The sequence below is a fragment of the Lithobates pipiens genome, unplaced genomic scaffold, assembly GCF_037356315.1.
Source record: "Lithobates pipiens isolate NorthernLeopardFrog02 unplaced genomic scaffold, aLitPip1_a1.2 Scaffold_25, whole genome shotgun sequence".
NCBI lineage: Eukaryota > Metazoa > Chordata > Amphibia > Anura > Ranidae > Lithobates > Lithobates pipiens.
In genome coordinates this window covers 229599959-229881715 of record NW_027507787.1, presented here as the reverse complement: position 1 = coordinate 229881715, position 281757 = coordinate 229599959, and the positions used below count along the sequence as shown (strand labels likewise).

General features: G+C 44.6%; 1 protein-coding gene across 1 annotated transcript; it reads right to left on the bottom strand.

The window, feature by feature from the left end:
- Window positions 1–63346: 63346 nt before the first annotated feature.
- Window positions 63347–258385, bottom strand: LOC143930014 (killer cell lectin-like receptor subfamily B member 1B allele B). Its single transcript, XM_077453919.1, has 9 exons — window positions 258216–258385; window positions 238709–238862; window positions 231672–231743; window positions 228287–228388; window positions 214881–214913; window positions 190020–190085; window positions 135451–135602; window positions 63611–63723; window positions 63347–63517 (listed from the first exon to the last, which is right to left on the bottom strand). Exons 2-9 carry the CDS (start codon window positions 238830–238832, stop codon window positions 63397–63399), a joined length of 783 nt encoding a protein of 260 aa, XP_077310045.1. The 5' UTR covers window positions 238833–238862; window positions 258216–258385; the 3' UTR covers window positions 63347–63396.
- Window positions 258386–281757: the final 23372 nt, after the last annotated feature.

Sequence of the window (281757 nt, the reverse complement as noted above, 5' to 3'; positions counted from 1 at the left end):
TGATAAAAAAAAAACATCAAACGCAGCCACTTTGCCCATTTAAATCTCCCTTATTCAAAGATCATGTTACAGGTAGTAAAATGATTAAACATCTTTTCTCAGTAAAGGATGAGAAAGGAAGTATTTTTCTATTGTTTTCACCCCATTGACCCAAACCTATTAACCACTGCAGCTCTGGAAGTTCAGAGATAGTAAGAGGACTGGCATCCCTACAGTGGAGATGTCTCTTTTATCTAAGGCATCCTTCACTAGAGGTAAGTTAGGTCACTAAAGCTGTAGGGCTGAAAATCATTGTTAGCTACACTTCAGCTTCAATACACTGACTATGAGCCGTCCTGCATTTGGACACAAAAGATAAATGGAAGGGATTAAATTTTCACTGATATGGTTTGTGAATATGAAGGACATAATAATAACTTTTACAAATACCAGCAAACACTCCCTTACAAAATACCAGCAACGGGGGGGGGGGGGGGGGGGCAATATATTCATCTGCTACAAGCTATAAAGTGATGTGAAATATGAACACATAGAATGACAAAGATATAGAACAGAAAAATTACAAAAATGGTAAATCAAGCAAATAATACTACACTAAAATGTGTATTGGACATGCTATGGGCTATGATTATAGACACATATATAGTTACATAGTCAATCAGGTCGAAAAACTACCCAAATCTAGTTCAACCAATAAAAAAAACAAAAAACAAACAACCATACAATTCCATATAAACAATTCTATACCCACAGTTGATCCACAGGAAGGCGAAAAATACCAACAAACATGATCCAATTTGCTACAGGAGGGGAAAAAACTCTTTCCTGATCCCCCGAGAGGCAATTGGATATTCTCCGGATAAACCTTACCTATAAATGTCAGTAAACAGTTATATTATATACATTTAGGAAATAATCCAGGCCTTTTTTAAAGCAATCTACTGAGCTGGCCAGAACCACCTCTGGAGGGAGACTATTCCACATTTTCACAGCTCTTACTGGGAAGAAACTGTATTTGGATATTAAATCTCTTTTCCTCTAGATGTAAAGAGTCCTCTGTGATGACCTTAAAGTGAATAACTCAACACCAAGTTTCCTATAAGGATCCCTTATGTATTTGTAAATGTTGATCATATCCCCCCTTAATCTCCACTTCTCAAGAGTGTATAAATTCAGTTCCTCTAATCTTTCCTCATAGCTGAGCTCCTCCATGCCTCTTATAAGTGTGGTTGCCCTTCTGTACACTTTCTCCAGTTCCCAGATATCCTTTTTTGAGAACTGGTGCCCAAAACTGAACTGTGTATTCCAGATGAGGTCTTACTAATGATTTGTACAGGGGCAAAATTATATCTCTCTCTCTGGAGTACATACCTCTCTTAATACAAGAAAGGACTTTGTTCGCTTTGGAAACCGCAGATGCTATTATTGAGCTTATGATCTACCATAACCCCCAGATCCTTCTCCACTATGGATTCCCCCAGTTGTACTCCCCCTAAAATGTATGATGCAAACATATTCTTAGCCCCCAAGTGTAGAACTTTACAATTATCAACATTAAACCTCATTTGCCATTTGCCACAGTTACCCAATTAGACAATGCATTGAGGTCAGCCTCTAAATTGGATCCTGTAAGGACGTTATTCAGTTGTATAGCTCGGTGTCATCTGCAAAGACTGAAATTGTACTTTTAACCCAAATCCTATATCATTTATAAATATGTTAAAAAGTAAGGGTCCCAGCGCTGAACCTTGGTGTACACCACTGACAACCTTAGACCAGTGTTTCTCAACTCCAATCCTCAAGGCGCCCCAACAGGTCATGTTTTCAGGCTCTCCATTATTTTGCACAGGTGATTTGATCAGTTTCACTGGCTTAGTAATTACCACAGCTATTTCAGCTAAGGGAAATCTTGAAAACATGACCTGTTGGGGTGCCTTGAGGACTAGAATTGAAAAACACTGCCTTAGACCATTCAGAGTAAAAATCATCAACCACTAGATATGTGTGGTTCGTTTTGTTCCGAAAAAATATTTGAACAAATTTTTCATCATTCTGAGATTCTGATATATCTGAATGCCCAAATTACAGTATAAACAAAGCTTACCAAATGATCCAAATAACAAAACAAAATTTGTCAGAATTTACAAAATCGAATTTAACATTGAAACCCAGTTGAATTTGAACTGTAAACATATTTCTAAAATCAAAGACTGTCTGTGGTATTAGAGTGCCATTTCGAAATAATATAATACTGTTTTTGTTAACTAAAGGTGATTTAAAGAGTCATTGTAATCATTTGATGAAGATTTTCTTTTGTTTGTTGACTTTGCCACATTTGAATCAAAAAAAACTAAACTAAAGTTTTCGATTCAACTGATTCAAAATGTATAGATCCAGACTTTTCAAATCGAAAAAAAACCTGCTAAATTCAAAGAAAATTTGAAAAAGACAAAAACAAATTCCAAAAACGAAACTAAATAACTAGATTAACAAATCTAAACGAAACAAGAGACATTTTTTTTCCTTATGCACATGGCTATTAGCCACTACTCTGAATTCTGTATTTTAGCCAATTTTCCATCCATCCATTCTTGCCAAGCCTGTAGACTTTACATAATTAAGGTTATAGATATTAGTATATTTATTTATAAGGTTATGATAATATATATATTATGTTTAAAAGATTTTAATTAGAACATTAAAAAAATGCTTACTAAGCCAGCACCACCTACAAGATATATTTGTTTTTGGTCATGATTACCTCATGAGGGTTAAGATATAATGCAATTTGGCTCTCCACATGCTTTGAGACATACAATAAATAGCAGCTAGATTCAAAATCAGTTTACTGAATCAAATCAGGCAGCGATTGCGAATGGTTGCCAGAAATTACAGTCTATTATTACTGCTCACTGACTGCTAGAGGTTACTGGACATCTGTGACACTCACTAATTGTTTGCTAGAGGTTTCTGAACATTATTACTGCTCTATGATTGGTTCATAGAGGTTACTGCATATCCTTACTGCTCAATGATTGGTTGCAAGAAGTTAGAACACAACATTACTACTCACTGATTGGTTGCTAAAGGTTAAAGCACATCATCTCCTCACTGCCTGCACACCATGGACTGGGGAGGTGAGGGGACCCATCAATAGACAGAGATCTCCTAGGGATCCTAGGACTTCTGGGGTCAGTGGCAATGCTGGGGGGTGATCAGTGGCAATTCCAGGGGGTTGATGGGATCAGTGGCAGTGGTGGGGGGATGGGATTAGTTAGGAGGCAGTACACTGTGGCAAATTCTGAATCATGTAGGTCAAAGCTGGAAATCTTTGGCAAATATATAGTGGGGGGTTCTACCAACGTAATGGGGAATTTGCGACCACCAATGTGAGGGGGGATTTACACTAACCATGAATGTGAAGCGAAATTTGCACAGAACACCATGTAATGGGGGATTTTACGCCACCCACCAATCGAAAAAAAAGAGGGATTTCTACATTGACACCAATGTAATAAGACCATTTACACCAACCACCAGTATACAATGACCTCATGTAAGGGAGACAACCATTGTCACAGAGATTTGTACTGACCAAAAATGTAAGGTGACACTTCTACACCAATGTTAGGGAGATTTACACTGACCACCAATGTAAGGGGAATTATGCACTTACCACCAATGTAAAAGGAAATGTACACTGATCACCAGTGTTTATGAAGAATTTACACTGACAACCAATGTAATGGGGAATTTTACATCAACAGCCATTAAAGGGGGATTTCTACACTGGCCACTAATGTAAGGGGGATTTACACTCACTACCAATTTAAAGGGGGCTTCTACATGGACCACCATTGTAAGGGAGGATTCAAAACTGACTACAAATGCAAGTTTGGATTATTTTAACAATTACCAATATAAAGAGGAGTTTCTACACTGACCATCAATGTAATGAAGATTTACACTGACCCTTAATGTAATAGGAGCATTCACTGTAATCACCAATGTAAAGAGAGATTTACACTGACCATCAATGTAAGGGGGGCCTTCACACTGGCCACTAGTGTGAATGAAAGGATTGTACACCAAGCCCCAATGTAATGAGAAGATTTACATTGACCACTAATGTAACTGAGACATTTAGACTCCATGCACACTGGAGCTCATAAACGCCCATTTTTTGGAGTTTGGGCATTTTTTTTAACAGCCCATGAACTCCGCTCTATGTTATTCTATGTGTCCATGCACACATGGACATTTTTGAGCTTTTATCAGCAGTGGAGTTTATGGGCTGTTTTCTGAACGCCATAAAATTGTGTTCAGGAGTCGTTTTTCTGACCACAAAAATTTCCAAGCGCTGACAAATGCTCAAAAACGTGACTCACCAGCGTTTTTGTAACGTTTTTGATCCATTGAAAAAAAAATGCAAAAAATGCATAAAAACGTTAATAAACGCTATTGCAAAAAACGTTAAAAAACATTGAAAGACTCACTGCAAAGCTACTGGCATTTTTATAATGTTATTTTAACATCCAGTGTGCATGGAGCCTTAAGGCCCATACACACGATCAGAAGTTACGACGGGAAATGTTCGATGTCAGGCTGTTGGTGGTAAGTCCGACCGTGTGTACCCTCCATCGGACAATTGTTGTGGGACTTTCTGCCAACCAATCTTGGCTAGCATGTTCTCAAATTTTCCGCAGACAAATGTGTGTTGTCGGATTGTCCGAGCGTATGTACACAAGTTCATCGGACAAAAGTCCAAATTACAACCATGCATGCTCGGAAGCAAGGATGAGCCGGAAGTGACGCGGCAAAGTATGAAATCTCTCAATGCAGCACATTCTCTTCTTTATTCACAGAGTTCTGACAAATGTATTTGTTTTATTTTCTAGTGATCTCCATAATGTTCCAACATATTTTTATTAATTTTCTTAAACTTTATACAAACAACAAAACATTTACAGTCAGAATACACATTTGCTATTCATTAAAGTTATATCTGCTAAATATATTTCTTTAGAAAAGAAAACCCCCTTCTATATATATATATATTCTAAGCAACAAGACCACAAAACAATGAACAAAAAAAATTTAAAAAAAGGGAGAAAGAAAAACAAAAAACAAAAAAAACAAAAAACAAAAAAAAAAACAAGAAAAGATAATATTGTCTCACATTAACAAGATCATAGAATCTTTCTTCAACCTTTAAAGTTGTTTCAGGCAAAAAATAAAGTAAATAAGCTCCTACAACAATAAGTTTTAATATTAACAAAAAAATGTTGATGAATTTTTAAATGTTATCCAGGTCTGCCACACCTCACTAAACTTCTGTAATGTATCATTATTTTCTGTTACTAGTTTTTCCATATGCATAATACTATTAAGAGTCTCAATCCACTATGAGTAAAAGAGCTGGAAGAAATCGGAGGCCCGGCAAGAAGAACCGAAGAGGGGGACAAGACCCCTAAAGTCGGAAGAAGAACCCCCGGACGGCGGCGACGGAGAAGAAAGCCGGGCTCCTCCGCTAGTAAAAGAGGTTGTAAAAGAGCAGAAGATAGCAGAGGAATCCGGCGAGAAGACCCCCCAAGACGGAAGACCACCGGACCTGTGCAATAAATTATTTTAAAAACATGTGTTGTGTTTTTCTTTAAACTTTTTTTCACCAGGTGAATGGGTAGGGATACATGGTACCCCAATATTCATTCACGTAGGGTGGGCGGCCGGTATCTGGGGGCACCCTTATTAAAGGGGGCTCCCGGAATCTGATAAGCCCCCCGCCCACAGACCCCGACAACCAATGGCCAGGGTTGTTGGGAAGAGGCCCTTGTCCTCATCAACATGATCAACATGGGGACAAGGTGCTTTGGGGTGGGGGGGCCCTGCACCCCCCCCATGTTGACGGCATGTGGCCTGGTACAGCTCAGGAGGGGGGGCACTCGCTCGTCCCTACCCCCTTTCCTGACCGGCCGGGCTGCATGCTCGAATAAGGGTCTGATATGGACTTTAGAGGGACCCCCACTCCGTTTTTTCGGCACAGGGCTTCCCCTTTAAGTCCATACCAGGTGATGGGGCTGGCAAAGTATCAATCTCGCCGATGGAGGCAGCGACATTGACTTCCTGCGCTAGTCTCGTCTACCTGGAGCCACGTTCAAAATGAATGGACTTTCCTCCTTGTATGGGCAAGTCCGTTCATTTCAAAAGTCTGGCAGACTCCTGCCATAGTCTGGCGGGTTGTCTGGCGGACCTAATCCACCGGAAAAGTCCGGTCGTGTGTAGGCAGGTCCGCTCATTCGGAAAGTCCGGCGGACCTCCACTACAAAGTCCTGCAGTTTGTACACCGAATTAAGTGCATGGGATAGTCCGATCGTGTGTACGTGGCATTTGGGATAAAAAGCCAATTCAACAGAATTATTAATTGATTCGTTCACAACAGTATTGTATAATTTAATGACTTGATCCCATAATTTATAAATAGAAGGACAAGCCCACCATAAATGGGATAAGTTACCTATAGCGACATTACAGCGCCAGCATCGATTTGATTGCGATGGAAAATTTTGATTTAGATTAACTGGAGTGCGATACCATCTAGATAACAATTTAAAGCGGAGGTCCACCCTAAAATGGACCTTCCGCTCATCGGATTCCTCCCCCCCTCCGGCGCCACAATTGGCACCTTTCAGGGGGGAGGGGGGTGCAGTTACCTGGATAATCCAGGTAACTGCACCCACTTCCGGGCTAGCTCTCTGCGGAAAGGGGTGTACGTTATGCCCCTTTCCGCAAGCGCCCGCCCCCTTCAGCAAGTGCCCCGCTGCCTGCTGGGAAACACACAGCTCCCAGAGGCAGCGGAGACCGTCCTCATTGCGCAGCGCGGCTCGCGCATGCGCAGTAGGGAACCAGGAAATGAAGCCGAAAGGCTCCATTTCCTGATTCCCATACCCAAGATGGCGGCGGCAGGACCCGACAGACGACCTAGCGATCGGCTTCGGGTGCCGACATCGCGGGCACGCTGGACAGGTAAGTGTCACTATTTTAAAAGCCAGCAGCTGCAGTATTTGTAGCTGCTGGCTTTTAAAAAAAAAAAAAACGCGGAGTCCCGGTGGACTCCCGCTTTAAAATTACACTCTTGGGTGTCACAAGTATTGAAAATTTATGAGTATTACTAAAAATGTTATCCCAGTCTTCCTCTTTTATTAAATGGTTTAATTCCAGCTCCCATTTGGTCGTATATGATGGTAAACGGTGAATTAAAGACAGATAATAACGTGTATATTTTAGATATAGTATGTGTTGTTGGTTCTAAAGATATACACAGATGCTCAGCGATCTATGGATAGAGTATTTCAGAGTCAAGGACAGGTAAAAACTTTGCAATTGTAAGTAAACAAACCATATACCTTTCCTCTGATCATGTAAAGTTTGAAAGTTTACAAATTATATAAATGTACCTTCTAAAAACATATTTCTGATCCGTGGCCAAAAAAATGTGTCCCAGCTTAGAATAGCATTGGAATAAGTACCAAAAGGAAGAGAAGGATTATCTAATAGGGGAGTAAGTGGAGCTGGGATAGAAGACAAAGGAAATAATTTTAAATAATAATGCCAACACTCCAAAACCATATACCGTATATACTCGAGTATAAGCCGAGATTTTCAGCCTCTTTTTTGAGGCTGAAAGTGCCCCCCTCGGCTTATACTCGAGTCATCGCTGTCTGCCTGCTCGATCAGCGTGTCGAGCAGACAGACAGCGGCCATTCTATAATTCAAAAGCCGCGCCTCCGGCTCCGCCTTCGCCTGTGATAGGCGGAACACTGAATTTCCCAGCAGCCTGTGTTCCGCCTATCACGGACATCGTCTCATCCTCGTACTACGGACGAGGATGAAAGGATGTCCGTGATAGGCGGAACACAGACTGCTGGGAAATTGTGTTCCGCCTATCACAGACAGGGAGGCGCGGCATTTGAACAGGGGAATGGGCGCCGACGAAGAGCGGTGATCCTGGGACGGGACCGGACGGAGGCTCGGCTCGGGACGGGACGGGACCGGACGGAGTCTCGGGACGGGACGGGACCGGACGGAGGCTCGGGACGGGACGGGACCAGACGGAGGCTCGGCTCGGGACGGGACGGGACCGGACGGAGGCTCGGGACACAGGTAGGCTGGACACACAAGGCCACACACACACACACACACACACACACACACACACACACACACGGATGGATGGACACACACACAGGGATGGATGGATGGATGGACACACACACACACAGGGATGGATGGATGGATGGACACACACACAGGGATGGACAGGCATATCTCACCCTCGGCTTATACACGAGTCAATAGGTTTCCCAGTTTTTTGGGGGTAAATTGGGGGCCTCGGCTTATACTCGGGTCGGCCTATACTCGAGTATATACGGTAAGTGAGCAAAGGCCAAGATGAACGTAATCCTATATCCTTAAAACAGAACCAGAAAGCAGCTTTAGGATTCAATGGAGAAGAACCAATTGGACCCATTGTTTGTCATCATTAGGGATGAGCCGAACACCCCCCGGTTCGGTTCGCACCAGAACTTGCGAACGGTCCCCACGTTCGTTACGAACGTTAGAACCCCATTGAAGTCTATGGGACTCGAACGTTCGAAATGGAAAGTGCTAATTTTAATGGCTAATATGCAAGATAGTGTCCTAAAAAGGGTTTGGGGACCTGACTCCTGCCTCAGGGGACATGGGTCACTGCAAAAAAAAGTTTTAAAAACGGCCGTTTTGGCGGGAGCACTGATTTTAATGACGATTAAAGTGAAAAAAAAAAGTGAAATATTTCTTTAAATATGGTGCCTGGGGGGTGTCTGTAGTATGCCTGTGAAGTGCCACGTGTTTCCCGAGTTTAGAACAGTCCCTGCACAAAATGACATTAAACGGAAATAACACCATTTAAAACTGCTTGCGATTTTAATGTTATATCTGGTTCCTGCAATATGGTTGAAAATCATTCAGAAAAATGGCATGGGTAGCCCTCCCTGCCCATTACCAGCCTATTTGGGTCTTGTACGCATATTAAGGGGAACCCTGTACCCATATTAAAAAAAGGAAATGCGTGTGGCCCCCAGGCCCTATATACTCAGAACAGCAGTATACAGGCGGTGCAAACAAGATAGGGACTGTGTAGGTTTGTTGTGTTAAGTTGAATTTGTTTGTAATTTTCAACTGGTACATTTTTAAAGTGTAGCTCCAGTCAAAAAAACTATTTTTAAGCTTTTTGGAAAACATAGGGAAGGGTTATCACCCCTGTATAATTTGTTTTGCCATCCGTCTTTTTTCATCTCACTTGCTGCTGTCTCCTTGCGTTTGCAAGTAGGAGATGTTTGTAAGTTGGATGTTTGAAAGTAGGGGCCTGCCCTATATTATAGCGGTATGTACTGGGTACAGAGCACTCAGACAGCACGCACTATCTCCTAACACTACTGACTGCAAGCTCTATTATTAACCACTTGACCACTGGGCACTTAAACACCCTTAATAACCAGACCAATTTTCAGCTTTTGGTGCTCTCACATTTTGAATGACAATTACTCAGTCATGCAACACTGGACCTATATGAAATGTTTGTCCTTTTTTTCACACAAATAGAGCTTTCTTTTGGTGGTATTTAATCACCTCTCTGTTTTTTATTTTTTGTGCTATAAAAGAAAAAAGACCGGAAATTCTGCGAAAAAATGAATTTTTCTTCGTTTCTGTTATAAAATTTAGCAGATTAGTAATTTTTTCTTCATGAATTTTTTTTACTGGTTACATGTTTTGAGTTGCAGAGGAGGTCTAGGACTAGAATTATTGCTCTCGCTCTAACGTTCTCGGCGATACCTCACATGTGTGGTTTGAACACCGTTTCCATATGTGGGCGGGGCTTACGCATGCGTTCGCTTCTGCATGCGAGCACATGGGGACATGGGCGCTTTAAATTTTATTTTTATTTTTTATTGTTCATTTTACTTTATTTATTTTAGTTTGACATTTTTTTCCCCAAAAATATATTTTTGATCACTTTTATTCCTATTACAAGGAATGTAAACATCCCTTGTAATAGGCATATGGGGTGACAGGTCCTCTTTACAGTGAAATCTGGGGGTCAATATGACCTCACATCTCACCTCTAGGCTGGGAAGCCTGAAATAAAAAATAAAAAAAAGCTTCTGGCTTTGATCGTACTGGCGAGTTGGTAGAAGCACCGGAGGGCGGTGAGGGGTGGGGGGCGTCTATGGCTGGGTATTTCAGGGTATCACCGAGTATGGCTGGGTATCTCCGAGTATGGCTGGGTATGGCAATTTATGGCAGGGTATTGCAGAGTATTGGCGGGGTACTACAGAGTAATAGCAGGGTACTGCAGAGTATTGGGGAGTACTACAGAGTAATGGCAGGGTACTGCAGAGTATTGGGGGGTACTCCAGAGTAATAGCAGGGTACTGCAGAGTAATGGCAGGGTACTGCACTGCAGAGTAATGGCGGGGTACTGCAGAGTAATAGCGGGTACTGCAGAGTATTGGGGGTACTGCAGAGTAATGGCAGGGTACTGCAGAGTAATGGGGGGTACTGCAGAGTAATGGCAGGGTACTGCAGAGTAATGGCAGGGTACTGCAGAGTAATGGGGGTTACTGCAGAGTAATGGGGGGTACTGCAGAGTAATGGCAGGGTACTGCAGAGTAATGGGGGGTACTGCAGAGTAATGGGGGGTACTGCAGAGTAATGGCAGGGTACTGCACTGCAGAGTAATGGCGGGGTACTGCAGAGTAATGGGGGGGTACTGCAGAGTAATGGCAGGGTACTGCAGAGTATGCACTGGTATTGCAGAGTATTGGCAGGGAATTGAGGGGTTAAATTCGGTGAGCAGCGATGTGGGCACTGCAGATGCAGCCCACATCGCTGCTGACACCGATCTCTTTCCCCTCCGCTGTACCGATCGGTACAGAGAGGGGAGGGAGGAACCGTCATAACATGACGCCGGTTTGTTTACAAGTGATCACTCCGTCATTTGACGGAGCGATGACGTGGTAAATGGCCGCGACGAGCGGCCGTTTACCGTGATCCGCGATGCGCCGGGTCCTGTGGACCCGGCGGTCACGGATGCTCTCGAGTGCGCACCCCAGGGGGGTGCGCGAGAGCAGAATTCTAGGAGGCCGTTAATTGACGGCCTCTCAGAGTTAAACAACCGCCCTGAAGCCGTTAATCGGCAATGGGCGGTTGTTAAGTGGTTAAAGATAGATCACTAGCTAGCTATATAGGTGAGGTGAATATAGTGTAGTGGTGTATACTGCGGTCAGGGCACAGACAATAACCACTACACAACAGCAAGATAGGAAATCAGCCAAAAACGATCGGTGTGTAACTGTGTTGAAGGTACACAGAACACCCACTGCTTCAGATGCCAACACACTACACGAGGCCGCCTCAAAGGCGGCCTTATATAGTGTGGGGCGTGCACTACACAGCCTGAGCTATGATTGGCTACAGGCAGGATGCCTGTGGCCAATCATGGCTCTTCTCGCTGCTGGCGCTGCGATTGGCCAAGCATGCGGGGTCACAGTGCATGCTTGGCCAATCATGAGCCAGCAATGCACTGCGCCATCGCAGTGCATTGTGGGCCGTGCGCGCCACACGAATTTTGACGCGAACGGACCAAGAGTTCGGATTTCGCCGAACGGACGAACAGCCAATGTTCGAGTCGAACGTACGTTCGACTCGAACACGAAGCTCATCCCTAATCATCATAATATTGGAACCAATCCAGAACCCGGGAAAATATAGCTGCTTTATAATAGCACTCAAAATCTGGCAAGCCTGCTCCTCCACAATCTTTGGATCGACAGAGTGTTTTCCAGTTAATTTGTGGTTTAGTATTTTTCCAAGTAAATTGCGATAATAATTTATTAATTAAATCAGATTTAGTTAGATTTATTTTAAAATTGCTTAAATATCCAAATAAGTTGATTTCTTTTAAAACAGAAGGGATACTAATCCTTGGTGATGTTATATAAAGTAAACATCATCTGCATAAAGTGAAATTTTATAATCTCATTAAGGGTAATACCGTGTATAGAGGGATTATTATGTATAGCTACTGCTAGATGTTGTGATCACATAAAGTAATATCCACAATAATGTTTTTTTTCTAGTTTTCTCCAGAATAATAATGTTTTTTTTTCTAGTGATCTCCAAAATAATGTTTTTTTTTCTAGTGATCTCCATAATAATAATTTTTTTCTAGCGATCTCCAGAATAATAGGATTTTTATATACAGTTTACCTGTAAAATCCTTTTCTTGAGAAGTACATCACGGGACACAGGAGCTTCATTACATAGTGGGTTATATAGGCACCTCTGGTGATTGGACACTGGTTAACCCTCAATTAAGGAGAATTCCTCCCCTATATAACCCCTACCATATGGGAGGCACCTCAGTTTTGTAGCAAAGAAATAAGAAACCACGTAAAACCCAAGAGGGGCAGGAGCCCTGTGTCCCGTGATGTACTCTCAAGAAAAGGATTTTACAGGTAAGCTGTATATAAAAATCCTATTTTCTTGATCATACATCACGGGACACAGGAGCTTCATTACATAGTGGGATGTCCCAAAGCAATGCTCAGTTTGAGGGGAGGGAGACACAGATCAGAATTATAGACCGCCATGGACCGGAGGATCTAAACTGCAGCCTGCAGTACACTGCACCCAAAGGCGATATCCTCTTGCCCTCTGACATCCACCTGATAAAATCCAGTGAATGTGTGGACTGATGACCAAGTAGCAGCTACCAAGTAGCAGCCTTACAGATCTGAGCCAGGGAGGCCTGGTGATGCACTGCCCAAGAAGTACTAATAGCCCTTGTTGAGTGCGCTTTCACTTGAAAAGGAGGGATCTTCCCCTTTACGCTATAGGCCTGAGAAATAACCTGCCTAATCCACCTTGAGAGAGTGGATTTTGATGCCGCCTGGCCCTTCCTAGGGCCTTCCGGCAAAATAAATAAGCAATCAGTTTTTCTTATCTGAGCAGTTGCCTGAAGATAGATACTGATTGCCCTTACCACATCTAAAGTGTGCAAAGATTCTTCTTCTGTGGGTCCGGAAAAAAGGATGGTAGGATTAGATCTTGATTCAAATGGAATCCTGAAACCTCCTTAGGCAGAAAGGACCTGTTGGGACGCATTACCACCCGGTCCTTAGGAATAATTAGATACAGTTCCTTGCTGGAGAGAGCTGCTAGTTCTGACACTCTTCTAGCCGAGGATATGGCTACCAAGAAAACCAATTTTTTACTCAAAAGAACTAATGGAGCCAGATGCAAAGGTTCAAATGGTTGCCCTGCAAAGCTGAGAGAACCAAATTCAGATCCCATGGGCATACCGGAGGTTTGACTGGTGGCCTTATCCGCATAGCCCCCTGGATGAAAGCCCACACCAGGGAATGTAATGCAAGTGGCTTCTGGAAAAACACTGACAAGGCCGAAATCTGCACCTTGATAGTGCTTACAGCCAAATTAATTTCTAGGCCTGACTGAAGGAAGGCCAAGATCCTGCTAGTGACATACTTTCTAGGATGCCATTTCCTGAGTTCACACCAGGAAACATATGCCTTCCAGATTTTGTAGTAAATATGCCTGGAGGCCGGCTTTCTGGCATTGACCAGAGTAGAAAGGACTGGCCCCGAAAGCCCACAATCCCTCAGAGTGTGGGTCTCAGCAGCCAAACCGTCAAATTCAGACTGTGTAAAGCAGGATGGTAAATTGGACCCTGTGAGAGCAGATCTGGCCGGAGAGGGAGGATCCAAAGCCTGCCTACTGCCAACTTCATGATCTCTGCATACCAAGGTCGCCTGGGCCAAGCCGGGGCTACCAAAAGAACTGACTTTGTTTCCCTCTTGACTCTTTCCAGGAACCGTGACAGAAGCGGGCACGGGGGGAAGGGATAAATCAAATTGTACTGATCCCAGGGAACTGTCAGAGCATCCGACCCCTGAGCGAGTGCATCTCTTGTCCTTGACACAAATTTGTTCAGCTTTCTGTTGAATCTGGACGCAAACAGATCTACGTCTGGAGTACCCCACCTGCGACATATGTTCCGAAACACGTCGGGGTGCAGAGCCCATTCTCCTGGGCACAACTGCTGGCGGCTCAGAAAATCCACCTGACAATTTTCCACTCCTGGAATGAAGACTGCAGAAAGGCATGGAACATGCCTTTTTGCCCAGACAAGTATGCGATTCACCTCTTTTTGTGCAACCAGACTCCTGGTACCACCCTGGTGATTGATATAGGCCACTGCTGTGGCATTTTCGGACTGAACCCGAACAGGGAGACCCCGTAGTTTGTAAGACCAGTTTATGAGAGCCATATAAACTGCCCGAATCTCCAAGACATTTATGGGCAATAGCTTCTCGATCGCAGATCATAAACACTGCAAGCACGTCTCCTCCAACACTGCTCCCCAGCCAGTCAGGCTGGCATCTGTCGTAATAATCTTCCATGGAAGAGGAAGAAAAGTTTTGCCTTTCAGCAAATTCTCGGTTTGTAACAACCAAACGAGACTCTTGCGTGTACCTGGGGATAGACACATAGGAAGATCCAAGGCCTGGGGCTTCCTGTTCCAAGCCGCAAGGATGCATCTTTGCAGATGCCTTGAGTGGAACTGGGCGAATGGAACGGCCTCGAAGTAGATGACCATTTTGCCTAACAGTCTCATGCACAACCGAATGGGGGAAGATCTTCTGCCCAGAATTAGGCACACCAGGACCCCAATAGCCAAGGCTTTTGGCCTTGGTAGAAACACCTTGCCCTGAGCGGTGTCGATGACCATACCCAGGTACTCCAACCTGGTAGCAGGCTGTAGGGACGATTTTTCTAGATTTATAATCCAACCTAGGCGTTCCAGGTGTTCTAGCGTTCTGGTAACACTGTGGTTCAGGAGCGCTACTGTTTTCTCTATGATAAGCAAATCATCTAGATAAGCCATGACGGCTATACCCTGAGCTCTTAGGTTTGCCAAGAGAGGGTCTAGAATTTTTGTGAAGACTTGAGGAGCCGTAGCGAGCCCGAACGACAAGGCCACAAATTGAAAATGGCGCCGCTCTACCACGAACCTTAGATACTTTTGGTGTGCGGAAAAAATTGGCACATGAAGATATGCATCCTTGATGTCTATTGATGCCATGAACTCTCCCCCTTGCAGGGAGGAGACCGCAGCGCGAATTGACTGCATTGGGAAGGACCGGATGCGTAAAAACCGGTTCAGATCCTTCAGATCCAGGATAGGTCTGCTACCTCCATTTGGCTTTGGAACGGTGAAGAGATTCGAGTAAAAGCCTGAACCCTGTTCTTTTGGGTCCACTTCCACTATCACCCCCTGGGATAGTAAGTGATCTAAGGCCAGAAATAGCGGTCTTTGCTTTACTGGGTCCCTGGGGATCCTTGACCTTAGGAAGCGAGAAAGTGGAATCTCCTGAAACTCTAGCTTGTAGCCCAGAGATACCGAGGACAATACACACTTGTCCCGGATCTCTTTCTGCCAGGCTTCTGCAAACTGCAGGAGCCTTCCCCCCACTCGGCCGAGTGGGGGCGCCCCTTCACAAGGAAGCTTTTGCACTCTGCTTGGCAGGCTTTCGCCCCCAAGTCTTCTTCTGCCCCTGGGCACGGCCTTGAGCCTTTCCTGTAGAGGGAGGTTGGGAAGGCCGTCGCCACTGCTTAGAGCTTGATGCTCCGGGAGAGAGAGAACGCCTAAATTATGGACATCTGCTCCTTTTGATTGGAAAGAGAGTAGATTTACCCCCTGAAATTTTTTGGACGAATTTGTCTAATTCTTCTCCAAATAAACATTCCCCCTTAAACGGGAACCCAATCACTCCACTTCCTCACTGGGAAGAAGGCCAAGCATCTGCTTAACTTGTTCCTTGAGGAACTGACACAACCCCACAGCTGCGACTGTAGGTTGCACTACAGCGCCAGTCATGGAAAAGGAGGCTTTCAATAATGATTCCAGCTTCTTATCAGTTGGATCCTTAAATACCTGAGCATTATCCAAAGGACAGGTCAGGTTTCTATTCATGCAAGAAACAGCCGCATCGACAGATGGGACCCCCCATTTCTTGGTGAAACTTTCCTCCAGAGGATAAAGCATAGAAAACCTTTTAGGAGGAGCAAACAGTTTATTGGGATGTCCCCAATCCTCATACAACAATTTATCCATTAACCACTTCAGCCCCGGACCAATTTTTAGCCTAAGGACCAGAGGTCTTTTTACAATTTCGCACTACACTGCTTTAACTGGTAATTGCGCGGTCATGCAATGTTGTACGCAAACGAAATTGGCGTCCTTTTCTTCCCACAAATAGAGCTTTATTTTGATGGTATTTGATTGCCTCTGCGATTTTTATTTTTTGCGATATAAATGGAAAAAGACCGAAAATTTTGAGAAAAAAATATATTTTCTACTTTTTGTTATAAGAAAAATCGAATAAACTCAATTTTAGTCATACATTTAGGGCAAAATGTATTCAGCCACATGTTTTTAGTAAAAAAAAATGTCAATAAGCGTATATTTATTGGTTTACGCAAAAGTTATAGCGTCTACAAACTAGAGTACATTTTCTGAAATTTACACAGCTTTTAATTTACGACTGCCTATCTAATTTCTTCATTTCTAACCCCCCCCCCCCAAATGATCCCATTTTGGAAAGTAGACACCCCAAGGAAATTGCTGAGGGGGAGGTTGAGCCCATTGAATATTTTTTTTTGTCCCAAGTGATTGAATAATGACAGCAAAAACAAAACAAAACAAGTTTACAAAAATTAGTCACTAAATGATATATTGCTCACACATGCCATAGTTATATGTAGAATTGCACCCCAAAATATATTCTGCTGCTTCTCCTGAGTACGAGGATACCATATATGTGGACTATTTGGGAGTCTAGCTGCGTACGGCACCCTGAAAACCAATCACTGCCTTCAGGGTTTCTAAGGGTGCAAATTTTTGATTTCACTCCTCACTACCTATCACAGTTTCGAAGGCCATAAAATGCCAAAATAGCACAAACCCCCCCCAAAATGGCCCCATTTTGGAAATTAGACACCCCAAGCTATTTACTGAGAGGCATGTTGAGTCCATGAAATATTTTATATTTTGGCGCAAGTTGCAGGAATATTACAATTTTTTTTTTTTTTGCACAAAGTTGTCACTAAATGATATATTGCTCACACATGCTATGGGCATAAGTCAAATTACACCCCAAAATAAATTCTGCTGCTTCTCCCGAGTATGGGGATACCACATGTGGGGGACTTTTTGGGAGCCTAGCCACGTACGGGACCCCGAAAACCAAGCACTGCCTTCCGGATTTAAATATAAAACACTACCAAAAAAAACTGTTAGTGATTGCAGGGATCAGGCCTGACTCTGCAATCGCTGCAGTTATATGTTTAGTGTTTTGTAAGTGACAGTGATCTATTGATACTGCACTTGGGTGGGCTTGGCGGAGTGGCAAAACGCAGGTGCTAGCAGGTATCTGGGCTGATCCTGCTAACAATGCGTTTTTTTGGAACCCTAAACTCCTGGAGACGCTAGTATAGATCTGATCAGATCAGATATTGATCTGTTCAGATTCTATACCACTACAGGAGGTGTATGCTTTGCGCATGGGTGTTAGCGGTACTGGCACTAACCTAGCGCTGCCTGGGGCGACACAGACCCTGACCCTAAAACCTAATTGATATCACCCGCCGGGTGATCAGGGGGTTAAACCTTTATTGGGTAATAAATGGTGGGTGCCCTGATGCTATAAAAAGCAAACTAACCAGAGTCACCTGTAACACTTATACGGTGATCACTGGTGAAAGGGTTAACTAGGGGCAATCAGGGGGTTCAAATTTTTATTAGGCAGTATATGGGGGTCCCTGACGCTATATAAAAACCTGACGGGGAACCTAAATAACTAACTGGCTAACCAGCATCACCAGTGACACTTATACTGTGATCGCTGGTGAAAGGGTTAACTAGGGGCAATCAGGGGGTTAAAACCATTATTGGGTAGTATATGGGGGTACCTAGCGCTATAAAAACTTGGTGGTGAACCTAAAAAAATAACTAGCTACCTAGCAACACTAGTGACACTAATGCAGTGATCAGAAAAATGATCGCTTAGTGATACTGGCAAAAGGGGGTGAAAGGGTTAACTAGGGGCAATCAGGGGGTTAAAACCATTATTAGGTAGTATATCGGGGTACCTAGCGCTATAAAAACGTGAACCTAAAAAAATAACTAGCTACCTAGCAGCATCAGTGAAACGAATGCAGCGATCAGAAAAACGATCGCTTAGTGGTACTGGCAAAAGGGGGTGAAAGGGTTAACTAAGGGCAATAAGGGGGTTAAAACCATTATTGGGTAGTCTATCGGGGTACCTAGCGCTATAAAAACCTGGCGGTGAACCTAAAAAAAAAACTAGCTACCTAGCGACACTAGCGACACTAATGCAGCAATCAGAAAAATGATCGCTTCGTGACACTGGCAAAAGGGGGTGAAAGGGTTAACTAGGGGCAATCAGGGGGTTAAAACCATTATTGGGTAGTATATCGGGGTACCTAGCGCTATAAAAACCTGGCGGTGAACCTAAAAAAAACTAGCTACCTAGCGACACTAGCGACACTAATGCAACGATCAGAAAAATGATCGCTTAGTGACACTGGCAAAAGGGGGTGAAAGGGTTAACTCTAGGGGCAATCAGGGGGTTAAACCTTTATTGGGGGGTGGTATGGGGCTACCCTGGACCTAACATTAACTGCCCTGACAGTTTTTACTGTCACAACTGACACTGAATGAGTGATCAGTAAATAAATGATCACTGCAATCAGTGACACTGTGACTGGGGGGGGAGCGATTGGGGGGGGGGGGGGGGGGTTTGTGTGCCTGTGTGTGCCTACGAGTTAGTGTAGTGTTGGTGCACACTTACTTTCACTTCTCCTCGTAGTCTGGTCAAAAAGACCGCCCCGAGGAGAATGACATCACTTCCTCCCTGCCTGTGTTTACTATACACTGTGGGAGGAAGCTTCTCATTCGCCAGGAGCGATCGAGAGGGGATGGCCAGAAACCAACGGCCATCCCCTCATCCCGGATCGCTCCTGCAGCGAAATGGACCACCGCATCCAGCAGGAGGGGGTCCGATCGGACCCCCCACTCGCTGGAAGGCGAGCACGTACATGTACGTGCTTGTGCCTGTCGGTGCCATTGCACCGGCGTACCTTGCCATGCGGCGGTCCTTACGTGGTTAAGGGATGAATTGGAAAGGAAAAGGCAGTCTGTGGGATTTTCCTGACCCCCAGGGAAGAAACAGAGGATGTTGCGACCTCAGCAGCGGGCATTCTGAATGTGGTACGCACCAACTCAGTATAATATTGCACCTGTTTTCTGAGCGCCTGGGAGGAGGGGACTCTCTCCTCTTCCTCTGATTCATCCGACTGCTCATGATCCCTGTCTCAAGATAGGGATCTCTCCTTATTGTCCGAGGTGTCATCTGAAAGAGGAATCTCAGCAGAGGGAGGGGATCTACCCCTTTTTCTGCTATCTTTTAGGGAAGCTGAAATAAAATCCATGATTCTCCCTTCAAAACCCTCCAATGTAGCCCTAAGGGAGTCTTCAGTGACATATACCAGGGCTGAAATATTAGGAGAGGCTGCAAAACCTGACAGGGACACTGACTCATCCTGTGAGTCTGGCTCCAGTCTTGCAGAGGGGAATGGTAACCTACAGGCATTTTTAGAACCCCTAGACCTAGACGGTGATTTACCAGTGCCCGTGTTACCTCCCCCTGAGACCCTCTTATGAGGAGACATAGTCCTAAGCTACAAAGCAGAGGTACTAGTACAAAGTGCAATCACTGTTGTGCTCCAAGTCTCACAATAAATATAAATGCTTAAACTGCACAACCTGATGCTGAGTAGGTGTCTTAGGTTTGCCTGGATCCAATCCCTTAGGATGCTTACTGCCCACAGCTCCTGTGTCTTCCACTTACAGCCCCCCGGCTCTCTGGGCTTTTTAAAATTGCCGCCTGCGCAATACAACGCCTTGCACACCGCCATGCACGGCTCGCAACTACACTCCCCCCCATTAGAATGACAGGGGTCCCCCTAGACTAAGTGAGGCCCCTGTATTAGCTTCATTGTGGCAGAGATTGCAGTGGAGACGTGAGTCATCTGGAAGAACCAGGCTTCACTGAGCGTGTGTATCTGAAAGGCATGTAAGTATGCATCAGGCTGCTCTTACTCCCTCTAGTGGTGGAAACCAGGTAAGACATACAACTACTCAATGAAGAAGTCCATAATATATAATTTATATAGGATTAACTTCCCTTACCTGTCCTCGCCGCAGGAATTGCTGAAAACAGACAGATTCCAGCCTTCACCCATCACGGCGGGCAGAGTTGTGCCAACCTTCAGGATTTTTTGGGTTCCTTCTCAGAGGAACCTCTTACCTGGACCTTGTAAAAGACTCTGCCAGAAACTTTCATGCCACTATGTAAATAGTACACCAAGTCCGGTTTTCCCAGAGCCCAGTCTTCCAATAGGAGAGGACTTACAGGCAAAACCTTGTTTCTTCGGATGAGGAGGCCCGGGTACCATACCATCTTGGGAGTCAAAATATCAGCCCAAGATATGGATTCGGTTATTGTAGCCCTTAGGCCCCCGCAGGGACCTGCACAGAGTTTTCTTCATAGCACATGTTTTATGTGACCAACCACCTTAGACACTGGCGAAAAAAACTGAGGTGCCTCCCATATGGGAGGGGTTATATAGGGGAGGAATTCTCCTTAATTGAGGGTTAACCAGTGTCCAATCACCAGAGGTGCCTATATAACCCACTATGTAATGAAGCTCCTGTGTCCCGTGATGTATGTTCAAGAAATATATATATTTTTTTGTATCAAGTTACCACAACACCATTATTATCTCGTATTTTTTAATCTCAAAGATACAACTATGTTGGTGTCCCTTGTTAATTTGACATTATATTTTGAAATGTACCTGCCTACTTACAAACAAACACATAGCCAAGTATTTGCAAAAACTAAATTTTTTATTCAATAGGGAGCACAAGGTCATATAAAATTGGAATTGGTGAAGCATTTGTACCCCAGGGCAGACATCAATTATTTGAAGGCCAAAATTGGTAACCTGAGGAGTCCATTTAACAGGGAGCACAATGCGGTCCTGGACTCTGAGAAATCTGGAGCAGCAGCAGATGACATATATGTCCCGAGGCTGTGGTCTTCCAACACCTTGTGTTTTTTGCCAGACCACATTGAACCCAGGCCATCGCTCTCAACACTTCCTTCCACACAAATTAAAGAAATTGAACCAAAAATGCATTCTCTGAACCCAAAGAAAAAAAAGATAAACTCAAATTAAACAAATAGAAAATTATAAATGATATTGCTGATAATCCCCAGTCAAGCAGTTGGGGGTGTTGTTGCTGCATTGGTCACGGTCCGCCATGCTGCTGTGGTGGGAGGGGTGCCTGTGGTGTTGATGAAGGTGGTGGAGGAGGATGGTCAAACTTGCATATGTGCATTTTAGGGGTGATTTGGCCCCTCTTCCCCTTGTTCAGGAGCTGAAGCATGATTTCTGGGCACATAGTGCGCTGGTCCTCCCCCATCTCTTTTAATTTGTTGCCTGCCAGGCATCCAAAAGCCTCCTGAGCATCAGGGACCGTGCTAATTGCACTTGTGGCATGCTGGACAAATGCAGCCATGGCCTCATCCAAGTTCCTGGACTTCCTGCCCCTTTTTGTTGGAGAGCAGAGGGGAGGAACCTGGCAGTCAGTCTGGCTTCTCGGCCTGGCCTCCTCTTGGCTTGGGCTGAGATTTTCCTGTGTATGAAAATAGTACATAGGTTTAGGTTTTTGGTCATCAATCACACACAATTTTGAGCTCATGACTGTTGCAAATTGAATGTTAACAAATAGAAAAGACATAAATTGGTTTAGGGTATCCCCGCGCTGTCGTCAAGGGCCTAAACTATTTAAAAGGGTAGGTTGCAGCAAACTACCGACAGGGGTATGAACCCTAACCCCCAGATAATAAAAGTGAAAATCAAACAGATGGTGTTGCGCTACCTGAACTAGATATAAATATAAATATAAAGAGCCTAGTACTGGAAAAGTTAAAATCTAACTATAAATCAACTAACCTAAAATAAAAGTTAAGGTGTCTTGTGCTAGTGTATTCTAAAACTTGAATTCCAGAAATCATATGTTTATATATCAACATAAGTAACTAAGCAAAAGGACAAAATATTCCATAAAGTGCAAATGTTAAAACGTGCAATTCGTAATGCATGAACAAATGATAAAATACAGTCTATAGTGAAATTAGATAAAGTGCCAGTGATAATTAGTTCCGTAATCTTCTTGAAAATAAAAAAGTTATTAAATATATATATAAGACAGTCTATATAAAAGCTGCAATAGGTGCTCAGTGACTTGTTCAGTGCTTCTCAAAAAAGGAAAATAGGTGCCAGCAATCGTGTTGTAATTTCTGTGTCTCCAGTATACACGGCACACTAGGTGAAATGGCCCCTTACCTTACTGCTGTAAGGTAAACAGCAAATCAAGCAGCAAAAACAGGGGTGCAGGGATTCTATCCCAATTCCTAGCAGGTGGATCTTGGTCCCCTCAGGTAGGTATTTTTCCTCTCAGATAGTTTCCATATAGGTCTTTAGCTTCAGTATAGCTCCCAGAGGTCTCATAGGAAAGATAGAGGTACACTCGGATGGTGAAGTACGTTCGTAAAATTTATTGTAACGAAATATAAAAAGAGGTACTCACAAACATACGATAAAATACAGCATTAAAAACGGACGAGCAATCCGCTCGTGTATGCGAACGTCACTTCCGGTATCCTCGTTCCGACGCGTATCGTCACTGGTCACGTGACTTCATCAGGGAATCCCTGATGAAGTCACGTGACCAGTGACGATACGCGTCGGAACGAGGATACCGGAAGTGACGTTCGCATACACGAGCGGATTGCTCGTCCGTTTTTAATGCTGTATTTTATCGTATGTTTGTGAGTACCTCTTTTTATATTTCGTTACAATAAATTTTACGAACGTACTTCACCATCCGAGTGTACCTCTATCTTTCCTATGAGACCTCTGGGAGCTATACTGAAGCTAAAGACCTATATGGAAACTATCTGAGAGGAAAAATACCTACCTGAGGGGACCAAGATCCACCTGCTAGGAATTGGGATAGAATCCCTGCACCCCTGTTTTTGCTGCTTGATTTGCTGTTTACCTTACAGCAGTAAGGTAAGGGGCCATTTCACCTAGTGTGCCGTGTATACTGGAGACACAGAAATTACAACACGATTGCTGGCACCTATTTTCCTTTTTTGAGAAGCACTGAACAAGTCACTGAGCACCTATTGCAGCTTTTATATAGACTGTCTTATATATATATTTAATAACTTTTTTATTTTCAAGAAGATTACGGAACTAATTATCACTGGCACTTTATCTAATTTCACTATAGACTGTATTTTATCATTTGTTCATGCATTACGAATTGCACGTTTTAACATTTGCACTTTATGGAATATTTTGTCCTTTTGCTTAGTTACTTATGTTGATATATAAACATATGATTTCTGGAATTCAAGTTTTAGAATACACTAGCACAAGACACCTTAACTTTTATTTTAGGTTAGTTGATTTATAGTTAGATTTTAACTTTTCCAGTACTAGGCTCTTTATATTTATATTTATATCTAGTTCAGGTAGCGCAACACCATCTGTTTGATTTTCACTTCTAAATAGAAAAGACATACTTAACATCAATCTGTTCAGGTAGGCCCCCTTCATTGTTTAAGTCTACAATACTTTGCAAGTTATTCCTTTTTTTTTTTTTTTTAATAATTCACGGGAGCCCTCATTGGCCCCACTAATTTTAATTACGATGGATTGCTTGTCTGTCCCTTTTGTCTCCTGCAGTCACCTTTCGAGGACGGGTATGCTCTCCACTTTTCAGAGGCGTCCTCATTCTCATATGCAGACAGGGCCTTTATTTCAAGTTTGGTAGGTATATACCTATTATCTATCATTCATCACATTGATACATACTTTTGGCTTCGATAATTTAGCAACCTTCTTGAATACTAGCGGGCGCATCCAAAGTTTGGGCTGTTTTCTCTATATTATCATACCCACTAACTCTGTTGTATCTCGTTTACAGTGTATCTTTTTTCTTTTAAAATTATCCTCTGTCAATTATTGGCTCCCCTGAAGAAGCCTATGTAGGCGAAACATGTCGGGACTCCATTCAAGTAGCCAAGAACTCCTTTCTGAATGAATTGACGGATTGTGATTACTGTCTGTATAGATATCAGTGTTTGTAGTCTCTAAATTTAAAAATTTACTCTATTTCTGTGACTGTTTTTTATTGTATTTAATAAAACTTTTTTACCTTTATATCATATTTCTCTCCTATTTACCCAAGCACCGTAATAGTCCCACCCACCCTTTTCTTCTTCCATGCTTGTTATATCAGGGATGAGGTGCGTTATTCAATTTTTGCCCGACCTGGTTTCCCCCACCTTCCCAAAAAGCTTCTTCGGTGTCTAAAACACACCTCCTTAACAGGCGAGGCGCCTAACCCATCTAAAACACTTGTTTTCGTTTTATTCTGTCTTTCTAAGTAATGTGATTTGTTAGACCTGATTTATAATTCTTATTCCTAATAGCCCAACGAAGAGACAGGGAGTTATTCTCCCTAAGTCTCTCCCCTCTTGCTCTCCTTTTAGGGTTATATCTTTTACCCCACTAAACATGTGGTAAACACTATATTTGTTGTTCACCAGACTAGAGTTGGACCACACCTAATTATTGTTATTATTGTTGTTACTGTTGTTGTTGTCTCTGTCCCTGTTACTGTTGCTCTTTTGTCTTTGTCAGGACATGGCGGCCTTTTGTGGAAATGCATGGGATGGTCTTATGACAAAAGTTCAGGCCTCTAGGAAAGATGCAAACATCACAGATGCGGAATTGGATCGATCCTTTCTGCGACTACAACGCCTTCTAGAACGCAAAGCCAGAACCTACTGGCATAAAATTTATTTCGAAAAATATGTTGAACATCAAGTTGTTCCTTGGGGTCTGAGAATTCAGCTATTCCCTAATATGAACAAAATCAGTGATTCACTTAAAAAATCTTGGGAGAGCAATCTTCAATCATGCTCTTTCCAAATGATTTCACTCTTAATTGATCAATATGTACTGGAATTGGAACAACTTGATCTTCAGATCACTTCGTGGTATGAAGACAATAATTTAGCCGAAAATCCCATTCGTTTCACACAACGTGAAAATAACTTACGCTCTTACCTTGAACAATATACAAGGGATATTATCAATGCTAAGGAAGGTAAATTCCTCAGGGATAAATTAGCATATGAGAATCAATTTGCCTACAAATGGCAAAATTCTAATCACACTACATCCAAACGAAAACAATACACTTCGAACATTCCTCAAACAGATATAATGATCCCTAATGTTGTTTCTTTCTCTTCCAGCACATCCACGTCGTACAGAGATTTAACTCAAGACAGAATTCCTAAGAAAAGGAAGGGAGACCGATTGGACACGTCCACGCCCTCGTCACCCAGACCTACTGAAACGGTACCCCAACGCACCGCGGTTTCACATAAAACACACCGCACACAAGCCTCCACTCCTATGCCTACCACTCAGTCACGTCCAGACATCCCACCTAACTCTTCCACTCACCTTGCACCCAACACTCCGGCACCGATACCACATCCCTCCCATACTCACCTTGGACTCTCAGCAAGGAGAGCCAGCGAACCAACACTCCCCTCTATGTTTCCACCTCACTCACAACCTACGGACCCTCGTATTGCACCTATTTTTTTAGTTCAGACTCCGGAACTCAAATCACACCCACCTTCACTACCCCACCCACAAATGCACTAAGTCTCGAGGTTGTGAACTTGTCCTCGGTCCCCCTTACCAAGGAACAAATCGAAATATTGAAACTAGGTCTGTCTTTTTGTCCATCAAGTAACCTAGATAAATTTCAATTCGTTAAAGATATACACCTTTTTGCTAGACGTCTTCTTTTCAAGGTACTATATGACAAATCCCAAGGCACAAAAGACCCTATTGTTCCCTCTGTGGAACCCTCGTCCAATGAACTTCAGGCTATGGAAGACCTGATGTCATTATGGGACGAGAGTAACACCGATGATGAACAGACCTCGGACCTAATCACCCCTCGAGTTTCAGTTCCGGGAGTATTATTCCCTGCCCCGGCAACATTTAAACCGAAATCCAAATCTTTTCCTCTGCTCCAGAGCAACCCTAATATATGGGCTTTTGTTAGCCAACTAACTCTAGAAATCAAGAACCTTGAACTGGATACACGAGAATCTCACAATTTATCTTTCAAACGTCGTCAGGCACTTCAAAATCTCCAAAGCAACCCTGATCTAATTATTAAACCGGCCGATAAGGGGGGCAATGTGTGCGTTATGGATGTCCAGGCGTACAGAAAAATGTGCCTTGACATCCTTAACAATAAAAACTGGTATCGTCTGATATCAAAACTCATTATTGAAAATTTTACCACACAGTATTATCAACTTATCTTTCGAGCCTACCAACAAGGTATTATTGATCTTAATACGTGGAAATATTTAAATATAAAAAATCCACAAACCCCTACATTTTATTCGCTACCCAAACTGCACAAATCTCTCGTGAATCCCCCAGGTCGACCTATTGTGTCTGGATGTCAGTGTTTAACTGAAAACGCTAGCGCACTAGTCGACAAACACCTCTTTCCGCACGTATTATCGTTACCATCATACGTAAAAGACACCATTGACTTACTACGTATTCTGGACGGAAAACAACTTCCTCCAGATGCATGGCTGGTTGCCCTGGATGTGGAGTGTCTCTATAACTCCATTCCGCATACCAAGGGCATCCAAGTCATGCACTCTTTTCTGAAAGAAAGAGGATCTACATCTGAAAGATACGATGGGTTCGTGCTCCAATTATTGGAGTTTATTCTTACACACAACTATTTTATGTTTGATCGTTCCCACTACCTCCAGGTGCAGGGCGTAGCAATGGGCACCAAATGTGCCCCTTCCTACGCCAATCTGTACCTGGGGGGGTGGGAACGACAAATTTTTTCAAGCGACCAGTCCCGGGATTGGAGTCAGCTCATCCTTGGCTGGCATCGCTATATTGATGATATTTAGATTTTTTGGACAGGTACTCTTAATGAATTACACAAATTTTTCAATAGATAATTGAAAAATAATTCACGGGAGCCCTCATTGGCCCCACTAATTTTAATTACGATGGATTGCTTGTCTGTCCCTTTTGTCTCCTGCAGTCACCTTTCGGGGACGGGTATGCTCTCCACTTTTCAGAGGCGTCCTCATTCTCATATGCAGACAGGGCCTTTATTTCAAGTTTGGTAGGTATATACCTATTATCTATCATTCATCACATTGATACATACTTTTGGCTTCGATAATTTAGCAACCTTCTTGAATACTAGCGGGCGCATCCAAAGTTTGGGCTGTTTTCTCTATATGATCATACCCACTAACTCTGTTGTATCTCGTTTACAGTGTATCTTTTTTCTTTTAAAATTATCCTCTGTCAATTATTGGCTCCCCTGAAGAAACCTATGTAGGCGAAACATGTCGGGACTCCATTCAAGTAGCCAAGAACTCCTTTCTGAATGAATTGACGGATTGTGATTACTGTCTGTATAGATATCAGTGTTTGTAGTCTCTAAATTTAAAAATTTACTCTATTTCTGTGTCTGTGTTTTTTATTGTATTTAATAAAACTTTTTTACCTTTATATCATATTTCTCTCCTATTTACCCAAGCACCGTAATAGTCCCACCCACCCTTTTCTTCTTCCATGCTTGTTATATCAGGGATGAGGTGCGTTATTCAATTTTTGCCCGACCTGGTTTCCCCCACCTTCCCAAATAGAAAAGACTATCATTCTGACCCCAGCATTTTTCATTTTTTTGGCCACTACTGTCTATTGATATGTAAACCACTTTGTTAAAGCAGAAATTTAGAATCAAAAACATCTAGTTAACGTCTTTCAATTTTTGACAACAAAAAGTATCCATGCACACTGAAGCTCAAAAAAGCTATTTCTGGACGCCAGATTGCTGGCAGAAAACGCTGGTTGAAAAACCTGCTTTTAACAGCGTTTTATACTAGCGTTAATGAGCGTTTTACAGCGTTAGTGTTAATGGGCGTTTTTTATAAAAATACACAGAGGACACTCCAAAAATCCCACAATGCATTGAAAAATAGAATGCCGAACACTAATGAACGAGCGTTAATGAGCGTTAATGAGCGTTTGTCATTTTTTGCCGCTGAAAAACGGCACTTTGAACGCGAATTTCTGGCGTTCAGAAAAAAGCCCATAAACTCCACTGCTCATTAAAGCTGAAAAACGTCCATGTGTGCATGGACACATAGGCTAACATAGAGTGGAGTTTATGGGCTTTTACAAAAAACGCCCAAACGCCAATAAACTGCAGTTTATCAGCTTCAGTGTGCATGGAGCCATATGTTCAACAATGCTATACCTGGGTCAAGCTGGGCTCCTCCACATCTTCTTCCTGTGTTGAAGGCCCAAGGTGGACCTCAGGAGTCTCAGCAGATGTGGAAGGAAGTGTTGAGAGCGATGGCTTGGGTTCGGTCTGGTTTGACAAAAAACGCAGGCTGTTGTAGTACCACAGCCTATGTCATCTACTGCTGCTCCGGATCTCTGGGAATCCTGAACATTCTTGTGCTTCCTGTTATATGTGCTCCTCAGGCTGCCAATTTTGGCCTTCAAATAATTGATGTCTGCCTTGGGATACACAGGCTTCACCAATTCCAAAAGTTTCTCCATGACTGCCTTCCTCTTTATCTTGTTGGAATATTCCCTGCTTTTAACTTGCCAGAGACATGGCAGCTTCTGGTATTGTTGGATAAGGTCAGGGAGGAAATCAGGGGCAGAAAATTTATCCACCATTTTGTCTGCAAGACACAAAACAAGAGAAACCCTAATGTCAGGCTAAACTCTCTTAATCTTGTCCCAATATGGGCCTCAATCTATGAGCAGTATAGGCCACTAACCACTGATGCCCCAATTTACAATTGTACCTTTGTTTGAACGTTTCTTTGCGTGATAACAATCTTCCATCCTCCACTCACAGATCGATGTCTGTTACATCGACTGTGTGTTATGGCTTTATATGCACTGAGCATGCCTGAAACTCCGCCCCGTCATTCTTTCTAGTGTATTCCCTGCCTCTTCTCTTTCGGGACAGTGGGAGAGCACATGGCAAAGAGACAGCAGGTGTGTGGTGATAGCAGCAATGAGGAAAGCCCGGAGAAAGGCAGTTTAAGATCCAGGAGGAGATATAAGGCCACAAATAGGGATGAGCCGAACACCCCCCTGTTCGGTTCGCACCAGAACCTGCGAACAGACCTAAACTTCGTGTGAACTTTAGAACCCTATTAAAGTCTATGGGACTCGAACGTTCACAATCTAAAGTGCTCATTTTAAAGGGTAATATGCAAGTTACTGTCCTAAAAAGTGTTTGGGGACCTGGGTCCTGCCCAAGGGGACATGGATCAATGCAAATAAAAGTTTTAAAAACGGCCGTTTTTTCAGGAGCAGTGATTTTAATAATGATTAAAGTGAAACAATAAAAGTGTAATATTCCTTTAAATTTCGTAGCTGGGGGGTATCTATAGTATGCCTGTGAAGGGGCGCATGTTTCTGGTGCTTAGAACTGTCGCTGCACAAAGTGTCATTTGTGCAGGAAAAAAAGTCTTTTAAAATCACTTGCGGCTAAATTGTCGGGTCTCCGTAATACAGAGAACACTCAATGAGTGTTCTCTGTATTAGCCGACAATTCATTCATTCATTGATTTAAAAAAAAAAAAAGCGTGGGGGTTCCCCTAAATTCAATTACCAGGCCCTTCAGGTCTGACATGGATATTAAGGGGAACCCCGTGTCAAATTTAAAAAAAAAATTGACGTGGGGGTCCCCCCAAATATCCATACCAGACCCTTCAGGTCTGATATGGATATTAAGGGGAACCCCGCATCAAATTTTTTAAAAAAATTGACGTGGGGGTCCCCCTAAATATCCATACCAGACCCTTTATCCGAGCACGCAACCTGGCAGGCCGCAGGAAAAGAGGGGGGGGACGAGAGAGCGCCCCCCCCTCCCTCCTGAACCGTACCAGGCCACATACCCTCAACATTGGGAGGATGCTTTGGGGGTCTGTGACCCCTCAAAGCACCTTGTCCCCATGTTGATAAGGACAAGGGCCTCATCCTCACAACCCTGGCCGTTGGTTGTGAGGGTCTGCGGGCGGGGGGCTTATCAGAATCTGGAAGCCCCCTTTAACAAGGGGACCCCCAGATCCCGGCCCCCCCCCTGTTTGAAATGGTAAGGGGGTACAAAAGTACCCCTACCATTTCACAAAGAAAGTGTCAAAATGGTTAAATAAGACAAACACACTTTTGAAAAATTCCTTTATTAAAAATGAAAAAAAAAAAAAAAAAGATTCCAGCGGTGCTAATCCACTCTTGCTATCCAGCGACGGATCTCCGGGGTCCAGCGATGGATGATCATGCAGTGTCTCCGGAGTGGAGACAGAAGAAGGATGTATGGACAGCGCTGGACTGAGAGATTCCCCCGTCACTGGATATGATCATCCATCGCTGGACCCCGGAGATCCGTCGCTGGATAGCAAGAGTGGATTAGCACCGCTGGAATCTTTTTTTTTTTTTTTTCATTTTTAATAAAGGAATTTTTCAAAAGTGTGTTTGTCTTATTTAACCATTTTGACACTTTCTTTGTGAAATGGTAGGGGTACTTTTGTACCCCCTTACCATTTCAAACAAGGGGGGGGCCGGGATCTGGGGGTCCCCTTGTTAAAGGGGGCTTCCAGATTCTGATAAGCCCCCCGCCCGCAGACCCTCACAACCAACGGCCAGGGTTGTGAGGATGAGGCCCTTGTCCTTATCAACATGGGGACAAGGTGCTTTGAGGGGTCACAGACCCCCAAAGCATCCTCCCAATGTTGAGGGTATGTGGCCTGGTACGGTTCAGGAGGGAGGGGGGCCGCTCTCTCGTCCCCCCCTCTTTTCCTGTGGCCTGCCAGGTTGCGTGCTCGCATAAAGGGTCTGGCATGGATATTTAGGGAGACCCCCACGTCAATTTTTTTTCTAAATTTGATGCGGGGTTCCCCTTAATATCCATATCAGACCTGAAGGGTCTGGTATGGATATTTGGGGGGACCCCCACATCAATTTTTTTTTTAAATTTGACACGGGGTTCCCCTTAATATCCATGTCAGACCTGAAGGGCCTGGTAATTGAATTTAGGGGAACCCCCACGCTTTTTTTTTTTTTTTTTAATCAATGAATGAATGAATTGTCGGCTAATACAGAGAACACTCATTGAGTGTTCTCTGTATTACGGAGACCCGACAATTTAGCCGCAAGTGATTTTAAAGGACTTTTTTTCCTGCACAAATGACACTTTGTGCAGCGACAGTTCTAAGCACCAGAAACATGCGCCCCTTCACAGGCATACTATAGATACCCCCCAGCTACGAAATTTAAAGGAATATTACACTTTTATTGTTTCACTTTAATCATTATTAAAATCACTGCTCCGGAAAAACGTCCGTTTTTAAAACTTTTTTTTGCATTGATCCATGTCCCCTGGGGCAGGACCCGGGTCCCCAAACACTTTTTAGGACAGTAACCTGCATATTACCCTTTAAAATGAGCACTTTAGATTTCTCCCATAGACTTGTATAGGGTGTTCCGGCTTTTCGAATTTGCTGCGAACAGCCCAAATTGTTCACTGTTCGCTGAACAGGCGAACAGGCAATGTTCGAGTAGAACATGAGTTCGACTCGAACTCGAAGCTCATCCCTAGCCACAAATATGTCTTTTGAAGAAATGGTGGAGATGGTGGACATCTTAAAGAGGACAGATTATGGTGGGCAGCATGGACTTTACAGAATCCCAAATGCCAGAAAGGCCACGATCATGGCTAAAGTTGTGAGAAGTCTGCACGGGAATTTTGGGGTACTACGATCCAAGGATCAGTTGAGAAATCACTGGTCAGACCTTAAATTGAGAGAGGAAGATCGGTATAGGAAAGTGCTGCAAAATAGTAAGTATTTGTTGTGTGTTCCTATTATTATTATTACTTTCATGCTGGTTCATGTTATTTCCTTTACTGTTGTACAGTTTAAAATGACAAGTTTTATTACCAAGCTGCTCAGATGAGCCAGATGTATCTATTCTAAAGGTGGGAACCGGATTGGGTGGAAATGGAAAGACAAGCCATTCCCAACTTCACCATAGACTTCCTTATTTGGCGACCCCCCAAGTCCAGGCCTCCGATTATGTCCCCCACTTTGTCTCACTCAATGGCCCTCTGTGACTCGGTCTACTCATCGAACTCCCTGACTTCCCAGTGGCGTCCCTTAGCCCACTCTTCAATAATCCCCAGTTTCCTCCTGGGCTAGACATCAAAGCGTTCCAATGGTGGCTCAACAAAGGTCTCATTAGAATAGGGAACTTCTTCAACTCCAACGGTCCCCTCACGCTAGAACAGTGTAAATCAAAACTCGAGATGCCCCCTACCGAGAGATACCGTTTTCACCAAATCTACCACTTCCTGAACTCACTTTCCTCTCGCACTTTAGGCCCCCTGACAGTCACCCCCTATGAACAATGGTGCATATCAGCCATGGTTATGAGAGGGGGAATCTCCCTGATCTATGCAGCTCTAGCAGAACCACAGGAAAAGGCAGGATACATGCTGAAATGGGAGCGGGATCTTGATTTTGAATGGGACCTGGATACCTGGCATGGCCGCTTCATGAGAGGGTTCAAGGGGATTATCAATATTTCTTTAATGGAGGCCATCCTCAAGGTGATTTCCAGATGGTATCTGGTTCCGACGCGTTTAGCTTCAATTTTCCCACAATCCTCCCCCCTTTGTTTCAGGGGATGTGGCCATTTAAGATCCCTTATACTCACTTTCTGGGAATGCCCCAGAATCAGAGGATATTGGAATAATATTTTTAGCCTTATCTGCAAAGTCACGGGGCTTGGGATCCCCCAGGACCCCAAGATTGCTCTTCTCAATCTGGATATCCCTCATGTGAAGAAATACTCCTGAATTTTGGTCCACTTCATCCTGACAGGAGCGAAATTGTCCATTGCCCGGGCCTGGAAATTACCTAAGGTATCCATCCACTCTACTAAACAAAAGATTACTTGGATCATGTTCCAAGAACAAACTTCCAGCGTAATTCTAGACAAAGTAGACCGGTTTAAAAGAATTTGGGAACCCTGGGCCAGTCATATGGGGATTTCTCTCGGTTAAGGTCCGTTTTCTTCCCCTCTAGGTCCCCTCCTTGAGGGAGCCTTCCCCCGAATGGGCCGGGTTCTCCCCGAGGTCTCTCCCCTCTTCCCCCCTTTCTTCTTGGATGTCTTCTCCCTCCTCTTCTTTCTCCCCCCTTCTTCTCCCCTTCCCCAAACCCCTCCTCCTTATTATTCCTTTCTTCTTTATCTGACATTACCTTAGCTAACCAATGTTGCAAACGAGGACCCTGCTCGGAGAGGGTCCTTGATAATATAATTTGCCGTTTCATGGGATTGCTCTGTATCCCCGACACAGCTTGATCCAAGATGGGGTGTTGGGGTCCCGGAGCAATTTTTGCTTTAGTTAACCGTTGTGCCTTGTTCAGTGTTCTCTTTGAGCAACCAAACGATACGGGCCAGGTGGCGGGTCTTGACCCGCTCACCCCCTGACTTACTATGTAAGTAGTAGAGCTTTTGTCAGACCTGCTGTGCCTCTATTTTGTAACCTCATGTTCTTGACTCCCCTGCGCAGGAGACTTAATGTTACATTTTTCTGACTATGTTTCAATAAAGCTCTTTTTTCCAAAAAAAAAAAAAATACAATCCCTTAGGTTTAATTTTTCTATTCTGACCATCAATGGGATTGTGTGGGTAAATCTAGCAGCATATACGGGGGAACCATGCTTAATGCATATATAAACCACAGGACTTTCTTAATCTTTAGTAAATCCAACCATGTCTTTCTCTGCAAGCTCTTGATGCAGGCACTGTAAATTACAATAAAGTTAAATTTTACCATCCAAAAAAAAAAAATGACAAGTTTTAAGTTTGTGGACACAAGAATCATTCGTGGGACATTAAACCTTGTTTGTTCGACCACTAATACCTTGTTTTTGGGAGATGTAGGTTAACTACATTATTTGGATTAAAATAAGTTTATTAGATTGTTGTCTAGATGTGTTTGAATCCACAATGAAATGTCAACTTTATTCAGTGGCAGGAGAGGACACTCAGCAGCTGTTTACGCATCTGGATGCAGGAACACTAGTGTGGGACACCATAACACCCTTGTTATGGTGTCCCAAGCAGGTGCTTCAGTGGATACAAGGGGTCTCTCCATGTGTGAAACTTGTGCAAAACAAGTAAGTATTCCAGCTTTTAAAAGGGAAAAAGTCATGTATTCAGCTTGTAACTCTTCCAAAACAGACAATTGGAAGACACTTCCAAGCAATGTTTCATATTACTATTTCTAGCCTAACATATCTGTGTGCTAAGTATACCATTTTTGTATTCATATAGGGGAGAGAAGAAGAGGGACATCTGGGGTGTTTGGGGACACCAGTAACCCTGCACCTACTGAAGAAAAGCAACACACACACACACTGAAGATGTTGATGCTGATGTGCAGGAAGTACTGGGTGAAGTTGTAGAAATGGTGTTGACAACAGCTCTGTGTCTGAGACCACAGATTCAGGTAAAAGATGGATGCCTGCATATTTTTAATGCATGGTGTTTTTTTATTTTTAGGTGATGTGGATGTTGTGGAACACAGGTGTCAAACACAAGGTCCGTGGCCCGAATTCGGCCCTCCATGCCATTTCATGTGGCTCTCGCACCTCTCCTGCAGCTGCAGGAGAGCTCCAGCCCTCCTCTGGTCCTCTTCCAGACCCCTGCTTTCTTCTTTCAAGCAATGCATTCATCTTCTTCCCAGCAGCAGCATAAGGAAAGGGGGTGCCCTGTGATGTTAGGGAGAGTAGAGGACTCAACTTTTGATGGTGGGGTGGCTGTTGACATCTAATGTAAGGGGAGGGGATGCGCTGGACATCTAATCTTACAGATACAAGGGGCCCTTTTGAGGACAATCATAATGCTGATGCGGCCCACGATGAAATTGAGTTTGACACCCCTGTTGTGGAAGAAGAAAATCACTTCAGCAGTGCAAGTGCACAAATTCTGATCAGTGATATCATGGTTTGCAAACAGGAGTTGGAACAAATGAAACAAAACATCCATGATCATTCAAAACTCATCATAGCTATTTTAGGGAAAATCTAGAAAAACAAACATGTTTATAGTTTTAGTTATTTTGTATGTGTTTGTAGAGTTTTAAATGGAGTACATTTGTGTGGCTTCACGCCCAGATGTCTATTGAAGTCACACCTGAACTTGAATAAAGTATTGCAGGAAATACTTTTGCAAATTGTTGTTGCGCTGCTAAATCAGTGTTGCACCGATTGGAACAATACCATTGCCTCAAATAGGCTGCGACTTGTCATGCGATTTGAGTTATTCAATTGCATGACAAATTGCTCCAATGTGAGCCTAGGTTTTATAGTGTCTGAGGTCAGTGTTTAGCAACTCCACTTCTCTAGGTGCACCACCAGGTCCTGTTTTCTTTATTTTCCGCATTTGAAAAACAAATGTGTGAATTACTAAACTCGAAAATGACATCATCACCTTTGCCAAAACCCAAAAATATCGAAAACATGACCTAGAAATGCATCTGGAGAAGGAGAGTTGTGAAACTCTGCCGTAAGTAATGTTTTAATTGTAATCTTTATGCGTTTTTATGAATCGCAAGCCAAATTTTGAAGATGCACACAAATTGGGACTCAAAATTTGTATTTGCCTCATGATCCCATGCCTAAAATGTGTGTCTTTCTCTACATCTATTTTGCTAAACCCCCAAAACACACAGTGTGTCAACATGTGCTATCTCCCATCACGAGATATTAATGTACGCGTTTTGTGAGTGCAACCCCTTCCTCCAAACGCAAGTAGGTGAGAGGAAGGGGGTGCACCCCCGAAACATGTCCATTGATCCCCCATGATGGGAGCTAGCACATGTTGACACACTGGGGGTTAATTTAAAAAGGCCAAACCACTTTGCACTACAAGTGCAATGCAAGTGCACTTGAAAGTGTACTTGTTTTGCAAAGTGGATTGGCCTTTCTGAAATAACATGCTAGCTCCCATCATGGGGGATAAATGGACGTGTTTTGGGGGTGTAACCCCTTCCCCTCAACTAATTTAGTTTGGAGGAAGGGGTTGCACCCACAAAGCATGTAAATTGATATCTCGTGATGGGAGATAGCACATGTTGACACACTGTGTGTTTTGGGGCTTGAGGAAATAACCTGTTTGTACCTACACATATTTTCGGCAGGGGATCAAAAGGAACATTTAACAGTAATGCCTCTACGTGTAAGTGGCTTCAAATGTGGGCTTTTAGAGGTGTGAGATCACCCCATCTGAGGAAGGCAACATCAACACAGTTTTGACATACTAATGTCTCATATGGCCTTCAGTTTAGCAAAGTCGAACTTTGTAAGTTCCTGAGTTGGGGATGTGTATGTTATGTTTTTAAACATGTCTGTTTAGCCCCAAAAAACGCAAATTGATGTGAAACATACATGTTATACACCAAGATGTTGGTTTGTTCAAAAAACGTTTAGAATGCACATGTGAATGTGCTTGGAGTAACATGTTTTAGTTTTATAATAAACAATGCGTGGCTTCTTATTTCAATGCTCAGTACCAGTGTATTTAAGTTGGTGTAGATACAGTGACAATGTGCTGTAAAATGTGCCAAACTCAGGCAATGTTAAGGACTCCAAGCAATTAATTCAAGGAGTTGAAAAGGCAGAATATTTTGTATCATTAATGCATTACATACATTAACAACAATAACGTTGTGTGTGTGTAGCAGACCCACAGCACAGCATAATAGTTATCTGAAGAAGAGATTGTCACCTCATGTAGCAAATAAGTTATGTTTTCACTATTGAAGAAAATGGCCAAAATTAAAAGGCCATTTGAGAACCTAGGAGACAGATAAGAAACACAAACAGTAATTCAAATGAAATATGAGTTTAGCTTTCAAAAAAAGTTTTATTTGACATCCGCCAAATTTTGCTGTAAAGCAATTGCCCCTCTACCCACAAAGTACTCCAGATATTTTTGGCGGACTTCTCTGGCTCTTTGGGTGGGTAGGCCAGCACAGCCACTTTCCAGAGCCGTCAGCACTGAAGATTCTGCTGCAAAGTCGGCCTCAGTAGAAACAGAGGCCAGATAGCTGGCTGCATTCCGCCTTAAATAGTTGTGAAGATTGCAGCAGCACAACACTACATGGTTGAGTTTATATTCTGCCAGGTTCATGGCTTGCCATGATGCCAAATGCATTCTCCACGACTCTTCTTCTCGAAACAGCAGGTAATTGAAAATCCTCTGTTCTAAGGTCATGTTGCTCATGGGGAACGGCCTCATGAGATATTCCCCCAGAGCAAAGGCTTCATCTGCTTCAAAAACAAAGTTGAGGCCCTCCACATTCTGCAAGGTGCCATTTTGCAGCCACTGGTAGAACTCTGTCTGGGATATCACTCCTCCGTCAGAGTTTCTGCCGTTCTTGCCAACGTCCAGGTATAAAAACTCGTAATTGTCCGACACCATCGCCAACATGACAATACTACAAAAGCCCTTGTAGTGGAATTAATAAGAACCCCAGTTGAGTGATGGGACAATCCTCACATGCTTCCCATCAATAGCACCACCACAATTGATAAAATCCCACTGGTGGTGAAATTGGGAGGTCACAGTCTGCCATTCCTGTGGGTTTGAAGAAAACTGTGGAGTCAAACAGAAAAAAAAAGAAAACAAAATAACATTGCAAGCAGATCAGACACAAACATTCTTGACCAACATAAGTAGGGATGAGCTTGGTGTTCGAGTCGAATGTGGATGCCTGTGGCCAATTATAGCTCAGGCTGTGTAGTACATGCCCCACGCTATATAAGGCCGCCAGCACGGCAGCCTTGTGTAGTGTTCTGGCGTCTGCAGGAGTTAGTGGATGTTGTCTGTGTGCCTTCACTGCACAATACATCTTTATCTACCCTTCATTGATCTTCTGAGTGTTCTCTAATTGAGCCATCTGCAGGAGTTAGTGGGCGATTGGGTGTTGTCTGTGTGCCTGCACCGCAGAATACATCTGTATCTACCCATTGTTGCTGTTCTCTAATTGAGCCATCTGCAGGAGTTAGTGGGCGACTGGGTGTTGTCTGTGTGCCTGCACCGCAGAATACACCTGTATCTATCCATTGTTGCTGTTCTCTAATTGAGCCATCTGCCATCTGCAGGAGTTAGTGGGTGACTGGGCATTGTCTGTGTGCCTGCACCGCAGAATACACCTGTATCTATCCATTGTTGCTGTTCGCTAATTGAGCCATCTGCCATCTGCAGGAGTTAGTGGGTGACTGGGTGTTGTCTGTGTGCCTGCACAGCAGAATACACCTGTATCTACCCTTTATTGCTGTTCTCTAATTGAGCGATCTGCCATCTGCAGGAGTTAGTTTGTGTTGTGTGCCTCCAGCGCAGTATACACCTGTAGCTACCTATATTGCGCTTCTCTAATTGAGCCATCTGCAGGAGTTAGTGGGTGTTGTGTGCCTCCAGCACAGCACAGTATACACCTATATCTACCCTTTATTGCTGGTGTTCTATAATAAAGGCATCTGCAGGAGTTAGTGGATGTTGTGTGCCTCTAGCACAGCACAATATACACCTGTATCTGCCCTTTATTGCTGGTGTTCTATAATAAAGGTATCTGCAGGAGTTAGTGGGTGTTTTGTGCCTCCAGCACAATATACACTACCCAATTGCTGGTTTTCCCATCTCCCTACAGGCCATTACCATGTCTGGAAGGCCAACAAGGAGAGGCAGACAGGCACGAGCCAATAAAAGAGGGCAAGCAGGCTCTGTGTCTTGAGACAACAGTGCTGGTCGTGGACGCAGTGCATTGTCATCAGTACTTTGCCATGGGACACGCTTGTCCTTATTTTCGGCAGCTGGACATGTTGAGCCGCATCATGCCGAAGACATGGTAGAGTGGATGACCAAGCCCTCTTCATCCTCCTCATCCTCTCTCACCCATGCTCAGGGTACTAGCAAAGCAGCTGCCAAAGCATCCTCTTCCCTCGCCTCAATGTCATCATCAGTGACTCCTTTTCTAGACCCACCACGTCCTCCTGAGGAGTTCCCTGAACTGTTTGAGCACAGTGTTGGGTACATGCTCCAGGAGGATGCCCAGTGTTTTGTAGACTCTGACGATGATACTCAGCTAGAGGAAGGCAGTAGCATGAGCAAGGGGATGCTCAAGAAGGACAGCAATCTAGCAGTTATGTTCCACAAGCTGCAGCATACTTCCAGGTTTGCTCCAGTGATGAAGAGGTAGGGGATGATGAGGTCACTGACTCCACGTGGGCGCCTGGTAGGAGAGAGGAGGAGGAGGAGGAGGCACATCTTCAATGAGGCAGGATCCCCTCCGGGGGCCAGCTTAGGGGCAGCACACCGACTGAATCACACCGCAGAGCTCCGCCTGTGCAGGGCACTGCCTCTTCGCATTATTCTAAAAGTTTGGTGAGACGAGTGCATCAGATGGCACCGCTGCTATTTGCAACATATGTCTCAAGTGTATCTGGCGTGGCCAAAACATCAGCCGCTTAAGCACCACATGCTTGACCAGACATATGTTGACCTGCCATGCAGCTCGTTGGCAAGCTTACCTCAAAGACCCACACCAAAGAACAAAGCGGACCTCTCCTTGCTCCTCATCAGCTGGGATCTCCAACCCCACTAGACCTTCAGTCCTCTCTGAAACCTGTGCTGAGAGGAATGAAGGTGTAGAATTAGGCATGTCACAGCCAAGTGCTTGCGGACACTCTGCTAGCAGTACACCCACATCCGATTGTAGCAGGCAAATTTCCCTGCCCCAGCTGCTGGACCGTAGAAAGAAGTTCACTCCCAGCCATCCACATGCCCAGCGGTTGAATGCTAGCTTGGCTAAATTGCTAGCACTTCAACTACTACCTTTTCAGTTGGTAGACTTGGCCCCTTCCGTGAGTTTGTGCAATGTGCGGTTCCTCAGTGACAGGTCCCCAAACGCCATCTTTTTCTCATGGAAGGCGATTCCGGCTCCCTACCGGCATGTGGAAGGCAATGTCCTTGCATCGCTGGACAAGGTGGTCAGAGGTAAGGTACATATTACCGCTGACTCATGGTCCAGCAGGCATGGACAGGGATGTTACCTGTCTTTCACGGCCCATTGGGTCACTCTTCTGGCAGCTGGGAAGGATGCAGGACAAGGTGCAGTAGTGTTGGAGGTTGTTCCGCCACCACGCCTCCAAAATGCTACTACTGGTTGTGACACACCTCTCTCCTCCACCCCCTCCTCTTCTTCTTCCTCCATGGCCTCTTCTAGTGCTCTGTCCTTGGAACCAGTGGTGCTCCCTAGGCATTCAAGGGGCTACGCAAGTACGCAGGCAAAACGATGCCATGCCATGCTTGTACTGGTTTGTTTGGGGGACAGGAGCCACACTGGGGGAGATATTTTGTCAGCTCTGCAAGGGCAGGCCGAGAGGTGGTTGATGCCACGCCAGCTTAAGCCAGGGTTGGTGGTTTGTGACAATGGCACCAACCTCCTCTCCGCCCTCTGACAGGGACAACTGACCCATATGCCCTGTGTGGCTCATGTCCTCAACCTGGTGGTGCAGCGGTTCTTGGGCGGCTACCCTGGCTTACAGGATGTCCTGAAGCAGGCCAGGAAAGTCTGTGTGCATTTCCGCAGATCATCTAATGCCTGTGTTTGGCTAGCTGAGCTCCAAAAGGAGTTGAACCTGCCCAAGGACCGCCTTATATGTGACATGCCCACCAGGTGGAACTCAACGTTGGCCATGCTGCAGCGGCTGCACATGCAGCAGAGGGCCATCAATGAGTACCCGTGTGACTACGGCACCAGGACAGGGTCAGGGGAGCTCGGTTTTTTTCTCACCACGCCAGTGGGGCATGATCAGGGATGCATGCACTGTCCTGTCACCGTTTGAGGAGGCCACAAGGATTGTGAGCAGTGACAGTGCATACATCAGTGACACTGTACCTCTTGTCCACCTGTTGGAGCATACACTGCATGGAATAATGGACAGGGCACTTGAGGCAGAACAGAGGCAGGAAGAGGAGGCCTTCCTTGCCTCTCAAGGCCCCCTTTATCCAGACAGTGTTCCTGCTGTCCCACCCATCACACAGAAAGAGGAGGAAGATGATTATGTCCGCATGGAGGTAGAGCCTGGCACTCAGCAGCAGCAGTCTTGTAGGGATGATTTACAGTCCCAAGAAACCCGTGGACTTGTACGTGGCTGGGAGGAGGTAGCTGCGGATCATGTTGTCCTTAGTGACCCAGAGGACTCCGGACCGAATGCCTCAGCTAACCTACGCTGCATGGCCTCCCTGATCCTGCAAAGCCTGCGGAAGGATCCTCTTATTCTTCAGATCAAGGAGAAGGACCATTGCTGGCTGGCCACTCTCCTTGATCCACGGTACAAGAGTAAGGTTGCAGACCTTATCTTGCCATCGCAGAGTGAGCAGAGGATGAGACATCTCCGGGAGGCCATGCAGAAAGGTCTGTGCAACGCGTTCCCAGAGACTGGGGGGTTACAAACTCCTGGTCCTGGAGAACGTATTGCTGAGGCATCGGTCAGAAGGAGCGGTGGAGAAGGTGGCCGTCTGACTGATGCGTTCAGACAATTTTATAGTCCGCAGCCCCAAGGTATGATCGGTTCCAGCAACCATCCCCAGCGTCTGATTTACATGGTGCAGGAATACCTAGGGGCAAGGTCAGACTTGGACACCTTTCCCACTGAAAATCCTCTGGCTTACTGGGTCTTGAGGATGGATTACTGGACAGAGCTTGCACAGTATGCAATTGAGCTACTGGCCTGTCCTGCATCCATCGTTCTTTCGGAACGCACCTTCAGTGCTGCTGGTGGCTTTGTAACCGATCACAGGATGCACCGGTCCACCGACTTGGTTGATCGACTGACCTTCATAAAGATGAATCAGTCTTGGATCACCACCAGCTACCAAGCACCTGAAGCTGATGCAACCGAATAATTTTTTTTTAAATATCACATCCCTTCAAGACTGCCTATGCTAATGCTGAGTGACTGTCCTGTTATGTTGACTGTCTATCCTCTTCCTCCTCCGCTGATATCTTGAAAGAACATTTTTGGTTCTGGGTGATGCCACCAGCCCAATTTTTGATGCAATGCTTTGCAGCAGGGCTCATTCCTGCACTACAAATAGAGTATATGGGAGAGGTTGCAGTGTTGTGGCACCAGCACCAGTGCCACTAGCCCAATTTTTCAGCCCCTGTTTAAAAGGGGCGTGTAATTACAATTTTTGATGCAATGCTTTGCAGCAGGGCTCATTCCTGCACTACAAATAGAGTATATGGGAGAGGTTGCAGTGTCGTGGCACCAGTGCCACCAGCCCATTTTTTCAGCCCCTGTTTAACAGGGGCATGTAATTACAATTTTTGATGGAATGCTTTGCAGCAGGGCTCATTCCTCCACTCCAACTAGAGTATATGGTAGAGGTTGCAGTGTATAGGCCCAATTTTTCAGCTCCTGTTTAACAGAGGCATGTAATACAATTTTTGATGCAATGCTTTGCAGCAGGTATCATTCATGCACTCCAACTAGAGTATCTGGGAGAGGTTGCAGTATTGTGGCACCAGCAAGCAGTGCCTAAGGCCCAATTTTTCAGCCCCTGTTTAACAGGGGCATGTAATTACAATTCTTGATATAATATTTCACAGCAGGGCCCGTTCCTGCGCCCACCGAGAGTAACTGCGAGGACTTACAGTGTTGTGGCACCAGCACCACTACCACCACCACAACCACCAAAGGCCCTATTTTTCTACCACTGTTCAACAATGGCATGTAATTACAATTCTTGATATAATTGTTCACAGCAGGGCTCTCCAGCGCCTACCAAGAGTAGCCAGAGAGGAATCCAGGAAGCAGCTGCAGGTCCCTGAGTCAATGATCGGCAAGAGTCTGATCGCCCCTGTAAGGAGACAGGAAGAACAAGATGAGAGAGGGAAGATCCGGATACCTGAAAGTTCAAAGGCCTTGGTTGTGCAGACTTACTGGGTCCTATGGGGCAGTTGAGCAGGAAATGTCCAATTCCTCCACAGTAAAGGCAGAGGTTGGCCTGCCTGCGGTGTTGCTTCTCTTCAGGGGTAAGGGAGGAATGGACTAAACCCAGTTGCATAGGCTCCCCTTCTGCAGTTGGGGTGGCAGAAGGTGCTGGTAGGGCAGCAGATACCTGCGGAATCCTGGGCATCATCCAAATAGGTTGTGGGTTTTTGGATTTGTTCTAATCGCTGTTTCCGCTGGCATCTATCCAGCTTAATAGCCAGTTGTATCAGATCCTCCAAGGTAGCTGGGGTCTCAACCCAGGCCAGTTCATCTTTCAGGGTTTCAGATAGCCCTAGAAGGTACTGATACTTGAGGGCCGATTCACTCCAACCAGTGTCAGCAGACCATCTATGAAAATCAACAGTGTAGTCTTCTGCTGTGCGTTTCCCTTGGGTCAGGGTGTGCTGGGTGGACTCAGCAGTGGCTGTACGATGCAGGTACTCATAAAGTTGGGCCATTGCTTCAAAAAAGGAGTCTACAGAATTGAGTACAGTACTCTTTTGCTCAAGCAGATTATGAGCCCAGGTCTGGGGTTCTTCAGATAGTAGGGAGATGATGAGCTCAACTTTCACAGTCTCTATAGAGAAGGTGTTGGCTGAAGGGCTAAGTAAAGCATGCAGGCATATTTAAAGGCCTGGAATTTTTTCCGATCACCAAGGAATCTTTCGGGCATAGGTACTCGAGGCTCAGGAGGAGGAATTACCACTGTAAGAGCTGCAGTGGCACGTTCTTTTGTAGAGGAAGCTGAAGCAGCGCTGGTGGATGGTGGACTGGGATCAGCATAAGCTGCAGACGCCCTTCTAATTGGAAATAACCCTCCTGGAGTGTTTGAACTGCCTGGGTAAGGGTGTTAACTTGCTGGCACAGAGCCTCCAGTGGAGAGCCACCTCTGTCTGACATGGCTAGATTGTACTGTCACATACCTGATCCGAAGCCAATATGCAGAGAGGGCTCCCCTTGTGGCTAGGTGTGGTATATCTCTGAAAGTGCCGCAGAAGGTATACAGCCCAAAGAAGCATGGGTTGCAGCAGGATCTGGATAGATCCAGAAGAGCATCACCTTGTGAGGACTGCTAGGGTGGGGTGGTGCACAGGCGGTTAGAAACTTCCTGCTGTGCTTGGGATAAACTGTGCTTCAGAGGATAGCAGTGGGCACTTGGCTGAGGGTCAAACACAGGATGGCCAGCGGACACCCGACTGAGGAACAAGCACAGGACGGCCAGTGGACACCCGGCTGAGGGTCAAATACAGGATGGCAAGAAGCAAGAGCAAGCCCGTGAAGTAAGCTGAGGTCATGAACTCATAATCAAGCAAGCCAGTTTCATGCACAGGTAATCAGGCAGAGGCAAAGTCCATATAGCAAGCCGGCATCATGCATGGATAATCAGCAGAAGGAAGGTCAAGGAGCAAGCCAGTAGATGAGCCAGGAGAGGAGGTCAGCAGGTCTGAAACGAGACAGGTCAAGAACAGGAGATCCAAGGAATAACACAGAGGTTCATGAGTACAGGAAGCTGATGAAAATCGACAATAGGCCAATAGGGGAATACATCTGTCACATGATGCCTATGGCACCCATTGCACAAGGGGGTGAATGTGTCACTTGGTTTCACTGTCATTGTGGTAGATGCACAAGGTGAGTGAGAACGTGCAGTCCTGCCTGCTGCTGATCTGCCACCACCCTTGGCTCAGAGAGACCCTTGATCAGCCCCTCCCCTGCCGCTTTGCCTTGGGCTTAGCCCCTACCTGTCCTGCAGTGGCTCTAAAGTTCTGCAGGACTTTAGATCCAGAGAGCAGGGGTGCAGCCAGCCCAAATGAGTGAGTACTAAAATCTAGGTGATCAAGAGGATGAAGAGCCTGGCTGCTGAGCTACTGCTTCTTCGGGGACTTCTACTACTGACCCTCCACATCACGATGCTCCTGCGTCCAGTCCATCAAACGGTCCCGCCGCAACCCTGCCAGCTACCCTCCTCTTCTCCCCCGCCAGTTGCTGCGGGGGTGTTTCAGGATGGACAGCGGGGGAAAGGGGCATTTAAGTAAGTATGTAATTTACCAGTCCCTTCATTTTGTAAATGAACACAGCAATTGATCGGTACTGATCACTCACTGTGTTCATTAATACATGAAGCATAGTAAACTATGTGCTTCAGTTTGTGAATGAACAGGAATACACTCAGCACAAAGCACTTCCCATTCATTCACTGTCCAGTGCAGCTGAGGCTGCAGAGAAAGGCACTGGGGAATCTCTGTCCTCAGCACCTTCCTCTGGCTCAAGTGACACTTCAGAGGTCTGTTTAGACCCCTGATATTTCACCAAAGACCCCCCCCCCCCCCCAGTAGAGTCCCCTTATATAAGTGAACCACCTTAGTGACCAACAGTTGGTACACTGATATAAGGGGGAATCTGATAGGAAAGAAGAGCTGCCTTCTTTGCAGACTTAGTTATCTGTGAGTACAAGAGGGAAGCGGGGGGGGGGACAATTCTGATGTGTGGAGGGGCGCCAAATCTTAAGGGTAACTCTGATGGGGACACCAGATTAAGGAGACATTCTACTGGGGATACCTGACGTAAGAAGGCACTCTGATGGGAGCACCTTATGTAATGTGATTTTATTTTGAAATACGGATGTGATTGGCCTACTTATGTTTTAAGAGAGCATTTTGGAAGACATTTTTAGTAACTGGACCTCCTTAACCCCTTCTTGACTAGCCGCCACAGTTATACTGTGGCGGCAGGTTGGCACTGCTGCGCGAGCCGTCGTATCTGAATGTCGGCTCTTTAAGACGCTATAGTAGGTGTGTGTGCACCACCGGAGGCAGGCGCGCCCGCAGCGTGCCACCGGAGCCGATGCGTGTGCCCGGCGGGCGCAATGACCTGCCGGGCACTCAAGATCTCTTGTGACAGAGCGAGAACTGGGATCTGTGTGTCTAAACACACACATCCTGGTTCTGTCAGGGGAGAGGAGACAGATAGTGTGTTCCTACCAAGTAGGAATAATGATTTGTCTCCTCCTCTAGTCAGCCACATTCCCCCCACAGTTAGAACACACCTAGGGAACACACTTAACCCCTTGATTCCCCCTAGAGTTAACCCCTTCCCTGCCAGTGAAATTTATACCATAATCAGTGGCTTTTTTTAGCTCTGATCCCTGTATAAATGTCACTGGTCCCCAAAAAATTGTCAAAAGTATGTGATTTGTCCGCCGAAATGTCTCAATCCTGATAAAAATTGCCGCCATTACTAGTAAAAAAAAAATAACAATACAAAATTCCATAGATCTATCCTCTATTTTGTAGCCACTATAACTTTTCCGCAAACCAATCAATATACGCTTATTGCAATTTTTTTTTTAACTAAAAATATGTATAAGAATACATATCGGCCTAAACAGATGAAGACATTATTTTTTTTTATTTTTATTTTTTTATTTGGATAGTTATTATTAGCAAAAAGTACAAAATATTGTGTTTTTTTCAAAATTGTCGCTCTTTTTATCTTTCTATCGCAAAAAATAAAAACCACAGAGGTGATCAAATACCACCAAAAGAAAGAAGATAAATGTTGTTTGGGTACAGCATCGTATGACCGGGCAATTGTCAGTTAACCACTTCAGTCCTGGACGAATTGGCTGCTCAATGACCAGACCATTCTTTAAGATACAGCACTGTGTCGCTTTAACTGACAATTGCGTGGTTGTGTGATGCTGTACCCAAACAAAATCTACGTCCTTTTTTTTAACACAAATAGAGCTTTCTTTTGGTGATATTTGATCATCTCTGCTGTTTTTAGTTTTTGCGATATAAACAAAAAAGTGTGACAATTTTAAAAAAAACTCAATATTTTGTACTTTGTGCTATAATAAATAGCCCCAATTTTTTTTAAAAAAAGCTAATTTTTTTCCTCAGTTTAGGCTATGTATTCTTCTACATATTTTTGGTAATAAAATTCACAAAAAGCCTATATTGATTGGTTTGCACAAAAGTTATAGCGTCTAAAAATGGGGGATAGATTTATGGCATTTTTATTATTATTTTTTTTTTTTTTTTTATTAGTAATGGCGGTGATCTGCGATTTTTATCGAGGCTGCAACATTATGGCAGACACATCGGACACTTTTGACACATTTTTGGGTCGATTGACAATTATACAGCGATCATTGCTATAAAAATGCACTGATTACTGTATAAATATCACTGGCAGGGAAGGGGTTAACACTAGGGGGCGATCAAGAGGTTAACTGTGTTCCCTGTGTGTGTTCTAATTGTGGGAGAGGGGACTGACTAGAGGGGTGACAGATCATGGTTCCTAGCTCGTAGGAACTCATAATCTCTCTCACCTCTTATGCCCGCGATCACTCGTGGCCAGCGGTCATCGTGACTGCTGGTCACAAGCATCAACACCCCTGCCTTGCAGCGGGCACATGCATGCTATCCCTCTTAAAGGGAACAATGCATAGCTACGATGGTTTGCGGGAACGTGCCGACCTGCCAGAGGCTAGTCGGCAAGTGGTTAAAGTGATGCAGTGCTGTATAGAAAAAAATGGCCTGGTCAGGAAAGAGAAAAATCCTTCAGGGGCTGAAGTGGTTAGATTTGAATTCATTACCCCTGCCCTAGGTAGACAGCTGTGCGTTGCAGGAATGTACACAAAATTGTGTGCATTCCTGAAATGCACAAAAACACACAGCCCTTTTGCAGGTACAAGTGCCATTAAGTCTTGATAACATAACCCACACTTTGTTTTTGTACTCATTCACCTGCAGCAAAACCCATGGTAACAAAGTATCATGCGTTTTGGTGTAGCATCATTTTTAAAAAGGTTATACAGGTTTTACATCTATTTGTACTACATTAAATTTTTCATTTGTTATGCATAATACTAAAAAAAATCTTTTTGCCGTGCGCCACTTAAGTGTTCGGGTTTGGCTGGAAGCAAAGGTGGTAACTAGCGTTGAGCAAACCCAAACTGTAAAGTTCAGGTTCCTACCGAACTTTTGGCTTTTTGGGTCCCAAACCCGAACAATTGACTGTATGTTTGGGTTCGGGTCCGGTGTTCGGCAACATAATGGCGCATTTTAATAAGCCCGCAGCAGCCAATCAACATTCGTTTAACTGGTGTGCCCTTAGAAGCCATCACAGCCATGCCTACTAATGGCATGGGTGTGATTGGCCAGTGCAGCATGTGACCCAGCCTCTATTTAAGCTAGAGGCACACAGCACAGCACGTCACTCTGCTTTAGACAGTGTAGGGAAAGGTTCCTGGCTGCTGCTGTTAGGGAGAGAATAAAATAGGAGTCCTGATTCTGAAATCTATTCTAATTAGTCAGGGATTTTACACTGCACTGAGAGAAAAGATAGACAGTGTAGGGCAAGGTTCCTGTTGCTGCTTTGAGGGAGAGAGAATTATCTAGGAGTCCAGATTCAGAAATCTATTCTAATAACTCAGCGATCTACCTAGATTTACCTGGTTGGGTTGCAGTGCACAGTCTTTTTACACTGACATGAGCCCAGTGCCAGAGAAAATATAACTTTTATCTGCAAGCTCAGTGCACCAGAACAGCATATGTTACTGTGACATACCCCCTGTACATACTCTGGGTATATTCTGCTATTGTAAAAACACCCATTTAGTGCAAAAAAAACAAAAAACACTGCAGTGTTTTCTGCATATGTGGAGGTGTGTGTTACACAATTTATATATTTTTCTTCTATTGTGCTATTCAAAAACTGGAAAATTGTATACTTACCTTTCCATAATTTTCCTTTCCTGTCGCATCTTCATGGCAGCATACACTCTGGGTTGTGACTCCGCCTCCACAACCTGATAGGACCACATAACTATAAGATGGCGATACGGCCCCTGCCCCAGCATTCTCCGTATATATAAATCACCTCAAATGGGTGGGACATTGTATGCTGCCATGAAGATGCGACAGGAAAGGAAAATTACGGAAAAGTAAGTATACAATTTTCCAGTTTCCTTTCACATCATGGCAGCATACACTCTGGGGAGTAACTCGCAGACTGGGTGGGAGTGCAATAAAATTATTTTATTAACAAGGAACAGAAGAGCTTGCCTGAATAACGGCCCTTCCAAAATCTACTGTTGAAAGCCGTGCAGAATCCACCCTATAATGTGATATAAAGGTGTTTCTGGATGACCAGGTGGCTGCTTTACAGATAGTCTCTGCCGAGACCCTAGAATAGGCTGCCCAAGGAGTTGCCGCTGCCCTGGTGGAATGCGCCTTTAAGCCCTCCGGAATCTGTAATTTACTCAGTAAATAAGCCTTCTTGATTGCTTTAACCAGCTATGAAGCAATGGTACAAGCTGATGCCGCTTGACCTTTCCATATGGAAGAATCAAGTTCTCCGATCTCCTGAATGACTCGGTTACTGAGAAATACTTCAGAATGTTGCCCCTTACATCCAGAGGATGAGGATCACCCTGATCTGTGATAAGGGCTGGAAGGTTAATCTGAATTAAAATGAAATGAGGATACCTTTGGTACAAAACGATCTGATAGTTTTAGCACTATCCTGTCTGGGTAGACAACCAGGTAAGGCTCCTTGGCCATCAAGGCTGGCATCTCCGAGACTCTTTTTGCTGAAGTAATAGCGATCAGAAAATAAACTTTTAACGTCAGGTCCCAAAGGGAGATTTTGTCGAGCGGGAAAAAAGGATCTTTAGACAGGATTTCCAGGAGAACTGAAAGATCCCACGCCGGGAATTAATGTTTTCTAGGTGGCCTTAGCTTAAGGCAAGCTTTCTGAAATTGGATGACCAGGGGGTTGTGTGCCCATTTTACCCCGGTCATAGTGGATATAGCTGATACCTGGACCTTCAAGGTACTGGATCGAAGCCCTTTCTCTAGGCCTGACTGCAGGAAATTCAGGATTATTGGGGCTGTCAGAGAAGATATTTGGGAAAAGGGGGTAAACCTCTACTAGATCCTTCGGTATGTGTTGTTGGTAGTCGGCTTCCTAGCCTGAAGTAATGTCTCCACTACCTTCTGAGAACAGCCCTGTTCTAGGTACCTAGTCCTCTCAGCCTCCAGGCCATCAGATGTAACCTCTCCGGGTTTGGATGTAGAAGCTGGCCCTGGGAGAGCAGGTCTGCTGACAGTGGGAGAGGAAGCGGATCCGCTGTGTTCAGCTGAAGGAGAGTAGTGAACCACGGCCTCCTCGGCCAAAAGGGGATCAACGCCACTACTAATGCTCTCGACCTCTTAAGCCTCAGAGGAAACCTCGGTATGAGGGGAGTCGAGGGATGATGTAGCCGAGGTTGAAGTACCAGGGATGTTGAAGGTAGTCTATTCCCTTTGCTGAAGGGAAGGGGGTTCTTGATAGGAACATCTGACATTTTGCGTTTTCTGGAGTAGCTGCTAGATCTATGTCCGGTTAGCCCCAAGTCTGAGTTATGAGTGTAAATGCTTGGGGACTCAGAGACCACTCGTTTTTGGAAACAAAACTTCTGCTGAGTTAATCTGCTAGGAGATTCTCAGTCCCCGGCATATAGGCCGCTCTCAGATCCAGTCAGTTCTCCATCACTCCATCACAGGGCGAACTTCCTGCATCAGGGAGGAGCTTCTGCTACCCCCCGCCTGTTGATATAGGCGATGGCCACTTTGTTGTCTATCTTCAGAAGGACTCGTTTCCACCTCAGGTAGGTACTGAAGGCCAGGAGGGCCTCAAAGGCTGCTTTCATCTCCAGCACTTTTGAAACTGCATCCCGGATCCTGAATGGCCAGCGGCCCTGAGCTGCATGGTCTTGGTAGTGAGCCCTCCATCCTTCCATGCTTGCATCCGAGGTCACGGATTCCTGAGGAAGGGGAACTATATGCTTGCATCTCGTCAGATTGCAGGAATGAGTCCACCACTGCAAGGATTGTTTGACATTCTCCGAGATGTAGATCGGTTGGGTCATGGATGAACCGTCCCATTGACGCAGAAAGGAAGTCTGAAGGTGTCTCATGTTCCATTGGGCCCACTGGACCATAGGAATGGTCGCAGACAGAGTGCCTAGAAAACTGAACCACGCTCTGTCTGGCAGGGATGTTGCTGAAATTGCTCTTTTCACCTTCTAAATCAGTAGGGAAATCTTGTCCACCGGTAGTTCCACCGTGGTTGCCCGAGTGTCCAACTCTGCACCCAGGAAGTTCATCCTCTGGGTAGGATGAGCATTGCTTTTTTTGCAGTTTATCAACCAGCCCAGGCCTTGTAAAGTGGCCACTAGAACCTCCCGATGTTGGATAAGGGACTCTTGGCTGCTTGAGAGGAGAAGAATGTCATCCAGGTAGTGATGGACTCTCAATCCTTTCTCCCTTAAGGATGCTATCACTGGAAGCAGTACCTTTGTGAAGGTTCAGGGGGAGGGAGAGATCCCGAGCGGGAGACATTGAAACTGGAAGTGGCCCTAATTCATGAGAACCGAAGTAACTTCTGGAAGGATCGGAACATGAAGATAGGTGTCCTGAAGATCTATCTAGAGCATCCAATTCCCCAGATTTATGGCTTGGAGGATCGATTGTAAACTCTCCATCTTGAATGTCTCCACTCGGATGGAACGATTGAGGTTTTTTAGATCTAGAACTGGGCGAAGGTCCCCTGATTTTTTCTTGACCAGAAATAATGGGGAGTAGAATCCCCGTCCCCTCTGTGAAGTGGGTACTTCTCTTATTGCTTTCTTTTAAAGAAGCTCCTGAACGTAACTGGTCAGCAGAAACCATTTTTCCCCCGACGGAGGAAGCCTGGTTGGACAAAAATGATCCCCTGGGGGACGTCCTCTGAAAGACCATCTGTACCCGAAATGGACAGTGGCCACTGTCCATGGGTCCTTTGTTGCTTTCGCCCAAGCCAGCTTGAATTTTGAAAGCCTTGCCCCCACTACTGCTGGCTGGATGAGCATACCTTCAAAAAAGACTTTTGGTCACCGGGAGCGGGAGTTTTGAGCTTCTGGAACTTCATAAAAGAAGTTTGAGGGTTCTTCCAGCTCCTCCTGTATTCTTTTCCAGGCCTATAAGCTTTCGCATCCCTGTATCTGTCTGGCAGATTATGCTTAAAGGGAGGAGGTCTCTACTGCTTTGGTTTCCTGTCTGATGGTATCAGTCCCGATTTTCCACCAGTCACCTTCGAAAATGACGGAATGCAGCTTTGCACCTAAGAGATTCTCGCCATCATATGGAATGCGGCACCAATTGGATTTTGAGACAGGATCCGCCGACTAGGGTTTTAGCCACAATGCCTGCCTGGCCATTACAGATGCCAGCATGGCCCTTGATGCTGATTTAATCGCATCCACCGATGGTTCCACCACAAAGTCCTCTGCAAGACTTAGCTCCTGTAGCGCGTTCACAATGCTCTCCTGGTCTGAGCCTTCTGAGACCAACCTCTCGGTATTCGCCGACCAGCTGGAGATGGCCCTACCTACAGCTGCCAGTGCCACCACTGGTCTGCAAGCGCCTCCTGCCACTAGATAAGCCCTTTTCATATCTGTGTCGATCCTTCTATTCCAGGATGTCTCTGAATGTCACAGCGTCCTCAATTGCCAGTGTTACGTGCCTGGCCAGTCGCATGAGAGATGCGTCTACAATGGGAGGAGAAACGAGAGGGCTCACTTTAGGTCCCTTTAAGGGATATAATTTGTTAAGCCTATTATTTAGGCTTAATTTTTTCTCAGGGCCTTGCCACTCTTCCTTGATTAAATTGTCCAATTCCTCAATGAATGGAAAAGCCTCTGAGTCCCTTTTGAGATTCGGGAAGTATTTTTTCAGTTTCGGTTGCACTTCCAGCAGTTCTTCCCAGCCAATCGCCTCTTTCACCGATTTAACAAATGGTTCTATTAAGGAGAAATCAAAACCAGCAGACGCATCCAACCCCTCATCATCAGACAGGGAATCCCGCTCTCTTGCCGAGCTGGGAGGAGCAGGTGAGTTGACAACTCTATCTCCGGAGTAGGGGTCAGTGAAGCAGCAGGCTCCTTAGAGTGTAGTTCTCTCTCTTTAGTAGCCTCCTCAAAGCATCTACGCAAGCCAGTTTGTTGGGGAGAGCTGAAGCCCCCCATATCCAGCATTTCCAGAGGGTCACACAGGGGATCACTGTCTATGAACAGGAGGAGATCTTCCATGGTAGGAATGGCTGTATCTAGAATAAGATCTGGAGTGACTTCTTCTGCGACTCCCTCTGTGGCTTGAGTGACTTCTCCTGCAACTTGATCGGCTCTGTCTGTGGCCGGAATGGCATCTTCTGCATGAAGTCTCTCTGTACCTTGGTTCGGGTGAATTTGTGGACCTGGTAGGGCTAACCATATAGGCAGGGTTAGGATTGCTCTCTTTTTAAAATCTTCACTATAAAAAAGTCCTCCCCCCTTACCTATTAGGCTTATGGTGATCTGCTAGGGCAGTGGTCTCCATGGAAAGGAGAAAAAGGCAAGCCTAAGAAAATACACAGTACAAACAATTGGCATGTAGAGGAAAAGAAGAAGAGGAAACAAAAAAATATATGGATACAGTAATAATCAGCCACTTACCTCAGTAAGGTGAATGAGGATCTTGAAAAATGAAAGGCAGGAAAGTAACTACCGCAATCTAGGCTCTGGACACCAAGTGCAATGCAGCTTTAGTCAATCAGCTTTTTAAATTGGCCACCGAGGTCACGTCCCGCTCGCACATGTGCGGCGTGTGGCAGCCCGTGCCATCTTAGATACCAGAGCAATCATACTGTGCATGCACGGAAGTGCTGGGATGCTCAGCACATGTCCCGGCGACCCTGGGAGGAATACAGCGCCCAGCAGAAAGCCCAACACAGATGGGGAAAGAAGGAAACAAAAACAGGTACACAGGGAACAGATAGAATGGAGACCACTGCATTATGGACTAGCCTGTTTAAGGCTTATATGCCAGAGTGCTCAATAGCATGTTGCAAAGCCTGTTTAAGGCTTATCATGATGAATAGGAGGCGACACCTGAGTCTATTTAAGACTCAACTGAAGATAGCTGAGGACAACTTGAAGCAGTTTTAAGCCTGTTTAAGGCTTTTCCCAAGGTCACAGAGAGAGTTTTGAAACATACCCCTGAGATCACCAGAGTGGGGTTCCTTCCATTTAGCTTTATTTAGAGGCTGTACCGGTAAGAACTTCCAACCAGGAGAGGCTATAACCTGGCTGGGGCGAAGTGGTAAGGGGGTGCTGATCCGTGCGGTCCCAACAGGTGAGGAAAAATAAGAGAAAGCTGGGGCGGGGGCCGTATCATCATCTTATAGTTATGTGGTCCTATCAGGTTGTGGAGGCGGAGTCACAACCCAGAGTGTATGCTGCCATGATGCGACAGGAATTTTTTTTTTAGGCCAAAAACTTTTTTTTTAATGGCATTTTCGCCATTCCCGCAGCTCTAAGATACACGTTTACATACTCTGGGTGTATTCTGCTATTACAAAAACACCCATTTAGGGCAAGATCCTAAATTTGGAAAATATGAGGAGAATGTCAAAGAAGGGACGTGGCCCCGGTCGTGGTGCTGCTGGTGGAGCTCCTGTTGCAGGGAGAGAAAATGGTCGATCTGTGCCAGCTACACGCACAAGTGAAACACCTTCCTCAGGTGCGAGTAGATGACAGAGCCTGCAGCGGTATTTGGTCAGGCCTAATGCGGCTGTACGAATGTTGAAGCCTGGACAAGTACAGGCGATAGTAGATTGGGTTGCCGACAGTGCCTCCGGTTCCTTGACATTGTCCCCCACCCAGTCTCCTGATGAAAGATCAGAGTTGGAACCTGCAGCCGATGTCCATCAGTCTTTCACATCACCCCCTTGCAAATCAGCCAAGCAGTCTGAGCCCCAAATCATGCAGCATTCTCTTCTGCTTTTTGATGACTCTGTTAGCAGGGTTTCCCAAGGCCATCCACCTAGCCCTGCCACAGAAGTGGAAGAGATTGTGTGCACCGATGCCCAACCACTTATGTTTCATGATGAGTACAAGGGAGGACCATTGCAGCACGTCTCGGATGATGACAAAACACAGGTGCCAACTGCCGCTGCTATCGCAATTGTGCAGACTGACAAGGAGGACAGGGGTGAAGACTGGGTGGAAGATGATGTGGAGGACGATGAGGTCCTGGACCCTATATGGAATCAACGTCATGCAGGTGAAAAGTGTAGTTCAGAGGAAGAGGCGGTGGTCACACAGAGCCACCAGCACAGCAGAAGAGGGAGCAGGGTGCAAAAGCGGAGCGTCCGTCCCCTAGACAGTACGCCTGCTTCTGCCCAACACAGCAAGGGACCAAGCAGACCAAAGCCAGGTCCAAGGAATTCCCTAGCGTGGCAGTTCTTCAGACAATGTGCTGATGACAAGACATGAGTGTTTTGCACGCTGTGCAATCAGAGCCTGAAGTGAGGTATAAATGTACTCAACCTGAGCACAACCTGCATGACCAGGCATCTGAGTGCAAGCACGAGCTGCAGTGAAGTAGACACCTCAAAAACCACGAAAGGTCTCTGGCTCCTCCTGCTTCCTCTTCTGCTGCAATCTTAGCCTCTTTATCCACCTCTGTAGTGGCAGTGGCACCTGCCAACCCGCAAACAGAGGATCTGCCAGCAACACTACCACCTGGGTCACCAACCATCTCCACAATGTCCCATGGAAGCGTTCAGCTCTCTATCTCCCAAACACTGGAGTGGAAGAAGAAGTACCCCCCTAGCCACCCGCGATCCCTGGCCCTAAATGCCAGCATTTCAAAATTCCTCGCCTTTGAAATGCTGTCATTCCGTCTGGTGGAGACGCAGAGTTTTAAAAGCCTGATGGCATTGGCTGTCCCACAGTACGTCGTGGCCAGTCACCACTACTTTTCCAGGGGAGCCATCCCTTCCCTGCACAACCAAGTGGGGGACAAAATCAGGTGTGCACTGCGCAATGCCATCTGTGGCAAGGTCCACCTAACTACGGATGCGTGGACCAGTAAGCACGGTCAGGGACATTATATCTCCCTAACAGCACACTGGATAAATGCAGTGGCGGCTGGGCCTGAGGCGAATAGCAGTTTGGCACATGTCCTTCCACCACAGAGGATTGCAGGGCGCTTCAGTTTGCCTCCTGTTTATAAATCTTCCTACTCCGCTTCCTCATCCTCTATCGCCTCCTCATCCAGTGAGGGGTAAACGACAGCAGGCAGTTTTAAAACTTTCCTGTTTGGGGGAAATACCCCACACCGCGCAGGAGTTGTGGAGGGACATGGAACTACAGACCGATGAATTGTTGGTGGCAGTGAGCCTCAAGCCCGGCCTGGTGGTGTGCGATAATGGGCAAAATCTCATAGCAGCTCTGGGCCTAGCCTGGCACATGTGCTGAACTTGGTGGTCCAGATGTTCCTTTAAAATTACACCGATTATGCCAGAGCTGCTGCAGAAAGTGCGGGCCATCTGTACGCACTTTCGGCATTCTCACCCTGCTGCTGCTCGCCTGTCAGCGCTGCAGCGTAACTTCGGCCTTCCCGCTCACCACCTCATGTGACATGCCCAGAAGGTGGAACTCCACCTTGTACATGCTGGCCAGAGTGTGCGAGCAGCAGCAGGCGATAGTAGAGTTTCAGCTGCAGCACGCATGCGTGAGTCGCTCTGCGGAACAGCACCACTTCACCACCAAAAACTGGGCCTCCATGCGAGACCTGTGTGCCTTGTTGCGCTGTTTTCAGTACTCCACCATCATGGCCAGTGCTGATGATGCCGTTCTCAGCATTACAATCCCAGTTCTATGCCTCCTTGAAAACGCTTCGGGCGATGATGGAAGAGGATGTGGCACAGGAGGAGGAGGATGAAGAGGGATCATTTGCAAGGCTTCCATGGCAGTTATTCACAAGTGGCTATGAGGGTGGGTTCCTGCTCCAACAAACGCCAGGTACACAATTGTCCAGCAGCAAGGGCACAGTTCTGGAGGATGATGAGGTGGAGGATGACGAGGAGGAGATGGAGAAGGAGGAACCATGTTCACAGCAGGGTGGCACCCAGACCAGCTACAGAGGACACAGACAATACACCTCTCACAGAGGACAGCTTTTCTTTGCCTCTGGGCAGCCTGGCACACATGAACGATTGCATGCTGCAGTGTCTCCGCAATGACCGCCGAGTTGCCCACTTTCTAACAGATGCTGATTACTGGCCGACCACCCTGCTGGATCCATTACAAGGACAATGAACCGTCCTTAATTGCCTCATTGGAGCGTGATCGTAAGATGCACGAGTACAAGCGCACACTGGTAGACGCGCTGCTGGTGGCATTCCCACCTGACAGCGGGGGTACGGTGGAAGCACAAGGCGAAGGCAGAGGAGGAGGAAGAGGTCGCCAATGCAGCCGGGGCACCGCCAGCACCTCAGAAGGCAGGGTTAGCATGGCCGAAATGTGGAAAAGCTTTGTCAGCACGCCACAAGAACCAGCACCACCAGCTGAGATGGATTGTTTTAGCAGGAGGCAGCATTTCACCAACATGGTGGCGCAGTATGTGTGCACACGCTAACATGTACTGAATGAAGGGTCTGCCCCCTTCAACTTCTGGGTCTCCAAATTGGGCACATGGCCTGAGCTTGCCCTTTACGCCTTGGAGGTGCTGGACTGCCCTGCAGCCAGTGTATTATAGACATGTGCAGAGTGAAATATTTCGTTTTGGAATTTTGTTTTCGTTCGTAAAATAAATGTATTTATTTACTCCCGAAATTCATTTTTGTTTTTCGTTCAAAAATTGCATTTGTCCGAAAATCCACATGAATTACGGTCGAATCTGTCTTTGAAGGCTTATGGTGTCTGTCAAATGTATAAAGAAGATTCGACGGAGCTGCTAAACTCTATATAGCCTATAGGCGGAGCATTTGACTCTGGAAATGTAAGATTGCAGCGTTGTACAGTTTCGATGCTCCCTCGAATATTATTATAAACGTGTGTGTTTTTTGTTGCTTTGTCGAATCTCCGTCGTTCATGTTGAATGAATGGCCTAAGTCTCACAGTGTCAGGTGTCAGATAGTGAGTGACTGATAATAACGAATATAACATTCATCATCATCATTATTTTTATTTTACTTCCCCGGTTCTTTAGAACCCTATTAAAGTCTATGGGACTCCAACGCTCAAAATCTAAAGTGCTAATTTTAAAGGCTAATATGCTAATATTAATGTCCTAAAAAGTATTTGAGGACCTGGGCCCTGCCCAGGGGACATGTATCAATGCAAACATTTTTTTAAAAAGGGCCGTTTTTTCGAGAGCAGTGATTTTAATAATGATTAAAGTGAAACAATAAAAGTGTAATATTCCTTTAAATTTCATACCTGGGGGGTGTCTATAGTATGCCTGTGAAGGGGCGCATGTTTCCCATGCTTAGAATTGTCCCTGCACAAAGTGTAATTTCTGCAGGTAAAAAAGTCATTTAAAATCTCTTGCGGCTATAATGAATTGTCGGCTCCCTAATACAGAGAACACTCATTGAAAGTCATTTAACAATAAAAATAAAATAAAAAAAAGATTCCAGCGGTGATAATCCATTCTTGCTATCCAGCGACGGACGATCACCTCTCTGGGGTCCAGCGATGGCTGATCTGATCCAGCGCAGCGAATCCATCCATCTTCTGTCTCCACGGAGGAGACACTGTGGGATCCCGGGAGCCTGGCATTTCTTATATGCGGAGGGCGGGGCCACCCGTCACCTGACCCCTCTGACGCAAATGGGGAAGCTGGCTTCCCCAATGATGTGTGGGTGACCCAGCCCCCTCTGATGTAACGGAAACCTGTGTTACATCAGAGGGGGGCGGGGTCACCCATATATCATTGGGGAAGCCCGGCTTCCCCATTTGCGTCAGAGGGGGGCGGGGTCAGGTGACGAGTGGCTCCGCCGCCTACATATAAGAAACGTTAGGCCGCCGGGATCCCACAGTGTCTCCTCCGTGGAGACAGAAGCTGGAATCTTTTTTTTTTTTTTAATAAAGGACTTTTTCAAAAGTGTGTCTGTCTTATTTAACTATTTTTTACACTTTCTTTGTGGAATGGTAGGGGTACTTTTTTACCCCCTTACCATTTCAAACAGGGGGGGGCAGGATCTGGTGGTCCCCTTGTTAAAGGGGGCTTCCAGATTCTGATAAGCCCCCCGCCCGCAGACCCCCACAATCACCGGCCAGGGTTGTGGGGATGAGGCCCTTGTCCCCATCAACATGGGGACCCCAAAGCATCCTTCCAATGTTGAGGGCATGGGGCCTGGTAAGGTTCAGGAGGGGGGGCACTCTCTCGTCCCCCCTCTTTTCCTGCGGCCTGCCAGGTTGCGTGCTCGGATAAAGGGTCTGGTATGGATATTTAGGGGGACCCCCACGTCAATTTTTTTTAAAAATAATATCCACACCAAACCTGAAGGGCCTGGTAATTGAATTTGGGGGAACCCCACGCTTTTTTTTTTTTTGACTTTCAATGAGTGTTCTCTGTATTAGCCGACAATTCATTATAGCCGCGAGTGATTTTAAATGACTTTTTTTCCTGCAGAAAGGACAGTTTTAAACACCGGAAACCTGTGCCACTTCACAGGCATACTGTAGACACCCCCCAGATACAAAATTTAAAGGAATTTTACACTTTTATTGTTTCACTTTAATCATTATTAAAATCACTGCTCCCGAAAAAACTGCCCTTTTTTTAAAACTTTTTTGTCAAATATTTTCTCTCTGTCGAATATTTTCTTTATATAATCTTGGACTAATTGAGGTAAGGTTAGGCACATTCGACCACAGGTTCAATAGACACAGATTGTTATTGTCAGAGTCACGTTGAATCTCCTATCTATATCGAACTGTAAAGCATTTATTTATGTTGGATCTTTCGTTTTTCGGATTCTGCAATTTCGTTATCGTTTGTCAAAAGGGGTGGACCCCCTTACAGACATCGCTACTTTCTGACTATGTTATTAAGATCGAACCAAACGTGAGTGTAATTTTATTATTATTTTTTAATAAATTGGATGTTAAAGCGGTATCACGCTATGCTAGTTTTCTACTTCCATGGTCTTTGATACCTGAGCCCCCTCTTTTTGTGTGATGAGCACTATAGAAGGATCGCTACGGATGATTTCATGACCTGAAGACTTGCTGGAGATTACACACTAGATGTATGATTATCTGGTTTGCTAACCTACAGGCCCATATGACTCGAGAGGCGTAAGCCTTCCTCTGAGTCCACGTCATTTGGTAAGCCTCCTCTCCCCTTCTTTATCACGGTGGTGGTGGTATTATTCTACACATCAGAAGTTGAATTTCACCTTTTTTACGTCACCTCAAGTTTGGAATTGTGATTGATATTACACATTTCAAGGACTGTAAGACGTTCACTTGATGGACTGTATATGTTAAATTAATTTTATTTACTTTAACCTTTTGTGTGCATGATGTTCATGCACTCTTCCACCTGGGAGTAAGATCTCTTGATACATAACGGAATTTACACATATTTTCTTCCTTTTTTTTTTAAGTGTATGTAATTTTCTTTGCTTGAATTAGTGCCTTACTAGTTCATGTGGTTTTTTGCCACCTAAGCGTCACACTTTTTTGTTTTAATTTATTATTTATCAAAAATGTCCAATCCAAAATGTATCAACATTTTATGCATGCTACAGAGGTACAGATCACATATATGTTTGTACATTTAATAGACAGAAAGACTTTACTGATTGATAGAGTGTGTGCTGGAGTATTGTTTATTTATTAGACCCCTTTCACACTGGGAAGTTTTTTCAGGCATTTTTCAAGCGCTTTAGCGTTAAAAAAGGGCCTGTGAATCACTTGAAAGAAGCCTCATCTGCAATCCCAATGTGAAAGCCCAAGTGCTTTAAGAGCCCTTTCACAATGTCAGTGCCCAAAAAACGATTGTAAAGCGCCGCATAAACTAGCAGCGCTTTACCAGCGTTTTTCCAGCGCTATTGGGGGACTTTTAGCCCCTGCTAGTGGCCAAATAAAAGGTTAAAAGCGCCCACAAAACACTGCTGCCAAAAGCGTTTTTCAGGCGTTTTTCAGGTGCTTCTCATTGATTTCACTGGGAAGGGGCGCTTTAGGAGCGGTGTATTCACCGCTGCAAAGAAGCTGCTTTCAGGACTTTTTTTTGACGCCCTGTCAGCGCAGTGCCTCAGTGTGAAAGCACTCAGGCCTTTACATTGGGATTGCAGTTGCGGCTTCTTTCAGGCGTTTTTTTTTTTTAACGCTAAAGCATCTGAAAAACGCTCCAGTGTGAAAGCACTCGGGCTTTTGCATTGGGATTGCAGTTGCAGCTTCTTTCAAGTGCTTTACAGGCACTTTTTTTAACGCTAAAGCGACTGAAAAACGCCCCAGTGTGAAAGGGGTCTTAATGTGCATCAGATCCCTGTTGCCACTGTAAAAACTCTTTAAAATTAGACCCCTTTTACACTGGGGCATTTTTCAGGCGTTTTTCAAGCTCTTTTGAAAGAAGCCTCATCTGCAATCCCAATGTGAAAGCCCAAGTGCTTTAACACCCCTTTCACACCAGGGCGTTTTGCAGGCGCTATAGCGTTAGAAATAGCGCCTGCAATCCGCCCTAAAGAAGCTGCACCATTGTGTGTAGTGTGAAAGCCACAGCGGTGGACTGGCAGGATGTCAGAAAAAAGTCCTGCCAGCAGCTTCTTTGGAGCGGTGAAGGAGCGGTGTGTTTACCGCTCCTCCACTGCTGCTCCCCATTGAAATCAATGGGGCAGCGCTGTAATACGCTATTGCGGCGTATTGCCGGCGGTTTTAACCCTTTCGTGGCCGCTAGTGGAGGTAAAAGCGCCCCGCTAGTGGCCGAAATGCGCCGCAAATCCGGCGGTAAAACGCCGCTAAAAACAGCTGCGTTTTACCGCCGACGCAATGGGCGGTGTGGTGTGAAAGGGGTCTAAGAGCCCTTTCACAATGTCAGTGCCCGAAAAATGCTCGTAAAGCGTCGCTTAAACTAGCATCGTTTTTCGAGTGCTATTGGGGCACTTTTAACCCCTGCTAGTGGCCAAATAAAGGGTTAAAAGCGCCCACAAAGCGCTGCTGCCAAAAGCGTTTTTATGGCGCTTCCCATTGGTTTCAATGGGAAGGGGCGCTTTAGGAGCGTTGTATTCACCGCTTCAAAAGCGCTGCAAAGAAGCTACTTGGAGGACTTTTTTTGACGCCCCCTGCCAGCGCAGCGCCTCAGTGTGAAAGAACTCAGGCTTTTACATTGGGATTGCAGTTGCGGCTTCTTTCAAGCACTTTACAGGTGCTTTTTTAATGCTAAAGCGCCTGAAAAACGCCTGAAAAATGCCCCAGTGTGAAAGGGGTCTTACAGTTCTGAACATGAAATGGATTAAAGTGGTTGTATGGTAATTTTTTTAACTTTTACCTACAGGAAAGCCTATAATAAGGCTTACCTGTAGGTAAAAAAAATATCTCATAAACCTGTACGGTTTAGGAGATATTCCCCTCGGTATGCGCCGCTGACTGCAGCGGCGCATGCGCACAAGGGGGTTCTCTCCGTGAAAATCCGGCAGCGCTCGTCCGGCCGGACTGAAATCTCCCACGCGCATGCGCGGGAGTGACGATATCGCGGCTCCGGCCACTCACAGCGCCGGAGCCGCGATACCCGGAAGAGACGCCGAGGGAGCATGTCGGCTCCCTCGGCGTGGATCGGGCCAGATGTCGGGGCCTCGTTCTAAGGTAAGTATTTCATAATGAGCTAGTATGCGGTGCATACTAGCTCATTATGCCTTTTGCTTTGCAGGTTTAAAAAAAAAAGAAAAATTGCGGGTTTACTACCGCTTTAATAACAGTATTGATATAAAACATTGGATGTAATCTTCCTATATGTATTGGGGGTGATCTGTGGTCTGTACAGAGTGTCTGTATGTTGGGAGGAATCTGTCAGATCTTCAGGGATCTCTTCTGACAAATCCATCTGTGTTTAGATTGACAGCGATCTCTATTATATCCAGACTCTGCTTCCTGCCATACACAGTCTCCGGAGGATACTGATATCTGGAATCTGGGTAATAAATAACAATGAGGAGTTATGAGTATTTATTGTTTTCTGGATGAACATCATTCATATTCTCAGTGTAGATGAAGAGTCACTTACAGGCCGGTATTATAGAGGTGACCGTCCACCCATCTCCATCCATCTCCATCTCTGTACAGACCAATCCAGAACTTTCCATCTGTGTGTTGGGTGATGGATCTGTTTATAAACTCCTGGGAGAAGAGAACAAAGTATGTTATATTACAGCTCTTAGTATACATGAAACAGAAATTCTCTTCACAGTCAGACATGACAGAAAACTTTTTGTTCAATCTGGATTTTCAAACTTTTTAGGCTTCATGTACATGGGATGTTTTTACAACCGCTCCTGAATGATTTAACTTGACAGATAGTAATCGAGGTTTAAAAAAGTGCGTTTTGCCGCATTTACATGCCGTGTTTAGCGGCGTTTGCGTTTAGAAGAATTTTATTTTTTCAAATAGTCAAAAATTAAAAACCCCTGTAAACGAACGGCTAAACTCAGGTTATCGCATTTACACGTGTTTACAAGCTGTTACAGGCGTTCCGGAATTCCGGCCAGAAAAAGACAGATGAGAGCTTTTCACCGGAAAATGCGACCGTGTGTATGCTCCATTGGAATTTAGCTGTCCGAATTTCCGCCAGCCAAAAATTGATAGCATGTTCTCAATTTTCCCGACGGAAAAACTTTCTATTGGTAATTCCAATCATGTGTATGCAATTCCGACATGCCAAAAATCGCGCATGCTCAGAATCCAGTACGAGACGGAACCGCTCGGTCTGGTAAAACTAGCATTCATAATGGAGATTCACACTGCAAATTTTTAAAGTGTTCAATGCCGCGCATTCTGTTCTTTATATAATGCTAGAAGAATGAAGTTGTTTTGCTGCTCATAATCACACAGAGTTATCAAAAACGTATTTCTTTATTATTTCTAGGGATCTCCCGAATAATATTTATTTTCATTTAAACCAGAACTACATAATATATATGTTTTTTTTTTTTTTGTAAAGTCCTTTTTTTTCATTAATATACATTTTTGGATTATTGCATTATTTTCTAGTTCTCTCCTTTTTATTTTTTAAGGTCACATTTCCACAGCACCATTATTATGTTGTATTTGTAAACCTGTTTGTTGTTGGTGTCCCTTGTTAATTTTGACATTGTATTTTTGAAATGTACCTGCCTACTCACCCAAAAATTTTATATTTGCTATTTGAAGAAAAACACACAGGCAAGTATTTTCTTGAAAAAAAAAAATCACAATTTATTTTACATCATAAAAACAAAATAAAGATGAAGGCAACACTGGAGAAAGTGCTTGAATTTGCGAAGCCTTTGGCCCCCAAGGCACACATGAACTATGTGGCTCAAAAACTTGGTAGCTTGAGAAGTCCATATAGAAAGAAGGTCAGTCTGGTCCGGGAATCCCATAGAACAGGAACAGCAGCAGATGACATATATGTCCCCAGGCTGTGGTACTACAACAGGCTGTGTGTTCTTCAGACCAGAATGAAGCCAGGCAATCACTTTCTTGTCTTCCATGCAGCCTTCCCTGCAGCCTTCCCTGCAGCCTTCCCTGGAGGCTGTGGCTCTGGAGATGGACCTGTGGCAGGAGGAGGAGGAGGATGGGGGAGCGCACACAGGTGGTCATCAGTTATTTCGCCATTCAACCCCTTGTGGATGGTTGTAAACATTTTTTTTTCACATTTGCACCGTTGGCCCTCCTCCATTTGCTGTAAATTGGAGGCTATGTAGATGCCATAGGCCTCTACAGCATCGAGGGGAGATTTCAGGGTGTCATTAGCCTCCTTGATGAGGGCCAGTGCTGCTTCCTCTGTTTTAGTCCCCTTCTTGGGCATTTGTATGGAAGGACGAGGGGAGACACCTGAGACTGGGTGTTACTGGGCCTGCCACCTCCTGGCTGTCACTTTCCCCCGCCTCCTCCTGTGTGCCATTTGCCAGAGCCTCGTCCTGGCTGAGGTCTTCCTGTGTATGAAAAAGGGACATCGTTTTAGTTTTTTGTTCATCAAACACACATAATTTTCAGCTCACGACTGTTGCAAATTTAATGTTACTAAATAGAAAAGACTATCATTCTGAGCCCAGTATTTTTCATTCTTACCCCAATCATTTTTGGCCACTACTGTCTATTAATATGTGAAACAATTTTTGTTAAATCATTAATTTCTTATCATTAATAACATCTAATTAGCAATCATCATTTTCACATAAAAAATATGTATAAAAATCCTATACCTGGATCCAACTGGGCTCCTCAATCTCCTCCTGGATGGAAGGTCCAGGTTGGTCCACAGAAGCCTCAGCTGGGGTTGAGGGAAGGCTGGTTGGAAGGCTGGATGGAAGGCTGGAGGGAAGGGGTGCTGGAAGAGTCGAAAGTGATTCCCTGGCCTCAATCTGGTCATCAAGAAAGCGCATCCTGTTATAGTACCACAGACTAGGTACATACACCTTATCTGCTGCTGCTCCTGACCTCAGGGATTTCTGGACCTTCTGAAACTCCTTTCTATAGGTGCTTCTCAAGCTACCAATTTTTGTTTCCAGAGACCTCATGTCTGCATTGGAGGCCCGAGTCTTTACAAATTCAAGCAGCTTTTCCAGCGTTGCCTTCCTAGCTGCTTTGTTATGCTATAAGGGGTTTTTCACCCGCCATAGATTTCTCATATCTCTATTTATCCAGGAATTCGCCCAGGAATTCTTGATCTTTAAATGGATACATATTCTCTGCAAGACCAAACAAAAGACCAAAACACTCATCTCAGGATAATCTTAAAAGCCAATATAGGCATCAATCTAGATTCAGTATAGTCCCCTAATGTCACCAAAGTTAAAATCTTACCTTCGGTATAATGTTCGTCGCTTTCGTTCCTCCTTCCTCTGTACACAGAACGTAGTTACGACACACTTGTGTTTAAGCTTTATATACACTGCGCATGCGTGAAACTCCGCCCGCGTCGCCCGCCCCTGACATTCTTTCTAGAATATTCTCCGTCCCGTCATCGCGGTGGGAGAGGAACATGGCGGAGACACACCAGTTGCATTATAATAATAGCAGTAACGAGGAGGAGGAGGAAAGCCCGGAACCAGGAACGTCACGATCCCGAAGGAGATTTCAGGCCACAAATATGTCCTTTGCTGAGATGTTGGAGATGGTCGACATCTTGAGGAAGAACGACTATTACAGGAATTATGGTCCATACTCAAACCCAAATCTGAGAAAGGCCAAGATCATGACTGAAGTTGTGAAGAGTCTGTACAGGAATTTTTGGGTACAACGATCCAAGAATCAATTGAGGAAACGCTGGTCGGACCTCAAATTAAGGGAGCACGATCAATATAGAAAGATCAAGAAAGTTCTTTGAAAAAGTAAGTATTTGTCGTGTGTTCCTATTATTATTAATATTGCATGCTGTGCCATGTGTTTTTCTTTATGGTGTTGTACATTTAAAAATGGCTACTTTCATGTTCATACGCACAGTAAGCGGTCGTAGTAAACAACGTTTGTTTCCTAAATAAATACGCTGTTTTCCCAGATACCTGATTAAATACATTTGTTCATGTTATTTTTTAATTTAATAAAAGAGGTTTAGAACATTGTTGTCTAGATGTGTTTGAACCTAGAAGGAAAAGCAAACTAGATTCAGTGTAATGTATGGAGATGACAGTCAGCAGCTGTCTACATATCTGGACTAGGTGCACTAGTGTGGGACACCAGAACAAACGTTTTAGGGTGTCAAACACAAGTACTCCATTGGATACTTGGGGGCCCAAAAAAGGTAAGTATTCCAGCTTTAGTAGGGCATAAATCATGTCTTCAGCTTGTAATTCTGACCAGACAATTGTACCCCACTTCCAAGCAGACATGTGCATTCGTTTTCGTCCGAATGCATTTTCGTCCGAATTTCAGCTATTTTCATTTTCGTTTTGACAAACGATAACGAAAGCACAAAATCCGAAAAACAAAAGATCCGACATAAATAAATGCTTTATTTTCGTTTTCATTGTTACAACAGTTCGATATAGAATAGGAGATTCGACATGACTCTGACAACAATCTGTGTCTATAGAGCCTGTGGTCGAATGTGCCTAACCTTACCTCTATTAGTCCAAGATTATATAGAGAAAATATTCGACAGAGAGAAAAGATTTGACAGAGAGAAAAGATTCTGCAAGTTACTGTCCTAAAAAGTGTTTGGGGACCCGGGTCCTGCCCCAGGGGACATGGATCAATGCAAAAAAAAGTTTTAAAAACGGCCGTTTTTTCGGGAGCAGTGATTTTAATAATGATTAAAGTGAAACAATAAAAGTGTAATATTCCTTTAAATTTCGTAGGGGGGGTTGTCTATAGTATGCCTGTGAAGGGGCGCATGTTTCCCGTGCTTAGAACTGTCCCTGCACAAAGTGTCATTTATGCAGGAAAAAAAGTCCTTTAAAATCACTCGCAGCTATTATGAATTGTCGGCTCCGTAATACAGAGAACACTCATTGAAAGTCATTGATAAAAAAAATAAATAAATAAATAAATAAAAAAGCGTGGGGGTCCCCCAAATTGAATTTTCAGGCCCTTCAGGTCTGGTATGGATATTAAGGGGAACCCTGCCTCAAATTTAAGAAAAAATTTGACGTGGGGTTCCCCCTAAATATCCATAACCAGACCCTTCAGGTCTGGTATGGATATTAAGGGGAACCCCGCATCAAATTTAAAAAAAAATTGACGTGGGGTTCCCCCTAAAAATCCATATCAGACCCTTTATCCGAGCACGCAACCTGGCAGGCCGCAGGAAAAGAGGGGGGACGAGAGAGCGGCCCCCCCTCCCTCCTGAACCGTACCAGGCCACATACCCTCAACATTGGGAGGATGCTTTGGGGGTCTGTGACCCCTCAAAGCACCTTGTCCCCATGTTGATGAGGACAAGGGCCTCATCCCCACAACCCTGGCCGGTGGTTGTGGAGGTCTGCGGGCGGGGGGCTTATCAGAATCTGGAAGCCCCCTTTAACAAGGGGACCCCCAGATCCCGGCCCCCCCCCTGTTTGAAATGGTAAGGGGGTACAAAAGTACCCCTACCATTTCACAAAGAAAGTGTAAAAAATGGTTAAATAAAACAAACACACTTTTGAAAAATTCCTTTATTAAAAATAAAAAAATAAAAAAAAGATTCCAGCGGCGGTAATCCACTCTTGCTGTCCAGCAAGGGACGGTCATCTCTCCAGCGATGTCTCATCTCATCCAGCGCAGCGCAGCATCCTTCTTCTGTCTCCGTGGAGGAGACACTACAGGCATTCCGGCGGCTGACGTTTCTTATATACGGAGGGCGGGGCCACCCGTCACCTGACCCCACCCCCCTCTGACGCAAGGGGAAACCCGGGGTTCCCCGTGACGTATGGGTGACCCCGCCCCCCTCTGATGTAACGGAAACCTGCCTGTGTTACATCAGAGGGGTGCGGGGTCACCCATACGTCACAGGGAACCCCGGGTTTCCCCTTGCGTCAGAGGGGGGCGGGGTCAGGTGACGGGTGGCCCCGCCCTCCGTATATAAGAAACGTCAGCCGCTGGAATGCCTGTAGTGTCTCCTCCACGGAGACAGAAGAAGGATGCTGCGCTGCGCTGGATGAGATGAGACATCGCTGGAGAGATGACCGTCCGTCGCTGGACAGCAAGAGTGGATTACCGCCGCTGGAATCTTTTTTTTATTTTTAATAAAGGAATTTTTCAAAAGTGTGTTTGTTTTATTTAACAATTTTTTACACTTTCTTTGTGAAATGGTAGGGGTATATTTGTACCCCCTTACCATTTCAAACAGGGGGGGCTGGGATCTGGGGGTCCCCTTGTTAAAGGGGGCTTCCAGATTCTGATAAGCCCCCCGCCCGCAGACCTCCACAACCACCGGCCAGGGTTGTGGGGATGAGGCCCTTGTCCTCATCAACATGGGGACAAGGTGCTTTGAGGGGTCACAGACCCCCAAAGCATCCTCCCAATGTTGAGGGCATGTGGCCTGGTACGGTTCAGGAGGGAGGGGGGCCGCTCTCTTGTCCCTCCCTCTTTTCCTGCGGCCTGCCAGGTTGCGTGCTCGGATAAAGGGTCTGGTATGGATTTTTAGGGGGAACCCCACGTCAATTTTTTTTTGCACATGTCTACTTCCAAGCAATGTTTATCATTCATATTTGTTGCCTCAAATATCTGTGTGCTAAGTATACCTTTTGTTTCATTCTCATAGGGGAGCAAAGAATCAGGAGATATGAGGTCACCAGGGACCCCTCACCTCCTGAACAAGGGGAACAGAGGTCACAAGCTGAGGATGTAGAGGAAGGAGAGGTGGTCAAGATTGGGACCACAACAGGTGAGTGTCTGACACCCCAGCTTCAGGTAATAAGAGATGTATGCTTGCATATTTCTAATACAGCTTGTGTTTTTTTGATTTTTAGGTGATGTACAGGTTGTGGAAGAACAATCATCAGATAATTTCACCAGTGACAGCGCCCAAAGGCTAATCCTGGACATCATGTGGTGCAGTCAGGATTTACACGTTATAAAACAGAAAACTATGGATATTGAAGTAAAATTTAACATGATTGATGTCCTAGGAAGAATTTAATTTTACAAAAAATTGGCACTATTTTGTGTCAAAAAGTTTTCAATTTTAAAAAAGCCTAATTTTGAAGATGCCCACAGTATGTCAACATGTGCTATCTGCCATCAGGGGATAGCAATGTATGCGTTTTGTGCCTGCAACACCTTTTTCAAAACTCAAGTGGGTGAGAGGAAGGTGTTGCACCCCCAAAATACGTCCATTGATCCTCCATGATGGGAGATAGCACGTGTTGACATTAGGCATGGGATCAGAATGCAAATCCCCAGTTTAACTCCCAATTTGTGTGCATCTTCAAAATTAGGCTTTTACAGGGGTGACACCCCATCTGTGGAAGGCAAGATCCACACATTTTGGACAATATAATGTGTGATCTTGCCTTTTAAGTTTTTCAATGTTGAACTTTGTAAGTTCCATAGTCGTGTATGTTCTGTTTTGAAACATGGCTGTTTATGTAACTTTAAACCCCAAAAATATGTAGCTACCGTATATACTCGAGTATAAGCCGAGATTTTCAGCCTCCTTTTTGAGGCTGAAAGTGCCCCCCTCGGCTTATACTCGAGTCATCGCTGTCTGCCTGCTCGATCAGCGTGTCGAGCAGACAGACAGCGGACATTCTACCCTTCAAACGCCGCGCCTCCGCCTCCGCCTTCGCCTGTGATAGGCGGAACACTGAATTTCCCAGCAGCCTGTGTTCCGCCTATCACGGACATCGTCTCATCCTCGTACTACGGACGAGGATGAGACGATGTCCGTGATAGGCGGAACACAGGCTGCTGGGAAATTCAGTGTTCCGCCTATCACAGGCGAAGGCGGAGGCGCGGCTTTTGAATTTTAGAATGGCCGCCGAGGCGCCGACGAAGAGCGGCGATCCTGGCAAGGCACGGGACGGAGGCAAGGCAAGGCACGGCACGGGACGGGACGGAGGCAAGGCACGACACGGGACGGAGGCAAGGCACGGCACGGGACGGAGGCAAGGAGGCAAGGCACGGCACGGGACGGAGGCAAGGCACGGGACGGAGGCTCGGGACACAGGCTCGGGACACAGGTAGGCTGGACACACACACACACACACACACACACACACACACACACACGGACACACACACACAGGGATGGATGGATGGATGGAGACACACACACACAGGGATGGATGGATGGAGACACACACACACAGGGATGGATGGATGGATGGATGGAGACACACACACACAGGGATGGATGGATGGAGACACACACACACAGGGATGGATGGAGACACACACACACAGGGATGGATGGATGGATGGACACACACACACACAGGGATGGATGGATGGATGGACACACACACACAGGGATGGATGGATGGATGGACACACACACACACACACAGGGATGGATGGACGGACACACAGGGATGGACGGACACACAGGGATGGACGGACACACAGGGATGGACGGACACACAGGGATGGACGGACACACACACAGGGATGGACAGGCATGTCTCACCCTCGGCTTATACACGAGTCAATAAGTTTGCCAGTTTTTTTGGGGGTAAATTGGGGGCCTCGGCTTATATTCGGGTCGGCCTATACTCGAGTATATACGGTAACTCAAAATGTAATATTTTTTTTACAAAAAAAATGTTTTACAACACACATGTGAATGTGTATGGAGTAAAATAATTTTTACTCAACAATGTGTGGCTTTTTCTTTCAATGATCAATACCATTTTTTGTGTTTAAATTGGTGTTTACAGTGTCAATGGGTTTAGATAATAATGTACAAACCACTTGGTACTGCAAGTGCACTAGGAGACAGAAAAAAGAAACACAAGCAGGAATTCAAAAATCCAGTTTTTCCAGCTTTAAATGTAAAATTTATTCAAACATGTGCTGGCAAAGCAATGGCCCCCCTCCCAGAAAAAATATTGGAAATAATTTTGGCGCACTTCACGGGCACTTTGGGGGGCTTCCAGGGATGTCATTAATTGCGGAAGTCCAACGTCAGGCCCAACTGTGACCACATCATTTGCGTTATTTCTTTTCATAAAGTTATGCAGGATGCAACAAAATAAAATTATGGTATTCAGTTTGTATTCCGCCATATTAATGGCCGTTTGAAACAGGCGGAACCGGCTGGCCAGAATCCCAAACGCGTTCTCAACAACTCTTCTGGCTCTCGCCAGCCGGTAATTAAAAACCCTCTTCTCAGGGGTGAGGGTCCTCTGGGGGAATGGCCTCATGATATGGTTTCCCAGAATGAAAGCCTCATCTGCTACGAACACAAATGGCAGTCCTTCAACGTTCTCCTCCGGGGGTGGCAATCCCAAGCCACCACTCTCGAGACGTCTGTAAAACTCAGGCCGGGTAAATACTCCTCCATCCGACATCCGGACATTCCTCCCCACGTCCACATATATAAACTCATATGTCACCGACACCACCACCATCCACATGATACTATGAAACCCCTTATAGTTAAAATAGTATGACCCCGAATGGGGTGGTGGGACGATGCGGACGTGCTTCCCATCGATTGCCCCTCCGCAGTTAGGAAAATCCCACCGCTGGGCAAACTGGGAGGCCACAGTCTGCCATTCCTGTGGCGTTGAAGGAAACTGTGGAGTCAAACAAAAAAATCTAATTAGTAATTTTGCACAAAAACATTACAAGCAGATTATACACAAACATTGTTGGCCAACATCAGTATAAAACATTTCTTGTAAAGAGTATATAAAGGCTAAAATTTAACGTCCACTTATCAGATTCATCACCCCCTCTGATGGCCCCTTGTAAATATTTTGGGGGGGGGGGTATGTTTTGGACAGGTAACCACCCTCTCCACTACGTAATGGAGTAATAACAAAGTAATGTGTGTTACTTGGCCAGCCCCTTCTTAATTACACTATTGGCAGCCCACCGGACAAGTCATAAGAAGTGGCATCAAAACAAATGAATAAATGGTAGCACATTTGTAGATTCTGAAATTACCTATCAAGATTTTAATAGGAGAATAAAAATTTAAACAGTAGCATTTGAAAGTATTGAGGCAGGCCCTTGCACTACATGCTTTGGAGAAATGCATCCATAAATCTGACCACAAAAGAGGTAGGTATAGTGTGTATTGGGTTTGGCAAAGTCAGCAGATAGAGAATTGCTGTCAGCTGACTTATTAGCGGTTGGGGCCCCCCAAAAAAGCCTCTGGCACTCTGCATGAATTTAAGGACAACAATAACATTTGTAAACATTTTAGGGGGTCTTTAGGGTAAAGCATTACAATGGAGATGACAAAATACATTGTTAATTGACTAGACTATAGGAGTATATGGGCCTCAGATAGCATGCTGGGGGGGTTAGTGAAGGCAAATATGCATGGACAAAAAAGGAGCATACAAAATTCCAACATGCGTGAGGACAAAGAGGAAATTCCCTGCTTATTACAATTATGTTAATTATAGAATGATGAAAGAAATACAATACATTAGCAAACATTAAATACATAGAATGTGATGTTAAAGGATAAAACTTACCTTCATATATTCCTTCTGCAGGACCTGAATGATGGCAGAACAGGTCTCTGGAATAATGATCCCCAGAGCCTGGGGGGAGATGCCTGTCGAGAACTTGAGGTCCTGAAGGCTTCTCCCAGTCGTCAAGTACCGCAATGTGGCGATGAGCCTCTGCTCCGAAGGATTGGCTTGCCACATGCCACATAAGGGGACAGCAAACCCAGCAGACGGTGAAAAACGGGGTCCATCATCCGGAGATAATTCCTGAAATCATCAGGATTATTCTCACGCAGCAAAGGCATGTGAGAGAACTTGTCACTCTAGCGAAACCAATTTTTGGTCCACGAACTCCTCCTCGCCCTGTTCATGGACTGGGCTTGTGTCAAAGTAAGAACCCCAACACCAAACCCCTGCACAGCACGAACTCTACGACGAGTACGTACACGAAACATGGCTTCAAAACGGTCGGCTGGTGAGAAAGGACAACAGAAAGCACTGATTAACAGCAAGGCCTGAAAGAACGAAATGCAGATCAGCAATGAGCAGACAATAAGCACTGAAAATCAAAGCGTACTATACCAAGATATAGTCCACAATGAGCAACAAATGCTAACTGACTACATGCACTGATAAGCAGATACGCACCGACAAGCACTAACTGTAGAGCAGTAACGAACTGAAGCACAAATCTGAAAGGCACGAATCGTCTTTAACCAAACTTCTACTAAAACGCGATAAACATGAGATCAGCAGGAGGAGCCCAAAGGGTGCTATAGGTGGTGCTGAACTTCCCTTTTCTAGTCCCGTAGTACGTGGTGGACACAGCCTGCAAAACCACTTGAGTGTCAGCCTGTAATACACCTTTATCTTTATCTCTCATTGCATTACCTTTACATAGGCTATCCCCCCTTCGGTCCATCATAAATGCTGATGCCAACCGCTCTGTGTCTGCTTCCCCTCTCTGCCAATCCCTCCACTGGCTTCCACTCACCCAACAAATTCAATTCTAAATTCTAACAACAACTTACAAAGCCATCCACAACTCGGCCCCCAGCTATATCACTAACCTAGTCTCAAAATACCAACCTACTCGTTCCCTTCGTTCCTCTCAAGACCTCCTGCTCTCTAGTTCCCTCGTCACTTCCTCCCATGCTCACCTCCAGGACTTTTCTCGAGCCTCTCCAATACTATGGAACTCCTTACCCCATCTGTCCTCCTATTATCTCCTACTCTATTAGCTTTTAGACGATCCCTGAAAATAAACTGTTGGTAATAGATATATAACCGCCCCTAATATCCTATACCACCATTGCGCCAATAAAAAGTATGAAAAAAGCTGCCACTTTAAAAATGTATAAATAATAACAGAAATTAAACCTATAAGCATGCAAATAAAATAGGAGAAACTAGTAGCGCTGGTGCAATAAAAATCACAATGAAAAAGGAGTAAAAAATTACAGCTCTCCTAATCTAAAAAAAAAAAAAGGAGAAAGGAAGAAAAAAGAAATATACCACCACAAAGCTAATGCTGCAGCTACCAGGATGTGATACACATCCAAAAGATCAATACATATAAAAATAAAACACTCCCACCACACTCAATGTGACCCACTGATGTTGTCACTGCTTATAGACCACCTAGATATTATGTGAAAACGAAAAATTAATTAAATCATTTCCCAATTAATTAAGTGAAACTTAAAGATTTAACAAATTCATAAAGCTCAATATATATTAAATAAATTCATAAACAATCATGAATAAATACCTATAAGTAAATAAATAATTACATAAAAAATGTATATATAATAAATAAATACAGTGAATATTAATAAATAAATATAAATAAATTATTAAAGTGCCAGTGATGGATTGATTAAATAAGGTAAGTAAAGAAAATAGAAAACAATGTGCATAAAAAATGTCAGTAAAAAATGTGAAGCTATAAACCCACACCCTAAAATAAAACAGTCCAACAGAGTCCTTGCAGTGAGAGGAATATCCCTTTAAGATGATGCCAATCAATCGTATAATCCTCCTTCACCAAACCAAAAGTGCTGATCACCAGTAAGAATGCACGCTTACCAGAAAGGGGCGTGTAAATGCTCACTAACTATATGAATAGGATCACCCGAACCACACCGATTCTGACCAGGGCTTATTGCAGAGCTTATCGCGGAAAAATCGCAGGAGATTTTCATATAGGCAGGTACAAAATTCAGATGGTGACTCAAAAGACATAAATAGAGAAGCCTCCCATAGCGTAAAAGAGGCGGACAACTTTTATTTAAATAAAACAGGTTATACTCACAAACAAAGATCAATAAACAGCATGTATGCCAGCTGGCAAGCGAGCGCCCGTTCGCTCAGAAGGTCACGTGACTGCGTCAGCACATCTAAGCCACCCGACGTGCGTTTCGTCATACGGTGACGTCATCTAGGGTGTGGGCAACGTGCTGACGCATCACGTTTAAATATAAAACAAATAAAACCAAGCCTCATTCTGGGCCGGAGAGAAAACCGGAAGTAACAAAGCAATAAAAACCAAGCCTCGTTCTGAGCTGGAGGGAAAAACAGGAAGTAACCATGGCAAACGTGACTGATCACAGATGCCATGTTATAAAAGGGCACAGCTAATGGCAAATATCAAAATCATACATTGGCAATCAGAAAAATCTAATCAAAGTAAAAAAAAATTAATAAATAATAATGAAAAATAATAATAACAACAAAAGGCAAAAAGAATGAGTGTCAAAATTATATTCAGATAAATTTCAACTATTTGGGTTGGATCAAATGAAATAATATAAAATAAAAAAATAATACATTTTATAAATTTGTCAAATTATTCTTTTGATAAATTCATTTATGAAATGTATTATTTTTATTATTATTATTTTTTATTTTCATTTTTCGTTTTTGTTTTTGTTTATATTTTTATTTTCATTTTTCACTTTCATCTGTATTTTTTATTTCTATTTTATTATTATTTTTTATTATTATTTATTTTTATTTATATATTTTATTTATTTTTAATTCATTTGTTTGTTTCATCATTTGATCCAACCCAAATAGTTGAAATTCATCTGGAAATAGTTTTGACACTCATTCCTATTGCCTTTTGTTATTATTATTATTTACACAACCTATTCTGGTAAGCGTCCATTCTTACTGGTGATCAGCACTTTTGGTTTGGTGAAGGAGGATTGCACGATTGATTGGCATTATCTTAAAGGGATATTCCTCTCACTGCAAGGACCCTGTTGGACTGTTTTATTTTAGGGTGTGGGTTTATTGCTTCACATTTTTTACTCACATTTTTTTCTATTTTCTTTACTTACCTTATTTAATCAATCCGTCACTGGCACTTTAATAATTTATTTATTAATATTCACCGTATTTATTTATTTTTTATTTATTATATATAAATTTTTTATGTAATTATTTATTTACTTATGGATATTTTATTCATGATTGTTTAGGAATCTATTTAATATATATTGAGCTTTATGAATTTGTTAATCTTTAAGTTTCACTTAATTGGGAAATTTTTTAATTAATTTTTTCATTTTCACATAATGTGTAGTTGGTCTATAAGCATTGACAATATCAGTGGGTCACATTGAGTGGGGTGGGAGCGTTTAGATTTTAGTGTTTGGCTGAAGGGCAATTTAAACCACACCTGGGTTAAAAACGACCATCCACTGTATCCATGTGATTAAATCAAGATTTTTCCATATGTGAAAAATAAAAAAGTGCTCCACATAGCGTGATAAAGTTTCAACCAGTTTATTAAAAAAAATCACACCCACACTTCAATATTTGCACTCACATTTCAAATGATAAAAATCAGCCTCAAATAATAAATCAGTAGCCACGCCCCCCTGAAAACCCTTCTCTTCAGAGTAGCCTATCTACGCACACCTAACAACTGTATTTTCATTTTCTCCATCAGCTCATCTACCACAGTCATTACCTTTTGTATTACTTGACCCTCCTAGATTGTAAGTTATAACGAGCAGGACTCTCTGATCTCTCCTGTATTGAATTGTATAATAACTGTACTGTCTGCCCTCATGTTGTAAAGTGCTGCACAGACTGTTGGCGCTATATAAATTCTGTAAAATATTATTAATAATAATAATAATAATAATAAAGGAAAAAAAAAACACTTTTTATAATTTGTTAAAATAAAAAATGCTAGGACAGTGCAAACACCCCTTGAAATTACACTTTTTTAGTAGTAGACAACACATTTTATGGAAATAAAGAAACATGCTGGTACTGAGGGGGTTAAAGCATGGAGCTTGGTAATTGTGCACTAGATTCATTAAATGTACAGGTCATACACAGAGGGAGGAGGAGGTGAAGGGGTTAATGTACTGGTCACATAAAAAGAGATGATGAAGATGGGGATGAGGGAGTTAACTTGCAGGATAATGGATGTGAAAACATTAAGATGTGGCTTTCGATAGATAAATAAGATAGATAAATACTTTATTGTCATTGCAACGCAAATTACAATGAAATTCTATAAAAGCTCCACACATATGTAAACATATAACATCCTCAACATACACACATGTAAACAGTTTGCCCCCCATATAAAAAGCCCAAAAAAAAAAAATCCGCCACTGCAGCAAAGCCAAGTCACCTGCAGTTAAATAGCATTATACAAAATTACCATTTAGGGCCTTGATAGCCCTTGGAAAGAAACTTTCCTTAAATCAGTTTGCCCTCACCTTTATATTTCTGGACCTCCTGCCAGATGGCAGGAGTTCAAAAAGATAGTTTCCAGGGTGGGAGAGGTCACTCACTATTTTGCCTGCCCTGCTGACACAATGGGACTTGTACATTTTGTTTATAGAAGTTAAACTACAGCTCACAACCTTCTGCGCAGCATTTTTTTTTTTTTTTACAGGAAGCTTTTTCTAATGTGCAGTTGAGATACAGGCTAAAATACAATATGTTAGCACACTCTCAATCGAGAAGCCATAGAAGGACTCTAAGATTTTTTTCCCTAGGCCATTTTTCCTGAGAAGTCTCAGAAAATATAACCATTGGTGACACTTCTTGATGACAGCTGTCATGTTTGATGACCAGAATAAATGTTCTGAAATATTAATACCTAAAAACTTAAAAACAGATAGCTGCTCTACCAATGCTCCTCTGGCGGTAAGTAAACATGTCAGTCTTACTCTTCCTAAAATCAATTATTAATTCCTTGGTCATCCCAGTGATTAGGGAGAAATTGTTTGCCTCACACCACTCTACTAGATTAGCCAACCCTTCCCCATAATGCTTCTCATCTCCACTTGTAATGCAACCTACTATGGTGATATCATCTGCGAATTTGATGATACTATTTATAGAAAAGCAAGTAGTACAATCACAAGTGTATAGAGAGTAAAGAAGGGGACTCAGTACACAACCCTGTTGTACTCTTATGCTGACCACACGCTGGGAAGGAAAATGCTTACCTAGTTTGACCACCTGTGGGCGGTCTACCAGGAAGTCCTTTATCCATGAGCAAAGGGACGGGGGCAAATTCAGCTTCAACATCTTCTCCACCAATAGATCTGGGACAAAGATATTGAAAGCCGAACTACAGTGCCTTGCGAAAGTATTCGGCCCCCTTGAACTTTTCAACCTTTTGCCACATTTCAGGCTTCAAACATAAAGATATAACATTTTTATTTTTTGTGAAGAATCACCAACAAGTGAGACACAATTGTGAAGTGGAACGAAATCTACAAACAAAAAAAATGAAAAGTGGGGCGTGCAAAATTATTCGGCCCCCTTGCATTAATACTTTGTAGAGCCACCTTTTGCTGCGATTACAGCTGCAAGTCGCTTGGGGTATGTCTCTATCAGTTTTGCACATCGAGAGACTGAAATTCTTGCCCATTCTTCCTTGCAAAACAGCTGGAGCTCAGTGAGGTTGGATGGAGAGCGTTTGTGAACAGCAGTTTTCAGCTCTTTCCACAGATTCTCGATTGGATTCAGGTCTGGACTTTGACTTGGCCATTCTAACACCTGGATACATTTATTTGTGAACCATTCCTTTGTAGATTTTTCTGTATGTTTGGGATCATTGTCTTGTTGGAAGATAAATCTCCGTCCTAGTTTCAGGTCTTTTGCAGACTCCAACAGGTTTTCATCCAGAATGGTCCTGTATTTGGCTGCATCCATAATCCCCTCAATTTTAACCATCTTCCCTGTCCCTGCTGAAGAAAAGCAGGCCCAAACCATGATGCTGCCACCACCATGTTTGACAGTGGGGATGGTGTGTTGAGGGTGATGAGCTGTGTTGCTTTTACGCCAAACATATAATTTTGCATTGTGGGCAAAAAGTTCAATTTTGGTTTCATCTGACCAGGGCACCTTCTTCCACATGTTTGGTGTGTCTCCCAGGTGGCTTGTGGCAAACTTTAGACGAGACTTTTTATGGATATCTTTGAGAAATGGCTTTCTTCTTGCCACTCTTCCATAAAGGCCAGATTTGTGCAGTGTACGACTGATTGTTGTCCTATGGACAGACTCTCCCACCTCAGCTGTAGTTCTCTGCAGTTCATCCAGAGTGATCATGGGCCTCTTGGCTGAATCTCTGATCAGTCTTCTCCTTGTCTGAGCTGAAAGTTTAGAGGGACGGCCAGGTCTTGGTAGATTTGCAGTGGTCTGATACTCCTTCCATTTCAAAATGATCGCTTGCACAGTGCTCCTTGGGATGTTTAAAGCTTGGGAAATCTTTTTGTATCCAAATCCGGCTTTAAACTTCTCCACAACAGTATTACGGACCTGCCTGGTGTGTTCCTTGGTCTTCATGATGTTTTCTGCGCTTTCAACAGAACCCTGAGACTATCACAGAGCAGGTGCATTTATACAAAGACTTGACTACACACAGGTGGATTCTATTTATCACCATCAGTCATTTAGGACAACATTGGATCATTCAGAGATCCTCGCTGAACTTCTGGAGTGAGTTTGCTGCACTAAAAGTAAAGGGGCCGAATAATTTTGCACGCACCACTTTTCAGTTTTTTATTTGCTAAAAAAGTTTAAAATATCCAATAGATTTTGTTCCACTTCACAATTGTGTCCCACTTGTTGGTGATTCTTCACAAAAAATTAAAATATTATATCTTTATGTTTGAAGCCTGAAATGTGGCAAAAGGTTGAAAAGTTCAAGGGGGCCAAATACTTTCGCAAGACACTGTATAGTCAATAAACAACATTCTGGTGTAGTTGCCAGAGTGTTCTAGATGACTTAAAGCGGAGGTCCACCCTAAAGTGGACCTTCCGCTCATCGGAACCCCCCCCCCCCCTCCGCCGCCACAATTGGCACCTTTCAGGGGGGAGGGGGGTGCAGGTACCTGTACAGTACAGGTATCTGCACCCATTTCCGGGATAGCTCTCTACGGAAAGGGGCGTAGATTACGCCCCTTTCCGAAAGTCCCCCGCTGCCTGCTGGGAAACACACAGATCCCAGAGGCAGCGGGTCCATCCTTATTGCGCAGCGTGACTCGCGCTTGGGCAGTAGGGAACCGGGAAATGAAGCCGAAAGGCTCCACTTCCTGATTCCCATACCCAAGATGGCGGCGGCAGCACGCGAGAGACGATCGAGAGATCGGCTTTGGGTGCCGACATTGCGTCAGCAGCTGCAGTATTTGTAGCTGCTGGCTTTAAAAAAAAAAACGCGGACTCCCGCTTTAAAGCCACATGTAGTGCAAGGGCAATAGCGTCCTCAGTGCTTCTATTAGCTCTGTACGCAAATTATAAAGGGTCAAAACAACCTGGTAAAGCTGTCTTAATATGTTGTAAAACCAGACCCTCAAAGCACTTCATTATTGCTGGGTAAGACCTATAGGGATGAGCCGAACACCCCCCGGTTCAGTTCGCACCAGAACTTTCGAACGGACCCCAAATTCGTACGAACGTTAGAACCCCATTGAAGTCTATGGGACTCAAACGTTCGAAATTAAAAGTGCTAATTTTAACGGCTTATATGCAAGATACTGTCCTAAAAAGGGTTTGGGGACCTGGCTCCTGCCCCAGGGGACATGGGTCAATGCCTAAAATGTTTTTAAAAATGGCTGTTTTGGCAGGAGTACTAATTTTAATGACGATTAAAGTGAAAAAAAAGTGAAATATTCCTTTAAATATGGTGCCTGGGGGGTGTCTGTAGTATGCCTGTGAAGTGCCACGTGTTTCCCGTGTTTAGAACAGTCCCTGCACAAAATGACATTAAACTGAAATAACACCATTTAAAACTGCTTGCGGTTTTAATGTTATATCTGGTTCCTGCAATATGGTTGAAAATCATTGAGAAAAATGGCATGGGTAGCCCTCCCTGCCCATTACCAGCCTATTTGGGTCTTGTACGCATATTAAGGGGAACCCTGTACCCATATTAAAAAAAGGAAATGCGTGTGACCCCCAGGCCCTATATACTCAGAACAGCAGTATACAGGCGGTGCAAACAAGACAGGGACTGTGTAGGTTTGTTGTGTTAAGTTGAATCTGTTTGTAATTTTCAACTGGTACATTTTTAAAGTGTAGCTCCAGTCCAAAAAACTATTTTTAAGCTTTTTGGAAAACATAGGGAAGGGTTATCACCCCTGTATAATTTGTTTTGTCGTCCATCTTTTTTCATCTCACTTGCTGTTGTCTCCTTCCGTTTGCAAGTAGGAGATGTTTGTAAGTTGGATGTTTGAAAGTAGGGGCCTGCCCTATATGCTCTGCAGAAATGGCGGAACAAGGTGTTGGTTTTGCCCCAACATTGTAAGCCCTCAAAGTGACTATTGGTGGGCGCTGGAGCGCCCTGCTGAGAACAATTATATCAAGAATTGTAATTACATGCCATTGTTGAACAGTGGTAGAAAAATTGACCTTTGGTGGTTGTGGTGCTGGTGCCACAACACTATAAGTCCTCACCGTTACTCTGGGTGGGCACAGGAAGGGGCCCTCCTGTGAAATATTATATCAAGAATTGTAATTACATGTCCCTGTTAAACAGGGGCAGAAAAATTTGGCCTTAGGCACTGGTGCTGGTGCCACCACACTGCAACCTCTTCCATATACTCTAGTTTTATTGCAGGAATTAGCCCTGCTGCAAAGCATTGCATCAAAAATTGTACTTAAATGCCCCTGTTAAACAGGGGCAGAAAAAATGGGCCTTAGGCACTGGTGCTGGTGCCACGACACTGCAACCTCTCCCATATACTCTTGTTTGATTGCAGGAATTAGCCCTGCTGCAAAGCATTGCATCAAAAATTGTACTTAAACGCCCCTGTTAAACAGGGGCAGAAAAATTGGGCTGATGGCATCACCCAGAACCAGAAATGTTCTTCCAACATATCAGCGGAGGAGGAAGAGGATAGACAATCAACATAACAGGACAGTCACTCAGCATCAGCATAGGCAGTCTTGAAGGGATGTGATATTTCAAAAAAAATTATTCTGTTACATCAGCTTCAGGTGCTTGGTAGCTGTGGGTGAACCAAGACTGATTCATCTTGATGAAGGTCAGTCGATCAACTGATTCGGTGGACATGCGCACCCTGTGATCGATAACAAAGCCACCAGCAGCACTGAAGGTGCGTTCCGAAAGAACGCTGGATGCAGGACAGGCCAGTAGCTCAATTGCATACTGTGAAAGCTCTGGCCAGTGATCCATCCTCAAGACCCAGTAAGCCAGAGGATTTTCGGTGGGAAAGGTGTCCAAGTCTGACCTTGCCCCTAGGTATTCCTGCACCATGTAAATCAGACGCTGGCGATGGGTGCTGGAACCGATCATACCTTGGGGCTGTGGACTAAAAAATTGTCTGAAAGCATTAGTCAGACGGCCACCTTCTCCACCGCTCCTTCTGACCGATGCCTCAGCAACACGTTGTCCAGGACCAGGAGTTTGTAACCTCCCAGTCTCTGGGAACGCGTTGCACAGACCTTTCTGCAAGGCTTCCCGGAGATGTCTCATCCTCTGTTCCCTCTGCGATGGCAAGATAAGGTCGGCAACCTTACCCTTGTACCGTGGATCAAGGAGAGTAGCCAGCCAGTAATGGTCCCTCTCCTTGATCCGAAGAATACGAGGATCCTTCCGCAGGCTTTGCAGGATCAGGGAGGCCATGCAGCGTAGGTTAGCTGAGGCATTCGGTCCAGAGTCCTCTGGGTCACTAAGGACAACATGATCCGCAGCTACCTCCTCCCAGCCACGTACAAGTCCACGTGTTTCTTGGGACTGTAAATCATCCCTACAAGACTGCTGCTGCTGCTGCTGCTGAGTGCCAGCCTCCACCTCCATGCTGACACAATCATCCTCCTCCTCCTCTTCCTCCTCCTCATCTTCTTCCTGTGTGATGGGTGGCACAGCAGGAACACTGTCTGGATAAAGGGGGCCTTGAGAGGCAAGGAAGTCCTCCTCTTCCTGCCTCTGTTCTGCCTCAAGTGCCCTGTCCATTATTCCACGCAGCGTATGCTCCAAGAGGTGGACAAGAGGTACAGTGTCACTGATGCATGCACTGTCACTGCTCACCATCCTTGTGGCCTCCTCAAATGGGGACAGGACAGTGCATGCATCCCTGATCATGCCCCACTGGCGTGGTGAGAAAAAACCGAGCTCCCCTGACCCTGTCCTGGTGCCGTAGTCGCACAGGTACTCATTGATGGCCCTCTGCTGCGTGTGCAGCCGCTGCAGCATGGCCAACGTTGAGTTCCATCTGGTGGGCATGTCACATATAAGGCGGTTCTTGGGCAGGTTCAACTCCTTTTGGAGCTCAGCCAGCCGAGCACAGGCATTAAATGATTGGCGGAAATGCACACAGACTTTCCTGGCCTGCTTCAGGACATCCTGTAAGCCGGGGTACCTGCCCAAGAACCGCTGCACCACCAGGTTAAGGACGTGAGCTACACAGGGCACATGGGTCAGTTGTCCCTGTCGGAGGGCGGAGAGGAGGTTGGTGCCATTGACACAAACCACCATTCCTGGCTTAAGCTGGTGTGGCGTCAACCACCTCTCGGCCTGCCCCTGCAGAGCTGACAAAACATCCGCCCCAGTGTGGCTCCTGTCCCTCAAACAAACCAGCGCAAGCACGGCATGGCATTGTTTTGCCTCCGTACTTGCGTAGCCCCTGGAACGCCTACGAAGCACCGCTGGTTCTGAGGACAGAGCACTGGAAGAGGCCATGGAGGAAGAAGAAGAGGAGGGGGTGGAGGAGAGAGGTGTGTCACAACCAATAGTAGCATTTTGGAGGCGTGGTGGCGGAACAACCTCCAACACTACTGCACCTTGTCCTGCATCCTTCCCAGTTGCCAGAAGAGTGACCCAATGGGCCGTGAAAGACAGGTAACGTCCCTGTCCATGCCTGCTGGACCATGAGTCAGCGGTAATATGCACCTTACCGCTGACCGCCTTGTCCAGCGAGGCAAGGACATTGCCTTCCACATGCCGGTAGAGAGCCGGAATTGCCTTCCGTGAGAAAAATTGGCGTTTGGGGACCTGCCACTGAGGAACCGCACATTGTACAAACTCACGGAAGGGGGCCGAGTCTACCAACTGAAAAGGCAGCAGTTGAAGTGCTAGCAATTTAGCCAAGCTAGCATTCAACCGCTGGGCATGTGGATGGCTGGGAGTGAACTTCTTTCGCCGGTCCAGCAGCTGGGGCAGGGACATTTGCCTGCTATAATCGGACGTGGGTGTACTGCTAGCAGAGTGCCCGAAAGCACTTGGCTGTGACACACCTAATTCTACACCTTAATTCCTCTCAGAGCAGGTTTCAGAGAGGACTGAAGGTCTAGTGGGGTTGGAGATGCCAGCTGATGAGGAGCAAGGAGAGGTCCGCTTTGTTCTTTGGTGTGGGTCTTTGAGGTACGCTTGCCAACGAGCTGCATGGCAGGTCAACATATGTCTGGTCAAGCATGTGGTGCCCAAGCGGCTGATGTTTTGGCCACGCGAGATACGCTTGAGACATATGTTGCAAATAGCAGCGGTGTGATCTGATGCACTCGTCTCAAAAAAGGCCCACACCAAAGAACTTTTAGAATAATGCGCAGAGGCAGTGCCCTGCACAGGCGGAGCTCTGCGGTGTGATTCAGTCGGTGTGCTGCCCCTAAGCTGGCCCCCGGAGTGCATCCTGCCTCATTGGACATGTGCCTCCTCCTCCTCCTCTATCCTTCCAGGCACCCACGTGGAGTCAGTGCCCTGATCATCCGCTCCCTCTTCATCGCTGTAGCAAACCTGGCAGTATGCTGCAGCTTGTGGAACATGACTGCCAGATTGCTGTCCTTCTTGAGCATCCCCTCTCTCTGCGCTCACGCTACTGCCTTCCTCTAGCTGAGTGTCATCATCAGAGCCCACAAAACACTGGGCATCCTCCTGGAGCATGTACCCAACACTGTGCTCAAAGAGTTAAGGAGACTCCTCAGGAGGACGTGGTGGGTCTAGGGAAGGAGTCACTGATGATGACATTGAGAGGAGGGAAGACGATGCGTTGGCAGCTGCTTTGCTAGTACCCTGAGACTGGGTGAGAGAGGATGAGGAGGATGAAGAGGGCTTGGTCATCCACTCTACCAAGTCATTGGCATGTTGCGGTTCAACATGTCCAGCTGCCGAAAAGAAGGACAAGCGTGTCCCATGGCCACGTGCTGATGACAATGCACCGCGTCCACGACCAGCACTGTTGTCTCTAGACGCAGAGCCTGCTTGCCCTCTTTTATCGGCTCGCGCCTGTCTGCCTCTCCTTGCTGGCCTTCCAGACATGGTAATGGCCTGAAGGGAGTTGGGTAAAACAGCAGTGTAATGGAGTCACACAACACCCACTAAGCCCTGCAGATGGCTCTATTAGAGAACAGCAATAAACGGTAGATACAGGTGTATATGGTGCTGGAGTCACACAACACCCACTAACTCCTGCAGATGCCTTTATTATAGAACACCAGAGATAAAGGGGTATACTGTAATTGAGTCACACAACACCCACTAAGCCCTGCAGATGGCTCTATTAGAGAACAGCAATAAAGGGTAGATACAGGTGTATATTGTGCTGGAGGCACAAAAAACCCACTAACTCCTGCAGATGCCTTTTTTATAGAACACCAGAGATAAAGGGGTATATACATGTATACTGTGCTGTGCTGGAGGCACCCACAACTTCCAATAACTCCTGCAGATGGCAAGTGGGCTCAAATAGAGAAGAGCTATGTAGGTGGATATAGCGGTGTGTACTGGGTACAGAGCACGCAGACAGCATGCACAAGCTCCTAACACTACTGACTGCAAGCTCTTTTATAAAAGATAGATCACTAGCTATATAGATGAGGTGAATATAGCGGTGTATACTGCGGTCAGGGCACACAGACAACAACCACTACACAACAGCAAGATCGAAAATCGGCCGATAACGATCGGTGTGTACTGTGTTGAAGGTACACAGAACACCCACTAACTGCTTCAGACACCAACACACTACACTAGGCCGCCGCGCTGGCGGCCTTATATAGTGTGGGGCGTGTACTACACAGCCTGAGCTATGATTGGTCACAGGCATCCTGATCATGCCCCACTGGCGTGGGGGAAAAAAATGAGCTCCCCGACCCTATCCTGGTGCCGTAGTCGCACAGGTACTCATTAATGGCCCTCTGCTGCATGTGCAGCCACTGCATTATGGCCAACGTTGAGTTCCACCTGGTGAGCATGTCACAGATTAGGCAGTTCTGGGGCAAGTTCAATTCCTCTTGGAGGTCAGCTAGCCGAGCACTGAAATTATATGACCTGCGGAAATGCACACAGATTTCTTGAGGACATCCTGTAAGCCTGGGTACCTGCCCAAGAACCGCTGCACCACCAAGTTAAGGACGTTAGCCACACAGGGCACATGGGTCAGTCGTCCCTGTCAGGCGGGGGAGAGGAGGTTGGTGCCATTGTCGCAAACCACCATTCCTGGCTTAAGCTGGCATGTCGTCAACCATCTCTCAGCCTGCCCCTGCAGAACTGACAGAATCTCTGCCCCAGTGTGGCTCCTGTCCACCAAGTACACCAGCGCAAGCACAGCATGGCATCTTTTTGCCTGCGTACTTGCGTAGCCCCTTGAATGCCTACAGAGCACTGCTGGTTCTGAGGACAAAGCACAGGAAGAGGCCATGGAGGAAGAAGAAGAGGAGGGGGTGGAGGAGAGAGGTGTGTCACAATCACCAGTAGTAGCATTTTGGAGACATGGTGGCATAAAAACCTCCAACACTACTGCACCTTGTCCTGCATCCTACCAGCTGCCAGAAGAGTCACCCAATGAGCCGTGAAAGATAGGTAACGTCCCTGTCCATGCCTGCTGGACCATGAGTCAGCGGTAATATGCACCTTACCGCTGACCCCCTGTCCAGCGAGGCATGGACATTGCCTTCCACATGCCAGTAGAGAGCCAGAATCGCCTTCTGTGAGAAAAAGTGGCGTTTGGGAACCTGCCACTGAGGAACTGCACACTGCAAACTCACGGAAGGGGGCCGAGTCTACCAACTGAAAAGGCAACAGTTGAAGTGCTAGAAATTTAGCTAAGCTAGCATTCAACCTCTGGGCATGTGGATGGCTTGGAGTGAACTTCTTTTGACGGTGCAGCAGCTGGGGCAGGGACATTTTCCTGTTTCAATCGGACATCAGTGTACCACTAGCAGATTTCCCGCAAGTACTTGGCTGTGACACACCTAATTCTACACCTTCATTCCTCTCAGTGCAGGTTTCAGAGAGGACTGAAGGTATAGTGGGGTTGGAGATCCCAGCTGATGAGGAGCAAGGAGAGGTCCACTTTGTTCTTTGGTGTGGGTCTTTTAGGTACGCTTGCCAGCGAACTGCATGACAGGTCGACATATGTCTGGTCAAGCATGTGGTGCCCAAGCGGCTGATGATTTGGCCATGCGAGATATACGCTTGAGACATATGTTGCAAATAGCAGGGTGCCATCTGATGCACTCGTCGCAAAAAAGGCCCACACCAAAGAACTTTTGGAATAATGTGTAGAGGCAGCGCCCTGCACAGGCGGAGCTCTGTGGTGTGATTCAGTCGGTGTGCTGCCCTTAAGCTGGCCCCTGGAGGGCATCCTGCCTTGTTGGAGATGTGCCTCCTCCTCCTATCAGGCACCCACGTGGAGTCAGTGACCTCATCATCCGCTCCCTCGTCATCACTGGAGCAAACCTGGCAGTATGCTGCAGCTGGTGGAACATGACTGCCAAATTGCTGTCCTTCTTGGGCTGTCCTTCTTGGGCATCCCCTTTTTCTGGGCTCACGTTACTGCCTTCCTCTAGCTGGGTATCATCATCAGAGCCTTCAAACGCTGGGTATCCTCCTGGAGAATGTACCCAATACTGTGCTCAAACAGTTCGGGGGACTCCTCAGGAGGAGGACATGGTGGGGCTAGGAAAGGAGTGGCTGATGCCATTGAGACAAGGGAAGAGGCCACGTTGACAGCTGATTTGTCAGTACCCTGAGCCTGGGTGAGAGAGAATGAGAAGGATGAGGAGGACTTGGTCATCCACTCTACCAAGTCTTAGGCATGTTGCAGCTCAACACGTCCAGGTGCCAAAAATAAGGACAAGAGTGTCCCATGGCCACGTACTGATGAGGATGCACCGCGTCCACGACCAGCACTGTTGCCTCTAGACACAGAGCCTGCTTGCCCTCTTTTATTGGCTCGTGACTGTCTGCCTCTCCTTGCTGGCCTTCCGGACATACTAATGGCCTGCAGGGAGATGTAGCTGCACAGAGCTGGGACATATATACTGATTATACTGCAGCTAGCAGAATCAACTGCCTGCCTGTAGTATTATTACTATGAGAACATCAGCAATTGGGGTAGCTTTAAGTGCAAACTGCGCAGATGACACAGTACACCGACTGTAATTGCTACAGCTGCCTGCAGCTAGAATCAGCAGAACACCAGCAATTGGGGTAGCTTTAGGCATACACCGTGCAGATGACACCATACATCAACTGTAATTACTGGAGCTGCCTGCAGTATAGGATCAGCAGAACACCAGAAATTGGGGTAGCTTTAGGCGTACACTGTGCAGATGACACAGTAAACCGACTGTAATTGCTACAGATGCCTGCGGATAGAATCAGCAGAACACCAGCAATTGGGGTAGCTTCAGGTGTGCACTGTGCAGGTGGCACAATACACAGACTATAACTGCTACAGCTGCCTGTGGTATAGGACCAGAAGAATGCCAGCAATTGGGGTAGCTTTGGGTATACACTGTACAGGTGGCACAATACACCGACTGTAATTGCAATAGCTTAAAAGGGAATTCAGACACTGTCTCTGCGTCTATCTCTCTCTCTCTGTTAGTGACGCAACAGACTACGCAAGGCTGCCACACAGGAGGCCTTATATAGTGTGGGGCATGTACTAAACCCCCTAAGTCCTCATTGGCCACTGGCATCCTCTTACATACTCTTAACCAAGAATATATTGGGCTCATGTTTTATTTAATTGTAGCACTGACTCCCGAAGGAGCGGCTGATTTTAATGGGCTTACAGTTACCTTCTTGACCTCAATTTGCATCTAGGGGTTTCCCGTGGTAAATGGCCCAGAAACTTTAGAGACTGATGACAGATCTGCTCAAAGGGATTTTTATTTGCAAGAACGTAGTCTTAGTATAGGATCAGAGGATTAGGTGAAAAGTCCAGGTACTCTTAGTGTCAAAACCAGTATAAAGAACTTTCTTACTTTGAATAAATCCAGAGAATAGCCATTCATAACTGGATGTTCACTCTAGTTGAATAGTCCTTCTCTCACAAGGCCTAGCAGCCAACAGGGTGCTTGAGTCAAGAACAAGTCTCTGCCACAGACTTTGTTGTAAAACATGAACAAGGAAACTGGAAAACTTGTAGAACACTCGTGTGGTACCAGTATCTTGCAGCTGGTCCGGCGATACCGCACAAGATTGGATTCGCTTAGGTCCTTCAGCTTTACCAGGCTCTTGCTAAGAAGCCAACCCTCGCATGGCCTCCTTCTGAAGAGTCCTCCCCTGGATAACTACGAAGTTGCTGGGCCTGTCCAGCAACTTGAGACGGCACCGGACCGCTTCCGAATCCCTTCCTCAGTTTCCTCACCTCGGGCTAGCCTGCCCCGAGACGTAAAGTCGGGTGGATCCGCACCCCAGGCCATAGGCGTCCTGGGGGCTGGTCAGGGGGACCAGGAACATGGAGTCAGAACATACTTCTGGACCGGAACCCCGAACCACGTGACATCCGCTTCTTCAGTACCCTCTCCCAGAAGGCACAGCAAGAGTGACACTCCCACTGAGCTGGTTCTGAGAGAAAGTAACCTTAAAGCACCCAACCAGACTGTGTTTCCTTGCCTACCAGAGGAGACAGCGCCCCCTATGGCCAGGCTGAACACCCTATAGTCCAGTCAGACTGATGCTGAGGTCATAATTTGGAATAATAATACCCAAACCAAACTGCAGTTTAGGTGTAACTTTAAATTTCAATAACTCATAGCGTGTGCTCTTCAGGAGCCGGCGCTACATAATCATGCCCCTTTAAAGTGTTACTAAAACTCCTCCTATAAGCTTTAAACAGACACTGATAGAAGTCACTATAAGTATTTAGCACTTTATATTTACTAAAAGAATTGCATTTCCATGCTCTGTGGGAGATCAGATATAGAGAATGGAGAGTCCAGGGTCTAGTAACACTTTAAGCCCCAGTCGGTGTCGCTGCAATATGGCTACACCCACATTTTTCACCGGCACAAAATACGGCATGCATCAGTTCACTGCTCAGGGTCCCCAGGGTATTTTGTCCTTATACCTCAAATTTTTGTTGTCAAAAGTCTTTAAACAAAAACAATAAAACTGGCAAACTCTTTTAAGAAAATATACCAACTAAATTACATCCCACTATTAAATGAAATCAAAAATGAACTTGGAAGATTTGGTAATAGACCATTATCTTGGTTGGGACGAATAAACGCATTAAAGATGTTTATTCTCCCAAAGATCTTGTATAAATTACAGATGATGCCGATTGAAATCCCTGCTGATTATTTCTCAAAGTTGAAATCCTTATTGCTTAAATTTGTATGGAAGAATATAAAACCAAGGATTTCCTTTTCAATATTAAAATGGGGAAAAAAGCGAGGGGGGCTTGCAGTCCCTGATATATATATATTTATTACAAGACAATAGTGCTGTCTAGAATTGTCGAATGGGTGGGTGAGAAAGGAAATGAGAAAAGGTGGGTAAATTTAGAGTATATATATAGTAAGGCACATTTAGGTAAAATAGTGTGGAACCCTCCAAAATTCAGGGTCTTAGATGTGAACACAATTGAGTTGACACGAATAGTATTTAAGATTTGGGATGAGGTCTATAAAAAATTTAATGGACACTATAATTCACCGTTTATAGCAGTGAAGGAAAATGAGTTCTTCCCAGCAGGGAAAAGGGAAATAAGAGGTAATTGGATAAAAAAAAGAAAAAATACAAATAAAAGATATTATGAAAGAAGGGAAACTTATAACACTTAGGGAATTATAACACAAGGGCATAATGGTAATCGGTGAATGGTGGTATCTCCAGCTGGCCCACTTTATTGGAAGCTTACCACAACCAATAAGATCTGGAGAGGAGTTGACCATGTTGGAGCGAGTTTGTATAACAGACAATCCTAAAGGAATTGTATACAGGATGTATGGATTCTTGATGTCGCTGGGAGAGCTGGAGATCCCGCCATATATTAAAACATGGGAAAAGGAATTAGGAACACAGAGGGATAAAGACACAATAAGTAAAATATTGAGATTAACACATAGCTCGGCAATAGACAGTAAAACAGCCAAGATGAATTATAAGTGCCTAACTAGATGATATAACACTCTGGATAAGACTGCAAAATACCAACAGGGAAGACCGGCAGAGTGTTGGAGAGGCTGTAAAACCACAGGAACAATAGCACATCTATGGTGGGGATGCCCCAAAAATCAAAATCTATTGGGGAAAGATCTTGCAAAAGTTAAGAGAAATAACTAAAATAAGTGTGAAGGCGGATCCTTGGATTTTACTTTTTTCATGGTACAAAGAGCGACGCAAAACAATATCAAGAAACTATCATCCCACACCTCCTTAACCCCCCCCCTGACGGTATTCCCGAGTCTGGCTCGGGGTGGAATTTTTATACCAAAAGCGGTAACCCCGAGCCAGACTCAGGACCGCATCGCTGGATCCAGGAGGACGTTTACTTACCTTCTCCCTTGGATCCAGCGATGTCCCCCCGCTGTACAAGCGAGCCGTGTCTCGCTCGATTCATCACATCGCCAATCTCCGTGCCCTGCGATCGTTGCGACGCACAGGGACGGAGATCGGCACCAAATTCAAAAAGTAAAACACTCACTATACATACAGTATAATGTAATCTTACAGATCACATTGCTGTATGTAATTATTTCACATCCCCTTTGTCCCCAGTGGTCTGCCCAGTGTCCTGCATGTAGTTTTATATAATAAAAACTGTTCTTTATGCCTGGAAACTGCAGATTGTCCATAGCAACCAAAACTGTCCCTTTACATCAAAAATGGTTTTAGACCAGCTAGAAAACAGCGATAATAAATTATAATCACTCGCAGAATTGAGCGATAGCGATTTGTGGGGAGATCCGTCATCTAATACTGAAAAGTAATGACAGTGACAATTCTGCAACTGAGCAAATTTCTGTGTTTTTGATTTGATTACATTATTGAATCATTTTTATAATTGTTATATTATTATTTGGTACAATTATTTATAACTATTTATTATATTATAATTTATGATTTCATTTTTCAAACTTTATCATACCCGGGATGTCTGCTAGACTCTGGTTTGGACAGATTTAAGTGAGTTATTCCTAAGAATTACAGGACTACAATATAAAACGCCAAATTTCCATGCAAAATAATTGTACCGCTTTCAGCACCTAAAATCCCAAATAATCGTACCGCCAGGGAGGTTAATGCAGCAAAAAAACTGATTCCTAAAGAATGGCAGGAAGTGGAAAGTCCAACGATGTGGGAGTGGGTAGATGCAGCACGGCGCTGTCTCCTCTTCAGTTGCGGAGGGGGCGCTGGCCTGACACCCCCCCAGTGTGTGGCACCCGGGCGGCCCGCCCCCCCCCCTTAGTACGTCCCTGGGTGGGGGGATGGGGATAGGGAATAATAAAAAGGTGTATGATGAATAAAAGATTTGTATTTAACCACTTGCTTACTGGGCACTTAAACACCCTTCCTGCCCAGACCAATTTTCAGCTTTCGGTGCTCTCACACTTTGAATGACAATTACTCAGTCATGCAACACTGTACCCAAATTCATTTTTTGTCCTTTTTTTCCCCACAAATAGAGCTTTCTTTTGGTGGTATTTGATCACCTCTGGGGTTTTTATTTTTTGCGCTATAAATGAAATAAAAAAAAAAAAAACGCATATTTCTTTGTTTCTGTGACAAAATTATGCAAATTATAAATTTTTCTTCATAAATTTTGGCCACAATTTATACTGCTACATGTCTTTGGTAAAAATAACCCAAATTAGTGGATATTATTTGGTCTTTGTGAAAGTTAGAGAGTCTACAAGCTGTGGTGCGAATCGCACAAAATTGATCACATCTGATGTACTGGTGGCCGATCTCACTTCTTGTGACTCGAACAAGCCAAGAAAGTACAAATACCCCCCAAATCACCCCTTTTTGGAAAGTAGACATTCCAAGGTATTTAGTAAGAGGCATGGTGAGCTTTTTGATGTTGTCATTTTTTTCCCACAATTCTTTGCAAAATTAAGAGTTTCAATTTTTTTTATTTTTTATTTTTCCACAAAATTGTCATTGTAATAGGTTATTTCTTTATTTTATTTATAATAAGTGGCATTGATGACACGTGACACTGACAACAGATGGCACGTGACACTGACAGGTGGCACTGATGACAAATGGCACTGATACGTGGCACTGATGACAGATGGCACTAATATGTGGCACTGATGACAGATGACACTATGTGGCACTGATGACAGATGGCACTTATACGTGGCACTGATGACAGATGGCACTTATACGTGGCACTGATGACAGATGGCACTGGGGACAAATGGCACTGACAACAGGTGACACTGGGGACAGATAGCACTAACAGGTGGCACTGGGGACAGATAGCACTAACAGGTGGCACTGGGGGCAGGTAGCACTGGGGTGGATGGCACTGGGGGAGGATGGCACTTTTTTTTACTTTTTTTTTTCCCCACTTACGGCTGCTGCAGCGGTTCATCTCTCCCTCCTCACACGCTGTCTGTGTGAGGAGGGAGAGCGGCACTGAGAGATGATCTCATATGTTTACATATGAGATCATCTCACATTGGACACACCGATCGCACTGTAAACGGCCGCTGTGATTGGCCGTTTACAGCGATCTGTGTTTGCCTGTCTCCGGGGGACACGGCAAACACAAAACTTCCCCGATGCGCACCCGCGGCGGCGCGCATTGTGGAAGTAAACACGAGGATGTCCAGGGACGGCCTCCCGGACGAAAGCACCCGCTCTAAAGCCATCATTCGGCTATAGGGCGGGCGGGAAGCGGTTAATAAGGAAAAGATATTTATTGATATTGATATTACGGGAAAAAAAATGATAAGCTACAATGATGTGAAGACGAAAGGAGAACGGAAAGTTGATTTACGTCTCTCTAGAGAATTCGCTGATGTGGCGAAAGATTTAAAAAAAAAGAGAAAAAAAAAAGAAAAAAGTCTTTAAACAATTATTTGAGGGCATGTTAAAAATGGATTGTAGGGTTGTAGGTGTGGCTACAAACATGGCATTGTTTTGTGGGTGTCTCCAGGTTTCATTTTGAAAATCTGGCAGCCTTACCTCAATAGAAAAAAATTAAGAAAAATAAGAACTATTTAAATTTGTTGACTTCAGTGCAATTATGTATCATCCTCCAGCTGTATGTAAATGTGATAGACTGCAGCAAACACTGCATTCCCACATCTATACCAAAATTAAATATTATCTAAGTACATCGCTGTTTTAACATCAATAATGTGTTGTGTGACTTGATGTGAACTCCAAAAAAATATATGTACTGATGAATTCAAGATAAAATGTCAAAATAATAAATCCTTTAAATAAAACATAAGTGCAAAACACTGTGTTAGTGTAGTTATTTATAAACGAATGTCCTTCTGATAATTGATCAATCAGTTTTTACAGTCCTCCTATCTAGCCAATGCTGATTATTCCCCAAAATTATAATAAAACTCTCAAAGTACCATATAAATATGCCAATAATACAGTATATGGCACTTGGAGAGTCATACATTTTTTTTCTAAAGAAAATGTTGTGGGGTCCCTCCAAATCTATACCAGACCCTTATCCGAGCATGTAGCCTGGCAGATCAGGAAAAAGGTGGTTCGTAGAGCTTACATTCTAAAAAGAGGGGGTGGTGGTACAAAAGGTAGAGAATGATTTGATGGGGGTGGCTCGGGGACAGTTGTTAGGTGGGTGTGGGATAGGCTTCCCTGAATAAATGAGTTTTCAGGGATCTCCTAAAGGTGGACAGGGTAGGGACTGATCTGACAGACTGGGGCAGGGAGTTCCAGAGGATGGGAGAGGCTCTGGAGAAGTCTTGAAGGCGAGCATGAGAGGAGGTAACAAGGGAGCTAGAAAGCAGGAGGTCCTGGGAGGAGCAGAGGGGACGATTTGGGCAATATCTGCAGATGAGGTTGGTGATATAGATGGGGGCAATGTTGTGGATGGCTTTGTATGTTATGATTAGCATTTTGAATTTTACACAGTGGAGTAGGGGAAGCCAGTGAAGGGATTGGCAGAGAGGGGCAGCAGTCACGGTTCGTTTAGTGAGGTGTATTAGTCTAGCAGTAGTATTCATAATAGACTGAAGGGGGGATAGTCTGCGTAAGGGTAGGCCATTCAGGAGAGAGTTGCAGTAGTCAAGGCGGGAAATAATCAAGGAGTGAACGAGTTGCTTTGTGGTGTCATTAGTCAGGAAGGGTTGAATTCTGGAGATGTTGCGGAGGTGAAGGTGGCAGGATTTAGCCAGTGATTGGATATGGGGGCTGAAGGAGAGGTCAAAGTCAAGGATTACACTCAGGATCCTGGCATGGAGTGGAGGGACCAATGGTTGTGCTGTTGATATTAATGGTGAAGTCACAGGGGGGGGGGGGGGGGGGGGGTCGTGAAGGAGGAAATATAACAAGCTCAGTTTTAGAAAGATTGAGTTTCAGGAAGTGGTGTGACATCCATACTGATATGTCATTCAGTAAGTTGGAGATCTGTGAGGAGATTGAGGGGGTGAGTTGAGGAGTGGAGAGATAGATCTGGGTGTCGTCGGCATAGAGGTGGTATTGGAAACCATGGGAGGTTATCAACTGGCCCAGGGAAGAGGTATAGAGTGAGAATAGGAAGGGCCCAAGAACAGTACCTTGGGGTACCCCAACAGAAAGAGGAAGGGAGCGGTGGAGATGGAGTTGTAAGTGACGCTGAAAGTGCGCTGAGATAGGTAGGAGGAAAACCAGGATAAAGCAGAATCGCAGAGATCAATGGGGCATAATTTGCTGAGGAGTAGCAGGTGGTAAACTGTGTCAAAGGCAGCAGAGAGGTCTAAAAGTATAAGTATGGAGTAGTGGCCATTGGTTTTAGCAATTAGTAGGTCATTGGTGAGTTTTAGTAGGGCAGTTTCAGTAGAATGTTGTGGGTGGAAGCCAGACTGTAGGGGGTCGAGAAGGTTGTTGTCCATGAGGTAGCGACTCATTTGGTCATGGACAAGGCGTTCGATGAGCTTGGAGGCAAACGGGAGCAGGGAGATGGGTCTTAAGTTGTTCAAACGGGTGGGGGTCTAGTGAGGGTTTTTTGAGTATGGGGGTAACCAGTGCATGTTTGAGCAGGGAAGGGAAGGTGCCAGAGGAGAAGGAGAGGTTGAAAATGTGGGTTAGGGAGTTGAGGATAGAGTGGGAAGGTGGTAGCAGTAATTGTGAGGGGACAGGGTCCAGGGAACAGGTAGTGAGGTGGGCCATAGAGGGGAGTTATTAACTGTGGTAACTGGGCAAAAAGAGGAGAGTATTGAGTGTGGTGTTGGACCTGTTGTGTTGGGTAGGAGAGGAAGTTGAATGCTGGATATCTCCTTGCGAATTGTGTAGATTTTGCTATTGAAATGGTTGCCAATCTGTTGAGCGGTAAGCAAGTTGGTGGGTGGGGGCAGTGGGGGGTGAAGTAAGGAATTAAGCGTAGAAAAGAGTTGACGAGGTTTGGATGAGAGGGTTTTGAGGAGAGTGTTGTAATAGGTTTGTTAAGCAGTGTGGAGGCAGGAGTTGTATTTGAGAAGGGCCGATTTGTAGAGGGCAAAGTCTTGCAGGGACTTAGATTTACACCATGCTCACTCAAGAGCACGGCTGTGCCTCTTGAGACTTCTGGTGTCGTCTGTTTGCCAGGGTTGTGGCAGACAGGGGGCCTTGTTCTGCATGTAGAAAGAGGAGCAAATATGTCTAGGGAGGATGACAGCGTGTTGTTGTAGATGGAAGTGGTTAGGTCTGAGCAGGACAGGGGGTGCGATTTTTTCATAAAGACCATCAGTAGCAGAGTGAAGAAGGGAAGGGTTGAGATTGCGAAGGTTTCTGCGGGTAGTGGTTTGTAGGTTGGCAGCATGGGATGTAGGAGACAAGGAGAGAGTGAAACGGATAAGGTTGTGATCAGAGAGAGGAAAGGGTGTGTTAGAGAGATTACAGGGGTGCAGTGATGGGAGAATACGAGGTCGAGATTGTTATCGTTGGAGTGAGTGGTGGTTTGTGTCCATTGTGTTAGGTTAAAAGAGGAGGTTAGGTTGAGTAGTTTAGAAGTGGCAGCAGTATTAACATTGATTGGAATGGTAAAGACACCTAGGATGATGACAGGCACTCTCAAAGATGAGAGAAAATAGGGTAGTCATGCAGAGAAGTCATCCAGAAAGCGTGACACTGGTCCAGGAGGTTTATAAATAATTGCGACCCTCAGACAAAGTGGAGAGAAAAGACGAGTGCAGTGCATTTCGAAAGAGTAGGGGGAAAGAGAGGGAGGTGTGGGAAGTATCTGAAAGGTGCATTGTGGACGTAGGAAAATTCCGACGCCACCTCCTTTTCATCCACTGGGTCTGGTGGAGTGAGTCCAAAGAAGGCCACTGTGGGACAGGGCAGCTGGAGAGGTAGTGTCGAATTCCTGGAGCCAGGTTTCAGTTATAGCAAATAGATTAAGGGATCTGGAGAGGAAAAGGTCATTGATAGAGGCTATTTTGTTGAAGACTGAGCAGGCATTCCAGAGGGCACATGAAAGAGGGGGGTTGACTTGTGGAACCAGGGGAATTGGGATGAGAAGGTGGGAGTTACTACTGTTGGAGGAGGTAGACAGCATATTTTGTGGATGGGAACTGGGTGTGGGAGGGCCAGGGTTTGGTGCAATGTCACCAGACATTAGGAGTAGTAGGAGGGTGAGGGTGGTAAGGCGGGAGTGGGATTTATAGGGGGGCAGATGCTGTGGTGGAATGGACGTGGTGATACTGTGTGGGCTTAGAATAAGCAGGAGGTGGTAAGTGGAGTGATATTGAGTGGGCAGGAGAAATGGGGATATGTACAGATTAGGGGCTGGAGAGGGAGGGTAAAGAAATGTGAGTTTGAGGAGAGAGGATGTTATAACAAAGATTAGTGTGAGCATGTTGGAGGGTGGGGAGAGGGGAATAGAATGAAGGCTGAGGTAAGTTTGAGTATTAAGAGGAACCTCCTGCCAAATAGCAGTGAAACAATAATGTTTGTACTTACTTTTTGTAGCAGTGCCTTAGTCAAAATGCCCATGTACAAGTGCCAAACACTTGTTGCCGGCGTGACACTTTGTGCATGAGTGACCAGCCTAAACCTTTGCCAAAATTGTCCGATGTGTCCGCCATAATGTCGCAGTCACAATAAAAAAAATCGCTGATCGCCGCCATTACTAGTAAAAAAAATAAAAAATTATTATTGAAAATGCCATAAAACTATCCCCTATTTTGTAGATGCTATAACTTTTGCCCAAATCAATCAATAAATGCTTATTGCGATTTTTTTTGTTACCAAAAATATGTAGAAGAATACGTATTGGCCTAAACTGAGGAAAAAAATGTTTTTTTTTAAATATTTATTATAGCAAAAAGTAAAAAATAATGAATTTTTTTCAAAATTGTTGCTCTTTTTTTGTTTATAGCGCAAAAAATAAAAACCACAGAGGTGATCAAATACCACCAAAAGAAAGCTCTATTTGTGGGGAAAAAAGGACGCCAATTTTGTTTGGGGACCACGTCACACGACCGCGCAATTGTCAGTTAAAGCGATGCAGTGCTGAATCGCAAAAAACGCTCTGGTCAGGAAGGGGGTAAATCCTTCCGGGGCTGAAGTGGTTAATGACCAGGCCATTTTTTGTGATATGGCATTGTGTCACTTTAACTGACAATTGCGCGGTCATGCGATGTTGTACCCAAACAAAATTCACATCCTTTTTGTCCCACAAATAGAGCTTTCTTTTGGTGGTATTTGATCACCTCTGTGTTTTTTATTTTTTGCGCTATAAACAAAAATAGAGTGCCAATTTTTTTTTTTTTACTTATTGCTATAATACATATCCCCCAAAAAATATAAAAAAACAAATGTATTTATCAGTCTAATATATATATATATATATATATATATATATATATATAGGAAAAAAAATCGCAATAGGTGTATATTGATTGGTTTGCGCAAAAGTTATTGCGTCCAGAAACTACGGGATAGATTTAGGAACTTTTATTTATTTTTTTATTGTTGTGGCGATGTGCGATTTTTAGCAGAATTGCGGTTGACAAATCTGACCCCCAAATGACACTTTTTGGGGACCACCAACATTATTACATTGATCAGTGCTATAAAAATGCACTGATCAATGTAAAAATGACACTGGCAGGGAAGGAGTTAACACTAGGGGGCAATCAAGGGGTTAACTGTGTTCCCTGGGAGATGTTCTGAATGTAGGGGGATGGGCTACCAGGGACAAGATCAGAGATCACTAGGAACAGTAGATCTCTGTCAGGTCACCTGTCAGAATGGGGAATTGTCTTGTTTACAAAAGCAATTCCAGTTCTGCCTCTGTAATAGGCAATCCTGGGCCGCCAGAGGACATTGAGTCCCCCTGACCTGCAGTGGGCACGAGCACGTCCCGCCGGCGGGGCGCAGATGCAACTGCGACAGGTACGTCGAATTGCCCAGGAGAGCCGACCTGCCGCAGTATATCTGCATGAGCAGGTCGGCTAGTGGTTACAGATAAGGGGTGGGGTCACCCAGCAACTTCACCTGGTGGCACCGCCCCCTTGTGACATCACCGACCAAGCATGCACCTGTCAATGACATCTCAAGGAGCAGTGCAACCAGGTAACATTGCAGGGTTGCCCAGCACTTAGCTATTTAAGGAAGCTGGCAGCTGCGCTCTTAAAGTGGTTGTAAAGTCTCAAGGTTTTTCACCTTAATGTATTCTTTGCATTAAGGTGAAAAAACTTTTTTTGCTGAAGCGCCCCCCTCAGAGCCCCCCTTTTTACTTACCTGAGCCTGGGCCTGTTCCAGCGATGGGCACGAGCCCAACGGCTTCAGCCGTCATCTCTCGCCTCATTGGACAAATTGATAGCAACAGGAGCCATTGGTTTGCAGCTGCTGTCAATAAAATCATCAGCAGTAATGGCTGGGAGTGTCTCAGTAACATCCTAGCAACAAGGCAGGACATGAGGGTGCCAAATCCTGGAAGTTATTCAGTCAGGCTTCATGAGACAAATAATTTGACTTACACCTATAGCAAGGGCATTATTCAACTTTGGTCAAAGCTGCAGAGTTTGTTTTTGTTTTTTTCGCCCCTTACCTACATAGACAGTTTTTTGGTAGAGGTAAATCAGCTCTTTGAAATAATTCTTTATTTATCTCAAAAGTACTTGATACACTAAAAAACATGCCTTATTTACAAAATAATAAAATATTTATATTTTGCATAAATCAGCACTTAAAGTGGAGCTACACTGTATCTGAGCACCACAAACCAAAAATGACATTGAATTCATCTTTAATATTCAAAACAAACTCCCCCATCCATCCATGTCTCCATGTTTTAGTTTGCTGAGAACTCACTTTGAAAAACAGTCCCCTAGCATTTCTAGCCACAGCCATTTTGAGTAAGTTACTTCCTGGGATCCATCTGCCCTTAGCTCAGGCATACAGACAGGAGGGTGTGCTTAGCTGAGAAAGCCCCTCCTCCCATGGAAACCAGCAAGAAACTGAAGTGTAGCACCCTTCTAGGTAGGTGCTAGAAGAGAGTATAGTTTTTTAGTCTTTCTGCTTTCCAGGAAGATTGCCAAGTAAATTTAGATGCTCTCTGCCTACCAGGTAGCAGGATCCATTAATAGGGCCTGCTCATGGTGTTCATGTGCCGCTCATGTTGTCTGAATGTTTCACATCGGTCCAATAGGGGGCATATTGGACAGTGGGAGGAAACCTGACAAATGAGGGCACAGGTATTGTTACAGCCCTGGCTATTGGCAGGGGAAAGTGCCTCGATGCATGCTGGGTGACTGTATAAATGCTAGGAGCACATGTGCTTGGTGTCTTCAGCTGGAGAGCAGGGTCCCGGAGGCCCCTCCTCTGTAGAAGCTGCCATTCGGCCTTGGGTGTCTGACTTGAGGGCCCAAAACCTAAGAATAGCTGCGATCCAGATGTCCTGCAGAGCTGACTGGAAGGGAGAAACGCTAAAAAGGATCTGCTTCGGCCTACAGTACCTACAGATCTGTGTCTTGGGGCCTGTCCTGTGAGGGTCATCCCTTCAGCTATTAGAGTCAAAGGAAAGGGTGTCAGTTAACGGGGGTGGTGTTACATTTGGGGGCAACGTGTGGGATAAATTTCCCCTGATTTATCGCAAATGGTTGCTACTGGCAACATCTGGATGTAATACCCAAGAAACATCATGTCATTCTATGCAAGTTGCATGAGTATAATTGAAGAGAGCATGTGTTGTAGTTAGTGTTGCCAACCACCCATAAACTTCAGCCCAATTTTGGCCTGCCCGTAAATGCCCGTTACAGGCAGTGGAACTCGTAAAAAAGATGGCTGCAGGTCGACCTTGCAACCGTGCATGTGCCATCCCAAAGCCTGCCACTCGGGAAATCTCGCCCATTTTTGGCTGGGTGGGGGAACAGTAATGCTGTGCCATTTTTTTGAATGGAAGACACTTAGCGGCAGTGGCCAAGGGGGCAGAGGAGGACACTCACACTACTGTAGGGCATGAAGGGACAGAGGATGCAGTAAGGCCCGGAAAAGACAGAAAAGAAAAAGTAGTACAGGGCCGGGCATGACAGTGTGTTTAGGGTAGACAACGTATGGGTTAAGAGCTAAGAGGGGAGGGGACAGTGAGTAAAGTCCGAGGGGGAATGGTACTATATAAGGAGGAGGTGGGACTGGGCTTGAGAACAGAAAGTTGTGGAGAAAGAAAGGAGGAGGCAGTTTTTTCCTCTGCTCCTCCAGCATGGCTGAGATGTCACTCGGATGAGTTTGCAGGCAGCAGCGGCAAACAGGGGGCCGAGGTGGATGCACAAACATGTCGTGGTCTTTATGGATGACCAGGTGAGCGGATCGAGGCTGGGAGGTGAGGGTTGCTGTGCATGCGGAGGATGCGGCCTCTAGCACTCTGTTTTCACCAGGGCCCTCATCCGAGGCCATGTGCCAGGCAAGGAGCCCTCTGGGGGGGAACAATCCGGTCCCCCAGCAAAGAATAGCCAGCCATCTGCCTGAACAGCCTCTGGGCGGACTCCACGCTGCCGGCCCAGCTCGGTGGGCGGGGCCACGGGCCGTTATCGTGCCACTTCTCCACCCACGAATTGCAGGACTACTACTTCCTCTGCTTGTATCGCTGCACGGGAAGGAAGGCTCGGCGTGGGAGACTTAGTACAGCCGTCAGGCCGCTTATACAAAAAAGAAAAAAAAAGGGTGGGGCTCCGCGGGTGGACGTGGCCTACACAGGAGGTGCGAGATAGCACAAGATGGCGGTGGAAGGATGAGGCTGACCATCCAGGTCACAGTATGTGAGAGCATGTGTGGAACTGTGGCAGGAGGCGGAGCTTCGGGGTGAGACAGGCACTACAACTGAGGGACTCCACTGGCCCCAGGACCTCTCACAAAACACAAAATAAATGCAAAATGTGAGATGTACGGGTGCTTTGAGGGTCCCCTGGGAACACAAATAAATAGGAGGTCCGGGATATGATTTGAAAAGGCAAGCGTGTGGAGATCTTCTCGTTATGGCCCCCTTTAAAAAAAAAAAAAAAGGGGAATTTACATTTTAAATGTATAGGGTCAAGCAGGAAGATTAAGGGAAAAAGGATGAAGGTAAGGAGGTACTGATTGATTTTGTGGAAGGCGGTCGCCATTATGCGATTGTCATTGGGGGGAAGAACCAGAACATGATTCAGCATTGTTCTGTTATATGTAGGCCATTGGTATGTGCACATGTTAAAAAGGGGATCTGATTGGCTATGGGATGATGAGCAGTTTAGACCGTGCAGGTCGGTATGGCCGTCTCTTCATGGGGATCAAAGGATAGCAGCCTCTGGATGCGGTTTCTGTAGTAGAAGAGGCCCCCGAAGCAGTTCCTTTGGGGGGGTATACCCCCCTCTGGATGGTCGTAAGGAAAAAAAAGGGGGTGGGTTGGCAGTGCAATGTGAGCTCCTGTCAGTTTGGTGTTTTTTTACGTTAAACACGAGTGTTAAGGGGGTGGGGTGACCCATCCATTGTATCATGGCTTCACCTGAGGACAATGTACAGGCGAGCCTAGTCACACAAGGGATGACTTTTGGAAGGGGGTGAAAAGGTTGCAGCCTTTCATATGTAGATACCCAGATAAGGAAATGGCGAGGCTGCTTGCCTCCAGGGTTTTTAATGGTGTCTACAGCGGGGGTGGTGCCTGAGAAGGAACCAAACAAGTTTTGCCTCGTTTGCCCACTTATCTGTAAAAAAAAAAAAGTTCTGTCATAATCCGATGCGGTGCACTGTGTCCGATATATCAGGTACACAGCTATAAGGTGGGTTAGGTGTGACGGAAAAGGGGCTCCTATGGCAAACTAGTAATCCGTGTTCCACTTGCTTACAGTTTATTCTGAGAGCATCAGCTGCTGGCAAGAGGAGTTTTTTACTTGGAACGATGCCTGCCCATGGGTTTCTCAATTTAGTGGGCCATGGTTAGATGTTTAGTTCTTTACCGGAGTGGGGGGGTAGAGACATGTCCGTCCCTGATTTAATCATACATGGCTTGGACGTTTTTGTGTGTTGGGCCGCCTTCCTCTGGTGTGTGTGTGTGATTATACTTTATACATTGCAGCACATTGCAGGTAGGTTCATAGTGCCATTGGCTGCAAAACACAGGGGGCCTGATGAGGGATATTGTACTATTTTGTTTTGGTATTGTGATTGTTTCAGGGCTTACGGAGGGTCATCTGCCGTTGACCAAGTTGGAGGTACTATAGAAGGGGGTTTGGGAGGCCCAGGGATGGCACGAGGTACAGTCAAGGACTTTGCATTCGCATAGTTGCCAACATTGTAAAAAAAAATTCGGGACACTTTTTTGGCAGTAGGCGGAGTCATAGTATAATTAGGGGGGGGGAATGCGTTTATAGGTGTGGCATAAGAAAAGGTAAAAAAATGTGAAGCGCGCCGCTGCAAAATATGGGCGTGGTTTACATAAAATAGTGGGCGTGGCTTACATGGGGTGTTGCTCAAAGGGGTGTGGTTAGAGTCTGAGATGAATGCGGGATGGAGAGAGGGAAAGGAGGGGGATGGAGAGAGGGAAAGGAGGGGGATGGAGAGAGGGAAAGGAGGGGGATGGAGAGAGGGAAAGGAGGGGGAGAGAGAGAGGGAAAGGAGGGGGAGGGAGAGAGGGAAAGGAGGGGGAGAGAGAGAGGGAAAGGAGGGGGAGCAGCCCCCCGTTCCTACACCACAATAGCAATATGTGTTTTCCAGAGTTTGACAATCAGCAGATAAAGATACTCCAAATACCTGGTGTTGGCGCTTCAATCATCCCGGCGCCATGATTGTTATGGTGTCAGGATGTTTGAAGCGCATTATTTCTATTATTACATTGTAATATGAAATGAAATCATTCAACTCACCATAATGCAGAATCAGTGGGAGCCATGAGCGCGTCACTAGCCACGTTGCCTGCCACCAGATGCCATCAGGTGTCCCAAGCGGAGTCTGTCCTTACATCAGGTGCACCATCAGAGGTACCGTCCTCACATCTGTGTCCATCAGTGGAGCCCCTCCTTACATCTGGTGCCCCTCTGACATCCACAGACCAGCCCCCCCACATACTCCACAGACCTGCCCCCACATACTCCACAGATCTGCCCCCGACAGCCACAGACCGCCCCCGACATACCACTGGCCCCGACATCCACAGACTGGCCCCCCGACAGCCACAGACTGGCCCCCGACAGCCACAGACTGGCCCCCCGACATACCACTGGCCCCCACATCCACAAACCGGCCCCCCGACATACCACTGGCCCCGACAGCCACAGACTGGCCCCCGACAGCCACAGACTGGCCCCCGACATACCACTGGCCCCCACATCCACAGACTGGCCCCCACATCCACAGACTGGCCCCCGACATACCACTGGCCCCCGACATACTACTGGCCCCCGACAGCCACAGACTGGCCCCCCCGACAGCCACAGACTGGCCCCCACATCCACAGACTGGCCCCCGACATCCACAGACTGGCCCCTGACATACCACTGGCCCCCACATCCACAGACTGGCCCCGACATACCACTGGCCCCGACAGCCACAGACTGGCCTCCCGACATACCACTGGCCCCCACATCCACAGACTGGCCCCTAACATCCACAGACTGGCTCCCACCATCCACAGACTGGCCCCCGACAGCCACAGACTGGCCCCCGACAGCCACAGACTGGCCCCCGACATACCACTGGCCCCCACATCCACAGACTGGCCTCCCACATACCACTGGCCCGACATACCACAGACTGGCCCCCCAACAGCCACAGACTGGCTCCCGACAGCCACAAACCAGCCCCCCGACATACCACTGGCCCCCGACATACCACTGGCCCCCACATCCACAGACTGGCCCCTGACATACCACTGGCCCCCAACAGCCACAGACTGGCCCCCGACATACCACTGGCCCCGACATCCACAGACTGGCCCCCGACATCCACAGACTGGCCCCTGATGAAGTCACGTGACCGTGACGAACACTAGTCGGGACGCTACCGGAAGTGACGCAATCGAGCTCGAGGCTCGTTTATACACCATACAAAAACTCTGTCTGTTTGTGAGTACCAAAGCTGTTTTTATAAATAAATTTCAATACTGTTGAAAAATACTATACTATGGGGCTCCCTTCCTCCTTATCTGTTTAACCCCTTGCATAAAACCGCCGAGGTATACCACCAATTCCCCCCCCACGCTGAAGTACCGCTGAGGGACCACTTGCAGAGCCCAATACGGCACAGTAGGCAGGAGACGCCAGGACCCGGGGACACGTGAATAGGACCTCGAGGGATAAGGACCACCAGGAACCCTGAGGATACATATACCATATGCTGTTACCTTACAGCTGTAAGGTAAGGGGACACCCATATTCTGATTACACAGGACCACGTAGGAGATATCCACCATCACCATTATCACTGTTTAAATCTCTACCTTATAGTGCACATATATTTTAAGCACCAGCACTGCAGCCGACTGTCTTGTTACATGCGATTTTGGGCTAATCGCCACTTGTTGTTGCACCAGCTGAATGGACAATTTTAACTAGGATTACTGTTCCATTGTTGTTTTTTATATTTTTTATAGCTTCAAACACTGTGCACCTTTTTTCCTTCTGTTTTGGATTATTCCCAGAGGGTTGTTTCCCTCTCACCAACACTTGGATCGTTTATGCGTTTTTGTTTTGATTCAACAATTTGATTTATTTTCTTTGATTGTATGATTCAATTTAGTGCACTGCACCGATATTTAAGTCTATGGTATAAAGACACCCGCACAGAGTCACTTTGCTTAACCCTCCCTTGGCTTTAACACCATATGCGATTTCTTTAGTCACAAGGCAAGCATTACTTACATCTTTTGCCTTATCTAGCTAATGATTACTTTTGTACACTGTTACACATATACTTTGACTTAGCAGATTCTCTTTTCAGATCTATTCATTGTTCAGCACTAGCACTTTGTATGCGTTTTTCGTCATTTTTAACAAATCGCATGGTGATTCACTTTATATATGTTTTATTTCATCCACTATTTTATGTATAGTACTTTAGTCACTGAAACAAATACAGTAGTAGTTATTTTCACGGACCTTCTTTATATTCAGCACTGCCACTTTATGCAACTCTGCTACCTAAAAAATCGCATTGGGACCACCAGTCTTATTTATCATTAATTATTTTTCTTATCCATTTGTCTACCACTCAAATTACTACTACGCATAGGAGTGAGGGTCCCTCACTATATATACATATATATATATTTTTATATACATATATTGTCTTTTTTTTTTTTTTTCTCGCCACGACACTGCAACCTTTCCCAGATAATATAGTTGGAGTGCAGGAATGAGCCCTGCTGCAAAGCATTGCATCGAAAATTTTAATTACATGTCCCTGTTAAACAGGGGCTGAAAAATTGGGCCTTAGCCACTGGTGGCGTCACTCATAACTAAAAATGTTCTTCCAAGCTATCAGCAGGATCATTGAGGAGGAAGAGGATAGTCAGTCAACATAACAGGACAATCACTCAGCATCAGCATAGGCAGTCTTGAAGGGATGTGACATTTAAAAAAAAAAATTATTTGGTTACATCAGCTTCAGGTGCTTGGTAGCTGGTGGTGATCCAAGACTGATTCATCTTTATGAAGGTCAGTCGATCAACCGAGTTGGTGGACAGGCGCACCATGTGATCGGTTACAAAGCCTCCAGCAGCACTGAAGGTGCGTTCCGAAGGAATGCTGGATGCAGGACAGGCCAGTAGCTCAATTGCATACTGTGCAAGCTCTGGCCAGTGAGCCATCCTCAAGACCCAGTAAGCCAGAGGATTTTTGATGGGGAAGGTGTCCAAGTCTGACCTTGCCCCTAGGTATTCCTGCACCATGTAAATCAGACGCTGGCGATGGTTGCTGGAACTGATCATACCTTGGGGCTGCAGACTAAAAAATTGTCTGAATGCATCGGTCAGACGGCCACCTTCTCCACTGCTCCTTCTGTGACTGACTGAAGCCTCAGCAACACGTTGTCCAGGACGTGAGCCACACATGGCACATGGGTCAGTTGTCCCTGTCAGAGGGTGGAGAGGAGGTTGGTGCCATTGTCACAAACCACCTTTCCTGGCTTAAGCTGGCATGGCATCAACCACCTCAAAATATTTGCCCCAGTTTGGCTCCCGTCCCCCAAACAAACCAGCGCAAACACGGCATGGCATCTTTTTGCCTGCGTACTTGCGTAGCCCCTTGAATGCCTACGGAGCACCGCTGGTTCCAAGGACAAAGCACTGGAAGAGACCATGGAGGAAGGAGAATGAATGAACGAATGAATAATTTGTATAGCACTACAATGCAAACTGAATCGCCTCAAGGCGCTGTATTCGTGCTTTGTTGTCAAGCTTCTTAGAAGAGGTAGGTCTTGAGTTTTTTCCTGAAGACCTGATGGTTTTCTTCCATGCAGATGAATGTCGGTAGAGCGTTCCATAGCCGTGGTCCTTGGACAGCGAATCTCCGTTCCAAGTTTGATTTGTAGCGGGATTTGGGAATGAGGAGGAGGTTTTGGATAGATGATCGAAGACTGCGGTTGGGTGTGTAGTGTTTTATTTTCTCGAGTAGGTATTGAGGAGCATCTTCATGCGTGCATTTGTGGGTGAGGCAGAGGGTCTTGAATGTGATCCAATTCTTTATGGTTAGCCAATGTAGGCCCCTCAGAGAAGGGGAGATGGATTCCCAGGGTTTTTTCCTGTTATCAGCCTTGCCGCCGTGTTTTGGATAAGTTGTAAGTGTGCAAGTTGATATTGAGGTAATCCTATGTAAAGGGAGTTTGCGTAGTCATGAATTCATGACTGTTCCAACTACCACTGCTTTGTTCTGCTTTGGAATTAAGGGAATGAGTCTGCGTAGCAGGCGGAGCAGATGGTGAGAACCACTGACTACTGCTCCTATTTGTGCATTCATTGACATTTCTGAGTCAAAAATTACTCAGAGACTCTTGGTCTTGGTCCTTGGGGAGATGGTCTGTCCAAAGATGGTGGGTGGTGTCCAAGGGATCTTGGTTCAGGAATTTTGGTTTGTGTGTAGGATAAGAAGCTCTGTTTTCGACTTGTTGAGTTTGAGGGAGTTAGTGGTCATCTAGTTGTCTATATAAGTGAGGCAATTTTCTAGTTGCTGATGATGGTCTTTTTGTCCTGTGATACGAAAGTAAAGTTGCGTTTCGTCAGCATATGAGTGGAAGCAGAGGTCTGATATTCTGATGATTTTGAGGAGTGGGCAGATGTATATATTGAAGAGCCCTGGTGACAAGAGTGATCTTTGAGGGACTCCGGAAGAGATTGCCCGGGTTTCAGAGGTGAATGCTCGTAGTTTCACTGTCTGAGAACGATTTCCTAAGAAGGATGCGAACCATTGTAGATCTGAGTCTGTGACTCCTGCTACTTCTGTGAGGCGGATGAGTAGAGTATTGTGGTCCACTGTATCAAATGCTGCACTGAGGTCCAACAGTACCAGGAGACCTGATTCTCCATCATCTGCTGCTTCGAGGGTGTCGTCCCATATCTTGAGTGCTGTTTCTGTTCCATGGCCCGGGCGGAAGCCTGATCGCAGCGGGTCCAGGAGTTTGTGTGTGTCCAGGTGGTGTTGCATCTGTTGTACTACCGCTTTCTTCATAATTTTGGAGATGGTGTTAAGGCTTGTTATCGATCTGCGGTGGTTAGGGGTCTGGGGGTCGAGGTTGGGTTTCTTTAGCAGGGGTTTGACGATGCCTTGTTTAAGGGCACCCAGAAAAATCCCTTCTTTAAACGACTGCTTTATGAGGTGAGTTATGGTGGGAGCTAGAGATGGCCTTGCGGTTCGCCCGGCGGTCGGTTCACGGCGAACTTTGCTAGTTTGCGATTCGCCAAACCAGCGGACTCCTGGCGCTGTTCCTGGCGGACATATTCATTTACATTGTGAAGAACTTTGACCCATGACACATCCATCATGGGGTAAAGGACAGCCAATTGAGACATTTTAGCACATGGACATACCCCCTACCTTATAAATAGACCTGATCTGGCGGCCATTTTACATTCTGTCTTTTGTCAGTGTAGGGAAAGGACGCTGTGTGGAGCAGGGACAGTCAGTCTAATCACTAGCTATTACTATTAGGTCCACAAAAGTCCTTTTAAGGAATGGTATAGGTGTACAGTATATAGGGTTGTAATACACTTATAATATACTTTCTTTCAAATATAGAAAGCATATTATAGTGCACTGCTGTGCTGCTGAGTGCTAACCGATTCTGCAGCTGTCTTTTCTCAGTGTAGGGAGGGACAGTTTGGTGTTTGCAGCAGGGACAGTCTGCAATTCACTAGCTACTAGGTCCACAAAGGTCCTTTTTAAGGACTGGTATAGGTGTACAGTATATAGAGTTGTAATACACTTATAATATACTTTCTTTCAAATATAGAAAGTATAAAATAGTGCGCTGCATTCAGTGTTGACTGATTCTTCAGCTGTCGTTTCTCAGTGTAGGGAGGGACAGTTTGGTGTTTGGAGCAGGGACAGTCTGCAATTCACTAGCTAGCTAGGTCCATAAAGGTCCTTTTAAGGACTGGTATAGGTGTACAGTATATAGGGTTGTAATACACGTATAATATATTTTCTTTCAAATATAGAAAGCATATTATAGTGCACTGGATGCAGTGCTGACCGATTCTGTACCTGTCGTTTCTCAGTGTAGGGACAGTTTGGTTTTTGGAGCAGGGACAGTCTGCAATTCACTAGCTACTAGGTCCACAAAGGTCCCTTTAAGGACTGGTATAGGTGTACAGTATATAGGGTTGTAATACACGTATAATATACTTTCTTTCAAATATAGGAAGCATATTATAGTGCACTGCATGCAGTGCTGCTGACCGATTCTGCAGCTGTCATTTATCAGTGTAGGGACAGTTTGGTTTTTGGAGCAGGGACGGTCTTAAATTCACTAGCTACTAGCTAGCTACTACTAGGTCCACAAAGGCCCTTTTAAGGACTGGTATAGGTGTACAGTGTATAGGGTTGTAATGCACATATAATATATTTTCTTTCAAATATAGAAAGCATATTATAGTGCACTGCATGCAGTGCTGCTGGCCGATTCTGCAGAGGTCGTTTTTCAGTGTAGGGACAGTTTGGTTTTTGGAGCAGGGACAGTCTGCAATTCACTAGCTACTAGCTAGCTACTACTAGGTCCACAAAGGTCCCTTTAAGGACTGGTATATGTGTACAGTATATAGGGTTGTAATACACGTATAATATACTTTCTTTCAAATATAGAAAGCATATTAAAGTGCACTGCATGCAGTGCTGACCGATTCTGCAGCTGTCGTTTCTCAGTGTAGGGGCAGTTTGGTTTTTGGAGCAGGGACAGTCTGCAATTCACTAGCTACTAGGTCCACAAAGGTCCTTTTAAGGACAGGTATAGGTGTACAATATATAGGGTTGTAATACACATATAATATACTTGCTTTCAAATATAGAAAGCATATTATAGTGCACTGCATGCAGTGCTGCTGACCGATACTGCAGCTGTCATTTCTCAGTATAGGGACAGTTTGGTGTTTGGAGCAGGGACAGTCTGCAATTCACTAGCTACTAGCTAGCTACTATTAGGTCCACAAAGGTCCTTTTAAGGACTAGTAAAGGTGTACTATTTGGTGTGCAGTATATAGGGGTGCAATACACGTATAAAATACTTTCAAATATAGAAAGCATAGTATAGTGCATTTCCACTGTGCAGCATTGTGACTGCTGAGCGGTTCTGCATCGATACTACAAAGTGTGACAAACGCAATTAGAAAAAAGTATTATAACTGGTGTGATAGACCAGTGGCCCCCCAAAACGACAGATTGAAGTGGGGTGTTATATACCTTCTTCCACATATACTGCACTTCTCTAGAGACTTTTGTCACAGGGTCATTTAAAAAATGACAGGCAGAGGAAGAGGCAGGCCCTTCAGCAGGGGTGGTAGGGGTAGGGCAGGAGCAACAGGCTTGAGCCAAAGTGGCAAATTGCAGAAGGTGCTTTCGATTACGCCAAAGGATGCACCAGACTTAGTTGAGTGCCTCCCTCAGCCTTACTCTTCTGCACCCTCCTCATCCTCTCGATCTGCACCCTCTTCACTCTCTGCTGTGTGCACCCCCAAAGACACTACCACCAACACCATATACCCTCCGCTGGAGTCACAGGAATTATTTTCCAATCCATCACAAGATGTTGCCAATGCGCAGCCATTATTGGTATTGGATCAGGAAGAGGAGGTAGCAAGAACCACCATTCAGCAGTCTGACGACAGTACCCAGATCAGCCCAAGGAGGTTGGTCCCCGGTGTTGCTGCCTACTCCGAGATCTCTAATTATAGATGTGCGGAAGGTGACGTTGATGATGACGTGTCTAGTGATGTCACTTGGGTGCCCACAAGAGAGGAAGAGGAAGGGAGTTCAGAGGGAGATATGGACCAGCAGATAGGGAGGAGAAGCAGGCGAAACTTAGATTGCACAGGAGGGACAAACCAGACTGCTAATGTATCAGTAGCGAGGCATCAACCATGTACGGTCACATCTGGCACTCCAAGGACACTGGCACATGGCTCTGCAGTGTGGGCTTTTTTTAACCTGTCTGCTGCTGACAATAGTGTTGCCATCTGCAGCCTTTGCAGTTAACGCATAAGTCGCAGTAAACGCCCAACACTCACCTAGGGACGACCGCCTTAAGAAGGCAAATGAGCTGCCATCACCAAGCCCAGTGAGAGCAATGGAACACACAAAGCCACACTCCAGGCTCTCACCATCCAGCCTCGTCTTCTACTTCTCCTTCTCCTCAGAATTGTCCTCCACTCCACCTTCCATCATGCCGTCATCACGTTTTTCTGGGAAAAGGCAGGCTTCTGTGGGCCAAATGTTCGAGTGTAAAAAAATGATGACACGGGATAATCCTCTTGCCCAACGGTTGACCACTGGCTTGTCAGAACTGATAGCCCGCCAACTACTGCCATATAAACTGGTGGACTCTGAGGCCTTTCGAAAATTTGTGGCCATTGGAACACCACAATGGAAGGTTCCAGGAAGGAAGTATTTCTCACAGAAGGGCATCCCAGAGCTATATGGCCATTGTCGGTGCCAAGATACATCTGACCACAGACACGTGGTCCAGCAAACATGGGCAGGGAAGGTATATAACTTTTACTGCCCACTGGGTGAACCTTCTGACCGCCGTCAAGCATGTAACCCGTGGCACCTGTGTAGATTTGGTTTTACCGCCACGGATTGCATGCAGGCCTGGCTCTTCTTCTCTTCCTCCTACTCCATCCTCCCTCTCCTCCTCGGCTGACTCCTCCTTTTCCGCTGCTAGCGTCTCTTCCGCTGCGCCGCCCAAGCTCCCCAGAACCTATTCAACATGCCAAGTGAGACGTTGCCATGCTGTGCTGCGTCTGTTGTGCCTGGAAGCCAAGAGCCACACTGGCCCGGCACTCCTTTCAGCTTTGCGTTCACAGGCAAATCAGTGGCTAACACCGCTCAATTTGACAGTTGGTAAAGTGGTGTGTGACAACGGTGCCAATCTGCTTAGCGCATTGAAACAGGGCAAAATTATGCACGTGCCATGCATGGCACACATCTTAAACTTGGTCGTGCAGTGATTTGATGTCAAATACCCTGGGGTCCAGGACATCTTGCGGCAGGCAAGGAAAATCTCGCCCCATTTCAGAAGATCTTACACGGCCATGGCTCGTCTTGCTGACAATCAGCTGCGACACAATCTGACGGTCAGACGTCTTATTTGCGATTGCCCGATGCGATGGAACTCAACCTTCTATATGCTTGATAGGCTGCTCCAGCAGAAACGTGCAGTTAACGACATCCTAGACACCCCCAAACTGGGACCCCCCCAACCCCCACCACCCGATCCGGGACACCATGAGGACACACTGACCCCCACCCACCCAACCTACCTGACATCGCCCGACTGCAAGTTCTCTGGGAGGAGATCAACACCCTGGAGGAGGAAAAAACAACCCACCATCCCTGGATCCTTCCCAGTACATCCCAGTACATCCCAGTCCCCGGAGGAGAACAAGGATTCCTGTGTGGCTTCCCTGAACTTCACCTGAACTGAGCCTCTCTCTTCCGTGAACATGCACATAAGGGTGGCTCCGTAGGTCTCGGCCAGAGGCGGCTCTAGGCTTTGCGAGGCCTTAGGCAAATCTGACACAAGGCCCCATTCACATCTATAATGGGAAAAATAATTCACGCGATAAAAATTAACTGTATAAATTGCATATATTAAGAGTTTTAAATTCTATGAACTATGAATTCACTGTTTTATAGAATTTTTCTCTAACCAATTCTTCTTTAATCAAATATATATATTACATATAACACACATTTTTCCTTTGACCTAAAGGTCAGGTTAATATAACCCAGCCAGCACAGAGTTCCCCCATGTATCAGAGTCTGCAGGATTCCCCCTTACAGTGCAAGGGAACTCTGATATAAAGGGGAATGCTGCGGATCATGATCTAAAGGGGCAACATGCAGACTTTGGTGTAGGGTTGGGGGGGGGGGGGTGTGCAAACAAACTGCAAAATTCAACAACAAAAAAAAGAAACCTCAAATGCAGCCACTGTGCTCATCAAATGCATGCCAACCCCTTTGTGGCAGACAGCATCTGTTTGATTGGGGGGAGGATATGTGCTAGGGGGGGCTTTGAGAGGGGAGAAGATATGTGCTGGGGGCAGTGGATTTCATATCCAAGCCCCCTTGTAGCACAAGTCCTAAAGTCCCCCCAGCACACAGTGGTGCCACTAGGGTTGGTGTCACCTGGTGTGGTAGAACATGGTGTCACCCCCCTGCACTTAGCAGGCTAGTGTGCTGGTGTGGCTCTCCCTCCTTAACCTGTCACAATGGATGGAGATGGGATGGGGGTGGGGGGTGGATGGAGCCAGAATGGGAATGGGGGATGGATAGAGCTAGGATGGGATCGGGTTGATGGAGGGAGCCAGGATGGAGAGAGCAGAGATGGGATTGGGTGGATGCATGGAGTCGGGATGGAATCGGGGGAATGGATGGAGACGGGATTGTGGTGGGTGGATGGAGCTGAGTTGGGGGGTGGGGTGGATGGAGCTGGGATAGGATGGGGGGATGGGATGGAAATTGGATTGGATTGGGGGGGTGGATGGGGATGGAATTGGGGTGGGGTGGATGAGCTGGGATATTACGGGGGATGGATGGAGCTGGGACTGGATCGGGGGGATGGATGGAGCCGTGATGGGATGGATGGAGCTGGATTGGGGTGGATGGAGCTGGTATGGTATGGGGGGATGTATGGAGCCGGGGTGGGATGGATGGAGCCGGGATTGCATCGGGGGTAGGAGCCAGGATGGGATTGGGGTGGGGTGGATAGAGCCGGGATAGTATGGGGGGATGGATGGAGCCGGGGGGGATGGATGGAGCTGGGATTGGATCGGGGGGATGGATGGAGCCGGGATTGCATCGGGGGGGATGGAGCCAGGATGGGATTGGGGTGGGGTGGATGGAGCTGGTGATGGATGGAGCTGGGATTGGATCGGGGGATGGATGGAGCCGGGATTGGGGTGGGGTGGATGGTATGGGGGGATGGATATCCTCTCCCCCCAAATAGCTCCAAGTTCCCTCTGCTTGTCCCCCCTCCCTCACCCTCTTTTTTATGCCCCCCTTCCCTTGCCCTCTTCTTTATGCCCCCCTCCCTCGCCCTCTTCTTTATGCCCCCCTCCCCTCCGAGGCTAATGTTTAGATTACACAGACCTCAGACCAGCGTGGCTCTCGGGGAATGCTGTGAGGGGCGGGTTCAGTACGCTCCGCTCCGCAGTGCATTGTGTGTCAGGCAGCTGGGGAGAGATCCCGGCTGCAATGCGGAGTGGAGTGGAGTTTGCGGCACACGGGAACGGAGACACCCCCCACAAGCCGCGGGAATCTGATTCGCCGGGACTTCGGGTCAAGAATGCAAGGTGGTCCCGGCGAATCATGGAGCTTACGGTATGGGCAAATTAGGTGGTTGCAACTTGCGAGGCCCCTGCGGGGGGCGAGGCCTAAGGCGACCGCCTAATTTGCCTAATTAGAGAGCCGCCTCTGGTCTCGGCAAAGCAACAAAGCCACCTGCAATCCTTGAACCTGGGACTGCGATCTTTGGATTGTCTTAACTAAAAAGAAAGGCAAGATTTTAAAGAAGCACACAAGGTGTGAAGAGAGAATTCTGACAGATGCTTCTTATGGAACGTAGAGGTTCTGAGCACTGACGGCTGACTTGGTCCATCTAATGCCGCGTACACACGGGCAGACTGTATGGCGTACTTAGTTCGTCATACAATCCGACGGACAGTCTGTCATACTTTCGACTGAACGGACTTGACCACACACGGATACCCAAACAGTCCGTCGAAAGCTTGCGCGATGACGTGTACAGCACGTACGACGGGACTAGAAATAGGTAGTCCAATACACAGCAATGCACCCTTCCGCCGTGTAAATCCTTTCTGGGCATGCGCCATTCTTAGTCCGTCGAACTAGCCTACTGACGAGCGGATTGTCCGCTGAAACCAAAGTACGACGGACAGAATTTCGAAAAATCCGAAATACTTAGTACACCAGACTGCACGCTGAAAAAGTCCGCTGAAGCCCACACACGAGCGGACTGTCCGCTGAAATGTGTTTCGACGGACTAAGTACGCCATACAGTCCGCCCGTGTGTACGCGGCATAAGAAGGAGCCCCAATCCAATAACGGAGACATCTAGTGGCTAAGGAGGAGTTCACATGTGATTGATGTTTTTCTGAAGGCTCATTTTTTCTGGAGTTTTGGTGAGTGTATCCCCAAAGGGGGACTCCTGAACCACGAGTGGTGAATATTTTGGTGGAAGCGGTCTCCCTATCAACCACAATAAGAACTGTCTAATCACTAATAAGCACCACTTTTGGAAACTCAGAAAGAAATGATTATTTCACTTAGAAGAAAGTGATAAGCGCTGCTAAATATAAAAAGTGGACTCTTTTATTAAGGACTATTTTTTGTATTGCTTTCTTACAGATACTTTTATACTTAAAAGCAGCAGCTCTTTTTAGATGTTTTTAATTATTTTAAATTAATTATTTGAAATGAACAGATCGATCCTTATATTTTAATTCATAGGCGCTGAGGAGTGTGCGAATAGGGCGTGTTTTATTTTCTTTTTTGGCATACTTATTGGAAGTTTTGTACCTGTACGAACTCTGCGGCAGAACAGGTTCTAGGGAGCTTGGTTTTTTTTCACCGCGCCAGTGGCTGCTCATGCGCGACACATGCAGAGTTCTGCGGCCATTTGATGAAATCACCAAACTGGTCAGTCGCAGCCATGGCGCCATCAGTGACATCGTACCTTATGCCTTCTTTATGGAGCGTGCATTGCGTTGTGTCATTGATCAAGCTGTGGAGGAGCAGGAGCAGGAAGATGAGGAAGTCGCAATGCTGGATGAATTCCCAGGGGGGGGCTAATCTGAGACAAGTCAACAACAGGAGTCTGAAGAGAGTCAGAGGAGGGTTGTGCCGGGGTGGATGAGGAGCAGCAAGAAGAGCATGCTTTAAACCTTTCTGGGATAGCTGTTGTTGTCCGTAGATGGGGAGAGGAGAAAGAGGATGACATTATCCTGGATGATGAGCAGGAGCCAGGCCACCACACCGCTTCCAGTTTAGTGCAAATGGGGGCCTTCATGCTCCAGTGTTTTAACAGGGACCCCCGTATAAAAAGCATAAAGGTCAAGGACCAGTACTGGGTGGCAACGTACTTAGACCCCCGGTACAAACACAAAATGGTGGAAATGTTACCACCATCACAGAGGGCTGTCAGAATAGAGCACTTAGAGGCCTTGCTTAGAGAAATGCTGCATTCTGCTTTAGCGTGCACTGGCAGATGAATTCCCACTCCCAGAGAAAGAGTTGAGGGTACCAATCCAACAGCTCCTGCAAGAAGAGGGCGGTTTGAAGATGTGTTGGTGACTTCTGATATGAGATCATTCTTTCAGCCGACCCATCGACAGGTGTCATCTGGATCCAGCATCAGGGAACGCCTAGACCGCCAGGTGTCCGACTACATCGGGTTAATAGCCGATGTGGACACTCTGAGAAGTGATGAACCCCTGGACTACTGGGTGGGCAGGCCTGACCTCTTGCCAGAGCTTGCCCAATTTGCAATGGAACTGTTGGCTTGCCCCTCATCCAGTGTCCTGTCCGAAAGGATGTTCAGCGCAGCAGGGGGGATCGTGACCGATAAGCGCACTCGCCTAGCTCATAACAGTGTTGACTACCTCACATTTATAAAAATGAATGAGGCATGGATCTCGGAGGAATTCAACACATGTGACCAGTAGACCATGTATATGCATAACTTTATAAACGATTTATATAATCTAGCACACGGACCTTTTTTCTACCTTTGGCTCACTTCCATGTACAAAAAAAGCATATTGTCATATTTTTGGGTGCCACAGCGAGTTGCTAGTATTAGTGCTGGTGTCAGTGCTCTCTATCTCAGTGCTGGTGTGGTGTCAGTGCTCTCTATCATGGTGCTGGTGTGGTGTCAGTGCTCTCTCACGGTGCTGGTGTGGTGTCAGTGCTCTCTATCTCGGTGCTGGTGTCAGTGCTCTCTATCACTGTGCTGGTGTGGTGTCAGTGTTCTCTATCTCGGTGCTGGTGTCAGTGCTCTCTATCACGGTGCTGGTGTGGTGTCAGTGTTCTCTATCATGGTGCTGGTGTGGTGTCAGTGCTCTCTATCACGGTGCTGGTGTGGTGTCAGTGCTCTCTATCACGGTGCTGGTGTCAGTGCTCTCTCTCTATCTCGGTGCTGGTGTGGGGTCAGTGCTCTCTATCATGGTGCTGGTGTGGTGTCAGTGTTCTCTATCATGGTGCTGGTGTGGTGTCAGTGTTCTCTATCTCGGTGCTGGTGTCAGTGCTCTCTATCTCGGTGCTGGTGTCAGTGCTGTCTATCACGGTGCTGGTGTGGTGTCAGTGCTCTCTATCACGGAGCTGGTGTGGTGTCAGTGTTCTCTATCTCGGTGCTGGTGTCAGTGCTCTCTATCACGGTGCTGGTGTGGTGTCAGTGTTCTCTATCATGGTGCTGGTGTGGTGTCAGTGCTCTCTATCACGGTGCTGGTGTGGTGTCAGTGCTCTCTATCACGGTGCTGGTGTCAGTGCTCTCTCTCTATCTCGGTGCTGGTGTGGGGTCAGTGCTCTCTATCATGGTGCTGGTGTGGTGTCAGTGTTCTCTATCATGGGGCTGGTGTGGTGTCAGTGTTCTCTATCTCGGTGCTGGTGTCAGTGCTCTCTATCTCGGTGCTGGTGTCAGTGCTCTCTATCACGGTGCTGGTGTGGTGTCAGTGCTCTCTATCACGGTGCTGGTGTGGTGTCAGTGCTCTCTATCACAGTGCTGGTGTGGTGTCAGTGTTCTCTATCATGGTGCTGGTGTGGTGTTAGTGTTCTCTATCTCGGTGCTGGTGTCAGTGCTCTCTATCTCGGTGCTGGTGTCAGTGCTCTTTATCTCGGTGCTGGTGTCAGTGCTCTTTATCTCGGTGCTGGTGTCAGTGCTCTCTATCGCGGTGCTGGTGTCAGCGCTCTCTATCTTGGTGCTGGTGTCAGTGCTCTCTATCACGGTGCTGGTGTCAGTGCTCTCTATCACGGTGCTGGTGTCAGTGCTCTCTATCACGGTGCTGTTGTCAGTGCTCTCTATCTCATTGCTGGTGTCAGTGCTCTCTCTCTATCTTGGTGCTGGTGTCAGTGCTCTCTCTCTATCTCGGTGCTGGTGTGGTCTCAGTGCTCTCTATCTCGGTGCTGGTGTCAGTGCTCTCTATCACGGTGCTGGTGTCAGTGCTCAGTCTCTATCGCGGTGCTGGTTTCAGACAGTGAGGGAGATAGCAGCGGAGAAGCCAATCAGCAGGCAGTGCCAGCACCATGGCTGAGGATCAGCACTGGACTGGCACCTCCAGACCACCACATTGGAGCCCTGCATAGGTGGGGGTAAGGACCGAGCAGAGGGAGGGGCTCAAGCACAGGTTGGCACACTGGGACACTGGCACAGGACTGCGTGCCCTGACTGTGGCACTGATCATCTCCTGCACCCCCTTCATAACCTGGCCTGACCTTGCCTCTCCTCCATGGCCTTCATGCGCTCCTGAATAGTCAAAATTTCACAGATAAAAAAGAATGCTTTTCATTGTTGATCCCAGATTCACTTACTTTTGTTATGTCAGTGTCCATGTTGTGGGACTATGTATGCACAGCTTGTAAGTATTTTACTTTAGGTTTTTAAGGTTCACCTACCATTAAAGTCAATGGGGTCTGCCGCGAACCTTGCGGTTTGCGAACATTTGGCCACGTTCACGGTTCGCGTTTGCGAAACGTTCCGTCGGAAATTCGTCCATCACTAGTGAGAGCCAGGATGTCAGAACATTCTTTCATGAGTTTTGTGGGGATGATGCCAATTGGTGATGTACTGTCTCGAAGGTTTTTGACAATGTTTTTAGTGGTCTCCGTGGTAATTGGGGTCAGAGAAAACTTTGGTGGTTGTGGGATGTTAGTGTCATTATCTTCTTTTTGCTTTGGTTGACTGAGGTTGGCTGTTTTATTCTGATGAATTGTTTTCCAGATGTTGTCGATTTTATCGATGAAAAAATCTGATATCTCATTGCAGAAATCTTGGGCTTCGTTTGCTGAGGGCTCTAAACATACCGGGTTCATCGACTGAGCGACCATTTTAAAAAGTTCCCGAGGGCGGTTTAAGGCCGATGAGATGGTATTTGAGAAATTATCTTTTTTAGCTTTCAAGATTGCTTTGTGATAATTCTCCGTGAGTCCTTTGCAGTTTTTGTGGTTTTCCTTGGTAGGATTTCTTCTCCACGCTCTTTCAGCTCTTCTGCGTTCTTGCTTTAATAGAGTGAGAGAGCCATTAACCATCCCGTTTTTTCTCCGGATGAGTGTTCTGCATTTTGGAGCCACGGAGTCTGCTGATTGTAGTAATACCTTGTTTAGGGAGCTGAGTGTTTGGTCCGTTGAGTGGCTTAAATTTAGCGTTGCTATTTTGTTTGATAAAGTGGTTTTGAAGGTTTCGGAACGTAGTTTATTCTGCGATCTGGTCCAATGAGTTGTTGTTGCAAGTTTCCGTTTTTGGTGGGTGGCATTAGTGGGGATTTTAAATTTGATGGCGTGGTGGTCCGTCCGTATGTTGTCGAGTATGTTGATGTCCATATTTTGTTTGAAGATGAGGTCTAGGGTGTGTCCTGAACCATGTGTGGGAGTCTTTATCATTTGCTGGAGATGCAGTTAACCAGTTGGTTGATGCAGGCGGTCACAATAGGGTCTTGGGTAGCGTTTGCCCAGAGGTTAAAGTCCCCAAGTACCAGTACCTTTTTGGATTTCAGGGTGTGTATTGAAATGAATTCCGAGGGGTGTAAGAAGATTAGTCTTTGACCCTGATGGTCTATAGCATTGTAGAATGTGAGTGGTGTTATGGGGTGTTGATTGAAGATGTAGCCTCAGTGTCTCCATAAAAGGCACTGAGTTCTGTAAAATTGGTTTGGTGAGCACAAGGTGAGATTTAAAGATCACTGCTAGGCCTCCTCCTTTTTTTCCTTTCCGATGCTCAGTTAGGATCCTGTAGTATTCCGGCATCAATTCGGTAAGGATGGTGTTGCAGTCGGGAGTTAGCCAGCTTTCCTTGATGAAGAGGCAATCTATGTTGTTTTGGGTGAAGAAGTCGTGTACTTCCAGTCTGTGTTTGGCTGCAGACCTGGTGTTGATCATGGCGCATGCTACTTGTTGTGGTTGTGTTGATATCTTCCTGTGTTTGATGGTTGATTGTAGGTCGGTCTTTAGTAGTTGTTCTTTTTGTAGGAATTTTTTGAATGGAGGCTGGCAATGTTGAGGTGGTATTCCTTTGCTTGTGGAGAACTTCTGCTGAGTATTTGAAGCAGCACATGGCGAGGGGATGAAGTTGATGGTATCAGCATGACTGAGATGATGATCCTGATCCGGGTTTTTTCCTGTTGTTATTAACCTATGTGGAAGGAGTTTTTGTATTAGCCCTTATACACATGGTCTGACATTCCGACAACCAAATCCATCGGATAAATTCCAACGGACTTAGTCCGGAAGTGGTTCGGAAGTGGCGTTGCATACACACGGTCGGACTAAGTTGTCGGAATTTCCGGTTGCCAAGAACGGGGTGACGTAATCCTGCGTACGACAGGACTAGAAAAGGGAAGTTCAGCACCACGTCCGGCACCCTTTGGGCTCCTTCTGCTGATCTTGTGTTTATCGCGTGTTAGTAGAAGTTTGGTGAGAGACGATTTGCGCTTTTCAGATTTGTGCTTCAGATCGTTACTGCTCTTCAGTTTGTGCTTGTCAGTGCGTATCTGCTTATCAGTGCGTGTAGTCAGATAGCCTTCAATGGTCATTGTGGACTTTATCTTGGTATATAGTACGCTTTGATTTTCATTGCTTATTGTCTGCTTGTTTCTGGTTTTCAGTTCGTTCTTTCAGGCTCTGCTGTTTATCGGTGCTTTCTGTTGTCCGTTCTGACCAGCCGACTGTTTTCAAGCCATGTTTCGTGTACATACTCGTCGTAGAGTTCGTGCTGTGCAGGGGCTTGGTGTTGGGCTTTTAGCTTTGACAAAAGCCCGGTCCATGAACAGGGCGAGGAGAAGTTTGTGGACCAAGAATTGGTTGAGCCAGCGTGACCAGTTCTCGCACATGTCTTTGCTTTGTGAGATCCGGGAGAATAATCCTGATGATCTCAGGAATTATCTCCGGATGACGGACCCCGTTTTTCATCATCTGCTGCCTTTGCTGTCCCCCTATATCAGCAGGCAGGATACCTGCATGTGGCAAGCCATCACTCCCGAGCAGAGGCTCATCGCCACGTTGCGCTACTTGGCGACAGGGAGAAGTCTTCAGGACCTCAAGTTCTCGACAGGCATCTCCCCCCGGGCTCTGGGAATCATTATTCCAGAGACCTGTTCTGCCATCATTCATGTCCTGCAGAAGGACTATATTAAGGTAAGTTTTCTCCTTTAACATCACATTCTATGTATTTAATGTTGCTAATGTGTTGTATTTCTTTCCTCATTCCCTAATTACTATGATTGCAATATGCTCTAATTGATATACTGTGCCCCTTTGTCCTCATGCATGCTGGAAGCTTTTCAAGTTCTTTTTTGTCCTTTTGAAGTTAGTGAAGGCATATTTGCCTTCACTAACTTCCCCAGCATGTTCTTCTGGGGCCATAAACCTATAGCCTAGTCACTTAGCAATGTATTTTGTGAGCTCCATAGTATTGATTTCGCCTAAACACCCCCTAAAATGTGTACAAATGTTATGTGTGTGCTTAAATTCATGCAGAGTACCAGATTTTTTTTTTGGTTGGGCCAAACTCATTAGGAACCCCCCTCCCCCCAACTACTAGGTCAGCTGATAGCAATCCTCTATCTGCAGACTTTGCCAAACCCAATAATACACTATACCTAACTTTTTTCTGGTCAGATTTATGGATGAATTCACCAAAGCATGTAGTACAAGGACCTGTCTCAATACTTTCAAATGCTACAGTTAAAAGTTTTTTTTGCTCCTATTATTATCTTGATAGGTAATAGCAGAATGTCAAAATGTGCTTCCATTTGTTCCTTTTTTTGTATTATGACACTTCTTACCTGTCTGGTTGGCTGCCAATAGTGTAAGTAAGTAGGGGCTGGCCAAAGTATCACACATTATTTATGCATTCAGCTCTCAATGAAGTGGAGAGGGTTACCTGTCCAAAACATCCCCCCCCCCCTCATTTTTTGCAATGGCCCATCAGATGGGGTGGAGGGGTGGGGGGTGATGAATCTGATAAGGGGACCTTATACTTTAGGCTTTAAATACTAATTTCCCAAAATGTTATACTGATGTTGTCCAAAAATGTTTGTGTCTAATCTGCTTGCAATGTTGATGTGAAAAATTACAAATTTTTTTCTTGTTTCACTCCACAGTTTCCTTCGCCACAGGAATGGCAGACTGTGGCCTCCCACTTTGCCAGCTGTTGGGACATTCCCAATTGATGGGAAACACGTCCGCATCGTCCCACCCCCCAACTCGGGGTCCTACTATTATAATTACAAGGGTATAATAGTATCGTGATATTGACGGTGGTGTCAGCGACCTATGACTTCCTGTATGTGGACGTGGAGAAAAATGGCCGTATTTCGGATGGTGGAGTGTTCGCACGGACGGAATTCTACTGGCATCTCCAGAGTGGCAGTCTGGGCTTACCACCTCCAGAGGAGAATGTAGGAAAACTCCCGTTCGTTTTCGTCGCGGGTGAGGCGTTTGCTCTGGCAAACCACCTGATGCGGCCTTTCCCGATGAGGACCCTCACCCCGGATCAGAGGATCTTTAATGTGCGGCTGGCCAGAGCCAGAAGAGTCGTGGAGAACACTTTCGGGATAATGGCCAGCCGGTTCCGCCTATTTTTGACGCCAATACACATGGCGGAATATAAACTAAATCACATTGTGCTTGCCTGCTGCGTTCTGCACAATTTTTTGAAAAACATTCAGCAAACTATGTGGCCTCAGTTGGCCCTGATGCAGACTTGCCGGAAAATGTCAACCTCACGGCCCTTGAAGCTGCTCATCCTGGCTTGCCCCCCCCCCCCCAAATCGCCCACAAGGTCATAAACCAATACATGGAGTACTTTGTGGGTAGGGGGGCCATTGATATGCCAGACAATGTCTGAGTCATGATCTTGGCCTTTTTGATATTTGGGTTTGGGTAAGGTCCATACTTCCCATCATAGTCGTTCCTCTTCAATATGTCCACCATCTCCAACATCTCAACAAAAGACATATTTGAGGCCTTAAATCTTCTCCTCCGGGATGGGGACGTTTCAGGCTCTCCTCGTCCTCCTCCTCGTTAGTGGAATTATTATTGCGCACCTGCTGTGTCTCCGCCATGTGCTCTCCCCACTGCGCCGAAAGAGAAGGTGCGGGGAATAGTTTAGAAAGAATGTCAGGGGCGGACGGAGTTTAACGCATGTGCACTGTATATAAAACGCAACACGTGTGTGTCGTACATATGATCTGTGAGCAGAGTGAGGAGCTGACGCGCCGATCGTGAAAATGAAGGTACAGTTTTTAACTTGGTACATCACTAGCCTATACTGCTTCTATATAGGCCTATGTTGAGACAAGATTAGGAGAGTTTAGCATGGCATTATTATTAGGGTTTGTCTTGTGTTGTGTCTTGCAGACAAGATGGATCCCTTCCAGAAATCGCATTTTATGGGGCTATTCAGTGATCTGCTCAGGGAGCTGCCCTGCCTGTGGCAGATGAACAACCCCTTTTATAAGGACCTAAGAAAGAGGAAGGCAGTGCTGGAGAAACTGCTTGGTTTTGTAAAGACCATGGTCCCCAAGGCAGACATGACCTATGTGAAGGCCAAAGTTGGTGCCCTGAGGAGTTACATAACTCAGGGAGCGCAAGAAGTACCAGGATTCCCTGAGATCAGGAGATCCAGATGCCATTTATGTCCCCAGGATGGTGTACTACGAAAGCCTGCATTTTCTGGCAGACCAGGGGGAACCCAAGCCACCGCTCTACAGTCTTCCTTCAATGCTTCCTTCACCCCCTGCTGAGGCTTCCAACGTCCAACCTGGGCCTTCCAGGCAGCAACATGTGGAGGGGCCCCAACTTGAGATAGGTATAGCATTGTTGAACATATTGTATGTCTTGTCGTACATTTAATGATGTTAACTAGATGTTATTATTGATCAGTAAGTTATGATTTAACAAAGTGGTTTACATATCAATAGACAGTAGTAACCAAAAATGATTGGGACAAGAATGAAAAATGCTGGGCTCAGAATGATAGTCTGTTCTATTTGGTAACATTCAATTTGCAACAGTCATGAGCACAAAATTGTGTGATTGATGACCAAAAAAATAAAACTATGTCCCATTTTCATACACAGGAAGACCTCAGCCGGGAGGAGGCTGTGGCAAGTGGCAGCCGGGAGGTCGACCATTGCCCTCCTCCTCCTCCTCCTTCCACAACTACAGGAGCCGAGCCACAGCCTGGAAGGAAGCCTGGAGGGAAGTGTCTAAAAAAGACCAGAGAGTGATGGCCTGGGTTCAGTCTGGTCTGACAGAAGATGCAGGCTCTTGTAGGACCACAGCCTGGGGACATAGATGGCATCTGCTCTTCCTGATCTCTTGGACTTCTGGACCAGACTGCTTTCCCTGAGATATGTACTCCTGGCAAATTAGGTCATGTCTGCCCTGAGGGCCAAAAGCTTTGCCAAATTGACCAGTTTCTCCAGCGCTGCCTTCCTGTTTATTTGTTTGACACCTAAATAAAGGTTTTTTTTGGTTGAAGAAATACTTGCCTATGTGTTTTACTTCAAAAAGGACAGTTTATTTGTGAGTAGGCAGGTACATTTCAAAAATACAAAGTCAAATTAATAACAAGGGGCACCAACACCAAACAACCTCCTCTAAATTAAAAAAGAAAACAATAAAATAAAAAGATAATAATGGTGTTGTGGTAAGTTGACACACAAAACACACCAAAAAAACTGCAAAGATGAGCAAACTGTCAAAAAAGTTGATTAAAAAAAAACAACCACAAAATTTAAAACCAAAAAAAAAATTATCGGGGAGATGTGATTAATTAAAATATTGTATTCATGAAATTAGGAAAAAGAAAATCTTGTTGTCGGAAAATTTTATAGCCAAGCTGTCAAACTTGGTCCGTTGGATATTCCGACGGAAACAGTCCGATGGAGCCCACACATTGTCGAATTATCTGACAACACGGTTCGATCAGACATTTTCCATCAGAATATCCGACCGTGTATTAGGGCTTAGAGTCTTGAGTTACTGGCTGTTCCAGCTACCTCTGCTTGTAGTGAAGATCCTGGACCAGAAGAATACTGCTGGTGACAGCTGTGTTGTTGTGCTGATGACCGTGCAAATAGTTCCGGTAGGGGTGATGGGGGGGGGCCTGCTGACCTACCGCCCTCCCGTTGATCCAGAGGAAGGCGAAAAACCCCTAGCTGTGCCAGCCAACCCTCCCTGACCCCTGGAGGTGGTCGGACCACAGGACCCTGGATCAACTGCCGGGGGGGGGGTCCCGAGAGCTTACCTGATTGGAGATAATCCCAAGAAGAGGAGAGGCGAGGAGATGGGGGCTGGGAAACAGAGAGGAGGGCGCTAGGGGCTTAAGCCAATTACTTACCAGTGATGCAGTCGCGTCTGGGTGGAGCAAGAAGGACGTGGGCTACCCCAGGCCTGAGTTATAGTGGTCCTGGCTTGCTGTGTCACCCAGTGCCTCTGCGGTGAGGTCTGGTTGCTAAGGCGGCGGTGTTCTGGGACGGGAAGGGCATTCTGGCATGCTGAAAGGAGCTAGGGTAAGCTGGGAGGTGGGCTGGTGTGGGCTGGGGCTCAGCCGCAGCCACGGTCTTCCTCGTCTAGCTATCTAGAGCAGAGGCGACCAATGGTGGCTGTGGATGTTGCCCACCCTGGTGATTGATCAGGAATGGGACCAGGTCCCGTTAGAACCTGCTGGGCGGGTCAGGGGGATGACTCCGGGTCTGGGTGACGTTCTGTGGCAGTATCTGGGTGGACCGAGTGGACCAAGATGGCAGCCGGGTTATGCCGGAGCCGCGGGCTATCCTGGTCTCAGCTTCCCGGTGCTGGTGTAGTGGCGTTCACGGATGAGGGGGGTCCGGTTGGCACGGGTGCCTGGGCCTGCCGCAGAGAAAAGGATGGAGGGGCGAGCTGTTGGCCGGCGATCTGGCGCTGGGTGGGGCTAGGCCGCAGCTGTGGTGTGTCCTGAGAGCCTGCCTGGAGAGGCTGGCGGGCTGTGGTCAAGGCGGCGGTGGTGGATGGCGCGATGTGGAGGTAGGCTGGGCAGAGTTGGTTGTATGGGGGCCGGGGGATCACGTTCCTAACCCCTGTGCCTGGCGGGGGGGGCACTCTGATTGCCAGTTCAGGCTGCTGGAGGTCTGGGGAGAGATGTAGGGCTTGAAAGGCCGGAGCTTCTGAGGAGGACATGGTGGGTCTAGGGAAGGAGTGACTGATGACATTGAAACAAGGGAAGAGGACGCGTTGGCAGCTGCTTTGTTAGTACCCTGAGCCTGGGCGAGAGAGGATGAGGAGGAAGAGGAGGGCTTGATAATCTACTCTACCAAGTCTTCAGCATGATGCGGCTCAACACGTCCAGCTGCCGAAAATAAGGACAAGTGTGTCCCATGGCCACATGCTGATGATGATGCACCGCGTCCACAACCAGCACTGTTGTCTCTAGACACAGAGCCTGCTTGCCCTCTTTTTTGGCTCGTGACTGTCTGCCTCTCCTTGTTGGCCTTCCAGACATAGTAATGGCCTGCAGGGAGATGGGAAAACCAGCAATTGGGTAGCTTTAGGTGCAAACTGAGCAGATGACACAGTACACTGATTGTAATTACTGCAGCTGCCTGCCTGTGTTACAGAAACAGAACAACACCAGCAATAAGGTGTAGCTTCAGGTGTATACTGTGCAGGAGGCACACAACACCCACTGTAAATGCTGCAGATGCCTGTCTTACATAACACCAGCATTAAGGTGTATCTTCAGGTGTATACTGTGCTGGAGGCACACAACACCCAATTTAACTGCTGCAGATGCCTGTATTACAGAACACCGGTAATAAAGGGTAGCGTTGGGTGTATATTGTGCTGGAGGCACACAACACCCTATTTAACTGCTGCAGATGCCTGTATTACAGAACACCAGTAATACAGGGTAGCTTCAGGTGTATATTGTGCTGGAGGCACACAACACCCAATTTAACTGCTGCAGAAGCCTGTAGCCAAATATGGCTCTCCTCGCTGCCGGCGCTGTGATTGGCCAAGCATGCGGGGTCACAGTGCATGCTTGGCCAATCATAAGCCAGCAATGCACTGCGATGGCGTAGTGCATTGTGGGCCGTGAGCGCCACACAAACATGGCTCGAACGGCCCATAAAGGTAGGAATTAGCCGAACAGGCAAACAGCCGGTGTTTGAGTCGAATATGCGTTCGACTTGAACACCAAGCTCATCCCTACTCAGGAGTGCACTACATAAAGAATGCAGGGCTCAGGAGTGCACTATATTATCATTGTTTTTATTATTAATATACAGGATATATATAGTGCCAACAGTTTGCGCAGTGCTTTACAATGTTAGGGGGGACGGTACAATTACAATACAATTCAATACAGGAGGAATCAGATGGCCCTGCTCGTTAGAGCTTATAATCTAGATAAAGAATGCAGGGCTCAGGAGTGCGTTACATAAAGAATGCAGGGCTCAGCTGTGCCCATCAATGCAACCTGACCAGTTTCCATTGATGCAGCCTGACCAGTGCCCAGCAATGCAGCCTCATCAGTGCCTAGCAATGCTGCCTCATCAGCGCCCATCAATGCAGCCTAACCAGTGTTCAGCAATGCAGCCTCACTAGTGCCCATCTATGCAGCATCACCAGTGCCCACCATCAGTTCAGCCTCACCAGTGCCCATCATTTCAGCCTCACCAGTGACCATCTATGCAGCCTCACAGTGCCCATCTATACAGCCTGACCAGTTCTCATCCAATGTAGCCTTACCAGTGCCCATCTATGCAGCCTCATCAGTGCAGGGGATCGGAGAAGAGAGGAGAGGAAGAGGAGACCCAGCCAGATCTTCAAAGTCTCACCTCCTGGATTGGCTCCTACCTATGATAGACAGCCCACGTCCCCGCTTTGGACAAGTGTACTGTCTATCAAAGGAGCCAAACCAGGAGGCTGTACATCTGAGACCCGATCCGACCCAAATCCGGCTTTGTTCACGTCTCTGGCCAGCTGGTAGATGTGCTGGCTGATGTTTTGGGACTCCCGATGGGATTGGAGACCTGCGCAGAGGAGGGGGGATGACCCCTCCAGCTCCGTGTAATAACAGCCAATAGTGTTCATCCATGGCAGTCAGTGACAATAGATGGGACGGGACAGAGGTGTCAGTCACTCAGATGTGAGCAGATCTCACATTTTCAGACAGATCGCAGTCAGGGAAGTGGAGGGCTCACCATGGAGAGCTGGACTGAAGCTACTATGATGGAGACATTTGAGTGACTGGGGATACAGCTGACAATACAAAGTATGGCCAATACTTCGCATTATCTGCTGTCCCCAGGAACAGATACAATCCAGAGATCCCCCTGTATGGTGATCTCTGGATCGGATCTGTCCCTGGGGACAGCAGACAATGGCATAATTGGCATTGGTGATTTGATTAGGATTTTGGAACTGACCTGCTGACAAGGTGTGTTGCTTGCTGGACAGAATCTGATGGCCCCAAGGAAGATGACAAGAAACTGCTGTGACCTGCTGTTTTCTGGATAAGATTTGATGGCCGCCCTCCCTTATCAGACCAGCTCCCCTAGTATACCTGGTTGGTGGACACAGCAACACTACCCACCCACATACCCCCCTTATCAGTTATCAGATCAGCTACTATAAGTGGGTGGTGGACACACAGAAACACCCCCCCATATCAAATGAGCTACACCTTGGCGGTGGTGGACACAACAACCACCCCCCTTCCCCATTATCAAACCAGCTCAGGTTGGCAGGGCAGGCACAAACACCCCTCCAGTCTCTTCTCACACCAACTCAGGTGACTGGGTAGTGTACACCATGGCTGACAACCCAAACCCCCCACCCCCTTATTGCCAACCCACCTCAGCTCAGACACTGCCATTGCAATCCGCCAACACCCACCCCACCCCCCCAGGGCGGGCGGTCGGTCATCTGGCTTAGCCTCAGGTACACCCGGGTGGCAGCTGGGGAGGACTGTGGACACAGTGTGCAAAAGCAGCCGCGCCACCCGGGTGGAACATAATGACACAGGCTTGGCTCGCAGCAGTGGTGGGAGGCAGTGGCATAGCGTGGGGGGTGCGGGGGTGCTGTGGCCCCGGGCGCAACATTTAGAGGGGCACAATTTCGTGCAAGTAGTGGCACAGTGCAGCATCCTCCAAATTTTAATTTCCTGTGTCCGCTGCACTCCGGCCGCCATGTTCAGTGTCCGACGCCCTGTGATTGGGCATATGGGGGTAATGTGCGGCGTGGGGCTGGCCTGTCCATAATCACAGTTGCTCCTGAAGTCCCGCCTCCGCACATGACCCCCATGCACCCAATCACAGTGCACTGGGAAACACTGAACATGGCGACCAGAGCGCAGGGGGACACAGGAATCAAGCTCTGGAAAGTGTGAGCCGCTGGGGCCACTGTCTTCTCCTCCTCCTCCTCCTATCCGCCGGAGTCCGGACCGATGCAGGACAAGAAGGGGAGGAATTGATGGACTGGGGTGGGGGGGCCACCATATATGTAGTGTCAGTATCAGAAGACTATAGGCAGGACAGTATAGCAGTCAGTATTGTGGTCAGTATAGTGTAGTGGTCAGTATAGTGGACAGTATAGTATAGTGGACAGTATAGTGTAGTGGACAGTATAGTATAGTGGTCAGTATAGTGTAGTGGACAGTATAGTGTAGTGGCCAGTGTAGTTTAGTGGCCAGTATAGTGTAGTGGACAGTATAGTGTAGTGGACAGTATAGTGTAGTGGACAGTATAGTGGTCAGTGAAGTATAGTGGACAGTATAGTATAGTCAATGTAGTGTAGTGGACAGTATGGTATAGTGGTCAGTGTAGTGGAAAGTATAGTCTAGTGGACAGTATAGTATAGTGGTCAGTGTAGTGTAGTGAACAGTATAGTATAGTGGGTGGTGTAGTGGACAGTATAGTATAGTGGTCAGTGTAGTTCTCAGTGTAGTGGACAGTATAGTATGGTGGTCAGTGTAGTGTGTCATGGTCAGTAAAGGAATCAAGTTGGTCAGTGTTGAATTCAAGTAGGTTAGTGTAGTGGTCAGTATAGGAATCAGGTAGGTGAGTGCTATTTTATTGGAAGGGACCCGGGGAGTGCTAAAAGTCCGCAGCTTAGGGGGCGCAAATTATTCGCTGTGTCAGCCCCCCTCCTCTGTGTCACCCCCTCCTCCTCTATGTCACCCCCCGTCCTCTGTGTCACTCCCGACCTCTGTTTCAGCTCCCCCTCCTCTGTGTCACCCCCCCCTCCTCTGTGTCACCCCCCCTCCTCTGTGTCAGCTCCCCCTCCTCTGTGTCACCCCATTCCTCTGTGTCAGACCCCTCCTCTGTGTCACCCACCTCCTCTGTGTCACCCCCTCCTCTGTGTCATCCCCTGCTCTGTTTCAGCTCCCCCTCCTCTGTGTCACCCCTCCTCTATGTCAGCTGCCCCTCCTCTGTGTCTCCCCTCCTCTGTGTCACCCCTCTCCTCTGTGTCAGCCCCCTCCTCTGTCTCACCCCCTCCTCTGTCTCACCCCCTCTCCGCTGTTTCAGCTCCTCCTCCTGTGTTTCAGCTCCCCCTCCTGTGTTTCAGCTCCCCCTCTGCTGTGTCACCCACTTCTCTGTGTCACCCCTCCTCCTCTGTTTCAGGTGCTCCTCCTCTGTGTCACCCCCCCTTCTCTGTGTCACCACCCCCCTCTGTGTCACCCCGCCTCCTCTGTGTCAGCTCCCCCTCCTATGTGTCACCACCCCTCCCCTGTGTAACCACTCCTCCTCTGTGTCAGTCCCCCTCCTCTGTGTCAGCCCCCCTCCTGTTTCAGCTCCCCCTCCTCTGTCACCCCCTCCTCTGTGTTACTCCCTCCTCTGTTTCATGTCCTCCTCCTCTGTGTCACCCCCTCCTCTGTGTCAGCTCCCCCTCTGTGTCACCCCCCTCATCTGTGTCACCCCCCTCCTCTGTGTCTGCCCCCACCTCTGTGTCAGCCCCCCTCCTCTGTGTCAGCTCCCCCTTCTTCTGTGTCACCCCCCTCCTCTGTGTCAGTTCCCCTCCTCTGTGTCAGTTCCCCCTCCTCTGTGTCAGCTCCCCCTCCTCTGTGTCAGCTCCCCCTTTCTCTCTCATACTCTCTTTCTCTCAGCCTCTCGCTCACACCCTCTCTTGCACCCACCACTCTTTCACTATTCCCCCCCACCCTCTCATCCCCACCCCCCTCTCTCTCATCCTCATCCCTCTCACCCCCACCATCTCACCCCACCCCCACTCTCCCCCCCCCTCTCTCTCCTGCCTCCTCCCCTCTTTTTCTCACCCCCTCACCTCCTCCTCTCTCTCTCTCACCCCCCTCACCTCCTCCTCTCTCTCTCACCCCTCACCACTGCCTCTCTCTCACCCCCTCACCACTGCCTCTCTCTCACCTCCTCCTCTTACCCTCCCTTTTCTCACCTCCTTCCCCCACCTCTTTCCCTCCTCAGGGGATGGGGGCCCCATGAGTATAGCTGTATGGGGCTCCAATAATTGCCAACAGCAGCCTTGTGAGTGAGTGCACCAGTTTAGATGTGTCCTGAATCCTGTGTCTTGCCGACACACTTCTCCCCAAGGCTCCCCACACAATGAAAGGAAGGAAAACAGCACTACAGTAGAAGGGGGGACGATGTCAATAGGGCAGTGGATGGTGTCAGTAGGGGAGTGGACGGTGTCAGTAGGGGAGTGGACGGTGTCAGTAGGGCAGTGGACGGTGTCAGTAGGGCAGTGGACGGTGTCAGTAGGGCAGTGGACGGTGTCAGTAAGGCAGTGGACGGTGTCAGTAAGGCAGAGGACGGTGTCAGTAGGGCAGTGGATGGTACCATGGTACCAGTAGTTACCATTCACACTAAGCGTGATGCATTATTGCTTTCCTCCAGGTCTTTAAAATCCTATAGTGTATACCACAAAAAATTTGACATGCGCAGCTAAAGTGTTCGTGTTTGGCTTGAGGAAAAGGTGGCAACCCTAGAGGGTGGATGAGTTAAAAAAGGGCCAATGAGAACTGCAGGGCTGCAGAGCTGAATGTGTGCCTCCGTTTGTCTGTGTAAATTCAGGAAGTGAACAGGCAGCAGCTTCAGCTGCCCACAGTTAAAATGGATGCAGCCAGACTCAGTGGAGGGAGATTTCTGCAGCATAATAGGCAAGTACAGAATCACAGTATATATAAAATAATGTTTAAAGTGGTTGGAGGGAAGCTTCAGAATGGCAAAGATGTTTTTATTACAAATTATGTGAGCAGACTGCAAAGAAGCCTGAAAGAAGTTAAATATTAACCCTTTTGTTAGTTAAACTTTTGTTCATAACATCACTGTTCCTCAATGTGATATGGACAGCCCCTCTAACTGAAGTCATATCAAATCATTACAAATCTCTCACAGAAGTAGTGCTGAATAATTTTAGAGGTTGGACTTAAAATCGCACTACTTTAAATTGTACCCAGTGTGGCCGCAGGCTAAAGCACTGTACAATCATTTGTGACACGCTACTTGTGTAGTTCTTTACTATGGGAAACATTTGTTTTATTTGTGTAGCAAATAATAAACTTATATCCATCACTTATTATTTCCATGTTATCACATACCTGCTGTTCCCGGTCCTCTATGACCAGTAGATCGGCTCCCATCTCTTCACACAATTCCCGACTCTCCTTCCATGTTCTGTATTCTCCATCAGATGAAAAGTAATAACAGTTCTCTCTGTGCCACAACCAACCATTGGGACACACCGTGCATTCTATAAGAAAATGTATTTAATGTATTTTTTGTAAATTTTCTTATAAGATCAAAACTTCAATACCGGGGACTACTCCCTTCCTGCCCAGGCCAATTAGTTTTTGAATGACAATTGCGCGGTTATGCAACACTGAACCCATATTAAATTGTTATTTTTTTTCACACAAATAGAGCTTTCTTCTGATGGCATTTAATCACCACTAGGTTTTTTATTTTTTGCTAAATAATTTAATAAAGACTGAAAACTTTGATAAAACAAAGATTTTTTTCTACATTTCTATTAAAAATGTTTGCAAATAATCTTATTATAATTATATAATATAATAATATTTTATATATATATATATACTATTAATAATATATTTTTTCATAAGTGTAGGCCAAAATGTATTCTACTACATTTCTTTGATGAAAATAACCCAAATCTGTGTATATTATTTAACCACTTCAGCCCCGGACCAATTAACAGCCTAAGGACTGCACTGCTTTAACTGGTAATTGCGCGGTTATGCAATGTTGCATCCAAACGAAATTTGCGTCCTTTTCTTCCCACAAATAGAGCTTTCTTTTGATGGTATTTGATTGCCTCTGCGATTTTTATTTTTTGCGATATAAATAGAAAAAGTCCGAAAATTTTGAGAAAAAATGATATTTTCTACTTTTTGTTATAAGAAAAATCGAATAAACTCAATTTTAGTCATACATTTAGGGCAAAATTTATTCAGCCACATGTCTTTAGTAAAAAAAATGTCAATAAGCGTATATTTATTGGTTTGCACAAAAGTTATAGCGTCTGCAAACTAGAGTACATTTTCTGGAATTTACACAGCTTTTAATTTATGACTGCCTATCTCATTTCTTGAGGTGCTAAAATGGCAGGGCAGTACAAACCCCCCCCCAAATGACCCCATTTTGGAAAGTAGACACCCCAAGGAAATTGCTGAGGGGCATGTTGAGCACATTGAATATTTTTTTTTTTTGTCCCAAGTGATTGAATAATGACACAAAAAAAAAAAGTTTACAAAAAGTTGTCACTAAATGATATATGATATATTGCTCACACATGCCATATATGTGGAATTGCACCCCAAAATATATTCTGCTGCTTCTCCTGAGTACGAGGATACCACATATGTGGGACTTTTTGGGAGTCTAGCTGCGTACGGCACCCCGAAAACCAATCACTGCCTTCAGGATTTCTAAGGGTGCAAATTTTTGATTTTACTCCTCACTACCTATCACAGTTTCGAAGGCCATAAAATGCCAAAATAGCACAAAACCCCCCCAAATGACCCCATTTTGGAAAGTAGACACCCCAAGCTACAGTGGTGTGAAAAAGTGTTTGCCCCCTTCCTCATTTCCTGTTCCTTTGCATGTTTGTCACACTTAAGTGTTTCAGAACATCAAACCAATTTAAACAATAGTCAAGGACAACACAAGTAAACACAAAATGCAATTTGTAAATGAAGGTGTTTATTATTAAAGGTGAAAAAAAATCCAAACCATCATGGCCCTGTGTGAAAAAGTGATTGCCCCCTAAACCTAATAACTGGTTGGGCCACCCTTAGCAGCAACAACTGCAACCAAGCGTTTGCGATAACGTGCAATGAGGCTTTTACAGCGTCCTGGAGGAATTTTGGCCCACTCATCTTTGCAGAATTGTCCTAATTCAGTTACATTAGAGGGTTTTCGAGCATGAACGGCCTTTTTAAGGTCATACCACAACATCTCAATAGGATTCAGGTCAGGACTTTGGCTAGGCCACTCCAAAGTCTTCATTTTGTTTTTCTTCAGCCATTCGGTGGTGGATTTGCTGGTGTGTTTAGGATCATTGTCCTGCTGCAGAACCCAAGTTCGTTTCAGCTTGAGTACACGAACAGATGGTCGGACATTCTCCTTCAGGATCTCTTGGTAGACAGCAGAATTCATAGTTCCTTTTATCACGGCAAGTCTTCCAGGTCCTGAAGCAGCAAAACAGCCCCAGACCATCACACTACCACCACCATATTTTACGGTTGGTATAATGTTCTTTTTATGAAATGCAGTGTTCCTTCTATGCCAGATATACTTGGACACACACCTTCCAAAGAGTTCCACTTTTGTCTCATCGGTCCACAGAATGTTGTCCCAAAAGTCTTGGGGATCATCAAGATGTGTTGTGGAGAAATTGAGACGAGCTTTGATGTTCTTTTTGCTCAGCAGTGGTTTTCTCCTTGGAACTCTGCCATGCAGGCCATTTTTGCCCAGTCTTTTCCTGATGGTGGAGGCATGAACGCTGACCTTAACTGAGGCAAGTGAGGCCTGCAGTTCCTTGGACGTTGTTGTGGGGTCTTTTGTGACCTCTTGGATGAGTCGTCGCTGCGCTCTTGGGGTTATTTTGGGCGGCCGGCCACTCCTGGGAAGGTTCACCACTGTTCCATGTCTTCGCCATTTGTGGATAATGGCTCTCACTGTGGTTCGCTGGATTCCCAAAGCTTTGGAAATGGCTTTATAACCCTTTCCAGACTGATAGATCTCAATTACTTTCTTTCTCAATTGTTCCTGAATTTCTTTGGGTCTCGGCATGATGTGTAGCTTTTAAGGATCTTCTGGTGGACCTTGCTGTGTCAAGCAGCTCCTATTTAAGTGATGCCTTGATTGTGAACAGGTGTGGCAATAATCAGGCCTGGGTGTGGCTAGAGAAATTGAACTCAGGTGTGGACAACCACAGTTATAGTATGTTTTAACAAGGGGGGCAATCACTTTTTCACACAGGGCCATGATGGTTTGGATTTTTTTTCACCTTTAATAATAAACACCTTCATTTACAAATTGCATTTTGTGTTTACTTGTGTTGTCCTTGACTATTGTTTAAATTGGTTTGATGTTCCGAAACACTTAAGTGTGACAAACATGCAAAGGAACAGGAAATGAGGAAGGGGGCAAACACTTTTTCACACCACTGTATTTACTGAGAGGCATGTTGAGTCCATGAAATATTTTATATTTTGCCACAAGTTGCAGAAATTTAAAAAATTTTTTTTTTTTGCACAAAGTTGTCACTAAATGATATATTGCTCACACATGCTATGGGCATAAGTCAAATTACACCCCAAAATAAATTCTACGGGGATACCACATGTGGGGGACTTTTTGGGAGCCTAGCCACGTACGGGACCCCGAAAACCACGCACTGCCTTCCGGATTTAATAGTAAAATGCTACCAAAAAAAACTGTTAGCGATCGCAGGGATCAGGCCTGACTCTGCGATCGCTGCAGTTATGTGTTTAGTGTTATGTAAGTGACAGTGATCGATCGATACTGCACTTGGGTGGGCTGGGCAGAGGGGAAAAACGCAGGTGCCAGCTGGTATCTGGGCTGATCCCGCTAACAATGCGTTTTTTTGGAACCCTAAACTGCTGGGGATGCTAGTATAGATCTGATCAGATCAGATATTGAACTGTTCAGATTATATACCACTACGGGAGGTTTATGCTTTGCGTGTGGGTGTTAGCGGTACTGGCAGTAACCTAGCGCTGCCTGGGGCGACGCAGACCCTGACCCTAAAACCTAATTGATATCACCCGCCGGGTGATCAGGGGGTTAAACCTTTATTGGGTAATAAATGGTGGGTGCCCTGATGCTATAAAAAGCAAACTAACCAGAGTCACCCGTAACACTTATACGGTGATCACTGGTGAAAGGGTTAACTAGGGGCAATCAGGGGGTTCAAATTTTTATTAGGTAGTATATGGGGGTCCCTGGCGCTATATAAAAACCTGACGGGGAGCCTAAATAACTAACTGGCTAACCAGCGTCACCAGTGACACTTATACTGTGATCGCTGGTGAAAGGGTTAACTAGGGGCAATCAGGGGGTTAAAACCATTATTGGGTAGTATATGGGGGTACCTAGCGCTATAAAAACCTGGCGGTGAACCTAAAAACATAACTAGCTACCTAGCGACACTAGTGACACTAATGCAGCGATCAGAAAAACGATCGCTTAGTGACACTGGCAAAAGGGGGTGAAAGGGTTAACTAGGGGCAATCAGGGGGTTAAAACCATTATTGGGTAGTATATCGGGGTACCTAGCGCTATAAAAACCTGGCGGTGAACCTAAAAAAAAAAACTAGCTACCTAGCGACACTAATGCAGTGATCAGAAAAATGATCGCTTAGTGACACTGGCAAAAGGGGGTGAAAGGGTTAACTCTAGGGGCAATCAGGGGGTTAAACCTTTATTGGGGAGTGGTAGGGGGCTACCCTGGACCTAACACTAACTGCCCTGACAGTTTTTACTTTTACAACTGACACTGAATGCAGTGATCAGTAAATAAATGATCACTGCAATCAGTGACACTGTGACTGGGGGGGGAGGGGCGGGCGGGGGGGATCGGGGGCGATCGGGAGGGGGATAGGGGGGGTTTGTGTGCCTGTGTGTGCCTACATGTCAGTGTAGTGTTGGTACACACTTACTTTCTGTCTTCTCCTCGTAGTCCGGTCAAAAAGACCGCCCCGAGGAGAATGACATCACTTCCTCCCTGCCTGTGTATACAATACACAGTGGGAGGAAGCTTCTCATTGGCCAGGAGCGATCGAGAGGGGATGGCCAGAAACCAACAGCCATCCCCTCATCCCGGATCGCTCCTGCAGCGAAATGGACTGCCGTATGTACGTGCTTGTGCCTGCTGGTGCCATTGTAATGACGAACATTGGCAATACGGCGGTCCTTAAGTGGTTAATCTGTAGGTCCACAAACTATGGGATATACACTGTATATCTGAAAATTTATCAATCCTGGTGTACTGACGCCCTATCTCATTTCCCAAAACCCAAAAATTCCACACGTCATGACGGGAAGACGTGACCCCTAGTTAGGGGGGAGACGCCAGCATGTGTTTGCAGAAGCAAGAGCGTGGCTGCGGGAGGCTGGCAACGCTGGAGAGTGAGAGGCTCCGGATCGGTTGCTGACAGCTCCTAAGCCAGTCCCGGGCTCTGAGTTCCCTGCATGCACAGAGGTGACCGCCGACCCAAAGAAGAGTCCAACGGAGCGGTGATCCATGGTAAGGTGAACGGGAGCTGTCGGCCCCCCCTCACCCCCGCTCGCTATCTCCCGGCCTCTGTCTCCCTGCCTCTATCTCTGCCTCTGCCTGGATAGATGACAAGCCCGTGCAGTTCCTGAGGGGAGCACATAATGTCTGGGACGGACTGGATGATCTGAAGAGTGAGTCAGGATCACTTTGAAGGGCAGAATCAAGAGGTATTGTTTATTCTGTCTGTTAAGAATGGTATCTGCTACGAGAAGTTTGGGAAATACCTGGAATGGTAAACTCTCAGAGACTGGTAAGAACTCCTGTCTATGTGTATTTTTAAAAGTGGAACATGCTAAGCTGGGAGTACCCCCACCCTTAAAGGAGAAGAGTTGTGGACATTTGTTCTTTTTATTCTTCGCTTTTGCATGTAAGTCACCGGCCGTAAATATAAATAGTTTTGCATGAAAATTGAGGAGATAACCCAGGATACCTGTGAACCTATCACTGATACTGGGCTGGTACATACTGTGGCGGGCTCCTTTTTTTTATTTTTTTATTCAACTGCCCGAATTAGCAGAAGGAAATCTTTAATTAGCCCCAGTTCAGCAGCATTAATATATTCCCCAGAGGAATGGTAATACTTATACAGTACACCATAGGACTTTCAGTTCACGTTGGGGTAGTGTGTGGAGAGGAGCAAAGTGGAGTGTGGGTACACTACTCCAATCAGGGTTGAAATTACCGGGAAAGGTACCCATTGTGGGCAGTGGACGGAAGGCTGGTCTCTAGGAGGAATATTCGGAGACGGAATCGCATAAATTGTTGGTCTATATATCCGAGACTTATAAGCTACACAGGGCGCTGGGAGGACTGGGTACTTTCCTAAACTCTGCAGGGTTGGGAAGGCTTAAGGCAACCCCCATCCTCGGGAGAATTACACTCTCCAGCAGAGGGCCTGATAAGTAAAAGATCCAAAGTCTATAGCTTATGACCACGTGAACGGGACTTGCCTGGGTCTAATATAGAATTCCCCCAAAAATTGATGCCTGGACGTGTGTTACGAAAGAGGTGAGCATCGGAGGCATACTGAGGGCAGTTATCGAGGGGTGAGGCTTAGAGAATCAGGACTCAAAGAGGACCCCCAGAGGCAGAGACACAGAGGATACTGTGAATAAGGGTATAGGAGAAAAAAAAAGGGGGACGAACCCTACTTATTAAGAAGCGACACAAAAAGGAAAACTGGGGAAACTAATAAGAAGGACAAAGGAAGCTATCATGAGTAAAACCACAAGTAAAGTAACAAAGGGTGGTCCCCCAAAAACCCTGAAGGACAAAACAACTGAATAAAGCAGTATATGACCCAAGGTGCAAGTCCAAAAAATCAGGAAGGAGCTACACAACAACACGCCAAAACAGATAGGAAAAAAGGGACGGAGAAAAAATTAGGGGAGACACCTGACCAGTCCAGAGAAGATTGAACAAATGATAGCGAATCGGAAACAAGTAAAGCGGACGAACAAAGAGTGGAGGACCAACTACCAACAAAAGGTGACCTGACGGAGATGCTACTGTGACTTGAAAACGCTATTAAAGCAGACATCAACTTGTTACGAGACGATTTAGGGCATCTGTTAACAAGAGTGGAGGCGGCGGAGGAATGAATGGATAAACAGGCCCAGGAGGTATCTAAATTTAAGGAAATGGTTAAATCATCCCAGCAAAATCAGAGGAGATTACTTTATAGGTTAGAAGACCAAGAAAATCGCAGCAGAAGACAAAACATGAGAATTCGATCTGTATCAGAAGTAAGAGGAGGAGATTTTAAAAAAATCATTAAAAATAATATTTAACCCATTCCTAGACAAAGGCGACGAGGAATTCCCCAAGATAGAACGAGTACACCGGGTCGGTCAACCCAGAGATTTAGGATCAGACAGACCCCAGGATATAATTGTTAGATTTAGGTTCTATGAAGACAGGGCAGATATCTGGGCAAGGCTAAGAGGAAAGGTCCTAGCCCGGTATGAGGGCACAGAGCTGCAAATATTTACGGACTTGGCTCCAGAGACATTGGCAAGCAGACGTCTGTTAAAACCTTTACTGGAGATGATGAAGAAACAGAATATCAGATATAAAGAAAAAGAGGTAGGGTTGCGCTATGGAGAAAAATTAAGTTACACCTAATAATAGACAAAGGGGCTGCCGCTACCTAATATTAACAGCCTGATAGGTTGGAATAAAAATGATGAGGTAAAAGAAATTACAACATAGAATAACAAAAAAAAAAAATGCACACACAACAGCTTGTGGATATATGGAGAATGAGTAATCTGGGAAAAAAGGATTGTACTTATTATTCCTCAGTACATGATATGTATGCGAGACTGGATTACATATTCATAGACCATGAAACACTGGAAAACGTGGTCGACGTCGAGATAGGAATTATCACCTCATCGGACCACGCATCGGTGACAGCTAAAATTAGAGAGGGGGATATAGAGTATAGAAAAGGCACTTGATCCCACTCCACAGTGTGAGACCATTGGGGTGGAGTGGTGACCTCGGGGGTCTCCTTAGAAGTTGCCGCTTTGTTCATGACTTAAATCTTCCGCACCTCCCAATTGAGCCTTAATCAAATCCTTTTTTTTTCCTATTTCCCTTTTCTCTATATATATATTTATATACATACATATATATATATATATATATATATATATATATATATATATATATATATATATATATATATTTCTTTTTTTTGTCCCCTTTTTTTATATATCATTAATATAAATTTTAAATGAAGTGGATCCTTACATTCCAAGTCTTTCATGACATATAATAGTCCCAAATATATCTGTATAAGATACCTTGTATAACTTGTCTTTTTCTGATTGATGAATCCTGCCTTATTTGAACTCTCTGTCTTTTATGTTATGTTTTTGCTTTATACCTATTTTTTTTGATTATACATGATGTATTTACCAAAGAGTTAAATTCAATAAAAATTATTGAAAGAGAAAAGGCACTTGGAGACTTAATGAGGCTCTATTAGAAAACAAGTAAATAGAGAGTACTATAAAAATAGAGATCAAACAATATTTTAAAATTTGTGACACAACAGAAGTGATTAAAGCAACTCTCTGGGAAGCCCATAAGGCCCTGATAAGAGGGAAATTAATCTCCATAGGTGCTGGGGAAAAAAAAGAAGCTGCAACGAGACTGAACAACCTAAAAAAAGAACTCTATGAGTTAGAACAAAATCATAAGAGAAAATTAGACAAAAATATACATACTGTAAGGAGATTATTAAAAAACGTGCACAATTAAATGATATGATGGAGCAAGAGACCAGAAAAGTATTTAAAAATGTAGCTAAAGAAAGATATATGTGGGGAAACAAGAGAGGGAAACACCTGACAAGGATATCAAGGGAAAAAAAAGCTTTAAATTATATTGAAAAGATTAAAGACGAATATGGGGAAATGAAGTATAGAACATCGGAGATAGCAAAGGCTTTTAAAACATACTATAGAGCATTATACTCAATTAGAAGTACAGAGACAGACGAACAGAAGCGGAGTAGAAAAGTAAAAATTCAAGAATACTTAAAGGAAACAAACTTACCTAAAATAACGGAAGAATCTGCCAAGAGATTAGATGAACTCATTACGATGAAATTTACAAAGCATTAAAGGAAACCCCGAACGGGAAAAGTCCGGGCCCGGGCGGCTTTTCTATTAAGTATTACAAGAAATTTAAAGAGCAATTGGCCCCAGAACTATGTAAATATTGGAATAAAATAGGGGAGAAGGAGGACATGAGGAAAGAATCACTGATGGCAAATATAACGGTCATTCCAAAGTCAGGGAAAGATAAATCTATCTGTTCCAACTATCGGCCTATAGCACTGCTGAACACCGATATAAAGCTATATGCGAAGATATTAGCAACAAGACTGAAAATTTTTATGCCTGAATTAATAAATGAGGATCAAGTAGGATTCATACCAGGCAGAGAGGGCTGAGATAACAGTTTGAGAACTCTGTTACTCATAAGTAAAGGAAAAAAAAACAATGACACTAATATCGATCGATGCCGAAAAGGCATTCGGTCGAGTAGATTGGTGTTTTATGATGGAAACCCTCCAGAATACAGGCTTAGGTCCAAAAATGCTGAAATGGATAAATAACTTATATACACAGCCAACAGCTAGAGTGGGGGTAAATGGGAGTATGTCATCTGCTTTTGAGATGTTAAACGGGACAAGGCAGGGTTGTCCACTATCACCCCTCCTGTATGTGATTGCCTTGGAGCCATTACTTACAAAAATTTGAAAAAACGTCAATATAGGCGGGGTTAAGTTGGGCGACGAGGAACATAAAGTGGCGGCATATGCGGGTGACATACTCCTATATATAACTAACCCACGATTGTCCCTACCTTGTTTAATAAAAGAAATAAGGGAAAATGGAGCCCTCTCAAATTTCAAAATAAACCCCATAAAACAGTTATATTGAACATAGGATTAGATAATAGGGAAGAGAAATTATTACAACAGGAATTCCCCTTTACATGGGAGAAAAAATAAATAAAAAAGGGATCAATTTCATGGATTGGTAGAATTAATATGTTGAAGATGGTGGTCTTACCAAAAATTACTTACAAATTCCAAATGCTTCAGATTAAGATTCCAAATAGTTTTTTTAAAGTAATAAAAACACTTTTCTTAAAATATACAGTATATGGCAAAATAAAAAATCCAGGATAAATTATAATATACTAACTAGAAAAAATAAATAAAGGTGGGATGGCATTGCCAGACACATATAGATATTATACCGCAATCACACTAGCGAGATTGGTGGAATGGGCTTAGGCACTAATAAGAAATGGGTAAAAATGGATCACAATTACAAAAAAATATATGGATCCCCCTAAAGTATAGAATAGGAAGTAACAGTGCACATGAAATAACTTTAATGACACTTAAAATATAGGACGCATTAAATCGTAGAAATAAATGGGTATACAATTCTCCATTAATTCCACTCGAGGGCACACATTTTTTTATTCTAGGAAATGACACGCAATTAGGGAAACAAATGTTAAATATGCAATTAAAAGATATCACTTTAGGAAGTGAATTAATGTTAAAACAAGACTTAATAAAGAAGCATAGCTGGCAAAATTAAAAAGATTGGGAATACCTACAGATTCAAATTTTTTTTAATTCTATCCCAAGACCAATAAGGGATGAAAATACACTAACACCAATGGAAAAGCTCTGCAACTTAAAAAAAACAGTAAAGCATTGTATTTCACGGGTGTACGAAATTCTCTCAGAAACAGAGGGACAAGGGGCTATACCAGCTAAAGCAAAATTAAAGTAGACGAGACACAGATGATAGACGCTACATATAGTTACGCAACGGATACAAGATCATTAGAAGTTAACTATAAGTGCCTGATGAGATGGCACTTGACACCGGAAAGACTACAAAGAATATACCCCTGTAAATCAGAACAGTGTTGGAGAGAATGTAAATTGCTCAGAACAACATTCTACATATGGTTGGAATGCCCAGAGATAAAACAATATTGGTATAGTATATTAGACTATATAGAGGCAATAACTGGGGAGAAAATACATACTGTCCCTGGGCGTGTCTGTTCTATGGCTCGGAGAAAACTAGGAATCAATATAAAAGAACTTTAGTACCTTATTTGCTTAATGCGGCAAAAGCCCTAATCCCTAAAAACTGGTTCGAGAGTAAAAAACCTACAATCAGAGATTGGATACTGAGAATAGAGTATATAAATAACATGGAATACTTAAGTAAAATGGAGAAAGACCAAATGAATAGATACTGGGCAACATGGGAAAAGTGGAGATCATTCAAAATGACTGAAACTTACATTCAGGCATTAGTGGAATAAACTATGGAGTGGATTCAAAGAGGTCCAACAGATTATGGGGAGGGGGTGGGGGGACACAGGGGAACGTAAAAGGGTAATAGGATAAAAGTTAAATATGTGTTAACTTGATTTTATGATATGTCTTGTATCAGAAATTCTATAATCTAATAAAATTTAAATAAAAAAAAAAAAGAGAAGCAGGCTTTGGACAGAATTACGCCAACAGGCAACTGATGTTATTTTTATACAGCAAACTCATTTTAGAAAGGGAGAAATACCAAATTTGCCTTTATATACATTCAATCAATGGTTTCATGCATTATCACCGATTAGAAGAGCAAGAGGGGTCACAATAACATTTAAAAAGACATGTCCAGTAGAGGTTGTAGCATTCCAGGCGAACACTGAAGGACGATATCTTTTTGTTAAAGTAAGATTGAACGGCTATTGCTACACTTTTGCATAAATTTATGCGCCGAATACAGGAACAGTGAATTTCCTATATACCATAAGGAGCTGCGCTGAATATTATTAGTTAAGTGAAAAAAATGCAAACTTCATTAATAAAAATAATGAAATATAAATATAATGTTGCTCTACCACGAGAATGCAGACCAACAATTAATTTAAATAAATATAAGTGAAAAATGAATTCATACTTGAGCAGAATGAATGTGAATTCAATAAATACAAGTTACTGAAATTATCTAATACATACATAAATTCATACACAACACATAGTGATCAATAATAATGGTTAATGATAAAAAATGATTATAGGTAATAGTCCATAGGAAAGTCCCAGCGAATTCCAAGTGCAAATAAATTCATAAAAAGTCCAGTGCAGAGTAGACACAAACGCCAATGGAAAAAGTGCTATGAAGACCAAAAGATTGCCGCCACCAATAGCTATTCTGGCCACTTACCGGAACATTAGATCCCTGTTCAATGGGACCAAAAAGCGCATGGATAAGTCATCGGGATGAACCCTTTAGGCAGGAAACCTCTCTCTCCCAATGTTCAGGAAATTTAAGCCGCAATGGATCAATCCGTATAAAAAAACAAGGGAATACTCGCATAGCGTAAAAAAAAACCTTATTTTATTAAATAAAAAAATAAATACATATAAACTCTCATGTTCCAACTATAAACAAGACGAATGAAATAGACGAGCCGACCGACTCTCGAATACCTCCCGTAGTTCCGGGACTGGCATAGAATGCGGTGACATCAGCACACTGTTCCTCCCTACGCATTTTGTCACTGTAAAAACGTGGTCACGGGATACGGGGCGGCGTCCTGACGCACCGCTTAAATACCATTACATAAAATCACGCCTCAGTCTGAGTTCCGCCAAGCGTATAAATCTGCCATATTTACTGTGGGGAAAAAAGCTTATGGATACCACAATCGATACATAAAACAATATAAAGGATAATACTTATACAGTAATATCAAAAAATATTTTTTGATATTACTTTTAAAATTAGTTGTGTATGAATTTATGTATTTATTAGATAATTTCAGTAAATTGTATCTATTGAATTCACATTCACTCTGCTCAAGTATGAATTCATTTTTCACTTCAATTTCATTATTATTTTTATTAATGAAGTTTGCATTTTTTTCACTTAACTAATAATATTCAGCACAGCTCCTTATGGTATATAGTTTGATGTGTCGTGGTATAATGATTTGAGCTGCTGCTCATAGGGTGGGGTTTTTTGAATAACGCAGTTTTTTTTTTTTTACCCTTCTTTGATTCTTATACATATTATTGCTGCTATTCTAACAGTGAATTTCCTGATAAAGACCATGAAACTTTTGGAAGACCATAGAGAGGAATTTTTGATTTTGGGGGGAGATTTTAATTTAGTATTAAATCCAAATATGGATAGTTCAACAGGTAAAACCCCCATATCTTTTAAAGCTATAAAGAATTTAAAACAGCTTTTAAGATCCCTCCATCTGGTAGATGGATGGCGTGCTACACATAACACAATAAGGCACTATACCTACTACTCTAGAACACATAATATGTACTCTCATTTAGATCTCTTTCTGGTGGATCAGTTCTACTTGGAATGGATCAGGAAATGCACGATAGAGTCAATAACAATCTCAGGTCACACCCCAATAACCATGATTATAAATCCAGTTTCAAAAGATTATTTAGAGCGAACATGGCGGTTAAGTGAGAATCTGCTAGATCAGGGGTCATCAACCCCCGGTCCCCGGCCCACTACCGGTTGCAGGCGGCCACAAGAGACATGCTGAGCTACCGGCATGAGAGCACTGGGTGGATGGAAGAAGCGAGCGGGCGGGCAAGCAGAGATGATATCATCTCTCTCTGCCCCCTCTGCATCACCGCTCTTCCACCCTCAAAGCCAGTGCTCTGTCTCAGTGTCGGAGGTGCAGTGGGGAGCAGAGAGATGACATCATCTCATATTGCCTGCCCGCATCACCGCTCTCCTGCGGCTCCTCGGTGTGTGAAAGCGTATATATTCCTTGTTCAGCGGCGAAAATTGCCTGCCCCCCCCCCCCCGGACAGCTAATCAGGAATGTCAAAAGGGTGGAGCCAGAGACTGACAGCCGAAGGAGTCCCGGACCCTCCCTCTGCCAGATGAGACCAGCTGCAGCATGAGGAGAGAGACACCCTGCAACACAGAGATGTGACGTCATCAGTGACAGGTGAGTTGTGTGTGGGAGTACAGGTGAGGTGTGTTGGGACTTGTAGTTCACCCCCTCAGCTGTTTGCCTGACATACCACAAGGGACGCTCCACTCACTCCGCATCTGGTGAGAGGCAACGTGGCAGGTGGCAATCCACATCTTGTGGCAGGCAGTGTGGCAGGTGATGTGGCAAGTGACATTCCGCATCTGGTGACAGGCAGTGTGGCAAGTGACTAGGCACATCTAGTAGTGAGCAAGTGACACACACAGGGCTCCCACTGATTCTACAGTATGGCGAGTTGAACTATTTAATTTATTACTGCAATGTAATAATAGAAATAATGCGCTTCATTCAGCCCGACACCATATCAACCATGGTGCTGTGATGATTGAATCACTAACACCAGCCATTGCCTGTGAAAAATCGTGACCGGTCCTTGGCATAATTTTCATCCACACAGCCGGTCCCCGGTGCCAAAAAGGTTGGGGACCACTGTGCTAGATGATAGTCATATAAATGAAGCAATAACACTTAAAATGAAAACATATTTTGAATTGAATGTCCCGGGAGAAACCTCTGAACAGGCGGTGTGGGAAGCCCACAAATCTGTGATTAGAGGAGACCTAATAGCTTTAGGGTCCAGGATAAAAAAAAAGAAAAAGAGAGGGAAATCACAGATTTGTTGGAAGAAATTAATGATTTAGAGATAAAGCATAAAAGATCTTTAGGCGTGGTAGATGTTGAAAGATTAATAACCCTGCAAGAAAGATTGACACAACATATGGACCGTATTATTCAGAATAAGGCTAGATTCTATGCCCATCGGTTTTATGAGCAAGGGAACAAGTGTGGACGCCTGCTAGCCAGACAGCTTAAAAGACAACAGGATTCAAGGCATTTTCACAGTTTAATAGTACAAAATATTAAAATTATGGAAACCCAAGCTATAGCGACAGAGTTTCAGGGATTTTATGAATCTCTGTACAATATTCAATCTAGTATACCAAATGTCACAGAGGAACAGCGATCGACAGAGATTAAAAACTATATTATTTCTTCAGGAATGCCTTCTCTATCGACGGAAATAACCAAAGAAATAAATAGACCAATCACGGTTAAAGAGGTGATTGGTGTGATAGAGAATCTGGCAATGGGGAAAAGCCCTGGGCCAGATGGCTTTACAAACTTATATTATAAGAAATTTGCGTCAGTTTTCGGTGTTCCAATGTGTAGATACTTTAACGCAATTAATACATCAAATCCATTACCCCCAGAAGCTTTGATGGCCCATATTACAGTGCTTCTAAAAGCAGGGAAAGACCCTCAATATTGCTGTAATTATAGACCAATATCCCTGCTGAACTCGGATAGCAAAGATTTTGGCACAGAGGTTGCCGGACCATGTCGCAAGACTAATTCACCCTGATCAAACAGGCTTTATGAAAGGCCAGGAGGCCAGAGACAATACTATAAGGGCCTTGAATATACTCTCATGGATGGAAAACGGACCAGACAGGACATCTAAAGTAGTAATTTCAATGGATGCCGAAAATGCATTTGACAGAGTGAATTGGGGCTTTATGACGGAAGTCCTGCAGCTAATGAAAGTGGGGAGGCGTATGATGGGCTGGATATTAGCATTGTATGCAGCCCCAAGAGCAAGAGTTAAAGTGAACGGTACCTTGTCAAAATATTTTCAGCTACATAATGTAACGAGACAGGGATGTCCCCTGTCCCCATTATTGTTTGATATAATATTAGAACCTCTCCTATGTAAAATAAGAAGAAATTCAGACATACAGGGGACATTTATAGAGGAACAAGAGCATAAGGTATCTGCGTATGCAGATGACCTATTGTTCTATCTGTCTTCACCACAGACTTCCCTAACAGCACTAACGGCAGAAGTGACTAAGTTTGGTGTGCTATCTAATTTTAAGATTCATTTTGGAAAGTTGGTAATTCTGCCAAGTCGCGTGTCTCCCGACATGACCAGAACCCTGCAAAACTGCTACACTTTTGTATGGAGTAAAAAGTCCCTGATGTATTTGGGAATACATATTTCAGCAGATCTTAAGCTTTTGTACGACTTGAATTATAATACTTTGATGAAGGGGGTAATAGAGGAACTGAATAGATGGAGAGGGCAGTTCTTGACTTGGTTCAGAAGGGTGAATGCAATAAAAATGAATATACTCCCCAAAGTAATCTATATGCTATATACAGTGCCAATTCGACTCCCACAGAGTTTTTTTTTTTTTTAATATAAGGAAGGCCTTTGTCTCTTTTGTATGGAATAATAAACGACCAAGACTTGCATATCAAATCATATGCAAAGGGAGGTCGGAAGGAGGTATGGGATTACCTGATATCAGGGCATACTACAGGGCAATGGCCCTAGTTCGTATTCTAAATTGGCACCATGATCAAACTAATAAAATTTGGACAACACTAAAACAAAAAATGGCAGGAAGGAAACTGACAGGTTTACCCTGGATTCCAAAGTTAAATCAATGGCTTTCAAAATGGACATCACCATTAACTCAGAACACTTTAAAAATGTGGGATAAACTTAACCAATTAGGCGAGTATGCTCTGCGGGTACCCCCCCCGGCTCCTTTGGAAGGGTTCCCATGATTTATGCCGGGGGAAGATAAGGGATCAATGGGCCCATGGGGGAGAGATGGAGACCCGTCATGTGGAAAATTTGGCCCAGATGCCATTTGAAGCACTAGTACAAAAGTTAGGATCAATTCAAGACCAATGGCTGAATGGAAGTATCATCAACTGGCATGTTTCTACAATGAAATTAAAGCCATGAAAAGGCCTGCAAAAATGTTGACCATATTCGAATCAAGTTGTGTGAAGTTAGTCAGGCCATTTATTATAACAAATGCACACATTAGTACTAGGGACCAAGAAAAACATAAAATTATATTACATTAGAGAGTGGAGAAATCAATTAAATAGCAGTTTTACTCAGAGCCAAGTCAGAAACCTATTGAATCCAATTATAAGACATCTATAACCTCACAAATTCAAGAAATGTCATATAAGTTCCTGACCAGGTGGTACCGAACTCCAGTGAAAATGGCACAGATCTATCCAACGGTAGACGCTAAATGTTAGAGGGGGTGTAGACAGAGGGGCACCCCTCTCCATATTTGGTGGTCATGCCCTTTGATTAAAGGTTTTTGGCAGGAAATCGCCCCATGGATAGAGAAGGTATCTGTTGGAAGAATTGAACTAACACCCTTAAACTTCCTATTTCACGGGGCAATGATGTCGGCCAGAACATAAAAAGAAAGTATAAGCCACAATTATTAAATGCGGCAAAATTACTGATACCTAGACTATGGAGACAGACCACACAACCAACTTTGATAGAATGGAAGAAAGAAGTGGATAGGATAAAGAAGGCGGAAAGATGGAGATATACGGTACAAAATAGAAAGGAGGAACATATAGAAAAAAATGATAAAATGGGAGCTTTTTGCATCAGAGGTTACCTAAAGCGAGGCTAGAACTTTACTATGGAGGGGGATGTGGAGGGAGTGGAGGGGGGGGGGGGGTGGAGGGAGTGGAGGAGAGAGAGAGAAATGTATTTATTTATTTTTTGGTTTGGGGGAAGATACGATACATGTAAACGAGATGTTTTATTGTTTTAAACCGGTTTGTTTTTTACAAAGAATGAATAAAAATTTGGAATATAAAAAAAAGTGACATTTTTGGATTTGGAAATAACACAAGAGGGTAGTAATCTAAATACAAAGACACACTTTAAAAGTGTTGATAAAAATAGTTACTTACCAGTTACAAGTTGCCACCATCAGAATTGGTTATTTAATATTCCAAAAGGGCAACTTATGAGATTACGCAGAAACTGCAGTAAACAGGAAGAGTTTCTGAATCAAGCCTGGAAAATAGGCCATAGATTCCTAGAAAAAGGATATGATAGTAAATTAAATGAAGAAAAGATACTGGAGGTGCAGAAGATGGATCGCCATGAATTGATTAAGGATAAGACAAGGTCTGTCAATCAAACTAATACAGGAGTAAAAAATGGAGCTATCGTTCTAGACTATAACGCACAATATAAAAGTGTGGAGAAGATAATCAGAAAACATTGGCATATTTTGTTGAATGACAGGCATCTACAAACGGTTCTGCCACCCACACCCAAATTTGTGTATAAGCGTGCCCCGACACTCAGAGATAGGATAGTCAAAAGCATCCCAGATCCACCAATTAATGGATATATACGTTCTTCACAGGGAAGGGATTGTTTCCATGTAAGAGGTGCTTTGCATATATTAGGGCAAGTAAACCAAATAAAGTGTTTAATGTTATATCCACGAGTACAGGAAACACACACAAAATTAGAGATTTTGTTTGCTGTAATACACAGGGTGCTGTCAATGTATTGGAGTGCAGTTGTGGCCTGCAATATGTAGGCCGCACTAAAAGACCCCTGAGGGTGAGAATCAAGGAACATTTTGAAAGGGTACGATAAACATAGTGTCTCGTAGCATTTCGCTACACACCACAAAAAAAGACCCTAGACATTTGAAGTTCTGGGGTATCGTACCCTACACAAAATATTGGAGAAGGGGACACAAAGTTAGGACCCTCAGCCAAATCGAATCAAAATGGATTTTTATGCTTGACACTTTTGTCCCTAGGGGACTAAATGTCGAGTTTGACCTTAATTGTTTTATTAGTGATTTTTAGTTTCCAGGTATGCCCTTCTCTCTGTTTTAAAAGGTTTTTTTTTCCTCTCTCTCTTGTGGGTTCATGTATGTAACATATTTTTATGTCATGTGTACCTCATTTCTGGAGTCCGTGTTATATATTTATAATTTTTATGAATTTTAAAAGGAGCGCGAGTATTGGTCTTATATATTTTAGGAACATCCCCCTTTTTTTAGAAAATCTGAAAAATTTTCAAGATGGTAATAATTTTATTCAAATTATAATAAACATTGCTCTGGGGCAAGATTTTTTATATGATTTTTTATATGATTTTTTATATATGATTTTTTTTTATATGATTTTTCATAATTTTGGTTAACTTATAGCTGTACATCTATGTGTGTGCTACATCCTTTGCTGACACCTGATCTAGACAGCATAGGTTAGGTCGGCCTTCAACAAAATGGTCACGGTTGTAGTATATGGCCACGGTTGTAGTATATATTTGATTATATGTAGGCGATAGGTGCCCATTGACGTATTGGTTACATTATTAGAGGATTGGGCATTTATTAGTATATATGCCATATTAGTCCAAAAGTTTTATATTATGTTAACTTTTCAGAGGGATCCACTGCGACCATTCTTTGAAGATCGATACTGGTCTCCAATACAATGGCCGCAATCACGATTTGCATAGACTTTTCCCTATGTTTCAACATATTGTTTGTTGGAGATTCTTTTTCTTCTTTTTCTTCTATTTCTTTCTAAATTGGCCCGTTTTTTAATAAAGTATTTCATAAAGATTTTAACCACTTGCCTACTGGACCCTTAAACCCCCTTCCTGCCCAGACCAATTTTCAGCTTTCGGTACTCTCACATTTTGAATGACAATTACTCAGTCATGCAGCACTGTACCCAAATTAATTTTTTGTACTTTTTTTTTCACAAATAGAGCTTTCTTTTGGTGGTATTTGATCACCTCTGGGTTTTTTATTTTTTGCGCTATAAATGAAAAAAGACCGAAAATTTAGAAAAAAAAACACATTTTTCTTTGTTTCTGTGATAAAATTATGCAAATTATTAATTTTTCTTCATAAATTTTGGCCAAATTTATACTGCTACATATCTTTGGTAAAAATAACCCAAATTAGTGGATATTATTTGGTCTTTGTGAAATTTAGAGAGTCTACAAGCTGTGGTGCGAATCACACAAAATTGATCTCATCTGATGTACTGGTGGACTATCTCATTTCTTGCGACCCGAACCAGCCAGTAAAGTACAAATACCCCCCAAATGACCCTTTTTTGGAAAGTAGACATTCCAAGGTATTTAGTAAAAGGAATGGTGAGGTTTTTGGTGTTGTCATTTTTTCCCACAATTCTTTGCAAGATGAAGATTTTTTTGTTTTTTATTTTTTTTTCCCACAAAATTGTCATTGTAATAGGTTATTACTCTCACATAGCACGTGTATACCACAAATGACACCCCAAATTAAATTCTGCTACTCCTTTTGAGTATTACGATACCACATGTGTGGGACTTTTTCACAGCCTGGCCACTTAGAGAGACCCAACATGCAGGGAGCGCCATCAGGTGTTCTAGGAGCATAAATTACACATCTAACTTGTTGACTACCTATTACACTTTTGAAGGCCCTGGAGCACCAGGACAATGACACATGGCACGGATGGCAGATGGCACTGATACATGGCACTGATGGCACGTGACACTGATGTGACACTGACGACAGATGGCACTAATACGTGGCACTGATGACACTTGACACCGATGACAGATGGAACTAATCTGTGGCAATGATGACACGTGACACTGATGTGGCACTGATGACAGATGGCACTAATACGTGGCACTGAAGACAGATGGCACTAATACCTGACACTGATGAGAGATGGCACTAATATGTGGCACTGATGACACCTGACACTGATGACAGATGGCACTAATACGTGGCACTGATGACACGTGACATTGACAGGTGGCACTGATATGTGGCACTGATGACATGTGACACTGACAGGGATACATGGCACTAGGGACAGGTGGCACTGGGGACACATGGCACTAGGGACGGGTGACACTGGGGACATGTGGCACTGGGGACAGGTGGCACGTGGCACTGGGGAAAGGTGGCATGTGGCACTGGGGAAAGGTGGCACATGGCACTGGGGACAGATGGCACGGATAGGTGGCACTGGGGACAGGTTGTACTGGGAACAGATGACACTGTTAGGTGGCACTGGGGACACATGGCACTGACAGGTGGCACTGGGGACAGATGGCACTGATAGGTGGCACTGGGGACAGGTCGCACTGGGGACAGATGGCACTGATAGGTTGCACGGGGGACAGATGGCACTGATAAGTGGCACTGGGGACAGGTGAGCATGTGTGTGTGTGTGTTTTACTGTGTGTGTGTTTTACTGTATGTGTGCGTGTGTACACTCACAGTCACAGATGCTGCAGCTGCAGCACGGAAGCTCTCTCTCCTCACAGGCTGTCTCTGTGTGAGGAGGGGAGCCGGCGATGAGAGATGATCTTATATGTTTACATATGAGATCACCTCCCATTGGATAGCCTGATCGAGTGCTAAATGGCCGATGTGTTTGGCCATTTAGCACGATCTGTGATTGGCTGTGTCCGAGGGACACGGCCAACACAGAACTTCCCCGATGCGCGCCCCGCGGCGGTGCGCATTAGGGAAGTAAACAGGAGGACATCCAGAGACGGCCTCCCGGCAGTTCGCGTCCTCTCTGTAGCCGTCTTTTGGCTATAGGGCGGGCGTGAAGTGGTAAATTTTTTTTAGTATTTACCTCTGTGCACCATACGCGCTGATAATTGTAAACAGTTATGATGAGTAATTAGTAGGCGGCGAGTTGTTAGCTTAAATCTATATAATGACACTTCCGACGCCCATAGCTTATCCCAGTCGAAGTCATGTGACAGTGACATAATGCGTATGAAAGCAGACGGACACCGGAAGTGATGTTCACACATGATCGGGCTGCTCGTATGCTGTTTACTGTGCAGTAGTTAATAAATATATAGAAATAATGTGAGTAGTTTGTATTTTAAATAAATTGTTAGATTACGCAAACTACTACACTATGGCAGACTCCATTTTTATGTTTTGAGCATCTCTTTGAAGTTACCCTCGATATTTATTTTGAACTGAGAAGTGATCTGGACAGGAGGAGAAGTGAGATACCGGACCCCCCCTTCCCCCCCCCCCCTTTCAGGAGTTTACATTTACGCTGTTCACCTTACAGCTAGCTGTAAGGTAATTACCTAGTGCATTCACGGGTTCGGTGAACATCTGAAAATCACTACTATTGTTTGGACACCATTTGTCACATATGGGTGATGTTTATTTCACTGCTATTTGGAGGACTTGATTCACCTTTTATATAGACTTTCACTTGAGTGACACTGATTTTTTATTTGGATATCACTATTCAATCTGTCCTTCACGTATATTTATTTATATTTTTTATTATGGATTTTTAAGTGTGATTATTATTTTTATTTTCATTGGTATTTTTAAGTGTATTTAATCATGCGTGGATCACTGTGAAGATTTAGCACAGCAGCACTTTATTCTATTGGGGCTATCATTAGTATAGCAGCAATTGTTTTGGATAGCACGATTCACTTTATATTTGAGATTTGTTCTCTTTTTACATTATTTATTAATACTCTTGGTTATTTATTTATCACTGCATATTAAATATTGACACATTCACGTTGGGAGCGCAACACTATTATCTATTATCATTGTTTATGCTTTTATGAGACCGTTTGACTCATATGGTGTGTGCAGCATCCATTTAGACGTGTCCTTTGTTTTTGTTTTTCCATAATAGCGCAGGAGCTAATTTTTTCTATAAAAACTGTGAATGTCTCATACCCCAGGAGGGGGAGAAAATTCTGGTCAGTGAAATCACGATAGGAGCACAGATAAGGCACGTATGCTGTGATCACATAAGGAAGAGTGAATAAATCAGTGTGGTTTTTTTTCACAAAAGCACCAACCACTTTTTTTCTGAAGCATCATTTAAATATATGAGTGTTTTATTGGACTCGCAGTTTTTTACAAACCTTTATTTTTTTATCATTTTTTTTATTATTTTTTAACCAATACCATTTTTATATTTTATTATTTATTTTTTATCCACCAATATTTTTCAACACATTTATTTATTTGTGGTTTTTGTGATAATTTTCACACGTTATTTGCACATATGTATAATAATTTATTTGGCAAGGTTCATTAATTATTCATTTTATAAGAATCACGTACACAGGTACAAGTATATTTGCTAAGGTTTATTAATAATATAAGAATCACGTACACAGGCACAAGTCATCACATTTATTATTTATTTATTATCACATTAGGAACATATTATATTTTCTCTGGCATATAAACCAAATGAACAGAGCCACACCTACTTCATTTTCCCCAATCCCTTGAAGACTGCTGCATGTTATTCTCTATATCCATACTGATATAGAGATGGCCTTGCGGTTCGCCCGGCGGTCGGTTCGCGGCAAACTTTGCTAGTTCGCGATTTGACAAACTGGCGGACTTCTGGCGCTGGTCGCGGCGGACATATTCATTTACATTGTGAAGAACCCCCTACCTTTTAAATAGACCTGATCTGGCGGCCATTTTACATTCTTTCTTTTGTCAGTGTAGGGAAAGGACGCTGTATGAAGCAGGGACAGTCAGTCTAATCACTAGCTATTACTGTTAGGTCCACAAAAGCCCTTTGTACAGTATATAGGGTTGTAATACACTTATAATATACTTTCTTTCAAATATAGAAAGCATATTATAGTGCATTGCAGTGCTGACCGATTCTGCAGCTGTCTTTTCTCAGTGTAGGGAGGGACAGTTTGGTGTTTGGAGCAGGGACAGTCTGCAATTCACTAGCTACTAGCTAGCTACTATTTGGTCCACAAAGGGCCTTTTAAGGACTGGTATAGGTGTACAGTATATAGGGTTGTAATACACTTATAATATACTTTCTTTCAAATATAGAAAGCATATTATAGTGCATTGCATGCAGTGCTGCTGACCGATTCTGCAGCTGTCGTTTCTCAGTTTAGGGACAGTTTGGTATTTGGAGCAGGGACAGTCTGCAATTCACTAGCTACTAGCTAGCTTCTACTAGGTCCACAATGGTCCTTTTAAGGACTGGTATAGGTGTACTATTTGGTGTGCAGTATATAGGGGTGTAATACACGTATAAAATACTTTCAAACATAGAAAGCATAGTATAGTGCATTTCCACTGTGCAGCATTGTGACTGCTGAGCAGTTCTGCAGCGATACTACAAAAAGTGACAAACGCAATTAGAAAAGAGTATTATAACTGGTGTGATAGACCAGTGGCCCCCCAAAACGACAGATTGAAGTGGGGTGTTATATACCTTCTTCCACATATACTGCACTTCTCTAGAGACTTTTGTCATGGGGTCATTTAAAAAATGACAGGCAGAGGAAGAGGCAGGCCCTTCCGCAGGGGTGGTAGGGGTAGGGCAGGAGTAACAGGCTTGAGCCAAAGTGGGAAGTTGCAGAAGGTGCGTTCGATTACATCAAAGGACGCACCAGACTTGGTTGAGTGGCTCACTCAGCCTTACTCTTCTGTACCCTCCTCATCCTCTCGATCTGCACCCTCTTCACTCTCTGCTGTATGCACCCCCAAGACACTAGCACCAACACCACCATATACCCTCCACTTGAGTGACAGGAATTATTTTCCGATCCATCACAAGACATTGCCGATGCGCAGTCATTCTTGGCATTGGATCAGGAAGAGGAGGTAGCAACAACCACCACTCAGACGACAGTACCCAGATCAGCCCAAGGAGGTTGGTCCCCGGTGTTGCGGCCTGCTCCAAGATCTCTAATTATAGCGGTGGGGAAGGTGACGTTGATGATGACATGTCTAGTGATGTCACATGGGCGCCCACAAGAGAGGAAGAGGAGGGGAGTTCAGAGGGAGATATGGACCAGCAGATAGGGAGGAGAAGCAGGCGGAACTTACATTGCACAGGAGGGACAAACCAGACTGCTAATGTATCAGGAGCGAGGCATCAACCATATACAGTCACATCTGGCGCTCCCAGGATGCCGGCACATGGCTCCACAGTGTTGGCTTTTTTTTAACGTGTCCGCTGCTGACAATAGTGTTGCCATCTGCAGCCTTTGCAGTCAACGCATAAGTCGTGGTAAGCCCAACACTCACCTAGGGACGACCGCCTTAAGAAGGCACATGAGCTGCCATCACCGAGCCCAGTGGGAGCAATGGAACCCACAAAGCCACACTCCAGGCTCTCACCATCCAGCCTCTTCTACTTCTCCTTCTCCTCTCTCCTCAGAATTGTCCTCCACTCCAACTTCCATCATGCCGTCCTCACGTTTTTCTGGAAAAAGGCAGGCTTCCGTGGGCCAAATGTCGAGTGTACAAAAAATAATGACGCCGGATAACCCTCTTGCCCAACGGTTGACAGCTGGCTTGTCAGAACTGATAGCCCACCAACTACTGCCATATCAACTGGTGGACTCAGAGGCCTTTTCGAAAATTCGTGGCCATTGGAACGCCACAATTGAAGGTCCCAGGAAGGAAGTATTTCTCACAGATGGACATCCCAGAGCTATGTGGCCATGTTCAGCGGCAAGTGAATGTATCTCTGGCACACAGTGTCGGTGCCAAGATACATCTGACCACAGACATGTGGTCTAGCAAACACGGGCAGGGAAGGTATATAACTTTTACTGCCCATTGGGTGAACTTTCTGACAGCCGTCAAGCATGTAACCCGTGGCACCCGTGTAGATTTGGTTTTACCGCCACGGATTGCATGCAGGCCTGGCTCTTCTTTTCCTCCTCCATCCTCCCTCTCCTCCTTGGCTGACTCCTCCTTTTCTGCTGCTAGCGTCTCTTCCGCTGAGCCGCCCAAGATCCCCAGAACTTATTCGACATGCCAGTTGAGACGTTGCCATGCTGTGCTGCGCCTGCTGTGCCTGGAAGCCAAGAGCCACACTGGCCCTGCACTCCTTTCAGCTTTGCGTTCACAGGCAGATCAGTGGCTAACACCGCTCAATTTGACAGTTGGTAAAGTGGTGTGTGACAAAGGTGCCAATCTGCTTAGCGCATTGAAACAGGGCAAAATTACACACCTGCCATGCATGGCACACGTCTTAAACTTGGTCGTGCATCGATTCGTTGTCTAATACCCTGGGGTCCAGGACATCTTGTGGCAGGCAAGGAAAATCTCGGCCCATTTCAGAAGATCTTACACGGCCATGGCTCGCCTTGATGACATTCAGCGGCGACACAATCTGCTGGTCAGACGTCTTATTTGCGATTGCCCGACGCAATGGAACTCAACCTTCTATATGCTTGATAGGCTGCTCAAGCAGAAACGTGCAGTTAACGACTACCTGTATGAACTCTGCGGCAGAACAGGTTCTGGGGAGCTTGGTTTTTTTTCACCATGCCAGTGGCTGCTCATGCGTGGCGCATGCAGACTTCTGTGGACATTTGATGAGATCACCAAACTGGTCAGTCGCAGCCATGGCGCCATCAGTGACATCGTACCTTATGCCTTCTTTATGGAGCATGCACAGTGTTGTGTCATTGATCAAGCCATGGAGGAACAGGAGCAGGAAGATGAGGAAGTCGCAATGCTGGATGAATTCCCAGGGTGGGCTACTCTATCTGAGACAAGTCAACAACAGGAGTCTGAAGAGGAGTCAGAGGAGGATGGTGCCGGGGCGGATGAGGAGGAGCAAGAAGAGCATGCTTTAAACCTATCTGAGATCCCTCTTGTTTTCTGTGGATGGGGGGAGGAGAATGAGGAGAACGACATTATCCTGGATGATGAGCAGGAGACAGGCCACCACACCTCTTCCAGTTTAGTGCAAATGGGGGCCTTCATGCTCCAGTGTTTTAACAGGGACCCCCGTATAAAAAGCATAAAGGTCAAGGACCAGTACTGGGTGGCAACGTACTTAGACCCCCGGTACAAACACAAAATGGCGGAAATTTTACCACCATCACAGAGGGCTGTCAGAATGGAGCACTTCCAGGCCTTGCTTAGAGAAATGCTGCATTCTGCTTTTGCGTGTGCTGGCAGAGGAATTCCCACTCCCAGAGAAAGAGTTGCGGGTACCAATCCAACAGCTCCTGGAAGAAGAGGGCGGTTTGAAGATGTATTGGTTACTTCTGATATGAGAGCATTCTTTCAGCCAACCCATCGACAGGTGTCATCCGGATCCAGCATCAGGGAATGCCTAGACCGACAGGTGTCCGACTACATCGGGTTAACCGCCGATGTGGACGCTCTGAGAAGTGATGAACCCCTGGACTACTGGGTGGGCAGGCTTGACCTCTGGCCAGAGCTTGCACAATTTTCAATGGAACTGTTGGCTTGCCCCTCGTCCAATGTCCTGACCGAAAGGACGTTCAGCGAGCAAGGGGATCGTGACTGATAACCGTACTCGCCTAGCTCACGACAGTGTTGACTACCTCACATTTATGAAAATGAATGAGGCATGGATCTCGGAGGAATTCAACACATGTGACCATGTATATGCATAACTCTATAAACTATTTATATAATCTAGCACACCTTTTTTCTACCTTTGGCTCACTTGTACAAAAAAAGCACACCGTACTATATGCCTGTACCTTCCTGTTTGAAGAGGTTGAGTGGTGTCATATTTTTGGGTCCCGCAGCGAGTTTCTGGTATCAGTGCTGGTGTCAGTGCTCTTTATCACGGTGCTGGTGTGGTATCAGTGCTCTCTATCTTGGTACTGGTGTCAGTGCTTTCTATTACGGTGCTGGTGTCAGGGTTATCTCGGTGCTGGTGTGGTGTCAGTGCTCTCTATTATGGTGCTGGTGTCAGTGCTCTCTATCATGATGCTGGTGTCAGTGCTCTCTATCTCAGTGCTGGTGTCAGTGCTCTCTATCTCGGTGCTGGTGTCAGTGCTCTCTATCACGGTGCTGGTATGGTGTCAGTGCTCTCTATCTCGGTGCTGATGTCAGTGCTCTATTACGGTGCTGGTGTCAGTGATCTCTATCACCGTGCTGGTGTCAGTGCTCTCTATCATGGTACTGGTGTCAGTGCTCTCTATCTTGGTGCTGGTGTGGTGTCAGTGCTCTCTATCTCGGTGCTGGTGTCAGTGCTCTCTATCACGGTGCTGGTGTCAGTGCTCTCTATCACGGTGCTGGTGTCAGTGATCTCTATCTCAGTGCTGGTGTCAGTGCTCTCTATCTTGGTGCTGGTGTCTGTGCTCTCTATCACGGTGCTGGTGTCAGTGCTCTCTATCTCAGTGCTGGTGTCAGTGCTCAGTCTCTATCGCGGTGCTGGTGTCAGTGTTCTATCTCAGTGCAGGTGTCAGACAGTGAGGGAGAAAGCAGCGGAGAAGCCAATCAGCACCATGGCTTAGGATCAGCACTGGACTGGCACCTCCAGACCACCGCAGTGGAGCCCTGCATAGGTAGGAGTACGGGCCGGGCAGAGGGAGGGGTCAGGGACTCAGGCACAGGTTGGCACACTGGGACACTGGCACAGGACTGCGCTGCCCTAACTGAACATTTGGGCACGTTCGCGAATAGCGTTCGCGAAACGTCCTGTCAGAAGTTCATCCATCACTACTTGTTATACTTTCAGTAAAAGTATTTCTGGTTAAGAGCACAATTGTGTGGCATACTGTCTTTCCTCACCAGGTGGAGCCAGAGGATCCTGAGGGATTGATACAGGTATCTTATACTGTTTATATTGTACTGTGTTATTGCACCACAGCTGTGCCAAGGGGACAGAGCTACGCTGGAGGGGGGTTTTTCTCTGAAGAGTGCAGGCTCAATTCAAATTACCAGCTCCTACGGGGGTCAGTGCTACATATGAATGGAGGATGTTCAGATGAATGAAAAGTCCACCTCCTCCATTTATTTTTCATTGACAGATGTTATAGTATTATTCTTATGAATGGAGGAGCTGAGAAGAAAGGAAGGGCATAGTTGGGCACTCTTGATGAAAGCAAATGACAGCTCCCTCAGTTTTTTTTTCTTTCAATACATTTTTAGAGTTTTTTGAGTTTTTCAAATGTAGACAAATAAAAACAGTTCAAATAAATAAGACAGTTCAATTAATACAATTTGCATTGTCATAATATCTATCTGTCATAGTATAACATTCATTGGTAATCAATAAAAGTCAATAACCCAAGAAGGTACCACGGGCTATTATATTTCTTTGTTCATTTAAACCAGTTTTTTATCAAATATTTTACAGTGCATAGAGTTATTTGCTATGAGGCATTCAAAGGAATGGTTTCAGTGGACTGCTTTTACCATGTCAGGGAGGTTTATAGAAGGGTTATCTTTCCAGTTGCAAAGTATTAACATACGGGTCTCTAGGAGAATATGGGTAATGACTAGCCTGAAGTTGGGTGGGAATTTCTCTATTCCTAAATGAAGGATTTCTAGTGCTGGGTTATTTGGTTCCTTAAACTTTTTATGCTCGGGCAATGCCAAAACATATGTCATAGGTGTCCGATTTGGCCGCATTTCCTCCGGCATTGGGGTGATATTTCTGGGAAGTATCTTACTAGTCTGTATGGCGTATAGTGCCATCTATTTGTTATTTTGATCGTCAATTCCCCATGTTTAACACAGTGGAAAGCTTTGTGGATTTCCCTGAATACATGTTGCCATTGCTCGTCTGAGAAAGTGGTACCCAAGTCTGTTTCCCATTTCCAAACTGCTTTGGTTTTCTTAAATACAGTGGAATCTTGGATTACTCTATTCCAGGAGTATGCTCGTAATCCAAAGTATTTGCATATCAAAGCGAGTTTTCCCATTGAAGTCAATGGAAATGAAAATAATTAGTTATGCATTTACTTCAATGGGATGCAATACTGCATGCCGCCAGAGGTGGGGGGGGGGTGCCGGAGAACCTCGGAAATGTCTGAAAAGGCCAGAGCATGCTTCGGCTGACCTCGGCAAACCTCGGAAAGAATTCGTTCACCAGCCTTTCCGAGGTTTGCCGAGATCAGCTGAACCGTCCTCAGACCTTTCCGTGCATTTCTGAAAGCCGACGATCAGCGCTGTTCGGCCCTGGCGCCCCCCACCTCAGGCCAAAAGCAGTACTGCACACTGCTTTTGGCCTGAATTCTGCTCGTTTTGTGAGACAACACTCGCAAAACTGAGTTAGGATTATTAGAAATACAGTGCTCATTTTGCGAAACGCTCGTTAAGCTCGTTACTCGCAAACCGAGGTTTCACTGTACTAGTTTTTCATGGGTGAGGTTATAAAATAATGATATTCCTTTCGTGTTGGGTTTGAGTAAAATTGCCATACTTTGGTGGGTATTCTTATTTTTGGGATTGGATGCGATTTTAGGAAATGTGATATTTGTACACATGAGAAGAGCATGTTGTTCGGCAGCTTGTACTCAGTCAGTATTTGTTATGCAGTATTTGTTATGCAGATTTAGGCTGAGTTCCATTGAAGAGGCCTGATATGTGTAGGATGCCATGGTTGTGAATGTGTTTACTGATAGCATGGGAATTTTGGCTTCTAGGAGGTAAATCCGGAGCTTGTAATCTATCTCACATGTATTGGTGTGGTTTTGGTTTAGGAGGAATCTCCACGCCTGTAGTGATACCTGAATGGGAGTGGATAGATTTCGGATATCCCATGGTTTCCAAATGTCACCCATGAGGAATGTTGTTAGGTCAGTCGTTGGGGTCCTTGTCTTTTCTATGTTTGCCCATAATGGTTTGTTACTCTCGTAAAACCAGTGTTTAAGATGATCCAGTCTAACTGCCCAGAGATAGTCATATAAGTCCACTAGTCCAGCTCTTCCAACCTTTTTATGTGAGGTGAGGTTATTTCAGGAGCATATACCTTTTTTGCCATCCCAAATATATTTCAATATGAGATTTGACAGGGTTTTGAGATAGTGATGAGGTATATGGATTGGTAAGGTACGGAATATGTATAAGATTTGTGGTAAAATCGACATTTTTAAGGCTGCTATTTTGCCTAATCAGAATAGCTCCTTTCTTCACATTTCTTTTAGTTGAGTTTCCAGTTTGGCCGTTAGCGGTTTAATGTTAGCATCAGCTAGTGAAGAGGTTGTATTTGTCAGCATGATTCCTAGGTATGTGATGCCTTTTTTACTTCATGTATAAGGGAGCTTTTTTTGTAACATGTTTTGGACTCCTATGTTTAAAATTAGAGCTTTAGTGAAGTTTACTTTGTAATATCAGATATCACCAAAATCATTTTTTTGTGGGCCTGTTCTAGAGATATGAGCAGGTTGGTCAGCAGTAGAATGGCATTGTCCACAAATAAGTTTATAGTGTGCATGCTGGAACCAAACTAGAAACCTGTGATCGAGGAGTGTGTTCTAATGGCTTCTGCCAAGGGCTCTATCATTAGGTTAAAGATGGTCAGTGATAAGGGGCACCCCTAGAGGGTCCCATTGGATATGCTTAAGGGTGTGGATCGGCAGCCTGAGGAATACACCTGTGCTGGTGGGCATGAGTACAGAGCTAGGATAGCAGTTAGTATAGATCCCTTGAAACCAAACTTGGACAGTATAGTTTCAATGTAGGTTCAATGGACCCTGTCGAATGCCTTCTCTGCGTCTACAGACAGCAACAGAGAGGGCGTTCAAGTTTTTGAAGCATGGTAAATAATGTTTATAATTCTTCTAGTAGCATCTAAGGTTTGTCTCCCCTTCACAAATCCCACCTGGCCGGCGAGGACCTGTCACCACCTATTACTGTCACAAGGGATGTTTACATTCCTTGTGACAGCAATAAAAGTGATACATTTTTTATTAATTTTTTTAAAACAATTTAGTCATTTTAAAATAAATAAAATAAATAAAAAATAAAAAATTTTTTTTAAAGCGCCCACCGTCCCCGTGAGCTCGCGAAGCAAAGAAAACACATACGGAAGTGCGCCCGCGTATGTAAACGGTGTTCAAATCACACATGTGAGGTATCGTCGCGATCGTCAGAGCGAGAGCAATAATTCTAGCACTAGACCTCCTCTGTAACGCTAACCTGGTAACCGTAAAAAAAAGCCCCCCGCCCGCAGACCCTCACAACCACCGGCCAGGGTTGTGAGGATGAGGCCCTTGTCCTCATCAACATGGGGACAAGGTGCTTTGAGGGGTCACAGACCCCCAAAGCATCCTCCCCAAGTTGAGGGTATGTGGCCTGGTACGGTTCAGGAGGGAGGGGGGCCGCTCTCTCGTCCCCCCCTCTTTTCCTGCGGCCTGCCACGTTGCGTGCTCGGATAAAGGGTCTGGTATGGATTTTTAGGGGGACCCCCACGTCAATTTTTTTTTTAAATTTGATGCGGGGTTCCCCTTAATATCCATATCAGACCTGAAGGGTCTGGTATGGATATTTAGGGGGACCCCCACGTCAATTTTTTTTAAAAATTTGACACGGGGTTCCCCTTAATATCCATGTCAGACCTGAAGGGCCTGGTAATTGAATTTAGGGGAACCCCCACGCTTTTTTTTTTTTTTTTTAATCAATGAATGAATGAATTGTCGGCTAATACAGAGAACACTCATTGAGTGTTCTCTGTATTACGGGGAGCCAACAATTTAGCCGCAAGTGATTTTAAAAGACTTTTTTTCCTGCACAAATGACACTTTGTGCAGGGACAGTTCTAAGCACCAGAAACATGCGCCCCTTCACAGGCATACTATAGATACCCCCCAGCTACGAAATTTAAAGGAATATTACACTTTTATTGTTTCACTTTAATCATTATTAAAATCACTGCTCCTGAAAAAACTGCCGTTTTTAAAACTTTTTTTTGCATTGATCCATATCCCCTGGGGCAGGACCCGGGTCCCCAAACACTTTTTAGGAGAGTAACTTGCATATTACCCTTTAAAATGAGCACTTAAGATTGTGAACGTGCGAGTCCCATAGACTTTAAAAGGGTTCTAAAGTTCACACGAAGTTTAGGTCTGTTCGCAGGTTCTGGTGCGAACCGAAAGGGGGGTGTTCGGCTCATCCCTATCAGGGAGCTGCGGGATATTTCAAATTACTAACAGGAACAACGTGGGCACTCTTCCTTGTAATACCTCCGCTGAACGGTCGCTTAAGCAGTGGGCCTAGCAATGACCCAGGCCAGGCAAATATTGTACTTTTTGCAGCAGGGGTGATGAAAGCAAACAGTCACTGAAGTTCTTCCCCTCTTTGAGTCAGTACCAGTGGTGGCTGGTGCTCAAAATTTTTGGGGGTGCATAAACAAAAATTCTGGAAAAAACATCAATTGCAGCCTCACTGTGCCCACCAAATGCAGCCACTGTGCCCTTCAAACGCAGCCACTGTGCCATCAAATGCACTCACTGTGCCTATCAAATATTAATTTGCTCTTCTAACACAATGCTTTGCGCTCCGAGTTCACCTTTTTGAAGCCTACAAGAGCCTATGGCTCTAATCAGGTGCTTCAAAAATACACCCCTGCCTCTGTAATTCAGGTGCCCGCCATCTGAAAAGGGTATAGGGTGTGGTGGCGGTGGCCATGGATAGATTCCTTAAAGTCTGGTCTTCAGTGGCACCCCTATTGAATTCCTGAAAGGTATTGTGGCTTAGCAGGCCTTCAATAGGACAGCCAGGAAGGCAGACAGCTCTCCCAGGCTGGAAACTTCTCCTCCTATACAAGAACCCATGCCTGGGCATCAGACTATTTATACACCCTCCAACCAACATCTGGACACACCACTCCAGGGATTAGCGGGGCTACATAAATATTCTGGCTGCCTATCTGACTCTTCCACCCAGTATATTCTGGACAACTCCAGAAACAGGGAAAGCAGGCAGACTAGCAGCAGAACCCAGAGCAGCCTGAAGCAATCAATTATGCACTGCTGATTACAGGAGAGCCAAAAAACTAATTTGCCTAACCAAAAAGAAAAACTATCAGGAGGGTGCTACATATACATAAATTGAAAATCAGGTGGATTCTGCTCTGTGTGTGCTGTTGTCTGTTCAACAGAAGCTTTTTGGATAGAATGGAGAGGGATTAGAACCCCTGTCAGGTTTTTATTGCTGTCCATACCCCATTAGGCAGATTCACCACTCTGTTTGTCCTGGTGAATGTTATCACAGAGAGTAAAATAAAATCACACATTTTGGTTTGTCACCAGAACTCTTCCAATGAGGACACTAGTTCCGGTGTCAACCAGGGATTCCCTCACTTTCGAGGGATTTCCTCTCACTTTCTGTTTTTGCAGGAAGTGAAGGGAAATCTCCCAAACAGAGCTCAGATGGAAAACAAAAATTACAGGGGTTATAACCCTCCCTTACTCTATCCAAAATGTAGAAAAACTGAATATTGTTTCATACTTACCGTAATTTTCCTTTCCTGATGCATATCCATGGCAGCATACTAGTGATAGGCTCCACCCTCAGGACAGTGAATATTATAAAAGAAAAGGTTAAGGACTCCCCCCATCATTCTTCGTAATAAAGAATACAGAGGGAGGGTGCATATGCTGCCATGGATATGCACTAGGAAAGCAAAATTATGGTAAGCATGAAACAATTTTCTGTTTTCCTGGTGCATCCATGGCAGCATGCTAGTGTTAAAATAACTAGCTAAAATGGGTGGGTAATGCTTAGAAAGAAAAAATGTATTTAATTGAAACAAAAGCTGATTCAATCATCTTTTTGCTCAAATCAACTGATGTCAGAGCTCCTGGGTCTACCCTATGGTGCCTCATAAATTCGTGCTGCGAGGACCATGTTGCAGTTTGCAGATTGTATCCTCCGAGACATTCGCCCTTGCGGCCCATGAGGATGTGACTGCTATGGTTGAGTGTGCCCTGACCAAGAAAGGGGGTTCCAGTCCTTTGGACCTGTACGCCTTCTGGGTTAATTTTACTATCCATGTTGCGATTGTTCTGGCTGAGGCTTCCTTGCCCTTGTTTTTGCCTCCTGGAAGTACAAATAGGTTTATAGATTTCCTAAAAGAAGTTGTGAGGCTCAGATAGTATCTGAGAACAAAGGCAACATTTAACTCATGGAGGGAGCTGGAGGTAGGGTCTGAAAACATCAGTTAAGTCCAAGGTTCTGCCAGAGAAGCAGGAGTATATACTTTAGGGACAAAACCGCATATTGTGCGTAATTCCACCCTGTCTGGGTAAAATACGATGTGGTCTTCCTCTGCCCCGAGGGCTTGTAACTCTGAGACTCTTCGGCCTGATGTTATTGTTATCAGGAAGGCCAACTTTGAGGTCAAGTTCCATAAAGAAGATGTTTCAGATGGGGCAAAGGGTTGCTTTGACAAGACCTCCAAAATAAAGGGAAGGTACCACTTGGGAAAAGACTGTCTGGTTGGTGGACATATCTTCAATTGTACTACAAGAAGATCCTCCGCCCATCTCTTGTCAGTGGCCTCTGAGATCACTGCCACTTGAACCTTAAGTGTGCCTAGACGTAGGCCTAGGTCAAGGCCTGGGAAGGCAGGATATCCCCGCTCCAGGAGGACAAACAAGTAGTAGACCTCTCCCCCACTTCAGAAGCCACAGGTGCTGGCAATTGCTGGCAATATTCCTAGGTCAAGGCCTGTTTGGAGAAAGTCCAATAGCAACGAGGTGGAAGGAACTGAAGCGTCCATCCACCAAGCCGACAGAAAAAGCTTTAAACTTGTCCCAGACTCTGGAATACATGTTATTGGTTGATGGTTATCTGGCTTTCATGAGAGTTGAAATAACCTTGGATGAACATCCCAGCGATTCGAACCTCTGACTCTCAGTATCCAGACTTGAAGCTTCAATCTGAGGGGGTTTGAATGTGAGAGGTTTCCCTGGGAGAGAAAGCGTGGCATTGTCGGTATCCTGACTGGTCGTTGGATGCTGAGACATATTGCCAGGGGGAACCACGGATGCCTCGGCCAATAGGGGAGAACCGCTATCATGGATAATGGCTCCGTTAACAGCCTTGTTAAAAACCTTGAGATAAGAGGGTGGGGAGGAAAAGCATAAGCCTGAGTGCATTTCCATGGGCTCAGGAGGGCATCCACCACTTTTGTTTGAGGATGAGGAAGGCACGAGATAAACCTGGGTAGTTTGGTGTTGGTAGCTGAAGCAAAGAAGTCTATCTCTGACGATCCCCAGCGATCCACCATCCAGCTGAAGACCAGGGGATGGAGTAACCACTCATTGGCGTCCTGGAAGCTCAGTGACAGGTTTTTGGCTTCCTGGTTCAGGTGACCTGGCAGATAAACTGCCTTCAAGTCCGTCGGGTTTCTTGCCGCCTATAACATCACGGGCTCTATTTCTGTTAATAAGGCTTGACTGTGTGTTCCTCCCTGGCACTGGATGTAGGACACAGCCGCACGATTGTACATGCACAGTAGGACTGACTTGCCCTTGATCTGGGGGGTCATGGCTGTTAGTGACAGGAATGCTGCCCGGAATGTTCGAGACAATCCCATTGATAGGAAAGGATCATTTTGCTTGTACAGATGTCTGACTGCAATGTTCCCCCCAGCCCTTCATGCTGGCACCTGTTGTAATTATGATCCAGGAGGTGTACCCCAACTGGCATGGTCTTGACAGCATATACTCCTCATGAGATATATTGCTTGAGACATAGATCGACTCCTCCGATGAGACAGGAAGCCCAGTTGGAAGCGACTCATGTGCCAATGTGCCCATGGCAACATCAGGATACAGGTTGCCATAGTTCCTATCAAACTAATTTGGAAGCTGAGAGGTGATGAGTTGATCTGAGTGATTCCATCTTCCAGGCAATAGATGCTATCTTGTGGCAAGGTAAGGCAACTGTTCCTTCCGCCGTATTGAAGAGGGCTCCTAGATAGATCATATTCTGGGTTGGTATAAGTTGGCTCTTTTCTTCATTCATCAACCACCTGAACTCTGAGAGGTTGACATGAGAATCTTCATGTGTGACAATAGCTGTTCTGCAGTAGGAGGATATAGTCTAGATAATGAAAGACTCTGAGACCTTCTTCCCTCAGGGGAGCAAGTATCATGACTAGGATCTTTTTAACCTCCCTGGCGGTATGATTCGTTCTGGTTTTAGTTGCTGAAAGCAGTACAATTATTTTGCATGGATATTTGGCATTTTATATTGTAGTCCTGTAATTCTTAAGAATAACTCTCTTAAATCTGTTCAAACCAGAGTCTAGCAGACAGTATGATAAAGTTTATAATATAATAAATAATAATAAAAATTATTCAATAATGTAATCAAATCCTAAAACACTGAAAAAGGGACACTTTCTGGTTGCTATGGACAATCTCCAAATTCCAGCCATAAAAAACTGTATTTATAATATAAAAGTGCATGCAGGGCACTGCACAGACCACTAGGGACAAAGCGGGTGTGTCATTTTTTTATACAGTACTGTAATCTGTGTCATATCTGTAAGATTACAGTACTGTGTGTGTTTGGAGTGATTCCATCTTGAAATAATCCAGGTGTAAGTAACAGTTTAATCCTTGCAGGTCGATTACAGGTCTCCAGCCCCCCTTCTTCTTGGGGATGAGGAAGAGAGTGGAGTAGAAACTGGAGAATCTCTCTGTCAGAGGAACTGGGTTTACTGCTCTCTGGGTTTGTAAGGATCTTAGGAAGTGACGCAGAGCTTCTGCCTTTTGAGGAGAGTTCGGGATTCTTGTTGGTGAGAAGTGATCTTGAGGGGGTTGGTTTGTGAACATCGAGAAGTGGCCAAAATGAATCGAAGAGGGCCTTCCCTTCAAATGGGGTTCTACACCAATTTTGCTTGGATGTGGCATCCGCTGTCAAAGGCTTTAGCCAAAGTGCACGCTTTGCCATGACAGTATGGAGTATAGCTCTGGCCGAGCATCTTATAACGTCAATAGAGACCTCCCCGACCAAATCTGCGGAAAGCTTGAGTTCTTCCAGTGTCTTTATTATGTCCTCCTTGAGGACATCTTGTTGGATTGCCATCTCCAGATTGCCTGTCCACACCCTGATGGCATTGGACACTGATGTCAGGGCAATTGCTGGCCTTCACGCTCGCCCTGCCATCTGATAGGCTTTCTTTAGATCGGTATCAATACATATATCCAATGGGTCCTTGAAGGAAGTAGAATAGTCCATGGGCAAAGTTACATTCTTAGCTAGGTATACTACCACTGCATCTAATACTGGCAGGTGATCAATAAACCCTGCGTCTTTTTCCGCCAAGGGGTACAGCTTATTAAAGACAGTTGAAAGGTAATCTCTTTTCTGTCTTCTTCCATTGTTCCTTAATGAGGCCCTTCACCTCATCCATAAGAGTAAAAAAGGACAGGTGTTTTCTTAAAAATGTTAAGTAACTCCTGGCCTTTTTAGGTGGTTCTTTTGTCTCCTCCCAGCCAATAGCCTGTTTTACGGCTTGCTGATCTACTGGCACCTTTGAGGAACTTTCCATCGTAGGTAGAGTGGCTTCACTCGTAGATGGACCTGGAAGTATAGACTCTACTCCCTTTTCAGCCTGTTGGGGCACTTGCTGGGAGGGTAGAGAGGCTATAAACTCTGAAAGGCGTCCTTGACAACCTTCTTCAGCAGATCGGACACAAGTGCAAATGCACTCTTTTTTCCCTTTTCTTCTCTTTACTTCTGAAATGAAGGCTATTCTGCAACCCCAGTGTCATATTCGAGGATATGAATAAGGCCAGTTAGCTCAACTCACCTTCCTATGAAAGCACAACAAAGTCCTTTAACTTTCTTAACTTTATTTGTGAAATAACAGCAGTTTGTAGATGAGTTTGTAGATGTTGAATGGTGTTTAAGAGAGAGCTTCTCTATTTGGAGTGCTTATCCAGGGAAGGAGATAAAAAACAGAATGCTTATTGCAAGGTTTGCCAGCTTGTACTTACAGATCCTTCAATGAGTGGAAAAGACCAGAGGTCAAGGCCAGTGGTGTAACTAGAACCTTCAGGGCCCCGATGCAAGAAACCATGAAGGGCCCCCCTGAACCCCAGCCAGGGCCCTTCCCTCGGAGTCCGGCAATGGAACTCCAGGGCATGGTCACAGGTATGACCTTTGTGAGCCCTGTAGTTCCACCACTGGCATCAGTAGTTTTTTTATTATTTTTTTTTCATTTTTAGGTGCCCCATGGGGGGACTGTCCCTAGGCAGGATGGGGTCCCTGTCCCCAGAAGAGATGAGGTCCTTTTCTCCAGGGCAGATGAAGTTACTGCCCCCAGGTGAGAAGGGGTCCCTGTTCCCAGGGGAGATGGGGGTCCCTGTCCCCACGTGAGAAGGGGCCCCTCTCCCCAGGGGGAGATGGAGGGGGTATGTAATGGTGTGTGGGGGATGGGGTCCTCTCACTCACCATGACCAAGCTGCAGGCCCCGCACTCATCAATGTTGGCCTGGGCTCCATCCAGTGTGCTGGATGGGTGATTAGCATATCTCCCAGAAAGACCTTTCATCATCTGTGTATGACGGGGGAGGAGGGGGGCTGGCAGACAAGCCAGCCCCCGGGAGCCGGCTCTCATAGGGCTGCACTGCATCTGTGTGCTTAAAGTTTGTTTACCCGGGAGAAGTATGCAGTGCAGTGTGGGCCGGACTCGGGGGGGGGGGGGGGCGGGACTCTGGCTGGGGAGAACAGACATCGGACTGAGCGGCAATGCATGGAGCAGGAGAGGGGTACTCTGAGGACACAGGTCATGCGGGTAATGCACAACTAAAGAGCAGCGAGTGCGATAGTCGAGCATGGAGCTCTGCTAGTCACCACCTCCAGCCACCCGTGTGCATGGTGCACTGGTACCCCTAGCTGCCTATGCTGCTGCCTGCCATATGTAGAGGGGGCTGCATGGGCCCCCTGCAGCTCAGGGCCCAGTTGCGGTCGCGACTGCTGCACCCCCTATAGTTAAGCCCCTGGTCAAGGCTAAACTGGCAAAGGAACAGGGAGAAACTAACTAATGAATTTAGAAAGGGAGAGTGGGCTAATCCATTCTGTCCAGCAGAGAATTGAAAGGTTACTATGGCAACCAGACTGCAGTAGATCAGAAAAGTAAACAATGCAAAAATAGAGACAGGGCAAATAAACTAGGGACTTGTTCCATGATAAAGGCCCTTACCTTAGGATGGCGTGAGGGTCTTGATCAGGTGACGATCGACTCATGGCTTGAGGTGCAAAAAGCAGCTGAAGTAAGATTGAAAAATAGGGAAAGAAGAAAAAGATTTTACCTGAAACTCTCTTTTCACCCCCATAATCTTTCCCTCCCTCCTTTTTCCAAGTTCTCTCTTTTTCTTTTTTTTTTATAAAAAAAAAAAAAAAAAGGTGGAGTCTTTGCCACATACCACACAGAGGCAGGATGACACTGGCTACATACTGAGCTCCACCAGAGTTTAAATCTACTGTTAGAGCGGGGCGATAGGACCACCCACTGTCCATAGAGAAGGAACAGAAGCTGCCATAGTGGCCTCTTTGGAACGCGCATGCAAGACTTCCCAGCTTGCTACTGGGCCGCCCCCGTCTGTTGCAGCAAGAGCCACGATTTGCAGAATGCCAGCGCATGCGCGGAGTGGCCCAAACGGAGATTGTACACAAGAAACAGCGTCTGACGTGAGCCGACTCCTAGAGACACACGAGGCAGCTGAGATGGGAGAAGGAAACCCCTGCTTCCTCACTGACCCCAGGAGAGCCCAATCTTCTCACCTGTGTGGGAACATGGAAAGGAAAAGGTCCAGAAAGGAAGGGAGGGAAAGCGAGAGAGAGAAAAAAAGGCTGCTTGAAGACCCACCAGCCTGGCAGCTCCAAAATAACTAGCAAAACACTCCAAGTAAGCAAAGCTGCCGCCATCCCAAAATACCCACAGAAGGGGCTGCTCACCCTATCAGCGCTTTTAGTGCCCCAGGACTGAGGACTGCACCTGGGAGAGGCTGAACCCAGATGGAAAACAGCAGGAAGCAGCGGTAAGGGCTATCACAATGATGTCACTGAGATATGAAGGGAAAGAAAAGAGAATTATGGGGGAGTCCTTAACCTTTTCTTTTATAATATTTACTGTCCTGAGGATGGAGCCTATCACTAGTATGCTGCCATGGATGCACCAGGAAAAAAAATGCGCCCTTTGCTTTACTTGAAGAATGTGTATGCTAAAAATAATTAGGTCTACCCAAAATAGTTTTTTTCCCACCATCATTTATCCTGTCAAACAAGTTAATCAGGATGAAGGCACTGTATGGGTTGGATAACACTTTAAGTAATTGAACATTACATCTTCATAGACACCTGTACAAATTCAGACCAAAATAGGGACAACTGTCGAGGGAAAAGGAAAAAAGGAATTGGTTCTACAAGAGGAACAGTTGGAAGGTATGAGTAAGGCAGGAAGCAAATGCACTCTTTTTTCCCTTTTCTTCTCTTTACTTCTGAAATGAAGGCTATTCTGCAACCCCAGTGTCATATTCGAGGATATGAATAAGGCCAGTTAGCTCAACTCACCTTCCTATGAAAGCACAACAAAGTCCTTTAACTTTCTTAACTTTATTTGTGAAATAACAGCAGTTTGTAGATGAGTTTGTAGATGTTGAATGGTGTTTAAGAGAGAGCTTCTCTATTTGGAGTGCTTATCCAGGGAAGGAGATAAAAAACAGAATGCTTATTGCAAGGTTTGCCAGCTTGTACTTACAGATCCTTCAATGAGTGGAAAAGACCAGAGGTCAAGGCCAGTGGTGTAACTAGAACCTTCAGGGCCCCGATGCAAGAAACCATGAAGGGCCCCCCTGAACCCCAGCCAGGGCCCTTCCCTCGGAGTCCGGCAATGGAACTCCAGGGCATGGTCACAGGTATGACCTTTGTGAGCCCTGTAGTTCCACCACTGGCATCAGTAGTTTTTTTATTATTTTTTTTTCATTTTTAGGTGCCCCATGGGGGGACTGTCCCTAGGCAGGATGGGGTCCCTGTCCCCAGAAGAGATGAGGTCCTTTTCTCCAGGGCAGATGAAGTTACTGCCCCCAGGTGAGAAGGGGTCCCTGTTCCCAGGGGAGATGGGGGTCCCTGTCCCCACGTGAGAAGGGGCCCCTCTCCCCAGGGGGAGATGGAGGGGGTATGTAATGGTGTGTGGGGGATGGGGTCCTCTCACTCACCATGACCAAGCTGCAGGCCCCGCACTCATCAATGTTGGCCTGGGCTCCATCCAGTGTGCTGGATGGGTGATTAGCATATCTCCCAGAAAGACCTTTCATCATCTGTGTATGACGGGGGAGGAGGGGGGCTGGCAGACAAGCCAGCCCCCGGGAGCCGGCTCTCATAGGGCTGCACTGCATCTGTGTGCTTAAAGTTTGTTTACCCGGGAGAAGTATGCAGTGCAGTGTGGGCCGGACTCGGGGGGGGGGGGGGCGGGACTCTGGCTGGGGAGAACAGACATCGGACTGAGCGGCAATGCATGGAGCAGGAGAGGGGTACTCTGAGGACACAGGTCATGCGGGTAATGCACAACTAAAGAGCAGCGAGTGCGATAGTCGAGCATGGAGCTCTGCTAGTCACCACCTCCAGCCACCCGTGTGCATGGTGCACTGGTACCCCTAGCTGCCTATGCTGCTGCCTGCCATATGTAGAGGGGGCTGCATGGGCCCCCTGCAGCTCAGGGCCCAGTTGCGGTCGCGACTGCTGCACCCCCTATAGTTAAGCCCCTGGTCAAGGCTAAACTGGCAAAGGAACAGGGAGAAACTAACTAATGAATTTAGAAAGGGAGAGTGGGCTAATCCATTCTGTCCAGCAGAGAATTGAAAGGTTACTATGGCAACCAGACTGCAGTAGATCAGAAAAGTAAACAATGCAAAAATAGAGACAGGGCAAATAAACTAGGGACTTGTTCCATGATAAAGGCCCTTACCTTAGGATGGCGTGAGGGTCTTGATCAGGTGACGATCGACTCATGGCTTGAGGTGCAAAAAGCAGCTGAAGTAAGATTGAAAAATAGGGAAAGAAGAAAAAGATTTTACCTGAAACTCTCTTTTCACCCCCATAATCTTTCCCTCCCTCCTTTTTCCAAGTTCTCTCTTTTTCTTTTTTTTTTATAAAAAAAAAAAAAAAAAGGTGGAGTCTTTGCCACATACCACACAGAGGCAGGATGACACTGGCTACATACTGAGCTCCACCAGAGTTTAAATCTACTGTAAGAGCGGGGCGATAGGACCACCCACTGTCCATAGAGAAGGAACAGAAGCTGCCATAGTGGCCTCTTTGGAACGCGCATGCAAGACTTCCCAGCTTGCTACTGGGCCGCCCCCGTCTGTTGCAGCAAGAGCCACGATTTGCAGAATGCCAGCGCATGCGCGGAGTGGCCCAAACGGAGATTGTACACAAGAAACAGCGTCTGACGTGAGCCGACTCCTAGAGACACACGAGGCAGCTGAGATGGGAGAAGGAAACCCCTGCTTCCTCACTGACCCCAGGAGAGCCCAATCTTCTCACCTGTGTGGGAACATGGAAAGGAAAAGGTCCAGAAAGGAAGGGAGGGAAAGCGAGAGAGAGAAAAAAAGGCTGCTTGAAGACCCACCAGCCTGGCAGCTCCAAAATAACTAGCAAAACACTCCAAGTAAGCAAAGCTGCCGCCATCCCAAAATACCCACAGAAGGGGCTGCTCACCCTATCAGCGCTTTTAGTGCCCCAGGACTGAGGACTGCACCTGGGAGAGGCTGAACCCAGATGGAAAACAGCAGGAAGCAGCGGTAAGGGCTATCACAATGATGTCACTGAGATATGAAGGGAAAGAAAAGAGAATTATGGGGGAGTCCTTAACCTTTTCTTTTATAATATTTACTGTCCTGAGGATGGAGCCTATCACTAGTATGCTGCCATGGATGCACCAGGAAAAAAAATGCGCCCTTTGCTTTACTTGAAGAATGTGTATGCTAAAAATAATTAGGTCTACCCAAAATAGTTTTTTTCCCACCATCATTTATCCTGTCAAACAAGTTAATCAGGATGAAGGCACTGTATGGGTTGGATAACACTTTAAGTAATTGAACATTACATCTTCATAGACACCTGTACAAATTCAGACCAAAATAGGGACAACTGTCGAGGGAAAAGGAAAAAAGGAATTGGTTCTACAAGAGGAACAGTTGGAAGGTATGAGTAAGGCAGGAAGTGAATCTCCCCAACGGAGCCTTTGGTGGCTTTATGTACATGACTTCCTGTTTCTGTGTGGCTGGGTTAGAAACCATTGAGGGAGGAAGTAAATAGAGAGAGAGAGAGTCTAATACCACATGTCCTGCTTTGGAATCCAGACAAGAAGCAAGGATTATTAGGCATATGTTCATATATTTATTAGTTTACTATTGTTGCTCACAGCTTATGGGTGTATATACTGTGTGTATACAGTATATATATATATATATATATATATATATATATATATATATACACACACACACACACTGTATATACACCCATAAGCTGTGGGCAACAATAGTAAACTAATAAATATATGAACATATGCCTAATAATCCTTGCTTCTTGTCTGGATTCCAAAGCAGGACATGTGGTATTAGACTCTCTCTCTCTCTCTCTCTCTATTTACTTCCTCCCTCAATGTAGCATCTTTGTCCTAAACAGGGCTGCTAGTAAATTATTTAGTTGTGCTAGGTGCTATCTAGCCTGGCTAATTTGTAGTCTTTGATCAAATGGGCTTCTCCTAAGCTTGGGTTTAACTGTGGTTTCTCCCTTTTTTCTATAGGTGGCACTGTTTAACATTGACATTAGTATGATGAATGACAGTGAATTCAGGTTATGAGTAAGTATACTTCTCTTAGCCAATCAGCAGGAGTTTCATTGGCTATTGAGGCTGCTGGGTAAAGGTATTTATTGCTGCAGCCTGGATGGGCATATGTGAAGCAGAAGCATAGGTGTAGGCCTGAAGCCTGGGGCCTTGCCATGTGGTCAGCGGCTCTGTCCAGTGGCTGGGAGGCATGGGAGAGAAAGTTGCAAGAGCGTCAACCACTCTTGTTTCCAGTAGCAGGTTGAGAGGGATGGAGTTCTAAAGGAGTACCAGAGGAGTCTCTTAATCAGCCAGGGACATTGAAATGGCTGGGAAAGCTTCAGGAGCAAACACATCCAAGGAAATCCAGCAGGTAGCTGTGAGTTGAGCTTGTTGCTATAGGAGACAGCAGTTGCTACGAAATACTGATTGCTGAATTCAGCTTAAAGGCCCCTCTTCTTTATTGCTGTCTGCCTAGTTCTGCCTGTTTGCTATTGAATTAGCCTAAGGGTGTCCTGTGCCCTACCCCTCTCTCCCACAGTAGCTGTTAAGAGAAATAAAATCTCATTTGTTCATTTTTAAAAGTGACTGGCACCCATCTTTTCACCTTGCACAACACCCATCATGCCTAGGAACCTGCACCCTGTGGAGGAATGTCGGCCCTTCCAGCCTCTGGGAGTCACCATCAGGCCCTTGGAGGGTGCTTCCTTTTTTATTGCCCAACGTGGGTCTTGACGTTATTTTTGCTGTGGTCACAAACTACACAGAAATGTTGTTTGGCTCTGTGGGAAAGTGGCAAATAATATCTTTGTGCCTCAGAGACTGTTGTCTTTTTTAACCATGTGGGTAAGAACCAGGTTGTCTTTTTGCTTGTCAGCCTGGTCTTTTTTCACTTTATGCCAGTGCAAAAGGGGTTAAGGCATACTCCAGAAGAGTTTTGGCATGCTGCTGGAGAAAAGAGGTGCTGAAGTTCCTGAAGAGCAGCTGGACCGATTCCTTGGCAGGGGAGGGAGTCCCCGTTCTGATGAGGAAGAGACGGAGACGCAGTTGTGTGCACAGCCATCACGGGTCCACATGCTGCAATACTGCAACAGAGTGAGAAGCATGGCGCATGTCAGAGTCTCCATGTCTGATTGGAAAGTCCTTATACTGGGCATCGGTCCTGGCTCGGGTGGGTTGAAAAAGGTCCTTACCGACACTGAAGTGTGGTATGTACCAAAAGGTAACCTGACGCTCTATACATTGGGAGGCTATGAAACAATTGGGCTGCTGTGTTCAAAGTGCTCAGGACTGGCTACTAACGTTCAGCCCTGGATCACCTGTGGGCACTGCGGGGGGCCACTACTAGAGGTAGTCTCGCCAGCCTTACCCCCATGGGTGCAATAAGTGGATTGGGTCAAATGTGTCACCACCAAAGTGTGTTGCCTCCAAAGTCAGCTGCATCAGTGATCTCCCGTGGTCGAGGTTGGGGCCACCTATGTTCCTTAATGGTGGAACCACTCAGGGAGAAGACTACTGAGCCGGGTAAGCCTGATGTGAGTGAGAGCAGTGTGCCTGTTGGGACTGTAAAACCTGTAGCCACTAAGGAAGCAGAGTCAGGAAAGTCTGCTACTGCACGTTTAAATTTTGATCTGCTCTCGGCTGAAGAGTTCTCTATGGACTCAGATTCTGATATCCTGCCTGATTGGAGCTCCGAATGATTTACTGACACTGTGTCTTGGGGTGAGAGATGGTCTGATAGTGATGCTGAGCAACAGTGTGAGCCTGTAGAGGAGGGAGTTCTCTCAACTACCCACACCTCCAATATTAGGCCCGAGTCTCTGCATCTACATCGCCTGTTCCCTGTCTTGCAAATTTATTTTGGAAAGGGAGGGATGTGAGCACTATGTTAAAACTGCAATTGTTGCTGTATGAAAACCAGACAGAATTGCAAGTTATCCTGTTAAGTATGCTCTAGATATCACAGTGCTGCTGGGATGTGGGGATCCCAAGCTTATGCCAAGATTATTGAAGTTTCAACTAGTTGTCATGAGAAAAGTGGCTGAGGAATATGGCTACTTGAATGTGCCAGAGAGTTTGGAGGCTGAAATCCAATGCAAACGGGCGCAGTGGGTTAATACTGCTATTCGTGATTACCTGAAAGTTCCTGCTCACTGTGATGTAAAGAAGTTGTCACCTAAACATGCAGGAAAGTAGACTAACATCCTGAAAACATGAGACTATGGTCGTCATGTTTACCCAGACGGTGTCAATATTCGAAGGCCTAACCAAGCTGATGTGTGGCATTACATCACTACCATTGGATCATCTAGGAAGCCTATTTAACTACCTGATCCGCTTTACTACTGGTCAAGTGGTTGAATATTGCTCTCAATTCAGTGTGGAACACAGCGATGTGCTCACTTTGGCTGTGTTAGTTTCATGGTAAGCTGTTCTTCATCTGGAAAATTGTTGTTGTGGGGACACTCCTGCCTGTGTCATTTGCTTCTGGATTGTGCTCCTGATACCAGCAATTGAAGAAGTGCTCTAAAAATTTACATACTGGCCTGTTGCCTGGATTGCCAGTATGCCTTGTCATTCATGTGTGAGGAAAAAATCTCAGTCTTCTGCCAGTACAAAGAAAGGCTGAGATATGTTCCTATGTGCAGGGAGACTTTGTTGCTCTGGAGAATGGATCAGAAGCATTCATTATGATTACAGGTCCTTGCATACTTGTATAGCTAACGTGCCTGTTGAAAGTAGCCAAGCATACAGCTCAAGTGTAAGTTCCTGGGATCAGGGGACCAACGGAAAAGTTTGTTGACCATGTTTATCACAATTCAAGGAAAGGTACCTATTGGACTTTGGGGCTCCAAGGACAATGGAATGTTTAGTTAGCTAGTCAGGTAGGTTGTGTTTTGGCAAAGGGGCAATTCTTTACCTACAATCTGAACCTTATGGACTAAAATGTCTAAATGTGAACTGTTCTCTGTTCATTGCTCATTCAGATGTTGTGATAGTGCCACTCTGAATGAGCAATGAGTTCTTACTTCAACTATAGTTTGTTATGTGAACTTTATTCCTAAATATGCTGAAATGTTTTTGGAAGGGTGTGTCACTCTCTAGGGAGTGGGGCCTTCTTCATCGTGTCACTATTTCTAGGTACAGTTATTTGCTAGAATTGTAAATATATTAGGACATATTGCTCTGTTTATTCTACACAATTCTGTCACTCTCGGATGAGGATAGACTATGCTCTAGGTATGAATATAAAGGTTCATTCTACACAAATATTGCTATACTAGTAGATTATACTATAGTGTGTTGCCAAATACTATATTGATAATATTGCATAGTCCAATGCTTTTATGTGTTTCTATACACCCTGCGTCTTCCTTGGTTGAGGAGAGATAGTATCTCAATCTTGTACAGTAATGTTCATTTTCAATTACATTATTGTGTAAATATTAGATAGAGTAGAAGGTTATTGCTTATTGCATTTTCTACTTGCTATCGTGTGGAATGCCACACGTGATTGAAAATATAGTCTCATATTTATCTGTTCCCGTGTGGAATGCCCCACGTGATTGAAAATATAGTCTCATATTTATCTGTTCCCGTGTGGAATGCCCCACGTAATTGTACATAAGTCAATTTTCACCTGTTTTCATGTAGAATGTCACACATATTTGTTTCTACAAGTTTATTCTTCCCTGTTACCCTTCTCTATCCACATTTTGCCAGGACATCTGCTTTCAAGTTTGAGAGCATGTTTTCTTTTTGCAGACTGAGGATAAAAACAAGTCCTAAACAGGGCTGCTAGTAAATTTAGTTGTGCTAGGTGGTATCTAATCTGACTAATTTATAGTCTTTGATCAAATAGGTTTCTTCTAATCTTGAGTTTAACCTTCTCCCTTTGTCAATAGGTGGCACTGTTACCTTTGGCATTAGTATGATAGGATTCAGGTTATGATTGAGTTTACTTCTTTCAGCCAACCAGCAGGAGTTTCTTTGGCCGCCAAGGCTGCTGGGGTATTTATTCAGAGGAGGTCCGATGATCTGGGTTCTTTTCCAGCCGGGTCGCAACCTGGGTGGGCATAGGTGTAGACCTGAAGCTAGTGGACTGGCCACGTGGCCAGAGGGTCAACCACTCTTGTTGCTGGAGGCAGGGATAAAGGGATGGTGTTCTGAATGAGTACCAGAGGAGACTCATCACCCGGGGATGGTGAAGTGGCTGGGAAAGCATTAGGAGAGAACTCATCCATGGAATCCAGCAGGTAGCTGTGAATTGAGCTTGAGAATCCAGCATGTAGCTTTGAATTGAGCTTGTTGCTATAGGAGACAGCAGTTGCTATAAAATACAGATTGCTGAATTCAGCTTAAATGCCCCTTTTCTGTATAGATGTCTGCCTAGTTCTATTTTTGTCTAAGGAGTCTGCCTTTCATACCCTCCAATCACCTAATGGAGAGGTGATGTATTCGACTTTGGAGCGATTCATAGGACGTGAGGGTGGCTGCCTCCCATGCCGTAGCTGCATTGTTCTCCTCTGGGTAGAACCACCAGTGTGCATGAGCCAGCTGTGAGGCCACATAGTCAGTTTGGAGGCAAGGGAGCGCCAATCCCCCCTCCAAAATTGGTAATTTTTGCTATCCTATCTACCCCTCCCCCAAAATACATTTAATACGGATTGTGTCGATTTCTTTGAATTTACTTTTAGGGATGTATATTGGGGAGTTACTCAGAATATATGAAAAGTGTGGTAGAAAGAGCATTTTAAAAATATTTATTCTTAGCCCTTGTTCACACGGTCGGACATTCCAACAACAAAATCCGTCGGATTTTGTCCGAAACTGGTGTTGCATACATACTGTCGGACAAAGTTGTCAGAAAATCCAATCGTTCGTAACGTGATGACGTTATTTCGTTATGATGGGACTACGTTCAGGCTAGTAGCCAATAGCTTTGGTCTAGAAATTTGATCTGAGCATGCGTGGCACTTTGTCCGATCGGAATTCTATACAAACGATCGGACATAGTCCGATCGGATCATGTTGTCAGAAAATTTTTATATCCAGCTCTCAAACTTTGTTGGTCGGGCATTCCAACGGAAAGAGTCAGATGAAGCAACACGGTCCGATCTGGAATTTTCCGTCGGAATGTCCTCTTAAAGCGGTTTGGTACCTAAAAATTAAACTTCATATTATTAAAATCACAAGATAGAATACTTACCTAAATGAACCCTGAAAAAAAAAAATATTCTTTACTTACCTTTTATTTCAGATGTTTCTGCTGACTTCCTGGTTGTCCTCCCGTGGGAGTAGGCGTGGTTATCGTCCTCGCAATGGTCCCTGGGAAATTTCCCAAGAATCCATGGGGGGACAATGAAATTGCGAAATCTCGTGAGATTTCGTTAGGATGCCGGTCACGTGACGAGGGCGTGTCCGAATTTGCCATTTTTAAAGTGGGCAGGCAGCTGTATCTGCCATTACCACCATTGCACACTGAGCATGTGCGAGATGGAGCGGAGCATGCTGGGAGCCGAGCGTCATCGATATACAGGAAGTAAATGCCTGTGGGCTTCAGACGCCCACACTTAAAATGGAAAATGCCAGAGCACTTTTTTAAAAGTCATCCCAAGGAAAAGAATCGTCGCGCCGGGGGTCAAAAAAACGCCGGACGTGGATGCTAAGCGAAGGTAGCAGTCGCCCACCTGTAACACAGGTAAGAAAAAAAAAAAAAGAGCGGAATCCCGCTTTAAGTGTATTTCTCATTCTACTGATAAGTGGATCTAAATTAATTTTGATGCATGAGGAAATAGGCCGCTGTATTTCAATACCTAAGTAGTGAAAGGTGTGAATAATCTACAATGGGCATGAAGGTGGTAGTGTAATTGAAGTGGATTGGTCTAGTATAAACAACAAGGATTTGTCCAAGTTTATCTGGAAGCCTGAAAAGTGCCCAATGTGCCTTATAATATCCAGTAGAGTAGGGAGTGACGACTGGGGGTCCACCAAATATGGAGTCTGCCTATTTGCTATTGCATTTACCTAAGGGTGTCCATACCCCTCTCTCCCACAGTTCCTGTTAAGAGAAATAAAATCACTTTTGTTCATTTTTAAAAGTGACAGGAGACAGCAGAGAGAGGTATGTTGGAAGGGGAGAGGGAAGGACACATTTAAAAAGCGATCAGAGTCCAGGCAGGCTGGCTGGCTCGCCACGGTGCACCTGCACGGGCATCTGCGCAGGAAAGAGCGGGGATCCTGGAAGCTTCACTAGGCTGCACTAGGCCGCGACCACAACGGGCAGTTTTAGCGGCCTGGCAGGCCACTGGACCGTACCAGGCCTGTGGATGGGCAGGCAGGATGACGAGGGGCCTTAACTTCACAGCCAGGCCAGGAACGGAGGAATGGCTCACTCCAGAAAGACGCAACGTCACTCAGGCCCCGTTCGTAAGTAGGGGTCTTTCGCAACTCGGATGTTCGTAAGTCGTGGAACCCCCTGTATTTAGCTTTAAAATTATTTAGTCACGTATCTCTTTGTCACCTCCCCTTGGTGCTTTATATAGCTGCATATCATATCACAGCTTGAAAAAAGAGCGTGACTGCCAGGCTATTTGCAGTATGCACGTTCTGAAACGCGTCACGCCGTTCTCTTCTGCTTCGCTTTGGAACTGATTCCACCTTACAGCCGATTTCCTGACAGTGAAACATGATACAGCCGGCGGCTGAACTGGACACTCACTGATGAGAGCTCATCGGGCTATTCTCGCTTAACTATAGATTTTTATTTAGCCTATTTATTCTTCTTTTCTAAGTTGCCATTTTTCTTGAGCTATTAAACTATCTTATACTCCTACTCTTATGCCCTGTACACACGGTCGGACATTCCGACAACAAAATCCATCGGATTTTTTTTAGACGGATTTTGTGACAAACTTGTCTTGCATACACACGGTTGGACAAAGTTGTTGGAAAATCCAATCGTTCTTAACGAGGTGATGTACAACACGTACGTCGAGACTATAAACGGGCCAGTAGCCAATAGCTGTGGTCTCTTAATTTATTCTGAGCATGCGTGACACTTTGTCCGTCGGAATTGTCTACACACGATTGGAGTTTAACCACTTCAGATCCGCGCTATTGCCAAATGACGGCAACAGCGCGGACCTACATTTCCGGGACTACGTCTATTGACGTCGTCCCGGATACGAGCGGCCTGCGCGCCCCCTGGGGGGCGCGCGCGGCGCGCTCTGTGATCGGCGAGTCCGTGAGACTCGCCTGATCACCGATCCGTGCAAGGGGTCGATCCCGACCCCTTATCACGTGATCAGCTGTCAGCCAATGACAGCTGATCATGTGATAGAACGGAGCCGGTAATCGGCTATTATTCCTCCTCGCGCTGACAGCGCGAGGAGAGAAAAAAAAAGCCGATCACCGGCGGCCGGTATCGGGACATCAGTCCCAATCACGGCCAGCAATACAGCTGACCACCTGCCCCCTGCCAGTGCCCACCTGCCCACCGCCGTGCCATCCTGAATAAAAGTAAGTGCCCCCCATCAGTGCCCCCCATCAGTGCCCATAGTGCCCACAGTGCCACCTACAGTGCCACCTACAATGCCACCCACAGTGCCATCCAGCAGTGCCACCAACAGTGCCCACAATCTGCCTCAAAGGTGCTGCGACCCAGTGCCGCCCATCAGTGCCCAGCAGTGCCGCCCATCAGTGCCCAGCAGTGCCGCCCATCAGTGCCCAGCAGTGCCACCTATCAGAGCCACCTATCAGTGCCACCTATCAGTGCCCATCAGTCCCGTCTATCAGTGGTACCTATCAGTGCCCATCCGTGCCACCCATCCGTGCCACTTATCCGTGCCACCCATCCATGCCATCTTATCTGTGCCCATCTTTGCCCATCAGTGCCGCCTTATCTGTGCCCATCGGTGCCGCCTTATCTGTGCCTATTAGTGCCGCCTTAACTATGCCTATCAGTGCCCACCAGTGCAGCCCATCAGTGCCCACCAATGCAGCCCATCAGTGCCCACCAATGCAGCCCATCAGTGCCCACCAATGCAGCCATCAGTGCCGCCTAATCAGCGCACTTCAATGAAGGAGAAAAATGACCCGTTTGCAAAATTTTATAACAAACTATTAAAACATGATTTTTTTTTTTTTTTTTTTTGCATCTTTTTTTGTTTGTTTAGCAAAAAATAAAACTCCGAGCTGTAACTAAATACCACCAAAAGAAAGCTCTATTTGTGGGAAAAAAATGATAAAAATTTCATTTGGGTACAGTGTTGTATGACCGCGCAATTGTCATTCAAAGTGCATCAGCGCTGAAAGCTGAAAATTGGTCTGGGACTGAGGGGGGTTTAAGTGCCCAGTAAGCAAGTGGTTAAACGATCGGATTTTGTTGAATGAAGTTATATAAGGTATTCCCGCACTACTAAAGTGAAAATACAAAAAATATTGGTTGCAGCAAACCACTGACAGGGGTGCAAGAAAATCAATATATGGTGGTGCGCTCCAAATTAAAAAAAGAAAAAATTAATATGTGCTAAACATCCACATTAATATGTATATATAACACACTAATAAATAATTGAAAGGATAAAGTGCATACGTGCAAAAAACAAACGTCTTGCTAAAACCTGCTTGTTGTGAATAAATCCGCTAATCATAAAGTGAATAATTGCCACAAATATGAAATGGCTACGGATAACCAACTGAATGAGTGATCCACATTAAAGCAAAATATTTAAATTATCAGAAAGAAACAACATTAATAAATAAAGTGCAGGAGTGCCATTAAAAACACATAAATAAAACACTTGTTGAAAATAAAGTTCACTTATTACAGTGCATAGGTGCCACACATGTGAATAAGTGTAATGCCGCGTACACACGACCGGACTTTTCAAAGGTCCGACGGAACGATTCCGACAGAACATTCGATCGTGTGTGGGCTGCAGCGGACTTTTGAATTGCAAAAATCCGACAGACTTTAGAAATGGAACACGTTTCATATTTTTCCGCCGGAACTCCGCCGGACCCAGTTCCTACCGAGAAATCCGCTCGTGTGTATGCTAGTCCGACAGACGAAAACCGACGCGAGGGCAGCTATTGGCTACTGGCTATGAACTTCCTTATTCTAGTCCGGTCGTACGTCATCACGTTCGAATCCGTTGGACTTTGGTGTGATTGTGTGTGGCCAAGTCCGTTCATTTGGAAAGCCTGTCAGAACTCTGTCAGAACTCCGTCAGAGCTCCGTCTAAAGTCTGTCGGACCTAGTCCCTCGAAAAGTCCGGTCGTGTGTACGCGGCATAAGTGTCCAACTAGGTATATATCCACAGTGCCAGTAAAACAGCGCACATATAAGAGCCTGTGAAAGCACACAGTGCCACTAAAGAGTTAAAAAGTCTGTGAATGGTATTTAAGCTAGATGACATAAAGGGTGCCTGGGTGGAGCCCACACATGATCGGATTTTCTGACAACACAATCCGATCGCATATTTTCAGACGGAAAGTCCGACCGTATGTACGGGGCATGCCCATACACACAAGTGGATTTTCCGTCAGAAAAACCATCCAATTTTTTTCTGACGGAAAATCCACTTATTATTCCGCTCAAATTTGGCTTGCATACACACGGTCACTTAAAAGAACCTTTGACCGTCAAGAACGCAGTGACATACAACAATACAACTAGCCAAGAAAATTAAATTCAATGCTTCCGAGCATGCGTCAAATTGTTTCTGAGCATGTGTAGGAATTTTGCGCATCGGAATTGCTGCAGACGATCCGATCGGAACCTTTTCCGACCGAAAAATACAGAACCTGCTCTCAATCTTTTGCTGGCGGAATTCCCAATGGACCATACACACGGCGGGAATTTCCAACCAGAAGCTCACATTGGACTTTTGCTGGGGGAATTTACTATCGTGTGTACGTGGCATTAGAGGCACCTCTTCTTTTTTTTTCAGTTGTTCATCGGAACCTCTGCTTCCTAAAGGTGGCTGCCCACTTTTAGTTCCCATGCTAGTTTTATGGACTTTCCATTGGAGATTGCTCAGTATCCTCATATGGAATTTTACTTGTAGATATATTGTTCTATAAGATTGGTTGTGCTCATCATACTTGTGTTTGCTAAAAAAGAGCAACTGCACTTGCAAAGTGCACAGTCTATTTGTGTTTAGTAAAAAAAAATCCTAATGAGTCAGAGAAGTCAGCCTGTGTACAGTAAGTGCCTTGTCCACTGTTTTCAATAAAGATCTTTGAAGTTGTACGTACGGACATGCAGTGTGCGGCTTTCCATTTTCTATTGACAATTATTCACTACTTGGGGACTGTTATATGGCCAGTAGATAAAATTGTGTACCTGCTTGTCTCTTATCGATGTTCACGCAAATCTGCTTTGTTATTTCCAGCAACTTGTCTTTCGTTTCTATAAAACAAATAAAATATACATAATAGAAAGACAGATTATTCCATAGGATTTTTTATGTTTACAAATGTACAGTACATTCATGTTGCTTGTGTACAACATAAACTTGTAGAACTGAAGATGACAAAACAGGGATATGAGAGGGGATATGATTTCAATTTACAAATACCATACTGGTGACCCCACAATAGGGATAAAACTTTTTTGCAAAAAGGAGTTTAATAAGACTCGTGGCCACTCACTAAAATTGGAAGAAAAGAGGTTTAACCTTAAACTACGTAGAGGGTTCTTAACTGTTATGCCCTGTACACACGGTCGGACATTCCGACGACAAAATCCGTTTTTTACGAAGGATTTTGGCCCAAACTTGTCTTGCATACACACGGTCGCACAAAGTTGTAGGAAAATCCAATCGTACAGAACAAGGTGACGTAGAACACGTACGACGGGATTATAAAGAGGCCAGTAGCCAATAGCTTTTGTCACCAAATTTATTCTGAGCATGCGTGGCATTTTGTCCATCGGAATTGTCTACACACGATCGGAAATTAAACGATCAGATTTTGCTGTCGGAAAATTTTATATCCAGCTCTCAAACTTTGTGTGTCATAAAATCCGACGGAAAAAGTCCGATGGAGCCCACACACAATCGGATTTTCCGACAACACAATCCGATCGCACATTTTGCGTCGGAAAGTCCGACTGTGTGTACAGGGCATAAGAGCGGCAAGAATGTGGAAATCCCTTCCACAGGCTGTGCTCTCAGCGAGGGGCATCGATAGTTTAAAAAAACTATTAGATGAGCACCTGAACGACCACAACATACAAGGCTATACAATGTAATACTGACATATAATCACACACATAGGTTGGACTTGATGGACTTGTGTCTTTTTTTCAACCTCGCCTACTATGTAACTAGGGATGAGCCGAACACCCCCCTGTTCGGTTCGCACCAGAACCTGCGAACAGACCTAAACTTCGTGTGAACTTTAGAACCCTATTAAAGTCTATGGGACTCGAACGTTCACAATCTAAAGTGCTCATTTTAAAGGGTAATATGCAGGTTACTGTCCTAAAAAGTGTTTGGGGACCCGGGTCCTGCCCCAGGGGACATGGATCAATGCAAAAAAAAGTTTTAAAAACGGACATTTTTTCAGGAGCAGTGATTTTAATAATGATTAAAGTGAAACAATAAAAGTGTAATATTCCTTTAAATTACGTAGCTGGGGGGTATCTATAGTATGCCTGTGAAGGGGCGCATGTTTCTGGTGCTTAGAACTGTCCCTGCACAAAGTGTCATTTGTGCAGGAAAAAAAGTCTTTTAAAATCACTTGCGGCTATTGTCAGCCCAAATTGTTCACTGTTCGCTGAACAGGCGAACAGGCAATGTTCGAGTAGAACATGAGTTCGACTCGAACTCGAAGCTCATCCCTATATGTAACTATGTAACAAAAAAAGAGCCAATTTTTTGACAAATATTTAAGGTTTATGTATTGCTAGCAATGATATTTAGAATTGTTGGGGGTTTTCAGACTGAGTGTGATCGAGTGAAGGAGAATTTTGAAAGGCTGTGTTGGTGGTCAGCATATAATCAATCTGGGAATATTGCTGTTGATGGTAACTTATTTACTGACAGGCCACATTTCTGCTTTTTAAAATTTTAGGCATCTTGCACATGGGGTCATCAATATGCAGTGCATCCATCTCAGCATTTCAGTGCATTCAAATGGGAAAGATGCAGCATCCAGCCTGCGGCCTGTAGCCTGTCAAAGAAGATTGCAAGAAAGGTAGGTTTACTTTATTGCAGAGGAATCACTGCATTGTGTTGGAGTTAGAAGAGATATTAGAGTTAGTAGAGTCATTGGATTTAGAAGAGACTGTAATTTAACCCTTTAGCATCTACCAAAAATTGAAATACCAAAATTCTTATGGGTTTTCTAATGCCGCGTATACACGACCGGTTTCACCATCGGAATAAAGTCTGAAAGTTTTTCCGCTCAAGCTGTCTTGCCTACACACAGTCACACCAAATTCCGACCGTCAAGAATGTCAAGTATGACGGGACTATAAAAGTCAAGTTCAATAGCCAGTGCGCTAACCTTTGGGCTCCTTCTGCTAATCTCGTGTTTATCTTGTGTTAGTAGAAGTTTGGTGAGAGACGATTCGCGCTTTTCAGCCTCGTGCTTTTCAGATCTTTGCTGCTCTTCAGTTTGTGCTTGTGGGTTTGTATATGTTCTTCAGTGCGTGTAGTCAGTTTGTATTTGTTTGTCAGTGCGTGGTATTTATAGTAGTACCGTATTTGATTTTCAGTGCGTTCGGTTCTGATTTTTAGCTCGTTCTTTCAGGCCTTGCTGTTTGTCAGTGCTTTCTGTTTAGTTCGTTCTGACCAGCCGACCATTTTGAAGCCATGTTGCGGGTACGCGCTCGTCGTGGATTTCGTGCTGTGAGGGGGATTGGTGTTAGGCTTCTAGCTTTGACCCGAGCCCAGTCCATGAACAGGGTGGGGAGGAGTACAAAAGGACTGCCATTTGTCTTTGTTGCAGATGAGGCATTCGGTCTGGGTGACCACATGATGAGGCCATTCCCCCAGAGGACCCTCACCCCAGAGAAGAGGGTTTTTAATTATCGGCTGGTCAGAGCCAGAAGAGTTGTGGAGAACGTGTTTGGGATCCTGACCAGCCGATTCCGTCTGTTTCAAACAGCCCTAAATATGGTGGAATACAAAGTGAACTATATAGTTTTGAGCTGCTGCATCCTGCACAATTTAAAAAAAAGAAACAATGCTCGTGAAGTGCGGCAAAATGATTTAGAATATTTTACAGGTAGGGGGGCCATTGCTTTGCCAGCACATTTTGAATACATTTTATATTTAATCAGATAAAATCTTTGATTTATTGCTTGTGTTTATTTTTGCTGTGTCCTAGGTTCTCCTAGTGCACTTGTAGTGCCAAGTGTTTTTTCCATTATTAAATAACACCTATTGTCACTGTAAACACAAACTTAATACAAAAACTGGTATTGATCATTGAAAGAAGAAGCCACACATTGAGTATAAAACCTTTTACTCCGTGCACATTCACATGAGCATTGTAAAATCTATTTTTTTATAATTCTAAAATTTTTCGTTAGCAAAAGTTTTACTTTTTCTTTTTTTTTAGGTTACATAAAAAGGCATGTTTCAAAACATAATATACACAACTCTGGAACTTCCAAATTTCAACATTGAAAAACGTAAGGCAAGATCAGACATTATATTTTCCAAAATTAGTTGATCATGCCTTCAACAGATGGGGTGAAGTCACCGCTGTAAAAGCCAAATTTTGAAGATGCACACAAAGTTGGGAGTGAAACTGCGGATTTCCATCCTGATCCCATGCCTAATGTCAACATGTGCTCTCTACCATCGTGGGGGATCAATGGACGTGTTTTTGGGGTGCAATCCCTTCCTCTTACCTACTTGAGTTTTTAGGAAGACGTTGCTGGCACAAAACGCTTACATTTATATCCCCTGATCACAGATAGCACATGTTGACACACTGTGTGCATCTTCAAAATTTGGCTTTTAAAATGTGTAAAAAATTTTTAGTTTTAATAAAAAAAATGGTGGTATTTTTTAGGGAATTTAGATTCTTCCTAGGACATTTATCATGTTCTTCAATTTTTGCTCAATCTGAAGAGTTCTTTTGTTTTATAAAGTCTAAATACTGACTACACCACATTATCTCTTGGATTAGCCTTTGGGCACCGTCACTGGGAAAATGATGAGATTGTTCTTCCACAACCTGTACATCACCTAAAAAATAAATTACACACCATGTATTATAAATATGCAGGCATACATCTATTACCTGAATCTGGGGTGTCAGACACTCACCTGCTGTGGTGTAAATCTCAACCACCTCTCCTTCCTCCACATCCTCAGATTGTAACCTCTGTTCCCCTTCTTCAGGAGGTGGGGGGTCCCTGGTGTCCTCATATTTCCCAATTCTTTGCTCCCCTATGAGAATGAAACAAAAGGTATACTTGGCACACAGATATTTGAGGTCAGAAATATGAATGTGAAACATTGCTTGGAAGTGGTCTACAATTCTCTATTTTGGCAGAGTTCCAAGCTGAAGACATGATTTATTACTTTACCAAAGCTGGAATGCTTACCTTTTTTGGACAAGTTTCACACCTGGAGACACTCCAAGTATCCACTTTTTACTTGTGTCCCATACTAGTGCTCCTAAGTCCAGATGTGTAAACAGCTACTGAGTGTTCTCTCCTTACATTACACTGAATCTAGTTTGCTATTCCTTCTAGTTTCAAACACATCTAGACAACAATGTCCTAAACTTCTTTGAAAATACAAATTATCATGACCAAATATATTTAACCCTGTATCTGGGAAAAACATTGTATTTAGTTGGCAAACAAACGATGTTTACTACGACCGATTACTGTGCCCACAAACATGAAAGTAGCCATTTTAAAATGTCCAACAGTAAAGAAAAGCACATGGTGCAGCATGCAAGTAATAATAGGGGTACAACAACAACTACTTACTTTTTCAAAGAACTTTTTGATTCTTCTGTACTGATCCTGCTTCCTTCATTTGAGGTCCGACCAGCGTTTCCTCAATTGCTCCTAGGATCGTTGTATCCAAAAATTCCTGTGCAGACTCTTCACACCTTTAGTCATGATCTTGGCCTTTGTCATATTTTTGATTGGGTACGGTCCATAATTCTCGTCATAGTCATTTCTCTTCAAGATGTCGACCATCTCCAACATCTCTACAAAGGACATATTTGAGGCCTTAAATCTCCTCCTGGATCACGAGGTTTCTGGCTCTGGGCTTTCCTCCTCGTTACTGCTATCACGCACCCGCTGTGTCTCCGACATGTTCTTCTCCCACAATGAAAGAGATGGGGTGGGAAATATTCTAGAAAGAACATCAGGGCGGGCGACACGGGCAGAGTTTCACGCATGCGTAGTGTATAAAGCTAACACACATGTCTTAACTACGTTGTTTGTGCGGATGAAGGAGGAACGGAAGCGACAAACGTTATAATGAAGGTAAGATTTTAACTTGGGACATGAGCATCCTGACTATACTGAATCTAGATTGAGGCCTATATTGGGATAAGATTAGCCTGAGATTAGTGTTTTTGTCTTTTGTTTGGAGAAAAAATGAATCCATTTAAAGAACCTGAATTCCTAGGTGAATTCCTCGAAAAATGTAGAGCTATGAGGAATTTATGGAAGGTGAAAAACCCATTATATCACAATAAAGCATGTAGGAAGGCATCGCTGGAGACACTGCTTGAATTTGTAAAGACTCACACCCCCAACGCAGACATCAAGTTTGTGTAAAATAAAATTGGTAGCTTGAGAAGCACACATAGGAAGGAAGTTCAGAAGGTCCAGAAGTCCCTGAGGTCAGGAGCAGCAGCAGAGGATGTATATGTACCCAGTCTGTGGTACTTCAGCAAGAAGCGGTTTCTGGAAGACCAGATGGAAGCCAGGGAATCGCTTTCGACTCTTCTGGCACCCCTTCCCACCATCCTTCCCTCAACCCCAACTGAGGCTTCCGTGGACCAACCTGGGCCTTCCATCCAGAAAGAAATTGAAGAGCCCAGATGGAGCCAGGTATAGTATTTGCAAGCATATTTTTTGTGGTAAAATTATAGTTGGTTACTAGATGTTATTATTGCTAACAAATGAATGATTTAACAAAAAGTGTTTGACATATCAATAGACAGTAGGGGCCAAAAATGATTGTGACAAGAATGAAAAATGCTTGGGTCAGAATGATAGTCTTTTGTATTTATTAACATTCAATTTGCAACAGTCATGAGCTGAAAATTGTGTGTGATTGATGAACCAAAAACTAAAACTATGTCCCTTTTTCATACACAGGAAGACCTCAGCCAGGACGAGGCTCTGGAATGTGGCACACAGGAGGAGACGAGGGAAAGAGTCAGCCAGGAGGTGGCGGGCCCATTCATGACCCAATCAAGTGCCTCCCCTCCACCTTCCACCCAAAAGGCCCAGGAAGGGGAGGAACGTGGATGAGGCAGTACTGGCCCTCATTAAGGAGGCTAATGCGGCCTGGAAATCCCCCCTGAATGCTGTAGAGGCCAATGGCATCTATGTAGCCTCAAATTTGCAGCAAATGGAAGAGGGCCAATGCCGCAAATGTGAAAAACTAATTTTTGAGGTCATCCATAATGGGTTGATTGGCCAAATAACAGATGATGGCCACCTGTGTGCGCCCCCCCCCCCCCCCATCCTCCTTCTCCTCCTCCTCCTGCCACAAGTCCACCTCCAGAGCCACAGCCTCCAGCGAAGGCTGCAGGGAAGGCTGCAGGGCAGCACATTGGGAAGGCTGTACGTTAAAATCAAAAGCGATTGCCTGGCTTCAGTCTGGTCTGACAGAAGACGCAGCTTGTTGTAGGACCACAGCCTGGGTACATTTATGTCATCTGCTGCTGTTCCTGTCCTCTGGGAGTCCTGGACCAGATTGACCTCCCTTCTACATGTACTTCTCAAGCTACCAAGTTTTTTAGCCACAAAGTTGATGTCTGGCCTTGGGGGCCAAAGGCTTCGCAAATTCCAGCAATTTCTCCAGCTTTGCCTTCATCTTTCTTTTGTTATTATGAGGGAAAATAAATTGAGATTTTTGGTTCTGAAAATACTTGCCTATGTGTTTTTCTTCAAACAGCAAATTTTGGTTGTGAGTAGGCAGGTACATTTCAAAAATACAAGGTCAAAACTAACAAGGGACACCAACACCAAGCAACCTCCTTGAGGTTTACAAATACAAGATAATAATGGTGTTGTGGAAACGTGACATAAAAAAAAAAAAGGAGATCACGAGAAAATAATAAAAACAAAAACAAAACAGGAGATCTTGATTTAAAAAAAAAAAGGACTCTAAAAATAAAAAATAAATAAAAAGGTATGGAGATCTGGCTTTAATTAAAATAAAGATTATTCAGGAGATCACTAGCAATAATAAAGAAATTCCCTTGTAAGAACTCTGTGTGAATATCAGCAGCAAAACAACTTCATTCTTCTAGCATTATAAAGAAGAAGAGAATGCGCGGCATTGAAAGATTTAAAAATTTGAAGAGCAAAGAATATGCTATCTCCATTACGAACGCTAGTTTTACAAGAAAGAGCAGTTCCGTCTCATACTTGATTCTGAGCATGCGTGTTTTTTTGCTCATCGGAATTGCATACACACAAACGGAATATCCGATAGAAAATGTATCTGTCGGAAAAATTGAGAACATGCTCTCAAACTTTTGCTGGCGGAAATTCGGCTGGCAAAAGTCCGATGGAGCATACACACGGTCGCATTTTCTGATGAAAAGCTCCCATCTGTCTTTTGTTGGCTGAAATTCCCACCGTGTGTACGCGGCATTAGGGAAACAACTTCACATGTGCTTACTTTCCCCATCATGATGAACTCCATGCCCAAGAGGGTTAAGGCAGTGCTGGAAAATAATGGTGGCCACACAAAATATTGACACTTTGGGCCCAGTTTGGACATTTTCTCTTAGGGGTGTACTCACTTTTGTTGCCAGTGGTTTAGACATTAATGGCTGTGTGTTGAGTTATTTTGAGGGGACAGAAAATTTACACTGTTATACAAGCTGTACACTCACTACTTTACATTGTAGACAAGTATCATTTCTTCAGTGTTGTCACATGAAAAGATAGAAGAAAATATTTACAAAAATGTGAGGGGTGTACTCACTTTTGTGAGATACTGTTTAAACAAAACTTCTCGATATGTTTTGAGGGGATGTCCATTTCTTTGAGAGAGATCAAACTTATCTATAAGAAGATAATAACCGTTATAACAGAAATAAACACAAAAAAGGGATAATGTGTGTAAGCATAGAGATCCACAAAGGCTGTACAAGATCTTACTCCACCCAGGGAATGACTACATGCGTAGTGCCATGGAACACGTCAGTCTCGGTGAGTTTGGGAACACTAAAACAGATAACAGAGGGCATATAACCTCGGCCTGGGCGTATTCAAAGTAATCACATCACCAGTGTAGATAAGAGGTACCCTCCTTACATAACGACTGCTGCCATTTACCATACCCCCCAAACTTCTTACCCTTCATCTTTACTAAAATAACGAGACCACACTTTACTTGGGGTATAACTATTAGACATGTGCATTCGTTTTCGTCCGAATGCATTTTCGGCCGAATTTCAGCTATTTTCGTTTTCGTTTTGACAAACGATAACGAAAGCACAAGATCCGAAAAACGAAAGATCCGACATAAATAAATGCTTTATTTTCGTTTTCATTGTTACAACAGTTCGATATAGAATAGGAGATTCGACATGACTCTGACAACAATCTGTGTCTATAGAACCTGTGGTCGAATGTGCTTAACCTTACCTCTATTAGTCCAAGATTATATAGAGAAAATATTCGACAGAGAAAAAAGATTTGACAGAGAGAAAAGATTCTGCAAGTTACTGTCCTAAAAAGTGTTTGGGGACCCGGGTCCTCCCCCAGGGGACATGGATCAATGCAAAAAAAAGTTTTAAAAACGGCCGTTTTTTCGGGAGCAGTGATTTTAATAATGATTAAAGTGAAACAATAAAAGTGTAATATTCCTTTAAATTTCGTAGGGGGGGTTGTCTATAGTATGCCTGTGAAGGGGCGCATGTTTCCCGTGCTTAGAATTGTCCCTGCACAAAGTGTCATTTATGCAGGAAAAAAAGTCCTTTAAAATCACTCGCAGCTATTATGAATAGTGATGGACGAACTTCCGACGGGACGTTTCGCGAACGCGAAACGCGAACGGACACAAACGTTCGCGAAAACGACCGTTCGCCGCGGGCTCCATTGACTTCAATGGGAGGCGAATTTCGCAAACCTTTAGGTCGAATTTGCGGCCACGGGGTAATTATTAGGGGGTAGCACGTAGTCCCACCACCTGGACAATAGCATAATACATGTATGAGGTGAATTTGGGATCGATAACTACAAGCATTTTTTTTTTATTTGGGAAATTGTTCTGACAATTCAGGACTATGGAGCTAATGAAGGCAATGGAGGAGAGGGAAGGTCAGGGACCAGGGTAGGCAAACAAGAGGGTGCAGGAGATACAGAGCACTGACAGCAGCACCGTAATACAGAGCACTGACATCAGCACCGTGACATACAGCGCTGACAGCAGCTCCGTGACATACAGCGCTGACAGCAGCTCCGTGACATACAGCGCTGACAGCAGCTCCGTGACATACAGCGCTGACAGCAGCTCCGTGACATACAGCGCTGACAGCAGCTCCGTGACATACAGCGCTGACAGCAGCACCGTGACATACAGCGCTGACAGCAGCTCCGTGACATACAGCGCTGACAGCAGCTCCGTGACATACAGCGCTGACAGCAGCTCCGTGACATACAGCACTGACAGCAGCTCCGTGACATACAGCGCTGACAGCAGCTCCGTGACATACAGCGCTGACAGCAGCACCGTGACATACAGCGCTGACAGCAGCTCCGTGACATACAGCGCTGACAGCAGCTCCGTGACATACAGCGCTGACAGCAGCTCCGTGACATACAGCGCTGACAGCAGCTCCGTGACATACAGCGCTGACAGCAGCTCCGTGACATACAGCGCTGACAGCAGCACCGTGACATACAGCGCTGACAGCAGCTCCGTGACATACAGCGCTGACAGCAGCTCCGTGACATACAGCGCTGACAGCAGCTCCGTGACATACAGCGCTGACAGCAGCTCCGTGACATACAGCGCTGACAGCAGCTCCGTGACATACAGCGCTGACAGCAGCTCCGTGACATACAGCGCTGACAGCAGCTCCGTGACATACAGCGCTGACAGCAGCTCCGTGACATACAGCGCTGACAGCAGCACCGTAAGCAGCCCCAGGAGGAAGTCAGCACAGCACAGGGATGGTGTGATCCCCTCATAATAAGAACCCCCAGGAGGAAGTCAGCACAGCACAGGGATGGTGGGAGCCCCTCATAATAAGAACCCCCAGGAGGAAGTCAGCACAGCACAGGGATGGTGGGAGCCCCTCATAATAAGAACACCCAGGAGGAAGTCAGCACAGCACAGGGATGGTGGGAACCCCTCATAATAAGCAGCCCCAGTAGAAATATGACACCGCTCAACCTCTTCAAAGAGGAGGGTAGGGGCATATAGTACGGTGTGCTTTTTTGGGTCAGGGAAGTGAGCCAAATGAATTAAGAAGGTCTGTGTGCTTGATTCCAAAAATTGTTTATAGACATATACATGGTCTACTGATCACATGTGTTGAATTCCTCCGAGATCCATGCCTCATTCATTTTTAGAAATGTGAGGTAGTTAACACTGTCGTGAGCTAGGCGAGTACGCTTATCGGTCACAATCCCCCCTGCTGCGCTGAACGTCCTTTCGGACAGGACACTGGATGAGGGGCAAGCCAACAGTTCGATTGCAAATTGGGCAAGCTCTGGCCAGAGGTCAAGCCTGCCCACCCAGTAGTCTAGGGGTTCATCACTCCTCAGAGCGTCCACATCGGCCGTTAACCCAATGTAGTCGGACACCTGACGGTCTAGGCGTTCCCTGATGCTGGATCCGGATGACACCTGTCGATGGGTCGGCTGAAAGAATGACCTCATATCCGAAGTCACCAACACATCTTCAAACCGGCCTCTTCTTGCAGGCGCTGTTGGATTGGTACCCGCAAATCCTTCTCTGGGAGTGGGAATTGCTCCTCTGCCAGCGCACGCAAAAGCAGAATGCAGCATTTCTCGAAGCAAGGCCTGGAAGTGCTGCATTCTGACAGCCCTCTGCGACGGCGGTAACATTTCCGCCATTTTGTGTTTGTACCGGGGATCTAAGTACGTTGCCACCCAGTACTGGTCCTTGACCCTCATGCTTTTTATACGGGGGTCCCTATTAAAACACTGGAGCATGAAGGCCCCCATTTGCACTCAAGCGGAAGGTATGTGGTGGTGGTGGTGTTGTTGGTGGTAGTGTCTTTGGGGGTGCACATAGCAGAGAGTGAAGAAGAGGGTGCAGATCGAGAGGATGAGGAGGGTGCAGAAGAATAAGGCTGAGTGAGCCACTCAACCAAGTCTGGTGCGTCCTTTAAAGTAATTGAACGCACCTTCTGCAACTTCCCACTTTGGCTCAAGGCTGTTGCTCCTGCCCTACCCCTACCACCCCTGCGGAAGGGCCTGCCTCTTCCTCTGCCTGTCATTTTTTAAATCACCCTGTGACAAAACTCTTAGTCCCTATACCGCTGAAGGACTGCTGCAGTATAGGGCAGCGGTCAGCAGTAGTGCACGTCAACCCTATGTATTGTGGACCGATAGCGGTCCTTACAGAACAGCAGACTGTAACGCACTCAGGCCTATGTACCGTAGCACCCTATACCAAGTTACCAGTCCTTATAAGAACTTTTGTGGACCAAGCAGGTTGTGTGTTAGTGATTAGCAGACTGTACGTCAGTCCCTATACCAATGAAGGACTGCTGCAGTATAGGGCAGCGGTCAGCAGTAGTGCACGGCAACCCTATGTATTGTGGACCGATAGCGGTCCTTACAGAACAGCAGACTGTACTGCACTCAGGCCTATGTACCGTAGCACCCTATACCAAGTTACCAGTCCTTATAAGAACTTTTGTGGACCAAGCAGGTTGTGTGTTAGTGTTTAGCAGACTGTGCGTCAGTCCCTATACCGCTGAAGGACTGCTGCAGTATAGGGCAGCGGTCAGCAGTAGTGCACGGCAACCCTATGTATTGTGGACCGATAGCGGTCCTTACAGAACAGCAGACTGTAACGCACTCAGGCCTATGTACCGTAGCACCCTATACCAAGTTACCAGTCCTTATAAGAACTTTTGTGGACCAAGCAGGTTGTGTGTTAGTGATTAGCAGACTGTACGTCAGTCCCTATACCGCTGAAGGACTGCTGCAGTATAGGGCAGCGGTCAGCAGTAGTGCACGGCAACCCTATGTATTGTGGACCGATAGCGGTCCTTACAGAACAGCAGACTGTAACGCACTCAGGCCTATGTACCGTAGCACCCTATACCAAGTTACCAGTCCTTATAAGAACTTTTGTGGACCAAGCAGGTTGTGTGTTAGTGATTAGCAGACTGTACGTCAGTCCCTATACCAATGAAGGACTGCTGCAGTATAGGGCAGCGGTCAGCAGTAGTGCACGGCAACCCTATGTATTGTGGACCGATAGCGGTCCTTACAGAACAGCAGACTGTACTGCACTCAGGCCTATGTACCGTAGCACCCTATACCAAGTTACCAGTCCTTATAAGAACTTTTGTGGACCAAGCAGGTTGTGTGTTAGTGTTTAGCAGACTGTGCGTCAGTCCCTATACCGCTGAAGGACTGCTGCAGTATAGGGCAGCGGTCAGCAGTAGTGCACGGCAACCCTATGTATTGTGGACCGATAGCGGTCCTTACAGAACAGCAGACTGTAACGCACTCAGGCCTATGTACCGTAGCACCCTATACCAAGTTACCAGTCCTTATAAGAACTTTTGTGGACCAAGCAGGTTGTGTGTTAGTGATTAGCAGACTGTACGTCAGTCCCTATACCAATGAAGGACTGCTGCAGTATAGGGCAGCGGTCAGCAGTAGTGCACGGCAACCCTATGTATTGTGGACCGATAGCGGTCCTTACAGAACAGCAGACTGTAACGCACTCAGGCCTATGTACCGTAGCACCCTATACCAAGTTACCAGTCCTTATAAGAACTTTTGTGGACCAAGCAGGTTGTGTGTTAGTGATTAGCAGACTGTACGTCAGTCCCTATACCAATGAAGGACTGCTGCAGTATAGGGCAGCGGTCAGCAGTAGTGCACGGCAACCCTATGTATTGTGGACCGATAGCGGTCCTTACAGAACAGCAGACTGTACTGCACTCAGGCCTATGTACCGTAGCACCCTATACCAAGTTACCAGTCCTTATAAGAACTTTTGTGGACCAAGCAGGTTGTGTGTTAGTGTTTAGCAGACTGTGCGTCAGTCCCTATACCGCTGAAGGACTGCTGCAGTATAGGGCAGCGGTCAGCAGTAGTGCACGGCAACCCTATGTATTGTGGACCGATAGCGGTCCTTACAGAACAGCAGACTGTAACGCACTCAGGCCTATGTACCGTAGCACCCTATACCAAGTTACCAGTCCTTATAAGAACTTTTGTGGACCAAGCAGGTTGTGTGTTAGTGATTAGCAGACTGTACGTCAGTCCCTATACCAATGAAGGACTGCTGCAGTATAGGGCAGCGGTCAGCAGTAGTGCACGGCAACCCTATGTATTGTGGACCGATAGCGGTCCTTACAGAACAGCAGACTGTAACGCACTCAGGCCTATGTACCGTAGCACCCTATACCAAGTTACCAGTCCTTATAAGAACTTTTGTGGACCAAGCAGGTTGTGTGTTAGTGATTAGCAGACTGTACGTCAGTCCCTATACCAATGAAGGACTGCTGCAGTATAGGGCAGCGGTCAGCAGTAGTGCACGGCAACCCTATGTATTGTGGACCGATAGCGGTCCTTACAGAACAGCAGACTGTAACGCACTCAGGCCTATGTACCGTAGCACCCTATACCAAGTTACCAGTCCTTATAAGAACTTTTGTGGACCAAGCAGGTTGTGTGTTAGTGATTAGCAGACTGTACGTCAGTCCCTATACCAATGAAGGACTGCTGCAGTATAGGGCAGCGGTCAGCAGTAGTGCACGGCAACCCTATGTATTGTGGACCGATAGCGGTCCTTACAGAACAGCAGACTGTAACGCACTCAGGCCTATGTACCGTAGCACCCTATACCAAGTTACCAGTCCTTATAAGAACTTTTGTGGACCAAGCAGGTTGTGTATTAGTGTTTAGCAGACTGTGCGTCAGTCCCTATACCGCTGAAGGACTGCTGCAGTATAGGGCAGCGGTCAGCAGTAGTGCACGGCAACCCTATGTATTGTGGACCGATAGCAGTCCTTACAGAACAGCAGACTGTACTGCACTCAGGCCTATGTACCGTAGCACCCTATACCAAGTTACCAGTCCTTATAAGAACTTTTGTGGACCAAGCAGGTTGTGTGTTAGTGTTTAGCAGACTGTGCGTCAGTCCCTATACCGCTGAAGGACTGCTGCAGTATAGGGCAGCGGTCAGCAGTAGTGCACGTCAACCCTATGTATTGTGGACCGATAGCGGTCCTTACAGAACAGCAGACTGTAACGCACTCAGGCCTATGTACCGTAGCACCCTATACCAAGTTACCAGTCCTTATAAGAACTTTTGTGGACCAAGCAGGTTGTGTATTAGTGTTTAGCAGACTGTGCGTCAGTCCCTATACCGCTGAAGGACTGCTGCAGTATAGGGCAGCGGTCAGCAGTAGTGCACGGCAACCCTATCTATTGTGGACCGATAGCGGTCCTTACAGAACAGCAGACTGTACCGCACCCAAGCCTATGTACCGTAGCACCCTAGACAGACCAAGTTACCAGTCCTGATAAAGAGCTTTGTGGAACAAGTGAGTTGTGAATGATTAGCAGACTGCAGCAGAAGGGCAGCAGTCAAGTATAATATTCTTTCTATATTTGGAAGAAAGAATATTATACGTGTACAAGCCTATTACCGTACCACTGATACCAGTCCTGAAAAGAACCTTTGTGGAACTAATAGTAACAGCAAGTCTTTAAAATTATCCTCACTGCCTGACACACTGCTTCCTGCCTGTCCCTATACAAATTGGCAAAAAAGAGTAGGCTGGAACGATTAGCTGGAACAGCTCTTTTGTGGACCTGATAGTAACAGCTAATGATGATGATGATGATGATGATGAAGAAAGACTAATCTGGCTGAGCTGTCCCTAAAATAGCAGCATACAGCGCTCTGTCCCTTTATCTAAACTGACAAAAGAAACTCAGGCTGCTGACCTAACACCTATACCAGTCCTGAAAAGAACTTTTGTGTACCAAATAGCTAGCGTTTTCTCTGTCCCTACTCCACACAGGATCCTTTCCCTACAGTGACAGAAGAAAGAATGTAAAATGGCCACCGGATCGGGTGTATTTATAGGTTAGGGGGAATGTCCAAGTGTCCATGAGCTGTCATGTCTCAATTGGTTGTCCTGTAACACATGATAAACGTGTCACGAAAGGTTAAAGTTCTTGTATACATTAAACACGTAAGTCCGCCGGGGCGAACAACGGAAAAAGGCGTTCGAACCCGCGGACGGCGAAAGTCGGAAATTCGCCGCGAAACGACCGCCGGGCGAACCGTTCGGCCATCACTAATTATGAATTGTCGGCTCCGTAATACAGAGAACACTCATTGAAAATCATTGATAAAAAAATAAATAAATAAATAAATAAAAAAGCGTGGGGGTCCCCCAAATTCAATTACCAGGCCCTTCAGGTCTGGTATGGATATTAAGGGGAACCCTGCCTCAACTTTAAGAAAAAATGTGACGTGGGGTTCCCCCTAAATATCCATAACCAGACCCTTCAGGTCTGGTATGGATATTAAGGGGAACCCCGCATCAAATTTAAAAAAAATTGACGTGGGGTTCCCCCTAAAAATCCATACCAGACCCTTTATCCGAGCATGCAACCTGGCAGGCCGCAGGAAAAGAGGGGGGGACGAGAGAGCGGCCCCCCCTCCCTCCTGAACCGTACCAGGCCACATGCCCTCAACATTGGGAGGATGCTTTGGGGGTCTGTGACCCCTCAAAGCACCTTGTCCCCATGTTGATGAGGACAAGGGCCTCATCCCCACAACCCTGGCCGGTGGTTGTGGAGGTCTGTGGGCGGGAGGCTTATCAGAATCTGGAAGCCCAGATCCCGCCCCCCCTGTTTGAAATGGTAAGGGGGTACAAAAGTACCCCTACCATTTCACTAAGAAAGTGTAAAAAATGGTTAAATAAAACAAACACACTTTTGAAAAATTCCTTTATTAAAAATAAAAAAAAGATTCCAGCGGCGGTAATCCACTCTTGCTATCCAGCGACGGACGGTCATCTCTCCAGCGATGTCTCATGTCATCCAGCGCAGCGAATACATCCTTCTTCTGTCTCCTCCACGGAGACACTGCAGGCATTCCGGCGGCTGACGTTTCTTATATACGGAGGGCGGGGCCACCCGTCACCTGACCCCGCCCCCTCTGACGCAAGGGGAAACCCGGGGTTCCCTGTGACGTAGGGGTGACCCGCACCCCTCTGATGTAACACAGGCAGGTTTCCGTTACATCAGAGGGGGGCGGGGTCACCCATACGTCACGGGGAACCCCGGGTTTCCCCTTGCGTCGGAGGGGGGCGGGGTCAGGTGACGGGTGGCCCCGCCCTCCATATATAAGAAACGCCAGCCGCCGGAATGCCTGCAGTGTCTCCGTGGAGGAGACAGAAGAAGGATGGAGGATCGCTGCGCTGGATGAGATGAGCCATCGCTGGAGAGATGACCGTCCGTCGCTGGATAGCAAGAGTGGATTACCGCCGCTGGAATCTTTTTTTTATTTTTTTATTTTTAATAAAGGAATTTTTCAAAAGTGTGTTTGTTTTATTTAACCATTTTTTACACTTTCTTTGTGAAATGGTAGGGGTACTTTTGTACCCCCTTACCATTTCAAACAGGGGGGGGGCGGGCTCTGGGGGTCCCCTTGTTAAAGGGGGCTTCCAGATTCTGATAAGCCCCCCGCCCGCAGACCTCCACAACCACCGGCCAGGGTTGTGGGGATGAGGCCCTTGTCCTCATCAACATGGGGACAAGGTGCTTTGAGGGGTCACGGACCCCCAAAGCATCCTCCCAATGTTGAGGGCATGTGGCCTGGTATGGTTCAGGAGGGAGGGGGCCGCTCTCTCGTCCCCCCCTCTTTTCCTGCGGCCTGCCAGGTTGCGTGCTCGGATAAAGGGTCTGGTATGGATTTTTAGGGGGAACCCCACGTCAATTTTTTTAAAAATTTGACGCGGGGTTCCCCTTAATATCCATACCAGACCTGAAGGGTCTGGTTATGGATATTTAGGGGGAACCCCACGTCAAATTTTTTCTTAAATTTGAGGCAGGGTTCCCCTTAATATCCATACCAGACCTGAAGGGCCTGGTAATTGAATTTGGGGGACCCCCACGCTTTTTTTTTATTTATTTTTATTTTTTTTTATCGATGACTTTCAATGAGTGTTCTCTGTATTACGGAGCCGACAATTCATAATAGCTGCGAGTGATTTTAAAGGACTTTTTTTCCTGCATAAATGACACTTTGTGCAGGGACAGTTCTAAGCATGGGAAACATGCGCCCCTTCACAGGCATACTATAGACAACCCCCCCCCCCCTACGAAATTTAAAGGAATATTACACTTTTATTGTTTCACTTTAATCATTATTAAAATCACTGCTCCCGAAAAAACGGCCGTTTTTAAAACTTTTTTTTGCATTGATACATGTCCCCTGGGGCAGGACCCGGGTCCCCAAACACTTTTTAGGACAGTAACTTGCAAATTAGCCTTTAAAATTAGCACTAGGGATGAGCTTCGTGTTCGAGTCGAACGTACGTTCGACTCGAACATTTGCTGTTCGTGCGTTCGGCGAATTCCGAACGTTTTGGCCGTTCGCGTCAAAATTCGAGTGACGTGCGCGCGGACCACAATGCACTGCGTTGGCGCAGTGCATTGCTGCCCGATGATTGGCCAAGCATGCACTGTGACCCCGCATGCTTGGCCAATCGCAGCGCCGGCAGCGAGGAGAGCTATGATTGGCCACAGGCAGGATGCCTGTGGCCAATCATAGCTCAGGTTGTGTAGTGCACGCCCCACACTATATAAAGCCGCCTTTAAGGCGGCCTCCTGTAGTGTGTTACTTTGCATCTGAAGCAGTGGGTGTTCTGTGTACCTTCAACACAGTACACACCAATCGTTTTTGGCTGATTTCCTATCTTGCTGCTGTGTAGTGGTTGTTGTCTGTGCCCTGACTGCAGTATACACCACTATATTCACCTCACCTATATAGCTAGTGATCTAGCTTTAACCACTTAACAACTGCCCATTGCCGATTAACGGCTTCAGGGCGGTTGTTTAACTCAGAGAGGCCGTTAATTAACGGCCTCCCAGAATTCTGCTCTCCCGTGCCCCGAGGTGTGCGCACTCGAGAGCATCCGTGACCGCCGGGTCCGCAGGACCCGGCGCATCACGGTAAACGGGCGCTCATAGCGGCCGTTTACCACGTGATTGCTCCGTCAAATGACGGAGTGATCACTTGGAAACAAACCGGCGTCATGTTATGACGCCTGTTCCTCCCTCCCCTTTCTGTACCGATCGGTACAGCGGAGGGGAAAGAGATCGGTGTCAGCAGCGATGTGGGCTGCATCTGCAGTGCCCACATCGCTGCTCACCGAATTTAACCCCTCAATTCCCTGCCAATACTCTGCAATACCAGTGCATACTCTGCAGTACCCCGCCATTACTCTGCAGTACCCCGCCATTACTCTGCAGTACCCCGCCATTACTCTGCAGTACCCCGCCATTACTCTGCAGTGCAGTACCCTGCCATTACTCTGCAGTGCAGTACCCCGCCATTACTCTGCAGTACCCCGCCATTACTCTGCAGTACCCCCCATTACTCTGCAGTGCAGTACCCTGCCATTACTCTGCAGTGCAGTACCCTGCCATTACTCTGCAGTACCCTGCCATTACTCTGCAGTACCCGCCATTACTCTGCAGTACCCCCAATACTCTGCAGTACCCTGCTATTACTCTGTAGTACCCCGCCAATACCCCGCCAATACTCTGTAATACCCTGCCATAAATTGCCATACCCAGCCATACTCAGAGATACCCAGCCATACTCGGTGATACCCTGAAATACCCAGCCATAGACGCCCCCCACCCCTCACCGCCCTCCGGTGCTTCTACCAACTCGCCAGTACGATCAAAGCCAGAATCTTTTTTTTTTTTTTTGATTTCAGGCTTCCCAGCCTAGAGGTGAGATGTGGGGTCATATTGACCCCCCAGATTTCACTGTAAAGAGGACCTGTCACCCCATATTCCTATTACAAGGGATGTTTACATTTCTTGTAATAGGAATAAAAGTGATCAAAAATATATTTTGGGGGAAAAAAATGTCAAACTAAAATAAATAAAGTAAAATGAACAATAAAAAAATAAAATAAAAATTAAAGCGCCCATGTCCCCATGTGCTCGCATGTGCCACACATGTGAGGTATCGCCGAGAATCTTAGAGCGAGAGCAATAATTCTAGTCCTAGACCTCCTCTGCAACTCAAAACATGTAACCAGTAAAAAAATATTTAAAGCGTCGCCTATGGGGATTTTTTAAGTAGCGACGTTTGGCGCCATTCCACGGGCATGTGCAATTTTGAAGAGTGACATGTTTGATATCTATTTACTCAGCATAACTTCATCTTTCACTTTATGCAAACATTGGGCTAACAAGTGGTTAATAATAGAGCTTGCAGTCAGTAGTGTTAGGAGATAGTGCGTGCTGTCTGCGTGCTCTGTACCCAGTACATACCGCTATAATATAGGGCAGGCCCCTACTTTCAAACATCCAACTTACAAACATCTCCTACTTGCAAACGCAAGGAGACAGCAGCAAGTGAGATGAAAAAAGATGGACGACAAAACAAATTATACAGGGGTGATAACCCTTCCCTATGTTTTCCAAAAAGCTTAAAGATATTTTTTTTGACTGGAGCTACACTTTAAAAATGTACCGGTTGAAAATGACAAACAGATTCAACTTAACACAACAAACCTACACAGTCCCTGTCTTGTTTGCACCGCCTGTATACCGCTGTTCTGAGTATATAGGGCCTGGGGGCCACACGCATTTCCTTTTTTTTTATATGGGTACGGGGTTCCCCTTAATATGTGTACAAGACCCAAATAGGCTGGTAATGGGCAGGGAGGGCTACCCATGCCATGTTTCTCAATGATTTTCAACCATATTGCAGGAACCAGATATAACATTAAAACCGCAAGCAGTTTTAAATGGTGTTATTTCCGTTTAATGTCATTTTGTGCAGGGACTGTTCTAAACACGGGAAACACGTGGCACTTCACAGGCATACTACAGACACCCCCCAGGTACCATATTTAAAGGAATATTTCACTTTTTTTTTTCACTTTAATTGTCATTAAAATCAGTGCTCCCGCCAAAACGGTAGTTTTTAAAACTTTTTTTTGCATTGACCCATGTCCCCTGAGGCAGGAGGCAGGTCCCCAAACCCTTTTTAGGACACTATCTTGCATATTAGCCGTTAAAATTAGCACTTTCCAATTCGAACGTTCGAGTCCCATAGACTTCAATGGGGTTCTAACGTTCGTACCGAACGCGGGGGTCGTTCACAAGTTCTGGTGCGAACCGAACCGGGGGGTGTTCGGCTCATCCCTAATTAGCACTTTAGATTTTGAACGTTGGAGTCCCATAGACTTTAATAGGGTTCTAAAGTATGCTATATAGTTAGCTCCGTCGAATCTTCTTTATACATTCGACAGACACTATAAGCCTTCCAAGACAGATTCGACCGTAATTCATGTGGATTTTCGGACGAATGCAATTTTTGAACGAAAAACGAAATAAATAAAAACGAATTTCGGGAGTAACTAAATAAAATTAAGTTTTCGGACGAAAACGAAATTCCGAAACGAAATATTTTACTCTGCACATGTCTAATAACTAGCCATAGCAGCCTTTTATTTACAAATATATAAAACATGTATCAAAAACTTTAACCATAAGAACATCTCAGATTATAATTTTTCACCTGGTGGTCTTGTACGGCACTTCCCTAGATAAACTGTTCCACTTCTACACTGCGGGCCTGCTAGCATACTAGGCCTCCAGCCGTGATAACATCAGCCCGGAGACAACTCGCTACCCGCAGTGTCCACCTTACCATCCTCAGCTAACCCGTATTAGCTGTACACCAAGGGAGCCCATAGCCCTAATTCCCCCACACATCCATCTCATGGGTCAGTTACCACCATACAAGACCACCACCACTGCAACGGCTGCCATGACATATCTGAAACACCTGAAAAGAAGCGTTAGCTAGACAAAACAACACACACAGGGAGGGTGGGTGGGAAATCTCTCCTCACTGGCACACCCTCGCTCTGCTGCCCCACCCCCTTAAATAAACTCACCCCTCCCCTCCTGCCTACCTCCTTAGCCACCTCCCCCTCCTTTCTCACTTCTTCTAATTAACCCTTTCCGTGCACCCTTCTCACTCCTGTCATGTGGGCCCTCTGCTCACTTCCTTTACTCTGCACTCACCCCCGGGCCCTTCTGGAACCTCCAACTACGATCCAAAAACAAAAAAAGTTCAAATAATGTTGAGCAAAATACCGTATTAAGGCTCCCAAGGTCTTAGCTAAATTGGTCCTTAAGGATGATGCATATTCTATAGTTGATATATTGATATATTGGTGCCACATCCAGCACAAGAATATAGATAGATCTTAACAGCACCCGAATGGGGACACCTAAAAAGCAAAACAAATTACCAAAGAGGGGATCTACAATACTATATAAAATGAAAAGGGTATAGTGAGTATATCTCAACTTGAGTGCACCTTGTGCTGGATGTGCCACCTACATATCAATATATCAACCATAGAATACGTGTCATCCTTAAGGACCAATTTAGTTAACAATTTGGGATCCTCAATATGGTGTATTGCTCAACATTATTTAAACACCTTTTTGTTTTTGGATCATATTTGGAGGTTCCTGATGTGATGATTTTGTATAATCCCAGACCGAGGATATATGCCCTCTCTTATAGTATTCCCACACTCACCGAGACATCTGTGTTCCATGGCACTACACTTGTAGTCTCTTCCTGTGTGGAGTAAGCCTTTGTGGATCTCCATGCTTAAACACATAATTGTTTTATTATGTTTATTTCTGTTCTAACTGTTATTATCTTCTTATAGTTAAGTTTGCTCACTCTCTAAAAACTCCTGAAAAATCCGACATGCCTGAGAAACATGTCAAAAAGATTTGGATATATGTTATGTTATAAGTATCAGCCTTTTGCCATCACTGTACCACTAGCCATCTAATAGAGAGTGCCTTTAGTGCCCTACTGAGCACAATCTTTTTTAGAAGATGTTTTTATCAAATTGTAGTAAGAAAAATCCTTTTTATATAGATCACATATATGTTGATGTCCTTGTATGGTACCATTAAAGTTCACAATAGCCTCTAAAAATACCTTTTTTGAGGGGCGTGGCCACATAACCCAGGAGTCCCGCTCTGCACCCAGGGAATAACAGAGCTCCCAGCTAACTTCCAGCCCCCCTACCAGACTCCCTGGCATCCGGATCACCTGCTCCACGCAGTGGTATGAGAAGACGCCGCCATGACTCACACCTTGCCCACTTACATATTCCTGTAGAGTACCCCTTAGTGCCCCCTTAGGTCCTGCTCCTCCAGAGTGTCCTTATTTAACCACTCTACTGGGCACTTTCACCCCCTTCCTGCCCGGGCCCATTTTCAGCTTTCAGCACTGTCACTCTTTGAATGACAATTGTGTGGTCATGCTACACTGAACACATATGACATTTTTATAATTTTTTTTATACAAATAGAGATTTATTTAGGTGATATTTAATCACTTTTTTTTTTTTTTTGCTAAAAAAAAATGGACATTGGAAAGTGACACAGATTGACAGCACTGTTGGAAATGCACTGATAATCAGTGCCCTTATTATCCATGTAGATGTCCCATTTACATAAGGTGGTTATCGGCATGAGGAAAGGAAAGCCCATAACTGTCTTCTGTTTACCTTGTGATCAGCTGTGATTTGACACAGCTGATCACGTGGTAATGAGCCGCTGCTTGGCTCTTTACCTCAATCTGTGATCAGCAGTGTACGGAGGGCACTGCAGTCACAGAGTGTGGAAGGCACGATCATGGGAGGATGTCATATGACAGCCTCCCAGAACTAGTCTTTCGGCTATAGCGTGGATGGCAAGTAGTTAAATACCTCCTTGCCTGGTCACAACTCATGAGCGGCTGGCAATAAAATACTTTAGAAAAAAAAACCTTGTCTGTGATTCTGAACTGTGCATGCACAGTCTGGAGCCAGCTGGTTAGTGAACTGCCGAGATTGGTCGTTACTTGTGTGGTGGGGTGTGTGAATTTAAACCACATTCCACTGCCTAATCTGAGGCTGCGCCCAGCAATCAGCTGGCATCTGACTGTGCGTGCACAGTTCAGAACCACAGACTTTTTTTTTTCTAAAAATGTAGTGGTCCAAAACCCAACTCTCCAAAAAGAAATTGCTCAACACCTACAGGAATTTTTCCACCTAAACAAGCAACAAGATACGGGCCCTTTATAAATTGTAATGCCCATAAAGCATTTAAAAATACCTTTTTCCATATTGCTAGCAGCTGTTATAGTGGCTAGCAGCTAGAAAAACTGTGTTCTGCTGGCCAGGAATGGCTTAAACCGCCCCCTCCCCCCGCCAGGAGAACCCAATAGCTCTGCAGGAGGAACTTGCTTGTCAACACTGTCTGTCAACACATTTCTTTCCTGCAGGAATGTTTTGGTTGCAGGAAAGAAATTCGCTCTGTCTATGGCCAGCCTTAGACACTACTAGCTAATGGGAATTACAATGCTCAGTTGTTCTATATGAGTCTGGCCAAAGTTTGGTCTGTGACCTGAATAGTTTCTTCTTTCTTTTATGGTTCAGCAAATATATTTAGATTTTTCCTTCTATTTAAAGTCCAACTCCTTTTCCTTTCCCCTTTTTTTTTTTTCTGAATAATATTTTCCTTTCCATTTCTTAATATTCAATATTGTGCTCTGTACACACGGTCGGATATTCCGACAACAAAATCCATTGGATTTTTTCAGACGAATTTTGTGCCAAACTTGTCTTGCATACACACGGTCGGACAAAGTTGTCAGAAAAAACGATTGTTCTTAACGAGGTGACGTAAGCCACATATGTCAGGACTGTAAACGGGCCAGTAGCCAATAGCTGTGGTCTCTTAATTTATTCTGAGCATGTGTGGCACTTTGTCCATCGGAATTGTCTACACACGTTCGGAATTTAAAAGATCGGATTTTGTTGTCGGAAAATTTTAGATCCTGCTCTCAAACTTTGTGTGTCGGAAATTCCAATGGAAAAAGTCTGTCCGTGTGGAGCCCACACACAATCGGATTTTCTAACAACAAGATCTGATCGCACATTTTCCGTCGGAAGGTCCAACCGTCTGTACAGGGGCATTAGTATCGTATGTTGTGTTATCTCACATTACAGGATAGAAACTGAAATGCGTTCAACAAGTATAATGCAATTATTGTATTTTTCCTTTCTCCGAACTCACCTTGGTGGTTTGACAATCTTTTATACTATATTTTTGTATGTTGCAAAACAGTAAAATGTGAATTTGCTGATAAGATGACCTATTGTTTGGCCTACTGTGTTAAAATACAAAAAATCCTATCATAAAATATTATATTACAAAAAGAATAGAGTTTGTGCAATAATAAGGTCCAAATATTACCTAATGTGAGGATAACATGCACTGTGATTTCTGTTTAACGCTATATCAGACCAATAGCAAATCTGATTACTAAGCCCCATCATTTATATCTACATACCGAATCCAGGTGCACATCTCTCAAGCCATTTCTTTGGACACATATATGAATCTTTATCTCTGAGCTCCATTGTTAGGTTTAAACCACAACATTCCATCATACACCAAGCAAAGATATGTTGATTAGTCACACGGCATTTTCTGTGATACTGAACTTACCTGATTTGTCTTCCTTGGTGATCAATTTGTAAACTGAATAAGACACAAGAGAAAAAACAGAGCATAACATTTTTGGTGTCTTAAGTGGACTCAGGGTTGATTTTGTAGATACAAAAACTGAAAACTGTGACTCCAAGTATAGAAAATATATCTCTATAAGGCCCAGTGGTTGAAGGACTTTTTTTTTCACATTCATAACTGATGTTTTGGACTATCACATATTTTCAGCTTCATCAATGATCAGTTTCCAATGTGTACATGAAGCATCTCCTAGAAATATACATGTTCAAGCTAGTTTGATACTTGATGAGGCTTCTGGAAAGCAAAACTGGTCATATAGGTTACAATCTGATTTTACAATCCCACAGTTGCCAACAGTTCTGATTTTCCCAGGACAATCCCGATTTTGGGACCCTCGTCCCGATATCAGCTTGTCGCGATTGTTTTCTTGGGATTTTGCTTTTGTCCGGGGAAAACAGGGAAAGTTTATGGCTAAAAACGACAGCGGCTACACAAAAATGGCCGCCGCCATGAGTGTCATTTCCCCTTGTGTTCAATGCAGAGGAGATGGGAAGCCAATCGGCTTCTCTCTTCAGTGTACAAATAGAAAATTATATTGTACACTGAAGCCTATTGGCTGCAGGGATTGGCGACCCCTGCCCGCTCTCCACTGAACACAAGGAAGACGTAATCAGCCTCCACCCACCGCCGCCAACCCTCCGGCCTGTGTGTCCGACAAGTGTGGACACCATGGGAGCGGTGGGGCTCGGGGAATGGTGGGCGTGATGGGAGGGAAGAAGGGAGGCTTCACCTGGTTGTTCAGGAGTTCTTTGACCTGTGATGTAGCTGTAACCTGTCAGTGTAATGGGGGAGAGGAGTAATAGGGGGAGGGGGTGTACATAGTGTATGGGCGGGAGCACTGATGTTGTTCTCCTTACATGGGAGGCTTGGAGCTTTCCCTGCAATACTCTTCTCATGGCTGAGCCCCGGCATGGAAGGACCAGAGCTCCACTGGCTGAGCACACTGATGGTTCTGGCTCTTACCTTGCACCCCATGTCACCACCATACCTGTCCTCCCCCTCCCCCCTTGTCACCACCATACCAGTTTTTTTTCTATGTCATGCCTACAAACGCATGCCCTGCCCCCTAATTATAATAAGACAAAAAAGTGTCCCTAAATTTTTTTTTGACAATGTTGGCAACTATGCAATCCCAGTACAATCTCAGATTTACTCAAATTATATGATGTGATGGCCTATCAATCAATGCATTTAGTTTTGTAATGCTACCAGGTAGGCCCTTCTTCTTATAGCTGTTGGTAGGTCTAAAGGAGATTGCACAATTTGGAGCTGACCTTGCACATCACTTAATTATTTGTAATTTGGGAACAGTTGCTCAAGCAGATACAGAGAAACCTCCACTAATGTACTCAACAAAACAAGGGCAGAGCTATTGCACTTATCTGGCATCATTTAACAATAATTGTATGCATGTATTGGGCTGTGTTCACAGTATACTAAGGTGACCAGATATTTAAAATTAAATTAAGGGACATTTATTTTTTATTTTTTTTATTGGCAAATGGTAAACTAATTTATGAGCATATTTTCCTCAAATTGCTTATGCAGCGTCTGTGGTATATGTTTATGGAATGATTGTATGATATATATGTTATTTCTCACATTTCGTCCATGAGCTAAAGAAAGACACTCCTTAGAATTATTTGAGATATGACTAAGATAGAGTGCAGAGTTCAGGAGTGCGATATGTAAAGAATGCAGGGCTAAGGAGCATGCTATATAAAGAATGCAGGGCTAAGCAGTGCTCAGGAGCGTGCAACATAAAGAATGCAGGGTTAAGTAGTGCACAGGAGCGTGCTACATAAAGAATGCAGGGTTATGTAGCGCGCTACATAAAAAATTCAGGGCTCAGGAGTGCACTACATAAAGACTGAATGGCTCAAGAGTGCACTACATAAAGAATGCAGGGCCCAGGGGCATGCTACATAAAGAATGCAAGGCTCAGGAGTGCGCTACATAAAAAATGCAGGGCTCAGGAGTGCTCTACATAAAAAATGCAGGGCTCAGGAGTGCGCTACATAAAGACTGCAGGGTTCAGGAGTACGCTACATAAAGAATGCAGGGGTCAGCAGTGCACTACATAAAAAATGCAGGGCTCAGCAGTGCACTACATAAAAAATGCAGGGCTCAGCTGTGCCCAGCAATGCAGCCTCAGTGCCCAGCAATGCAGCCTCACCAGTGCCCATCAATGCAGTCTGACCAGTGCCCAGCAATGCAGCATCACCGGTGCTCATCAATGCCGCCTCACTAGTGTCAAGCAATTCAGCCTGACCAGTGCCCAGCAATGCAGCCTCACCAGTGCACATCTATGCAGCCTCACCAGTGCCCATCAATAAAGCCTGACCAGTGTCCATCTATGCAGCTTCACCAGTGCCCAGCAATGCAGCCTCACCAGTGCCACCTCATCAGTGCCAAGCAATTCAGCTTGACCAGTGCCCAGCAAGGCAGCCTTACCAGTGCCCATATATTCAGCCTGGCCAGTGCCCAGCAATGCAGCCTGGCCAGTGCCCAGCAATGCAGCCTGGCCAGTGCCCAGCAATGCAGCCTCACCAGTGCCCATCTATGCAGCCTGACCAGTGCCCATTAATGCAGTCTCATGAGTGTCCAGCAATGCAGCCTCATCAATGCCCAGCAATGCAGCCTCACCAGTGCCCATCTAAGCAGCCGGACCAGTGCCCATCAATGCTATCTAACCAGTGCCCATCAATGCTATCTAACCAGTGCCCAGAAATGCAGCCTCACCAGTGCCCAGAAATGCAGCCTCACCAGTGCTCATCAATGCAGCCTCACCAGTGCCCATCTATGCATCCTGACCACTGCCCATCAGTGCTGCATTACTCACAAATAAATTAACCACTTTCAGACCGGACCAATTTGCTGGTCAAAGACCAGACCACTTTTTGCGATTCAGCACTGCGTCGCTTTAACTGACAATTGCGCGGTCGTGCGACGTGGCTCCCAAACAAAATTGACGTCCTTTTTTTCCCACAAATAGAGCTTTCTTTTGGTGGTATTTGATCTCCCCTGCGGTTTTTATTTTTTGCGCTATAAACAAAAATAGAGCGACAATTTTGAAAAAAACGCATTATTTTTTACTTTTTGTTATAATAAATATCCCCCAAAAATATATAAAAAAACATTTTTTTCCCTCAATTTAGGTCGATACGTATTCTTCTACATATTTTTGGTAAAAAAAATCGCAATAAGCGATTATTGATTGGTTTGCGCAAAAGTTATAGCGTTTACAAAATAGGGATAGTTTTATAGCATTTTTATTAATAATTTTTTATTATTTTTTTTTTTACTAGTAATGGCGGCGATCTGCGATTTTTATTGTGACTGCGACATTGTTGGGGACCCATCGGACATTTTTGACACATTTTTGGGACCATTGTCATTTATACAGTAATCACTGCTATATAAATGCAGTGATTCCTGTGTAAATGACACTGGCAGTGAAAGGGTTAACCTGTGGGTGGCAGTGTAGGGGTTAAGTGTTCCTAGGGGTGTGTTACTAACTGTGGGGGGGTTGGGCTTTTATTTAGTGTACACTGATCTCTGCTCCAATCACATGGAGCAGAGATCAGCGTCACTAGTTGCTAGGCAGAATGAGAAAATGTTGTTTATACAGCATTTCCTCCATTCCGCCGCTCCGTGAGACGATCGCGGGGATGCCCGCGGCGATCGAGTCTGCGGGTCCCGCGACCGGACTCACGGAGGTCCCGACCAGCGCGGGAGCGCGCCGCCGGTGGCGCGCTCCCGATGGCACGGCGGCAACGAATATTGGACGTACATGTACGCCAATATGCCTGCCCGTGCCATGCTGTCGACGTACATCGTCGTGCGCTGGTCGGGAAGTGGTTAAACAAACTGAACATTTTGAAAAAAAATGTTTTTCTTTATTTCTGTTAAAACATTTTGAAAATAAATCATCTTAATCTTTATTCATTAGTTCAATGTGTTCTGCTTGATTTATTTGGTGAAAATAACCTAAATCAGTTTTTATTATTTCGTTTTTTCAACTGTGATTCCGTTTTTGAATTTTTTTTTCTGACATGTTGGTGTTATATCTTTTACTTAGATGTTATAAGTTGTAAAGTAAATACAGCTGGATAAAGCAAAAGCCATTTCTTAATTTCAGGCTGCAAAGCAACAAAATGTGATTATTTTAACCTCTTTATGACTGGCGCACGACGATGTACCTCCATTTTTTTGTAGCTGCTGCTACAACCGAGATATCCATCTTTTCAGGCGCCGGTCGTGTGAACGATAATGGTGGTCTCTGTGGTGGGTTCACTGCAAGATCACCGTTATCGGTGGCTGGAGAGGTGCCACCCCCCTCCCGCCGCTCACCCGCGCCCTCCGCCACTTACCGGAGCCGTCGGTGGTGGCGGAGGCAATCGGGACCTGCCTTCTCTGTGGTATGGAGACGAGTGAGGCTAAGATGGCACTCGTCTCTATACTATAGGAGGGCGGAAGCGTCGTCAAAACGTCCCTTCCGCCCATGCCTCTTAAAGGCACATTTTTTCAATGTCATTTTTTCATTTGAAATTTTTTATCTTTCTTTTTTCTTGCATTTAAGTCCAAATATAAGATCTGAGGACTTTTTGACCCCAGATCTCATATTTAAGATGACCTGCCGTGCTTTTTTTCTATTACAAGGGATGTTTACATTCCTTGTAATAGGAATAAAAGTCATACAATTGTTTTTTTTTAAAATACAGTGTATAAATAAATAAAATCAAGTAAAATAAATAAGAAAAAATAAATAAATGTTTTTAAAACACTCCCTCCCGACGAGCTCACATGCAGAAGCTAACACATATGCGAGTAGCGACCGCATATGAAAACGGTAGTCAAACCACACACACATGTGAGGTATCGCCACGATCGGTAGAGTGAGAGAAATAATTCTAGCCCTAGACTTCCTCTATAATGCAAAACATGCAACCTGTAGAATTTTTTAAATGTTGCCTATGGAGATTTTTGAGGGTAAAAGTTTGACACCATTCCACGGGCAGGCGCAATTTTGAAGTGTGACATGTTGAGTATCAATTTACTTGGTATCATTATCTTTAACAATATAAAAAAGGGCTAATTTTACTGTTGTCTTATTTTTTTATTCAAAAAAGTGATTTTTTTCAAAAAAAAGTGCTCTTGTAAGACCACTGTGCAAATACGGTGTGAAAAAAAGTATTGCAATGACCACCATTTTATTCTCTAGGGTGTTAGAAAAAAACAATATATAATGTTTGGGGGTTCAAAACTGTTTTAAACATATAAACACGAAATCTGAAAAAGAGGCTTAAAAGTGGTTAAAGGGGGTCATTATTTTCCATGCCCACTGTAAAACTAGTGTGGCCGTGATCAAGGGCACTGACTGGCGACAGTATGTAAAAAAAATGAAAAACAAAATAATAATGCAATTTTTTTTAAATGTATGTTTATTATTTATTGCATTTTCTTCACTATTTTCTTTTAACACACCAGAGCATTGCAGTGTTACCATAGTAACAATGTACTACTCCGGGGAAATGATCAGGTTGTTTCTTTTACACATTATGATTGCTATACCAATGAGTTTCATTGGTATAAGTAACCATTTTTACTGAATAAACTGATTCATTCAATGAGTATTGTTGTGATTATCTGTGCTTGGCTACAGCTAAGCACATGGTACAGATGGGCTGTGATTGGCCCTGTCTGTACCATGTGATCAAACTGACACAGCTAGCAACATAATTGTACATAATGGATGGCCTGAAAGGAAGCCATCTATTGTTTACAATTGTTAATTGTGTTTGCTCACAGCGATCACATGCTACTGGCAGAAGGCTGGTACAGTGATCTGTAATTGGCTGTATCCACTGTACACAGCCCACAGCGTGGCGGCACGGCTGGGTGGCACTTTTGTTGTTCCGAGTGGACTTCCTATTATGTCCTCCCAGAACACAGCTGCACTTTGGGAACAATCTGTCATAGGCTGTGTCCACTGGAATATTGCATCCACATCATCCACATCATGGATCTGGTGGAAATATTACTGGGAGGGTCTGGGGAAGACCCGGCTGTCATGGTGCACGTTGGCACTAGGGATGAGCCGAACACCCCCCCGGTTCGGTTTGCACCAAAACTTTCGAACGGACCAAAAATTTGTACGAAATTTAGAACCCCATTAAAGTCTATGGGACTCGAATGTTCGAAATAAAAAGTGCTAATTTTAATGGCTAATATGCAAGATATTGTCCTAAAAAGGGTTTGGGGACCCGGCTCCTGCCCCAGGGGACATGAATGCCATTTTTTTGTTTTTAAATGGACGTTTTTTCGGGAGCACTGATTTTAATGATGATTAAAGTGGGAAAAAAAAGTGAAATATTCCTTTAAATATCGTGCCTGGGGGGTGTCTATAGTATGCCTGTGAAGTGGCACGTGTTTCCTGTGTTTAGAACAGTCCCTGCACAAAATTACATTTAACAGAAAAAAAGTCATTTAAAACTGCTTGTGGTTTTAATGTAATGTCTGGTTCCGGCAATACGAATGAAAATCATTGAGAAAAATGGCATAGGTAGCCCCCCCCACCCATTACCAGCCATTTTGGGTTTTGTACGGATATTAAAGGGAACCCCATACCCAAATTAAAAAAAGGAAAGGCGTGTGGCCCCCAAGCCCTATATAATCAGAACAGCAGTATACAGGCGGTGAAAACAAGACAGGGACTGTGTAGGTTTGTGGTGTTCAGTAGAATCTGTTTGTAATTTTGAACTGGTATATTTCTAAAGTGTAGCTCCAGTCAAAAAATCTATTTTTAAGCTTTTTGGAAAACATAGGGAAGGGTTATCACCCCTGTATCATTTTTTGGGCCGTCCCTCTTTTTTCATCTAACTTCCTGTTGTCTCCTTCCGTTTGCAAGTAGGAGACGTTTGTAAGTTGGATGTTTGAAAGTAGGGGCCTGCCCTATATGCTCTGCAGAAATGGGGGCCTAAGGTGTTGGTGTTGCCACAACACTGTACGCCCTCAAAGTGACTCTTGGTGGGCGCTGGAGCGCTCCCTGCTGTGAACAATTATATCAAGAATTGTAATTACATGCCATTGTTGAACAGTGGTAGAAAAATTGGGCCTTTGGTGGTTGTGGTGGTGGTGCTGGTGCCACAAAGCTATAATTCCTCATAGTTACTCTTGTTGGGCGCAGGAACGGGCCCTGCTCTGAAATATTATATCAAGAATTGTAATTACATCCCCCTGTTAAACAAGGGCTGGAAAATTGGGCCTTAGGCACTGGTGCTAGTGCCACAACACTACAACCTCTCCCAGATACTCTAGTTGGAGTGCAGGATTGAGCCCTGCTGCAAAGCATTGCACCAAAAATTGTAAATGCATGCCCCTGTTAAACAGGGGCTGAAAAATTGGGGCTTAGCCACTGGTGGCGTCACCCAGAACCAAAAATGTTCTTCCAAGCTATCAGCAGGATCATTGAGGAGAAAGAGGATAGTCAGTCAACATAACAGGACAGTCACTCAGTATTGGCAGTCTTGAAGGGATGTGACATTTAAAAAAAAATTATTCGGTTATATCAGCTTCAGGTGCTTGGTAGCTGGTGGTGATCCAAGACCGATTCATCTTTATGAAGGTCAGTCGATCAACCGAGTCAATAGATAGGCGCACCCTGTGATCAGTTATAAAGCCTCCAGCAGCACTGAAAGTGCGTTGCGAAAGAACGCTGGATGCAGGATCGGCCAGTAGCTCAATTGCATACTGTGCAAAGCTCTGGCCAGTGATCCATCGTCAAGACCCAGTAAGCCAGAGGATTTTCGGTGGGAAAGGTGTCCAAGTCCGACCTTGCTCCTAGGTATTCCTGCACCATGTAAATCAGACACTGGCGATGGTTGCTGGAACCGATCATACCTTGGGGCTGCGGACTAAAAAATTGTCTGAACGCATCAGTCAGACACCCACCTTCTCCACAGCTCCTTCTGTGACTGACCGAAGCCTCAGCAACATGTTGTCCAGGACCAGGAGTTTGTAACCTCCCAGTCTCTGGGAACGCATTGCACTGACCTTTCTGCAAGGCCTCCCGGAGATGTCTCATCCTCTGCTCCCTCTACGACGGCAAGATAAGGTCGGCAACCTTACCCTTGTACCGTGGATCAAGGAGAGTGGCCAGCCAGTAATGGTCCCTCTCCTTGATCCGAAGAATACGAAGATCCTTCCACAGGCTTTGCAGGATCAGGGAGGCCATGCATCGTAGGTTAGCTGAGGCATTCGGTCCGGAGTCGTCTGGGTCACTAAGGACAACATGAGTCACAGCCACCTCCTACCAGCCATGTACAAGTTCACGGGTTTCTTGGGACTGTAAATCATACCTAAAAGACTGCTTTGGCTGATGCTGAGTGCCAGGGCTCCACCTCCATGCTGACACAATCCTCCTCCTCCTCTTCCTCATCCTCTTCCTGTGTGATGGGTGGGACAGCAGGAACACTGTTTGGATAAAGGGGGCCTTGAGAGGCAAGTCCTCCTCTTCCTGCCTCTGTTCTGGTTCAAGTGCCCTGTCCATTATTCCACGCAGCGTATGCTCCAACAGGTGGACAAGGGGTACAGTGTCACTGATGCATGAACTGTCACTGCTCACCATCCTCGTGGCCTCCTCAAATAGTGAAAGGACAGTGAATGCTTCCCTGATCATGCCCCGCTGGCATGGTGAAAAAAAAACTGGGCTCCCCTGACCCTGTCCTGGTGCCGTAGTCACACAGGTACTCATTGATGGCCCTCTGCTGCATGTGCAGCTGCTGCAACATGGCCAACATTGAGTTCCACCTGGTGGGCATGTCACATATAAGGCGGTTCTTGGGCAGGTTCAAATCCTTTTGGAGCTCAGCCAGCTGAGCACTGGCATTATATGATTGGCGGAAATGCACACAGACTTTCATGGCCTGCCTCAGCACATCCTGTAAGCCCAGGTACCTGCCCAAGAACTGCTGCACCACCAGATTAAGGACATGAGCCACACAGGGCACATGGGTCAGTTGTCCCTGTCAAAGGGTGGAGAGGAGATTGGTGCCAATGTTGCAAATCACCATTCCTGGCTTAAGCTGGCGTGGCATCAACCACCTCTTGCCTGCCCCTGCAGAGATGAAAAAATATCTGCTCCAGTGTGGCTCCTGTCCCCCAAACAAACCAGCGCAAACACAGCATGGCATCTTTTTGCCTGTGTACTTGCGTAGCCCCTTGAATGCCTACGGAGCAGCGCTGGTTCAGAGGACAAAGCACTGGAAGAGGCCATGGAGGAAGAAGAGGAGGGGGTGGAGGAGAGAGGTGTGTCACAACCAGTAGTAGCATTTTGGAGGCGTGGTGCTGGAACAACCTCCAACACTACTGCACCTTGTCCTGCATCCTTCCCAGCTGCCAGAAGAGTGAGCCAATGGGCCATGAAAGATAGGTAACATCCCTGTCCATGCTTGCTGGACCATGAGTCAGCGGTAATATGCACCTTACCACTGACCGCCCTGTCCAATGAGGCATGGATATTGCCTTCCACATGCCGGTAGAGACCCGGAATCACATTCCGTGAGAAAAAGTGATGTTTGGGAACCTGCCACTGAGGAACCGCACATTGCACAAACTCACGGAAGGGGGCCGAGTCTACCAATTGAAAAGGCAGCAGTTGAAGTGCTAGCAATTTAGCCAAGCTAGCATTCAACTGCTGGGCATGTGGATGGCTGGGAGTGAACTTCTTTCGATGGTCCAGCAGCTGGGGCAGGGAAATTTGCCTGGTACAATCGGACTTCAGTGTACTGCTAGCAGAGTGCCCACAAGTACTTGGCTGTGACAAACCTAATGCTACACCTTAATTCCTCTCAGTGCAGGTTTCAGAGAGGACTGAAGATCTAGTGGGGTTGGAGATCCCAGCTGATGAGGAGCAAGGAGAGGTCTGCTTTGTTCTTTGGTGTGGGTCTTTAAGGTACCCTTGCCAACGAGCTGCATGGCAGGTAAACATATGTCTGGTCAAGCATGTAGTGCACAAGTGGCTGGAGTTTTGGCCACGCGAGATACGCTTGAGACATATGTTGCAAATAGCAGTGTTGCAATCTGATGCACTCTTCTCAAAAAAGGCCCCCATCAAAGAACTTTTAGAATAACATGTAGAGGCAGCGCCCTGCACAGGCGGAGCTCTGCGGTGTGATTCCGTCCATGTTCTGCCCCTAAGCTGGCCCCCGGAGGGCATACTGCCTCATTGGAGATGTGCCTCCTCCTCCTCCTCTCTCCTATCAGGCACCTACGTGGAGTCAGTGACCTCATCATCCCCTCCCTCTTCATCACTGTAGCAAACCTGGCAGTATGCTGCAGCTGATGGAACATGACTGCCAGATTGCTGTCCTTCTTGAGCATCCCCTCTTTCTGCGCTCATGCTACTGCCTTCCTCTAGCTGGGTATTATCATCAGAGTCTTCAAAATTCTGGGCATCCTCCTGGAGCATGTACCCAACACTGTGGTCAAACAGTTCGGGGGACTGCTCAGGAGGACATGGTGGGTCTAGGGAAGGAGTGACTGATGACATTCGGAGGAGGGAAGAGGATGCATTGGCAGCTGCTTTGCTAGTACCCTGAGCCTGGGTGAGAGAGGATGAGGAGGGCTTGGTCATCCACTCTATCAAGTCTTCGGCATGATGCGGCTCAACATGTCCAGCAGCCAAAAATAAGGACAAGCGTGTCCCATGGCCACGTGCTGATGATGATGCACCACGTCCATGTCCACGACCAACACTGTTGTCTCTAGACACAGAGCCTGCTTGCCCTCTTTTATTGGCTCGTGACTGTCTGCCTCTCATTGTTGGCCTTCCAGACATAGTAATGGCCTGCAGGGAGATGGGAAAACCAGCAATTGGGTAGCTTTAGGTGCAAACCGAGCAGATGACACAGTACACTGATTGTAATTACTGCAGATGCCTGCCTGTGTTACAGAAACAGAACAGCACCAGCAATAAGGTGTAGCTTCAGGTGTATACTGTGCAGGAGGCACACAACACCCACTGTAAATGCTGCAGATGCCTGTATTACAGAAACACCCATTATTGCTGGTGTTCTGTTTCTGTAATACAGACATCTACAGAAGTTAGAGTTTGTGTTGTGCGCCTCCAGCACAGTATACACCTGAAGATACCCCTTATTGCTGGTGTTCTATTTTCAGGTGTATACTGTGCAGGAGGCACACAACACCCACTCTAACTTCTGTAGATGCCTGTATTACAGAAACAGAACACCAGCAATAAGGGGTATCTTCAGGTGTATAATGTGCAGGAGGCACACAACATCCACTTTAATGGCTGCAGGTGACTGTATTACAGAAACAGAACACCAGCAATAAGGTGCATCTTCTGGTGTATACTGTGCAGGAGGCACACAACACCCACTTTAACAGGTGCCTGTATTACAGAAACAGAACACCAGCAATAAAGGGTAGCTTCAGGTGTATACTGTGCAGGAGGCACACAACACTCACTCTAACTTCTGCAGATGCCTTTATTACAGAAACAGAACAGCAGTAATAAAGGGTAGCTTCAGGTGTATACTGTGCTGGAGGCACAAAACACCCACTTTAACTGCTGCAGATGCCTGTATTACAGAAACAGAACACCAGTAATAAAGGGTAGCTTCAGGTGTATACTGTGCTGGAGGCACAAAACACCCACTTTAACTGCTGCATGTGCCTATATTACAGAAACAGAACACCAGTAATAAAGGGTAGCTTCAGGAGTATACTGTGCAGGAGGCACACAACACCCACTCTAACTTCTGCACTGCAGATGCCTGTATTACAGAAACAGAATACCAGCAATAAAGGGTAGCTTCAGGTGTATACTGTGCAGGAGGCACACAACACCCACTGAACAAGCGCTAGGTTCCCAAGCAGTAAAGACACTGTCCTGGCCTAATCTGCTCTTTCCCTGACCGCCGCAATACACTACACAAGGCCGCAGCGCTGGCAGCCTTATATAGTGTGGGGCGTGTTCTAAACCCTCCTGAGCTACAATTATGGCTCTCCTCGCTGCCGGCGCTGTGATTGGCCAAGCACAGTGCATGCTTGGCCAATCATGAACCAGCAATGCACTGCGATGGCGCAGTGCATCGTGGGCCATGAGCGCCACGTGAATATGGTGCGAACGGCCCACAGAGTTCTGGCTTCGCCGAACGGGTGAACAGCTGGTGTTCAGGTCGAACATGCGTTCGACTCGAACATCGAGCTCATCCCTAGTTGGCACCAATGACAAAGTCAGAGAAAGATGAAGTGTGCTAAAAACGATTTTAGGAACTAAGGAGCTAAATTGAGGAAAAGGATCTCCAAGGTAGTACTCTCAGAAATACTACCGGTACCTCGAGCCACACGAGAAAGGCAGAGGGAGATTAGGGAAGTAAACAAGTGTCTGAAGAGCTGGTGTAGCAAGGAGGGGTTTAGCTTCCTGGAGAACTGTGGTGACTTCTCAGTCGGTTACCAGCCTTATAGAAGGGACGAACTGCACCTAAATGGAGAAGGTGCTGATCTGCTGGGAGTGAAGATGGCCGAAAAGTTAGAGGGGCTTTTAAACTAAGCGATGGGGGGAGGGTCCAGAGGTAGAGATAGTCAGCGTGGAACATATTCCAGAGGCTAATATTGGGGGCATTAATGGTAGGTTGGCTAAAGCACCTAAACCCGAGATAAGCATAATAACATGTCCTATTTGCCACCCTAGAGCACCCAATAAGGAGATAGCATGCCACCGGTCTAGACTACGTGGCATGTATACCAATGATCACACCTAAAACACGCCTAGTGCTTATGCATATTCATAAAGTATATATTGTGTGAACTTTATGTTTTTAAGTCAGAGACACTTCCTTCTTCATTCGGCATGGTAATGCTGAATATCGGTGTGTGTTGTGTCTCTCCACTGCAGTGTATATAATAAAGCACCTATTTATCTTATCTTAAGATCTGGACTCACTATGTCATTATCTAAATGGCTTGTTTAGAGACTCCCTAACCTGATTTAACAGCACTATGTAAATCCTGTATACAAATAATCATAAAAATTCTTATTTGTTGGTAGATCTAAGGCTGGATTCACACCTATGCATTTTTAGCGCTTTTTGCATTTTGCAGATTTGCACTACAGTCCATTTACCATGGTTATCTATGGAACATGTTCTGTAGTGCAAATCTGCAAAATGCAAAAAGCACTAAAAATGCATAGGTGTGAATCCAGCCTAAGGGATATTGTACAATTAGATTGTAATTTTTAAGGGAAGACAAAATACTCAAACAGGAAATTTATTTTATCACAGTAATCTACTCACTCGAAACAGCAAGGGCACAAGAAAGGGCGAGTATAATGAGGATGTTGAGTATTTTGGTGATAAATCCACACTTGGCTCTTTTCCCTGTGCTTTCTGTAACATCTAAAGGAAAAAAAATGGATTAATACACATTGAAACATCATAATAATGTCAAGCTCAAAACAGTTGAAAGATAAAGGATCCAGGATATGTTATTTGACTCATACTTGTAATGACCGTCAATTGTTTAACATACAATTTCATTCATTGCCTATATGAAATTCATTGCTTGATGGGAATGATGACCATTCTCGGTTTGGAACAGATTGTGGTGGAAAATGCAAACAACAGACTTGGGGGGCACACCCTAAAATTGTGTTTAAATTAAAAAAGGTGCTGCTATAAGACCGAAAAACAGAACAAAATAGATTACAGCGCACACATACAAAAATTACATTTAAATCCTGAAAGGTTATTTAAAACATCTAAACATATTCAAAAATATGGGGATTTGGTCCCACCATATGTCCATATAGTGCTAAGCCCACTACTATGTACAAACTACCCCATTATCCTACATTAATCATGGAATGAAAGATCCTCCTTCTCAACCATGGGAGACAAACTCCTCTTAATTGGAGAACTGAAAGGTTCCTCCTATAACACAGGTGGATACTAATAAAAGGTAATGGCGGGGGGATAGGGTGATCCATCCTAAGAGATCTGGTCAGGACCCTCACAAACAACAGACTTGGGGGCACACCCTAAAAATGCATTTACATCCAAGATGGTGCTTTAATAAAACCGACAAACCAAACAAAATAGATTATAGAACAGCCCATCCTTCCGCCATTACATTTTATTAGTGTCCACCCTTATAGTTCTCCCACGAATTACCACGCTGTATAAATTACCCCTTACCACGTAATGCCAATGACAGCTGATCACGTGATGTAAACGGAAGCCAGTAAGTATTTTTTTCCTCACACTGGTAGCGTGAGGAGAAAACAAAAAATGATCACCAGCTTCTGCCACTACCGCCTCATCTGTGCCCACCATTGCCCACCAGTGCTACCTATCAATGCCCACCAGTTCCACCTATCAGTGTTCATCAGTGCTGCCAATTAGTGCCCATCAGTGCTTCATCACCAGTTCCACCAATCAGTGCTGACTATCAGTGTCACCTACCAGTGCCTATCAGTGCCCATCAGTGCCACCTATCAGCACCCATCAGTGCCAGCTCATAAGTTCCTGTCAGCACAGCCCATCAATTCCCATCAGTGCAGCCTCATCAGCGCACATGAAGGAGAAAAATTACCTGTTTGCAAAATTTAATAAAAAACGATAAAAAATTTTTTTTTTTTTTTTTTTTTTTAATCTGTCTCTTTTTGTTTGTTTGCCAAAAAACAAAAAACCCCAGTAGTGAAAAATGATAAAATGTTCATATGGTTACAGTGTTGCATGACCGCGCAATTGTCATTCAAAGAGTGACAGCGCTGAAAGCTGAAAATTGGCCATGGCAGGAAGGAAGGGGGCTTATGTGCCCAGTAAGCAAGTGGTTTAATGTATGTACAACAAACGTTACATTTTCAGCTTTTTTTTTGTTTGCCATCAAAGTCCCCATCAGCTGCTAAAAAAAAATTTCAAAATTTTCCAGTTCTCTTTTATTCTCACTGCATTAAATGCATTCAAATGTACAGAATAAGCAAAGTAATGCATGTAAGCATGGTGCTTACATGTGAAAATATGAAAAACTCTATAGTAGTGATGGTGAACCTTAGCAACCCAGATGTTTTGGAACTACATTTCCCAAGATGCTCAACTGCACTGCAGAGTGCATGAGTATCATGGGAAATGTAGTTCCAAAACATCTGAGGTGCCAAGGTTCACCATCACTGCTCTATAGCATAAATATACCAAAATATAGTGGGAAAAAAAAGTGATAAAAATATATTTAAAAAAGTCAAATGGGAGGTCAGTCCCAACACCAATAATTATACAAAATTAATCTCTATAATTCCATATCTTCACCCCCTGTGCTCAAAAAGTGTGAATGCACACGTAGCAGAGAAGTCGAAGCGTGGGACCATCACTTCCGGGTTCTGTATGACATCACATCCGGGCTGAGAGCTGAGAGCAAGGCTTGGAATGCATGCTGGCTTATGGCAGCTGCGGTGGAGTGGTGTTTTATCCACATATGTTGTATACATACTGGTGACGGTCATAGGCACCCAATACATGTACATGTAACCATTGCTATTTTTGTTTATAATTTACTTATATTAAATACTACACAATGACATTTTAAATCATGTCTCCCGCTTGATCATCATATGAGTGAATATCACATAAATTTGAGGAAATAGGAATACATTTAAGGATGATTAGAGCCTTTGAAAAGCGTAATTTGACCTACCTGTAAAAAGGGGCCAAACATCTCTGGTACATGTGGATTCACACTTTTTGAGCACAGGGGTAAAGATATGGACTTATAGAAGAGTCACTTTGAAGAATTATTGTTGCTGGGACTAATGTCACATTGGACTTTTTTATATATATTTTTATGTATTTTTTTTCACTTTTTTTTTCACTAGATTTTGTTATATTTACGCTATAGAGTTTTTCACATGGAAGTGCTACACTTTCATGATTTACTATTGTATAGGTGTATTTATTTCACTTAAATTGGCAGCTGCATTTGTTTGCATTTGTTAAATTTTTAGGTGCCAAACATTGGTCTGTTACACATTTATTAAAAGTAATGCGTTTTTTGCTTATATTTTTCAATGGCTACCCACTTCTAAATAAAGTTGTTGTGATTTAACACAACATATACTTCCCAGGGTAATACTGGTCTATGAAACAGACACAAGCCTTTGCAACTCTTTGCATAATGCCCTGTACACACGGTCTGACTTTCCGACGGAAAATGTGCGATCGGATCTTGTTGTCGGAAAATCCGATCGTGTGTGGGCTCCATCTGCCTTTTTCCGTCGGAATTTCCGACACACAAAGTCTGAGAGCTGGATCTAAAAATTTCCAACAACAAAATCCGATCATTTAAATCTGATCATGTGTAGACAATTCCGATGGACAAAGTGCCACACATACTCAAAATAAATTATGAGACGAAAGCTATTGGCTACTGTCCTCTTTATAGCACCGTCGTACGTGTTCTACGTCACCGCGCTCTGAACAATCAGATTTTCAGACAACTTTGTGCGACTGTGTGTATGCAAGACAAGTTTGGGCCAAAATCCGTCAGACAAAATCAGATGGATTTTGTTGTTGGAATGTCCGACCGTGCGTACAGGGCATTAGAGTGTTAGAAGCATTATGAGAAATTAACATTCATTTATGCAGTCTATAGGATTTAAGGGAAGAAATACTGTAAACATGTACTGACCGGGTTTTGTATCCTCCACTGGTAACTGAATGTGGGAAGTCCTTATATCAGCGTAGACAATTGTGGTAGGTTCTATTATAAACACAAGACAAGTCAGATATCTTATGACTTTTTTTTAAACAATTTCTGGTAGTTACATTTTTTAATACAAAATATATACTCTTCCAACATAAACTATATGATTTATTGACCATTTTAGAATGGATATTGGAACTATATCTTTTACCCCTTGACAGTGTTGCACTTTTTTTTTTTTTGTAAATGATGTAGATCCAAACTTACAACTATTTGATAGCAAACCCACCTGCCACCCTATCACTAACCAGACATGCAAACCCAGTGGCAACAGCCATGGGTATTGGTCATGTGGGCACAGTCAAAGGCAGACCAGCCAATCAATGGTTCTGCTCCTGCCCTTTCATAGTTGCCACATGTATTCAGGTGCTGGTGGCTGGACAGAGTCTGAAGCTGATGGGTACATCTCAGACAGCTTTACATAGTAGGTAAGGGTGGGGCTCAGGTTAGCAGGGGGTTCATAGCCACATTAAAGTGTATTGTAAAGCTTTTGTTATGTTTTTTGTTTTTTTGTTCCACAAAAAAAAAAAAAGTATTAAAGGTATATGGAGGCATGTTCAAAACAATAAAAGTCTATTAATAGCCAAGTTACATAGTTACAAATAAAAGTACAAAGTCGGTCTAGAGCCCAAGTTATGTAAACGCTCATCAACGGTATAATGAGGAACACTCCCCAAAGATCTTTAACCACATGCTAACAGAGTGACTCTTGTGCCAGATCATACCTAGTACGTGATCCAGCACTTACAGGTAGGGGCTTGCCGGCTGTGCTGTGATTAGTCATTGATGACCATCGGCACTCGCTGATTGACACAGAGGAAGACAGGACAGAGCTCTGTGTATCTAAACTATATACAGAGCGCCGTCCTGTCAACCGCGACATAGTGTTTTTGTTTCCTTGCAAAGCAGATCCCTTAGTGAAAGCAGCACACAGTATACACACAAACACTGGTTAGGAACACATTTAACTCTTTGATCGCCCTAGGTGTTTAACCTCTTCCCAGCCAGTGTCATTAGTACAGTGACAGTGCATATTTTAGCACTGATCACAGTATAATGCCGAGTACACACGATCGGAATTCTCGTTGGAAAAAGCTCCGATGGTTTTCTCGTCGGAATTCCGGTGGAATTCTGCTCAAACTGTCTTGCCTACACACGGTCACACCAAATTCCGACAGTCAATAGCACTGTGACATACAACACGTTCGACGGCACTATAAAAGAGAAGTTTAATGCTTCTGAGCATGCGTCAAATTATTTCCGAGCATGCGTCGGAATTTTGCATGTCGGAATTGCATACACACGATCGGAATTTCCGATAGAGAGTTTTTCCGTCTGGAAAAACTAAGAGCAGGCTCTCAATCTAAAATCCGTTGGAAATGCTGACAGAAAAAGACCGATGGGCATACACACGGTCAGAAAATCCGATCAAAAGCTTGCATCGGACTGTTTCCATCAGAAATTCAGGCCATGTGTACACGGCATTAGCGTCACTGGTCCCCCAAAAAATTGTCTGCATTACTATCACAGTCCTGCTATAAGTCACTGATCGCTGCCATTACTAGTATAAAAAAAATATATGAAAATTCCAGTATACTGTATATACCATAGTTTGTAGATGCTATAACATCTGTGTAAATTAATCAACATACACTTATTGAGATTTTTTTTTTACACAAAAATATGTGGCAGAATACATATTGGCCTACATTTATGAAGAAATGTGATTTTGAAATTTTTTTTTTTATTGGGTATGTTTTATAACAGAAAGGAAAAAATATTGTTTCTAACACAAAAAATAAAAAGCACTGTTTTGATTAAATACCACCAAAAGAAATCTCTACTTATGAGAAAAAAATTATATCAATTTCATTTGGGTACAGTTTTCCAAAGACCGTGCAGCTGTCAGTTAACCACTTACTGCGGCAAGGTGACTCGGCTGCACGAATCGTCATACCGGTATGGCGGTTCATGCACTAGCTTCTGTGGGTGCGCACGCACCCGGATTGCCCGGTGGAGGAGCCAATCAGCGGGTCTGCCAACAATCGTTCCCTCTTGAGACAGAACTGGGATCTGCCGAAGTAGATCAAGGCAAATCTCCATTCTGATGGGATCACACAGAGATCCTGTCTTTCTGCTATGCAGGAAGATGGATCTGTGTTTTATCCCAGGCAGCCCATCCCCTATACAGTTAGTAAACACTCCCAGGGAACACAGTTAACCCCTTGATTGCCCCAGATGTTAACCCCTTCCCTGCCAGTGTCATTAGTACAATGTCAGTGCAAATTTTTAGCACTGATCACTGTATTAATGTCACTGGTTCCTAAAAAAAAGTGTAAAAAATGTCAGTTAGGTGTCCGATCTGTCCGCCACAATGTCCTGCTAAAAATCACTGATCACTGATGTGTCCGCCATAATGTCGCAGTCATGATAAAAAAAAAAAAAAGAAATCGCCGATCGCTGCATTACTAGTCCATTACTAGTAAAAAGAAAATTATAATAAAAATGCCATAAATCTATTCCCAATTTTGTAAACGCTACACAGTGGAAGCTTGGATTATGAGCATAATCCATTCCAGTAGAATGCTTGTAATCCATACACTCGCGAGTTTCCCCATAGAAGTCAATGGAAACAAAGAAAATTCGCTCCACACTGACTTCTATTGCATGCAATATAGCATGTGGCCAGAGGTGGGCGGTGCCAGAGAAACGATTAAATACTTGGAGACCGCTTGGATGCACTCGGAAATGCTTGGAAAGGCTCGGAAACACTCGGAAACTGAGTATTTCTGAATGTTTCCAAGTATTTAGAAATAGCTCCGAGTGTCACCGGCACCCCCGCACCTCTGGCCAAATGCAGTACTGCACACTGCAGTGGCTTGAATCATGCTTGTGTTGCGAGACAACACTTGGAGTCAGGATTAAAAAAAATAAAAGAATTGCTCATATTGTGAAATGCTCGTTAACCACGTTACTCTCAATCTGAGGTTCCACTGTAACTTTTGAGCAAACCAATCAATATACACTTATTGGGTTTTTTTTTTTTTTTTTACCAAAAATGTGTAGCAGAATACATGGCCTAAACTGATAAATAAATTAGATTTAAAAAAAAAAAATTGGGATATTTTTTATAGCAGAAATGAAAATATATATATTTTTTTCAAAGTTGTCTGTCTTTTTTTTTATAGTACAAAAAAATAAAAAAAACTCAGAGGTGATCAAATACCACCAAAAGTAAGCTCTATTTGTTGGAAAAAAATGACATAAATTTTATTTGGGTACAGCGTCGGACGACCGCGCAATTGTCAGTTAAAATAACGCAGTGCTGTATCACAAAAATGGCCTGGTCATGAAGGGGGGGGGGGTAAATTTTCCAGAGAGCAAGTGGATAAAGGCTCATAAAACAAAATAAAATAACAAGTCATTGAAACTGAGAATGAAACTGAGATAAGGAATGTCAAAAGAAAGTTACTCAAGTAGTAAGTAGTGTAAGGAGTAAACAGCAATATGTAGACATATCATCTCCAATAACAAAGGCGTTGGGAGCCTAACTTTTAGAATGCATAGGGAATACCACTGGGCATCGTGGGGTGAGCATCCAGGAACAACTCCCGACGCTGAATGGGATGCTAGGATATTGGAGATATGTTGTTTAAATGAGAGATGAGCAAAAAGGAGGGGAAAAGGAGAAACAAAGGAGGGAGAAAGGGAGAGGAGGAAAAGAATATAGGGAGAAAGGTGGGGGAGGGGCTCCCCAGGGAGTACAGATAAAATAACAGGGGTTATAAAAGACAAAACAAAACACAAGCTGAAGGCCAACCCAGTACCCCCAGTCTAATGCCCCTTTAGCATGTTGACTTAAAGCCTAGTAAGAGAATTCCAGGGGAAGGGAAAGCTCCAAAATGGGAGATTGGGGGAAAAGCGTTATTTTATGTTTTTGATAGCGTGGGAAAGGAAGAGACTCAAAAAAAAAAAAACCTGACTCCTCTATGGGGAGATTCCCCTCTCTGTTTGTAGTGGCAACCGTTGTCACTGAGAGTTAGGGGAACTACAAAGTTTGTATTGCCATGAAAGCAATACATGAAGGTAAAATATCCAATATCTAATCTGAGACCTAAGAGTTGAGAAAGGACACCCCCCTATACAGTTTTATTGGGAAACATGTACAGCTGAGGCTTTGGGTTGAGGCAAGGACACAATATAAACTGATATGCACTGTTCATTTTTCATTCCAGAGGTTTACAACCACTTTAAGGAGATTACATTTCCTTTTGTTTCTGTAGGACAGGAATGGAAGGGAAGGAAACTTTAAAAAAAGTTTTGGCTATACATACACTTTAACCACTTCAGCCCCAGAAGGATTTGCCCCCTTAATGTCCAGGCCATTTTTTGCGATACAGCACTGCCACAATTTAACTGACAATTGCGTGGTTGTGCTACACTGTATCCAAACAAAATGGATGACCTTTTTTTCCCCACAAATAGAGCTTTCTTTTGGTGGTATTCGATCACCTCTGTGGTTTTTATTTTTTGCGCTATAAACAAACAAAAGCAACAATTTTGAAAAAAAATGTAAAATGTTTTACTTTTTGCTATAATACATATCCCCAAAAAAATATAAAAAAACAAATGTATTCATCAGTTTAGGCCGATATGCATTCTTCTACATATTTTTGGTAAAAAAAAATATCGCAATAGGCGTATATTGATTGGTTTACGCAAAAGTTATAGCTTCTACAAAATAGCGGATACATTTATGGCATTTTTATTATTATTATTATTTTTTTTTTACTAGTAAAGGCGGTGATCTGCAATTTTTGGCATGACTATGACATTGCGTCAGACAGATCAGACACTTTTGACAATTTTTTGAGACCATTGTCATTTATACAGCGATCAGTGCTATAAATAGCCACTGTTTTTTTATTTATATTCTGCTGCTGAGTGAGCTTGGGGCAAAGGGATGGCGAGTGACAAGAGGATATCCTGATATTTCCAATGCACTTTTGACCATTTTATTAAGGACCTCATTGTCTGGTAAGAAGCTTGTGATGGGAGTCACTTTGGGCGGGGGACTTTTGGGGGGCTTGTGGAACCCAGCTTACCTTGGAGAGCTGTGGAAACACCATGTCCGACTCTTCTGGCCTTTCCTATGTGTAAGTTACCCTGTGTCTATTAGGGGCACAGAGTGACTGAGAACCCAAGTCGGGTCTGCACTAACCTGACTCACCTACAACCACACCGGACTCAGCATTCTGTGTTACCCCTGTTATCCTGGGTCTTATATGCATGGTATGTGTTGAAAGAATGAAGGAGCTTTTTCACAGTAACATTTCTGAACAATATCCCTCAAGAAATATATGAAGATAAATGAATTCCACATTTCCGACTGCTGGATTATTGTATGAGCTTGGTCTCATAGACTGTTTACTAAATCGTTTGAGGTGTGTCTGTATCCCATTGTTCTGTTGTTTCTGTGTTTATTTAAACAAAGCATGGTTAAAAAGTTACATTTAAAAGCAACACATAAAAGTGACTCTACATGTTTGGCTATAATCATGGCTTCTTATGGAACTTTTGTAAGACCTTATGTGCAAAATCACCCGAAACAGAGAAACTCCAGGGGACCATCAAGGCCTTGCCTGCAAATCAGTGGAGTAGAGGGAGCAAATCCCTTCAAAAACAGACCCTGTTTAAATAGAGGATCAAGAGATTTGCCCTGTCAGACCTCTGTAGGATATGATCGCAAGGCCCATAGGACCTTGGGATAGGGACAGGGATCGTATGCCAGAATTTCTACTGACTAGATGTTACCTTTCTGATCCTCAAGAGGGAAATTGTTAATTTCAGATAAAGAAAACAAATATCTGGATGATCTAGTCCCGATCAGGTCACGTATCACTAATTGAAGTAGATACGTGAAACAACGCTACTATTCTCTTGATTCTCTATTTAAACAAGGTCTGTTTTTGAAGGGATTTTCTCCCTCTACGGCACACTAATACTGTGCTGATTTGCTGGCAAGGCCTTTATGGTCCCCTGGAGTTTCTGTCTCTGTTTTGGGTGATTTTGCACATAAGGTCTTACAAAAGCTCCAGAAGAAGCCATGATTATGGGGAAACATGTAGAGGCTACCCACTTTTGTATTTTAACCATCTACCTTTTTGTGTTGGTTTTAAATTGAACTTTTTAACCATACTTTGTTTAAATAAAATTGCTGAAATAGTTATTGTTTCTTAAAGTAATTAATTCCGCACCCTAAAACTCCCATTTTTGCTTCTTGTTTATTCTATTATCATTATAGGGAGGTGGTGTATTGTTAAGACCTCCTATTCTTGAATTAAAAACATTTTTTTGGGGTTATTCACAGTATTATCAGGTGAAAATAAAGGGGAAAAAAATGCATTGCTGTCTGTGTTCCAATAACACGTATCCCCAGTGGAGATGCACAACCACAATAGGCGCCAACAGACCAGCACTGCAGTGTTGCACACAGCACACATGGTGCCAGTCTGATTTTTCTGCTGATGCTCATTCTACATCTACATCAATACTTGTTAAGGCACAAAATACTACATGTGTTATGGAGCCACACCATTAAACAGCATGCTAACACTAGCCATATAAATTACATTTGCAAACAAATACAAGCACTTGTAACCAAGTTTTGAAATGTAAAAAAATGGCAACCCACAAAATTAAAGGCTTTGATCTTTTTGGTGGTTGTTACAAGAAAGCTGGTTGAGAGTGGTTGAATATTCTTGAAACTGGCCCTTTAATCTTCAATATTAGATTGTAAACTAGCATAGGCAGAGGTCATAATTTACATACTTTTGCCATTGTACAGCACTGCACAACATGTTTCTGCTTTATAAATAAAGCATTTATTACATTTATATATTTTTTGACACTGTAATGTATGCCTATAAAGCATTGGAAAACAAATAATTGATTTTACTTACCCTCCAAGTGAGGTCTTGTCTGTTGTGGTTTCCCACGTCTTTTCTTGTGGTTTAACTTAGCATACTCAACGTCATCCATTTCACCCGTGTATGTATGCGTTACGCTTTGTAACAACACCTTCATATGTATACTGAACTAAATGAAAGTTGTTTTCTGAGATGCGAAAAGAGAAAAATAAAATGTTCATTAACACATATTCAAGAAAAGTACAGCTAAAGGCCAATTGTAGTAAAAATAAAAATAAAAAATACATTCAAATTTGAAATTTAAAATTAAAATTCTAAAATGTAAATATACGTTATAATTAGACCCCTTTCACACTGAGGCGTTTTAGCGCTATAAATAGCCTCTAAACAGCCCCTGAAAACTGCCTCCCATTAATTTTGGTGCGTCTTTTTACACTGGGGTGGTGCGCTTGCAGGACGTTATGAAAAGTCCTGTAAGCAGCATCTTTGGGGCAGGTTGGGAGGGCAGAATTTACAAAACACCCTGCCCATTGAAATGAATGGCGCCTTAAAAGCACTTTAAAAATTTGTCAAAATGGGAGTTTTCAACCCTTTTTTTGGTTAAAAACCGCCCCGCTAGAGGAAGACACGTCATGCCTGTGTCGGAACACACTGGGGAAGGGACAGGACAGTGCAAGAAGCAGCTCTATGGCTGGTACCAGCGGCTGCGGAGGAGCACACAGACTTACAGCCTCAGTTGAATTATTCAGTTTTGTCTGATACAGAGTGGTGCGCTACAAGCACCTTGAATGTATGAGTACCCTGGATGATTTACTTTTAATAAATTTGATTTTAAAATGATAAAACACTATGTAGCTTAACTTTCATATGTGCAATATGTGCATTGAAGATATCATTGAACAGCTCAGGATCCTGTAGAGCCCATGCATCATAGAGCCCAGGGGTGGTTCAACTGTGCTATTAACTTCAAACTTAATTGTGCGGTCGCACGCCTTGAGGTGAGGATAATCACATGGGGGGGTGCTTATTTTTGGAGCACCATCACAAGGATTCAACTATATTGAAAATCATATAAGGATATTTATTGATGGACTTTATTATTGAGCACTATAGTATACATAAATCTATGTATAGTAAGTACTCCGGCGCTACTATGGGATGGTAAGGTAGAAATATAGGGTGCTGCAAACACCGTATGAGTCAAACACTCCTCAGTATAAAATCAGTGGTAAAATGATGGTGTTGCGCTCCTAATAGTGAAAAGTGAAAATGATTAATCCTGTGACAGCGGTCCTTATATGTGGAAAAAAATATATACATATACACACATATATATCACCTTGTCTAATACGTGGCAAAGTATATGTCAATAAATATATAAATATATAAAACGCATATACTGCATAGTAAATTAAAAATTCATAAACAGTATAACGTGCTGGCAAAAAATTACATGCAAATGTGGATGCACACAAAAAGATGTCAATACACAAACAAACATGACTGTAGTTACTAGTAAACAACTCAATCCATAAAAAATAAACATATATAATGCTGCCACAAAGGAAAAAAAAATAAAGAAATACATAAATGATTGATTTTTATATAATGGTATTTATATGCTGTATACATTATTAGCACGTCAGCACTTTATTAACAGAATGCAACATTCACTTTATTGAATAATATTTTGCACTTGATAAATTGTGTTGCATTGGTACACAAAAAGGTATTTTATTTGCAGAGTACAGCGCACCACATTGGTTTGATTAATTTATTATTTAGCACAAGCATATGGGAATGTGATCAGTGCCAGCAGCTGAAAATACTGCACTTGTATATATAAAAGATATTTAAGTGACTCTTTCTGGTAGCTCTCAAGTAGGGATGAGCTTCGAGTTCGAGTCGAACATTGCCTGTTTGCCTGTTCAGCGAGCAAATTCGAAAAGCCGGAACACCCTGTACAAGTCTATGGGAGAAATCTAAAGTGCTTATTTTAAAGGCTAATATGCAAGTTACTGTCCTAAAAAGTGTTTGGGGACCTGGGTCCTGCCCCAGGGGACACGGATCAATACAAAAAAAAGTTTTAATAATGGCTGTGAAGGGGCGCACGTTTCTCGAGCTTAGAACTGTCCCTGCACAAAGTGTAATTTTGCAAGGAAAAAGAGTCTTTTAAAATCACTTTGAATTGTCGGCTCCCGTAATACAGAGAACACTCAATGAGTATTACGGAGCCGACAATTCATTCATTGATAAAAAAAAAGTGTGGGGTTCCCCTAAATTCAATTGCCAGGCCCTTCAGGTCTGGTATGGATATTAAGGGGAACCCCGTGTCAAATTAAAAAAAAAAAATTGATGTGGGGGTCCCCCTAAAAATCCATACCAGACCCTTTATCCGAGCACGCAACCTGGCAGGCCACAGGAAAAGAGGGGGGGACGAGAGAGCAGCCCCCCTCCCTCCTGAACCGTACCAGGCCACATACCCTCAACATTGGGAGGATGCTTTTTTTTATTTTTTTTATTTTTAATAAAGAAATTTTTCAAAAGTGTGTTTGTCTTATTTAACCATTTTTACACTTACTTTGTGAAATGGTAGGGGTACTTTTGTACCCCCTTATCATTTCAAACAGGGGGGGCGGGATCTGGGGGTCCCCTTGTTAAAGGGGGCTTCAAGATTCTGATAAGCCCCCCGCCTGCAGACCCCCACAACCACCGGCCAGGGTTGTGGGGATGAGACCCTTGTCCCCATCAACATGGGGACATGGTGCTTTGAGGGGTCACAGACCCCCAAAGCATCCTCCCAATGTTGAGGGTATGTGGCCTGGTATGGTTCAGGAGGGGGGGCGCTCTCATCCCCCCTCTTTTCCTGCGGCCTGCCAGGTTGTGTGCTCAGATAAAGGGTCTGGTATGGATTTTTAGGGGGACCCCCATGTCAATTTTTTTTTTTATTTGACCTGGGGTTCCCCTTAATATCCATACCAGAACTGAAGGGTCTGGTATGGATTTTTAGGGGGACCCCCATGTCAAATTTTTTTTTTTATTTGACGCGGGGTTCCCCTTAATATCCATACCAGACCTGAAGGGCCTGGTAATTGAATTTAGGGGAACCCCATGCTTTTTTTTTTTTGCTTTTTTTTTTATCACTGAATGAATTGTCGGCTAATACAGAGAACACTCATTGAGTGTTCTCTGTATTACGGGGAGCCGACAATTCAAAGTGATTGTAAAAGACTTTTTTTCCTTGCGAAATGACACTTTGTGCAGCGACAGTTCTAAGCACGGGAAACATGCGCCCCTTCACAGGCATACTATAGAAACCCCCTAGGTAGGAAATTTAAAGGAATATTACACTTTTGTTGTTTCACTTTAATCATTATTAAAATCACTGCTCCTGAAAAAACGGCTGTTTTTAAAACTTTTTTTTTGCATTGATCCATGTCCCCTGGGGCAGGACCCGGGTCCCCAAACACTTTTTAGGACAATAACTTGCATATTAGCCTATAAAATTAAACTTTAGATTGTGAACGTTCGAGTCCCATAGACTTTAATAGGGTTCTAAAGTTCACACAAAGTTTAGGTCTGTTCGCAGGTTCTGGTGCGAACCGAACAGGGGGGTTTTCGGCTCATCCTTACCCTCAAGGCTTTTTTCCAAGATTATATGTAGCAGTATACATTTTGGCCCAAATTTATGAATAAAAATTACTTATTTGCAAAATTTTATAATAGAAACAAAAAAAAAGTTTTTTTTCAAAATGTTTGCTCTTTTTTCACTTATATCGCAAAAAAATTATAAAAATTGTCATTCAAAGTATGAGAGCGCTGAAAGGATCTGGGCAAGAAGGGGAGAAAGTGGCTAGTATTGAAATAGTTAAAGGGTCAACTTAAAAAAAGAAAAAAAAAGAAAGAAAGATAACCATTGTAACTGCTTAAAAAGCTTTAGTTGGAGTTAAGATTGAATTTGTTTGTTACTTAGAACTATGGCCTCCCAATACATAAAAATACAAATAAAACAAACATGTAATGCATCTGCCTTAAAGTCTCACAAATGCATGTTGATTCTGCCAGTGAAGTCCACCTAATGCAGCTTCCTGTCATGGTGTGGCAACAATTCTGCACTGCTCCTGAATTCAGAGCAGAGTTTCCACTTCCATGCAGGGTAGGATGTGCCTGCTTACACTACAGTGGGGGCAAATGTGTCAGGGGGTGTGGCTATAAGCCACAAAACATTTTTTTACAGGGGTCCAAGAAAAACAAAAACTGCTTTATTAACCACTTGCGGACCGCATGTACATTTACGTTGACAAAATGTACCTGTACGTCCCTTTGAGTTTGCCACCGTACCATCACGTACGCGCCACCAGCGGCACGTGCGCGTGCCTGTCGCAAGCTCCGTGAGTTGGATTGCGGGTCCCGCGGACTCGATGTCCATGGGGATACCTGCGATCGTCTCATGGAAGAATGAGGAAATGCTGATGTAAGCAAGCATTTCCCCATTCTGCCTAGTGACACTGTCACTGATCATAGCTCCCTGTAATCGGGAGCAGTGATCAGTGATAAGTCACATACAGCCCCTCCCCCCCAGTTAGAATCACTACCTAGGACACACTTAACCACTACTGTACCACCCAGTGGTTAACCCCTTCACTGCCAGTGAAATTTTTATAGTATTGATCGCTGTACTAATGCCAATGGTCCCAAAAATGTGTCAAAATTGTCCGATGTGTCCGCCATAATGTCACAGTCATGATAAAAATCGCTGATCGCCGCCATTACTAGTAAAAAGAAAATTATTAATAAAAATGTCATAAAACTATCCCCTATTTTGTAGACGCTATAATTTTGCGCAAACCAATCAATAAAACGGTTATTGTGTTTTTTTGGTTTTTTTTTACCAAAAATATGTATTAGAATAGGTTTCGGCCTAAACTGAGGAAAAAAACTAATTTTATATATTTTTTGGGGGTATTTATTATAGCAAAGTAAAAAATATTGTTTTTTTTTTTTAAATTGTCATCCTTTTTTGTTTATAGCGCAAAAGATAAAAACTGAAGAAGTGATCAAATACCACCAAAAGAAAGCTCTATTTGGGGGCAAAAAAAGGATGTCAATTTTGTTTGGGAGCCACGTCGCACGTCTGCGCAATTGTCAGTTAAAATTATGCAGTGCCAAATCGCAAAAAGTGCTCTGGTCTTTGGCCAGCTAAATGGTCCGGGACTTCAGTGGTTAATGCTACTGACCAGCTGCATCATATGATATATGAAATTTTAGATTTTTTTTTTTTTTTAGATTGTTTTTTTAACAGAGGAAGACTGTTCAATTTTTTGGAACTGTCCAAAAAATTACACTGTCCTATGCAATTTCAACTGCTACTGAAATCACAGCCAGGGCACCAACAGTCACTGGCAATTGTCAACAATATTATATAAAAAACAGTGCAGCGCTTAATGTATAACACGTGACTGAATGTAGTGAAACAATAAATCAGGGAAAGAAACGTTCCAAGTTAATGCTTTCAAAAAGTAAAACATCAATAATAAACAATACACATGTGCATAATGTGCAATAAACAAAAATGGGCTATTGAACCAAAAAAGGATCAGAAAAACTTTTAGAAGGAAAAAAATATTGTTTAAACTACAGCTTAGTGCTGTGAAGCACAACCTAGTGATTTAAGTGAGAAAAACAAACAACAAAATTGAAAAATAAATCAAAACAAATCCCATGCTTTGGATAAATTAAGTGATTTACAAGGCCTCATAAATGTGAAGATATAAGTTCATTGGGTAGAACGTGAATGGAACTTTAAAGATGAACGTGAATGAAGCTTTAAAATTGGTCCCAGGTGTCACTGGTGCAGGTGCTTGACCACGTAAATTCTTTCACTCTACAGTTTAAGTAAGTAATAAAGGCTTACCAGAGCCACCTTTAGTGTGCGCAAATACGAACTCCCCAAATGTTGGGATCGGACAGGATCGTTCCTCCGACACTCCTCGTGTAAATGGATGACTCGAATCACTTTTCCGGATAGGAAGGTGAAAAATGACCCACACCTTCGGGTGCTCCTTGAACGTCGTCCGTTCCGGTCCGTTCGAGAAAAGTTGGCGTGTCACCAAATGGATGAGAAAGAAAAAAACGCCCAATCGTGTAATAAAGTCTAAAATATATGTACTTTATTTTCCAACCAAATAGGCGTTGAAAGATACAAATGACTCAATAGTCGTATAAAATTGAACGAAAAAAATTGCTAGCAAAAATGTAAAATAAAGCGGATAAAATTAGCACGAAATGTAGACGTATCTACCCGACGATCGTTTCGTCACAAATTGACGTCATCAGGGGTACGCCCACACCCTCGTGCTTAAGGTTTAAATAGCCTATGGGTGAGGTAGGGAGCCCTGCCATAGGTGCAGACCAAAACGTCCGTGCTTGATGGGATTAACCCACAAATGACCAGTCCCTTCGGAATGGTTACCACACATGGAAAAGAAGGAAAAAGGAAAAAAACGGTCAACGACCAGTTAATTCCAATGAAGTTTGGGTACCATCATAACTAAATGGTGGGACTCAAATGTACAATAGACTAATAAAGGTGACCACTGAAAAAAGCAAACAATGAATTCTGTGATAAATCACCTTTGTTTGACAGATGGCCAAATACAATAATGATGGCTATCTCACTATGTGTATGTCTCAAAAAGGTTCAAAAATATACGAAAAGTATATGTGTGCAATACATGCGTATAAATTGCCATACAAAGAGATAGAGGAGAATGACCATAATATTGGGGCGGGGGCCTAAACAGCATTAGCTGCCCTCCATCACCCTTAGTCCAGTTAAAGAAATACATGGATGAGACATAACCAACAGGTTTAGAAAGAACATTACAATCACTCTATTATCATAAATACAGTCTCCATAAAAAATCATATAAACTACCTAGAAAACATTGCTACATAAATACAAGTAATAATAGTGAAAATGGTATATAAGACACAGACTGAATGCAAAATCAGTATAAAAAGGAAAAAAGGGGACTTTAAATCAACTATTGTTAATAAAACAATTAATGTCCCACTCAACGTTGAGCCCCCCAGGGATATCTGTCCCTAATTTGTGGATCCAGTTTGTTTCTGCCCTAGAAATAGTGCGCTTAGCGTTACTGCCGCGCCAGTGTGGGGTATATTTTTCTAAGGCCAGAAGTAACAGTAACGCTAAGCGCACTATTTCTAGGGCAGAAACAAACTGGATCCACAAATTAGGGACACATATCCCTGGGGGGCTCAACGTTGAGTGGGACATTAATTGTTTTATTAACAATAGTTGATTTAAAGTCCCCTTTTTTCCTTTTTATACTGATTTTGCATTCAGTCTGTGTCTTATATACCATTTTCACTATTATTACTTGTATTTGTGTAGCAATGTTTTCTAGGTAGTTTATATGATTTTTTATGGAGACTGTATTTATGATAATAGAGTGATTGTAATGTTCTTTCTAAACCTGTTGGTTATGTCTCATCCATGTATTTCTTTAACTGGACTAAGGGTGATGGAGGGCAGCTAATGCTGTTTAGGCCCCCGCCCCAATATTATGGTCATTCTCCTCTATCTCTTTGTATGGCAATTTATACGCATGTATTGCACACATATACTTTTCGTATATTTTTGAACCTTTTTGAGACATACACATAGTGAGATAGCCATCATTATTGTATTTGGCCATCTGTCAAACAAAGGTGATTTATCACAGAATTCATTGTTTGCTTTTTTCAGTGGTCACCTTTATTAGTCTATTGTACATTTGAGTCCCACCATTTAGTTATGATGGTACCCAAACTTCATTGGAATTAACTGGTCGTTGACCGTTTTTTTCCTTTTTCCTTCTTTTCCATGTGTGGTAACCATTCCGAAGGGACTGGTCATTTGTGGGTTAATCCCATCAAGCACGGACGTTTTGGTCTGCACCTATGGCAGGGCTCCCTACCTCACCCATAGGCTATTTAAACCTTAAGCACGAGGGTGTGGGCGTACCCCTGATGACGTCAATTTGTGACGAAACGATCGTCGGGTAGATACGTCTACATCTCGTGCTAATTTTATCCGCTTTATTTTACATTTTTGCTAGCAATTTTTTTCGTTCAATTTTATACGACTCTATTGAGTCATTTGTATCTTTCAACGCCTATTTGGTTGGAAAATAAAGTACATATATTTTAGACTTTATTACACGATTGGGCGTTTTTTTCTTTCTCATCCATTTGGTGACACGCCAACTTTTCTCGAACGGACCGGAACGGACGACGTTCAAGGAGCACCCGAAGGTGTGGGTCATTTTTCACCTTCCTATCCGGAAAAGTGATTCGAGTCATCCATTTACACGAGGAGTGTCGGAGGAACGATCCTGTCCGATCCCAACATTTGGGGAGTTCGTATTTGCGCACACTAAAGGTGGCTCTGGTAAGCCTTTATTACTTACTTAAACTGTAGAGTGAAAGAATTTACGTGGTCAAGCACCTGCACCAGTGACACCTGGGACCAATTTTAAAGCTTCATTCACGTTCATCTTTAAAGTTCCATTCACGTTCTACCCAATGAACTTATATCTTCACATTTATGAGGCCTTGTAAATCACTTAATTTATCCAAAGCATGGGATTTGTTTTGATTTATTTTTCAATTTTGTTGTTTGTTTTTCTCACTTAAATCACTAGGTTGTGCTTCACAGCACTAAGCTGTAGTTTAAACAATATTTTTTTCCTTCTAAAAGTTTTTCTGATCCTTTTTTGGTTCAATAGCCCATTTTTGTTTATTGCACATTATGCACATGTGTATTGTTTATTATTGATGTTTTACTTTTTGAAAGCATTAACTTGGAACGTTTCTTTCCCTGATTTATTGTTTCACTACATTCAGTCACGTGTTATACATTAAGCGCTGCACTGTTTTTTATATTTTTGTTTATTGGACCTAGTATCTGTTTTTTTGTGCTCAGCTGCTATTTTCTTCATTGATTTTTTCCATATCAATTATTCTATATTTTTTTACCAAGCGCAAGTTTCACCCCTTTTGTTCTTAATTGTCAACAATACCTAACATTCTATTTTCTGTCCCCCCCTAAACTCGAAGGGTCCAGTTCAAATTATTACCAGTACAATCACAGCTGCCTGAGGAAGGGGCCCATGGTGGCCTCGAAATGTTGCTACTTTCATTAAAGTCTGTTTATCTAACCATAGTGTGCTGGTGATATGTATCTTAAATTGTACTCATGCTTTGGTGGAGCCATCAGCCACTTCATCACAGCTCCCTCCTCTGTCTGGGTCTTATTGCTGTATGAAAGGTACTCAACTATTTATGGACCAAAAATTGGAGAAAAAAAAACATTTCCCTTGCCCTGCACACATTCCATGAGGCCAATGGTTCAACTGCAGAAAAAGTAAAAAGGAAGAGGCCATGGTGGTTACCAAAGGTAACGTCAAAAGAATAGCTGCTCAAAGACCCACCATTTAAAAAAATATTACCAACAGGGATATCACCACAGCATCACCCCCCGTTTCCCCTAGCTTGCACTATAGGAAAAGGAGCTTGCACCTTATTTCAATCCCCCACCCTCTAGTACCACCAGCCAGGTAAGCAATTTCTATGATGTGCTCCAAGCTTACACACATGCATTGTGCCAGCAAGTCAATTACATTACCGGCACTGCCCGTCACTCAATCCGCGCATACCATAGCAAAACGGTATTAACTTAGGCATACAAAAGGGCAAGAAGTAGCCCAAGCGATCTGGGACTGTATCAAGTAAACTGCCAAAGAAAATACAATAAAGTATGACAGATCACCCAATGTAATAATCAACCTCTATAGGTTAAACAGACTATTTAGAAACATTTGCACATTCACAATACAGAAGGGATTCTTCAATACGTAACAAGTCAGTTCCAAGTCATTATGTTCCAAGTAATAGAGGTGACCCATATAGACATCCTTCAAATGTAGTCTATATTCTTTTTGTAAGTACAATTGTGCTCATACCCTGGCAGAATTTATGATTTCTTGGCCATTTTTCAGAGAATATGAATGATAACACTACAGCTTTTCTTTCACTCTTGGTCAGTGTTTGGCTGAATCCATTTATTATCAATCAACTGTATTTGCTCTTTTTAAATCATAATGACAACAGAAACTACCCAAATAACTCTGATCAAAAGTTTACATACCCCAGTTCTTAAACACTTTTGCCCCGGACCATTTCGCTGGCAATAGACCAGAGCACTTTTTGTTATACGGCACTGCCTCGCTTTAACTGACAATTGCGTGGTCGTGTGACGTGGCTCCCAAACAAAATTTATGTCCTTTTTTTCCCACAAATAGAGCTTTCTTTTGGTGTTATTTGATCACCTCTGCGTTTTTTATTTTTTGCGCTATAAACAAAAACATAGCGACAATTTTGAAAAAAAGGCAATTATTTTTTATTTTTTTCTACAATAAATATCCCCAAAAAATATATAAAAAAAAAACATTTTTGTTTCCTCAGTTTAGGCTGATATGTATTCTTCTACATGTTTTAGGTAAAAAAAAAAATCACAATAACCGTTTATTGATTGATTTGCGCAAAAGTTATAGCGTCTACAAAACAGGGGATAGTTATATGGCATTTTTATTAATAATTTTTTTTACTAGTAATGGTGGCGATCAGCAATTTTTATCATGACTGCAACATTATGGCGGGCACATCGGACAATTTTGACACATTTTTAGGACCGTTGTCATTTTTACAGCGATCAGTGCGATTAAATTGCAGTGATTACTGTAAAAATGACACTGGCAGTGAAGGGGTTAACCACTAGGTGGCGCTTTAGGGGTTAAGTGTGTTCTGGGGAGTGTTTCTAACTGTAGGGGGGGTGGGCTGTGTATGACAAAACACTGATCGCCGCTCCCGATCAGAGGGAGCAGACATCAGTGACAGTGTCACTAGGCAGAACGGGGAGATGCTTGTTTACATTAGCTTCTCCCCATTCTTTCTCTCCGTGAGATGATCGTGGGTATCCCACGGTGATCAAGTCCACGAGGCCCGAGGTCGGACTCACAGAGCTCGAGACGGGCATACGTGTGTGCTGCCAGCGGCGCAAACGCAATGTCACGGTGGCAAATTCAAAGGGACATACAGGTACGCCCATTTGCCTCTCCCTGCCATTCTGCTGACGTACATTTGTGTGCGCTGGTCGTAAAGTGGTTAATACCATGTTTTGCCCCCTTTAACATCAATGACAGCTTGAACCCTTTTGTAGTATTTGTGGATGAGGCTCTTTATCTTCTCAGATGGTAAAGCTGCCCATTCCTCTTGGCAAAAGCCTCCAGTTCCTGTAAATTCTTGGTCTGTCTTGCATGAACTGCACATTTGAGATCTCCCCAGAGTGGCTCAATCACCAGGGTATGTAAACTTTTGATCAGGGTCATTTGGGTAGTTTCGGTTGTCATTATGATTTAAAAAGAGTAAACACAGTTGATTGATAATTAATGGCTTCATTCATATTTTCTGTAAATGGCCAAGAAATCATAAATTTTGCCAGGGTATGTAAAATTATGAGTACAACTGTATATAAGCCTATGGGTAGTGAATATAGAATGAGACGACAGGAGTAGATTATTTACTTAATTGCAATATTGATTATATTGATAAAACAAGTAGGCCATGGGTGCTCAACCTGTGGCTCTCGAGCAGTTACAGAACCACAAGTCCCATCATGCTTCTGCCCTTTGGAGTGATGCTTGTAACTGGCAGAGGCTTGCAGTGCCTCATGGGATTGGGATTGCACAGCAGCTGGAGGGCCACAGGTTGAGCACCTATGAAGTAGACCATTTAAGTGTTGAATTTAGGACCACACTTATGCTATTATGAATGTAAATAGTCAAAACTTGGTAGGGAGGCATTTTGTAGCATTACATAAATATCAAGTATAGGGGGGTGTCTTTTGCAGCTCTAGAAAGTATTTATTAAGGTCCCAAGGAAGGGGATTTCAATTTTTAAAAATCTTAAAAGTAAAAACGAAATGGATTTACTAAATAAATGGAGTTTTAAATCCAGTCTTAAATAAACAATTTTGTTTTTCATTATTTCTTAGAAAAGAATTATAGTCTGATACATCAATGCAGTAATGAGTTTTAATCTATCCTCTCATGTACAAGGGGTCTTCAAAAAGTTTCTACACTTTTTATATTTAATAGTTTAAGAAGGTGTGGAACCTTTTTGAAGAACTGTTGTACCGTATATCGTGGAAAAACATGGTGACTGATGTGATTCATATACATTATTGTTTATTATGCATAGCTTCTAGAATTTGAGCACCCTTGTTTCCTTTATTGTTATGTGTTAATTTTGTAACTTTTTGTTACTTTTCTTTAATTTTTCTTTTTCTCTTTTTTCTCTTTGTTCTTTCTCCTTTTATTTTCTTCTTTTGTATGGTTTGCAGTTTTATTTTAATTTTTTGTTCATTTTTCTTTTTCTTTTTATACCCCCTGTGATGTATATGGGCCTGGGGCAGTGGTGGATCTATAGCAGCATACATTTTTGGAAACACGATAAACCCTTTTCTTGCCTGTGATATCCATTGGGTTGGCAAATTCGTTGCTAATATTTCGTTCTCCTGGGGGGGTCTCTGGGGGGCCATCCTTGAAATGTCTATCTTTGAGAATCACAACGTCTTCTTCCTTTTCACCTTTATCTGTAGTTAATTCATTGGTCTTAGTTATATGTGTAGACCAGGAGGATAGCATTTTTCCAATTTTTGGGAGACATGCAATACCTTTATTTTATATAGTACACTTTGTAAGTATTATATAGTTACCTGATATGTGAGGTGTATGGGCACACTTTTAATCTGTGGAGATTTGAATCAAGCCCTTTATCCTTTTTTAGATAAATCCCCAACTTCTATTGCATTTAGTTCTCAGTCTCATAAGTTCCAACAACTTTTTCAATCCTGCTAGGTGCCAATTTACTTTTTATTCTCTTTCCGATAAATAAGTTTCCACGTGTCGATCACATTTTGATCTCAATAGGCATGACCCCTGAACTCCTTTCTTCATCTATTATCCCTTTTACATGGACTGACCACTGTGCTGTACTTTCAACTTTCACTTCTCTAATACCTAAAACACAAGATTCTACATGGCATATTAATGACTTAATTCTATCTCATCCATCACACTCCTCTGATCTAGAAATAGACATAAAAGATTTTCTGGCCAATAATGATTCCCCTGATATATCCCCGCTGACCCTATGGGAAGCTCATAAACCTGTTCTCCATGGGGTTTCTATATGCCAAGCCTCATTTCTTAAAAGAGAAAAACTAAAACAAAAATTAGAAGCAGAATTTAATACATGCCACACAATCTTTCAATCCAATTCTACCCCTGTGACTAAATTACAGCTTTTTTAAAGCACGTTTAAACCTTGACCTTTTATTTATCAGAATCCGTAGATAAAATGTTATATAAGTCTAAACATAAATTTTATCTTAAAGTGAATAAACCAGACACTCTTTTAGCCTGAGCACTTAAAAAAACAAAATCGCCCCTTTAAATCGATTCAAGTGAAATTATCTCATGATACATTTACTAGTAATCCAGTAAAGATCCTCCAAACCTTTCAAAAACATCTTACTTCCTTATATAAAAAGGAAGGATCTTTTGATCAAACTTTAGTAGAATCATTTTTTTCACAAATCAAACTTCCTACTATTCCTTTAGCCCAACGCGATGTCATGAAAGCCCCATTACAGCTATCAAAATTTAATTAGCAATTAACTCTCTTAAACCAAATAAATGTCCAGATCCAGATGGCTTCTCTGCCCTATACTTTTATAAATTCTCTCATATCCTTGCTCCAATGTTAACAGACACATTTAATTCTCTCCTTAGCAATCAATCATTTTGCCCCAAAACATTAACGGCTATAATTTCAATGATCCCCAAACCTCAGCCAGATGATACATCTTGTTCTAACTATAGAAACATATCATTACTCTACCTTGACATTAAGTTACTAGCAAAAGTCTTAGCAAACCAAATTAAATAGTGTAATAGGTTCTTTAATAAATAAATACCAGGTCGGCTTTATCCCACAGCGTCAAGCGGCAGATAACATACACAGGGCTACTTTACCAATTCAAGCAGCTAAATCATGACAAATACCCATCTGTGTCTTATCTTTAGATATTAAAAAAGCATTTGATACAGTTTTGTGGCAGTACCTACATTTTGTCCGGCAGCGTTGGGGATTTGGTCCTCATTTTCTTAGCTGGGTCTCCTCATTATACAAAAATCCCAAAGCTTATGTTAAATATGCTAGATATAAATCAAACCTGTTTGACATCTGTAGGGGTACGTGTCAGGGATGTGCACTTTTCCCACTCTTATTTGCCCTACTTATTGAACCCCTAGGTCAATCTAGATTTAGCTGGTCACCAACATAAACTTTGCCTATTTGCTGATGATATGTTAATCTTTATGTCATCCCCTCATATTTTTGCTCCTAATCTTAGAAGTAAACTTGATCGGTTTGCCCACGTATCTAGTGTAATTATTAACTCTCAAAAATCTATAGCCTTAAATATATCTTTACCTCCTCATATTTTACAAGCGCAAACATCCCTCCCTTTCACTTCATGCCTTCTTTACCTAGGAATAACTCTCACACCCAATCTTTCTAACATTTTTACTGCCAAATTATCCTCCAATTTTGTGTAAAATATCTAAACTTCTGACACAATGGTCCTCTTTACCATTATCTTGGATAGGTAAAATGAATGTAATAAAAATGGCTATACTGCCCAAAATGCTTTACCTTTTAAAAGTTGTACCTATTCCTGTTCCAGCATACTTTCTCGGAATACTACAACGTAAGGCATTAACTTTCGTTTGGGGCTCCTTGAAACCCTGTCTGCCCAAACACACTCTTTACCTTCCAAAGCCCAAAGGGGACTATGATTTCCTAATTTTACCACCTATTACCATGCAGCTCATTTTGCCCATATCTCTAAATATCATGCAAAACATGAAATTCTGCTTAGGGTTGTGCTGGAATCAATAGATTGCAACCCACTTTCAATAACCAACCTCGTATGGTCTAATTCCTCCGACCGTAAAAAACACAATAATCCTATAACTAAACATACACCAGCCATTTGGGATACATTTAAAATTAGTAAATGGACTATAATCTCCCCATATACCTCTTTTATAATTTCTTAAAAATCCACTTTTCTATTCTGCTTGGTCTTCCCCTAAATATTTTAAAGGATGGACCGCCACTAATTTAACTCAACTGTGAACTAGCATCCTCTACTTCATTCAAAACTTTCCCAGACTTATGTGAAAGTCACAAACTTCCTAACTCAGAGCTCTTTCGATATCTTCAGATTGCATTTTTTTATGCCCTATAATACAAGGAAGAATTCATTTAGATAAGTTAATGTGCTTTGAAAATATTTGTAATCGTCACTCACACACTAAGGGACTTTGAACTCTTTACACTCATCCTATTACTAAACCCAACTCAGACCCACCATCATATTTTTGGTTTTCGTTGGAAGCAGCCGATTGGGATAAGATTTGGATCACAACTAAGTCATCCCCACAAAACATAGCTGCCTTAGAGACAAATTACAAAGTACTCACACAGTGGTATTTGGTCCCTGTCAGAATTGCAAAATATGCTCCAAATTATTCCCCATCTTTTTTTCGTGGCTGTGGTGATCTTGGATTAGATCTTCATACTTAGTGGTATTGCCTGGTAGCAAAAAAATTCTGGAAACATGTAGTTCAACACTGTTTGAAATCCCTATCAATCCTGATCATACAGTAGCACTTTTATTTTTATTTTTATTTTTTTCCCAGTTCTGATGTTTAATTATTTATTAAGTTATTATAAACATACAAAATCTTCCATGCCCGTTCCAATTCATGAATACAAAACATTCAGAAAGAAAAAAAATACGTACACATATACAAATGCAAAAACAAGAACAAAAAAAATGGATCTATCCTTTATCATCCCCTCTCAAATGGCCATATTTCTGAAAAGGTATAGAACATTTTTCCTCTTTCCCCTTTCTTCCCTTTCCTTTTCTTAGCTCCCAATCCCCTCTTCAAAACCCCCACTAAAAAAAAAAAATAATCAAAACACAAAAGGGGAGGGAGGGGGGAGAAAAAAAATCCCTTCCTGCTGCCCTTCTTCATTCCCTCTCCTCTCATCCCTCCCTTTTATTGAAAACTATTAATCTCCTGGGGATGTGTCCGACATAATCCATGAAACACACTGCACATACAGTATGTAAGACCCTTCGATACTCGTATACCAATTTGAATTGTATAATAGTATGTAGGAGGGATAGAGAGATAGAGGGGATGGAGGAATATTTTTGGTTATATGTTTAACATTAGTGTTTCAGCCTTAATAAAATTATTAACCCGCAGGGACATGCATCGCGGCGATCACGGCGCAACCTCGATCTGTGTAAAGAGCCGCGTCCGATCCAGTAATCTGCGCTCCTCACCTCACACTGACAGAGTGTGAGGAGAGGAGAGCCAATCAGCGGCATCTCCTCACAAGGGGACAGCTAGGGATGTAATCAGGGCACTGATCATCAGTGTCCTGATTACAATAAAAAAAATTGTGTCAAAACACAGTGCCCACCATTGCCCACCAATGCCAGAATACAGTGCCCACCAGTGGCAGCAATCAGTGCCCACCACTGCTCACAAGTACCAATTAGTGCCCATTAGCGATGCCAGTCAGTGCCGGCAATCAGTGCCACCTACCAGTGCTGCCCATCAACGTCCATCACTGCTGTCCATCAATGCCCATCAGTGTCGCCCATCAGTGCCACCCATAAATGCCCATCAGTGCCCATCTGTTCTGCCTATCCGTGCCACCTAGCCATGCCCACCAGTGCCGCTTATCAGTGACCGTCACTGCCACCTATCAGTGCCCACCAGTGCCACCTAGCCGTGCCGCCTATTAGAATTACTTATTTAGAAAATGTACTGACAGAAAAATAGTAAAAAATATATATATTTTTTTTAAAAAAAGTATAATTTTTTAAAATAAAAAACCCATCAGTGATTAAATGCCACCAAAAGAAGCTCTATTTGTGTGAAGAAAATGCTAAAATATTTGTTTGGGTACAGTGTAGCATGACCGCACAATTGTTATTCAATGTGCGACAGCACTGAAAGCTGGCTTAGGCAGGAGGGGGGTGTTAGTGTCTGGTAGGCAAGTGGTTAAAAAAAAATATTTTATGAATTAGTGAAATCATTTTATTAAATAACATTGTAATAACTGTATCAATTTTTGTAAACAAAATTGTGTATACTGGTACCTAAAAGGTCCTATGTGATCATTTTTCTATTGTTGTTGAGAATGGTTAAAACCCTTGTCAGTTTCATTCATCTTTTTTTGTCAATGGAAACTAATGCAACCATCACATCTAATGCCGCGTACACACGACCGGACTTAAGTCCGGCAGACTTTCGACGGAGTTCTGACAGAGTTCTAACGGACTTTCCGAATGAACAGACTTGGCCACACACAATCACACCAAAGTCCGACGGATTCGAATGTGATGACGTATGACTGGACTAGAATAAGGAAGTTCATAGCCAGTAGCCAATAGCTGCCCTCGCATCGGTTTTTGTCCGTCGGACTAGCATACAGACGAGTGGATTTCTCGGTAGGAACTGGGTCCGGCGGAGTTCTGGCAGAAAAATTTGAAACATGTTCCATTTCTAAAGTCTGTCAGACTTTTGCAAATCAAAAGTCCGCTGCAGCCCACACACGATCGAATAGTGTGACGGAATCATGATGTTGAAAAGTCTGGTCGTGTGTAAAAAGATGAATGAAACTGACAAGGGTTTTAACCATTCTCAACAACAATAGAAAAATAAGGACAAGTAAGGAGCAATGAATTACAATTTTGGGTTCTTTTAAGCATCCAGAAGTACCATGTTCATTGTACATAGAACATTTACTTATGTTAAAAGGGCCATAGGAGGTTATTTAAGAAAATAAGGGATGGAGATAAATAAGGTCATCCATCTTGTTGAATTTAGTCTATGGGGGTTATTTACGAAAGGCAAATCCACTTTGCACTACAAGTGCTAAGTGCACTTGAAAAATGCATGGAAAGTGCACTTGGAAGTGCAGTCACTATAGATCTGAGGGGAACATGCATGGATAATAATAAATAAATAATAAATAAAAAACAGCATTTTAGCTTGCACATGATTGGATGATAAAATCAGCAGAGCTTCCCCTCATTTCATATCTTCCCTTCAGATTTACAGCGACTGCACTTCCAAGTGCACTTTCCATGCATTTTTCAAGTGCACTTAGCACTTGTAGTGCAAAGTGTATTTGCCTTTCGTAAATAACCCCCATAGACTAAATTCAACAAGATGGATGACCTTATTTATCTCCATCCCTTATTTTATCTCTTGACACTTTTCTCTTAACAATTTTCAATTGTCAAACAGAAATGAATGTGGTATCTGTCATGTGACTGTGTATCAGATTTTTATTTATTTTTTTATGAAAGGGATATTTATCTGCTGAAAATCTCAGTTTCTCATTTATCTAAATTTTTTTATGTAGGCAAGTATTTTTATCTTTGCTCTAATGCTCCCCTTCCTTCCATATCTGCTTAATAGACAGCTCACCGAAGATAGCGGTATTATAAAGTGGTGCTAAATCTGCAGTGATAAAGATTTTTATATGCCAAAAAAATGAACTGTTATCAAAGATTTTCTTTTTTAAATGTAATTCCACATTGGAAAGTAATAACTCCTCCGATAATCCTAGTGATTTTTTTTTTTTTAAATCAGACTATTAAAAAAATATATTTTTTTGCCACCATTGACGTTCATTCATGACTATTCACATACTTTAGGAATATGCCAGTATCGGTCCTCATGATGATGTTCTAACACTTTGCTTTTGAAATCATTTGTTCTTAACATCAACTTCATTGTGTATATATATATATATATATATATATATATATATATATATATATATATATATACACGTGTTTTCTATTATTTTGTGTATGTTGTTGTAACTATACAATGATGTTGACTGATGTGTTGAGTTTGCTCCGAGTGTTCAATTGGTGTATCAGATTCTCTCTGGCGGTGTATGTGGGCCTAACTCTTTACATCAGATATGAGTGTAAGTACCATGTATTCTAGCTGCGTTTTCTTTGTGACACCAGCTGAGTACTAATTTTAATTGGTTAGTTCACCTGTAACCTAATGATGACACATTAGAGCACTATATAGGCGATGGCGGTGACTAGTTCCAATAGGTAATGACTAAGTGCTAACATTTGCACGAAACGCATCTACCTTTTTGTCCCCTGCTCCATCTGTCAACTACTTGTCATATGAAGCTTCAATAAAAGGATTTTTGGAAGTGCGGCCATCCGCCATAATTTCTTTATGTTACATGCATTATGCGCTTTATAGATGTGTGCATCACTTACCCTTCTCAGAGGTAAAGGTGGGATCTGCCTGGTTGACATCCCTCTTCTGCTGCTATAGATCCATGTCTTCTAGCTGGTATCACAGTACAGCAACCAATGTAATTTTTTTTTTTTTTAATTTGTCCTAAAGAATATAAAAACGTACATGAATGTCATGCATCTGACTGGCAGTTATCTCGAACACGAATGTGCGTGTCTGGACTGAATATAAAGCAATTCAATATTTTGTTGCGTAAAACTTCCTCTCGTGGTTTTTTTTTTTTTTTCTTCTACAAACAGCTTCGTAGTGTGAATGACCGCCCTTCAGGTTCCAAGAATGTCACTTAAGATTAATCAAAACTAGATTTAGTACTGCAAATGTATTTATTGTTTTACTGTTCGACCACTTCTGTTCCCAATATCTTTTTTTTATCTTGGAACTTTGTATTGGCCAGGGTTTTTTCTCCTCCTTTGGCATGCAACTCTCAGTACTCTTTGGGACTTTAAAATAAATTTTTATGTTTGTTGTTCTATTCTGTAATGTTGTGGAAACCACAGGAGGGAGATCTCACCAGTTGAGTTCCTATAAAAGGAGGTTCTGTAAAGGAGAGCCTGCACAGTTGTTGTAGACAATGGAACATCAGTTAAAGAGGAGGGCCGGTTTTGAAAAATAAAAATGTAAAAGTCAGCAGCTGCATACACTGTAGCTTCTGACTTTTAATAAGCACACTTACCTGTCCAGGGCGCCCGCGATGTCGGCCGCCCGAGGCTGACCCGTCCCATGGTTTCGGGTCCCGGTGCCGCCATTTTGGCTAAGGGAAACAGGCAGTGGAGCCTTGCGGTTTCACTGCCCGTTTCATACTGCACATGCGCGAGTCACGCAGCGCTTTGTTAATGGGGCACGCTGTATTCTGGGACACACAGTTCCCAGAAAACAGCACGACCCATTACCCAGAAGACCCCGCACGGAGGAGAGAAGAAAGAAGATCTCCGCGGAGGAGGAAGAGGCAGATTAGGATGATGTGCCTAGCAACAGGCGTTTCTGGTAAGTTAAAAAAAAAATAATAATTCATTTTTTTTTATGATTTTTGTTCTAATTTTTAATGTATTTTTTTTTTCTCAGGGTGGCCCTCCACTTTAAGCGGAACTGTCTAGTCAGGGCATTGGAGGAGCTGCCATGGGGCAATCTCTAGAACAATCTTTCTCAACCTTTTTAACACAGAGGAAACCCTTGAAATAGCTTTCTGGTCTCTGGAAACCCTTACCAAGAATTACTTTATCTACAGCTCATGGCACATTAGTGTAAGGTGACCAGATTTTTTAAATTAAATCCGGGGACATTTTTTTTTTTTACTAGTAATGGCAGCAATCAGCAACTCATAGCGGGACTGCGATATTGCGGTAGACAAATCAGACACGTTTGACACTTTGTGGAAACCAGTGACATTAATACAGTGATCAGTGCTAAAAATATGTACTGTCACTGTACTAATGACACTGGCTGGGAAGGGGATAACATCTAGGGCAATCAATGGGTTAAATGTGTGCCTAACAAAGTGTTTTCTCACTGTGGGGAACATGTTTTTATTAAGGGAAGACATAGATCCTTGTACTTGCTTTGCAGGAACACAGGATCAATGTCTTCCACACTGACAGAATGTCAAACTGCCTTGTTTATATAGGCAGAGCACTAGGCGAGTCCGCCGGATCCGATGATTAGCACCTGACACCCATAAATGCAGGATCACATATATAAGTGATCAGAAACTGGTTAAGATCATCAACTTTATGATAACTCACAGGCAGGGGGCGCTCTATCATGGCTCTGGCTGGCTCTGTCACAGTGTGTCACATAACATGACTGCTGGGTGCTGATTTCGTTAACTTCTGACCAATAAGTGCCCCCCGCTGCCTGTGAGTTCTGATATCACCCATTATGCCAGAGAGACAGACACAGTCAGGGCTCGAGTCCTGCGGGAACGCGTGGGAACGGCGTCCCTGCACTTTTTTCACAGCAGGAACGCCGTTCCCTTTGCAGGACCAGAGCCGCCCGAGGCTCTAGCAGAGCCTGCTAGCTGTGTTGTCTTCACAGAGCTGACATCGGAAGAGCAGCACAGTGATGCACGGAGGGCAGGGGCTGGCCAGTTAACTGATTGGTTGATAGAATGCAGAGCGGTTCTATTAACCAATCAGTTAACTGGGGCAGGTCCCGCCTTCTGTCCATCCCTTTGCTGCACTTCCGATGTCATCTGCTGTGTCCTGTGTAAGGTAAGACAAGGAAGAGGGCACTGTTATGAAGGAGGGAGGGGGAAAGTATCAGAAACTGAAAGGAATGAGGAGGGGTGATATAAAAGGGAGGCAGGGCAGGAATGTGAAGGGGGGTTCTACAAAGGGGGTGAGGACAGGAATGTAAAGGAGGTGCCATAAAGGGGCTGAGGACAGGTTTAAATTTTAAAACTGGCTACTTGGTCATCTTCAGTTCTATGTCGCATTCACAGTCTGGTCATCTCCTGTAGTATGTCGCATTCACAGTCTGGTCATCTCCTGTAGTCGCATTCACAGTCTGGTCATCTCCTGTAGTCGCATTCACAGTCTGGTCATCTCCTGTAGTCGCATTCACAGTCTGGTCATCTCCTGTAGTCGCATTCGCAGTCTGGTCATCTCCTGTAGTCGCATTCACAGTCTGGTCATCTCCTGTAGTCGCATTCACAGTCTGGTCATCTCCTGTAGTCGCATTCGCAGTCTGGTCATCTCCTGTAGTCGCATTCACAGTCTGGTCATCTCCTGTAGTCGCATTCGCAGTCTGGTAATCTCCTGTAGTCGCATTCGCAGTCTGGTCATCTCCTGTAGTCACATTTGCAGTCTGGTCATCTCCTGTAGTCACATTTGCAGTCTGGTCATCTCCTGTAGTCGCATTCGCAGTCTGATCATCTACTGTAGTCACATTCGCAGTCTGGTCATCTCCTGTACTATGTCGCATTCACAGTCTGGTAATCTCCTGTACTATGTCGAATTCGTAGTCTAGTCATCTCCTGTAGTCACATTCACAGTCTGATCATCTCCTGTAGTCACATTCGCAGTCTGATTATCTCCTGTACTATGTCGCATTCACAGTCTGGTAATCTCCTGTACTATGTCGAATTCGTAGTCTAGTCATCTCCTGTAGTCACATTCACAGTCTGATCATCTCCTGTAGTCACATTCGCAGTCTGATTATCTCCTGTAGTCGCATTCGCAGTCTGGTCATCTCCTGTAGTCGCATTCGCAGTCTGGTCATCTCCTGTAGTCGCATTTGCAGTCTGATCATCTCCTGTACTATGTCGCATTCGCAGTCTGGTCATCTCCTGTAGTCGCATTCGCAGTCTGGTCATCTCCTGTAGTCGCATTCGCAGTCTGGTAATCTCCTGTAGTCGCATTCGCAGTCTGGTCATCTCCTGTAGTCACATTTGCAGTCTGGTCATCTCCTGTAGTCACATTTGCAGTCTGGTCATCTCCTGTAGTCGCATTCGCAGTCTGATCATCTACTGTAGTCACATTCGCAGTCTGGTCATCTCCTGTACTATGTCGCATTCACAGTCTGGTAATCTCCTGTACTATGTCGAATTCGTAGTCTAGTCATCTCCTGTAGTCACATTCACAGTCTGATCATCTCCTGTAGTCACATTCGCAGTCTGATTATCTCCTGTAGTCGCATTCGCAGTCTGGTCATCTCCTGTAGTCGCATTCGCAGTCTGGTCATCTCCTGTAGTCGCGTTTGCAGTCTGATCATCTCCTGTACTATGTCGCATTCGCAGTCTGGTCATCTCCTGTAGTCGCATTCGCAGTCTGGTCATCTCCTGTAGTCGCATTCGCAGTCTGGTAATCTCCTGTACTATGTCGCATTCGCAGTCTGGTCATCTCCTGTAGTCGCATTCGCCGTCTGGTCATCTCCTGTAGTCGCATTCGCAGTCTGGCCATCTCTTGTAGCATGTCGCATTTGCAGTCACTGTATTTTATGTGAAATATATATATATGCATATGAGCATATCTTTTTTTTTTTTGGTGGGGGAGTGGATCTTGGGTGGGAGTTCCCACCCTTTTTTCCCCAGGACTTGACCCCTGGACACAGTGCAATGTAGTCTATTCACAGACACCCCCAAAGCTCATCTGTGTTGAAGCTTTGAAGGCACTGACAGCCCCACCATTGGATCCCCTCCCCCTCTATTCCTGCTGCTGGACATCATCAGCTGAGCTCAGCTGCCTTTCTCTGCCCGTCGCCTCCGCCGGCCTCACAGCCTCTCAGGTCTCACTCTCAGGGCCCCGGCTACTACTGGGTGGGGAGCAGAGGAAAATGATTCTGCCGCGGAAGGCAAGGAGATAATCAGGCAGGCGGCCGGCCGGGATTTGAGCCAAGGCAGAAGAACATGTGAGCGGCGCTGGATGGGCATATGCCGAAAACTTAAGAAATAGTCCCTCCGCTCCGACCAGCACATCATCATCAGAAAGGGACACAGATAATGGAAAAAATACACCCACTAAGCTAGTAGGAGCGGGGTGTGTAATTTAGATTTTTTTTAATTCTGCACTGACTGTCTTTGAAAATTGCCCCAGCTCCAGTTGAAGTCAAATCCGGGGACAGACTTGGCCCAGGGACAGACTTGGTCCGGGGACAGTGTCCTCAATCTGGGGACTGTCCCCTGAAACCGGGGTAGACTGCTCTTTACACTTTGGGTCAGTAAAGTGGTTGTAAACCATTACATATACCCAGTGAAAATGGCCTCAGGTGATTCGCAGAGATGAAACAAATCCCCCTACATATGTTGTAGCTGTTTATCTGCAGTAGTCTCTTCTTTACATCTGTTTAAAGTCCAGAATGTATAAAGCTTGTCTGAGCTGTCAAAAAAAGGGGGTGGAGGGCTGAAGTTACACTCTGCAGAGCTCAGCTGGGAGAATGCTGAAAGCTGATTGGAGAAAGGGTCATACCCCCTTTCACACAGCACACAGAAACAAAGCTGAGGCTGTCAATCAGCTGGAGCTCTCTCCCCTGTCACTACTTTTTTTATTGATGTCAGAAAAACTTGTCAGAAGTGATTCGTGCTGACAGCAGAGGAAGGAGGCAGCAGACAAAAATGACACTTAGTGCTCTGGATTGAAACAAGTACACACTATAGAGGGATATGCTTTGTTCAAATTTCATGTTTGAGGTTTACAACCACTTTAAGAAAAATCTCTCTACCCCTCACCAAATTTACAACTAAAAGGATCATTGCTGTCAATAGGTATTTATCTGTGAGCCAGAAATTGCTCATAGCCAAAGGAAACCCTAGCAACCTTTGGTGGAACCCTAGGTTTCCACAGAACCCTGGTTGAGAAAGGTTGCTCTAGAACAGGGGTCTCAAACTGGTGGCCCTCCAGCTGTTGCAAAACTATAAGACCCATCATATCTCTGCCTGTGGGAATCATGCTTGTGCCTTGCAATGCCTCATGGGACTTGTAGTTTCGCAACAGCTGGAGGGCCGCCAGTTTGAGACCCCTGCTCTAGAACCATGGAAAATGATCATTTATTCCCCCTCTGGTGCAAGGTTACGAATGATTTATATTCCTGAGTAAACAGTGCAATCTCATATTGATATAATGTCGTCTTTTCACCTACTGGCCAGTGCATAATTCCCCTGATTGTTATTTTCTACATTCCTAAAATATTAAATACATGTACCATGAGATCATTTTTTGTTTGTTAGTGAATTGCCTTTAATCACTTTCTGCCTGTAGGACATACTTGTACATCCTCTGGTTTCAGTGGTTATATCAAAGTTATAGCTGCAGTCATGATCCCGATATCTTTTTTCAGCCGGCCATGCTCTAAAATGTTAGATCCATGCGGCCGAGGAGCTGCTGGATTGCTTTTACATGGGGTGGAAGGGAGTCGCTCCCCCCCTCCACGCCCTTCTGCCGCCTTCCACCGAGGAGTCCCCACCTCTCCCGTTCCACCGAGGAGGCGGGGACTGAAGCTGGCAGTTCTGCTAGCTTACCATAGAGATGATGGAGGAACAGAAGTTTGCCGATCATCTATATGATCTAAGAAACTGGAAGTCATGAGAATTTTGTTACTTTCGGTTCACTCAGGTGTAAACAATCCATTACCGGCTTGTGAAAGCATCTGATCAAGCCACTCTCAGTTGGAACATGTGCTTTTAAGGGCATAGGAGAGATCTTGAGTCTAATAGACCCCAGATGTCTCCGTAAAGAGTACCTGTCACTGCCCATGCTATCACAAGGGATGTTGTTCATCCTTATGTGATAGCAATAAAAGTGATTAAAAAAAATGAAAGAGGCAATGTGAAATAAAAGTAAATAAAATAAATAATATTGTAAACATTTTTTAAAACGCCTCTATCGCCCCATGCTTACACGGACAGATTGGACACTTTTGACACATTTTTGGGACCATTGACATTTATACAGAGATCAGTGCTATAAAAATGCACTGATTACTGTGTAAATGACACTGGTAGTGAAGGGGTTAACACTACGGGGCGATCAAGGGGTTAAATGTGTGTTCCCTCTGTGTGTTCTAACTGTATGGGGAGTAGGAGAGGAGACATATCGCTGTTCCTACTTAGAAGGAAAAAACCTCCTCTGACAGCACAGGGATTTGTGTGTTTACACACACAAATCCCTGTGCTGGCACTCGTACACGTGATCGCTTGTGGCCGGCGGCGATCGTGACTGCCGTGCAGTGGGCAGGCACGCACCCCTCCTGCCCTCTGACGGTTCTTAAAGGAACCCTGTACCCGTATGTGGTTTGGCACCTCTAAGGGGTGCCATTCTGCGCCCGTAAATACACGTGAGCCAGGAACCAGTTAAAAGTGATGCCTATGGAGATTTTTAAGTACCTACTTTGGTGCTGTTCCATGGGCGTACACAATTTTAAAGCGTGACACGTTGGATATCTATTTACTCAGAGTAACATTATCTTTTATATTTGACCAAATTGGGTATTATATTGTGTTTTTGTGCACCAAAATTCATTAAAGTATATTTTTCCCCCAAAAAAACGACATTTGAAAAATCGCTGCACAAATACCATGTGGCAAAAAAAATTGCAACACCCACAGTTTTATAGTCCAGGGCCTCTGCTTAAACATATATAATACTTGGGGGGTTCTAAGTAATTTTCAGATGCATGTATGAATTGGCCTGGGGGTCAAGTAGTTAATGAAGCTTTGTGGTTATTTATCTTGTATTCAATATTTTTTATTCACATTTTATTCACATTTTATTCGCATATACTGAATATCTCCTAAACTGTGCAAGTTTAGGAGATATTCAAGGTACCTACAGGAAAGCCTTATTATAGGCTTACCTGTAGGCAAAAGTGGTGTAACAGGGTTTCCAACCACTTTAAATGAGAAGTATGGGATTGCGGAAAAAAAATAATATATATACTCATCTAGGTGGATACAGCATTGATCCGATGCTACATTTGTCCGCCGACAGCTCTGCATTGAGATGCATTTCGTGTCTGGTGATCCCCATGATTAAGCTCCAAGGGGCGTAGCGAAATGTGTTGCGCTGGCTTGAGTCCGGGCTGAGGCTTCCATTCATCTCACTTCATGCACATGGGTCTGACTTCTTGATGTGTGGCTTATGGATCTTTTCATTTGACATTGCTGACCTTTACAGGTCATCAGTGTAAAGTTAATCATGAAGAATTATTGTTTTATTGTGAATTTATTGTGAATTATTGTCTGACGTTCACAGTGATACCTCACATGTGGTTAAATCTCTGTTTACATTTTGTCTGCCGGCCCTACAAGCACATTTGCATTTATGTGTGTACACGGGAACAGGGGTGTTGACTTTTTTTTTTCTAAGTTATTCTTTTTATTTAGATTTATTTCTTATTTCTTACACTTTTCTATTTACTTTTTTTTTATTTAATTTTATAAAATTTGAATTAAACAAAAATATAATTCATGTATTTAAATTAAATTAAACTGTATTATTACAAGACCCCTTGTGGTAGCTTCAGGCAGGTGACAGGTACTCTTTATGGAGACATCAGGGGTCTGTTACAGCCAGGGAACGACAGCTCTGAAACAGCAAATTACAAACTACTTGTTGCTCTATGCTTCATTCATCATAAAGGAGATGGAGGATGGGGATGTTCCTCCATTTCCTGTGCAAGAAGCTGTCCTGATTGCTTACCACAATGTGGAGGAAAGGGAGAGCCTAGGAACCACTGTGGAGAGCGGCGGGGGAAGGGGGAGAGGTCTTTCCAACACTGTAAATGCAATCACATATAATTTTTACAGGGCTCAAAATTTCAAGTCCTGAGCTACTAGCCAGGACTTAAGAGTTACTCGCCACTAGTTGCCCCACCCAACCCCTACCCTGCTTGCCCCTAAACATGCTCTCGTAAATGATCTCATAACATTACATTAAATCTTTTATGCAGAATTAACACAGACTGGTAACACAGGCTCATTGACACTTTGGGGATCATTTTTAGCACATTATAAGTACATAGCTTTAGAGTACACATAATAGATAGGAGCACTGCCTTATGTTCCTTATAATGGAATGCATTTATTTTGGGGGTGTGCTGCAGGTGGTTATTGGATTATATATTTTAAAATAAAAGTTTGGCTCACTGCCAGCAACACTTGTCCCTTAGCATGGCTTTTAAAAGTTCCCCCCCTGTGTTCTGCTCTACTCCATCTCACAGACACGTGCTGCTGGTTCTGGTTCCTCTTCTGGACTTTCCTGAAATTGGGTTAACCCTTTTAGGACCAAAGTCCCTGTAAACAAATTTGGAGTCTCTCTGAGCCTCCAAATTCTATATCCTAATGAGAACTTACTAATTCTGAGAGCACTGCCAACCAGTCTTCTCCAACTGGACTACCCCAGAACCCCTCACCCTGCATGGTACACAAAACATCTCTTATTGTCCTCTTTATAGCGACCATAACCCAAATAACAGGGACACATATCTCCCATCCAGGACCCATCCCTAGAGTCCTGTACAAAATATATATATTAGAAGCCACACTGGATAACTGTAAAAAACAAATCTTCTATGCCCTCTTTACGCTTTGGGGCTGAAGGCTTTAACCCACACCTAAAATCGTTTATATTTTTTATTACTGGTTTCCATCTCTCAGTATGGATAATAACCAAAGAAACTCCTTTGGATTCTTTGCCTTGACATCGCATTCATTCTTAGCAGCCAAGTGTTTTGTTCTTATTATTTTCCGTCTGAAGGTTATGAAGAAGAAACCATATATGTCGTAGGTAAAATGTTTAGGTGACCACACAGCAAGTTTGTACATATATCAGGTTCAGAAGTTAAAAAAAACATCTGTTATTATTAATACCACTCTTATGTTGGAATTGAAGAACAGCCATGAACTAAAAAGGGGCGATCTACAAAAAAATGAATTAAACAAAATTGATGAACTAAACCTCAAGCACTTTAAACAGCAGATCAGATGAGATGATTTGTTATAGACCAATTATACTTTTTTTTTTGAGATTTCATCTAGAAAATAATTGGTCTTCAGTCAGATGCATCTTTATTATAGATCTATATAAGGTGAAGAAAGTTCTTTAAACAAATATCTGGAAATCCCTGTATAGCCTATAGAGGATCCCTTGAAATACTTTCCATTCTCAGGGAACCCTTGCCAAACATTACTATATCTACAACTCATGATACATTAACAACTTAAGGAGCAGGCCTACTTTTTGGACTCAGTGTTTACAAGTTAAAAAAATTTTTTTGCTAGAAAATTACTTAAACCCCTGTATGATTGGGGTTATCAGACTCAAATGGTAGGTGTGTTTTCCAGTGAGTACGCCAGTACAGAACTGTATTTTTAAGGGCCTGGTAGCCCACTTTTATTTAAAAGCACAGAAAAGTTCACAAAGACATCAGTACCCATGCAGGTGGGTTCCACCATTACTGTATCTTGCACACTCAATACTTTAGCCTCCTGGCTTACATTCTTCCCATGTGGCTGATTCAGGCCTTTAGCCTAGGGCTTAGGTCTGCTCCTCAGACCCAAAAGAGTTTCCTAGAGGTAAGCTTTCTTCTAGCTCACTCCTTAGCATCTTGCTGCTCTGCCACCAAGTACGTCTACCTCCTGCAGACATGCATGCTTTGGCTACACCCATGCAACCTCTGACTCCTCTCAGAGGAATGGGAGTCTACCTGACTCCCATGCACAGATTTCCTGGCTGTTGGGTGGAACCCTGAGCCATAGCCAGGTCAAAACGAAATAGCCCAGCACACAGCTGTGCAATCAGCGTACCTTTCTCTCCAAAATCTGGTGTAAACCAGCAATCCTCCAGGTAGCACAGGGTCCTACTACCACATATCCTCCCCCCTTGTTTCGAACCGGAGGGAGGAACACATAAACCCGTCACCATGGATGGGACATTTCTGTGCCAGCCATTAGCTGCGTGGGCCCATTTCTTTTTCCGGGTATGTTTCCACCAGCACTTCGCCTTGGCACCTCTGTGCCAACTATCAGCACCAGGAGTCCTAACCTGCCTAACCTTTCTTCTAAAGGGGCACTCCACCCATATCTTCTTCCGGGTGTGCTTCCACCAGCACTTCTTCCTAAACCATGGGATCCCACTAATCTCTCTATCCCTTCTACCATCAGGCCATGGGATACTCAATTTCTTCTTTTCTCCCATAAACCTACTCTCCCAGGACTGTTGGGGACCCACTTCCATGAAACCTGTCAGGGACTGACCCCTCTCACTACCTGACGCAACACTAACCAACAACATCCATTTCTCAGGTTCACTAACCCCTGTGTGGTTACCCTTGACAACCAAATCATCTGAGATCAACACCACATGCTTCTGTTCAACCTCAATAGCAATGTTCCACAAGGGGTTATTCAACTCAATATGATCATTATCATCAGGGCCTCTTGCCACCTTGTTTGCTAGGACAGTGTCTAGGGACGGACCATCTACAGGCAAGCAGTTACTCCCTATGGGACATTCCCGCAGTTTCACATCGCCCCCTGTTGTCCAACACTCCAATAGCGACTGTCCTATCAACGCACATTTTTTGCCACATTTTTCCACACCAATCTTTTTAACCATTTCTGTGTCCATTGGTATCTCAACCAATACCTCTGAGCTGTCCGACAGTGCTCTACAGTGCTTCTCATACACTTTTTCATTACAGTTACCAACACTGTTATTTACTCAAAGAGACTTCCACAGAGGCAACTGACAAAACTTGTGGCTCCCCATGAGCACTGCAATCCATTATCCCACCTTCGTGATACTCAACTTTACTCATCTCTCTTGCTGTGGACAAAACTTCTGCTATGTATGCGCCCTTTTCCGATCATTCCGCCTGGAGGGGGTTAAGTTCTGCAACAGTCAATGCACCAGTGTCTACTGGCTTTGCAGCCTCTCCATTTGTCACAGCAGCAATAGTGTACAGCTTACTATTACCTTCAGAAATGTATTTCAATAAAGCCAACAGACTTGTTGCCCATCTGTCCCAGTCTACTTTCTCTGGGCTTCCATCAGAGGTACTACGCAGTACCGCTCCAACTGCCGAAGGAGACACAGGGCAGAGTGGCTCCACATCAGGCACATTGCACATATCACTTGAGTTTAAACTAACCTGTGGCAAAACATTTTTAAACACAGCAGGCTGCAATACCATAACTTCACCACCTTGCTCGGGTGGTGCTTCATTAAACTCATGAAGACTTTTGCTGTCAGCAGTGACAGACCGCAGTAACCTATCATCACCACCACAAGTCATTTTAGTTTTATCTGCAAGGTCAAGTACCCTCTTATCCATCAGAGTGGCACCACAGTTGTCCCAGGCAACCTCTGGCTCCAACACACAAAGCTCCCTTGAGGTTTCTAGGGACACCTCTGCTACACCTGCCATGGTTGCCAGGGGCAACGGCACACATTTCCCAGTGGTCACCCCTGACATTTCTGGATGCAATATCACATTTTTAATCGCATCAACGAGAAACACATTATATTCATTTTTACCACTTTTCTTCTTACTACCTGGCACACTGCCTGAAGAGCAGTCCTTATCAGTCCTCAAGCTTGCTGCAGGTTCAGCTTCAAACTGGGCTTTGCAGCAAGTCTGAAAGCAATTTTTTTCCCCTGGACTTATTCCCACTTCACAGGGAATAGTCCCATAACCAGTCTCTCTCACATTTGTAACTGCAACAGTCTTACCATTCCATTTGGCAGGTGTTGAAAGCTTCACTTGAGGGTGTTGTACGTTCTTTGCTGTACTTTCACAAGCACAGGACACAGGGCAACATTGCATCCTTCTTGGATTTTCCAACATCTCCTGCAGGCCAAACAGATTTCCTGTTGCCAGGGGTAACAGCAGACCTTCTCTAGGTTGACCACTTCATAACTTGAAACCACTGGTTTCTTGTGCTCTCCATCACCTCCTGCAGGCTGAACAACATTTCCTTCACGGTTGCCAGGGGTGACAGACACTTTTGCACAAACCTCTTCACTCAAAATTTGAGCCACATCTCTGCTGTAGCTCCTCCTTTCTGCAAACAGTTGCTTCCGGTTGCTATGGGAGACCACATTCTCCCCTCTGATCTTTTTCAGAGCTCTCTAGATTGGCTTGCTCCTAGGAAATTGTCGTAGTCATCTAGGTTATGATACATCCCACGGTACACTTCTTGGTGTTCCTCCATCAGAAAAGGTTGCACCAATTCAACCCAGCCAACCCAGCAACCATCGCAAAATCATCCAAAAAGTCTTCAACATGTTCAGAAGGCAGCATAGGCCGTATGAATTCAGCTGTATGGATTTTTGCTTTGTTGCCATGGGCAAAACGCACCCATCTGCTCAGTCTTTGTGCTAAGTGACGGCTTGCTTTCTTTTTCCCTTTGCTCGAGTGCGGCCAAGTGCATCTTGCAACAATCTGGAGCTTGCTCTGTCGGTAACAACCCCTCCAGCCACAGGGTTCTGTCTCTCATCTCAGCAAACATTGCTTCCTTTTTGCGTTTTGACCGCCCCATCTCTGCACCGCTTTTTAGTTCCTTTTAACACAGGAACATTTTGCGTACTGTCTGCTTTAAGACTTGCAAACAGCACACTTTCACATGCAGACTCCACTGGTTCACATTAGCTGCTCCTCACAGCATTTCTATAAAACACAGTTTCTTGCTACTCACTGTTTTTGGCAAATCTGCCCGCATTCTCCACCACGTGTAAGATTGGGGTTATCAGACTCAAACGGTAGGTGCGTTTTCCAGTGAGTACACCAGTACAAAACTGTATTTTTAAGGGCCTAGTAGCAGTGGTGGCTGGTGAAGTTTTAGTATGGGGGGCGCCAGGCCCGCCCCTCCTTTTTGACCCCTCCCAATTATAAGCCCCACCCCATATAGCATCCACCTACTCCGTCCCCTGTATTGCTCATCACAGTTTATCACAGGGCAGAGTATACAGCCCAGACTCACAGCAGAGTATAAAGCCCAGAATCACAGCAGAGTTTACAGCCCAGAATCACAGCAGAGTATAGTATATAGCATTTCTCACAAATCTCGGTATATAGCATTTTTTAAAAAGCCTGGTATATATTATTTCTCACAAAGCCTGTTATATACCATTTCTCTCAAATCCTGGTATATATCATTTCTCTCAAATCCTGGTATATAGCATTTCTCACAAAGCCTGGTATATGGCATGCCTCACAAAGCCTGGCATATGGCATGCCTCACAAAGCCTGGCATATAGCATTTCTCAAAAAAAAAAGAAGATGTATAGCATGTCTCACAAACCTTGGTATATAACATTTCTCACAACGCCTGGTATATAGCATTTCTCACAAATCCTTGTATATAGGATTTCTCACGAATCCTGGCATATAGCATTTCTCACAAATCCTGGCATATAGCATTTCTCACAATGCCTGGTATATAGCAGGTCTCACCACGCCTGGTATATAGCATTTCTCACAAATCCTGGTATATAACATTTCTCACAAAGCCTGGCATATAGCATTTCTCAGAAAAATTATATATAGCATGTCTCACAACGCCTGGTATATAGCATTTCTTCACAAATCCTCGTATATAGCATTTCTCTCAAAGCCTGGTATTTAGCATTTCTCACAATGCCTGGTATATAGCATTTCTCACAATGCCTGGTATATAGCATTTCTTACAAATCCTGGTGTATAGCATTTCTCACAATGCCTGGTATATAGCATTTCTTACAAATCCTGGTGTATAGCATTTCTCACAATGCCTGGTATATAGCATTTCTTACAAATCCTGATATATAGCATTTCTCACAACGCCTGATATATAGCATTTCTCCAAAAAACTGGTATATAGCATTTCTCACAACGCCTGGTATATAGCATTTCTCCAAAAAACTGGTATATAGCATTTCTCACAAAGTTCACCTCTGTACCCCCCTCCATCCAAAGTTCGCCTCTGTATCCTTCTGTCTATCTCATTACCTACCCCACGTGCATCTCTGTACCCCCCTCCTCCGTACACCTCTGTATACCCTCATCCACCTCTGTATCCCCTTCTCCGTCCACCTCTGTACCCCCATCCACCTCTGTACCCCCACCACTTCTGTACCCCCCTCCTCTGTCTACCTTTGTATACCCTCATCCACCTCTGTACCTCCTTCTCCGTCCACCTCTTTACCCCCGCCACCTCTGTACCCCCCTCCGTCCACCTCTGTACCCCACTCCTTTGTCCACCTCTGTATCCCCCATCCACCTCTGTAACCCCCCTCCCCATCCACCTTTGTACCCCCCATCCACCTCTGTACCCCCCTCCCCCCATCCCCATCCACCTCTGTACCCCCCTCCCCATCAACCTCTGTACCCCCCATCCACCTCTGTACCCCCCTCCCCCATCAACCTCTGTACCCCCCATCCACCTCTGTATCTCCCATCCACCTCTGTACCTCCCTCCCCCATCCACCTCTGTAAGTCCAATTCTCAGTCTCACATGCGAATCCCCTTCTCTGCACTTTCTCACCTGACACGGCGGTATAACAGTGCAGTCTCCGGCTATCAGACCCGTAGCACACAGCTGAGTGAAGTGTTCCTGGCTGTGTGCTACGGGTCTAATAGCCGGAGACTGCACTACACGGGCCTGTCACTGTTAGGCGAGGTGGGGCGGAAGGAACACGGAGCGCCGCTCATTCTCTATCACTCCGGTTCACAGTTCCTGACAGAGGGAGAAGCAGGACAAGCGGGCTCAAGCACATGAAGCTTGCAGCTGTCCCGCTCTCCTGTCACAATGTGGCCGCTGCTTGGGAGAGCAGGGGGGGGGGGTCGACTGCACTTGCTACTCCACGAAAATCTGCGGGCATCGAAGGGCTTACATGGCAGCTGCTTGGACTCCAGTGATGACAAGGCAGGGCAGGGCAGCCAGCACTTACCTTCAATGGTGCCGCACGCACTCCAGTCGACTCACCCCTACTGTGGCCGAAAAACCGAAAGTGATATACTAGTACCACCCACGCCCACTGTCCTCTCCTCTGGTAGTAGAGGTGGGAAAGTAGAGTGGGAGTGTATGCGGGCGTACAGCTTGCGCCCTGCACATGCCCCAAACATGGGCAAATCAGCTTCCCAGCCTACAGTCAGCTGATTGCAGGCTGGGAAGCGTCCCATAGACCGCCGCATGTCCGGCACCCGGTCACACTTAAAGTGATTTCTTTTTTAATTTTTTTTTTTTTAATAGCTTGGGGGGGCCACGCCCGAGCGCCCCCTATGGACGGACCGCCACTGCCTGGTAGCCCACTTTTATTTAAAAGCACAGAAAAGTTCACAAAGACATCAGTACCCACTCAGGGAGGTTCCACCATTACTGTATGTTGCACATTCAATACTTTAGCCTCCTAGCTTACATTCTTCCCATACGGCTACTCCAGGCCTTTAGCCTGGGCCTTAGGTCTGCTCCTCAGACCCAAAGGGGTTTCCTAGAGGTAAACTTTCTTCTAGCTCACTCCTGATCAGCGTCTTGCTGCTCTGTCACCAAGTACGTCTACCTCCTGCAGACATGCATGCTCTGGCTACACCCATGCAACCTCTGACTCCTCTCAGAGGAATGGGAGTCCACCTGACTCCCATGCAAGACTTCCTGGCTGTTGGGTGGAACCCTGAGCCATAGCCAGGTCAAAACTACATAGCCCAGCACACAGCTGTGCAATCAGTGTGCCTTTCTCTCCAAAATCTGGTGTAAACCATCAATCCTCCAGGTAGCACAGGGTCCTACCGCCACACCCCCCCAAACATTATATATATTTTTTTCTAACACCCTAGAGAATAAAATGGGGGTTGTTGCAATACTTTATGTCACACCGTATTTGCGCAGCGGTCTTACAAGCGCACTTTTTTGGAAAAAAATGCACTTTTTTGAATTAAAAAATAAAACAACAGTAACATTAGCCCATTTTTTTTATATTTTGAAAGATATTGTTACGCTGAGTAAATTGATACCGAACATGTCACGCTTCAAAATTGTGCTCACTCGTGGAATGGAGACAAATTTTTACCCTTAAAAATCTCCATAGACGACATTTAAAATTTTCTACAGGTTGCATGTTTAGTTACACAGGAGGTTTAGGGCTAGAATTATTGCTCTTGCTCTAGCGATCGCAGTGATACCTCACATGTGTGGTTTCAACACCGTTTTCATATGTGGATGCTACTCACGTATGAGTTCGCTTCTGCACGCAAGCTCGGCGAGACAGCACTCTATTTTTTCCTTATTTATTTTACTTTTTATTTTTTTTATTTTGACACTGTCCTTTTAAAAAAAAAAAAAGTTGGGTCACTTTTATTCCTATTACAAGGATTGTAAACATCCCTTGTAATAGAAAAAAAGTATGAGAGGACCTCTTAAATATGAGATCTGGGTTCAAAAAGACCTCAAATCTCATATTTACACTAAAATGCAATAAAAAAGAAAAATGTTTTGAAAAAAAAAAAAAAAAAAAAAAAAAAACTTGGTTTGACGTTGCTTCCACCAGTCAATGCTATGGAGCTGAGCGGGGGCCATCTTCCCCTCACTCGACTCCATGCCAAACACAGGAGAGGACGCGATTGTCTCCGCCACTGCCGACGGGTCCGCTAAGTGGCTGAGGCCCCCAGAGCGTGGCGGCAGGGGGGCCCTCTCCCACCCCCAATAAAATGATCTTGAGGCGAGTCCAGCGCACAGACCACTTTTATCTGAAAGGGGACTGCCAGATGAAGAAAAGGATACCGGGGTTATGGCAGCTATCTGCTGCCATAACCCCAGTATTGCTTTTCAAAAAGCCACTGTATAATGACGGCAGGCCGTAAGTGGTTAGTGTGATGGTCAGTGGGAAGAATGCTCCTTACACTTGTGGTCATTGGGAAGAATTACCTCCTTACAGGTAGCTAAAAAGATCAATGGTGTCAGTGGGAGCTTATCTGACAGGAAGAAATTGCTTATTGTTTAAAGACCTAGCAACCCCCGGAGACACCCTGGTTTACTGAAAGAGTACAGCATAATTGTAGACTGGTATGTAAGTTCCCTTAAAGTGGACTTAAATCCTCCTATCCTATATATTTTAACCAAGGACTTTAGGTTGTACAGTAGTCTTGCTATATGCTGTGCCTGTGGAAGTGCAGTTAACTTCTTGTAAATAAATAAGTATCTGACAAATGTATGGATTGTTTGGCATAATGTGATAATAATGATGTTTCTTTTAATTCAATGATAATTAGTAGGGATGAGCCGAACACCCCCCGGTTCGGTTTGCACCAGAACTTTTGATTGGACCCCAAATTTGTACGAACATTAGAACCCCATTGAAGTCTATGGGACTCGAACGTTCAAAATTAAAAGTGCTAATTTTAACGGCTAATATACAAGATACTGTCCTAAAAAGGGTTTGGGGACCTGACTCCTGCCCCAGGGGACATGGGTCAATGCCTAAAATGTTTTTAAAAATGGCCGTTTTGGCGGGAGCACTGATTTTAATGACGATTAAAGTGAAAAAAAAAGTGAAATATTCCTTTAAATATTGTGCCTGGGGGGTGTCTGTAGTATGCCTGTGAAGTGCCACGTGTTTCCCATGTTTAAAACAGTCCCTGCACAAAATGACATTAAACGGAAATAACATAATTTAAAACTGCTTGCGGTTTTAATGTTATATCTGGTTCCTGCAATATGGTTGAATATGGTTGAAAATCATTGAGAAAAATGGCATGGGTAGCCCTCCCTGCCCATTACCAGCCCCTTTGGGTCTTGTACGCATATTAAGGGGAACCCTGTACCCATATTAAAAAAAGGAAATGCGTGTGGCCCCCAGGCCCTATATACTCAGAACAGCAGTATACAGGTGGTGCAAACAAGACAGGGACTGTGTAGGTTTGTTGTGTTAAGTTGAATCTGTTTGTAATTTTCAACTGGCACATTTTTAAAGTGTAGCTCCAGTCAAAAAAACTATTTTTAAGCTTTTTGGAAAACATAGGGAAGGGTTATCACCCTTGTATAATTTGTTTTGTCTTTTTTCATCTCACTTGCTGTTGTCTCCTTCCGTTTGCAAGTAGGAGATGTTTGTAAGTTGGATGTTTGAAAGTAGGGGCCTGCCCTATATGCTCTGCAGAAATGGCGGAACAAGGTGTTGGTTTTGCCACAACATTGTAAGCCCTCAAAGTGACTCTTGGTGGGCGCTGGAGCGCCCTGCTGTGAACGATTATTTCAAGAATTGTAATTACATGCCATTGTTGAACAGTGGTAGAAAAATTGACCTTTGGTGGTTGTGGTGCTGGTGCTACAACACTATAAGTCCTAACAGTTACTCTGGGTGGGCACAGGAACTGGCCCTCCTGTGAAATATTATATCAAGAATTGTAATTACATGTCCCTGTTAAACAGGGGCAGAAAAATTGGGCCTTAGGCAGTGGTGCTGGTGCCACCACACTGCAACCTCTCCCATATACTCTACTTTTATTGCAGGAATTAGCCCTGCTGCAAAGCATTGCATCAACAATTGTAATTAAACGCCCCTGTTAAACAGGGGCAGAAAAATTGGGCTGATGGCATCACCCAGAACCAGAAATGTTCTTCCAACATCTCAGCGGAGGAGGAAGAGGATAGACAATCAACATAACAGGACAGTCACTCAGCATCAGCATAGGCAGTCTTGAAGGGATGTGATATTTCAAAAAAAATTATTCGGTTACATCAGCTTCAGGTGCTTGGTAGCTGTGGGTGATCCAAGACTGATTCATCTTGATGAAGGCCAGTCGATCAACTGATTCGGTGGACAGGCGCACCCTGTGATCGGTAACCAAGCCACCAGCAGCACTGAAGGTGCGTTCCCAAAGAACGCTGGATGCAGGACAGGCCAGTAGCTCAATTGCATACTGTGCAAGCTCTGGCCAGTAATCCATCCTCAAGACCCAGTAAGCCAGAGGATTTTTGGTGGGAAAGGTGTCCAAGTCTGACCTTGCCCCTAGGTATTCCTGCACCATGTAAATCAGACGCTGGCGATGGTTGCTGGAACCAATCATACCTTGGGGCTGCGGACTAAAAAATTGTCTGAAAGCATCAGTCAGACGGCCACCTTCTCCACCGCTCCTTCTGACCGATGCCTCAGCAACACGTTGTCCAGGACCAGGAGTTTGTAACCTCCCAGTCTCTGGGAACGTGTTGCACAGACCTTTCTGCAAGGCCTCCCGGAGATGTCTCATCCTCTGCTCCCACTGCGATGGCAAGATAAGGTCGACAACCTTACCCTTGTACCGTGGATCAAGGAGAGTGGCCAGCCAGTAATGGTCCCTCTCCTTGATCCGAAGAATACGAGGATCCTTCCACAGGCTTTGCAGGATCAGGGAGGCCATGCGTAGGTTAGCTGAGGCATTCGGTCCAGAGTCCTCTGGGTCACTAAGGACAACATGATCCGCAGCTACCTCCTCCCAGCCACGTACAAGTCCACATGTTTCTTGGGACTGTAAATCATCCCTACAAGACTGCTGTTGCTGCTGATGCTGAGTACCAGCCTCCACCTCCATGCTGACACAATCATCCTCCTCCTCCTCCTCCTCCTCCTCTTCCTGTGTGATGGGTGGCACAGCAGGAACACTGTCTGGATAAAGGGGGCCTTGAGAGGCAAGGAAGTCCTCCTCTTCCGGCCTCTGTTCTGCCTCAAGTGCCCTGTCCATTATTCCATGCAGCATATGCTCCAAGAGGTGGACAAGAGGTACAGTGTCACTGATGCATGCACTGTCACTGCTCACCATCCTTGTGGCCTCCTCAAACGGTGACAGGACAGTGCATGCATCCCCGATCATGCCCCACTGGCTTGGTGAGAAAAAACCGAGCTCCCCTGACCCTGTCCTGGTGCCGTAGTCGCACAGGTACTCATTGATGGCCCTCTGCTGCGTGTGCAGCCGCTGCAGCATGGCCAACGTTGAGTTCCACCTGGTGGGCATGTCACATATAAGGCGGTTCTTGGGCAGGTTCCACTCCTTTTGGAGCTCAGCCAGCTGAGCACAGGCAATAAAATGATTGGCGGAAATGCACAGACTTTCCTGGCCTGCTTCAGGACATCCTGTAAGCCCGGGTACCTGCCCAAGAACCGCTGCACCACCAGGTTAAGGACGTGAGCTACACAGGGCACACGGGTCAGTTGTCCCTGTCAGAGGGCGGAGAGGAGGTTGGTGCCATTGTCGCAAACCACCATTCCTGGCTTAAGCTGGCGTGGCATCAACCACCTCTTGGCCTGCCCCTGCAGAGCTGACAAAACATCCGCCCCAGTGTGGCTCCTGTCCCCCAAACAAACTAGCGCAAGCACGGCATGGCATCGTTTTGCCTGCATACTTGCGTAGCCCCTGGAATGCCTACGGAGCACCGCTGTTTCTGAGGACAGAGCACTGGAAGAGGCCATGGAGGAAGAAGAAGAAGAGGAGGGGGTGGAGGAGAGAGGTGTGTCACAACCAATAGTAGCATTTTGGAGGCGTGGTGGCGGAACAACCTCCAACACTACTGCACCTTGTCCTGCATCCTTCCCAGCTGCCAGAAGAGTGACCCAATGGGCCGTGAAAGACAGGTAACATCCCTGTCCATGCCTGCTGGACCATGAGTCAGCGGTAATATGCACCTTACCGCTGACCGCCCTGTCCAGCGAGGCAAGGACATTGCTTTCCACATGCCGGTAGAGAGCCGGAATCGCCTTCCGTGAGAGAAAGTGCCGCTTGGGGACCTGCCACTGAGGAACCGCACATTGTACAAACTCACGGAAGGGGGCTGAGTCTACCAACTGAAAAGGCAGCAGTTGAAGTGCTAGCAATTTAGCCAAGCTAGCATTCAACCGCTGGGCATGTGGATGGCTGGGAGTGAACTTCTTTCGCGGGTCCAGCAGCTGGGGCAGGGACATTTGCCTGCTATAATCGGACATGGGTGTACTGCTAGCAGAGTGCCCGGAAGCACTTGGCTGTGACACACCTAATTCTACACCTTCATTCCTCTCAGAGCAGGTTTCAGAGAGGACTGAAGGTCTAGTGGGGTTGGAGATGCCAGCTGATAAGGAGCAAGGAGAGGTCCGCTTTGTTCTTTGGTGTGGGTCTTTGAGGTACGCTTGCAAACGAGCTGCATGGCAGGTCAACATATGTCTGGTCAAGCATGTGGTGCCCAAGCGGCTGATGTTTTGGCCACGCGAGATATGCTTGAGAAATATGTTGCAAATAGCAGCGGTGCGATCTGATGCACTCGTCTCAAAAAAGGCCCACACCAAAGAACTTTTAGAATAACGCGCAGAGGCAGCGCCCTGCACAGACGGAGCTCTGCGGTGTGATTCAGTCGGTGTGCTGCCCCTAAGCTGGCTCCCGGAGGGCATCCTGCCTCTTTGGACATGTGCCGCCTCCTCCTCCTCCTCCTCTCTCCTACCAGGCACCCACGTGGAGTCAGTGCCCTTATCATCCCCTCCCTCTTCATCGCTGTAGGAAACCTGGCAATATGCTGCAGCTTGTGGAACATGACTGCCAGATTGCTGTCCTTCTTAAGCATCCCCTCTCTCTGCATTCACGCTACTGCCTTCCTCTAGCTGAGTGTCATCAGAGCCTACAAAACACTGGACATCCTCCTGGAGCATGTACCCAACACTGTGCTCAAAGAGTTCAGGAGACTCCTCAGGAGGACGTGGTGGGTCTAGGGAAGGAGTCACTGATGATGACATTGAGACAAGGGAAGACGATGCGTTGGCAGCTGCTTTTCTAGTACCCTGAGACTGGGTGAGAGAGGATGAGGAGGATGAAGAGGGCTTGGTCATCCACTCTACCAAGTCGTTGGCATGTTGCGGTTCAACATGTCCAGCTGCCGAAAAGAAGGACAAGCGTGTCCCATGGCCACCTGCTGATGACAATGCACCGAGTCCACGACCAGCACTGTTGTCTCTAGACACAGAGCCTGCTTGCCCTCTTTTATCGGCTCGCGCCTGTCTACCTCTCCTTGCTGGCCTTCCAGACATGGTAATGGCCTGAAGGGAGTTGGGTAAAACAGCAGTTGGGTAGTGTATATTGTGCTGGAGGCACACAACACCCACTAACTCCTGCAGATGCCTTTATTATAGAACACCAGAGATAAAGGGGTTGAAGTAACTGATCAATTCAATCTATTATTATTATCATCAGTTATGTATTCCTTTGTCTAGTCCCTATAGTTCAGCTAGTCTATCAATATGCCAAGCATATGCTATCGTTAATATCACAATACTACCACCATTGGCTATGAAATCAATACACGGTCTAAGATCAATTAAATCTCATTTATTTCCCAAAGAAATAATAAAGCGTGCATAAAATATCAATAGAAGTTACAATAATACATAGCATACAATTAGAATACAATATAAGCCTTATACTTATCCGACCCTCATGACTCGACCTCCCGATGGAATAGAGAGAGCCAAACTCATTGTTGCAACCCTTTTTGTTAAACATACCTCAGCCATACCACACCCCATAGCCCACCCTACTTTTCCCGTAGACCAATCAGCGTCTCTGGGGCGTTTCCTCCCCCAGGCTAATCACCTCGGACAGTCCTGCCATACTTGGCCTCTGGGGGGCAGTGTCTGCCCATGAATTGCAACTGCTCCGACTGGGTTCCCATCTTGTGGCTCGATCTCGGACGCCCCTCCCGCTCACCAACTATCTTCTTTGTTCTTGCAGACAGGCCGGCACCATATTGTCTTTGAAGGTCAGTACATTCCAGGTGGGCTGAATAGAACTCATTCTGCTATCCAGATTGTGTCTTGGTGTCACATTCCTTCCTTCTAAACATGTGGGACTGCAAACATCAATATGGCTGAGTTCAGTTGTACCAACAGATGTGTAGAACTTTAGATATATAACGTTACTTCTTGTTCACTTCCAACATATGCCGCTTTGCGCCTAAAAGGCGCATACCACCCTTCTTCAGACACAGCTCCTTTTGAACAGTCCATAACTGTCTTAACGTGTGTGGTTCCCCAACATGTGCTTCTGAACCAGTACCTGTGGCACAGTCCTTAGCTTGTGTAACGCGTGGTTGTTTTCAACGAGCGCTCCAGA

Bases quoted from the DNA above. Each gene is read 5' to 3' on its own strand.
- LOC143930014 (XM_077453919.1), bottom strand. From the start codon at position 238,832: ATGAAGGTGTTGTTACAAAGCGTAACGCATACATACACGGGTGAAATG. The intron at 214,914-228,286 runs GTGAGTAGATTA...TGTCTTATTCAG, and splicing joins TTGTGCCCTTGCTGTTTCGA to TTTACAAATTGATCACCAAG. The intron at 63,518-63,610 runs GTAAGTGACTCT...TTTATTACCCAG, and splicing joins CACCTCTATAATACCGGCCT to ATTCCAGATATCAGTATCCT.